The sequence below is a fragment of the Dasypus novemcinctus genome, chromosome 6 (assembly GCF_030445035.2).
Source record: "Dasypus novemcinctus isolate mDasNov1 chromosome 6, mDasNov1.1.hap2, whole genome shotgun sequence".
Classification (NCBI taxonomy): Eukaryota; Metazoa; Chordata; class Mammalia; order Cingulata; family Dasypodidae; genus Dasypus; species Dasypus novemcinctus.
The window spans coordinates 41,509,528-41,794,539 of NC_080678.1; the positions used below are offsets into that span (position 1 = coordinate 41,509,528).

Consider the following 285,012-nt stretch of genomic DNA (forward strand, 5'->3'; position numbering starts at 1 on the left):
GAAGCTCAAGAAGGCAGTTGATGTCAGGAATGTGAGGTGGCAGGTGGTAAAATCCCCGCCACAAGGAAGGGAATAGAGTACATGGACCCGAGAATCCTAGTCCCTAAAAGCACCTGGGACTTGGGATAAGGTACCAGGATGGGAGAATAAGGCAGTTATTGGAGGTAGGAATACCAGGTGGAAGCTCTGCTAGAAGAAAAAGGTAAGAGACAGGTATTAGGACCTGGGAACAAAGGCAGGGCAGGAACAAGGTCAGCAACAAGGTCAGCCTGAAGATTCAAGATGAAGCTTCTCTGCTATTGACCTTGGACTTCAGGAAGCCCCCTGACCATGAAAGGGATTGCTGACTGAGCAGCTCAATCAGCGATAGAGAGCTGTACAGAAAAGGAGCCCCTGTGGCTTTCCTCTTTCTTGTCCTCTGCCTGCATCATACTCTCCCCTATCTCCTCAGATTGTAAAGCTACCCCGCTCCCACTACAGAGTGGGAAAATCTAAAGCACACCCCATAAACAGGCAGGTGAGTTCCTGGAGCCCAAGCTATTTTGGCACAGAACAACCTGATGGTCAGACCTGCATCAACTTCCTCAGACTTCCCCCACACCCAAGTGGCTCTGCCCTTTCTAAACCAGGCTTCCCAAGACTCCCTTTCCTGGGTCTGCCCTCGATTTGAGGAGTTTGACTCTACCATGTGCTCCCAATTCAAGCATTCTCAGCTGAGTCTCTCTGGCCATTTGGAAAATTCCTTTCTGTGTCTGCTAAAGTCTTACCTTGGGCTAAACCACCACCACTCTACCCTACCCTACCCCTGGATAGCCTGTGGCTTTGCTAGAAGAGCTTTTGTCTGTTTTCATCCCTACATATCTTCCTCAAAAGTCTATTCTGGCCACTGAGTGTTTACTTTGAATGGACTGTTCAAGGCATGGGACTGCATAACACAGTGAACCGTGTGGTGGATGATGGACTATGGATAACAGTACAAATATGAAAGCATTCTCTCATGAACTACAACAGATGTATAATACTAATGCATCGTGGTAATAATAGGGGGTATGTGGAAAAATAGACCAAATGGAAGCTACAGACCATAGTTAGTGGTAATATTTTGATGATGTTCTTTCATAATCTGTAACAAATGTTCCACAACAACGCAAGATGTTGGTGGAGGGGTGATGTATGGGAATTCTGCATGTTATGCATAATTGTTTTGTAAGCTCACAACTTCTCTAATAAAATATATGTATTACATTTTTTAAAAAAATTAGATCAAACAAGCATATTCTGTATAGCTGACGCTTGTAACCCACTGTTAACACAATGCATCTGAAACTCACCAGCCATTTGATCAATTTGTGCTCCTCAGAAAAATGGGACTACAATGCAACACAATCTGGTTTGAGAAGGGGGCCATTTCCTTACGCTGCCTTACTGATTTCTTTCATCGTGTATGGTCTCTCATTTTCTTCTATTGCTGCTTTTCCACATTCTCACAAAACTTTAATTTCTTTTGGGACAAGCAAGTCCAAAACACCTTTCCACAATACCTTATCCATAATTCCAAAGTCCCCAAATCTCTGAAAATCAAGGATTTTTTTTGTGTTATTTTAAAGTTTGGTGCCAAAACTCATCTGGTAGCAAAACCTGACCTAAAGTGATGTGAGGCTACTTATGATCTTTCTTTATCTCACTTAGTATGAACTTTCATCTGTTTCACTGCAGGAATATTAATACAGCTGATTACAAGATGCTGCTCCAGACCATTAGGAATGTTTTGAAATGCATGATATATATTACCTTTCTGAAATCTGAAATGCCTCTGCTTTCAAGGACTTCACGTAAGGGTTTGAGGAGCATTCTCAACTTCTCTGTTCTTTCACAACAGATTTGTTGGAACAGAACCATCTCCAAGATCTGAGATTCCCTGGCCTCTTCTATTCATCTGCAGAGTGAGAAGAAAACCAAGAGGATGCATGAGGGTCATGAGGAAACCAAGAAAAGTAAATCTTCTGACTGGGAGAAGAAAGGGTTACAAAGTCATTTGTAAATGGAAGGATATGGGGAAAGAAGTCTTCAGTGTTCAGTTCTGAGCTGGACTGTAAGGAATATGGTGAAAATATGTGCATATGCCCTGAGCAGACAAAGTCTGCTGTCTGGTCAATTTGTGGGGACACGATATCTTTCACGGGATGGGCAAGGGCTGGGCTGGAGCTCTGGTGGACATGCACTGAGTAGGTAGATGTGGAGGACATGTACTAGAAAGCATAGGACCAGGCTTGCCCAGCCCACTGAGCTCAAGCTCAAGCTCAAGTGCTGAAACCAGACTGAATTCCCTGGAGAACTTCCTGAAGAGAACATCTCCATCTTTTCCTGCATTCTTCCCCAGCATGCATCTGCTTTGTTGTACCCTTACCTGGCTGGCTGCAGGAAAGTGTGAGATCATTATAGAGTTGTTTTGTGAAGAGAGCCTATTCACATCTGGATGGCTAATGCTGATAATTACCGCGCTGGTTACTAAATCTGTCGGGTTTAGGTGAGGTGAGGCTCTACAGCTGGGGCTGCTGCTCACAGCTTCACCAGCAAAGAGAGAGGTGAGAACAAAAAGCAAGAAAGGTGTTCTCAGATGCTTGGGAATGAGTGAAATTGGTTAATTACCAGCCACTTGCTGTCTCCCCGAGTTGGAATTTCTGGCTAAGGAACCTTCATGGATCAGATAGAACATGACAACCTGCAACTTACCTTCTCAGCAAGAGGGTGGCAGGGACCAAGGTGCAGAAAGACAAGTCTGAGGAAGGCCTCTTGGGGGCCAAGGTGATGGCCACTTGACCCAGATGTCCTCAAAACAGGGTGGCGGCATGACCCAGCAGGGCGTGGAGCACACTGGACTCTTGTGGAGAGAGCTGGCAATGGGTGTGCCCTTGGGACACAGTCTATTTGCTGCAAGGTAAAGGTGTTCTAGATTAAGCTTTAAGGGATCAGTGAACCCCCTAAAGTTGTATGTCAGCATGAATGTAAGTATGTGAATATGCACTTTTCCGAGCAGACCAGATTCTTAAAAGGTTCAAGGGTTCTGCCGCCATCCCCCCAAAGGAGGTTGATTATAAACCACTGCCCTAGATCCCTAGAGTAACAATTTGACATTGGGCAGGGTCCTAAGAGACTCGGGGTCACTGATGATCCTGAATTTATACTCGAGGGGTGTGTGTGTATAAATATGTGTGTGCTTGTAGAGTTTCCCAGAGAAAGAACCCAATAGCTTTTGCCAGACTCTCAAAGGGGGTCCATAACCCTCAAAGGATTAAGAACTCTGAGCGAGATCCAGGCTCAAAATGTTGAAGAGTATATCCACGCTGAGCCACTTCTTTCCAGAGGAAGAGCACAGGACTGAAAACAGGGCCTAACGTAGGTCCAGCTACTTCTGCTCAGTATCTGGTGGTAACAGGGTCTGGGCCAGGACTGGCTGGCCAGGGCCTTCCATGAAAGAACACAATGGGTTCATTCCAGAGTCAAGCACCAGAAGACAGGTGGTCTATCAGCAGATGGGGAACTAGCCCTACCCCCTCCTCTTCTGACGACAGTTTCCCTGGTCTTTCTCTTCCAAAGCCCTGCACCTCAGCTTTCAAGAAACCCAAAGACCTCACTCACCAAAGCAAAGAATTCATTCAGTCAATACTTACTGAGCATCTACTCTGTGCCGGGTTCTGGTCTAGGTGCAAAATAAGGGGTTTGACTTCAGAACTTTATCAACTTAGGCCAGTTGCCAGTACTGGAGACGAGTATTTGGGGCACCGCTGACCAAGGATGTTCTTCTCCAGCTGAGTCCCCGGACCCCCTGGTCCAGAGAGGCAGATGTCATCTGACCCGCCACAGCTGGCTGGCGTGGGGAGGGGGCTTGGTGGCGGTGGCCAGGAGAGAGCAGGCAGTCCCTGCGAGCCGAGCGGCGAGGGCAGATGGGTGGGGCTCAGCCCTGGCACCACTGGGGCGGGTTGGGGTAGGGGCACTGCCCGGGAGATGCCGCGCGCAGCCACCTCGGCCGCCGCCGCGCATGTTCTTGGAGCTGCGCTCGCCCGGCTCCCCGCCCTCCGGGGCCGTCGTGGAGCTCTGCTCTCCATACTGAGCAGTCCCCGGGAGGCGCTCGGACACGTCCCTGGGCCGGATAAGGATCGGCTCTGCCCTCGCTCCGCAGCGCGAAATCTCGCCATCAGCTCACTCGCGCTGCCGCTCCCGCGCGGCCCGGCCGCGCCAGATCTCTATCGGGGGGTAAAAGGGAAAGGCAGCTCCGCTGCTCCCGCCGCGACTCCCCAGCCCTGCGCGCCGGAGGGGCCGCGGGGCCCCGGGGCTCGCCGCCCTCCCCTCCCCCTCGCCCTCCTTCCCGGCGCTTCCTCCCGAGGGACCCTGCTTCCCGCCGGCTCAGGGCCCCCCAGCGCCCAGCCAGGCGCCCTCTCCCCCCGGCCAGGCCCGGCTGCCTCCTGAAGGTTACGCGACGCAGCGGCGGGGCGCGGCGGAGCGCGCGGGGCGCCCGCCCCCGCCGCCGCCTGCGCCGCCGCCCACCCCAGCGCCCGCCGCGCCGCGCCGCGCGGGGCCAGCCCGGCTGCTGGCTGCTGCCACCGCAATCCCTGCTCCTAAATCAGCGCGGGAGGCGCCCCCTCCCCCACCCGGCTCCCCGGGCTCCCCGGGCCGCGATTGGCCGCGCGGGCGCCCCCCACCCCTGGCCCCCCAGCTCCGGCTGCCGCGCCATTGGCTGCGGACCTCCGCCAGCCTTTACATAAGCCCGGGCGCGCTCGAGTGGAGTTGTATAAAGCGAGCGAGCGGCGTCGGGGCGGGAGGCTCGAGGCCAGCCCGGGACCGGGGCTGGCAGGCGGCGGCGGCGGCAGCGAGGACCGCGCTCCGACGCCCCCAGGCGGTGGGGCTGAGAGAGCCCGAGGATGACTCCGGGAGCTGACCCCAGCGTGAGTACCCGCTCCCGGCGCCCCCGCTCCCTCAGGCCGAGAAAGTTTCTCCCGCCCCAAGCGCCCCTCCCGAGCCTCCCTCAGGGGTGGCGGCGGTGGCGCCCGGGAGCGAGAGGAGACCGAGACCGCGACGGCGGCAGCGGCGGCGCAGCTCCCAACTTGCCAGGAGGAGCTGGACTGGCGTGCAGAGCGCCTCCCCCACGGGCTGGGGGCGAGCGGGCGCGGGGCTGGGGGTGGCGCGTAGGTGTTGGGGCGACAGTCCGCAACCGGCAGAGAAGGTGTTGGGGGCGCGCTGGAGGTCAGCTGTTTGGGGCGGGGGCACCGAAGCTGGGAGGGGGCGGAGCAGGCGAGGAGGAATGCCTCCGAGGTATCGGGAGTCACTCCGCCAGGCGGGCTCAGCTCCCGGCCGGGGACGCTCTTGACCACGGCCAGGCGCCTACGCTCGCAGGCTGGGGGAGAGCCCCGGCGACTGGCGCTCCTCTTCCCCGGGGAAGCCGAGCCCTCGGGCACAGCGCTGGATGGCAGAGAGCTCCGGGAGCCAGCCCCGCGCCCGGCGTAGCCGGCAGCCGCCTTTGCTGGACCGAGGTGTGGTCTCCTCGCTTTCAGTCTGCCTCGGGCAAGCCAGCTTCAGGCGTTGCAGGGGACACATGGGGGCTTCGATGGGGTAACAGGCCCAGCTTGGGGGCATGCCCAGCAATGCAGCGCTCTTCTTCGCAGTACAATAGTTGGAACTCTGGTTAGTCCCGCTTCTGCAGAAATCAACTCTAGAATCCAAAGTCATTCCAGCCTGGATGGGAGTCTCCAGGAGACGCTCTGGGGTGGGGTCGCAGGCGCCCCCCTTCCTCCCGGAATGACTAATGAATATTGCTGGGGTAGGAAGGAGGGGGAGGCAGTGCACCCAGTGTGGCTTCTGTACTTCCCAGGAGGTGTTTCAGTGTTCCAGGACAGTCATTCTTGAGCCTCTCTTGAGGAGTCTTCTGAGACGGGGACAGGGCTTCCCAGGTCAAGCTAGGCGAAAAGGAAAGGAAGGGGTTTCCAGGAGTGGGTGACAGTTCTGTGGTACTATCTTGAATGTGGGGAGAACTGGTATGGGAAAAGGAAAGCTATTTATGGGGAGATATTGGACCCTGATGAGTTGGGACTGGAGATAGGACAGCCAAGAACGAGCTAGAGCAAATTCCAAGAATCGCACTTATCCCACTCTTGGCCATGGGGAAGGGGAATTGGAGGATGGAAAGTAGGGACATGGTGGTTGTTTCAATGGGGCCTTGAGAAAGCATTTTTGTCTCTCTAACTTGATTAAGAACATCCTTCTAATAGCAAGTCCTAAAGTCAATTTGAGGCAACTAAAGAAGTTTCAGGTCCCAATGCTGGAACCATGGACCACAAGTAGAATATTCTGGTCTGAAGTTGGTACAAGTGGACTCTGAAAAGACCAAAAGTGGGGTGATGATTACCGACTCTGCATCTGCTCATTTGGGGCTGTATCCTTCACCCTTACTCTCTCCCTGAACCTAGGTGGGTGTTTTGAGCTCCTGGGGTAGCTTCTTCAGCCTGGAGATCTTTTATGGCAGCTGCCTCTCCATTCACCCCAAATCGGCTTCATCCTCTGTCTGCAGTCACATTTCTCTAGTGCATTTCCCAAGGCCTTCTCTCCACCGGGGATTTGTGCAGCAAAATACCTGCTTATTGCTCTTTCTTCCCTTTTCTCCATCTGGGCTGCACCTGGCAATTCTGAATCCTGATGTTTATTCCTTGGCGCCTCGATGTTTGATTAAGAAGTTCTTATCACTGCCCAGGGGTAATCCTGGGAATGTGTGGACCAATGGCACGTGAAATTCTAGGGGGTGAAACACAGACTGTTATAGCAAGAGGACGACCATCAAGGAAGGCAGCTCTATTAAATAGCCTCCTGTTCTGAAGCTTCGTTGCCGCATGCTCAATGGTGGAAGCTTTAAAGGTGGAGCAGGCTCCTGAATGCCCAGTAGGGGGCACCAGAGAGTGCCAAAGGCACCCGACTCTGGACCACTGACTCCCTCACTTCTTGACCCTCACTGGCCATAACAGGTCCATGCTTTAAGCAAGCTCAAGCCCCAGACTCAATCATCACCTTCATTATTGGAGCCATTCTACTACATGCTTCTAAAATTTTGGTGGTCTTGTGACAATGAGGCAGGTACGAGCTCCTCTCTGAGGGCATCACCTAGTTCAACTCCATCCTACCCTCCAACACTTACAGAAAACTGAGGCACCCACGGTCAGTGATGGAAGAGCTGGGATTAAGCCCTAGGATTCCCAGTTCTCTATTGAGTTCTCTTTCCGCTCCAGAGACCTGCTTCCTCTTTATTATGGAGATGGACATGTGTTCTCTAGACAATTGACCAGACTTCAATAAGTTAATAAATTTAGTAAATTTAGGGAAATTTCTTTTGAATATACTATTCAGTTCGAGGAGCAGATGAAGTTCCTATACTGTATATCTACAGATCATAGAAATTCCTAATTATTCTTTCCCCTTCCTCCACCCTCTTGTCTCATTATTCTGAGGGTCTTCTAGGCAAATCCACGTGACACCAGGTTTTTGTCCATGCATTTAGCAATCAAAAGTCCACATGAACTCAGGTCTGGAGCTCTGCCTTTCCTCAAGAAAGTACTCTAGGGTGGGGTCTCTATCCTGCCATCACACCTCTGCCATGGGACCCCCCCTAGACTCAGATCTTTGGTGAAACAGAGAGTTTCCAACCAGTATTTGCCCATTTCCCCCTTCCTCACTATCCCCAACTCAAGGTCAGAGTGCTAGGGTGTTCGATATTTGCACAACCCTTGTTTTGGGACTTCTTGAGTGACCTGGAGGATACTACCATTTCCTTCACCTTTTCTTTCATTCTGTGAGTCTGGCTGTTGCCATCTGAGCCAGGCCTGGGAAAGAGGTTGCTGCATGGTCTGTGGGCTGCCCCTGTTTCCTGTCCCCACCTGGCTGCTTTGTCCACTGCATGGAGCTCCTCTGGGTTCTCCCAGAGCCTCGGCAGACTTGGCCGGCCCTACCTCATGAGCAACCCGGGAGCTTCTGAACCAGAATTCTGAAAGGCAGAATCCTCTTCTGTCTTTAAGGCTTACCCCAAGAATGCCTGTTGCCAGGGAAGATGCTGGAGTCTTCTCATCTCCTTCAGACTGTCGGATAAGTTGGGTCTTCATCCTGAGGGAGGGAGGTGGTGGGATAATGCTGTCAGAGCAACAGCCCTTTTCTTTAACGTGGAGTTCCAGAGGCCATGCTGGCGATCTTTAGCTGAAGAAATGCGCCTGCCTTCTCAAGGCTTGTCTAGTTCTTGCAAAGGCCAGAGGAATATAATTACTTAAAACATAGCTTATCGCCCAGGATTTCCAGATGTTTGTTTGAACTGGGGTGGGGGTATAGAGTTTGAGAAGTGGCATTAGACCCCAGGAAACAAGAAGTCTTCTCTTTCAGGCCTCCCACAAGATGGTTGACCTTTCCCCACCCTCACTGGGAGGGCAGCCCAGCGTGGTGTGGTGGAAAGGACACGGGGTTCCTTTCTGGCTCTCCTGCTTACTGGCTCAGGGACCTTGGGCAAACTTTAACCTTGGTATGCCTCAGTTTCCTCCTCTGCTAAACAGTGAAGCTGGCAACCCTGTGATAGGAGGAGGATAGCAAAGCTCAAGGGAGGTACCCTCTAGCGTGTGTTTGCCCTAGGTAAGATGGAAAGATGGAAGGAGAGTTATCGCTGGATCTCTGGGAGCCACGCAGGGTCCTTCCTTTACCCAGCACGTGAGGCTGTGTTCACAGCAGCACCCAGGCCAACCCGCAAGGCCTCCTTGGCAGGTCTCCCTCTTTGCCTTCTTTCCCTCCCCACCCCCACTTGGGGTTTCATTTTGGGGTTCTGCCATGCTTTGGGGAAAAGACATTTTACGGGTCCCAGGATAATTCTGAATGTGATGGAAAGCCCTGAGCTATTGATTCCTAAGGAAGGATCTTTCTGCTGGGAGAAGCCTTCCTCAGAGCCCAGTGATTTAAGAGTGCTGACAAATCCTGCTCACCGAGCCTCCTGCAGGCTGCAGATACAGGCTTCCAGGCCAGCCAGGGCTCTGCTAGGGATTTCTGGGGAGCCTGGCTGGTTGCTTAGGGGACAAAAATCTGTGAACTCTCCTTAGGAGAAAGTATGAAATCAATTGGTTCATTATCAGCCAAACACACTCTGGACCACTAAGGGCATTTGAGAAATGAGAAGTAGCAAAGGACCGGGAGGTTGTATTTGAAAACGTGGAAAGGTGTGAAGGGGTCGGGGGAAATGAGGGGACAAAAAGACCTTTTCACACTGAACCACCCATGATCTTGACCTTATCGAAGTCCTTGGGCAGCGGTGAGAGCAGTGGCTCTCAACGAGGTTGTTTCGCCCTCACAGACATTTGGGGAGGTCTGGAGGCATTTTTGATGGTTACATCAGGGGTAGGAGATGCTACTGGCATCCAGTGGGTAGAGGCCAGGGGTGATGCTAAATGTCCTTACAATGCACAGGACAGCCCCCCACAACAAAGAATTATCTGACCCAAAATGTCACTAGTACGGAGGTTGAGAAACTCTGGACTAGAGCATTGCAGAATGGAATCGCAGCATGTCAAAGGGAAGAGGGATTTTAGTGTCTTCTCATCCAAATCTCCCATTCTACACCTGAGGACGCTGGGATTCAGAGAGGTCAAGTGACCTGCCAGGGTCACACTGAAACTGAATGACAGAGTTGGGTTCGGAACTCAGAACTGCTGTCCTGGCTACCCCCAGAGTTGTTGTGAAGCTTACATGTGAGCTGTGAAAACACTTAGAAAATTATGAAGAGACTATTATTAATATTGCTATTATTAAGAATCTGGGAGTTTGGAAAGTTCTATTTCTGGCTGTGCCACTGACTCATCGTATATTATTCGGCAAATTGTTCCCCCACCCTCGTGCCTTTCGTGCCTTTGGGTGAGTGTGTATGGGGGGAGGGAGTGGTCTTAGCAAATAAAAGGTATGTCATAATTGTTATCTTTAGAGAAAAGTCCAAAGATTTGCCCTTTAAAAACCCTAGACACTTAAAAAGAGGAAGATAAAAATTTTCCTTGAAAGAAATCATGTTGACTTCGTAAGAAGCAAAGCGTTTACTTCTTGGAAAAATTCCAGTACCCTGGCCCTGCAAGTTGGTTCCAGCTCAGGAAATCTGATCAACATCCGGAGGAGAAACTGATAGCTCCACAAATGACAAACGACTAGATCTGTCCCCACTCCCTCCGGGAAGGGGAGATGACAACTTCTCCTCCAGCCTTGCTGCTCAGCCCTCTTGGCACAGGGAAGTTCTGCAAGCAACTTCAGTGAGGGATGGGAAGGCATGTCATTAATTAGTAAAACCTTGTTTACTTAGACATATTCTTAAAGATCTCTTCCAAGGGACGTTTTGACATATTACTTTAATTAGCCACAGAAGAATGGCGAGTGCAGAGAGTGTAAAATGACCCTGCCTGTTGTTTCCAGTTACTCTTATCTTTGTTTGCACCAGACAAGTACAGTGACAAGGTCACAGGAATCACTGCTGTGCTCAGGGAGCGCCCCACCCACTGGAGGAGACTTCACCCCTCCCTTGTACAGGCCTCCACCTTCCAGGAGAGTAGCTGCCTTGCAGACCACTCTGACATCCCCCCCCTCCCATCTTCATCCCGGGCCTCTTTGACAGGTCTGTGCTTTAAAAGAGCCGTCATGTCATGCCAATCCTGACACAGCTCTAAGGAAGGGGGACAGTCTTGGTTGCCCAAGTTGGCCCTCCTGGATGGGCAGAGGAGCTCCCCTAGGGCTCGTGGGAGCAGCCTTCCTGCTCAGCCTTGGTTGGCGTCATCCACAGAAGGCCCGTGCCTGGTCTTGTTCTTGCCATGCTCAGGTCCCCTGAACCCTTCTCAGAGGCCTGAGTTACATCTCTCCCTCCCCGGTTTGGGATTCGACATTACATAGATCATCTCCTGTTCCTGCCATGAATTTTCTGTCGTGTCCTGAGGAGGTCCCTTAGACTCCGGAGGTGTCTGTTATCAGAGAGGCCAGACAGACAGTCCTTTCCAGTCCCGCAGTCTCTCTGTCTAAGTGATATACTAGTCCCTTTCACCCTGGTCTCTATGAAAAGACTCTTTCTTGGAGAGCATAATCATGCACCTTTCATCTGCTATCCAGAGATTTTTGCAGGCAGGGAAATAGAGTCCCCAAGAAGGGGAAGTGCTGCCTAGCGAGTGTCATGCGAGGAGCACCGTGTCCTTCGTTCCCAACATCTACTCAATGTCTAGCAGGTGCGTGGCACAAGATGGGGCTCAGAGGTGCTCAGCGAGTGAGTGAATGAGTACGTGACTGCCTCCCTCAATATTAAAATGTATCTTCATACTGGCTGTGGTCAGTGAGGCCAGCGTTCCTTCTAACTCATTCTTCTGAGAGACGCCATTTGTCACCAGGGCTTTGCAGAGCTCCAAAGGTCTCCACTGACCGAGCAGGGCTTGAGGATCCTGTTCAGGGCCCACCCCACGAGAGGAAGCCAGCGCCAAGCCTTGTGCAGGGCTGAGCTTCTCTGCCTCCGGATGAGCCTCTGCCTGCTTCTCATGCCAGGCTGCTGCAAGGAAGCTCGGTGCAAGTTTAGATGAGAATTTGGATTTCCACTGAAGACAAACGAGGGAATGAATTATTGCTTCACAAAAAGATTCCTGGGAGGATGCTTTTAAATAGCAAGGTCCACTAATGCATTTAAAATGATTTAGGAAAAAAACCCTGATCCATAGACTTGTAGGCCCAGAAAAGAACTTTGGAGCTCATCCAGTGCATCCCCACCTCCCTGCCCCATGTTCAAATCCCCCCTGTGCGATGCTCTCTGACTTTTCAGAAACGCAGCCCATCCATCCTGCACACGGCTGCCCAAATGAGCTTCCTAAAATGCAACTCTGATCACGTCTCTGCCTGACTTCAGAACCTCCCCCACGGCGTAACTCACCTCACCCCAATGTAGCAGGCTCTGTGGGTCCTGCCCGCTGCCCGTGTGTGTCTTTGCCCCCCACCCTACCCTTTTGCCCCCTCCACTCCCTCCCTCAGACCCTGCATGCCGAGGCAGCAAGTGCAGCCCCAGCAGGTCTCACAGCCACACCTTTGATCTGCAGATCTGCACGTCTGGAATGTCGTTTCCTTGGAATTCACAGTCACCTTCTTCGGAGACGTTCCTCCCTGCCCTCCCCACCCACCTCTCTGACCAATCCCTGACCGCTAAGGGGTGCAGCCGGACTTGTACCCATTACTATTCTGAACTTGTGCCTCTGTGTCAAGTCTCCTCCTTGGTAAACCATAAGCTCCTTGAGGGCAGGGACCATGCCTTATTCATTGTTTCTAACCTGGCCAGTAAGTATCTACCAAGTGTTTTTAAAAAATGAGTCTGAACATTAAGGTGTACTGGAGGGTTCTGCATGTGGGAAGCATTTTAAGGAGTGAAGGAACTCCATTAGGGTCCCTAGACAAATCAGTCACAGAAGCGAGCCTGCTTCCCAAAGTCCTGCAGTCCAGAACATTCCAGAGCAATTACTCCTGAGAGGGGCGTGCCTAGCGGGCCTGGACTCCATCTTCTGAGACATTTGTTCAACCTACAAATGTTTATTATTAGTGGTAATAGTATTATTATTATTATGGTTGCCTTTGCCTTCCATTTATGGACCTCCTCTATGCCAGGCTCCACGTGCAGCGTTTAACACACAGTACCTCATTTCATCCTCACAGCCACCCAGCAGGTGATTTCCCATTTACCTGAGCAGTTCTTACTAAGGACCTACTCTGCCTTGCACCCAGGCCAGGAGGCTCCACTGGTCCTCCCACTTTCAGAAACACCTCTCCAGTAGCTCTCTGGTCCAAAGCACTCGCCAGCTCAAGGGAAGGAGTGAGGAGAAGGCTTTGATTTCCTTGGTGCTGGGGAAGACAGGTGAGACTCGAGGACTTCTGGGAGGGGGTTCTGGAAGGGGTGGGGTTTGACTTCCAGGCTGGCAACACAGAGACCAAAAGAGGGGACAGTGTGGAGAAACAGACGGCGGAGGTTTTGGAGAGTAATATAAGCTCTGTGAGGGCAAGGACTTAATTTTGTTCTCAGCTGTTTTCCCAGTGCCCAGAACAATGCCTGATGGAGATTAGGTGCAGGAGACATTGAAGGAAGGGAGGGGCGGGCGGCCTCAGCTTCTCGCTCACCTGGGCCACAGCGCTCGCCTGCTGGCTGGCTGCCCCTCTCTGCCTTGCACACAGGCTGCGTGTTCTCTCTAGCACACCACTCCCACCCAGTCACTTGGCTCCGATGCACACCGGGCCCTCCAGGTTCATTTCCTGCCACGGCAGCAGCACTCCTTCCTCAGCTCAGCTCAGCTCAGCTGGCAGCCCTGCCCGCCCTGCAGATCCTCCATGCACTTCCAATCTGCATCTCCTCCTTGCACCCGCTGTCCCTGCAGACTGGATCACCCTCTCTACCTTGACCCTCGGGCCAGCTCGCCATTGCCTCTTTTCTTAGGCCTCCCCCAGCTTCCCCAGGCAAAGGTGGTTCCTCCTTCCACTGTGTTCCTGTATCCGTTGGTTTAAAACAAGTTTGGCATTGTGAGAGAAGCTGTTTAGCATATTTTGTGTCTAAGAAGACCAATTCCAGAGGCACTTTCTTTAGGCATACATCCTGGCTCTATCATGTATTAGCTGTGTGAGGTTAGGCAAGTTGCTTAACCTCTCTGAGCCTTAGTTTCCTTATCTGTAAAACTCCTTCACAAGGACTGTCCTGGATTAAACTAGACCATGTATGTAAAGGGCTAGGGAAGTGCCTGTGTGTAGTCAGCCATAAGTGTTTATTATCTTGACCTGTTTCCCCTGTTATACTTGCTAAGTGAAATTGCAGTTCTGTGCCTCCCTGTTTGCCTTGAGTACAGAATCCCATGAACGTTTACAAGCTGAAGAGTGACATGACCAGCTCTGAGATTTACAAGGGAGCTCTGAGAGCCGTGTGGAAGTGGGGTGAGATGAGAGGAAGGGGGTAGTTAGCAACACTGCAGTTGTTCAGGGGAAGGATACAGGGGCAAGTCGCTGGCAGGGGCAATGGAAAGAGCTGTGAGGGAGATGCGGGAAGTAGAGCTGGCGCAGGGATCCCGTGAGGGTGAAGAACGAGGGAGAAGCAAGAGCCCAGGGTCACACCCGGGTTCCAGCCTGAGTGACAGTGTTGGGGTTTGCAGCAGCCCAATGAATAGCATCCCCCTACCCAGATTCAGAGAAGAAGAGAGGGAGGAAGGGGGGAAGGCAGGAGGGAGAGAGAGCAAGGAAGGAAGGGAGAGACAGAGACGGAAAGAGAGGAGGGAGACAGACAGATGATCAGAATGAGGGAGGAGGAGAGGGAGGGGCAGGGAAAGGGGGGGGGAGAGCAGCAGGGAGGAAGAGAGGAAAGGGGGGAGGGAGACCGGGGCTCAGGCAACTGGAGATGCAAGGCGCCTTCCTCACTGCTCAGCTGTCTGGCAGCCCGGGCTGTTAGTCCCTAGTGGGGGCAGAGCCTGCCTGGCCCAGCTCACCACCTCTGCAGGGAGCAGAGCCCAACGCCAGGGCCCAGAGAGGCCTCTCCGTGCCCGGTTCTTCCAAACCGCCCAGTCAGATGGTCCCTCCTCTGCCCCTTGGGGAAGGGTGGGAAGGGGGCGTGGGGAATGTTGCTCCCACCCAGGGTTTCTCAACCTTGACACTGTGGCTACTTTGTGCTGGAAAATTCTTGGTTGTGGGCTGTTCTGGGCACTGTAGGATGTTAGCAGCATCCTGGCCTCTATCCGCTGGATGCCCAGTAGCACCCCCTTTCCTTGACTGTGACAACCAGGAGTGTCTCCAGACATTGCCAGGTGTCCCCTGGTGGTGGTGGTGGGAGGGGGAAATCACCCCCCCAGTTGAGGAGTCTCACTCTAGTCTAATGGTAGCCCACCCCCCCCCGTGGGAAAAGAGCACTCCCTCCTATTGCATGACCTGGGACAGGGCCTTTAAGTAGACAGTCCTGGAAGGACAGGTGGGTGGAAGCTGAGCCCTCCTGACCTGTGCAGGGTCTCCAGTGCTTGCTCGTCTCTGTGCCTCCTGCCTTTCCTTGTCCAGCCAACTTCCCGGCACCCTTCAAAGTTCAGCTGAAGCAAGCTCTCCGCCCCTCCCCCGCCTGGTTTAGCCATCTCCCCCTGGCCCCCCCAGCCCCCTCCCCTGTGGAACAGCTGGCGCCTGTGACCTTCAACTGCCACCAGCAGCGCGTCCCCAGCACCTAGCCCGGTCCCAGGCTTACTGCGGGTCCGCAGCAAGTGTTCCTGCGGGTGAAGGAGCCAGAGCAGCTTGGGTTAGCGCTACTCCATCCTGCTTCCGTTCCGGGTGCCCCTCTGGTTTCTGTGTAGATCTGGTGGTCCCGCCCGGCACACGCGGGCCGGGGTGCTCCTGCGGCCGCCCCTCACTCGTGTCGATGGCCTCCTACCAGGGCCTGTGCTCCCAATGTCGGAAGCATTTGGGGCCCTTGCCTTTGTGAGAGCTTGGGGTGGTGTCCTTGGCCTTTTCCATAATTGCTAAAGAACTGCTTGCCCTGAAAATTACCCTGGAAGTCTCTCCCCACAGCTGCCTGACCCCACGTCAGAGAATCCAGGTTGCTTGGTTACCAGTTTTCAGACCCAATTCAGAAAGTCCCGAGGCCACAGAAACTGTTTGGCTGCGTGTGACCCACAGCCAATGTCTAAAGCCTGTCTAACCTTAGAGCTTCTGTGTGTGTGGCACCCCTCAGAGGCTTCCCTGGAACTCATTTAACCCTTGCAGCCTTGGCAGGTGCTATTGTCCCCATGCTATAGATGCTGAAGATGAGAAATATTAAGGAACATGCCCATTCCTGAAGGAACTAGCCACCAGCTGGTATGTGCTGGAGTTGAGATTCAAATTCAGGTCGCTGACTCCAAGCTTTGGTTCTCTCTCTCTCTCCATCCTGCAGAACAGTGTTCAAAAAGTCTACTTACAGAGCATTTAAAGAAGTTGTACTGACAGCACAGTTCTTCCCCTGCCTGAGACACAAGTCCTGCCATCTCATGCCCTTGGGAAGACCCCTCTTTGGCCCCTGACCACAGCTCTCCTACAGGAGAAGCCCATGTTCCTTTGAGGCCTGCACCCCTTCCACACTTCTTGGCTCCTCTGCTGCTTCGCCCTGGACCTCCTCCCATGGCGTGCAGACCTGCTTCCTTGCCTGTTAGAAGAACCTGAGGGCAGCCCGGGTCTTACTCATCTTGGTACTTCTGGAAGCCCTCACACCCATGTTGTGCTCTCTGTGATGCTCTATGACAACTGCCTAGGAGTAGGTTAGAACATAGCAGGTGCTTGATCCTCAAGCGTTCAAGAAAACAAAAACCGTTCAGTACAACCCACTTCTTAATTCTATTTTTAGCTTTTCTAGATGTTCTCCCCAAAGATCAGAAGCTCACTGTGGTGTGACAGGAGGTTTCCCAAGTCGGCCATACAAAATGCGAGGTCACTCCCGGTATGTGCTTGCCTTCCGCTTCGTGCTGAAGCATCCTGCTCTGCTTTCTTCCCCAAACTTTGCGTTTCCTCCATCCTTTTACACTCTCTGGCTAAAGAGATTTTCTTCATAGACTTCAACAAGCTGGTGATGAATTTCAGTAGCAGAAACATTTTTCACTTCAAATCGAGTTGCAGCATGCACTCCCATCTGGGACCATGAGTCTGGGGCAGTAGTGTTCAACCCAGGCTGCCCATTAACATCATCTGGGGGGTGAAGGGGTTGCTTCTCAAAGATACAGGACCCCACCCCAGACTAATGAAATCAGAAACTGGGGAGGGGTCTGGGCTTCAGTATATTTCTAAAAACTCCCCAAATGATTCTGTTGGCCAGCCAGGGGTTAGAACACTGGTCGAGAGCCTTCCACTAAAAGTATGGTCCAGGAACCAAAAGTATTCTGCCTATTAGAAATGCAGACTCTCAGGCCCCACCCCAGAACTACTGAGTGAGAATCTCTATTTTAACAAGATCCCCAGCACATTCACCAGCACATTACAATTTGAGAAGCATTACTTATTTTTTTTGGGGGGGGGGGCATGACATTTTTTAACTAACTAGATGACTAGTTGTAAGCTGCTGATTTACATTATCATCTGGACATATTCCTTCCTTCATGCAACAGATACTCCTTGAGCACCTACTAGGTACCACCTCCTCTGATGGTTTCTGGGAACCTGTTGGCATCCATCTCTATGCTGGCTGCAAATTCCTGCCCATTCCCCATTCGCCCTAGGCTCTGGGCTTTAATGATATCTATCTCTTGTCTTCTTGATCTGACCATTCTCCAGCTCCAACCCTTCTGTCTTCTCGCCTCTGCAAAGATTAGAGACAGAATCCCTCTTTGTCATTCCCTATCAATTGTGGTGATTTGACCTTGAGCTGAAGACTACTAGTACTTTGAATGTATAGTGCTAAACTGAGTCTGGGCAGACCTGGGGATTGGATGGCCCTAGGGTTGATCTGCCGTTTAGACCTGGAAGAGGAGGAGAAGTCCTTGAGGCTACCTCCCACTTTACTGTAGAGTGTAGCCTGGTTCCTTGACTTTGGGGGCTGTGGCATAGAACTTTGCTTTTCACTGTATAGTTTATGGACCAGCAGCTTTGGTGCCATGCGGGGACTTGTTGGAAATACCCAATCTTGGGCTCTATTGAATCAGAAGCGGTGTTTTAGTAAGATCCCCAGGTAATTCTTATAATCATTAAGTTTTGAGAAGGTATAGAATACATATATAATACATCTATATATTCTAAAGGTAACTTTGCAGCATGTTAGAGTCACTTGGGGAGCTTTTAGAAATCCAGTGCCCAGGCTGCATCCTATCCCGATTAAGTCAGACTGTCTTGCAGTGACCCAGGCAGCAGTTTTTAATACACCCCAGGTGATTCCAATGTATAGCTAAATTTGAGCAGGGTTTCTCAATTTTTTATTTTTATTTTTACTTTTTAGGAGGTACCAGGGATTGAACCCAGAGCTTCATACATGGGAAGCAGGCACTCAACCACTGAGCTACATCCTCTCCCTCTCAATTTTTAATGTCCATTTCAATCACCTGAAATCTTGTTAAAATGCATATTTGGATTTATTAGGTCTGGCTGGGACCCAGAATTCTGCATTTCTAACAAAATCTCAGATGAGGCTGATGCTGCAGTCTGGGCCCACTCCGAGCGGCAGGGGTGTAGGGAAACCATTCCATCATTTCCTTCACCTGAGCCCTGAGAGTCGACGGGGAATGTTTACCAGACCTCCTAAGCCAGGGGTTCTTAACCTTTTTTGTTCCATGCACCTCTTACTAAGTTCACACTATACTGTGTATAATTTAGTAAATATATCATACCCACACCAACAGGTCCCCACAAGAATAGTGTTTTTTTTTGAAATTCAATTCAAGCTCACGGATCCGGGGTTAAGAACCCCTGTAACTATATCACAACTGTTTCTCCATCCACTATCAAGACCTCTCCAGAGGCCTGCTGCGTCCCCTCTACTTTCAACTGGTCCTAAGCAGCCTCTGTGCATGTGTTGGGTTCCTTGGAATGTCAGGAATGAAAAGGCAAGTACATCGATATTCTCCCTGCACCTCTCTCAGCCCCCCACCCCAAGGGGAGGCTCTCCACTAGCCTGCCCATGGAGTGAATTCAGGATCCACACTAATGATGGTTTTTTTCTCTCCAGCCTTGGCCTTCTGAGAGAACTACTGTAGAACTCTGCTGAATACCTGTTTTGTTCAAAATGTATTTAATATGCTCACAAAGGAAAACCACACAGGTTGGCCTGGAGTTTATAGAGAAGCTGGGGGAGAAAAAACCAAAAACTGCTTAAGTTCTGCTTCTAGAAAAAAATCCTTTAATCCATCGTAAATTTTAGAGCTGGAAAGGACCTTTGGAGATCTATTCCCAAACCCTCATTTTAGAGAAGAAAGCTGGAACCCAAGGAGGTTGTGACTTATTCAAGGTCGCCAAGAAAAATGGAGGTCAGGTCATAGATGCATTATTTCTTTTTAATCTTGCTTTAGATTATTTATCTGGAAATGGATAACGGAGTAGCTACTTTTTTCCTATGGCTCCTTTAATTAAAAATTCTACTTTTATGAGACAAAAATCAAGTGACTGGATCATGGTTCTTGCCCCGCGTGGGCTTTATCAGAACATTACTAATTAGGCCCATATTACCCTAACAGGACTTGCCTCCCTGGTGGCAGTGGCCCGAATTGCAGGCATGGCGCCTGGGAGGAACCACTAGCTTCTAGGAGGCATGCCCACTGCCAGTTTTCTCTTCCATGCCCATTGCAGATCTTGTAAGTGGATCACAGCACTCTTCCCAGCCACTGCCAATCGATTAGATTTGGCTCTCAAGTTGAAACTCATTTGCCTTTCCTACAATAGAGGTTGCCTTGAATAGCCATCCTTTTTATGTAAAGGTCTCGGTGACCTTCAAACCCTTGTTACATTTTAGCATATCCACCCTACTTATTAAATACTCTGCAGCTTCCTATTTCTCCCCCAGGAGCTCATTCTCCAGTTGTGAGTTTCTTTTATCCATGTGGCAAGGCCCTCTAGTGAGGCATTTGCCTTTGGTGGTTAAGACAGGTTCAGGGCCATGTCTGTTGGCCCTACTTTGGAGTTTGTGTTCCTGAGTGTGATGGAGTTGGACTCAGATATAACCTTTCAACACATGCCTCTTCTGTTACTTTTATCGGACCTGTGGTTGGCATTTGGGTTGATGTATACTTAGGAGACCTGAATCTCTGAACTGTCCATGTGACGGCCAGGCCCTGGGCCTCAGCAGACTTGCAGCTCCCACTCTCTGGTTTCTTGGACTTACCCTGGCCAGCTGACAGGGAGGTGAAGAAGGTCAACCACCACACCAGGGAGCCAAGAGTGCCTACAGCTGCCAGCAGGAGAATTGCATCCATCATCCATGTGGAATCTAAATCCTCTCTTGATGTAGAGGGGGACTGGACATAGCCATCCCAGGTCCACAAGATGGAAGAATAAAGTACTGATTAGAGAGGACTTACTGGTGTTCTGCTGTACTGGTGTTCTGCTGGAGAAATATTGTGATTAGTAAGGGAAGAAGTTGTAGTAGTGATGTGGAGAGGGTTGCCACGGTGGCTGCTGATGGTCAGGAGAGGGAAGAAGAGATATGGTGTGGGGGAATTTTCAGGATTTGGAGTTGTCCTAGGTGGTGCTGCAGGGACAGATGCTGGATATTGTATGTCCTGTCGTGGCCCACTGGGTGGACTGGGGGAGAGTGTGGACTACAATGTGGACCACTGTCCATGTGCTGCAGTGGTTCTCTAGAATGTATTTGCCGGGTGCAGTGGATGTGCCACAATGATGGAAGAGTTTGTTGATGTGGGAGGGGTGGGGGTTATATGGGGACCTCATATTTTTTTAATGTAACATTTAAAAGAAAATAAAGAAAAAAAATGAAACAAAAAAAGAGACTTATGAGATAAATTAAAAAAAAGAAAAATACAGCCTGGTAGAGGCTGCATCTTGTTCAGAGGTCTTGGTACTTTAGAATGACCTCCTCTGATAGTGCGACACCCTCCATATGTCCTATGAACATGCTACAAGAAACTCCTTCCAGGGAATGCTCTCTCAGTTAGTTAACCTCTGTCCTGTGATTAGAGCCCCGACTCTGCGACTCTCCCTGGGAGGTGGCCTACCTCTCCAGCATTAGGGCATTAGGGAGGCTTTTGAATCACGTTTGGCTCTGAAGGCAATGCCTGGGCTCTCCATTTTGGCCTCTGGATCCTTGAACTGGCAAGCTCATTTGCCAGCAGGAGCGTCTGTCTCTATTTGGGGAGACAGTCTTCAGATCTTCCTTGTTCTCTTCTTCATTAAGACATCAGCCTGCCTCAGCCTTGCTCTTAGCTGCCAGATGCATTGACAAGCCAGCAGGAAAAGGTCCATCAGGAAGAGGTTTACTGCCTTCTGAAGGCAGGAAGGCACCTCTTTCCTGCAGGGACCAGGCCTGTACAGCCTTTGTGGGACTCGTTCCAGGGGAGCCTTCATGACACTCCATGAGTTCTGACTCTAGGCCTGTGGCAGAATCTCTGGGTAGTACCATGTGTAATATTTTAGTGGCTCAGAGAGGACAGAGTCCTTACAGGTCCTTGGTCATTCTGTCTCCTGGGTGTGTGCCACCAGCTCCTGTGGTCCCAGGCTGCTTGGCAACACCCTGAGTTATGTTAGAGATAAAATAATGAATTATACAATGGATTATACATAAGTAATTTATAATAAAACATGCACACAATGGTTTAATTTATCCAAGTGAATGCTGTGCTGCTTGCCAGATCCTGCTGGAACACATTCCTAACTGACTGCCTCCTTGTCTGGAGGGGCTGGCTGGCTGTCCTAGGGTGGGCTGCAGGTTCTGGGAACTTGTCAAGTCACAGACTTGCTCCAGGTTACCTCTGGGGTATGCTCCTACAGGACAGTCCTTCCTGCCTCAGTTGCGATTCCAGACCCGCATACTCACGGGGTCTCACCCCACGCTGCTGGACTGTTTGATAGCAGTGATTTTCTTCATTCTCCTAGTCTTTCTCCCAAAGTATGGGAGGGACCTCCTTTTTCTTGGTGTTTAATGTGGAAAATGTCCCAGGTCCATTATCACCCATTCTGGGGATTAGCAAGACTTACGAGGACAATGAAAAGTCTCAGCATATATATTTTTCAAGAAATCCTTGACTGTGTCCTTTGCCTCCATAACTTAGTAATTGTAATCTGCATTCATATGAAGATTGAGGATTCTCCTGAGTATTGAATACATTGCTTTTCTAACAATAGTAATTATAGCTTTTATTTACTGTGCACCTACTATGTGTTCTACTTAAGACATCTTAGCCCTTCCAAGTATGTATTTTCCAAATTTCAGCGGAGATGCTGAGGTTCAGAGACATGAAATATCTCATCAGAGTGGCAGAATTCCTGTCTAGGGCTGTCTGGTTTCAATGCCTCTTTATTTTTACTCCACTATTCCTTCCTTCATTCAGCAAATACGTAACGAGTGCCTCTTATGTGCCAGATGCTCTTCTTGGCTTGGTGTAGATCCAGGAACAAAACAAAGTTCCTTGCCCTAGTGGAACTTACACTTTAGCAGACACATGAATCAGTAGATTATATGCTATGTTCTATGGTGTCAGATGCTAATGGAGGAGGAGGCAGAGCTGGGTAAGGACCATCGGAGGTCACAGGGCAGGTTGCAATTTTAAAGGTTGTAGGCGGGTCTTGTGGAAAAGCAAAAGCCTAGGACTTGCCAAGCCCTCTGGGCTCTGCTGGATGATTTGTCTGGGCTATTGGCTACGGAGCCTTCCAGTAACATTTGTAAACTTTCGGCTTCAGATGTTCCCATTCGTGCTGCTGCTGCTGTGGTTGCTGCCCCCCACCGGGGGGTCCCAGCGAGCCGAGCCCATGTTCACTGCGGTCACCAATGCGGTTCTGCCCCCTGACTATGACAGCAACCCCACCCAGCTCAACTATGGTGTGGCAGTGACTGATGTGGACCATGATGGGGACTTCGAGATCGTCGTGGCAGGGTAAGTGCCTCCTGCCCTGAGTTCCACAGAGGTGTTTATCGGCTTGTGCTGTGATGATGCTGTGTAACAACTCCAAAACCCAGTGGCTTCCCGCTCAGGTGTCTAGAGCCCTCTGTGGGCTTTAGCTGGGCACAGCGAGGGCTCTGGGGTGCCATCTGTCACAGGTTTCACTGTGAGGTGGGATGGTGGGCGGTTCAAAAGAAGGGTATCTGATTCGCAGACTTTCCATGGAGAAAATTTGAAGGCTCTGCCTCCAACCACTCTCTTTTCTTCATGTTTAAACCTTCCTAGTTATGCAGGTATTACTTCCTTAGCAGCAGGGCTCTAGGCTTTCTAGGTAGGTGGGGCTGAGGGATGTCAGTCCTGGTAGAAGAGGATGTACAAAGCTACATTTGTACCGCACTTGATGTAACACAAGGGAACATCAATTGTCCATTCAAAGAAGCAGAGAAGATGGAGATTAAGGGGAGGGGGCTAAACCTCTTCTAGACCAACGCTTGGTGCTGCTCCTTCTCTCCTGTATACTAAGAAAAGCATGAATGTGGAGTTTAAATGGCTTGAGTTCCTGCTCCAGGTGTGCACCTTTCTCACCATGTGACCTTGAATCAGTCACTTGCTCTCTGAGATTCAGCTCTATCATCAGTAAAAAGGGGTAAAGCTGTAATGCCTTATTATCCTGAAGCCTCATAGGCTACCGCTCATGACAGTGCATTGTAAATTCTGTCCCTTGCTATTAATGATTAATATTGATGGAGCACTAATATGTGCCTGTTACTGTGCTAAGCCCCCCACAGCACTATCTTATTTACTCATCCTGGCCACACTATAAAGTAGGTATTAATATATCATCATCCCCAATTAGAGACAGGGAAATTGGGATTCACAGACACTAAGTGCCTTGCCTGCTGTCAAGTGAATAGTAAGTGGATATGCCAGGATTGAACCCCAGGGCTCCCTAACTCTAGAACCTCTGCAAACTACATTGCACAAAGTTTAGTCATCACTTCAAAATTCAGTCAGTAACTAAAAGCACAGGCCCCCTCACCCTCACCCCCATCAACCTCATTCTGGGAGGCCTGAGATTTTATGTTCACCCTAAACATTATTTATAGCAGTTGCATGTAGAGTAGAAAGCATTTTGCGTTTGGGACTTGGAAAACCTGGTTTTAATTCTAGTCATACTGCCCACTAGTGGTGAACATTATACAAGTAACAAAGCCACACTATCTTCTCTGCCCACCTCAAGGGCAGTCCTGAGGATCAGTGGTGGTAAGGTACAGAAAAGAGACTTTGTGAAGTGCCTTTCTTCTTTCATGTCTTTCTCAGTGATCTGTGAAGGGTAGCATGTCCTAGATCTAGACCAACACCGTCCAGTGGAATTTCTGCAATGATGCATATGTTCTGTGTTGGTCCATCCAGTCCACTCCAGTAGCCACTAGCTACATGTGGCCATTAAACACTGAAAATGTGGCTAGTGCCTCTGAGGAACTGCATTTTAGATTTTATTTGATTTTAATTAAATGGCCACATTTAAAGTGGACAGCACAGTTCTAGGCATATAGAAGGGAAAACTGAAGAACACCATATGACAGCAAAGGAAAATTAGCAATGGCTGTAATGAGGTGACCTGAGCAGGACTGGGGCCAGGTAGCTTGCCTGGGATCCCAGCCTCCCACGGGTGGGCCCTGCGGGCTGTCAGAGGATGGAGAACAGCTGTCCTTCCTCCCCACAGGCCCACGCCCAAAAGCCACTGCGATGAGCATGCTCCCCTTTCTTCCTGGCCAGTGTATAATCCTGTATTCCCACAGATTAATATGGAAAAATAAGATGTGAGATGTGAGCAGAAAGTCTCCTCTCCCTATTTTCTTTCTCCTTCTGGGACCAGGACACCTGGCAGGAGCTAGCCAGGCCCCAGCACATGGGAAGATTCTCACTGCTTCAGCAGGAAAGGGATGTCTGATTTCAGTAACTGCTTTCCACTCTAATAACCTCAGGTTCTTATAGTCCAGCTCCTCCTTTGCCTCCAGATATTTCAGGGGACCTTTGCTCTCCTGCTCCATTGCAGACTCTTCTTCCAGGGTTGCAGATGCAAGTAAAGAAAGGGCATGAAGCTGCATGTGATAGGAAGATGCAAAGACAGCCTCTTGCACCGTACGTTATTATTTTTGTTATCATTTGCCCCTTTCTATGGCATCTATCTGTTGCAGAGATGTGCTGAAATGGCACTCATGGCTGCATTGCCCTACTTTTAACTCATCATCCTTCAGCAGCAAAAAGCAGAACTAGCAGAAGGGTCTTGCCCCCAAGGCTGTTTGGAACCCCGGTCTGTTTGGGAAGGGGCAGAACTGTTAGGTGACAGAATTTTCTGTCTTCCTGTACTTTCCATGTCAAAGGGTGGGATTGTTGCCCCAGAGAGACCCATTTGCTAAGGTCAATTATCTGAACACAGCTCTAAGCATGGATTTCAAGGGACAGTTCTCCATCCCGCCCATCCTTTGATGTGTAGGGAATTGCTACTGCTTCTCCTGAAAGTGCAGCTTCTTTCCAAGTACTGGGCATTCTTTTTGTCTTCCTTTTCAATGACGTCTTTTTCTTTTCCTCTTCCAAAGACCTCAAGAAATTTGTTTTCGTGTCCTCTGTGGTAAAGAAGCTGAATGTAGTAGGCCATTCTATTTTCAGCTTAGAGCAGATGTCTAAACCCTGTCTATCTTACTGCTTAGTCTTGTGGATCCCACAAGACTGTGGAGTCATGGAAACAAGAACCACACTCTCCTGGGTCCTGCCCCTGGATCAACCATTTGTAAAGACCCGGTCTCTTCTCTTGGAGGAGGGTTGAGCCAAGTAGCCCCTCTCTGAGAAGGCTTCAACTGCTGGGCGTTATTTTGAGAAATGATGTTGCTCTGCCCCAGCAAAGAATAAGAGTTGCACAGAGGACAGGGTAGAATAATTGGGCAGCCTCCCAGCTCTGGGCCAGGCTTTCTTTGTGGCCGTTGTGAATTCTCAGAGCATCAGAAAGACGTTCTAATTTAAGTACCAAAATACATTCCAAAGGCAAATATAACTTTTTATTATCTTCAGCTTAGGATGATTTGTCACTGTCTTCTTTCTCTGGGTCGACTATACAGACATATTTAAATCAGGACCGTGGGAGGTCATTTGGTCCACCCCATGCCTTCAAGTAAAGCCACACCTACACTATTTCAAGGCTCCATTTATTTAGAGCCTTCCAAAGGAATGTGTGCAATCTTTGTGCAATCCAGCTCAGCAGTTACTTAGGTCAGAACCTGTTCCCCTTGTTAGGGCTTAATAAACCCATTTAATTTAATTTTTGTTTTGCTATTGCCTTTGAAGATATGGCAAGTGGTCATCATCCTTTCAGATAATGACGCTAGGGTCGCTGCCCTGCCTTTCATCCCAGGTGGACTCCTTGGTAGCATTTCTGACTTTGACTCTTACTCTATTTCATTTACCTTATGCCCATCATATTTACTTCTCTGTTTGGTTGTAGACTTTGTTTAAGAGTCATGTCTCAGGAGTTTAAATTTTTAAAATTGAATTCGAAAGCCTTTCCCTGGGGCACCTGCGGTCCAGCTCTTGACAGGCCACCTCCCTGTTATCTCATAGACCTGCCCATTACCTGGTCCCCGAAGGCATTGACGCATGCATCCCCGCGCATAATGGCCGGCTCCTCAGTTTATAAGGCGCCCCGTACTTGAACTTGTCTTGGGATTTGCTGACCTTGTCGCGTGTCTGGCTCTAGCCCTGTTGCTTTGAGTATTTGCTCTTTGAATAGGATTGTTTTGTTTGGCTTTTTTTTTTTTTTTGGTATCCTCATTCTGGGTATTGACGGCATTGATTTTTGAGCATGTCGCGGGTGAGTTTGTGTTGTGTTTCAGATCCTTGAGTTAATTGTGATGGAAGGCGTGTGCATGCATCAGACTCTGGGAGGAGCAGAGAATGACCGCCCTTTGTTCTGCGGGGATGGGGGAGGGAAGGGGCCGGCTCGGCTCCTCCGGCTGCAGCTGGGCACGAGTGCCTCCACATACGGAGGGCTTATCTGTGAATCGGCAGGTGCCTGATTGCCGTCCGCACACAGTCTCCTTCCTGCCGGGCCAGGGGAGGATTTGATCACCCCTGGAGACGCCAGCGCACGCACAGACCATTGAGGATCTTCAGCACGGGTTCTCTGGGTAAATAGAAAGCCCAGCGGCTTCCCCTTTTCTCAGTGGAACTAAACACCCAATCTAGAGTCAAACGTAGTCTGGAAAGGAAATCCTGTTGGGGTCAATCTTGTACAATTCCTTTACACCAGCTTTTTTGCTTTCTGGGATAGTCCCAGAGGTCTGCGATAACCCCCCTACGCTCTTGGTTTCTAACAGGCGTTTTGCTCAAATGGAAAGATGACAGTGGTTATAAAGTTTAAATCATGATTTAGATCAGTTTTTCTACACAAAGAGCATTCATTTGATAAAACCTTAACACATTCTTCACACTTGGAAGGGTTTCATTTAAAGGGATGCTACATAATGTAAGGCAGCGTTTTATTTTTTTCTTAATTTTACAACTATATCAGGAAATGTTTAATTTACTAAAATTAATTGAATTACTTAAAAGGCATATTGTATTCAATTGCCAGATTAATCATGATCATAGAGAAGATATTTTTGCCATTATAAATAAGAACAATGATAAAGAATGAGACATTTATCTATGGTTTAACCAAAGCAGCCTTTATGCATTTTATTATAGATACATGGAGATATATGAACTATATAGAAATGGATATACATAGATGTATAGATAGAAAGATATATAGAAATGGCTAGAGAGAGCGATAGATGTAGTATACATATAAATGGATTTAGATATATGTGGCATATGAAATATATATGTACATTTATATACATACATGCTTTTAGCAAAAATAGGAGTGTTCTTCAACTTTCAGTCCTAACTGTTCCTCATAAATATTAGATTATTTCATTGTTTCTCTTTTTTCTTTAACTTAAAATGCATTTTTATTTTTAATTACACTTAAATACATTTTTTTAAAGAACTTCAATTTTTATTTTTTATGATTTATGTATTTATTCCTTCTCCTCCATTGTCTGCTCTCTGTGTCCATTCACTGTGTGTTCTTCTGTGTCTGCTTGTATTCTCATTGGGCGGCTCTGGGAACCGATCCTGGGACCTTCCGGAGTGGGAGAGAGGCGATCACTTTCTTGCGCCACCTCAGCTCCCTGTTCTGCTACATCTCTTATTGTCTCTCCTCTGTGTCTCTCCTTTGTTGCGTCATCTTGTTGCACCAGCTCTCCACACGGGCCAGCACTCCTGCATGGTCGGTACTCCCGCATGGGCTGGGCCTCTGCATGGGCCAGCTCACCACACAGGCCAGCTTGCCTTCACCAGGAGGCCCTGGACCTCCTATACGGTAGAGAGAAGCCCAATTGCTTGAGCCACATCCATTTCCCTTAAATACATTTTTGTTGCAAAAAATCACACAATATAGATGAGATTAAGTCCATCTTTACCAACCCCCACCCTGACTCAATGTCCATCCCAGTCCCCTCCCAGAATAACAATTGTTTCAGTGTTGTATTTATTCTTCCAGAAATATCTATGTTTGTACATACATATTTACAAAATACGTAGTTTTTGAGGAATAAAACAGATACATGTTGTTCCAAAACTTGCTTTTTTCACTTAATATGTTCATTGTTTGAACCTATAAATCTAGTGTATTAAAAAAGTTGTGGGGAGCAGATGTGGCTCAAGCAGTTGAGCACCTGCTTCCCACATGGGAGGTCCTGGGTACGATTCCCAGTGCCTCTTGAAAACAAAACAAAAAAAACAAGCAAACGAACAAAATTATCCAACTCAGGGGAACCAATGTGGCTCAGTGATTGAGCACCAGCTTCCCACATAGGAGGTCCTGGGTTCAATCCCCAGCCTGGGTGACTCAAAAAAAAAACTTGCAAAGTATGGATATACCATATTCATTTTATTATTCCTCAAGTGACATTTAAGCTATCTCTAACTTCTGACCATTGCAATCAATACGGCAATGCACATCTGTTCACACATGTGTAAATATTTCTCTAGGATAGGTACCAAGAAATGAAAACACTGGGTCAAGGACACACATTTAAATCTTAATATTGCCAAATTGCCTCCAATCTCAATCTTCCTCTGCTTATTCATAGCCTAGAAATAAAAGGTGAGCTTTGCTATTACTCAGTTCAACAGCTCTTCAAGCACCTACTACGTGTGCAGCCATATGTGCTGTAGTGCCTGACCTTTATCAATTTACATTTAACAGTTCCGAGAATGAAAAAAGGGCCCTATTCTACATCTGTCAAAGAAACTACTGCTGTTAAAAATGGAATTGAGGAACTTCAATACTTTCTGATTCAAACTGCTAAAAGGACTTCCTCTAAAGTCTCCTCTGCAAAAATATATTTCTTAAATGGGTCACCCTTAACCCTGAGATTCATTGTCGTCGGTGTCGTGGAAGAATGATTGCGGGGTGCCGGCTCTACTGCCGTGGCTAAGCAGGGACTGCCCCTGATTTTAAATACTAATAAGTTGTGAGATGGAGCAGAAGCTGAGGCTTTTAAACCCATTCTTAAAATCTTTTCTTTAAAAAGGTTACTCAGGCGTTTGGTGATGCGTGGCAGGTCTTCCAGAGCTGGCCAGTGAGCCCACTGCTGCCTCTGCACCTCGTCCTGCCCAGCCCTGGGCACCTACAGCCATGGACAAAACCTGCCCTCGCCCCCCACAAGTCACAGACCCTGCCGGCCAGCTCAGAGGACTGAGGCCCAAGGTGGTTACCCCAGCCTCCCACCCACGCACACGCCCACGCACCTTCCCACGGCACATGGGTTGTCGGTAAGAGAGGTAGGCAGAGTAACGGTCACCCAAAGATGTCCTTGTCTGAGTCCCCGGAACCTGGCTCTTAGCCCAGGGAGACCAGTGGGAGACTTCTAAATGCAGAACCGTAAGATGAACCACTTGCGTTTCTTTTTTTTTTTTTTTTTAAAGATTTATTTATTTTATTTAATTCCCCCCTCCCCCAGTTGTCTGTTCTCTGTGTCTATTTTGTTGCGTCTTGTTTCTTTGTCCGCTTCTGTTGTCGTCCTGTTGTCAGCGGCACGGGAAGTGTGGGCGGCGCCATTCCTGGGCAGGCTGCACTTTCTTTCACACTAGGTGGCTCTCCTTACGGGGCGCACTCCTTGCGCGTGGGGCTCCCCTACGCGGGGGACACCCCTTGGCAGGGCACTCCTTGCGCGCATCAGCACTGCGCAAGGGCCAGCTCCACACGGGTCAAGGAGGCCCGGGGCTTGAACCGTGGACCTCCCATGTGGTAGACAGACGCCCTAACCACTGGGCCAAGTCCGTTTCCCTGCGTTTCTTTAAATCACTAAGTCTGTGGTAATTTGTTATGGCAGCAAGAGGAAACTCATACAGTAGGGAAATGTTTGGGTGTCTGGTATCAGTTTTCAGAGCTGGTGGCTGTTACCTCAGACTTTTAGCAGTATTATTTTTACAATTTCATGGCAATACAAGAAATATACCAGCAGCCAAAGGTATTATTTTTAGTCAACACCACAGGAACCTGTGAAGTTTTAGGAACAATCCCCAAACACTTGCTTTGTTCCTTGGTGGCCATCAAATTAATTTGCCCTGCACCTCACTGTTGGACACCTGGTGCTGTGAGTGGTTGCAGAAGGGGAGAAGGATTTCAGAGCTTGGGGGGATAAGGTGAGGCCCTAAGTGATCAGCCCGCCCTCCCTGAGAGATGCTAGCATTGCGGGGGGCGGCAGGAGGTCCAGCGCACTGATGGCTGGAACCGTGAAGGCTTTGGAGGTGGCGTTTGAGTGGCCTCAATAGGTAGGTCAGGTATGGGCCTGTTTAACAAGGGGGCAAAGGCCTCTCCAGGTCAAAGACTATAGCTTCAGGCTTATTTGGAATTTGTTGTTTGTTTTTTAATTTTTTAAAAAAGTCTTTTAACAAAAAACTGATCTTCACAAAGTAGTGAAGAATATTTATAAAAAAAAATTCAAAAATAGTAATATAATTAAGATACTAAAACTACCTCTGCTGAAAAAGGCAAAGCTACTTTTAGTATTCGGAATGTTTCATCCATTCAGAAAGTAGATGTATTATGCTCTCTCTCCAATCACTTTTTTTTTAAAGACTTATTTTTATTTATTTCTCCCCACCCCCTGTTCTCCCTGTTCCCCCCGTTGTCTGCTCTCTGTGTCCATTCGCTGTGTGTTCTTCTGTGTCTGCTAGTATTCTCATTAGGTGGCTCCAGGAACCAATCCTGGGACCTCGCGGAGTGGGGAGAGGTGATGACTCTCTTGTGCCACCTCAGCTCCCCTGCTGTGCTGTGTCTTCTTATTTTCTCTCCTCTGTGTCTCTTGTTGCGTCATCTTGCTGCGCCAGTGCTCCACATCGGCTGGCACTCCTGCACGGGGTGGCTTTTCCCGTGTGAGGCGGCATTCCCACACAGGGCGGCTCTCCTGCTCAGGGCCACATTCCCACATGGCGGGCACTCCACGTGGGTCAGCTTGCCGCATAGGCCAGCTTGCCCTCACCAGGAGGCCCTGGGCATCGAACCCTCCTGGACTTCCTATAGGGTAGGCGGGAACCCATTTGGTTGAGCCACGTCCGCTTCCCTCCAATCACTTTGACTAAAGTCTCTCTTCTCCCCATTTTCTCAAGTGGTGGGCTGGCTGGAAGAGCCTTCTTAGGCCTGAGGACCCCACTCCAGTCTCTCGAAGGCCCAGGATCATGGCAGGCGGCCAGAGCTGAAGGCAACCCTCCCACGCTTAGAGCACACGGGCCTCCCTCCCCATGAAACACACCTGCATGGGAGACCTGCTCTAGCTTTTCTCCTTGGGAACACATGTCTTTTCTGTTTTGGGTGGATCTGACCCCAGCCTCCCTTTCTTGTGTCTTTCCTCACCCACCCCTTTCCCACAGTCCTTTCGGCCTGGTGAGCCAGGTGGTTTTATCACATTCTTGCAAGAATGCTCTGCTTCTGACTTCATTTTTTCCCATGGAAGAGGTTGCTGTTGAGGTGTAGCGTTCAAGGATGAACATTCAAGGATATGAAGGAGCCAAAACCAAACATTCCTCACTTCAGACTTTCCCCATGGTCTCCCCTAGTTTACTCTCACCTGTCTGCACATTAAAGTTATGGAGAAGGGCAGAGAGCAGAAGCAACAGGTGTCTCATATTTTACCTCATCTCATTTTAACCATCATAGCATCCATATATTTCATATTTAATTGACTCTAAGTCACATCTTTTTTTTCTTCATATTTTTACATCACTAAAATTGGGATGTGACTTCAAACTGGCAACTTTTATTCAATCAGTAAAGTTTTTTTCTCAAGTGATAAATAATAATGGTGAGTCTTATCACCGATGACACGTAGATTTTATGAAAACACTATGGGCAGTACTGTTCCCATTTTGCAGATGAGGAAACTGAGGCCCAGAGATCTGTTTTGGGTCATAGATATGGCCAAAGGTGCATCTCTTCTTCTGTGTATACCTATTAAGTCAGTCTTGGTGATTATGTTGTTCAAATCATAATCTTTATTAATTTTTTCCTGCAGAGCCTATTAACAATGGAGAAGTTTGTTTTGAAATCTCTTATTGTCATGGTAGATTTGCCCATTTCATCCTGGTTTTTTTTGTAAATTGTTTTATATATGCTGAGACTAATTTATTAGGTGCAGCTTTAGAATTCTAATTTTTTTCCTGGTGAATGGAACCACTACCATTATGAAGTAACCCCTTCCTTCCATAATTATACTTTGGAGCTGATGTTATTATAGCTATTCTACCTTTCTTTTGGCTAGTGTTTGTCAGGTATATCATTTTCCATACTTCTTTTAACTTTTCTAAGTCCGTATGTTTTACTGTGTTTCTTGTATACCACGTACATATAGCTTAAGGTTTTTTTAATTGGCCATTGCTGCCCATTTAATGATGAGTTTAATTCACTTACATGAATGGGAACAGTGATATGTTTAAATTTGTTTCTGTTATTTTAATTTTTCAATTTCTATGTTTTCAATGCTTCTTTCTAACTTGCTTTTTCAAAAACTGATTGAGGGAGGTTTTTCGTGGGAGGAGTAGAAGAACTATTTTTTAAAACATCCCATTTTTTGTGTTTACTGATTTGGGATTTATGCCTTCTATTTCCTCCTTCGTCTTGCCCTTTGTTAACCCTGCCAGTTATGTTATTATTGTTGTTATATTAAAAACAACATTTTTTATCTACATACATTTTCTCTTAATATATTTTTATTACAGAAGTTGTGAATTTACAAAACAATCATGCATGTGTATCTACATACATTTTTACAATTTTAATTTGTTCATCTTTCCTTCCTGCATCTCAGAGAGACCTTCTGGGATCATTTTTCTTCTTCCTGATATATGTCCTTTAGATGTTCCTTTGCCAAATGGCAGACATTGGGAAACTTTCAGCTTTTTTGTTTATCTGAAAATATCTTTATTGCATCTCCATCCCTGAGAGATCATTTCTCTGCATTAATAATTGCAGGTTGACAGCTGTAATTCCACTCTCTTCTGGCTGCCATCATCACCGATGAGATGCCTCTTATTAGTAATGGCGTTCCTTTGTAGATAAGCCATCTCTTGTCTCTGTTTCTGTTTCTTTTTCATCTTTGGGGTTTTCAGTTTCATTACTATATGTATAGATATGGAGCTCTCTCTCTCTTTTAATCCAGCTGTGCTTCCTGAATCTGAGGATTCATGTTTCTCATCAGTTCTGAAAAGTTCTCACCATCTTTTAAAATAATGTGTTTCCTTCATTGTCTCTATTTCCTCCTTCAGGGACTCCACTCAGACATGTCACATTTCTCATTCTGGCCTCCAAAACTTTTAACCTTTTTCATATTATTTCCTTTCCTATCTCTACATGCTGCTGCATTCTACTAATTTGTTAAGTGTATCTCCCAATCACTAATTCTTTCTTCAGTCATGTCTAAACTGCAGAGATTTTTTTTCAATCTCAAATATTGTTTTTCATTTTGAGAAATTTCATTTGGTCCTTTTTCAAATCTCTATAATCAGTCCTAATAGTGTCTTGTTGATTATTCATTTTTTGGAAGATTTTCTTTTCTTTTTTTATACTTTTTATTTTGATATAATTTCAAACCTACAGGACAATTACAAAAACAATACAAGACCCATACAGAGAACTCCAATATACCCCCCACCCAGATACCCAGATCCACCCACTTTTAACATTTTACCATATGTATTCGTCAGCCAAAGGGGTTGTAGCAGTTTGATATAGTTATGAATTCCAAAAATAGATATTGGATTATGTTTGTAATCTGGTCTATTACTGGGCACTATTGAGTTATGATTAGGGCTTTGATTGGGCCACATCATTAGGGCATTGGGTGGGGACTCACAGATAAAAGGCATGGCAAAGGACAGAGTTGGAGCTTTGATGAGAGGGTTTTTGATGTTGGAGTTTGATGCTGAAGCCTTAAACTGGAGCCCCAGGAAGTAAGCTCACAGAGGGAAAAGAAGCCAACCCCAGGAAGAGAAGACTCCTGAGGCCAGGAAGAAGCAAGCCCTGGGAAGGAAGGAACCTTGAACCACTCTCACAGTACTCTCCCATCACACTAAACAGAAACCCTAACCTTATACCCATTATAAATTAACTCCCCATACCCCCACCCCACCCCCGTAACTGCTACTCTACTTTCTATCTCTATGAACTTGTATATTCTAGCTGTTTCATGTAAGTGGAATCATACAATATCTGTTTCTTTATGTCTGATTTATTTCACTCAACATGATGGCTTCAAGTTTCATCCACGTAGTGGCATTTATCGGAACTTTATTCCTTTTTAAGGCTGAGTTATATTTCATTATATGTATATCCCACATTTTGTTTATCCATTCTCCTGCTGGTGGACACTTGGTTTGCATCCACCTTTTGGAGAACTGTTCCTCTTGCAACCACAGTATCCTGTGAGACTGTCAAAGTACCTATTTGTCCACTAGGGATTAGTCTGGACTGTCCAATCACTATCTTAATCTGAAAATTTCCATCTTGAATCTAAAAAGAAAGTTCTCCCTTTGCTATTAGATCATGAATTGTAAGGATGAACCACAGAACTCCCACCTGCCCCATGCTCCATTCCATGGAGGAACCTGACAGAAGGGAGATGACATCCAGAGAGTAGAAGAGCAGAGACTCCTGGGGCATCAAAGCTCTGGTTCCTGTCCTTGGTGTTCTCAGAGCTGTGGGACCCCTACAACTCTCCCTCAGTTCTGTGAGCATGCTTGCATAATCCAATTAATCCTCCCCTCTCTCCTTTTTTCTAGAGCTACTTTTCTTGTCTGATAGCAAAACTAATGGTTTGTAAATCAGACACGGGCAGCGCCTTTGCAGGCCAGAACCAACACCCTGTCTGGTGCTGTGCTGCAGACCAAAGCATAACCATCCCTAGTCCCAAAAGAGATGCGGTGGCTCTCTAATCATAGGGAAGATTCTTAAGAATATATGATGGCAGTTGATGATCTGTGATCATTGTTAACCTATGTTTCTATAGGACTTTCTGCTAGGTGGATCAGATTTTAAAAGAAACTCAAAGAAATATGACAATGTTGTTTAGTTAAACCATAAACATTCTGTATACACGCTTTGATAAATAACTCTTCTAAATTTCTCCTCTGGCACTGGATTGCATACTCCTAAAGGCAGGAGCTTTATCTTTTTCATCTGTGCTTTTATAGTGCCTAGCACATAGTTGTTGTTCGATGAATGAAAAATGAAATAGGCAGAGGTTTTGTGGATGGATGGAGAAGCTTAGGTAAGGGGAGTTCATGAAAATAATAAGCAGTGGCTATATTCAGAAGTTACTGATCTAAGGACCTTAGCCTTGAGAGCAACATCAATCAACTCAATAAGTAATTTCTATATGCCTACCTACTGTGTGCAAAGCTGGGTGCTCAGTGCTTTGGCAGATTCAAGAATATGATCCTTCCTTCAAGTGATCTTAGTTATAAGAAAGCTAAGGCTTAAAGGCAAATAGCAGGACAGAATGTCGTATGTGCTATAGAGGAAACACTCATACCTTGTACAGCACACTTACCAGATTCATTTCCCCAGTCAATCCTCCAGTTTCTTATAAACACTGAATTCCATCTGAGGTTGTGGTCATTTGGCTTTTTTTTCCCTATGGAATTTCTTATGATGTCACAGGGTTTGATCTCTCTTACTTGTTACAGCTAAGGTCCCTGTGTTCATTTCCCTTTCATTAAGCCACAATAATTATTTGTTGACTGAGTACTCCCAAGAGACTGACAACATCATTGAACCTCCAATCCTAGTTATTCCTGATTCTTGTTTAACGGAACAGTGAAATTCCACCAAACACACCACTAACCAGTTGTCAAATGTCAGCTTTCTTTTTTGAACAAATACGTTTCCATCACTGGCCTGTTGTCCATATCCTTTCTACCAAGCTAATGCAGGAAAGTAGAGAAAGCTAGTTGCTACCCCAATCCCTTCCCAATAAAATGGGCTCTACTTTTCCAGCCTCTTTTAAAGTTGCTTCCTTATTCAGGGAAGCTGCGGCCAGAGCAGGGTGTAGCCAGGGCTGCGTTCTGCCCATTCCCATCAGCCTTGGCTCCATCTGAATGACCTGAGAAGGCCTTGCTTGGTTAAACCAAGTCCTTTCAGTATCAGATTCCTGGACAGTGCCAAAAAGAGGCCAGACAGGCCCGAGTCTGAACCCTGCCCTATCTGAGTACAGCCCTGCTAATTTTGCTTCCACAAATTAGGAAGACTCTGAAACATATGACAAGTCTCATTATAAAAAATTTCCTTTCCAGATAATTCATTGATCTCAAAAGCAAGAGCTAGTGAAATAACAGGTATCTCAAATCTCAAAGTTTTCCAGGATATACCTAAAATCTGTCAATCCTTTGAACATATTTAACATTTCATGGGAAAATAAATCTTTAAAAACTAGGAAGTAGGGAGCGGATGTGACTCAAGCAGTTGGGCTCCCGCCTCCCACATGGGAGGTCCCAAGTTTGGTTCCTGGTGCCTCCTAGTGAAGACAAGCAGACACAGTGAGCAGACAGATGAGGGAGCCATCTGGGGGGATGGGGGTGGGAATAAAAATAAATAAAAACTGGAAAGTAAAAAGGCAAGTTCATTCTTGGTTCAGAAAGCTAATGAACTAAAGAAATTTTCAAGGAATGCTGGTAACTTTCTGATGCCTACCAGGTAATACTTCCTAGTTTGTGGTGAAGACAAATGAGATAAGGGATATAAATTGCTTAGCACGGTACCTGGAACATACTAAGTGCTTAAAAATCAGTGGTGTTTTGACAGGTATTATGTTTATTTAATACCTAAACTAACAGCAGCTTATCTACTCTCTCAGAAACCCCTGTGTGTCTCTCTATCCCTCCTTCCCATCCATGGGATGACAGGACACCATGAGCTTTTTTTGATTTTTAATTAGAAGTATCTGTCGTCTGTTGTTAATCTTTAAAACAGTTATTTAAACATTTTAATATGGTGTCATCTGAAGACATGCAGTCCTAAAATAGATTTTCTTGTATTTTACTTAGTTTCCTATAAATCAATCTCCCACCTAGGAGAAAGTTTATTTACCCATATTCTATTAGTCAGCTTTTATTCATTCACTCTACGAAAGTTTTTTATTAAACTACCATGTGCTGGCACTTTGCTAAACCCTGGAGGTTAGTGGTGAATGAGAGAAACTCCTGCCTTCTCAGACTTCAGAAAAAATCAATATGCCTGATGAATCAAAGAAATTCTAACATTGGGAAATAATCTCCAACTTCCTCCAACCAAATCTTTTATCAGAATTCATAAGTTGTAACCAGAATCATTTCTCATTCCTACTGTCCATTCTTGCTAAAAGATGTTAATAAGAAATGGAATGATTAAACAAAATGGAGATAGAAAAGAGAAAGATATGACTGGGGCAATCCATGAATTAATCAGCCCCTGAATAATCAAGAGATGATATATAAAATGTAAGTATCATAGTTCATACCTTCTTAAATAATTAAGTATATTAAAGGAGGGACAAAAAGACCACATTTCAGAAGAAATTAGTAGCCTTAAGGCAGAGGTGAGTGAGAAAGAGCTCTATAGGAGCATTTATAAGCCTTTTCTATATTGTGTCAAACCAAGCAGGTGGCAGTAAGAGGAATGCTTATATGGATTCTCCCAAATATTTTATAGTAGTGGATGCCAACCTAGGGGTCACAGAGTTATTACAAGGTATCTGAGAATCCATCTGTGCATGGACATTTTCTCAATAGATGCGAGAGCACAGCTACTATTATGTGGAAAATTTTTTTTAACCTTGGAAGGGTATCTTCATTCTCTTTTTTCATTTTTTTAGAATATATTTCTTATTTATTTTTAAAAGATACTTTGATTACATAAAATATTACATAAAAAAAATAAGGGATTCCCATATGTGGTATCTTCATTCTTGAAAAGAGTTGAAAACTATAGTCTTAAAATACGTGCTTATGTACAGTCATGAAATTGGGGTTAAAAACATCCAGAAAAAGTCAGTGAAAGGAGAATGAGAGAGGGAGATTTCAGAGAAGAGATTAAGAAGAGGAAAAAAGGAATGTACACAAGATGTAGGAAGAAAATTACAGAGAAGATAGGCAAACCTGTGTTTAAACTCCAGTGCTGTTTTTTCCTAGCTGTGTGGCCTTAGAACAAATTACTGAGAAGTGGATTTGGCTCCACAGATAGAGCGTCCGCCTACCACATGGGAGGTCCAGGGTTCAAACCCAGGGCCTCTTGACCCGTTTGATGAGCTGGACCACACACAGTGCTGATGCGCACAAGGAGTGCCGTGCCATGCAGGGTGTCCCCTGCGTAGGGAAGCCCCATGTGCAAGGAGTGCGCCCTGTAAGGAGAGCTGCCCAGCATGAAAAAAGTGCAGCCCGCCCAGGAATGGCGCTGCATACACAGAGAGCTGACGCAGCAAGATGATGCAACAACAGAAAAGATTCCCATTGCCACTGACAAGAATATAAGCGGACACAGAAGAACACACAATGAATGGACACAGAGAGTAGACAACTGGGGGGGGTGGGGAGGAGAGAGAAATAAATAAATAAATAAATAAATAAATAATAAAAATCTTTAAAAAAAAAAAAGAACAAATTACCTAAAAGTAGAGGTAATAATAACTAATGCTGCCTATATCATACCCTGTTGTAGAGGTTAAATGAGATAATGTACACAATATGCTTGCTCTTGTGATACATGGTAAGTACTCAAATATCAGGGGTCACCACTCTCATCACCATCATCACCATAACCACCACCACCATCATCACAGCCACCACTGCCCATCATCATCACCATCATCACCAGCACCATCATTACCACCACCATCATCACTACCACTACCACCACCATCACCATTATCAACACCACCACCATCATCACTGCCACCACTATCATTACCACCACCACCACCGCCATAATCACCATCACCACATCACCACCACCATCACCACTACCACAACCACCATCATCATCATCACCACCACCATCACCACTACCACAACCACCATCACCATCACCACCATCACCATCATCACCATCACCATTATCACCACCATCACCATAATCACCATCATCACCATCACCACCACCATCACTGCTACCACAACCACCATCACCATCACATAATCACCATCACTATTATCATAACCATCATCACCATTGCCATCATCACCATTACCATCATCATCATCACCACCATCATCAGTTCTTACTGTCCCATCTTGCATCTACTTCATGAGATCTTTCAGAGTTTTACATGTCAGCCTCTATCTCAGTGCTATTCTGTGGTCAGTTCTCATCTATAAAAAACTGGATTAGTTAGAACTCTTGATGGCAATAGAAACTAACCCATGCTAACTTACTCCCCAACCCCCTCCCCACCACCACTGGAAAAAGATGATCTATTGGAGATATATTAGGGTAACTTACATAACCCAAGGAAGATGTGATCAACTGAGCCTTGAGAAAGCACACACAAGGCAGCAGGGAAACATCAAGATGGACCAAAATCAGACACCAAACACAGCCAGGATCTCTCTCCCTGTCTTTCTGTCTCTCATCCCTGTATCTGTATCTTGGCCTTTTAGCTTAATTATTTCAGAGCATCTTTTTTGGTGAGTCCAGAACCAAATTGGCAGCAGCTCCTGGTCCTATAGCTTTCCAGCCTGACCACCAGAGAGAAAATTCCATTACAAGACAAGGATTCTGACTGGCCACACGTCCATCCCTGAGGTCTAGAGGACGGATGGTTAGTATAAGGGGTGCTGATGCAAAATGCCAGAAATTGGTTGGTTTTTATAAAGGGTATTTATTTGGGGTAGGAGCTTACAGATACCAGGCCATAAAGCCTGAGTTACTTCCCCCACCAAAGTCTATTTCCACGTGTTGGAGCTAGATGGCTGCTGATGTCTGGGAGGGTTCAGGTTTCCTGGGTACCTCCCTTCCTGGGGCTTGCTTCTGTTTCCTCTGTGTACTTACTTCCTGGGGCTCCAGCTTAAGGCTTCAGCATCAAACTCCAATATCAAAACTCTAACATCAAAACCCCTTAATTCTGTCCTTTGCCATGCCTTTTATCTGTGAGTCCACACCCACAAAAGGGTGGGAACTCAAGGCCCTACTGACACAAGAGTTTTACATAATTACTTCATCAAGTAAACCAATGAATCCAATATAATCTAATATGCCCAGAGGAAACTATCAGTTTACAAACATAATCCAATATTTCTTTTTGGAATTCATCAATAGTATCAAAATGCTACAGCTGGGAAAAGGGGAAAGATGGATTTTCTGAATAACAGGAGTTCTGCTTCTAGATCCAAAGAGAGAGAGTGCTGAGTACACAATTATTATAATACAGTCATTTAGTCAACAAACATTCATTCAGTACCTACTGTGTGCACAAACATGAATTAGCAACTAGAGACACAAAATGAGCATGTCACATGTGGTCCCTCTCTCAGGGAGCTAACAGCATTAGGGGAGACAGCAACAAAGAAAGAAACAGGAAATTTGGATCTCTGAAGGGATACAGGGCACACGTGTGTGCATATGTGTGCATACACACACACCACCTCTGGAGAAAACCTCCTAGAGCCCTGTGCTGGCATGCCTTCCTCTTCACTCCCAGAGGCCTCTGACAAAGACCCCTTCTCTCCCTTGGTTGCCCTGGAATCCCCCAGTTAAATCATCCTCTTCAGCACCCATTCATCTTCTCTTCTAACCCTCAATTTTACTCCTTTTGAAACCTATTGAGATCCAGTGATGCAAAGAAGACACCAGCTAGATTTCCAAGAAAATTTGCATGTTCATAATTATGAGCTAAAGGTAGGGCGGTCTGGAGAAATGTTCCAGATGAACTGCAGTCAGGGAGAAAAAACAAAGAAGAAAGAAGAGTAAAATTAATGTCTCGAGTGTGGTCATCCGTGAGAAGCTGTGGCTTAGAAAGGAGTTAACTGGGGCCTGTCACAGGGGCAAGGGACCACTGGGTCCCAACCTACTCTCATAGACGTTAGATTCATGAAGCTGTATGTACAGCCATTATGTTTGCAAGTGGGTGTGTTTCAAATATATTTTCTAACATGAATATTTAAAACAGTTCATAATTTTGGCAATCTTTTAATATGCTGAGTCTTAAAAATCGAAAGTGACTCAGACCTCACTCAAACTCTGAGCGCCTACATACAATGTCCTAAACTCTGTGCCTTGTACTTTGCTGGTTTCCTCATTGATGGTGGGGGGCTGCTGTTTCCGATGCACAGAGGATGAAAGTGAGGCTGAGGGGGCACATCCCTTGCTGAAGGCCACCCAGTTAGTAAGGGGCAGAGCTGTGAGTCCACGATGCTCTATTTGGCTCAAAAGCCCAAACTCTTTCCTCGTTCCCCCTAGTTCCCAATGCTGCTCTCTGGGTTGGGCCAGCCTGGGATGAAGCTCTTTTCACTTTGTAGCAAAATTAACTACAAGGGGGATATGATTTTTTCATAAAGCTAAAAATATTCCATTTAAAGGACTGCTTTTTAAATTCTAAGAGTATGGCCTTCCTGCCTTTGTGTGTGTGTAATTTTTTTATGATTATGTTATAGATGCTAGTTTTCTGGGTTGCTATTTTTTTTTTAAGGTCCTCAGTTGGCAAAATAAAACACTGACACTGCTGTGCGAGTGCTCCAAAGTTTGGGTTTTGAAATTTTAGTCTACCATGAAATCTCCAAGTCTGGAAAGCACTGCTCTTTATGATGTTGGCATCTCAAAAAGGAAGAGCCACCCTTTATTGGGTGCCTGCCACGTGTGGGCCCTGGGCTAGGTGGTTCTCAGACATTTACCTCCAACAGATCAAACCACTCAAGGGAGTGGTTTTGCAAATTAGGAACCTGAGGCTTGGAGACAGGAGTGTCCCTGCCCAGGCTCTGGGGCTCCAGTCCTCCACCTCCATTCTCCCTCGGGTGGTTGCAGCTGCTTAAGAGGCTTCTGAGCCTCAGGCCAATTCACTCCCAAGCAGCCCTCCTCCCACTCCTGAGGCCTTGACTAAGACAGCAGTGCTCTTAGCTGAGCCAACAGCCTCCTCTTCCCTTGCACTTCCCCTCTCCCAGAGTCCAACCCTTCTCCCATACACTGAAGTCTTCATAGCATTTAGAGCCTCCATGAATAGCATTTTAGAGGACTGAGACCTAGCTTTTGTGGTTCTTTTCTGCTGTTCCGGCTTGAAAGAACTTCCTGGAGAGCCACAACAGGGAGGTAGTGAGCCGTGTGCTTCTGTCCCTTGCTGGCCACGGGCTTGGATATCACATGGCCTCCCCAGAACTCCTGGCAGTTCACAAGGAAATCTCTTATTTTAATGCAGGGCCGGCTGGGATGGAGGATCAGCCACTATCCAGAGAGCCACAGGGCCTGCCTTGCACATCAGTAATGGTGTGTGCACATGGCCTTCCCTCTGAGTACAGTAGCTGGAAGGTGGTTTTCCCCTGGACAGGCTGGTGGCTACTTTTCATGGGAGGGTGCACATTTGTCTGCACAGGGTTTGGCACTTTGCAGAGGCAAATGCACCTTTGGACTGAACAGAGGAGGTTGTTCCACTCACGCCCATCTCATCTGCAGGGACGGCCGCACTATGTGGCTTAGCATGGCCACCAGATCTGGCTTGAGGCAGGCACACATGGAGACAGGACACGCATCTGCTCTCTTCTTTAGGAAGAGTGCTCAGAGGAAGAGAGACAGAGTCTAGCTCTGTCTGAAGAAGAGGGAGGGCCCAGACCATAGATTAACTTATTTTTAGGTGAGAGAAGATAAAGGGGAATGCCTCCATCAGTTCTGGAACTGGAGATGGCTACAGAAGCCAACATTACTTGCAAAGTGAGAAAAATATTGACAAATAGAGCAAAGCTTAGCATTATACTTAACACTATACACTAGTAATAATAGTAGGCCTTAGCTGTCATATATGTCTTTTTTTTTTTTTTTTTGCATCTATTCTCTCTTCCTAAAAACCCTTTCTTTTCTTTTGGGCAATTGCTTGTCCCCTTTTGTGGCCAGTTTTGGAGAAATGGTCATCAAGGAATAATGTCCTCACTCTGCAGAAGCCAAAAGGGTTCCTGGAGGTTCTATTGTCAGATGCCAATAGGTAGAGCCAAGAGGTAGACGTGAGTCCCAAGTGCGTCCAACAGTAATCAGCCCCTGAGATTTTCATTTTTGGGTAAGGATTGAAAAAACATTTGGAATTTAGTCATTTCAACTGTGCAGCACCTGAGCTAGGTTGTCAGAGGGCTCCAGCTCCTTCTGAAATAGCTTTTCCAAGCCTGATCCTTCAGCCTGCCAATCAATTTCCTTTCCACTTAACTTAGGCAGAGTCAGTTTCTGTTGCTTACAACCAAAACACCCCACTGAGCATTCCCTGCCCAAATTAGTGTTGTCTTCTTTATGGCCCACTGGTAGGTCATACATAGACCTGGCCCAGAGGTGTTGCCACCCTCAAACAGTACTGGAGTTCCTCACTCAAAATGACCTTGGGTACCTGTTTCCATGCCACATGAAAAAACATGACTTTATAACCATGCCTCAACTTGAACCCAAAGCAATATTACCAGCTTAATCTGCTGATTGTTCACTGGACTTGGCTACAAATACCAAAAGCCTCTTGGCTGTTTCCAAAAATAAAATGCAGCCTCATAGGATGAAGATCTGCCACCTATTCTAGGTAACATGGCACAGATTTGAAGAAAAGTCTCAAGGGACTTTGCTGGAACAATAGTAGCAGACTTGGGGTATCTGGAATCTCTGGATGACTGTTAAGGGGAGGGGATACTTGGATGGATACTTTCTGGCATATTTATTAAACAGACCATCTCACTATCTGAAAGTCATACTCCATTGTGGAGACATGTTTCTAAGCCTAAGAATTAGATTTTATTTCTAAGACCCTTTGGAAAGTCCCTTACATTGGGCCTGAGAACCCCCGGCCATAGCCCTGCAAGATTTTCCCTTTAACATGCAAAGTGGATGAAGTGTAACAGGCAGTGGCTATTGTCTGCTGTTCTTAGGCATGATCTGGGTCCTCTGCCCAAGGATGGGCTGCAAATCTAAAACAGGAGGCATGTAACATCCATCAGCAAATCCCTGCTTTAAAGCCCCTTGTTTCAGGCATCATGCATCTTGCTTTTTGAAAAAGCTTGTCCTCAAGTACCCCAAAATAAGAATGTGTGTGTGTATGTGTGAGTACATGGATGATACTCTGGGCCCCAGACTGAAACATCTGAGTGTGTGGGAACACCCCGACCTCGTCCCCACCCCCATCTTAATAGGGTCACCTGACTGTGCCCACAGTCAGGCAAGAGGAATGGATACATTCTCTGTCATCCTCCCCCATGCCATTGCCAGGTCCAGGTCATGGACCATCCTGACAACTGAAGCATCTCACTTTCAGGCAGGGGGCAGGAGAAATGTGGTGGTTCTTGATGTTTCTTTTGAAAGGGAAGAAAAGGAAGAGTGAAGCTTCTGGAATTGGCTTCTGTCTCTTAGTGTCTTGGAATTTCCATCTCAAAAGATCACAGCCCAGGGAGGGGAGAGAGAGAAGCATCTCTCCTTTTGGCAGGCTCAAAGATGGTCCTGGATTATTTATTTGTTCTGTAACTCATTTCTGTCAAACATTCTTTTTCTATCTCTTGTCATAAAAAATTGAAATGCTGGTTTCTCAGTAGATGTCTTGGCATTAACTATCTGTCTGACCTTGTATAAATTACTTAACCTCCCTGAACCTGTTTTCTCGATTGTGAGCACAGTGCCTGGTTCAGCATAGGTGGTCAATAGTGCTTGTGGGTGAGGGAGCTGATTCCTAAGGTCCTGACAACTCTGACTCTCTGGGGCTTCCTTTGTAATGGAGGGTGGCCTAACAGTGGGCTCCCTCCCCATGGTGGACATCACGAGTGTCCCTTGGAATATTTCAGATCTGTTGTGCATTTGTACCCCAAGCACTGTTTCGGCTATTCTTCTGAGTATGCTTGGTCATCACATGAGGCATACAGCAGAACTGCTGTTGTCTGACCATTGCTCCGTGCTCTTAACTTTGCTTGTCAAAAGTTGTTTGTTCATTTACTCTGTATATTTGAAAAACTTTTCACAGGCACAACTTCCCTACTTCCTTCAACCCTTAGATGTCTATCTCTTGGCATCCCATAACAGATATGCTAGGCCATTAACATTTTTTAAATGTTGGGTTGCTTTTTGAATTCCCATTTCTCAATTGGCCAGTGTCTGAATTTGCACATCGGAAGTGCTTCTGGGGTTAATATTGGCTTTTTCAGTGAAGTTGATTTACAAAATGTGTCCCCTACAGGCGCACCCCTAATCTGAATTGTCACTTGGGAACTGCTAGAGATTGATGGCAGGGGATGATGATTGTCTACGTGTTGCGCTTTCATCCAATTTTCTGATGTGTTTTGGTAATGATGTTGACAGTTGTGTGAAGATCTGTTACTGAAATTAAAGCAGCAGCAGCAGCACTTTTGAGCTTGATGATTAGATTTGATTAGATCAGAGTGGGTTTTACTTCTACCTCAGAGTCAGCAGAGATTTACTGTCCACCAACTGATTTAACTTCATGCTGGAAGATGGTTAGTGACATAACTTGCCATCAGAAAAAGAAATGTCAAGGAGCATTAGAACAAAAACCCAACTTTGTTTGACTTTTGCGTTGGCCTTGAAGTGGCTGAAAATGTGTTCATTATCAAAGATTTCTGTCCCTAGAGCATCATAGAGAAAACAAATGTTGGCAAGTTTTTGTGGACATTTGTATTGATGAGTGTCTTCCAACAGTAGATATCATTTGAGTGAGTCAGAGGCTTTCAGGAAATCAGATAAGGAAAAAAAAAATAGGATTATGGTTTCTGAATTTTTCTTGCCAATGGCAAGAGGTGAAAGTAGCCAGTATGAGTCTTTATGACTTAAAGCCACAGTGAGTTCGTAAGCAGTCCTGTGCAGCCATTTCCTACAATGTGATAGGTGTAATTTCACTCTGAGTATGACTTCTTAAAATGGTCATAACCAAACATTCATAAAAGAAGAGATGCAAATGGCAAATAGACAGGAAAAATGTACAACTTCACCAAGAACTTTCAAGATGCAGCATAAAGTCAGACTCTAGTTTTCACTTACAAAACTGGCAAAAATTTAGGCAAATTGTACTACTCAGTGTTGGCAAAGGTGTGGTGAGATGGCTATTTTCATAAACTACTAGTGGGAGTGCAAATGTCTGGGAAGAAATTTGTCAAAAGGTACTAAGAACCTTAGAAACACTCCTATCCTTTCATTTTATATTTCTACTTCTATAATTCTATGCTAGAGGAATAACCAGAAATGTGGTAAAAAATTTTATATACAAGACTATTTGTTGCACCTTTGTAAAAGAAGTAACTTTTGTATCCATTAATAACAAAATGGTTAAGTGAATTATGGAACCCTAACATGATGAAATTCTATGTGGCTGTTAATATTTCTCTTCAAAGAATATTTAAGGACAAGAGGGAGATATTCATGGTATCATAACTAAGGGGGAAAGCAGAATATAAAACTTGCTACAGCATGCCCAATTTTGTAAAACATTTAAATATGCACAGAAAAAGTACTGGAAGGAAATACATTGAAAGATTAACAGTTATTCCAGGTGGATGACTTAGAGGTGAATTTTATTTTCTTTTTTATGCTTTTCTGTATTTTCCATTTTTATAAAATTTGCACAAAGAACACTTTTTAGCAACAGGAAAAGCTTTTAATAATCATGACCACAGATCACACAAGAATTCTTTTCAGCATTTCATATCCTCAGGATGAGGATGGGTAGAGCCATTATGTGCTTCTCTTAGCCTAACCTGGAAAATTTTAGCAGAAATTCCATGCCTTGCTTTCTCAGCTGCCTGATGATTTTCTGCACCTTGTCAAGAATCAGAGGGATTTTGCAGATTCTTTTGTCTGATATTGCAGGACAGAGTTGAAAACGTGTTCCTCAATAATTGTCTTACCTGAGAAGGTGTCTGAAATGCTCTTTCCAGAGCTCAGCAACAGCTTCATTCTTATTTAGCAACTTTCCATCCAGGAACAGCGAGGGGGCCAGAGACTAGGTCGTGCATGTGGCACTTAAGGCTGTATGTGTTCTCAAGTGTTGGGGGAATACTAGACTTCCTTCCTGGGCCATTCTTCCATCTCTTCTTTGCTCTAAACTTCTTTGCGCCTCTGCCCTGGTTTACAGATGCCTCGATTTCTCTTCCTCTCAGTCACAACCCCTAGTTGGGATGTGAGGAGGTTGATCTAAGGTGACTTCCAACTCCAACCTGGTTTGCGTCTATGACACTGGAAGTTGGTCAATTTATCTAGCCCCTCATTATGCTTAAGAACCTCAGCAGAGTTGCAACACCTTCTCTCCAGTTCGTTGGACTTACCCAGGTCAGCTAATAAGGAGGTGAGGATGGTCAACCACCACAGCAAGGAACTGAGAGAGTCTACAACCGCAAGCAGGAGAATCCCATCAATCAGCCATGTGGAATCTAAGCTCCCTCTCAATTTAGAGATGGAGCAGGCATCACCATCCTAGGGTCCTCAGGATGGAGGAATAAAATATGGATTAGAGTGGACTTACTGGTATTCTACTATAGAATTATTGTGACTCTAGCAATGGAAGAAATTATATCATTGATGTGGAGACAGTGGCCCTGGGAGTTGCTGAAGGCAGGGAGAGGGAAAAAGATGTGTGATATGGGGACATTTTTGGGTCTCGGAGATTGTCCTGGATGATATTGCAGGGACAGATGCAGGGCATTATATATCCCGCCATAACCCACTGAATGGATTGGGAGAGAGTGTAAACTACAACGTAAACTATAATCCATGATGTTTAGCAGTACTCCAAAATGTATTCATCAAATGTAATGAATATACCACACTAATGAAAGAAGTCGTTGATATGAGAGGAGTGGGGGGTGTGTGGGGAGTGGGGTGTATGGGAACCTCTTATATTTTTTCTTCTTATATTTAATTTTTTTACGCTTTTTAAATTAATGTTAATAGATCACAAAGAACATTACATTAAAAAACATAAAAAACATAAGAGGTTCCCATATACCCCACTCCCCAGCCCCCCACCCCATCATTTTTGTAAATTGTATTTTTTTAAAGATATATACATCACACAAAAAAGGTTACATTTAAAATATGAGGTTCCCATATACTCCCCTACCCCCAACCCCCTCCTCCCATGCCAACAACCTCCACAGTGAAAAAAAACCCACAGTGACATTCCGTGAAGTGAATGCCGGACTTCCTTACAAGCAAGGCAGATGGAAGCCTGCCCTTCCATTGGCACATCAGGGAGCTCTCTGGGTCTAGAATATGGTGCTGGAGTTTCTGGAGGCTTAAAAGGAAATGGTAGGCGGCGGACTTAGCCCAGTGGTTAGGGCGTCCGTCTACCACATGGGAGGTCCGCAGTTCAAACCCCAGGCCTCCTTGACCCGTGTGGAGCTGGCCCATGCGCAGTGCTGATGCATGCAAGGGGTGCCGTGCCATGCAAGGGGTGCCGTGCCATGCAAGGGTGTCCCTGCGTAGGGGAGCCCCACGTGCAAAGAGTGCACCCAGTAAGGAGAGCTGCCCAGTGCAAAAGAAAGTGCAGCCTGCCCAGGAATGATGCCGCCCACACGGAGAGCTGACACAAGATGACGCAACAAAAAGAAACACAGATTCCCGTTCCACTGACAACAACAGAAGTGGACAAAGAAGAAGACGCAGCAAATAGACACAGAGAACAGACAACCGCAGTGGGGGGGGGGGGCGGGGAGGAAGGGGATAGAAATAAATAAATAAATTAACCTTTAAAAATATAAAAGGAAATGGTAGACATGGTCCCTGATTTAAAGGGAAGACAGCATCAAACCAAGGACCCAAACTGGAATAAAAGAAAGTGCATCACTAGGAACAGCTTCCCAGAACCCCCATCATAGGAGACCTGGGGTGGGGGGCTGGGTGGGACTGCAAGTAGCATTCATTGAGCACCTACGGAGTTCCTGCACTGTGCTGAGCACTTGATGTACATGGACCTTTTCATCTGTTCTTCAACAGTCCTCTGAGATAGATGCTTTTCTTTTCCCCATTTTACAGATGAGAAAACTGAGGTTTAGAAACTGTCCTGGGATCCATTTAAGTTGCAGAGCTAGAACTCATCCCAGGCTCACACAGTCCATTTGACGAGTATGTTCCAAGCTTGCTTGGAAGAATCACTCAGGGCGTTTGTTAAAGAGACAGCTCCCTGGGCTCCTGGAGCTTCTCTAACAGGGTATGAGGAAAGGGTCTGGGAATTGGTAGTTTTAACAAGTGCCTGGGTGATTATCATCAAGCAAACTTGGGAGAAACAGTGTTTCACAATACTGGGGTGGTTCTTGCCCTGGATCCAAGTTAGAATCATCTGGGGTGCCTTTTAAAAACTACTGGTGCCAGTTCTATCCGACACATTCTGATTTAACTGGACGGGGTGTGGCGCAGGCACCAGGGTCTTAAGGCACCCCAGGTGTTTCTAAAGTGCAGTCAGAGTTGAGAACCACCGCTCCGCTGCCTCGGTTGATTAAAATTAAGTCAGCCTGACTCACTCTACAAAAACATTGGTAAAAGAAGAATCACTTGGTGCCAACCGTCTCCATCTTCAAGCCCAGCAATCAGAGGGAGACATGTAAATGCTGCAGGGAGCAAAGCAGAGTGGCCAGCAGCATGTGACATGGGTCTTTCATTCATCCATCCACCCCCCAGCTCCTGATTGAGCACCAGAATCCGCTACCATTAAGGTGCTTCCTAGGCCAGAGCCTGGGCAAAGAGGGGCTGCCCTTGTTCTTTTATTACAGTGGTCCCCAAACTTCAGCCCATATCAGAATCACAGGGAGCCCTTGTTGACACACAGATGGCAGGACCCTCTCCCCCTAGTTCCTAACTCAGTAGGGCCAGGGCGAGGCCTGAGAATTTGCATTTCTAGCAAGTTCCCCGGTGGTGCTGATGCTGTGGATAGGAGACCACCCTTCGAGGACCACTGCTTTAGGATTCTGGCTGTCGCTGGACTCCCATGCCCCATGAGCATAAGGGTGAGCCCACCCATGCTTCCTGGCCAGTGTGGAATTGTGCTTTGGAGCAGGAGTTTCTCTGAGGGAGCGCCCTGCTGGGGCTGAGGCTGGACCGTGACATTTTGCAGGACCCTTTTGAGGCATCCACATGAATGAGTTGGTGGCCAGCCCTGGCCCCCATGCCCACTCCCAATCATTCCTGTCACACATGTCAATTCATCAGACCACTCAGTGAAATCTATTCAGTGCCTCCGGGATGCCTGGCCATGTTCTGGCAGGGTGAAGACTGGTAGACAGTCAGCCCGGGTTCTCACCTTCAGGGACTGCACTCTTGGGTGCAGACAAACAAAAGTAAACAAGGTACTTTCAGGAAGTGGTAAACAATACAAAGAAAGTAAATCGGGGTGAAGGCTTTCGATTGGAGGGGCCAGGGAGGCCTTTCCAAAGGGAAAACAATTGAGCTGGCACTTGAGGGGCCCGAGGACAGTGCCCCTCTATCAAAATGTCTCCACGGGGTTCTTGGGAATACTGAGGGGGCAGAGGAAGTGACCAGCTCCAAGTGTCCTATGGACAGAGGCAGGGACTGACTTGGTGCATTTGAAGAATAGAAAGGAAGCCGAGGTTATTTGTACAATAATCACTTGACTTTACCCAGCCCTGCAAAGTTCTTCACATCTTTGTCTCACAGGAGCCCCACAGCATCCGTAATGTGTAAAAGGAAAGGGAGTCTTTATTCCCACTTTTAGTAAGAAAAAAAATGAGGTGGAGAGAGGTAGAGGGACACTGCCAAGGTGAGAGGGCGAGTAGGCAGTGGAGCTGAAGTCAGTGCTTCTCAAACTTCAAGGTACACGCTGGTCACCGAAGACCTTGTTGAAATGCAGATTCTCATTCAGTAGGTCCAGGTTGGGGGCTGAGAGGCCCCCGGAGCCTGCTGCAGCTGGGGGTCTGGGTCCCACAGTCTGGGTAGCGGGGCCTTAGATCCTCTTTGATGCCAGCATGGCCAGTTGGCCAGGCTCAGTGGGGGCTGGGGTATGAGGCTATTTGGTAGTCTGGTTATCAAGTGGCCTTACCTCCTGCCTCCTGGTGGTCCCTGATGGGAGGTTGAAGTCCTTTCAGAGGCTGGGGTAACCCGCCCCCCTCCCCCCAGTCTGGAGCATCAGAAAGGCTGGAGTCCTGGTGTAAAATCCCGCCTTTGTCTTAGGCGCAGTCTCCAGGTCAGGCCATACATACTGATGATCCAGCATATTGGTTCCCTGCCACTTTGATTTACACTCATGAGGCGCTCATCAATTCCGATAGGGAACTTGTTGAGTTATTTTAGGTTTTCACACTTGATAGCAAAACCCAACTCCATAAAGCCAACATTTGTCTTCCTGGTTACATTTCCAAGGATGGCACAGCCGCTGCCTGCTCTCCGGTTGCCTTGCTAACCAAATCTTGTTCCTATCAGGGTCTTAGGGCAGATGTCCCACCCCAGGGTTCTCCTGTCTCCAGTTGGGATGGATACTCCGGAAAGGCACCATTAAGATTATCCCAGAAAAAAAAATTTGCATAGATTGTAAACAGCTGGCTTTCTTTTAATGGCAGGAACATCTTTGCACTAGTCACTGTTACCTAGAGAGGAAAAAAACCTCACAAGACTTGATTTGGGGGACCTCTCATGGCAGAGCTGCTCCTCAAAGAAGACTGCAGAGTGCAATTACAGCTACAGCCCTGCTCCCATCTGGCTCATGTGCTAGACACGCTTCTGGAGCTGCTGCTCTCCCCGACCAAGGCATTCCAGACATCACAAGGCAGCACGACTCATGGCGAGCGGCTTGTCAAAGGATGGACCGAACCTGTCACAGACGAGGCCTGCGTGGAAGCCCCTTTATCCTGGGCCCTCTTAGCTGTGCAGGGGCCCACCTGGCCCAGCTGTTCAGAACTTACCCATAAATTCCAGGCAAACCCCACACTAATTTGGCAGTAAATTGCAAATGAGTTATCAACTGCATAGAAATGCTTAGCAAATGCTCCCTCTTGAAGGTCCGGCAAAGACTCTCAGACATTCAGGGAATATCTCCTTCACACCTTTCACTGAAATGATCCCTGGGCTTAAAGGAACAAAAATGACTGAGCCGGGCTGTATTTGTCTGCATTTTATTCAATTCAACAAACACTTATTGAGCCATGCAAAGGAACTTTGCTAATCACTTGAGGAGGAATAAAGATGTATAAGGTACAGTCCCTGTTTTCAAGCAGATTGTAATCTATTATAGTTGAGCCCATAGACACATCCACAAATATCTAGTATGCAAAATAGAGTGAGACAAATTCTGTATTCAAGGCAGGATCAAAGTGTGGTTGGGAGCTGGGTGGGAGAGGACATTAATTCTAACTGGAGAAGCCTGGAAAGATTTTGTAGAAGAGGTGGCAATGGGTCGGATTTGCCCATGGAATAGACAGATTTTCAACCAGAGACGCACATTTTTAGTGAACCGAACAATCACACACACGTTAAGTTTTTACCATGTATCAGATGCTATTCTAAGTGCTTTCCCTCGTTAGCCCGTTTGATGCTCTTATTAACGCTGGGAAGTGGGCACCTTGAGTGTCAACCCTGAGACAGGTGAAGCCCAGCCAGGTCAGGTAACCTGCCCCAGGCCAAATACTAATGAATGGGGAGTTGGAATTTGAACCCCAAGCCTGGAGCCAGAGCCCAAGCTGGTAACTACTAAACTCTATTGCCTTTATGCACAAGACATTTTGTTTTCTTTTTTATTACCCTCATTTAAAAATCACTAATCAACTCTGTTGGGTTTTGTTAGAAGCAGAGTAAGCACTGAGGACCTACTGAAGATGCTTGTTTATTCCCTCACCATGGGCTCTTGAGCCACCTAATCAGCAAGGCCCTCAAGGAGAGCAAGCTGCAGCAGCCTGCCTTTCCCAGCTCCAGAAAGCCAAGAATGGGCTCTCGGGCTGCAGCTCCCCCACCCTGGAGAGTCATCACCATCCCCAGAAGCCATCTAAGCCCACCTCTGTTCCTTTGGGGCTCTAGGCTCGGTGTCCATGGTGCCTTTAGGGGCTCTAAGATGTGAGATGTGGCTGGGGGCAGGGAACCCTCCCCAGAGATGCTTCCTCTTTCTTCCAAGGCTTCACGTCTTGGTCTATCCATGGAGCCAAGAGGCAACGGGGAGCTGGCTCTTCACCCAGAAGGCCCCGTAGCAAGATCTGCCAGGTGTTTGCTGCTTCTCTCTCGCAGTGGGAGTCTCTTGGTGTGGAGGGACAAGTTGCATTGAGGCAGGGTGGGCCAGCAGGGCACCAGAGGAAGGGGCTAGTGGACAAGTGGGGGCTGAACTCCACACTGCTCCCCACACCTGGCCCAGGTTCGAGGTTGTACAGGTCTGGGGGAAGGGGTGCCTCTTTGTTCTTCACACAAAGGGTTTGCCTAGGACTAAATAAAGAGATGTGGCTGGCAGCTACTCCCACTTCCTTCAGGAAGAAACGGGGCTCAGTCCTGCCCTGGGCCAAAGTGCCCACAGGGTTAACCGCCTGTCTCCTCTAGTAATGCCAAGTGAAGCAGACTCTTTCAGATCCTCCACCCCCCACCCCCACCCCCACGCAAAGGAAGAAAGCCAGGCCTGCAAGCCCCTCACCCCTCCGTCGCCTCGCACGACCCGACATCTGTGTGCACAGGAGCTGGGAGGTCTGGAAGCCTTTGGAACCTTCCAGCCAGTAGGCAGGTCAGGAAAAGGAGCTGCCTGCCTCCCCACCATGCTCCCTCCCGAGGGGGCTGAGAGCGAGCCAAATCCGTCAGGCAAGCCCCAGGTCCCTCTCCGCCCTGAGATTGGTCCAAGAGCATTTTGTGTTAAATGCCGACATATAAATTTGTAGGCGATCCTTGTGAGCAAATTGGATTCCTTCACAGAGCCCTTAAGTGCTGCCATTTAACCAGATTTAACGGGCAGCTCTGGCCACCACCGCCACCCCCCCCCCCCCTCTACCTGGCTGACCCCACCGCAGTCCCCGGGGAATCGATCCCAGGCCAGCCCGCCAGAGGCTGCACACACCGGAGGCTGCACACGCCAGCCCGCCTCGCCCGCTCCCCTGGCAGCCTTCTTGGCTCCATCCCCGCCGAGCGCTGGTCTCTCTCCCCCTCTCTTCTCCCTCCTGGCCCCCTGCTCCCTTTCTCCTGAATGTCTGCCCCCTCCCGCCTCCCCCCTTCCCTCCAGCCCCTCCCTCCTCCTGCCTGCGCTGTGGCAGCTGCTTCCAATGCAGCGAGATGCACCAATTCATTCAGCCTCGCAGCCTCTTTAAGGTCGTTACTAAATATATCAAGCAGAAGAAAAGGGTCTTTTTCCCTCTCTCTGAGCCGGGAGCATAACTGCCAGCCTCAGGATCCGCGCTCGTCCTCCCTGATCCCGACTGGGAGGCGGTCCAGAGCCAGCCGCGATCCCCGGAGTCCCCCCCAGCTCCCGCGGGGCAAGGAGGGCGACACCCGAGGGGAGGAGCGCAGGCGAGCCGGCTGCGGGAGGTGGAATCCATTTTCTGCCTTCAAGGAGTTAAACCGCTTTGGAGGCTCCGAGGAGAAAACAATTTCCACCAAAGCTGTTTCTCCTTCTCTAGATTATTTTGTCTTTTTTTTTTTTTTATTTTTTTAGGGAAATTGGGAAGTGTTGAAAGGGGCTGACTTGACAATGTGGGAGAAGGAATCCTATTCAAATGCTCTAAGCAATGTTGTCCCTGATTTTTTTCTAAGTTGTAAGCAGATGACCTTGCTGCTTGAGCAGTAACCGGTGGTGCCTGGCAGCCGCCAGACTTCAGCGTGGTGATTAGACAAAACGTACAACAAAGTTACTCTGCCTGTTACACAGTAGGGGAGGCGCCTGGCGGTCTCGCTCCTCTTGGGTAGCGGTTTCAGGGCCGCTTCTCCCTCTATCCTATCCCCACTGCGTGCCAGCACCCCCTTCCTCGACGTGTTTCTCAGGCGTCCCCTCCTCCTAGGGTGTAGGCCGAGCAGGTTGTGATTTAAAAGAAACGCCTCCTCCCCGTGTGAGAATATCTTCCGCAGTTCACAGCATGCAGCGCCCTTCACTTAGAAGTTCTCTGGGGGTGGGGGTGGGGGGAGAGAGATAAAAATATAAGTGGTATTTTATCTTAAAATCAAAAGTAGATGAGGTCACCCAGAGAAGTATAGGGCAGTCATTTTTAACCTGTTTTAGTTTGGAGGCCATGGTATCCTTTACAAGACCTGGAAGGCTGAGGCTGTCTCCCCAGGTAAAATGCGCATGCTCTCATCACCACAGGGTTCTGTATACTGTTTCCGGAGGCTTATGAACCCCTAGGTATTAGACCATCCGACCTCCCAAGTAAAGACGACAAGTAAAGACGAGTTCAGGAAGGAAAGTTGGGACATTGACATTTTAGTGACTGTCTATACAGAAGATCCAGTGACAGCCGTCAGGAAGAGGTTAGGTGGAAGAGAACTTCCTAGAAAAGCGAGGCGCCCTAGCAGCCACGTGCCAAGTGGGATTCAGGATGGATGAGGTGGTGCCCATCAGATGTCTTGGCGCAGGGATGATAGGGGCTGAGAGATGTTTATTGGAAACCGGCAGTTTGTTAGTGATGGCCTGAGAGAAAAGTTTAAGTGGTGATTGAAGAGGAAATCAGATTTTCTAGGTGTGGCTTGGAGAAGAGATGGTGGGAATGGGAAGTGTAAACCCCTCTTCAAAAAGCTGGGACCCAAAGAAGTACCTCAAGTACTTGGGAATGCAGAGGGCCAAGCTAATGTTTTCCGGATGGGGAGTTGTCAGGAAATCTTCACAGTGCCAGAGTTTTTTCAGATGGGTCGTTGAAAACTAAATAGGGACTCACAAAGCAGAAAAGAGGGGCCCGGGGAGGGCATATCGGGCATTTCATAGAAGAAAGGCCACACCGTGTTTGGAAAACCAGGAATAATTGGTTAGCGTGGAGAACGTGAGGGGCGGGCAGGAGGCAAGGTGCCGGGCTGCGGAGTTTGCGCCTACGATATCCAAATAATGAACAGCCATGGAAGAGGTATTTTTAACAGCCTTTCTTTTCTGATTCTAAAAGTAATACAAGCTCATTATAGAAATTTCTGAAAAATATGAGAAAGTATAAAGAAAAGCTCCCACATAATTACTGTTAATAATTTGGTATATTACTTTTAATCTTCTTTCCATACTGTGTTTCATTAAGTCTAAGATGCTACTGTTTGAGAGCCCATCATTATTTCATGTGTCACCAAGAATGTGGATTACACTTGACACCATGTTTCTTACCAGAGAGTGAGATGCATCCCATTTCAGATAGGTTAAAATGGGGAAAATCCATGTCTTGGAATCAATGAAATAAGGCCATGTATTTTTTTTTTTAAACTTGAGTCTTCCTCGTATTTCTAATTTTGCACCTTGCTTCTTAACTCAGAATTATGACAAGAATGTCCCAGGTTATAAAAGTATTTGTAAAGATCATTTTTAATGGTTGTATTTCACCATATGGCTATTCCACAATTTACACCATTTATACAATCATTTCCCTACCAATAGATATTTTTTTCTTTTTTTTTTCTTTACTACTATATGCAGGATCTCAGAGAAAATTGGTGGTTATAAGCTTTTATCTGGATTTTGGACTATCTCTCTAGAATAGATCTCTAATCATGGATCAAAAGGTATGAAAAAAAATTAGATTCTTGGATCATATTACCAAATTGTCTTCCAAAATCTTTATACAAATTTACACTCCCACTACTGGGTGTATAAGCGTGCCTGTCAGCATCAGATATTATTATTTGGCTTATTTTTGTTACTTTGATGATAGGAAAATAGCATGTCATTGTTTTAATTTACATTTCTTTGAGCATTCCTAATGAAGGTGAACTTTTTTTTATATCTTCATTAGCCATGTGTGTTTCCTCTTCTGTAAATTATCTTTTCATGTCCTCTGATCATTTTCCCATTAAAGATATAGTGCTTTACTTATGATTTTATGTGCACTCCTTGTAGATTAATGATTCATTCAAACAATTACAGATATTCTTGAAGTGCCTCCCATGCCACATCAAGTACAGTCAAGGCCTTAGAGAACTGATATGAACCATCAGCTAAAAATCCCTGCCTTCGTGGAGTTTACATCCTAGTGAGGGAGAAAGATATTAAACCAGATAAATAAGTAAAATATTTGTTAGCTGGTGACAAGAGCTGAGGAGGAAAGATCAAATAGGGAAGGGAGGTAGAAGAGTTGTGGCCAGGTGTCAGGGATGGCCTCACTGAGGAGCTCGAGTCAAGCCTTGGGGGAGGTGAAGGAGTGAGCCCTGGAGAGCAGCGCAGGCAAAGGCTACTGCAAGCACGTGCAAAGGCCCTGAGGCAGGAAGAGCAGGGGGCCAAGGGAGCCGAGCAGAGTGAGGAAGGCAAGCAGAGAGGCAAATGAGGCCTGCAAGAGCCCAGAGCAGTGGACCGTGCCGGCCCTGTGGGCTGGTTGCTTGGACTCTGGCTCCTTTCCCTGAGTGAGAAGACTGTTAGGAGAGAGATTTTGAGCAGAAGAGTGATCTGCACCTTAAAAGGATCATTCTGATCTCGATCCTGAGAATAGTCTGAAGGAAGGAAAGGAGGGAAGCCGAGAGCACTGTTGGGGAGTTCCTGTAGCAAACCATTTGAAAGATGATGGTGCTGAGACCAGGGGCTAGCAGAAGTGTGGGCAATAGCCAGACGTGGCGTTGTTCTCAAGGTGGAACCGGCAGGCTTGGCTAATGCATTGGTGTGAGGAGTGAGAGGAGTCCAGGAAGACTTCAGGGTTTTGGCCCGAGCAAAGTCTGGAATTGAGAAAGGAAAGCAGAAGTAGATCCAGAGGGGCAGTGGGGAACTCAGTTTTTGACAAGTTAAATTTGAAATGTCTATTAAACATTCAACAGCAATGCCAAGTAGGCAGTTGGATATATGAGTCTGGAGTTCAGGGAAGAGGTCTGGGGTGGAGATATAAATTTGGGAGTTGTCAGTGTATGGATGATATTTAAAACTCTGAGACTGTATGAGAGCAGCAAGGCGGGGGGAGGGGGGGGCGACGGGGACCCAAGCACTGAGCGGGGTGCCTCTGAGGGCAGGGAGACGCTGACCCTTTGGCGTGCTCCCCCCACCAGGATTACCAGAGTGTGATCAGATCTGTGGTTTATTCCGTCTCTTCCGAGCTGGAAAGAATCTGAGCATTTCCCTTCAGAGATCCCCAGCAGGCAGTCATGCCTCAGATTTCCATGGTTACTTTTGACCAAAGATCAGCAAACTCTTTAATCTCTGGAGTCATCATCAACAGGGGGAAACACAATGGCAGTCCTTTGATATTGGGGGGACGGGGGGAAAGAATGAAGGCTTGGGAGAAAGAAAGGAGAAAGAGAAAGGAAGGGCAAGGCACCCAGAGAGAAGCTTTGGGCTGGAATGATAGCCTGTGCTATCTGCCAGCTACTTCTTTAAAGTAGTAATTCTTAAGGGTTGGGGGTAGGGGTGGAGAGGGGCCAGCATCAAAACACTTGGGGGTTCTACCGATCTGTTTTCTCCTGGTCCCCAGACCCCATGACCCAGGAGATTCTAGAACCCTCTCTGCCTCAACGTAAACCTCTCCCCATCCCCAGTTGAGAACCCCCCTTAGACAGGGCCTGAGATGACAGGGGCGACCTCGGCCAAGAGGGCCACCTGCCGATACATGACCTTCCCAACAGCTCAGGGACACGTCAGTGTTAAGTAGAGTGACCAAATAATTTATGGCACACACCAGGGCACTTTCAACACGGGCCGGGGCAGGGGCGTGGGGCCCTGCTAATAATTATCCAGGACAAAAATCAACAACTGGGCCTCTTCTAAGCAAACTTTGATGTTAAGACCATCAGCGTAGCTCCAAATGTGGCTGAAAATTTCTGGTATTGGCATCACCTAAAGGAGGTTATTTTAAAAATAAATCTCTCAACACACCTCTGGATATACGGGATCAAAAGCTCTGGGGATGGAGCCCACGGGCTGCGTTTTTAGTGAGCATCCCCCAGCGAAGTAAGTCTCTCTTTGTCTCTTCATCTCTTTTCTTTCCTTGAGAGGCTCTGGATCTGTGGTCTGATTGGACAACGCTCCAGCGGGAAGGCACTCCTCTTTCCTGCAGCGGGGTGGCCACCCTGTTTTTAACAGGCCCGAAAGCTGGGGCACCCATGTCTTCCTGGAAACAGCCCTTTCCACATAGTCAAGTAGCCAAGTCCTTGTCTCCTCTCGGCCTCTGGGCTGCCCCATTTTCCCTCCCTAGACCTTGGGCTGTAGGAAGAAAACATAAAGATTTGTCCCTCTGACTCTGCAGCCCAGGATATTCAAAGGAACAACCTGATTATCACCTTGGATGTCAACTAAGTGTCTGGAGAGTGTCCCTCCGACAAGCCAGCAGCCTTCCCCTTTCATAACCCGTTCTTACCCTGTCATCTCTGAATTTAAAACCTTTTGGAGTCTCATCTATATTTTAAGCCGTTTTCCCTTCTTGGGATTGCAAATGCCATAAATTTCCTACCTGTTGAATCATGCTCCCTTTACTTGTCCTAAAGACAAGGCTGAAACACCAGCTCTTTCTCCATGCCCAGATCCGAGACTTCTGAAAGCTACAAGACAATGAATCCAAAAGCCATATATACCCTTTCCTTGTATATTTCAACAATCGTCGATCTAGAAGTTACCTTGAACACTTTCAAATTGAACTTATTTTTCCAATTCTGCCCACCAACTCTCCCCTTGCCTTGTACCCACCCAGTCTGCTTGAATACACTCAGGGATGCCACTACCTCAGAGGCAACCGGCTCCGACATTGCAGAATGGTTTTACGCTGTTTAAAAATCACCCTCCCCTAGCTAGAATGATTCATGTGGAATGGAGTTGGAGACATCAGTATGAACTCATATTTAGCGTAATATGATACAGATGGTTACATGTTGAGATATTTATAGATTATGTATGTATACATAGGTTAGTAAACATACATGCTTTCTCAGCTGAGAAAGTCTAGAGAGTTGCCACTGATTGCCCCAGTAGCAATGAGCACACCTAAAACCCATATCTTGGTTTCTAATACCATTCTTTAATAAAAGGAATCAGGGCTTCTTGGAGAAATGACTGATTCTAGGATTGGATCAGAAAATAAGCCAGATAAGCCTAAGGAAGTGCTCAAACAGAAACACAATGGTGGGAGCATGTCAAAGGGACACAGGAGCCTACTGAAAGCAGTCCCAGCGGCCACAATTGGAAAATTTGAGCAACAACATAAATAAAACAGTATTGGATTATAACCCAAAGTATAAAATAATATCAGTGATTCCATACTGACATAAAGAATGAAAGAAGGAAAAATAAATAAACAAACAAATAAAAAAATGGGGGAAAATATCCGAATCTCCTGTGTAGGATTTAAATCAATATTCTACCCTAAAAGAAAGGGAGCATACGTATATAAGTGTGCCTACAAAAGTATGGAAAGGGAAACTTTACAGTGGAAAAACATGACCAACACTGCCTCAGCCTGGCGATCAAGGTCAGCATCAACTGTGGCAAGTCAGGCTGTAGCACATACTCATGATGAGATGAAACTGGCGCTTCACCTCTCCCGTCTTCCTCCCAAAGACATATTAACTCCAGTCTAGTCACGAGAGAAACCTCAGATAAATCCCAGTCAAGGGACATTCTACAAAATACCTGACCAGTGCTCCTAAAAACCCTCAAGGTCATCAAAAAAGAGGAACATCTGAGAAACTCTCGCAGCCAAGAGGAGCCTAAGGAAACACGACAACTAAATGTAAAGTGGTGTTCTGGATGGAATCCTAAAACAGAAAAAGGACATTAGGTAAACTCTAAAGAAATCTGAGGAAAGCATGGACTTTAGTTAATACTAATGTATCAATATTGGCACATTAATTAGGACAGATGTACCACACTAATAATGTAAGATACTATTAATAGGAGAAACTGGCACTGGGCATTTAGGAACTCACTGTACTGTCTTTGCAATTACTTTAAACCTTAAACTGTTCTAAAAGAAAAAGTTCATTTTGAAAAGAAAATCAGTCTTCCCTGCCCGCCTCCTGGCCTTGGCTGTGTCTTTGGCCTGAATTAACTCAGTAATGACCTAGAGCAGGTCAGTCCTGTGTCCCTCCAGGTCACTCTGCGGCGGCAGCCTTCACACTCCCCTCTCACTCACCCCATCTGTATTGCTGTTCCCAGTCAATGTCTCCATTTCCTTCATCAGATCCTCTGGGTCCTGTTGCAGCTTCTTACCCATCTCTGGGCACAGCTCAGTTTGACAAGTTCATAGACCTGCACAAAACTGAACACAGCACCCCGAATGTGGCTGCACAGCCCAGGGAGGAGCAGATGTGTCACCTCCTTCAGTCCGTATACTATATCTCTATTAGTATAGCCTACAGTGACTTCAGTGAGTTCTTGGGGGAACAGCCACCTCACACTAACTCCAATTCAACTACCCAAATATTTTTCGAACAGCTTCACTATAATCAACATAAGGAATAACTTTTTGCAAAATCTAAGCTTACCCACAAAAGGAAAGGATTGCCAGCAAATAACTCTTCCCTGCAGCCCCAACCCCACAATGTCTGCTGTTTCCAACACTGGCAATTTCAGACTGTGGGTCTATGAGCAACAATAGTTGCTCTTGAGTAACACCGGGTGTATCCAGAGGATGTAGGGCTGTAGTACCTCTGGGTGATGAGGTTTTTAAAATAAATCCATTAAAAAAGAGGGGGGGAGGGATTTGCCTCGAGATAGTGAGTGGTCCGTCATTGGGAGAATACAAGTACACTTGGCAGCTACAATGAAAGGATTTGGTGGGTAGAACTGAGAAAGGAAGTTTGATCCAATGATGTTTACAGTCCCCTGGGCAAGTTACCTAATTGCTCTTGCCTCAGTTTCCTCATCTTTAAAATGATGATAATATACTCTACCTCACAGGATGCTGAGGATTAAATGGTTTAATATGCGTAAAGATGATTAGTGGTTATGTAGGGCTGGGAAAAGATAGAGGGATAGAGAGGTGACTGCTAAGGAGTGTGGAGTTTTTCTTTTTGGAGTAATGAAATTGTTGTAAAAAATTTTTTGATGATGAATCCACAATACTGTGATTATAGTAAAGGCCATTGATTGTATACTTTGGATAGATTGTGTGCTATATGAATATTCTCAATAAAACTGCTTTAAAAAAAAAAAAAAAAAAAGATGCTTAAAACAGTTTCTGGCCTACAGTGAGAACAAAGTGTTTATTATTGTTTGCTATTATTTGAAGTTGCTATTTAATGTTTGGACTGGAGCGGCCCCTGGTAAATCACTCCAGACTCACAGGTGCCATTTGGATCCTGGCTCTGACACCCGGCACCATGGCTTCTTCTCCCAGCTTTGTGCCACCTGCCCATTTGAACAGCAGGCCCAACGATGTCTCCATCCAATTCATCTGTGTGACATTGAATAGAAGGAGACAGAGGGCCGACCCTGGTGGTGAGTGTGATGAGTTGATAAGGCCAGGTCTCTTACCAGCTGCCTGGCGTTCCACCAACTAGAATGAAATACCCGCCATCTCGGGGCACCAGATTGGTTTTACCACAAATCACAACAAGCGCCTTACACATGCTAATGAACAACTTCCTTTGGTTTTAAAGACCACTCATTTCAGGAACATCAGGGTAAATGATGGGCTCACAGTAGCTATCGAAAAAGAAGTTAGAGGTGCTGGCATCTGAACTTAATTAGACGGCTGTGCTCTTTATATGGCCTGATAAGGTCAAGAAAACACGTTCAGCGACTATAACATTATCAGCACTGCTTGGCTGGCAAGGCTTGCCAAAGTCAATACATCAAGTTTCTGTGGCTGGGAACATGTGTCTTCTCAAGCTTGTTTCTTACATGCCAACAGCTGCTGCCACATCTGGAAAGGCTGTTTCTGCTGGAGCTTCTTTTCTCCTATGAGTGTTTTATGGGACACCCCATTTCACTTTAAACCTTTTTAAGAGAAAAGCATTCATTCATTCATTCCTGATTGCCTGTCAAGTGCCAGCCCCTGGGGGAGCCATGTGTGTACAAGGAGCTCATGACCCAGGGCAGTGGTCCTCAAACCTGAATGTGCAGAACAATCATGGGGGTTGCCTATGAAAGAGGCATTTCCAGGCTCCTCCTAGCCCACTGCATTAGAATTTGGGGAGAAGGGTATGGCCTGGGGATCTGCATTTTTCACATACTCTCCAGATGATTCAGATAGTGGTGATCTGAGACCAAACTTTAGGAAGTATTCATCTAGGGGTTTTTAGGCCCCTGCCAGCCCCCACCACGATGCACTGATCATTAGTATAATTAGCAAGTCACTCATTCTGTTAGAGGCTCAGGTGAGACTTCGCCCAGGCCATGGCATTTCAGCTGGGCTTCAGGTGACTGTGAACTCTCCCGGGAGGAGGAGGAGAAAGGGTGTGCAAGAAAGAGGTAACAGCGCAAGCCCAGGCATGAGGCCTGAGAGAGATGGGAGGTGTGTAGAGTATAAACAGGTCATTGAGGTTTGACAGGAAATCCATTTAAGACATGGGCCTGGGAGATGACCTGACCTGGGTTTGAACTTCAGCTCATTGCTTGCTGCCTGAATGTCCTTAGACAAGTTAACTACCCTCTCTGAGCCTCCATTTCCTCCACTGTAAAGGGCAGCTCTACCTCTCAGGGCTGATGGGTTAAAAACAGGAATACATGTCTTATCTATGCTCAATGCGTGGAACGATGTAGGTTCTCTGTTAATGATAGCTATTAATAGAACTAGCACTAACAAGAAAGAACAACCATATAGTCTACCTTACTGAGGAGTGTGAACTTTATTTTTTATAGGCCATGAGGAGCCATCAAAGTTTCAAAAGCAGGAGTAATCTTTAATTCAGACAATCAATATTTATTGTGCCCCTACTGCATGCTGGACTGTGCCAGGTACTGAACATCAGTTAGAGGCAGGAGACCATCAGAAACTGTTACAGTAGTCCAAGCCAGTAGGCCTCAAACAGAATCACCTGGAGGCCTTGCCAAAACACAGATTGTTGGGCCCCATGCTCAGGGTTTGAGTCAGTGTGTCTGGGATGGGTATTGAGAAATTTGCATTTTATTTATTTATTTATTTTAATTTATTTATTTTTCTCCCTCCCCCCCTCCCCACCGTTGTCTGTTCTCTGTGTCTATTTTGCTGCGTCTTCTTTGTCCACTTCTGTTGTTGTCAGCAGCACGGGAATCTGTTTCTTTTTGTTGCATCATCTTGTTGTGTCAGCTCTCCATGTGTGCGGTGCCATTCCTGGGCAGGCTGCACTTTCTTTCGAGCTGGGCGGCTCTCCTTACAGGGTGCACTCCTTGCACATGGGGCTCCCCTACACGGGGGACATCCCTGCGTGGCAGGGCACTCCTTGCGCACATCAGCACTGCACATGGGCCAGCTTCACACAGGTCAAGGAGGCCCGGGGTTTGAACCGTGGACCTCCCATGTGGTAGACGGACGCCCTAACTACTGGGCCAAGCCCGCTTCCCAGAGAAATTTGCATTTTTAAGAAGCTCCCAGGTGATGCTCATGCTGCTGGTCAGGAGACCACCCTTCGGGAACCACTGGAACAGGCAGAAGAAGACCCAGCAACTGGGGCATTGGTCCCAAGCAAGGTTGTAGGGTAGAATCAATGGGAAATGGTGACAATAAAGGAGCCAGAGACACTGGGGCCGCCTCTAACTCTGGCCTCAGGGTTTGCTTGTTTCGGATTTTCTCAGTGCTGTTGGGTCCTGTTCACTGCCCCCTTCCCCCATCTTTGTGGACAAGGGGAGCTGTGGTCCCGCCTGTACCTTTAGCTCTGACATCCCAGCTGGAGTTTTCCAGTGTGGTCTGTTCCTTTTATCTCTGTCTGTGTTCCGAGGAGATGGTTTTGTTGGTTTTTTTCTTTTCTTTTTATTCCTCCCGGGATGTTGATGCTGCGGAGATGTGCGGGTACCGTTCTGCAAGAGTGCCCGAGGTGTGTATTGAATTTTGGTCCTGGATCATTTAATGCGCGGTGACAGAGGGAGCGGATGTTGTTTGGATTCATGTGGAACTCTCCACCTTTTCTATTTTCTGTACCGAAAGACCGCAGAGCTTTGCTCAGCAGCCGGCCCCTGAAGTCCCCGCCTGTGAGGACCTCGTGGCATCAAGAGGCACCGGTCCCCATGGCGTTGCCAAAGCTCCTTGTGAAACCCAGTGGAAAATTGGAATGCTTGTGCAGGTCTTCAGAGCATCGTTTCATTTAAAGCTTTCCACAACTCGGGTCATTACTGAATTAAACATCGAAGCAAGCAACAGTCAATAGCCTAATAATATTATGTTCGGAGACGTGTTCTTTAATAACGCTTGTGAAGCTCTTTGAGGACGGCATGGGTCTGTGTGTGCACTAAATGGCGGTCTGCGTTAATTCCTTTCCAGGTGCTAGTTTTGAAAAATGGTTCTGGCTATTTCTTACGGATGCAGAGAGTCCTGTTTTCTGTGGATCAGAAACTTCTCCTAGAGAGCTGGCTGTGAGCCCACCCCACTCAGCCTTGTTTGGAAAGGCTGCTTTGATCCCCTCTCCTCCCTGCCCCTTGCTGGACAGTGACTTAGAAACTGGACTGAGAGACCAGACTCAGCCCTGGTGGCATGAGGCGCATGTGCAGAGGAAACTGAGTGAACTGGGTGAAGAAGGAAAACAGCAGGCGTGGTCGCTGCACATCCAGGAGTTGGATTTGCTTGGTTCCTGAGCACAGCGGTATTCCAAGGCATTCCCAGGAAAGCTAAAGTCATGGAAACTGTCTTCTGGGATCTTGTGTTCTAGAAAAGACAGCACCAAAGAGGGTAGGCATAAAGAAGCCACAGCACTAAGTATAAATGGAAATTAACCAGTTACGTTAAAATTAGACACTCTTCTATTGTAGGGGAAGGCGTGAGATCAGAGCACGTGAGCGCTGGGGCGTTGATGCTTACGTGGAGTCCAAATGTTCTTCTGAGTCATTGCCACCCTGCAGGGAAAGGGACTAGAAGAGAGTGCATTTTCACTTTGGGGTTTGACTCGTTAGGTCCTAGAGAAGTTAATTTCTCTAACACTTGATGTCTGCTTGGACTACTTCCTGACCACATATTGAGTCCCTCCACTCCTTTCCCTCTGCCCCAAGATCCAGACTGATAATTTATGTTTTCTAATAACATTGACATTATTTTGGTTGATTTTTTTTTTTTAAAGGTGTAAAATTTTTAACATATGCAGTAGAAGGCAGAGTAGCGTAATTAAGCTCCTGTAATTTGGGGGTGTTTTAAGTATTGTTTAATTTTTTTCAGGTTATTGGTATCCTAGAGCGCATGCCGTTATGCTTCTTGTTCAGAGTAACAAAAGAAGAGAAAATAAGTTGTTGTTGTTATGGTTGGGTTTTTTGGCGTGGAGTGAAATATAATGTTGAAAGTAACAAGAAGAGAGTAGAATTTACGATTCCCATTCACTTCCATTTTCTTCACGAGAGTCCTTCAAACTGAAAGGGGAGAACCGATAAGGTACTAAGGGAACTGCAGCCCAGGGCAGGTGAGGAGCGCAACTGGCCATCTTAAATAAGTCACAAGCAGAGGTGCATCCTAGAGCTGGCAGAACCTGCAGCTGTGCTTTGATGATGTGTGGTGATTTGGGGAAAATGGGCCAGAGAATCGGGAAGAAAACAGGCAAATTGCTTCCAACAGGAAAAACAAAGAGTGGATCTGAAAACTAAAGATCAGAGTTCAAGCCAATGGCTTATGAATTTTTAGGGCACAGTGTGGTGATCACCAGGAACCAGCACTGGATGGTTACGAAGAATGCCTTCTGTCAAGGAGGCATTTGGCTGGTACGTTGGCAGAATGATGTAGACAGAGTCTATTTTTATTTTAGTGGAGCAGTGAACCAATCCCCCCATATTGTAGTGAATGTGTAGCCCCATGAACCAGGTGGGCACTCACTTAGCTAGGAACACACCTGCAGGCTGATTCAACTCCTAAAAGGAAGGTTTTAAGTAGAGCATCTGGAGCTCTGTCCTTCTGGCTCCTACCTTGATATTGATGAACTCGTTTTATCAATGACTTAGCTAAAGACACGGAAGCCATGCTAATCAGAATTGTAAATGACAAACGAAGACTGGAGGTGAAAGAATAATGATTCGAAGTTTGAAAAGGAAAAGGTTTATGAGTTGGGGATTGAATCATGTCCCCCATAAAAGCCATGCTCGGGTCCAACCCCTGGTCCTGTGGGTGTGAACCCATTTGTAATTGGAACTTTGAAGATGTCATTAGTTAAGGTGCCTGAACTGAATGAGGGTGGGCTTTATCCGATATGGCTGCCGGCCTTATAAGCAAAAAAATTTAACACAGAAAGAGAAGCCTCGGGAAGCAGCCAGAAGCTAGAAGTCAACATAACCTAGAAGAGAAAGGAAAAGACACTACCATGTACGTTGCTATGTGACAGAATAGCCCAGGACCAAGCATCACCAGCAGCCAGCCCCAGAATGCCAGTCTTCAGGCAGAAAGCATCGCCTTGCTGATGCCTCAACTTTGGGCTTCTAGCCTCAAAATTGTGAGCCAATTCATTTCTGTCTTTCAAGCCAACCCATTTTACGGTATTTCCTTTAGCAGCCAGGAAATTAATAAACTATGTAAGCAGTTAATTTATTTTTGATGTACTCTCTGTGTGTGTGCGTCATGTGTTCTTCATTTTCTAAGTAAGTACCCAGTTTGACTTGGAGAAGACTAGTGGTTATATATATATATATTTAAGTATATAAAAAACTGAGGAGTGGATGTGGCTCAAGCAGTTGAGCACTCACCTCCTACATGGGAGGTGCCAGGTTCAGTTCCTGGTGCATCCTAAAGAAGACACATAAACAATAAGCAGACATCAAGCAAAAACAACAAGCGGACAATAAGCAAAAAAAAAACCAACAACAAGCGGACAATGAGCAAATAGATGAGGGAGCCATATTGAGGGGGGACTTATGGGGGGAATGGATGTAGCTCAAGTAGTTGAGTTCTTGCTTTCCTGCATACAAGGTCCTAGGTTTGGTCCCCAGCCACAGCACCTAAAAAAAACAAAACACAACTTATGGGGCCAACAATAATAGCTGCAATTTATTGAGCATCTACTGTGTGACAAAGAGTGAAGCATGCTGTGCAGAAAAGAATTAATATAGCAGACCAGTGACTGCTATCCTTAGAAAGGTTGGTCTTTGGCTGGCTATGGGAACTTGAATTTGGGATGGTTCCCACTATTCCCAGAATTGATAAGATGGTCCATTGTGCCTAAGCTGTTTACACCAACAGTGTTGTTTATGCTGAACACTTGCTTTCCTTCTGGGAATCTGGGATTTTGGGGTGTGGTAGGAAGGGTCACTAAATGAGTTTCCTGGTGGATGGCATTTCACATGTGTCATCACAACTTGTTGTCCCCTGTGATTCCACTGGAAGAGGACGTGTAAGCTTCTGCCTGGTTGCCTCTGGACTTCGCCCCATGGGCCTTTTCCATTTGCTGATTTTGCTTTGTGTCCTTTCACTGTAATAAGTCTTAGCCATGAGTATGACTGCATGCTGAGTCCTGTGAGTCCTCCTGAGAGTGGACTTGGGGACGTGGGGGGGTGTCTTGGGGCCCCCAATCCCCAGGCATTTGATGATCATTATATCATATAACACTTGTAACACTTCTACACTGATTGCTGGTAACTTGCAGGTCCAGGACTTGAACCCAGGCCTACCTCCAAAGACTGACTGACTTGTTACGAGGCCACATGATGGCCTGAGGCTCTTTGACGCTCCCTGCCAGTAGAGGCCCCAAGATCTGGATGCAGAGTCCTGCTGTTCTGGGATTTCTGGAGTCCCCAGTCTTGTCTCAGTATCTCCTGGACTGAGAATAAACCACTGAACAAAACAAACCACCCTGAAGCAGCAGGGGCGGTGTGCGGGGCAGTATTTCTTAGGGCTTGTGGTATGTATTCCTGTTAGTTTCATCTCTGTGGATTCTCTGCTGCTCCCTGAGAGACCAGTTGGTTGTATTTTCTGTCAAAAGAAGGTGTGACCAGGGGTCAGGGCCTAACATCAGCTGAGGTCTTGCTCTGCAGGTAGCCACGAGCCAGTCATCCATGACTTTTTCTGGCAGATACAAAAAAGGACGTGCTCTAGCTCTTCTAGTGTGGTTTAGGATATGGATTGGGGCGGCAAGAGACCACCGCTTTCTTAAGAGTGACCCATTTCTAACTTTCTCCATTGCTATCTCCATTAAATGCACCAACATCTTGTTGAGAGAGAAGAAAGTGCCTCCTGGCTTTTGCCAATTGGCGTATGGTGCAACCGTCCTCTTCCCCAGCCCAAGAAGGCATGCGTTGCCCAGGCCCTCGTTTTTTTTGTTTTTTTTTTTTTTTCTTTTATTTATTTATTTTTTAATTACATTATGAAAAATATGAGGTCCCATTCAACCCCACCGCCCCCGCCCCCCACTCCCCCCACAGCAACACTCTCTCCCATCATCATGACACATCCATTGCACCTGGTAAGTTCATCTCTGAGCATCACTGCACCCCATAGTCAATGGTCCACATCATAGCCCAGACTCTCTCACATTCCATCCAGTGGGCCCTGGGGGGATCTATAATGTCCCGTAATTGTCCGTGAAGCACTATCCAGGACAATTCCACGTCCCGAAAACGCCTCCACATCTCATCTCTTCCTCCCGTTCCCCACACCCAGCAGCCACCATGGCTACCGTTCCCACACCCATTCCACATTTTCTCTGTGGACATTGGATTGGTTGTGTCCATTGCACATCTATGTCAAGTGAGGGCTTAGATTCCATATGTGTACTGGATGCACTCCTCCCGCTTCCAGTTGTAGACACTCTAGGCTCCGTGTTGTGGTGGTTGACCTTCTTCAACTCCATGTTAGCTGAGTGGAGTAAGTCCAATAAATCAAAGTGTAGGAGCTGAAGTCTGTTGAGGCTCTGGGCCTGGGTGTCATATTATCAGTCCAGAGATTCAAATCCCCTACATATATCTTAAACCCAGCACCAACTACAATTCCAATAAAGTAGCATGCAAGTCTTGTGAAAAGAGATCCCCTCTGAGTCCAATTCCATCACGCAGAAACACCAGCTCCAAAGAAGGGCTATCTGTCATGGCAGTGAACCCCTTCTGCCATGACCATAGAACCCGTGGGTCTCTTTATCCCTCAAAAGAACCAATACCTGGGGTTGTATCCACCTTATCTGTCTCTTAGACTCTGTTCAGTTGTACATAGGGGTATTCCTTCTGACAACCTCCAGACTCTTTTTTAGAGACTCACAGCCTTATAATCTCATTTCTCCTTTCCATTTCCCCCTTACATTAGGTCAAACAGCTTCCCGAAGTCATGTTATTATATGTAGACAGGTATATTCTGCTGTTCCGCATTGAATCTTTAATTCAAGGTCCTTTTATAGTTGCTTCTTCAGCTGGTATGTGGTAGTGATCCCTCGGTGCCAGGGAGGCTCATCCCCGGGTGTCATGTCCTACGCTGGGGGGAATGCATCGCATCTACACGCTGAGTTTGGCTGTGAGAGTCAGGCCCTCGTTTTTAAACTCTTTCCTTCACATCGGTTGCCCTAGGGCTGAGGGGGCCAGAGGTTTGTCATGGAATTGCCCTTTGTATGAGTATCCTGCTTCCAGCAGCCTCCACTTTGCAACAAAGCTCTTGCAAGGACTTAGAGCAGGTGAAGGAGGATGGGGATATAATACAGGATATAATATGATATAATACAGGATGGGAGGGTGCAGGGCAAAGATAGCATAGGACCTGCCCCTGACCCTCCATCTCTAGCTCCGTCCCCTCCCAAGTCCAGCCCTCTTCTCCTAACAGGCACAGGAAGTGGTGCCATGGTCTATACCAAGAGGTTGTGATACATGTCGATGGGTGTCATTGCCACTTCCTGTTTCCACTCCTCACCCACCATCTCCCCACTCTCTATGTCAGTGACTTCTCACACACTTTAAATCCAACCTCCTGGGTGCAGAGTTTCCATTGCATTCTAATAAAAGACAGTGACAATGCAAGGGAGTTGTCCCCACTGTATCAAAAAAAGTGCCCACCTTCAGAAGGCTTAGTGCAGGAGACAGCTGGGTGAAAGTTAGGAAGAAAGCTGTGGAAGGACACGAGCTCTAGGTCCTCACAGACCTGGGCTTGGATTGGGCTCTGCTGCTTTCCAGCTGTGCAACATCAGGCAAACTGCTTAACCTGGCTGAGCCTTAGTTTCCTCACCAGTGGAGTGGAGGTGTTTAGCTGAGCTCCAGAAGGGAGGAATTACAAAGCTGAGCAAGCCCACCTGCCCAGGGCTGTGATCAGACCCCTCCTCTCAATATCACACACTCCCTTCCTCCACTGCCCCCTCCCACAGCTCCATTCTGTTACCTCTGTCTCCTCATTCTAAGAAGTCTACCTTCACTCCTGCAGGGAGCCCACCGAGGCCAGGTGCACTTTTGTCCTAACGACCTTTTGGAGCCCTGCTTTCTCCTCCCCAGAGAGCGGTGCCTCCTCTAAGTGCTTCTCTGGGTGCAGGCTCCAGGGAGCCCCCGCTGCCCGACACCTCCATCCGAGAGCATTCGTCACCCCAGCGCACTGCTTCTGGGCCTGGGGGCATCGGCCGAGGCCCCTGGTAGTCCTGTGTTCCCTCTAAGAGCCTATAGTCATAGATTTCTGTGATTTAGAGGAGAATCAGCCCCAAAGTAATTTTTTGTTTGTTTAGTTTGTTGGGTTCTTGGTGGTAGTGGCGGTATTTTTTTCTTTTGCATGATTACTGCGGCTACTGAGTATAACATTTATTTTTAATGATGAGGATAAGATCTTGTCAAAAATAAAGATGCACAAGAGCTGACAGAGGGAATTCTTTGTCAAGAACAGGGATCCTAGAGTGGGATGACGGGCCGGGAAGGGGTCAGGGTCTCCAGATCCTCACCCAGGGTCCAATCTGAGCCACGCACTGCCTCTTCATAGCGGATGACCTTGGGCAGACCCCTGGAACTCCTAAGCCACACATTTCCCTCATCTGTGAAAGGGGCTGATAGGTTTATTGGGGGTGAGGGGGTGGGGAAGAGGACGGACATATAAAGTTCTTAGCCCAGTGCCTGACATGTGGGAAGCAGTCAACTAAGGGTGCGCTGTCATCACGGTGCACTCTGAAATTCAGTCAGAGCCTGTGCCTAAAGCAGCTACTTTGGAATCTATTGAAGAGCCTGATGTCAGTCAACCTGCCTGCTGGAACTCACATGTTTTATTCAATCTGGAAGCAAATGTAATTGTAGGCCCTTAACAGAAGCAGGCCATGGCCCTGACAATAAGCATAAGCTTCACTTTGTGGCTTAGGTGGCACCTTACGGGGAGTGGTGCTTGGCCAACTGAGGCAGCAGTTGCCCCTACAAGGTCATCTAGAACCCCACAGATATTGGTCAGAAACAACGGTGTCAAGAAAGCCCCACCCTCCCTCCGTGGCCCAGTCCTTAACAAGTTCAATCACGACAGGCTCCCTGGGGGTGCCTGTCTGAGGCCCAGCCAGCGCCTTGATTCATCACCAGGCAGTGCACAGACCCTCGGGGCACTGCAGATGACAGCACACTCACAGCCGACCCAGGGAGCACGACGTCAAACGCCCAAGCCTGGATTACCTGGGCCAGCCCAGGACCCAGCGGATGTCACCGTTTCCTCCAGAAGCGCTAGTGAGGGAAAACCAGACCCACTTGTTCTGGAAAACACCTTTACTTCCAAGAAGGTCCCAGACATAATATCGAGGGGACTGATCGGTAGAGAAGTTCCCAGACCAATGAAGAGAAGACTGAAAGTATTAGCTACTCTTTCTTATGTTTGAAGCGCCATCTGTGCATTATCGGTCAACTCTCAAGACAGCCTTTAGAAGTAGATTTTTATTATTACTATTTCCACTGCACAGCTGAGAAACGTGCTGCTCGGTGAGGTCAGGGGTCTTGCCGGAGGACCCAGGACAAGTAAATGATGGAGAGGTGATGTGAGCCCAGATTGCCTGGCTCCAGGGATGGGGCTCCCGCCCCAACAGCACAACGCAGTGGTGTGCAGAGCATGGTTATCAAACTTTATTTCCTCCGTGTAACCCTTTGGAACAGCGACAACAGTGCAGCACCCTGTAAAGCAAGTCAGCGTGGGCCTGCTGTGGTTGAAGGGGATTGGGGACCCAGATCCCCACTTCTCATCCTCCCCCTTCTCCCCTCGGGGTCTCTGAGGAACTTCTATGGAACTCTGGGATCCGCAGGACACCTCCTGAGAATCTCTGATAAAGCTGAAGGGGTGTGGACTTCAGAGCTCCTGCTGCTTTTCTGGTAAAGAGTGGTTGAGAAGATTGAATAAGCCGATGCACGTTGAGCACTTAGTACAGTCTTCACCTGCCATTGTTATTACCCTAATGGAGACCTTTGCTGGGAAACACGTATTAATCCAGAGCGGGGCTGTAATGGGTTAAATGGTGGCCTCTCAGAACGCTATGGCCACATCCCAGTCCCCCGAGCCTGTGAATTACCTCCTTCGCGAAAGATGTGCTAAGGACCCTGAGCGGAAGGGCGCAGCCTGGGCTATCCAGGTGGGCCCCAGGGGCCATCCCATGGCTCCTTTCGAGAGAGGCAGCGGCACTTTGGAGAGGAGGCCAAGTGGCCAGGGAGGCGGAGGCTGGAGCCCTGCAACCACAAGCCGGGAACACCCGCAGCCCCTGAGGCTGGAAGAGGCCAAGAAGCATCCTCCCCCAGAGCCTCCTGCCCACCCCCTGATCCCAGACTTCTGGCCTCGGGTTAAATGCTGGTTCCTGGGCCCCCTGTTTGGAGACTGACTCAGAGGGTCTGGGTGGGGCTCAGGAATTTGAATTCACTTCCCTTGCTCGAAGCCACCCAAGACTGGGGTGATTTGTTACAGCAGCCCTGGGATACTAACGCCGGCAGTCGTGGCCCCAGCCCGGCACCAGCACACGCTACATGGGGGACCGACGCCCTCAGAGGTGCCGAGGCATGCAGGATGAGCTGGAATCCTTGGGACCATGCATCAAAGGCACCCCCCTCACATCTGGACGCGGCCAAGCAGGCGCTGCCCAGAGTCCCCTCAAAGGGCAGGGCCCCCTGGCCGCCGTGGCCGCCTGCTCGGCTTTCCACTTGCCCCCTCCTCCCAGGCTCCTGCCATCACCGCGCCGTATCAGTTATTCGTAACACCAGATTGTCATTTCTGACAACAGGCCTGCCTTTATCTGTTGATTTTAATGATGGTGTGGACAGGAGCCTTACAAATGCTGTCACCATCGCACTTCATCACCTTCCACATCCAGGCCGGCAGGGCGATTCGCATTCGAGCAATCATGCCTCCTCGAAGCTGCTGGCCCTGGGTCTCCTCTTCCCTCATCTTACTTCAATAATTAGCATTTTCCAGGAAATTGGAGCGGAGCCAAGCTAGGTCTGCGCTGCCACGACGTGGCCACGGGACTGTGAGGCCCCAGGTCCACGTGGCATCGCCGAGTTCCTCCCGGAGTGACTCCGCAGCAGCCGAGCCGCAGAGGCTCCTCCACCATCTGGCATTGATTTTTCAGCTACACCTCCTGAGAATTTGCCAGAGCCACGAAGGAAGAGATGCAGCAGCACTTTATTTTTTTTGGCCACCACACCTACGGAGGGGGTATCACAGTTCTGTACTCACTGGTATAATTCTAAGAGTGCTTTCTGAACAGGAATCCCTGGTCTAGTTAAATAACATGTTAGTTCAGAAGTAGGAGGAAAAACAAAGCGTTGTGTTCAGGTCGAAAGAAACTAGCATTTGGAGTCAGGTTCCAGGTTCACGGCCGAGCCCTGCCTCTCCCAGCTGTGGGACTTGAGCACAGGATCAACCTCTGGACTCGGTTTCTCATTTAAATTGAGGGGGAGGGGATAACGGCCCCTGCTGGATTGCTGGGAGGATTAAGCAATAAATGTGGGTAAATGTGTGAACCATAAAGCACTGTGCAAATTCATCTGCACATGCGAACTACCAGGGCAGAAGGATTGAAATAAATGTCTTGTTCCTCTTTGGTTCTGGGTTTTGAATCCCAAGATCTAGGCCGGCTTAGCCCCACGTAGACACTGTCCCTCTAGAGGCTGGCCAGCGAGCCTCCCGGCCGTTGATCGAGGCTCCAAATCCACGGAGACCGCCAGCTGCGCTCCTGTCACACGTGGCCCCGCCTTGGCTTGTCGTACATTGACGTTCAAAAGATGCTGGCTGGTTTTCTCTTATCTCTAAAAGAGTGTTCCATGTTCGTGCCTCTCCCTGTCTGAAAGAACCAAATGCGTTCATCAAAAGGAAATGGAGGCACCCCAAGGGATTGAGCGCTCGCAGACGCCAAGGCAGGCTCTGACCCCTTTCTGACCTGCATGTTGGGAACCGGACTCGGGTCGGGCAGCAGAGGGACGTGCCCGACTGGCCTTTGGAAGGGGCAGCGGGTGTGAAGAAGGGGGGGTGGTGTTATAGGAAAAGGCTAATGAAATAAATCCTCTGTTCCCTGTCTGCTCCGAGCAGGAGCCAGAGTGGCTGCGCCTTGGCCTGGGCTTTGCCCAGTGGCTGGGAAAGGACGGGCAGTTCCTTGGAGTGGGAAACTACTCAGCTGCGGAGAGGACCCCCGGCAGGATGAGGGCGAAGCCTTTGCTCCTCCCCACCCTCAGGGAACAGGTGCGGAACAAGTGTGGAAAGGAGAATCAAATGCTTCATGAATCAGTCAATAACATAATCCTTCTAGGTTTATACCACAGCTCTACATGCGCAGCTGTAGCAGTGTTGTTACAAACCCCTCAACAGCAGGGACAAGGCTCATGGAAAGTCTTTTTTTTTTAAAGATTTACTATTTCTTTATTTCTCTCCCCTCCCCCCCGCCCATTGTCTGCTCTCTGTGTCCATTCGTTGTGTGTTCTTCTGTCTGCTTGCATTCTTGTCAGTAGTACCAGGAATCTGTATCTATTTCTGTTGCGGCATCTTGCTGCATCAACTCTCCATGTGTGCTGCGCCACTCCTAGGCAGGCCGTGCTTTTTTCGTGCTGGGCAGCTCTCCTTGCAGGGCACACTCCTTGTGCGTGGGGCTCCCCTACACAGGGGACACCCCTGCGTGGCACGGCATTCCTTGCACGCATCAGCACTGCACATGGGTCAGCTCACCACTTAGGACAGGAGGCCCTGGGTTGGAACCCTGGACCTCCCATGTGGTAGGTGGATGCTCTATTGGTTGAGCCAAATCCGCTTTCCTGGAAAGCCTTTCTTAATGGTCTCGGAACATGGCATTGCAATTGGATCTTGAAAAGATTGGATGAGGGATGGGTCTCTCCAATTGGTGAAGTTTGATTAAAATGCTGATTCCTGGGTCCCCTGAGTAGAAATTCCAATTCAGTAGGTCTGGGTGGGGCTCAGGAATTTGCATTATTAGCAAGATCTCCAGGTGTTTCCAATGCAAGTTATCTACTCTGTGAGAAACACTGACCCAGACCAATAGCTTCTCAGACTTTAATGTGCACCTGAACTACCTGGCCTACTGGTTAAACCGCAGATGCTGAGTCACGGATCTGGGGTGGGGCCGAGAGTTTGCATTTTTGCTCTTCTTTTCCTGCAATCAAGGTGTACCAGCTTTAATGGGGCTTTGATCTAGTAGGATAGTTCAAACCAAAAAAAAAAGTCTGCACTACCTAATACCTTACATTATAATCTGTACCTTTCATTTGTAATTAAAATAACATTTATTTTAACTGTCCATCAGTTAGGTGACTTTTATATAGCAAGCATTTTAAAGAAATAAACATGGTAAAGAAAGAAATGTGGTACTTTCTTGCTAATAGTTAACACACAACATTTTCTATCCCTACACTTTAATGCACATTTGCTCTGATAGCCAGATTCCAACTAGTGCTAAAGCGTGGCTCAGGGAATTCACGCCAGCCTGGCAACAAAGACCCTCTGGATGCCTTTAGTATTGGCAGCACTCTGTATTTTTTAAAGCACGAATCTCTTCTAGGGCTGTTTTCTTCTAATCAAAATGAAGAATTTAATTCATTGGTTAACACCCAATTGCAACTAAGGATTTGCTGCTTCCTCCAACCATTATTTCTCAATGACGCAGCCCCTGGCACATCTGTGCGTACAGAGACAGGTGCTCTCCCCATTAGCCACATCACGAGAGGGAAAGCTAGACGGAACTTGATTCTCTTTCCCCGTCAGGGTGGGATAGACAGGTGAGCAGGGGGCGAGCCCAGCAAGCAGAATAGCATAACCGCAGGCTATGGAACCAGCGTGTGGAGATGCAGGGGGCAAAGAGGGCCAGGGCCAGCACCCCGTGGCTGTGTCCTGACAGGCTCGGGGGCTCGAGCAGCAGCTTCCACTAGAAATTCATGAAAAGGGACTCCAGCGGGGCAGACCCACGGGCCAGAAGGACAGGCCCTTTCCAATGTGAAGGCGGCCACCTCCTTCCCCATCAGCTGTGACCTAAAGCCCTCCTGGTCCTGATCTTCACATGACTGCCCTGCCCTGTGCCAGACAAGACCTCTGGACCTTTGGCTTTCTCCCCTTCACCAGGACCTGTGACTTGTGTCCAGTGTTGTGTCTCCTTGCTTGTTCCACCCAGATATCAGGCCAGGCTGGCTGAATGCAGCCCCCAGCACATCTGTGTCCAATCCGGTACCAGCCCTGGATGTCCCCTCTGCTGGAGAAAATCACCACTGCCTGCTTCCTTTACCAGGGCATTCCTGCGGCTCAATGGGCCTATCACTCAGCTCCTGTCGAATCTGGTAGAGGCCCTAGGGCTCCCTGGGGGGCCAGGCGGCTGGCTTTACCGCAGACAACAGCCATATACTGTGTGTGCGTGTGTGTGTATGTGTGTAAAACCTACAGCTCTGTCATGGTTTACATATATTATCTCATTTGACCTTGAGGTAGAGCAAATATTATTAGCCCCACTTTCTAGATGAGGCAACTGAATCCTAGTGAAGATAAGTAGGTTCCTTGATCAAACATTGCGGTAGGGGCTAGAGGAATAAAATATAGTCCTGAACTCTGTGGAGCTCACAGTCTCCTGTGCTCAAGGCTACCCAGGTAATAATAACAATAATTCATTCTTTCAGAAATATTTATTGAGTTCCCATTATGCGTCAGGCCCTGAGTGTAGCAGGGAAGCGGACAGACAGACTAGTGTTTATTAAGCATTTGCTCTGTGCCAGGAGCAGGACTGACTCTCTTACAGGGATCTTTTTCCTTTTTTTATAATTTTTTTAAAAAGATACTTAGATTACATAAATGTTGCATAAAATATATAGGGGATCCCCATATGCCCCGCTCCCCACATCTCCCCATCTGCCACATTTTCCCACATTGGCAACATCTTTCATTAGTGTGGTACATTCACTGCAATTGGCAAACACATTTTGGAGCATTACCACTAAGCATGGATTATAGTTTACATTGTAGTTTACACTCTCTCCCACTCAACTTTGTAAGTTATGGCAGGATATATAATGGCCTGTATCTGTCATTGTAATGTCATTCAGGACAGTTCCCAGGACCCAAAAATGCCCCTGTATTACACCTGTTTTTCCCTCTCCCTACCCCCAGAACCTCTAGTGGGTACTGCCTCCACATCAGGGATCTTTCTTCCATTGCTGGAGACACAGGAAGTCTATAATAGAATACTAATAAGTCTACTTTAGTCCATAGTTCGTTCCCCAATCCTGAGGGCTCTGTGATGTGATGAGGGGGGTCTTGGATCCCGTACAGCTGATGGATGGGTCTCTCTTGCTTGCAGTTGTAGACACTCTCCATTCCTTGGTATGTTATTATCCATCATCTCCTCCTTGTCATTTGTCCTGGGTGAGTCCATTGAACTGGAGAATAGGTGCTGCAACTCCGTTGAGGCTCAGGTCTCAGCTGGCACATGGACAACTCCAGGGATTATCTTGATCCTTGCCACAGCCCTATGGCCCAGGAACTGATACCAGCTCCTCACCTTACACACGAGTGGCTAGGACGGGTCGGGTGGATTGTGACACCTGCACTGCCAGAGTTCAGAGCAGGGAGCAGACTCCAGGGCCAGCCCCTCTCCACTGCCTCTTGCACTCTGGGTTCACACTCCAAGTCCAGAGTGCCTTCCGCTGTCCCGTGTGGCCCCCACAGAACCCACCTCTCTCAGAAGAGCAGACCCACCTCCTCCTTGACCCAGCCATCCCCAGGACTGAGGACAGATGGTCTCCCTTCCCGGATCCCAAGACCCAGTTCCTGCAGGACCACCCTCACCTGCCCCCACCTTGAGCCGGTTCCTGGGGCCACCCCACCTGTGCCCTCCAGTCCTGGTTTATCCTGGCCCTGGCTCCACCCCCCCTGCTCAAATTCCTCCACTCCTGGGGCAGAGCTGTTTCCTCTGACCACAGTCCCCCTGCCTGCCCTCTGCACCTCACCATCCCTCCAGTTGTCCCAAGTTCAACCTCCCAGGTCCCTGATCCTGCCTGCCCCATTCACCATGGTAACCAGCCCTGTGGAATCCTCTAAGTTGTAGTTCCAACTTCTTCCTCCTCTCTCAAGCCGTGACTTCACACCCTCTTCTCAACCAAGAACCCTCACCTCTTACCTATGAAAAAACCATGGTCTCCTGACCTCAGCTTTCTAGTAGCTCTCTCCATCTCATCCTGTTCCTTTCCTCTTCCCTTAATTCATACCTACCCCATCTGCTGGTCCTGTAGACCCCGTGCCCCTCTACCTCCCACCCAGCTTGCCTGCTGCCGCCATCTTCTCCTCTGGACCATGAACAAGCACACACCTCAGAGCCTGCAAAACCCTCACTTAACCCTCTGTCCCCTGGCCAATGTCCCAGGCCCTTCTGAACCCTTTCTGCCCTCAATGAATCTTCCAGGCTGCTGTTCCCATTCACTCCTACATGTCCTCACTCTACCTCCCCTCCACTCCAAGGAAGCAGCTTCCTGGAAGGTCATCAGTGACCTCCAAATGGCCAAGTCCAGCTGCTTTGCTCCAGTCCTTGGCCTTCTTGACCTCTGGAAAGCAGTTAGCACTATTGGCCACTCTTCACTTTTTAACCCTTGCTTTCCTGGTTTCTGTGCTTTCTTGAGTACAGATTTTTTTAGGAGATATAGGCTTGCTTGCAAGGAACAGAAACCTGTTCAAGTTAGCTCAGAGAAAGTTTTTTGGAATAATTCAGGGGAATCTCATAAAACCCAGTTTCCATTATTCGGCACTACTGTTTCAACCTCCTTCTCTGGCCATCCTTCATGCATGCAGCCCCCAGACTGCACTCCCCAGACTGTATATGGGTATAAGGATATATTCTGCTATAATCCTTATCTAGCTCCCCAATGCCTACCAAATGAATGTGAATATAGTTTCCATGCCACATATATAATAGTGGAAGTTTTTCCACTATTTCTACTATTTTCTACCACAAACCTCTGCTTTATTCAGGTTGTCTATCCCCTATTCCCTAAACCTGTTTTTCTGTTCCCTGATTGTATTAGCCAAAGGGGTGCTGATGCAAAATACCAGAAATTGGTTGTTGTTGCTGTTTTTTTATTTTTTAATGTTACATTAAAAAATATGTATGAAGGCCCCATATACCCCCACCCCCTCACCCCACTCCTCCCACATCAACAACCTCTTTCATCATTGTGGGACATTAATTACATTTGGTGAATACATTTTGGAGCACTGCCGCACCACCTGGATAGTGGTTTACATTGTAGTTTTCACTCTCCCCCAGCCCACCCAGTGGGCCATGACACAACATACAATGTCCAGCATCTGTCCCTGCAGTACCACCCAGGACAGCTCCAAGTCCTGAAAATGCCCCCACATCATATCTCTTCTTCCCTCTCCCGACCCTCAGCAGCTACCATGGCCACTTTCTCCACATCAATGCTATAATTTCTTCCATTACTAATCACAATAGTTCCATAGTAGGATATCAGTATGTTGGTTTTTATAAAGGGTATTTATTTGAGGTAGGAGCCTACAGATACTGGGTTATAAAGCATAGGTTAATTCCCTCACCAAAGTCTATTTTTACTTGTTGGAGCAAGACAGCTGCCAATGGCTGTGAGGGTTCAGGCTTCCTGGATCCCTCCCTTCCGGGGTCTTGCTTCTCTCTGGGTTCAAGGTTCCTTTCTTCCTGGCACTGGCTTCTCTTTCCTCTGTGTGCTTACTTCCTGGGGCTCCAGCTTAAGTCTTCAGCACCAAACTCCAACATCAGAAACCCCTCAACTCTGTTCTTTGCCATGCCTTTTATCTGTGAGTCCCCACCCACGAAGGGTGCCCTAATCATAACTCAATCATGCCCAGGTACAGATCAGATTACAAACATAATCCAAAATCTATTTTTGGAATTCATACCATATCAAACTGCTACATTAATACCTCTTAACTCCCACTGTATCTTTTGTAAATGGCCAATCCATACATCTCCTATTAAAATCTTATCCATCCTTCAAGATGTAGATCAAATGCACCTTCTTTATGAAGAATTCACCCCAGCAGAGGTGACTTCAGCCCAGAACAACCAATAAGGAGTGGCCCCAAGGCCCGGGCTTTCAGAGGAGGGAGAGGACACTTCTACTGGGGCATCATTTCCTGAGTAGAGGAATGACATCATATGCCGTGTATCCACCGCAGTACCTAGCAGTGAGCCCTGCCTAGAATGAGAACCCAGAAGAGTGGAATGAACTCATTGGATGAAAGACTGACTTATTTTTTCACTCTTAAAGAAGAGTGAAGGGAAGTGGATGTGGCTTAAGTAACTGGGCTCCTGTCTACTATAAAGGAGGTCCAGGGTTGGACACACAGGGCCTCCTGGTGAAGGCAAGCTGGCCCACGGGGCGAGCTGGCCCACACGGAGTGCTACCCACATAGGAGTGCCAGCCAACTGGAAAGCTGATGCAGCAAGATGATGCAACAAAAAGAGACACAGAGGAGAGACATTTAAGAGACTTAGCAGACCAGGGTGCTGAAGTGGTACAAGAGAACGAGTGCCTCCTTCCCAGAGCCGCCTAATGGGAATACAGGCAGACACAGAAGAACACCCGGGGAATGGATACAGAGAGCAGACAATGGAGGGAGGGGTGAGAAATAAATAAATAAATCTTAAAAAAAAAAAAGATTGAAGTATCCATTTGGCTACTTGCCTCACCATCTCACCCCTAAACTGGCTCACCTCCTGACTGAAAGAGAGAGGCAAAGACCAACAGCTAGTTGCTTTTTTTAAAAAATAATGTATAATTTTTTTTCCTTCTTTCCCCTCCTCCTCTCCACCCTGCTGTTTCTGCTGTCTGTGTCCATTTGCTGTTATCTTCTGTATCTATTTTTCTTTTTGTCTTCTCTTCTTGTCTTCCTCTCCTAGGATTCATCCTGGGGACCTCTGATGTGGAGAGAGGTTCCCTGTTAATTGCGCCACTTCAGTTCCTGGTCTCCACTGCGTTTCCCCTTGGCTCTCTCTGTCTCTCTTTTGTTGTGTCATCATCTTGCTGCATGACTCACTTGAGTGGGCACTCGGCTCACCACGCAGGCACTCGTCTCACCACGTGGGCATTCACGCAGGCATTCGGCTCACTATTGGGGCATCCATATGGACACTAGGCTTGCCACCCAGGCACTGGCTCACCACGCAGGCACGCTTTCTCTTCTTTTTCACCAGGAGGCCCCAGGAATCGAACCTAGTTCTCCCACATGGTAGGCAGACCCCCCATCACTTGAGCCACATCCACTTCTCTAGCTGCTTCTTGAAGGAAAGAAAGTTTAAGCAGAGATCTAAGTGTTTGTGACCAAGCAATTAGGTGATTTGCCTGAATCCAAAGCAAGCTGACCACAGAGTCAGATCAGAGCTCACCACTGGTCCCCCCGTCCCACACTGGCCTCGTTGCTGCCAACGCTCCTTGCTCTCCTGCCTCCCTGCAGCCTAGCTCTGCTACCTGGAGCACAGGCCTTAGGATCAGGCAGGAGGCCAAGACCCAAACCCACCTCCAGAACATGGTAAGCCAAACAGCCATTCTCTTTCTGTGTTTACCTCTCTCTGGGGTCTCTGGAGGGGAGTGGGGGACCTTGAGGTGTGTCTGGAGAACAAAGGGACTCGGTAGTGCCAGGGAAACACCGCTTTCCATCAGCAGGCCCTGGCAAGTTTGTCGCCAGGATGTGCAGACCCAAATGAATCACTGTCTGTCCAGAGACACATCCTTCATCCTTCCTGGCACTTCTCTTCCTGTAAATACGTGGCTCCTGACATGCTGCTCCCACTCGCTCTGGTACTAGTTGAAGGCTGACAATCATGGGATCCCAGGTCCTGGTTCTGGGGGTGAACATGTGACCCAACCTGGGCCAATCAGAGCCCTTCCCTGGGATCTCATTCACTGGAACTGAGGAACGAAAACATCTTACGCTCTGGATTTTGAAGCTGAGAAGATGGGAGGCTGAGAATGCTGCCATGTTCAGGCCTGTGGAGAAGGACGGAATGAAAGAATGAGGCCACCAGACAGACCCAAGAGGAAGAAGGAAAGGGACATGAAGTCCTGACGACTGCCTGGTTCAGCATCCTAGGGCCTTGCCCCTCCACGCAGTCTGGATATCTGGGCCAATAAATTCCAGGGTGAGTGTTTGTCACTTGCAACCAAAGAATCCTGAGTAACACATCCTCCATCTGTCACGTGCCCATTTCTGGAATTCCTGCCTCCCCACCTTCCTTTCCCAGGATAAATGAACATTGAAGAATGACATCATGGTCATCGTCATCATCTACAGCAAACCTGACTGAGCTCTGCTCTTCCCTGGCATTGGGCTAGGTATGGGGGGGAATAGTGCCGAGTATGATAGTCTCTGCCTTCTGGGTGCTTCTACGTGCATCAAAATATCAGAAATTCCAAGGGCACAGAGCACATGCCAAGCAGAGATCTTTTTTAGAACAAGGTGTAAATCAATCCATCTGTGTGGAGTTTCTACAGAACACACTCATCACAGCAGATTATTCTGACCTTTTGGTACCAAACATCCCTTTCTTGAAGTCATCCACCCCAAGGACAAAAGGTTCTTTTCCTTCATCTTAGAGTTACATGTTCCAACAGCACACTCTATTTGTGGGATTTTCTCCACCCTGGTCACTTTCTAATTCAAGATCAAATCTGTTGTTTGTTTTTTTTTTTACCCTGGGATGCCCTTATTCCATTTCCTCCCCCTTGGAATCATCAGCTCCAGAATTCTCATCAGGCCCAGAAGCCTTCCATCATCAGAATCTCCATTCCTTTAAACTAATTCCTGGCCTCCAGATATGCCCTATTCCAGGACACAATCTGCACATCTCCTGTCTGCCTGCCTTCCCATATGCTTTCTGGTCCTATTTAACTTCAGTTGCTTTCAAAGAATTAAATATGTAAAAAGGAAAAAACAACATTACATATCCAAAGAAATGCTCTCTACTCAATGCTGTGCATTCAAAATGGGAAACATGACTAGAGAGGAAAGAAGAAGGAGATATAGAAAAACGGGGCTTTCTGGAATCCCTGTATTCCATTTTACCCTTCTGGCCTCAGATTCCACACCAGATCCTGGAATATTTTGAGGTCCAAGTACCACCCCACTAGATCCAAGTCTCCCTTGGGGAGACCTGCTACTGTGAATTTAAATGGCTACCTTAGAGAATTCCACTGATGTATGAATAATCCTTTCTACTACTTTCCAGGGGTTAATTCCTCTTCTCTTTAGAGCTGAGATGGCCATCATTTTCTACTTCCTTTTCCAAAAACTTAGTGGTTTAAAAAATATTATTTCTCACAATTGTGAGGCTCAGGAATTGGGGCAGGGTTCAGGTGGATGGTTCCAAGTGATATCAGCTAGCATCCCTCACTTGGCTGCATTCAACTGTTGGCTGGGCCAAACTGAGCCATCCAAGAAGGCTCACTCACATGGCTGGTGCCTCAGTGCTCCTTCACAAGGCCTCTGTATGGGGCTAACTTGGGCTTCCTCAGAGCATGGTGGTCTCAAGGCAGTCAGGCTCCACCTCTTGATGGGCAGAACTACTGGTGCTGATGGAAGTAAGGAAATAACGGCAGCCATCTTGGGAGACCATCTGCCCCTCCTCCCCCCTTTACCACTTAAGTCATTTACAGCGCACCTGCTCTTGTTCATTTCTTAGCCTTAGATAAACCCTCAATATAGAATACTGTTCTCATCTTAAGCAACTCTTCTCCATCTGTTTTCCCCCAGCAGGTTATCTTACCTCACCATCTCCATTCTAAGACATAAAATCTTCCTTACATTCAGCCTGTATTTTCCCTGAAATATTTGTTTCAGAAAAACCATATATTCTCAAGTACTGAACCCAAATTAACTTTTACTAGTAAACTTTGTTCTAGTGCTTTGTTCTGTTATGATAATGATCACTGGAGACTTGTAATACACCCATAACATTACACAACCCTTTAGACCAGGGGTTAGCAATTTTTTCTATAAAGAGCCGGACAGTAAATCTGGGGGGAGATTGCAAACTATACAGTATCTGTTGCAGCTACTGAACTCTGCCATTATACTGTGAAAGCAGCTGTCAACAGCAGTAAATGAATGAGCATGGCAATAAACCTTACAAAAACAGGCGGCAGGCCAGATTTGGCCCACAGACCATAGTTTGCTGGCCCCGCTTTAGACGAAGGACTAAGTTTGTCTCTCAGTTCATGTCATTTAATAATTAGCTGTTTGCCATTCAGAAAATCACTTCCTCCTTCTAAAACTCAGTTTCTTGGTCTATAAAATGAGGTTATTGAAAATGACCAAGAAGTGATCGACCCCCTTACGCCTGCTGTGGTTTTTGGTTGTTTGTTTTAGGTTCCAGGGCCAGGGATTGAACCCAGGACCTCATAAGTGGGAAGCCAGCCTCAGCCACTGAGCCACATCAGCTCCCCTGAGTTGGTTTTTTCGTTTGTTTGCTTGCTGTTTGTTTTTGTTTTGGGGAGGCACCAGGAACCTAACCCAGGACATCCTGTTTGGGAAGCAGGTGCTCAACTGCGGGAGCCACACCCGCTCCCATGCCTGTCATTTTGAAAATGCAGTACGTCTTTAAAAGTCCTTGGAGGAAATGCCCTGAATGATCACAACATGGCCTGGGTCTCTAGGATAATATCTCGGCATCGGTGTTAATATTCCCATGACTTTGGGTCTTCCCATTTGCCTCTGTAGGTCTGCAAGTTCCCTTTTCCTAATGTCTCTGTTTTTATACGGGTCATTCCCTATCTGTATTTACATGTGTGTTTTTCTCTCTGTGCTTCACTGTCCCTCATTTCCAAGTTTGCATAGTTTTGTGTATCTCTATTTTCCACTCTTTGTGGAATACATACATCTGTCTCTTCGTCCTGTCCTGCCTCTCTCCCTGGTGTAAAATGCTGTTGAATAGGTGTATATTCTTCATAAGTTTCCTTTTTTTTAAATGAAAAGGCTGTAATGTTCTTAATTTTTGGTTCTTAATTTTCTAAACAGCACATTTTTATATATCTTTGAAAGTAAACAAATTTTTTTGCTATTTATGTAAAATGAGATATATGTAAAATACTTAGCACAGTATCTGGTATTTGGTAGGTACTCAATAATCATTACGTCTTTTTATCTTTCTTCCCCTTATGTGACTGTCTAATTTTTTCTTTTCATGTGGGCCAACAATTCTCAGCAGAAAACAAGATCCTCTGTATCTATCCCTAACACCTTGTTATCCTCTCTCACGCTTACCCAGGACACCACCTCTTGGTCTCTTCTTTGTCGTTACTGTGTTTGTATATATCTTTGGGGAATCTGTGAAAGTGGAGGGCCAAAGAGCAAACGAGACCAGTGGCTCCGTCGGCCTTTTGCTCAGCTACCCAGTGGCCATCTCGTACCTTCTACACACTCCTTCTCTTTCCATCGCTCTACAAATATGTATTGAGTGCTCACTCTGCACTACATAATGGGTAGACTCCTTGCCCTCGTGGAGCTGATGGTTTAGTGGAAGAAATGGACAATAAATGAGTACATGAGCAGCAGTAGAAAGCTGGATGCAGTGATTGGGATACCTATGAGGAGGAAGGTCTCTCTCCAGAGTACCTTTTGAGGTACGGCTGGAAAGGTGAGCAGGAGCCAGCCCTGGACCAGAGCAGGAGGGGAGTGGCAGGAGAAAGTTCTAAGCACAAGGAGCTGTGCAAGAGGGCCCTGGGCTGGGCATGAGCCTGCTGGACTGGCAGGAGCTAAAAGGAGACCAGTGTGGTTGGAGGAGTTCAGCCAGGTGGGAGGCAACCAAGCCAGGCTTTAGGCCAGACCTGATAAGGCACAATGGGAAGTCATTAAAGCAGAAGAGTGGCATGACTTGATGTTTATGTTAAAAAGATGACTCTGGCAACAGTGTGGGGAATTAGGTTGGAGGGGCAAGTGAGGATCCAGAGAATGGAGGCTTTCCAGAGATGGTAGCCGTCGGGTAGGAAAGAAGTGCAAGGATTTGAAAGATATTTTCTGAGGTAAATTGACGGGATTGGCTGATAGATGAGGTGTGCAGACAAGAGAGAGGGAGAACAAAGGCTGGTGCCAGGCTTCTGGCTTTAGTACTTGGGTGTCCACTGGGGGGCTTAGGTGAGAATTAGTAGTTCCATTTTGGACATACTCTGTCCGAGAGGACTGTGGGATGTGCAAGGGAGAGGCCAGGTAGGCAGGTGGATAGATGAGTCTGCGTGCAGGCTGTAGATGGACTTGGAGACACAGGTTTGGGAGTTGTCAGTCATGGGAATGGAAATCATCCCCAGCGGAAGGGGAGAGAGAGAAGAGAAGAGGGCGCAGGACCAAGCCTGGCCCTCCAACATTAAGAGGTCTGGGGGTTGGGGGGAGGATCCTGCAAAGAAGAAGAGGAGGTGGGGCCAGAGAAGAAGCAGAAAATCAGCTCAGGGTGGCATCCTAGCAGCCAAGGGGAAAGATCTTACGAGGGTAGTGGGGGGCGGAGGGGCGGGGGAGCAGGCAACTAGGCCACGTACAGCTGAGTGGCCGAGGGGGAGGAGGACAGCAAGGCGTCCCTCCGTGTGGCCATGTGAGCGCTGCCTCTGATGGTAACAGGAAGGCTTGGGAGGCGTTGGGGGCAGAAGGTGGGTTGGGGTGGGACAAATGGGTGGTAAGAAAGAGGAGGCAGCTCGTGAAGGCGACTCTTTCTGAAAAGTTTTGTTATAAAGGAGAATAAAGAAATATGCCTGCAAACGATTAAAAAAATCAAGGGTGTGATTTTTTTGGGGATGAGAAAAAATATGTTTGGAAACTATCAGAAATGATGGGTAGAGATTGTGCCTTCGGGTCTTTTAAATAATGAAGAGAACTTGTAATTGTGTAACTCTTCACAGTTTACCAAGTGTTGTCACATACACTCTCTCACATAATCCTCACAACCATCCTGTGAGGTACATAGCAGCCTGAGTTACAGATGGGGAAGCTGAAGCTTACAGGAATTACAAGACAAGCTCAAGGTCAGAGCTGGGAAGCGGCAGGGCCAGGATCCCAGCCTAGGCTGCCCTCAGCCTAACCCCGAGGCCCCTCCCCCTCTGTACCAGTGGGCCCTAGCCTGGCTGACCCTGCACATGTGTCACCGTGGTTGAAAGTGGACGCTCGCACAGCAACCATCACTTGTGCCCATGCAAGTGTCTCTCAGGCAGACTTCAGAACGATTGCCCACTGGCCCATCCTTTGATATTATAAAGTCACAGCTGCTTTTTAGGGACATGCGACCCCGTCCCACTTCCTGACTCCATTTCACTGAGCCTCAAAGCCTCCTGGATTTCTAGAAGTGCCCAGCAGTCTCTGGCAGGTCAGAGAGAGGGGAGGGTAATCCTGGGGACCTTACCTCCAGCTCCCCAAGCCCGTCAGTGTGTCCGGGATTGAAGGGAGTGGCTGCAACCAAGTCATCGAACCTCTGTGAACCGCTGTAAAATGGTTCTGGAGCTGGCATGAGGACCAGATGAGATCAGGGGTGGAAAGTGCTCAGAGTAGCCCTCAGCATGTGGGAAGCGCTCTGCTAATCGTGCCCATGACGCTTTCATTCACTCAGTCACTCACTCACCCATTCTGGCATTGAGCGGACACTTGCTGACACCTACTCTGTGCCAAGCACTGCTCTAGGCACGGCATATAGGAAGATACATCTACACGCTTCTTGGGCTCTGGAAGCATGTGTTTTAGCGAGAGAAGTTAGATTGTGACAAACAACTCTGCCCACGGCAGGAATAAGAGGTGCAAAATGCTGTGGATAGCCAGAAAAGAGAAGTTCACATCCAACTGGGGCAGTCGGGGCCAGCTCATGGGAGGGTGGGAGGGTGGTGAACTGGCTGAGATTGGAGGTGGAAGGCCATGCCCCTGGGAGGGGGCTGCAGCCAGCCAAGTCACAAACTGAGAAGTAAAGCGTTTTCAGGGGACGGTGAGGACCCAGGCGGGAGCGGCAGCTCTGTGCGGCCTCCGGACGAGGGCTCACTCCCCTAGGGCAGGTGGTGAGAGTCTCCAGAGCGCAGCCCGGGGGACAGGGCAGGTGGTGGCCCTCCATTCCCCTGGCCTTGCCCCATGGATTGTCAAGAACCCTCATGTAGGAGCTGTGGGCCTGCCTTCGCGTCTGAGGTCCCCACCAGGTGGGAAGGGGACCAGAGTGTCAGGATTCATCCCAGGTCACCAGTTTGGGAAGACCTCTATGGCACCTGTTCACCTGTGACAGACAGAAGAATTGGATGCAGCCTAAGAACCCCACCCCGCTGTCCCCTTAGGGAGGCCCTGGGACTGGCACCCCCTAGTTCTCAAAGAGATGATCCAGGGCTATCTGCTTCCCCAGGGCCACCACCCGTGGGAGCAGTGTGTCCTTCCCTCTGCAGGTTCAGGGTGACCAAAAGGATTGGCCTCCAGTACAGGGGATGGCTGTGCCCTCTCACCTCCCACAGGAACCGCCCCCAGGGGTGGGACAGGCATTCTGGAAGACCCGGGGGGTGGGTGGGGGCGTCAGGCTGGGCTTGATGCGGTGGCTTCTCTGCCATAGCCTGGGGTGGGAGACACCTGCGCTGCCCACCTCAGAGGGTCAGGATTAGACTCATGGACCCAGGGAGACAGGTCAAGAAGGGCTCTTGCAGAGCATTAGAACCTGGGCTCTGGGATCCCTTGTTCAAACATCTGGTGCATAAAATAAAATACATCAACAAACATAAATAAATAAATAAAACAAATAAAAAATGCATCGACATAGGAATGCTCCTGTTGAAACTGAGAGGGGAGGGCCCCGAGGCCCGGCCCCACGGCTATACCTTGTCCACACCTTTTGCAACCATCTGACTTAGTAAAACTCTCATCTTTACAGAGAAGAAATCAGAGCTTAGGGGAATTGACCATCTGAAGGTCACAAGACTACTCTCTGGCAGAGACAGGACCAAGAAGCAAATGAGATGCAGGAAGAGAAAGTTCTTTGTAAATTAGAAAGTACCGTAGAAATGTAGGGTTATCATTATCTGCACAATTTACATGAAGCTCTTGGCCATTTCTCTTGGTCAGTGCTTTGGGGGAGGCTGCCAGAAACTTATGCATAAGACTAAGAGTGTTGTCATCATCGGCAGAGGGGAAAGAACGTGGGATTTGGACTTTGGAAATAAGGTTAGAGGCCCAGAGCAGTCCACTTACGAACTCAATGCCTTTGGACAGCTCACGTGCCTCTCAGACCCTCTGTTTCTTTTTTGAGAAAAATGCCTTACCTACCTTCTTTATGGGATCATGCGGGGCTCAAATGAGATGATGTATGTGAAAATGCTTTTCACAGGGCGAAGCACGCTGCGACAATGCTTGTTCTATTAGGAGCAGTAGTGGTGGTAGTAAACAGAAGCCCTTAAGGATTTCAGAACCAGTGTTTAGCACTCAGAAGGCACTTCCTGTCCCCAGGGGCTGGGGCAGATTGCTGACAGTGCTGAAACCCAAGCGTTCTGTCTCCCCTGCCTGGACGTGTCTCCATAGGTCACGCGGCACACTCAACACGCAGCCCTCAGACATTCTTTGTCAAGGTGTCTAAAGCGCGACCTTCCATCACCAGGCGGCTGACTCAGCCCCCAGAGCTCCCGTCTCCCCTCTCACACACTCTGGGTGCCAGGAGGCACCCAGCCAGCTGCTCAGTATCCCCCAAACTCCACTGGCTCTGCATCTTGGTAACAAAGAGAGGGCCAAGTTGGATCTGTTTCAGGGAAGCAAGACGTGATTTCTCTCAAAGACCTTGGAGAGTTCCTTCCGCCCGCCCCAAGTGTGCTCAGCCAGGGACCCTGCCAGGCCTCAGCTGAACTTCACTCAGGATGTTCACGCTCAGGTTGAAACAAAGGCAAGAGGCGGGCGCTGGCGGGAGGGGCGTTTGGCCAGGTCCCTTGGAGAATCTGGCAAGCTGGTGTTCCCAGGAGGCGGGAGGAGGCCTCCAGGTATCTGAGGCTGCGCTGCCTGGGGTGACCTTGAGAAGCTGCTTTCCTGAGGGGCCTCACTTTCTCCAGACGGAAGAGGCGAGGGAAGAAATCGGCCCTGGGACGTCGAAGGCTTTATGACTCAGATGTGAGCTCTGAGGTTTCATTCGTTCAGTCATTCAACAAATACTTATTGAGCACATGTGTGCCAGGCACTGCTCTAGGCACCAAAGGTCAAAACAGACCCAAAGGTCTACCCCCGATGAGCTGACATTCTAGAGGGATCAGACAGTGAACAGGGCAACGGTAAGATGGAGAACTGTCGGCTGGCGGGAAAAGCTTAGCAAGACAGGCGGGTAGGGACGGAGCAGTGCGGTCGGGTGGAGAAGGCCCTGTTGAGCAAGAGCCCAAAGGCATGAAGGCGTGAGTGGACGGATATCTGGAGGGAAAGCAGTCTACAAAACCAGCGGCAAGGGCAAGGTCCCTGCGGCAAGATGCCTGGGGCTCCAGCGATGCCAGGAGGTGGGGGCGGAGGGGAGTGAGGGGAGAGCAGTGGGTGCTGAGGACTGAGGAGTACTTCATCCCTTGGCTTCTGGCTCTTTAGAGGGACGGAGCCACAGAAATCCAGCAGGTCCTCCTAACGATTTTAGATGTCCACAGTCTCCCTTCTGAGATGTTAACTCCCTACCTGCCACTTAAATGCCAGACATTCTGCCAGAAGAGAGTCACTCCAAACATCAACAGCAAAGGGCCTGGGTTCACGTCCCAGGACCTGACACTTACTATCTGTGTGACTTTGGGGAAGGCGCTTAACCTCTCTGAGCCTCAGTTTCCCCAGTGAATCTCCTCAGTTGCCTCATCCATAAAATGGGTTGATAATATGCCTCTCATACCTACTTCACTCGATGTAAATTAATGAGACGAGGAAGGTGCAAGAGCCCTTTACATTGAAACAGGCAGGATACATGTGAGGGGGGCTTTCGTTTTCTTCAGCAAAGCCCGTGGTAAGGCATAGTCACAGGCTGCCCACTCCCCTCCACCACCCTGCTCCTTATGTTGTGTCCCAGATGACTCTCGCTTTGCCTGGGCTGCTCATCCAACACCCAGGGACCCGCAAGGCAAGGCTGGTGAGGGTCCCGCAGGAATGGTCTGAGTCTGAACCGCCCCCCGGGATGTCCGGGAGGACCCCGGGCCCGGGCCCGTCGCTGCGACGGGGTGGCACTGGGCACACCCAGCGGCTCCTCCCCAACGTCCCCACCCCCTTCCTCCTCCAGGTACAACGGCCCCAACCTGGTTCTGAAGTACGACCGGGCCCAGAAGCGGCTGGTGAACATCGCAGTGGATGAGCGCAGCTCGCCCTACTACGCGCTGCGGGACCGGCAGGGCAACGCCATAGGGGTCACGGCCTGCGACATCGACGGGGACGGCCGTGAGGAGATCTACTTCCTCAACACCAATAATGCCTTCTCGGGTAAGGAGCTGGCGCCTCGGGCCCCTCTCCCCGGGGCGCTGGGGCCTTGGGGGTCCCGGCCTCTCCTCAGGCTCTGCCTCTGCCTCCCCCGCAGAGGCCCCTGTTGCCCCCAGGCCCCTCCCTGCCCCAGCAGAGAGACATTTGGAGTAACCGTTTCTTCTGGTGCATGAAGCTTGTTCTCTCCCGGCCTCTGACCCCAGTATGGAGGGGGTGAACAGAGGAAGCCAGTTCTCCCCTGTAGAGTTCATGTCCTCGTCACTGCCAACCCGATGAGCCCCAAGTCCTCCTACCCCCTACCCCCATCCCTGCTGCTCCTGCCGCGGCTCAAGCACTTGTCACTTCCCACCCAGGTTTCTGCCGCAGCCAACACAGCCCTGGAACCCTCCTCCATGCTGCTTCTAGGGGATCTTTCCAAGATGCTTTGAGATCCTTCAGTGCCCCCCACTGCTTTTAGGATATAAGTCAAACCCCATGGCTGCATTCCTTTATTCATCCCACAAATTCTTGCTGAGCACCTACTCTATGCCAGACTGTGTGCAGAGGATACAGCTTTGAGGAAGACAGACCGTGAGTCCATGGAGCCTTTTCTAGAAGTACACGTCTCAAACTGAATTGTGCATGTGTCACCTGGGACCTTTTGTAAATGCAGCTTTGCAAATCCGGGTAGGGCCCAAAAACCTCCAGTTCTACCCAGTTCCCAGGCTCTGATGATGGTGCTGGCCCAGGGACCACACTCTGAGTAGGGAGGCCCTACACACTCAGGAGTGGGTGAGGGACATCGTGTCCACAAGGCAAAATAGTAGTAAGGATAATAGCAGCTTAAGCAGCACCTGCTGTGTGCCAGGCCCTGATCTAAGCACTTTACCTTAATTATCTCATTTGAGCCTCACAACCACTCTATTAGGTAGGTACTGGTATATCCCACTTTACAAATGAGGAACCTGAGTCACCAAGAGGTTACATGACTTGCCCCAGGCCACACAGTTTCTGAGTCCCAGGATTCAAACCCAAGTGCCTGACCCTAGATCCATTCTTTAATCTAACACTCTACAGCCTTATTCAACCTTGTGTCTCCAGGGCCTGGTAGAAAGGCTGGCTCATAGTGGGAGGTCAGTATTCTTGGGGCTGCAGAGTACGGTGTGTCCTTGCCCCTGACTCCTGCACTTCCTGCAGGGCCTGACCTCTGCCCACTAGGTTGAAGTCTGCTCCTGGGGAGCTGTATCACCTGTGGGGAGCTCCCTGGCCACGGCATCCAGCAGGAAGAAGCAGGGCAGTGTCCTTGGGGGGCCAGGTTGGGCATGAGCTGGCCTCCCCAGATGGTAGCAGTCCCTTGGGTTAGCTCTGGACGAGATCCTGCTATTCAGACCTGGACACTCACCATCCTAGGTGATCGCCAGGCTATGGGGACCACCTTCCCCGCCTGCCCCCACTCACACTGGCTCCTGCTGGGCCCACAATGTTGCCCCTCCTGTTGTCGAGCCCTGCCGGTTGCACGAAGGGGAGGGAAGAGGTTGGGGCCCGTGCCAGGGGAAGGGGTGGGCGGTGCTGGCTGGCTGAGTGCCAGCCTCGTGCAGCCAGGAAACAATGAGCCACAGCCCCAAGTGGTGTTTTATGGGTTTTCATCTCCTCTTGCCACCAAGTGAGGCCTGAGAGATAGTAATTATCCCTACACAAATATCAGGGCATGATTACCCAGCTGGATTTACTGCCCTCTCTCCAGTCAAGCCAAGATTGGATTAGGACACAATTAATTGATGAGCTGATCAACTCTTTAATGTGGGGCAAGGTCAGGGAGGGAGCAGCATCCAGGGAGGGCTGTGGAAGGAATGAGTCCCAAGGAAGATGCTGCAGGGCAGGGAAGCAGAAATGGAAAACTGGAGGAGGAGTGCTCAGCGTGGGCTTGGCGGGCAGGAGGCCAGGGGACGGGGACGGCCTTTCTCATCTGCTCCCCAACAGAGAGCACCTGGGATGGGACGTCAGAGGTCTCTGAAGCAACAGCCACACACGAGCGCTTTGTCTATTCCCTTGTGCATCCTCCAGCTATGGTTCTCAGGCCAGGCTGCCCATCAGAATCACCTGGGGAGCTTTTAACACTCCCAGTTCCCCAACTCCCCCCCCCCCCATCCAGCCAATCAGCATCTCTGAGCGTGAAACCCAGGCATCAGCTTTTAAAGCTCCCCAGGTGATGCCCATGTGCCAAGGTTGAAGACCACCCGCCCCAGGTCATGTTCCATGCGCAGCCCAGCAATAGCCCCATTCATTCCTTAGTGTATTCATTCATTGAGCAAATATTCAGTGCACCCCTACTATGCGCTGGTCACTAATCTAGGCACTAAGAATACTTCTGTGAATAAAACAGACAAAAATCCTGTCCTCATGAAGGCTACACTCTTTCCCCAACATGGCCTTATATTTCTCTAGGTATCTGGCTCCCCTCTCCCTGTCCCCTGGACTCTAAGCATCTTAAGGACAAAGACCTGGTATTGGTCATTCAGTATCTCCCTCTGGGTCCAGCCAGGCCCTGAAACAACCCAAGATGCCCACTTGCTAAATAAGTCCCAGGAAGACAGGGTGGGCAAGAATCGCCAGCCAGAGAGGAGGTTCGCCAATAAAGGGAAGGCAAGGGGGCAGGCAAAATGGGGCCCCCGGAGGGTCCTGGGCTCCCTGGGACTGAGGGCATGGGCCTCCATCTGGGAGAGGTTGGTCAGAACCACAGCGCCCTGCAGCCCCAGCCCCAGGCCAGCACCTCGCGGAGGCCTGTGGGTTTGAGAGATGTCTGTGGGTTTCAGTTCATTTTTCAGTTGAGTGATTCAACTGATTCACTGACAGTGGGTGGGATGCGAAGCCAGGACATTTGTGCCATGTCAGCACTTCCCCTGGGTCCTGCCAGTGCAGCCCTCGACCACTGCCATCCTGCCCACTGTGGGGAGCCCAAGATCCTCTCCAGGAGCCCCCAGCCAGGCCAGACCTGCCATGGCTCTTGCGCTGGAAGGCTCCTTCCGCCTGTGCTGGAGCCCTGGAGGGACCTATGAAAGGGTGGCCCCTCTCCTGCCCCCAAGCCAGCCTTTGGGACGTTAGCATGGCTGTCCCTGGAAGAGGGCTGGCACCTGCATCCTGGCAGTGTCCTGTGGGACAAACCTGGGATCTGCCCCTTACTTACTGGGTAAGATTCTTGGTCTCTCTCAGTCTCAACCCCATCTGTAGAACAAGAAAAATCCTAACTCCTCAAGGTCCACACCTCCAGTGCTTCCATCCACGATACCCAATGCCTTTCCCGTCACCTACAGCATCTGTCCCGCTGTGACCCAGGCCGCCTCCCGCCCCGTTTCCTCCGCTCCTGCTCTTGCTCGCACAGTCCCACCCAAGGCCTTCGTCCCTGCTGCTCCCTCTTGTCGCCCGTGCTCTCGGGGCCCCCTCCTCCCCTTTGTCGGGCCCCCTCACAGGAGGCCTTACCTGACACCTTCTCTAAACCAGCCCCCCTCACCCCTGTGCCTTACCTCACTCAGTGGGGCAGCGTGTGGTCTGTGCGTCTGTCTGTTGTCCAGCTCTTCAACTAGAGTCGCGGCTCCATGAGGCAGGGACGTGGTCTTGCTCACTGCGGTATCTCCAGGACCCCAGCATTGCCCGTAACCTAGGGAGTGTCCAATAACTATTTTCGAATGAGCCACTGAGATAACGATGGAAAGCACTTATTGCAGCACCTAGGATGTAAGAAGCTCTCTAGTCCATACCTGTTCTAATTCTGCCTGAAGAAACCAGAGCCTTCAGTGTCCTGGGCAGAGGGGCCACAGGCCTCCCTCCCGGCCCATGGGAAAGTGGACTCCAGGCGCAGGAAAAGGAGAAGCAGTGCACCACCCAGGCGAGGGTACCGTGCGGGCATGATTCAAGGTTAGGAACTGGAAAGCTGGTGAGGGAGCGGGGAAAGAGGACCACGTACCGCCATCCCAGGAAGGCCGGGCCAGGAAAGCCACTGAGGGCTAACTGACCTGGAAAGTACGAGAGCGTGTGTTCCAGGCAGTGCTGCCCAGTGAGGCCAGGTGGGAGAGGGTGAGGGCAGAGGCGGGCAAAAGGCAGGTCCCCGCGCCTCCCTCCACATCCGGGAAGCCAGGACAGCCTGCCGTTCCCAGCCAGTCTCTTCTTTGCCCCCAGGGGATCCTACAGTAGCCCACCCCACCTGCTTCATTGCCCGGCCTGAGCTTGCCTCGCCTGGGGACCAGGAACATGGGTGCTGGGTGGGTCAGGGTGAACTGTGGGTCCCACCAGCCTTATTTTCACTTTATTCAATCCAACAAAATGGTCAAAGATCTGCTGTGTGCAGGACACTGTTCAAAAATATACAGTCCATCCTTTTGTACCCAAACAGTAGAACACTCTACTCACGATTTGGCTCCTTGCTTTTTTTTTTCATTTAACAGTAAATTTTGGATATGATTTAGTGACAGTACACAGAAAAGCTTTCTCATTCTTTTTTTTTGACTGTATAGTACTCCATTGCTTAGACTTGCCATTCACTTAATCAGTCCTCTATTAACAAATGTTTGAATTGCTTGCAATCTTTTGCTATTACAAACAATGCCACAAAATGAGGACCCTTGTACAATTGCTATTTTCCACAATTGCACTTTGTAACTGTAAGATACAAAGAAGTTCATAGAATTGCTGCTTCAAAGGAATATACATTTATAGTTTTGATAGGCATTGCTCATTACTAATTACTATTATTAATACATTCCCATTAACCATATACTTATTTCCCAAAACTCTCACCGACACAGTGTATCAACTATTTTTAAAAATAATTGCCAAACTGATAGATAAAAAATTGGTATCTATGTATAGTTCTAGTTTTCATTTTTCTTGTAATGAATGAGGCTGAGCATATTTTCATGCAGTTGAGTCTCTTGTCTGCTCATAGCCTTTGCCCATTTTTTCTATTGATCATTGGTCTTTTTCCTATTGATTTGTAACAACTCTTTATAAATTAGGGGAATTAGCTCTTTGTCTGTAATACAACTGGCTAATGGCTTCCCTTGTTTCTCATTTTTCTTTTGCCTCTACCCATGGTGGTTTTTGCAGGGGGGGAATTTTTTATTTTTATGATCTTGAATTTATCAGTCTTTCTTTTATGGCTTCTGAGCTCTGTGTCACTCTTAGGAGACCTCCAGCAGGGGCTTTTGTAACCTCTCGAAGAGGAGGCATCAGTCACTGCACCAGGGAGAAGAAAGGGGATTCAGGGAAGGCTGCCCTCCAAGCCGCCTCTGCCAGCGCAGCAGATGAGCCATCTGCTCTTGCGAGAAGCACCCCTTGTCCAACAGCTTTCACTCAGGACAGTGCCAACTGCATCCGGTAGACCTTGCTGCTCAGTGTGATCCGCGGAACAGCACCCTTGCCATCAGCTGGAAGCTGGCAAAAATGCAGATTCTCGGGCCCCACCCAAGACCTCCAGCACCAGAACCTGTGTTTTAACAGGCTCTCCAGGGGCTGCCTGTGCCTGGTAAAGCCTGAGATGCACTGCCCCGTTTCGACCCCTCTTCTTCCAGGATGCCCTAGGTCCTGAAATGGATCCTAGGGTCTCCTGATCCCCCAACCACCTTTCCCTTGGCTGCGGAGTCCCGCTGTTCAACTGCCCCAACATGGGCCCACCTGGGGTCAACTGCTCGGGCTCCCTGGCCCTGCCCTGTGTGCCTCATTCTTGCGTGGCCTGATGAGCAGCTGCATGGGGCCAGGAGGTCAAGCAGCACCATAAAGAGTAGGGGGCCCCAGATGCCATTTCCTGGGGAGCCCTCGACTGCCCCCACCCCCAGCTCTTTAATGCCATGTGAGGGGCTTTGCAGTCAGAGCTCAGCTTAAAGCTCAGGTCTTAACAGCAGCCTAACAACAGCTGTGCAACCTTAGGCAAGTTTTAACCCTCTGTAACGAAGACTCTATCTTCCTGCCAACACAGCGGAGAGGACTGAATAAGCTAATGTGTGGGAAGCACCTGGCAGGGCCTGCCTGACCCCTGCTCTTCACCCTTTCGCTGAAGGCAGGCAGGCTGGGGTCAGACATTCTATTGGGAGGCACGGGGAACCTGGGTTCATTCTTTTTTAAGATGTCCTTTTCCTGAACTAGTTCTTTCTTCCCCTGGGATCAGCACGGCTTTGCTGGTCTCCTACTAAGTCTTAGGAGGCATTTTGTATTTAATGCCACCGTCATCTTCTGGGATGTTGCGCTTTGAGGACCTTCTGGTGCTGCCCTGTAATTCCCGGGCTGATGGTACTGATAATGTATTGTTGTTATTAACCTTATCACGTGCCAGGTATTGTTCTAAGCAATGTTCATCCAATTTAATCATCACAGCAACCTGATGGCTAGGTGGCTATTGTCATTATCCCATTTTACAGATAAGGAAAGGAAAGGTTCATCCGCCACCACCCCATTCCCCCCAACACACCCAGAAGAAGGGATGTCGCTGGCTGCCTCCCAACCCTGCTCCCCTCCTCGCAGTCACCTCCGTGCCTTATGAGTGAGGCTGAAGGCTGAGCCCACCACCTGTCCCACACACCTGCCTACCTTTCTCTTTGCCACTGATGCCAGATCATGAGTTTGGCCATCTCTTGGGGGGGTTTCAGCCCCTCGGCAGAAGGCAGTCAGACCAATGAGCCTTAGAAGAGCCCCTCATGCCCAAACTTGCCCTCCCAGTGGCTCCAAGGCACCCCCTGGGGACAGAGTTGGGTGTTGATGGGGCAGTGAATTTGCTTGGTTGACACCCTCCTCTCCCTTGACTCAGAACCTTCTGGTTTTCTATTTCTCTGGTGACTCCTCTTTTCCCTGCACACCAAGTCGTGGCTGCTGCCTCTGGCTGGGTCTTTGGCCCAGTCCTCCTCCTCTTGCCCTGCTCCAGCCATCTCAGCTCTGCAGGCCACCATTCCGCCTGGGTGTGGCCTCGCGAAGTGCCTTCCTGGCCACCCAGTGACTGCCTCAGATGGGAACCTCTGGAGCCAGCTCCTGCTCTCCGGCCCACACACCTGCCCCGGTCACCGTCCCGCTGGCAGGCCGCCTCACCAGCCATCGCGCCTGCCCCCAGCACTTCCTCCTGACTCCCATCAGCCCAAGCCTAGGCTAAGCCTGAGCCACCCCACTCCGCCTTCCCTCCGCTAAGCCCCTGCTGCCGGGTTAATCTTCTGGAAACACTGGCTTCCCAGATCGGAAGCCACCAGTGGCCCCTTCACCCCAGTCCTGGAATTCCTGGGTCTCCCCACTTGGACCCTGCCTCCCTTCCCTGCTGATCCTCCTCTTCCTGCACAGACGCTCCTCTCTAGGCAAAGTCGGTGCTCCCCTGCCTCTGTCTCCACCATCCCGCCCACTGAGAACCGACGCCCCATCTCTGCCAGACCAAGCCTCAGAGCGCAGGGCTCCAAGGCCCAGGCTTTGGAGGCAGAAAGTCCAAGTTTGAATCTGTCCCCGCCACTTCCTTGCTCTGTGGCTATGGGCAATTGACTTAACCTTTCTGCTCCTTCATTTCTCCATCAGCAAAATAGGGCTACACCACCTCTCAGGATGGCATCGGGATTTAGGTGAAATAATAGTTGTTAAAACAAAAAACTGCTTATGAAGAGTCTGGCCACAGTGAGTGCTCCAAAAGGATACTCTGACCCTTCAAGTCCCGGTTCAGGTGCCTCCTCCTCCATGAAGACCTCCCTGACCACTATGACCTCTGACTCTTCCTTCACCAATTTCATGGCCTTTCCTGGCTGTACTGTCCCTTTCTGCCCCACTGGGCTCTCCTAGCTGCAAGTCCCTTTATCTCATCAGAACAATGGGCATGAAAATAGCACCCACCTCTTGGGGTTGTGGGGAGGGCTATTGAGCGAATATATGTAAAGTGTCCAATGCGTAGACAGTTCATAGCAGTGTTAGCTATTACTGATTTTACTATTGCCCCATGACATCTCCTTTGTTCCTCATGTTGTCAAAAGGACTGTCAGCTCCCCAAGTCAGGGGCTGCAACCCCTACTTCCTTGTGGACTCCCACGGCACCTGACACCCAGCAGGGCTTGGCAGGCATCTGAGCCTCACCCGCTGAACCTTCTCTACCGGCACCTGGCAGCAACTGGCAGTTCCATTGGACTCTGAGACCTTCAAGCACCTTTAATGCCAAGATTCCAGAAGCAGGGTGGGCATGGGACGCCTCAGAAGTGCCTGCCATGGGGGCAGTGACCTCCAGGGCCTCCTCTCCTGCCCCCAACCACCTTCCTGTTTCCCCCAAGCCTTCCCTGCCCTCGATGTCTCCCCCGGGACCTCAGCAGCACCCTGTCTCCTGCTCCTGAGCAAGCTGTCCCTGACTTGGTGAGGGACCCCAGGGCAGAGTGCAGCTACAAGGAACTGGAAGGCGGGATTACATGCTGACACGGGCCAGGGGCCAGTGCTGGGTGTTTATTGCCTGTGCCATCGACCCGCACAGCTCGCTGTTTATCTGTCTTCCTGACACACCTAATTACCCAGGTTGCAGCTGCCAGAGCACTTGCTCTTCCTAAATCACGGGCTCCCATCCTTCCCGTCGCCCAGGCCTCTGGGCCTCTGCCTACAGAAGGGCTGCCATTGATTTTGCCGTTCCCATTTATGATCTACAAGGCTCTGCACCGCTGTTGCACATTTTACCTTAATTAGTTTATTCTTCTGGGCGTCCATGGTCAGCTCAGAAGCCAGGAGGCTGGAAGTGGGGAGAGGCCAATAGAACACAGCACCCTAAGCCCTCTGGCCACCAAGCCCAGAGCCTGAAAGGCCATCACCGCCCTGGGACAGCGTTTTGCTAGGAACAATGCCAGTTCCTCCGGATGCTAACAGGTGACCTGCAAAAAGGGGTTCCATGGCCATGTACGTTTGGGAAAAGCTGGGTTAAATAAGACTAAGCAGGTACTTTATTGCAGGATTTTCAAAACTTTTAATAGACTGATGTCCACTGAGGATCTTCAAATGAAGTCTTCCCCAACCCAACATGACCCTGAATCCATTCCCCAGGTAGCTTAGAAACCAGAGTTTCACGAAACACTTTGGGAAGTGCTGCACTGGGTGAGCAGGAGGCATTGGAGGCGATGAGGCAAGCAGAGGCAGGTCCAGGGTCCCTGGGCACATGTGCTTCTCTTGGCCGGCTCTGTAGGAGGCTTGAGCACTTTCTCCCGCTAAAGAGAGGTGCCTGTCAGAGCTCCGCAGAAATCAGGGAGAGCAGCCATTTTCTTGCCCTGGGTCAAACTTTTGTGGGGTCTAGCTAAGGACTAGTTTAGCTGGAGTCTAAAGTGGATGTGATTTGAGAAAGAAGGAAAAGGGTCACTGTTGGCCAAGGCCAGAGACCCAGAAGCACTGGGGATTGGAAGTAGGGTGCCCTCAGAACCCCTCCAGGCATCAGGAAATGACAATGTGGCTGCCACTGCCCGCCAATCACAGCAGTAATCCAGAACAGTAGCAACGATGCCAGTCTAGGCACAGAGGGCCTTCCCTGCAGTCCTGAAATCCAAAAGACTCTGAAACCTCGTGTTGTTTTTTTAAAATTGTGGGAAACTCGATTGATAGCAAAACCTGTCCTGGGTTGATGTGAGCTATTTATAGACTTTATACCACTTAGTGTGAATATTCATGTTTCACTGCAGAAATATTAATGTGTTTAATTACGGGGTGCTGCCCCAGGCCCTGCTGGGGGTGTTATGTAATAAACGGTGTTGGCACTCTGTTACCCTTCTAAAATATGAAGGGAAATGTACCTTTCTAAACACACCTGGCCCCGTGGCCTTCAGGTCAGGGCCCCCGCCCGTGGCAGCGCCGCTGCCGGGCACCTCCCCCTGTGCCTGACCTCGACTGGGGATTCTCCCAGGGCTTCACGGGCACCCTCCCGTGTAACTCCCGCAGCGGCGTCACCGGAGGCGCAGCCTTAGCCACCACTTGTAAATGAGGAAACCAAGGCTCCCAGAGGCTCAGGGGCTTGCCGAGGCCTCGGAGCTAATGGGAGTCGGGGTCTGGGGGCCCTGGCAAGCTCAGACCCCCACCCCCAAGCCACACTGCTCCGGGTCCTTGGAAACCTCCACCCGCACAAGGGGCTGCAGGTCTCCTGGCTCTGCTCCGCGCCCCCCACCCGGACCCCCGGTCCCCGACAGGGCCTTTCCCTCCTCAGCAGCGCCTCTGTTCCCCCGGGATGTCAGGCAGGGGCAGGAGGTCTCTGCTTCAGCCTCAAGCAACTCGCTGTCTAGCGAGCATCCCCGAGGCCACCTCCAGAGCCCACAGGTGACGCCTCAGCCCCCGGGGGTCCTCACAGTAAGAGGCCAAACCCTCCATCTCTCCTGGGATATCCTGAGGCCTGGTTCACACACTGCCCTCACCTACACACACTCCTCCAGACACACACTCATGCAGTCACTCTCACCCACATTTACTCACCCACAATCCCTGCCATGTGCCAAACCTCTGCAGTGCTCAGCTGACATCTCTAAAGGACCTTAGAGAACATCTTATCTATGAAATGGAAATAATCATTTCCATCTAATAAGAGCTACTGTCGCTGCGAGCGTGCCGTGTGCCAGGCGCTGTGCCAAACCTTTAATGTGCATCGTCTCATTTATTCCTCGCAGTACATGCAAATGTAGTTGTCACCCCCACTGACAAATAAGAAAACTGAGGCTTAGCCATGCTGCATAATTTGCCCAAAGTCAAACAACCAGAACCCAGAAATGGAATTACATGGAATTAGAACACAGGCTCGTTTTGCTCTAGGCGCTGACTTCTTGCCCACCTTGGCCATGCTCTCTCCCTTCAAGCTAAGCCCACTGCCTCCCTCTGGGCTAGCCGGAGACTCAAGTTCAGGGGTCCTGTCCCCAAGGCCACTCTTCCTCAAGTTGGTTCCTGGTTCCTGCTGCTGTTCCTCTCCCTCTTTCCGGTGCTCGGCCCTGAGGGTAGAGCCCGGCCCCTCCTAAAGATGAAAGCTCGGGGTCTGGAGTTTAGTAAACCGAGCCGGGGAGGCAGAGGGGAGAGCTCTGCCTCAGTGGTGCCCCGGGAGGGCGTGAGCCGCCAGCTGTCAGTGGTTCTTCCCCATTTCCCCAGCCAAGGCTTCAGAGGGCACGGCCTCCTGAGACTGCAAATGACGTGCAGGTTCCTGGGCTGAGGGTCATTAGCCTCTATCCAGTTCTCAAAGAGTCACTAATCCAGAGGAGGTGGGGACCACGGCCTCTAAGCTCCCCGGTCTTGGAGCAGGGGCCTCCCAGAGCTGCCCAAACCCGTGGTCGTGCTCTAGGCAGGACAACTTCTATTCCAATTGAGTGCAGGCCCTGCTGCCCTCTCATTCTCCTGGGATAGAGGTGAAACCCTCGGGGCTCAGCTTCCAGCCCCTTCCTCATCCTGGACTTAGAGACCTGCCCACCAATCAGAATCATTTTTCCTAAGACCAAAACCAGGGCCTGCCGTCCAGTGGAGAATTTAGGGGCCAGCTCCCTGGAGGAAGAAGCCTTCTGGGTTGAGCTTGGATGCTGACATGTTGCCAGTCACAGGATTCTCTTCCTGATGTTGCAGCACCGCGGTGCAGAACATGAAACGTGGCTGTTGAGAGTCATCCCGGACACAGTGGCGGGAGCATTTGTCCCCTCGCCCCTGAGGCCTGGGCTGCCCGTGCTCACAAGTCTCAGGGTCTCGCCTCTCAGTTGAAGACATTTACATGCCCCCAAACGCGAGGGCTCTCGCCTGGTCCCGAGGTCTTCCTTGCAGCAGGTGACTCAGCCACCTGTGGCCTGCAACCACAAGCCCACCCACCTCGTGGCAGGGGCCACGGGACATGCCCAGAGACCAGATCCTGCGTCCTGGCACCGTGTCCGCCAACCCGCCCTTTCCTCCTCTCTCCAGGGGTGGCCACGTACACAGACAAGTTGTTCAAGTTCCGCAATAACCAGTGGGAAGACATCCTGAGCGACGAGGTCAACGTGGCCCGGGGCGTGGCCAGCCTCTTTGCCGGGCGCTCTGTAGCCTGTGTAGACAGGACGGTGAGTGCGGCGGCAGACCTGGGGAGAAGTGGGAAACACACCATAGCATGAGATCCTGGGGAGGAGCACCAGGCAGATGCCCACTGACATCGAGGGCGGAGCCCGAAGCAGCTTTGTCTGGGTACAGCTCCCACAGTGTCATGCACACAGCAGGAGCTATCAGCTCACAACTAAGACTTTCAGGATGAATCCCATATACCAAGCTCCTTCACATCCCTTCTCCCGTGCGGCTTCCCCAGCAACCCGTGAGGAAGCAGGCCAGGGGCTGGCATCATTGCATCCATGGACCAGATGGGGGAACTGAGGCCAGTTCAGTCGCTCAGAGCAGCGACTTGCCTGAGGACCCAAAATGGATCGGTGGTGCAGCTAGGACATGAAGCAGAATCTTCTAGCTCTAAATCCTGCCCTTATTCATTCATTCACTTATTTTAACATTTATTAAGCACCTTTCATGTGCCAAGCATTGAGCCATGGCGCACATCGTAATTATTTATGGAGCAAATGAAGGCACGACGGCGGGGTTTGTGCACGGGTGGGTGGAGGGTTGCCTGAGTGTACAAGCGCCTTAGGTCATCACTAGCTTCAGCAATGCCTCCGGGCCCTGCCGGTCTACCTGATGCAAAAGGGCCAGGCCCCAGAAAGGCGGGAGGAAGGCCGAGGCGGGGAAGGCCAGAACAGCCGAGCCATCTGCCCTCTGGGGCGGCCTCCCAGGCTTCTGTCTCAGCAAGCCCGGCCAGAGCCAGGGAGGCTTGCTGTGGAGGTGATTTATCCCTCCTGTCACCTGCTCTCCTGCCGCCCACCTCCTTGGCTTTATAAACAGTCATCACTAAATCAGGGCCCAGCTGCTGCCCAGCTTCGCAGGGACCATCCCCGGGCCCCATCCAGGGGCAGGGGCAAGGGGGCCGGCTGCAGAACTGAGAAGGCGCCAAGGGGATTGGGGATTCAGTGCGAGTCTTCACGGCAGGGGCCTGCAGGCCTTCAGAGAAGGCAGGTGCCAGGTATAAATATTTATTTCTTAACAAGCTGGTGCTGGGAAGAGAAGCCAAGCTGGGCTGTGAAGCCACATTTAGCCCTGACCTGAATCTGCGCCACCTGGACGCCTGCCTGGTGGGAGGGGACGGGGAGGTGTCTCTGTGAACAGTCCCAAGGAGCAGGGAGGCGCTGGGGGGCGGCCAGACCTGGTCATGGCTGAGGGCCTCTCTCCTGGCTTCCTGTCTCACCCATTCAGGACCAAAGCTTCCCACACCCAGCTGAGGTGGGAAACTTCTCAGAGGGCTGGTGGGAGGTACGGGAAGGATAATCAAAAAGAGCCCTTGTCTTTGTCCTAACAAGGTCATCTGCACACCCACGCTCTTAACCACAGGACAAAGGCTCGATGTGAAATGCAAAACAAAACGAAAGACCCCCTGGCACTGCAGCCCAGTGGGCACACCTACAAGCTTGCTCTCTCCCTGGCCAGTACCAGACCTCCATCTGCCAAGCCTCAGGGAACTAGAGAGAAGGCCTACAGTCTACCTGCTGCCAGGAGCAGGGTTGCTTTCAGAGTCCAGCCACTGCCTTGCCCATCTCTAGGACCTGAGATTTGGGGAGGGAAAGGTATATGCTGAGGCAGGAGTGGGTGGCAGTCAAGGCCAGCCTGAAGGTTGAGAGATGGAAACACAGCATGGAAAAGACAAGCACAATAACAATAACCACAACTCACACTTAATAGCAACCTGCCAAGCACGGTGCTAAGTGGCTTACATGCATTATTTTATTGAATCCTCATGGTAAGTCCATGAGGTTCATGCTCTCATTATCCCCATTTTACAGAGCAGTTGAGCAACTTGACCTTGGTCACACAGTAAGTGGCAGTTAATGCCAGGAATTGAGCCCTGCAGCGCCTGAAAATGAAGGAGATGCCTTTTACCCGTCTACTACCCTGCCCTGGGTGAAATGGTGTCAGCCACAGCTAGGGAACCTCAGGTTCTACTACAGTGTCCACCCTGCTCATCTTTCCTCAGCGCCTCCATGGGCCCTTTAGTCCCCCTCGTCAGTGGTTCTCAAAGTGTGCATTAGAACCATCAGAAAAGCAAATTCACAGCTGCACCCCAGACCTACCGAGTCGGAAACTCAGGGAGTGGGGCCCAGCAATCTGCTTCCACAAGCCCCACAGGTGATGCTGAAGCATGTAAAGGCTGAGAGCCAGCAAAGCACCATGTAAGTGCCTCAACCCTGCCTTGTACTCCCACTCCCTCTCCCCTCCCAGCCTCATGCATTCTGGGCCCCAAACCGGGAGCACCCGCCTGCCCTTTATCTTCAGCTGCCTCATCACTCACCCACCTTTCTGGATCCAGCTCAAAGCTGATCTCTTACAAGAAGCGTTCATTGATCGATAGTGATTATGCCTCATGTTTATATAGCATTTTTATCTTTTCAAAGACCTTTCACATATATTGTCTCTTTCCATCTTCTCAACAACCCTGCCAGGAAGCAGGGGGAATATGACCCCCAGTTAACATGAGGAGGAGATGCAGCCCAGAGGGGCTGAGGAAGCTGCCCAAGCGTGCAGAGCCAGTTAGGAGCAGAGCCAGCCTGACCCAGGTTGACACCTCTAAGGCAGAGCTTCTCAAAGTGGGTCCCCAAACTGATAGCATCAGCATCTCCTGGGAACTTATTAGAAATGCACATTCCCAGCCCATTCCCACCCCTTGCTCCAGGACCTAATGAAATGGAGCCCAGCATCTGTTTCAACAAAGCAGGAGAACCACTGCCCTGGGCCCAAAGCTACAGAAACATCTTCCTTCTCTTGGAGTCATCGTACCCTCCCAGATGTACTGTGGTCCAATTCACGTGGGACTCTGCAGTCTTCTGCAATTGACACACTTATGTTGGTCAGTTTTAGCAAGCCCACTAAACTGAAGTAAGAAACTAGGTATGACTGAATTTTATAAATATCCAAATTTCTAGCGGAGTGCATTTTAGTCCATTTAGGCTTAATTGTCCATTTGTCGAGATGAGATTGCTAACAGCTGGCCAGGTCAGGTGCAGTTACTGTGATGGCGCTCTTTTTCCTTTAGCCCCATTCATTCTCTCTTTGGCCAGTCATTCCACACACATGTACTGAGGTCCCATGGCCAGAAAGAGCCTTTCAAAGTTCACCACTAATCAAGAAACTATGTGGTAAAGCAGTGCATATCAAACTTTAATTTTGCACAGGAATCACATGAATGTCTTGGTAAAATGCAGATTCTGATTCCATAACTCTGGCATCGGGCCTGAGATGCATTTTTAACATGCTCCCAGGTGACATCACTTTGAGTAACAAGATTTGTAAAGTGCAGGTTCTCAGGTAGTAGGATAGAGGCTCAGATAACCAAGAAAGGAGTATTAGGACAGTCCTTCCGAGAATAGCTTTCTGCCAGCTTCGTCCCTTGACACTCCCTGCCTTGTACTTTATATTCCAGTAGCATTGAACAAACTGCTTGTGGTTTCCCTACATATGCCATTCTCACTGTCATCGCTCCCCTCCTCTCCACCCAGCCAAGACTCCTCTTGGGAAACCTTTTCTGAACTTCCCATGGTTAGGTTCCCTTGCTCTGGATCGAGAGCCTTATCAGTCACGGGTCTCTGGAGAAACAGAGTCAGCAGGAGATAGATAGATAGATAGATAGATAGATAGATAGATAGATAGATAGATAGATAGATAGATAGATAGATAGATGATACAGATGGAGATATAAAAATTTTTTTTTAATTGTCAGGGCTGGCAAGTCCAATATCCATAAGGCAGGCTGGCAGGTTGGAAACTCAGACAAGAGTTGATGTTGTGACCTTGAGGCAGAAATTCTTCTCCAGGAAACCCCAGCTTTTTGCTCTTAAGGCCTTCAACTGATAGGGTAAGGCCCACCCACATTAGGGAGAGTAATCTTTACTTAAAGTCAACTGATTGTAGCTGTTAATCACATCTACTTTCACAGCACCTTCTAGACACCATACCCTGGGCAAGTTGACACACAAAAGTAACCACCTCCGGACCCCTTTTCTGTGCACCCAGCAAGTCCTATACCTGTTCTCTACCATATTATTGTGGGATTGTTGATGTGCCTGCGTCCCCCGGAAGACTTGAACTCCTTCTTTGTTGGCCTCACCCACAAGTCAGACAGATTCAAATGGCTCTAAATCAGCTTCCCTGAAGAGAATGGTCCCAAAGAAAGCATAAAGTCAGTGGCCAGTTAGATAGGATGAGGGTTCCACTCGTGGGGCCACTGGGTAAGAATAGAAGCTGGGAAGCAGATGTGGCTCAACTGATAGAACGTCTGCCTACCATATAGGAGGTCCAGAGTTCGAACCCAGGGCCTCCTGGCCCATGTGGTGAGCTGGCCCACACACAGTGCTGCCGTGCACAAGGAGTGCCATGCCACACAGGGGTGTCCCCGTGTGGGGTACCCCCACACGCAAGGAATGCACCCTGCAAGGAGAGCCACCCCACTCGAAAAATGCAGCCTGCTCAGGAATGGCACCGCACACATGGAGAGATGATGCAGCAAGATGATGCAACAAAAAAGTGACACAGATTCCTGGAGCTGCTGAGAATGCAAGCAGACACAGAAGAACACACAGCGAATAGACACAAGAGAGCAGACAACTGGGGGGTGGGGAGGGGAGAGAAATAAATTAAAATTAAAATTAAAATTAAAAAAAGAATAGGAGCAAGCAAAGAGGGCCAGAAAGAGGGACTGACCACACACTCCGGCTGACCACACACTCCTGCAGCCTTGAGCTCACCTGCTTCTCGTGGTTCATGCTTATGATTTGCCTCTCAAACCAGACCATCAGCGACCTGAGGACAGGGGCTTTTCTAAGAGCAGTGCCTTGCACATAGTCAGAGCTCAAGAAATATTTTCTCTCTGGTTAATTGCAGGGAAGTGAGGAAAGGTTGAGGAGGGTGCTAGAGAACATTTAGAAATTGTGTTGCTCTCTTGAGAAAAAGGAGGCATCCATTGAAGGAATCACACCATAATGACAGGCAGAGAAGAATCTTTCATCAAGAGTATTTTGGACAAGAAAAGAGAACGACTACAGCAAAGAGAACCTGGTGCTCAGGGCTTCTCCTGGAGGCAAAGGGCAAAAACATTTGAAACAGTGTTGGAAAAGCAGGCGTAATATAATATTTATTTCTAGTGATAAGGGGGAAAGAGGCAATGGAAGAAGGAAGAAGGAGCCCTGCAATTCTGTGCATCTTCTGTTACCAAAGCAGAGTAATGAAGAAGTGCAGGGTGAGAAGGGGTGGCTCAGAATTTGCTTGTCATCTTGGCTGGAGCGAGTTTGAATGGGAGAGAGAGAGACTGAGAATAATGGGAATTGGTAGATCAATCAATCAGCAAATATTTATTGAGCAGCTACCCTGGCTGGCAGCTGGAGAGAGCTCAGCTGGAGGGAGGCACATTAGAAAATTGTCTATAAAAAGGTGGTTGTGGGAGAGAGGGAAGGATGTGTCTGGAACAGGACAGAGGGACCAGCAGAGCTACTTTGTCCTACAACTCGGGCGGGGGGCAGGTCATGCACACTCTAGTCTTTGTGAGAAGCACATCTGGGGTTGTGCAGTGCACAGTCTGCAAGTCCACACACGACTGGCCTGGGGAGAAGACCCCAGCCCTGGGGAGAGCTGGCGGTGGTCCTGAGAAAGGAGGGAGAACGGCTGCCTTCTTGGGAAAAGACCAGCATGAGCCAGGGACGGATCTGCTCACCACCCTCCCTCCCTTCTCAGGGCTCCGGGCGCTACTCTATCTACATCGCCAACTATGCCTACGGGAACGTGGGCCCCGATGCCCTCATCGAAATGGACCCTGAGGCCAGCGACCTCTCTCGGGGCATCCTGGCACTCAGAGATGTGGCTGCTGAGGCTGGAGTCAGCAAATATACAGGTATGCAGAGTGACACAGGGGGCTGTGAGCTGGAGGGACTGGAGTCCAGGGCTCTGCAAGGTCAAGTCTAATTTATCAAGAGGCCACAAGGAGAGGGTGGGCTTATGTCACCACCCAACAGAAGGGTCTCCAATGCTGCTGCTCCAAGGTTGGTGAGATACCTGGCAGGTGCGGGCTTTGTCCATTAGGGGACACTAGACATAGGGGCTTGCCAGAAAGTGGGGTAAGAACACCACAATAGCCTCTTCTCCCTGGAACCTCTTGCCCCCTTCCCTGCTGTCACCCAAATGATGGGTGAATAGGTCTGTAGGAGAAAACTGACAAATCACAAAAGCTGAGATTTAAAGCACCCTTTATTGCCAAACAGCAGATGAAATTATTTACTTACACACAAGCGGCCAGGAATTGAGTGCTAAATCCCCAAGCTTCAGCTGGGTCCCGTCTCGGATAACTGAGCTCAAAGAATTGTGTTCTTGTCCCAAACCTCTCCAGTACTTTTTTTTTAAGGCACGCTCCTCCCTGCCTCTTTCTGGATGGGGGACCTATTGTCAGTCTCTGACAGGGAGATCTTTCTAGGGAAGGCTGTTCTTCTAATTCCAGCACGGCTGCTGACTGAACTCTGATAATCTGCCAATAGCCTGCTGATGGTAGAGCAATCCAGTTCCTGTTTTGGGTGCCAAAACTCAGGAAGCCAGAGCTGTGCGCAATGACATCTCAAGCAAACTTCAGCCTAACTCCCGTCCGACCTGAGCTTTGGACACATAACTTGTTGGTTGACCTTCCCAATATAACCTTTGCAACTCTGCTCCCAAATTCCAGAGTGGCAGCTTGAATCCAAATCCTGAGTTTGGAGGGGTACTTGAGGGGACATCTGGGCCATGCCCCTGCCTCCACATACCTGAGTGGTGGCATAATCTCAAAGTCCTACCCAGAAAGCGTTGTCACTGCCTTCCCTGAGTTTATAGTGCTTTCTCTAGCTAACTTTCTACCTCAGTGAAAGGGGGAGATTAATGTTGATCTGTCTGACAAAGTTTGTGGGAACAAATGACTAGACAATAAAATAGTTTGCACAGCTCAAGCCCCATCAAAGTGCTCGGGAGCGCAGCGCGTGAATGTGCAGCAAAAAAGGCTGAGTGTCGGTAATAAAACATGTTTCCCTGGGAAAAGGAATAAACATGCAGGAGCTTCAGCCTAGAATTGTACCGTCAATTTTTCTGAATAGTTCCCAGTTCTGTGCACTGGGCTGGCTTGGCAATTAAGTGCCTTGATCTGCAGGAAAGAGGGGGTGGGCTGAGGGGATGAGGCACTTGAAACTGATGAGATGGAAGGGAAGCGAGAGCTGGGAGAGAGGGTTACACACAGAATGAAAGAATTCGGAAGGTTGCAGCAGGGTTTGGGCATGAAGGGGACATTGTTCCTGCTGGCTGGGCTGGCAGGGGGCTGGTGGGGACGGGTGGGGGGCTGGCGGAGAACCAGGAGGGGGGCAGAGGAGACCAGGAGACAGCTGAGGAGCAGGGACGGGGGTGGGGGCCCATTGTGCTGGGCTGAGCTGGAAAGACAGGTCAGCTCGGAAAGGGATGGCAGCTCCCATGGAGGCACGGAGAGAGGCCGGGGCAGCTGGTGTGCCCAGAGGACACGTTAGAGCAGCTTCACAGGCTTCCAAAAGCTCTTTGGCTGACAAGAACCTATTTGGCCCACCAAGTTACTATTCTGTCTGCCCGCCTCCCCCAGCCCACCCTTTCCCTACCCGCCAAGCCCCCAACACTACCCTGCAGCCTCCCTTGTCACTCAGCTAATGACACACAGACATCTGGCTAGAAAACTAGTCCAGAGTAACGTCCTTGAGCCCCAGGAACGAACCCCAAACGTAGGGGCCACCATGCCGAGCCCGGTCTGGGCTCGTGGCCAGTGCTCAGCTCCAGGCGGTGCCATGGGGCAGGGAGGGAAGCACGCCAGGGCCAGATGTGTGTTCAGGGAGCCGGGTTTCCCCCGAGCCAAGCCACACAGCACCCATCTGCTGGGCAGCAGTGCAACTAGGAGAACAGGGGAGATTATATAGGCCAAGCTGTGTAAAAAGAACAAACTGAGGTCCAGCAAGAGGAGAAGGGACTTGCCCAAGGTCACGCAGGAGGCTGCAGAGAGACGGCACTTAGAGCCGCTCTCCCAATGCCTGCACCAGCTGACCTTTGATGACCTCCAGCTTGAGACGCTTGCTCCAGCCCAGCCCGCAAGACCACTGGGAGGGGCTGGTGAAGGAGGAAGGCCTGGCACCAGGAATGAAGCCCCAGGGATTTGCACTCAGGACTGTAATTGCAGCTCCAGGTTCTTGTGGCCGGAGCAGCTGCGGGGCCTAGGGTGATCTGGGCAGCTGGGGGAGGCCCGGCCACGCCAGCAGGCAGCGCCATTTCCGCTTGGCCGTCTGGCTCGGCAGGAGGAGGGGAGGCCGCTTCTCCCGACACCGGCGAGCCTGGCAGCCACCACTCTGCTGGGTCACAGTGCCATCTAGCGGCCAGCGTGCCCGCTCCCCGGGGGCCGGAGGGTCCTGGAGGACGGCAGAGCGAGATGCTAGTGTGAAGTTGAGCCCTGGGAAAACCAATCTCCCATGTCCTGGATCGATGAGAATGCCAAGCTCCAGCTTCCCCAGCTCCCTGCGGCCTCACGGAGTCGGGACGGTGCGAGGAGCAGCCCTGCCTGGGAGTCCTGAGAACTGGGTGCTCACCCCTGGCAGGGGACCTGGAGTGGGGAGAAGGGATCCCAGAGCTCTGCACTGGCTCTGCCGACCGCTGACCTTGGGCACATCCCTCAGCCTCCCTGAGTGCCTTGAATAGCGGCTGAGCGTGCAGGGTCTGGGGCCAGTTGCCAGGGCAGCTCCCGCCTCACCAGGTCCTCCAGGCTCTGCAGCAGTGGCCAGGTGCCTTGGTGGCTCTCAGCCTGAGTGTTCGCACCTTCCAGACCGGGTGGTGTGGGAATGGAAGGAGATAAGCACGGGACGCGCCTGGCACAGGGCCTGGCCCCCAGGAAGTGCCCCCGACTGTAGCAAATGGCCCCTTCCTCCACTGAGGTTGGACCCTCCCAGGCACAGGAGGACGCCCATGCCAGCGGGCGGGCCGCGCCCTGGAGGCGCTCTCTGCTTGTCCCTTGGCCACTCCTCTTCATCCCTGTCCCCATTTGAAGCCAGCTCCTCCCTCCTTCCCGCCTGACCCTGCCTCCCCAGGCTCTACCCCCTGCTTCAGGAACTCTGCATTTTGGCCTCGCCCTTTTAGGGAGCATCTGTCCCGGCTGCCAAGGTGGTGATTAAAAAAGCCTTAAAAGAAATTTAGAAAGAAAATGGAGGTGGATTTATGATGGCGGGTGGGGAGTTTTGCTGTTGGCCGGGAGCGATGTGGAACAAAACGAAGGGCAGATCTGATTTATAGGAAGTCATTATTGGAGGAGTCGGAGATGCCCGAAGCCCAGCTGCGGCCTTCTGGCGGATCCCCACCAGCGGGCTCCGGAGAGGTGGGGGGGCGACGGGCGGGGAGCGCAGGCTCCCGGGTGCGAGGCGGCGCTGGCCTTTCTGCGGGAGCACAGCCCAGCCTGGCAGCCAGGGAGCAGGCAGGGCTGGAGCGACCGGCTCCTCGGCCGGGGGCCCAGGACCCCCAGGGAGTGCAGGCACGGGCCTGCCAGGGCAGGGACCCTTCTCTGGGGTGTCAGATGTATTCGATGGTTGTCAGGAAGAGACATCATTTTTCTTTTCAAACACACACAGATGTGTTATAGAATAGAAATGTAATTTTTGCGTGCCTCTTTTTTCCCCCAGCTAAAACAACAGATTTTTAAGGCATTTCAAGCCTGTGTCTGCCCTGTCTGGGCTGCGGCCCCAGCCTGGCCAGGAGTACCAATCCACCAGCCTCTGCCACCAGAGAGCTTTAGCCCGTGGAAACAGTACGGGCTCTGTGGGAGGGTTCACACTGTGACCGCCTGCTGACTATGACCACGCCTCCCTGAGCCTCAGTTTCCCCACCTAGACTGTGTGATGATAAAACATGTCTCAAGAACTGTTACGAGATGAAATGAGATGAAACATGCCTGGTACCCGGTACACGGTCCTGAGCAGTTGTTTGCCAGAGCAGCTGTTCCAGCCACCCCTTTACCCACCCTCTGTCCTAAGCAGCCTGTCCCAGCCCCTCTCTGCTGGGGTGGGGCAGTAAGGAGCCTCTTCCCTCCTGCACCCACCAGGCAGCCAAGGGTTGGAAATCTCCCACCCAATGAAGAAATGATGGAGCCTGTGCCCCGGCCCACCCCTCTCCCCTCAATGACCGGGGACAGGGTGGGTTGGGGGAAGCAGGCGGAATGTCCTCGTCTAGCACCCTCCACCCTGAACAGTCAGGACCCTGCCCGGAAGGTCCACAGAGCACCCGGGGATAGCAGTGCCAGCACCAGCACAGCATTACTCTGTTTTAGAATTTTCTCGAAATTAGAATGAGAGGCCCCGTTGCCAGCCTGCCCTTTATCCTCAGCACTCCTTTCTCCAACACTCATATGTGACCCAGGCCTCCACCCCTGCATGTCCTGGCGTCTTTGCCCTACTCTTTGACAAGATCTTGGATGTTTGGGGCAGGCTGCAGGCCTTGGCATCCACCAGAATCATATTTCACACGAGGTCTCAGCACATTAGTCCCATGGGTCCAAGTGCCCTGGCTGACGGGCCATCTCAGAGCCGCCCCAGGTGCAGAGTCTAAACGGGCCTGGGAATCAGCTCCCAAACACACTTATCTTGTGCATTGAAAAGTGGAACGGGAAGGAGCCTTGGAGATCTTCTCGTTGCCCCACCCATTTTACAGGGAAGGAGACTGAGGCCCAGAGAGAACATTTCCTTGAGAGGGGCAGAAACAGAGCAAGAACCTAGAGAGATAAATTATTTTTAAAATTATTTAAAAAAGAACCTAGAGAGGCTTTTCTTTAGCACCCAGCATCCCTGCCCTTCCTCAGGCCCACAGTTTGGGGGTGTTCTGCATCGCTCCCCTTTCCCACCACCTCTCTTCCCCTTCCTCGCCCCTCCACCCAGCCCCACCCCACCCCAGGGCTGGCCTAGACAGGGCCTGAGAGATGGATCACTTCTGCCTGGGCTGGCCTTGAGTCTGCGTCCCGGAAGTGCTGGTGTTCAGAGCTCTGGGGGGTCCCTTCTCCTGGGCAAACGAGACTGCCCCCCAGGCTTGGGCTCCGTAAGCAGAGAGACTGTAGGTTCAGGCAGATCATCCAGCCGTGCTGGAAGCAGACCCTCGGGCACTGTGCTGGGAGAAGGAACTGCTCTGAGCCATGAGGTCGCTGTTTACAGGAACTTTTCACTTTTGCCAAAATGTCACGATTGAGAGGCATTGCTGTGTCTTCAGCTTTCCTAGTATTTTCCTACAAGCTGTGGTGTCCTTTTTGTTCACTAAACAGGTGAATGCTGGTTTTTTCCAACCTACAATAAATTTCGCTCAACTGAAAAGAGCAGCCTCTGGCTGTCCACCCCCCAAAAAAAATGTGGGGACAATGAAGGCAATGGGAGGGCCATTTCCCCTGTAATTCCTCGGCCCAGCCTCCGAGGAAGCAGAAGCCATGGGGAGAGGTGGGCAGGGAGGAGCATTCGCACCCCACAGCAGAACAAGGAGGCCTTTGAAGCTTGAAAGTGCTGGAGAAGTAAAGGGATTTTATTCACCAGCAGGTGGTAAATAGTCCCAGCTAATGAGAATGTGGAACCTGACATTTTCCAAGGTACCTTCCAAAAACAAGCTCCCTTAATATTTACATCAGTCCTGTGAAGGAGGTATTATTATTCCCAAGCTCATGTTATTGGTGAGAAAACAGAGTCCAGAAAAGTTTAGTGCCATGCCCAAGGTCACACAGCTCCGACTGGCACTTTGATTCCCAGTGGCCTCTTCCACCACTGGAGCTGCCTCTCCAGCCTCAACTGGGGAATTGCTCATCTCCGAGAGGATGTGCTGCTGCAGCTATGAGAGACTTGACTGCTGTAACGTGGAGCTAACTCCCTATGGGCATGCTGTTCTCCAAGGCTAAAGGTGTTCTGAACTGCCCCCTGCAAGGCCACTATGGGTGTGCCGAGCCCTTAGGAGATGGAAGAGCAGGTGGATGTGATAGAGGAAGCAGAGGGGGAAGGAGAAGAGCCGAGCAGGAGGGGAGAGGTGCTGGTAGGAGAGTCTTACTGCACAAGAGGCCTTTGCCATTGATGGGGCAGGGAGTGGGACTGTCAGACATTTACGATGGGTGGATTTCATTGGTCGAAGAGGACTTACATGTCCTGCCTGGGAGTAGAGTTCATCTTGTGGCATCAGCGAAAGTGCACACAGCGCTGGCTGCCCCCACCTCAGATCCGTTTGACCCCCACATCCTATGCCTGCTGGGGCCAGTGGCCAAGAGCCCAGCTCCCCAATGGTGACTCACCTGCTCCCCAACTGTGCAGCAAACTTGCCAAGAAGGAGTTGTGGGTAACGTCTCTGTTATGGTCCGGTTGCCATGGCAATAAATTGTCACTAATTAGTAGTGTGGTTACCATGGCAATTTTCTAGTAATTACAGGTTACAAATGGTGCAAGGCTTCAACCCAACCCAATTAGTTAATTAGAAAGATTTAGAAATTTGTCCAAAAGGGAAATAACCTGCTTTGTAGAAAATGAGGGGAATGTGTCACAGCTTGGGGGCCAGAGGCAGAGAGGAAATTAGAAGATGCTGAAACCCGGGAAGAAGGATGGAGTTGCATGATAGCAAGTCCCAGAGCCTCACCTAGAATTTCCAGGAGCCCAGACGAGACGGAAGGTTTCCCACCAAGGCCTGCTCCCAGGCTAGAGTCTGGCAGGACCAGGGCAGGGACTGCCGCCAGCAGTCAGGCTTAGCGGCTCCCAGGTTGTGGCCCAGCACCCCTCCCTGCTGGCTCTAGGACAGGCAGCTGGAAGCCGAGGCTCTCATAATGAAAAGTGGACACTGGGTTGTGCCTTGGATGACACTCCCTGGAGCAAAGTGGATTTAGTGGCTCTGCTTTCATGTGACTGGGACTCTCCTTAAGAGCTAATTAGATTATCGGGGAGGAGTCTGGAAGGCACAGGGCCCAGAATCTGTTAATGAGGAACCCAACCTCGAGAACAATGAGAGTGGGTGGCAAGCTACCCCGTTTCCCATGGCCCTCGATGCCAGCGCTGGTGGGCAGACTCCATTTGCCCAGGTAAGAAAGACCCCGGGGCTTCCTCCAGGGATATCCCACAGGACTGGAGGAGCCTGGGGACCAAGACAACCTCTGTCTCAAATTAGCACAGTCCTCTCTGGGAAGCCGCTGTCCCAACCAGAGACAGGTAGGGAGAGGTCCTTGCCCCACCATCAGGCTGCCTGAGCAATCCTTTATTTACAAATAAAAATCAGTTCTTCTGGTATGCTCTGTTAACTCTTCTTAGAGTGAACAGCCCTTGAAAGCAGTTCTTTTCAAACATCGATGTGCACACCCACTGCCCAGGGGCCTCGTTAAAATGCAGATTCTGACTCGGCAGGGGCCTGAGATCCTGCCCTTCCAACAAGCTCCCAGGTGGCCAGCTCTGGACCTGACTCTGAGTAGCGCGAGGTTGTAGCAGTCACAAAGCCCCTCCACATATCTCATCTCATTTAGTGCTCTCAAAAACCACAGGTCAGAATATCCCCATTTTACAGATGAGGAAACTGAGGTTCACGAGGGCCATGTAAATTGCCCAGGGGTCACAGAGTTTGTAGGGAGTCAAAGCTGGGGCTAGATTCCACAATCTGGTCCGGTTCAGGCCGTTTTCTGCTCCATATTCCCAGCGTTCGGGGGTGTGGCGGAGGGAAGGCAGAGGGTTCAGGGCGGCGTGGTTTTCCTGGGGGTGGGATGTGGAGTCCAGCAGCGGAGAGGCTTTATTTGAAGTGCACTGGGGGGGGGGGTGGTTTGCTCAAGGCATCTTAAGGTTGGATTTATTAACCTGGGGAGCTCAAATTGGACCTAGGAGACTTCAAACCCTAATGTGGAGCTGGCTTGGTTTCTTTCTTTTTTAAAATATACACTTCATCGGATTTTTGCTTTTAAACTACAGAAGCCATTCTTGTTCCAACAAGCCACACAATACAAATACATTCAGAGAAAAGGCCAACCACTGTCTCTCCTCCCCTCCCCAAATCCTGCCCCTTCAGGGCAGCCAGTATTAACAGCTCGGGGGGTGTGACTTTCCCCACTTTTCTCCAAACTCATATGAGCTGGCACAAACACGTATATTCAGAAATAGCGTGTTTTCCTAGGAATTTTTTTCCCCCAAGAAAAATAGGTTCACATACCATTATTTGGTGAATTGCTCATTCACTTAACAATATGTTGCAGGCACGCCTCCACGTCAATACATATGGAACCACGCACAGTCTTTCGCAGCTGCAGAATGGTCCATCGTGCGCATCCGTCTGCTATTGACGGACGTGCAGGATGCGCCCAACTGTTTCCCACGGCGAACCTAGAGCCGCAGCTTTTATTCCTACAGGGCTTTAAGGCAGGGCCGCACCCACCGGTCTTGACGGGCATACGTGTGGCTCGGCGGGGCCTGGGAAGAGTCAAGAGCTGTGACATGACCAAAGCAGGTCAGGATTACTGTCATCGAGCCATTTCTCTTAGAGGGGAAGAGAAGACCGCCGGCTGCTGTGTGGTCCCCTCGGTGTGCATTAGCACGTGGGCTCGTTCCTTTGACACAAAGTGATTTGGTCTTGCCTTATCACCAGTTCCATCACCTTCCACACAGGTTTTTGGAGACCGTGGGCCCAGATGTAGGCGCAGGGGAGCATGAGGAAGGTCAGATTTCTCTTGGAGGTTTCTGGTGCGGCTTCTCTCAGGCCTCAGAGGCAGCCCCCGTGCCCCAGGCAGGCCGGGGTCTGGCTTCCACTGCTCACAGTAGGTCTACGCCCTCTCCTAGGAGGCCGGGGGGTCAGCGTGGGCCCCATCCTCAGCAGCAGCGCCTCGGACATCTTCTGTGACAATGAGAACGGGCCCAACTTCCTCTTCCACAACCGGGGCGATGGCACCTTTGTGGATGCTGCAGCCAGTGCCGGTGAGTGAGTGCAGCCACCGCCTCGGGCCCCCTCCCCACGGGCCCTCAGGGGACGCTGGGCTGGCCTGCCCCCTCCGGCAAGAGGGCAGGCCGTACCACACAGAGAACTGTTGCTGACCTCTGATTCCACGTCCCCTGTGGCTCTCACCAGGCTGGGGAGAGGGGGTCTGGAATCCCCGACCATTATCCATTTTCCAGCATTTGGAATTGGTTCTTCTGAGTCCTGCTTGTGTCTCTCAGCATCAGTTCCCACTCCAAGCTGTCTTTCGGAGCCCCTCCCACATTTATATTAAACGTTCAGTTCAATCCAATAAACTTTATTGAGCCTCCCTGCAAAGTGCCAGGCTAGTGCTTGGAGCTGGGGATGTCCCCACCACACACACACACACACACACACACACAAGGCGCTGACCTGCTGGAGGGAAACCAAGAGCAGAAACAAATGGCTATAATAAGAAACAGGATAAAATCCATGGAAAACAATGCCCAGGCTCCCAGCTCTGCGCCCCTTTCTCCCTTGGTGCTCATCACTCATCTGCCTCAGGGCCTTTGCACCTGCTTTTCTCCACTGCCTGGAGTGCCCTCTCCCCCTTCTCTATCTGCAGAACTTCTATTTATCCCTTAACACTCAGCCCAAATGCTGTCTGTGAAGCCTCTCCTAGCTCTCCCCTGTGCCTCCTGAGCGAGCTTGTGCTTTCCTCCGTGTCCCCACTGCCCCTTGCTTGTGCCGCTCACATGGCTGCGAGGATTGATCTGTGAGCTCCACAAGGCCTGCGGCCCTGTTCTAGTCATTCTTCACCCAACGCTTGGCACAGTGGTCACCCAGTAAGTGTCGCTGACTAACTGAGTGGACACTTAGTACATGTTTGTGGATGTAATCAACCTATTAATAACGTCTTCCCTCCAACCCCTGCTCCCTACTCTTTCCCTCCCCATCCTGCCAATGAATGGAGCATTTGCTCTCACCTCCTTCTTCCAGAAGAAGAGGGAGTGGGGAGCTGGACACACAGATCAGAGCTCCTAAAAGCTCTAGTGCCGACAGCTAGCATCAAACCCCTGAGCCTGCGCCCATCCATTTTCTTTGACTTAAGAGCACCTACTCTCTCAGCTCGCTGCTCGGAATCCCCCATTTTGGAGAACTGGTGGCCCAAGAAACCCTGGCTAGGATCCGACCAGCCCCTGAGCCTTGCCTTACCCTCTTTTCCTTCCCTGGAAAACCTAATGCTGGAAGCAGCTCCCCTGGCCTGTGTCCCCTGCCTCACCCCTCCCGGTGCTATACTCTGGCAGCAAATTTTTCTCAGTGCTGAAAAAATCATAAAGCAAGGGGTAGGTGTGTGTGCTGGGGAGGGGGTACCTAGAGGGTTTGATAAGGTGTTAAAGAGATGGAAGCAGAGGTGAGTGAACAAGTTGGAGCGGGAGAAGGTATCAGGCGGGAGGAGAGAGGAAAGGTGCTAGGCCCGTAATTGAAAGTCAGAATGATTGCAGGGGTTTAACAAGACATGTCAAGAGGGCATTCATCACCCCAACAGATGCTGCTGTGAAATGCAGCCTGGCACCGATTATTCCCGTGAAAGGGAACCAGCTCCTTGTCAAGGTGCCTCATAGGTAGGAGAGAAATGGGCCAACACAGAAGGCCACTGACATTGGGGCTGGGGAGCTTTGCGGAGAATTAATGGGGTATTACTCCTGGAGGCTCGGGGCTGCCCTCGGTTTCAATTCCTATTTCTCAAGCCTGGGTCTCACGGCATCTTCTCTCTGTGCCCCCCCCCCAAGATCCTTCCCTCCACCAAGAGGATGCTCAGCCCCCAGAGTTCTTGGGCCCCCTCCTCCCCCTGCCTTCTCCTGCCCCACCCCCAGGATCACCCTATTTTCAGCTGACAGGAGCTCCCTGGGCCTTGGGGGTCTGTGATCCCCACCCTCTGACATACTGTTCTGTCACCTGCCATCTCTAGGGCCTGATGGCCAAAGGCAGTTTGTCCCAGCATCAGCGTGGGGATTTACGCTGGCCTCCACCAGCTCTTGGCTCTGCCCTTGGCCAGAGGAAGCATGTCAGGAGGTCAGGCCGGCGATCTGAGCAAGGCCACTGCTGGGCCGCCAAGATGAACTCGGGCCACTGGCAGGTGCTGGGACGGCAGGCGCATGTGCCACGGGATACACAGCTTCTCTCCCCTGATCCCGCAAGGCCCACTGCCGGCTTCTCTGTCATGGCTGTGGCATTTCCTCCGCTGCCACCAGTATCCCCTTCCGTCACCTTATTTACATCTATCTATTCATTCAGCATGTCTTTACTAAAAATCGCTAGGCCACAACAGGCACCAAGGTAGAAGCTGAGTGTCCACAGGAGAGCAGAAAAGACACCGTACTTACCTCTGGGAGTGTAAGGTCTAGTGGGAAAATCGGACCCTAAGTAAACCCCCCAGGGCGATGAATGCCAGGAGGGAAAAGAGGAAGCTGTTGGGTAGAACAACAAGGTGGTGGAGAGGGCTGGGGTGGTCAAAGAAGGATTCTCCAAAGAGTTTTTAGCTGACAGCAGAGGAATTACAAGGCGCCCAGTCACCAAGAGCTGGAGAGCATTCCAGGTGCAGCAAGGGTCCAGAAGCTGGAAAGAGCGTGGTCCACGGAGGAAGGAAGGATCCCTGGGTGCTGAAAGCATAGTGAGTAGCAGGGACGGTGGTACCAGATGAAGACGGAGAGGCAGGCAGGGCCTTGGAGTCATGCTCAGGAACTTGAACTTGTCCCAGGAGTACTGGGCAGCCATTGAGAGTTTCAAGTGGCCGTGTTGGGGTGACTGGAAAGATTTTCTTCCTCCAGCATTTCTATGAGTCTCCTCCCCTGCCCCATGCCACTCCGAAACGGAGTAAAAGCAGTGCATGCCGGGCCACCAAAAGGCCGCCCACCCTCCACCCTAGGGAGACTTCTGAGACGCCCATCCACTCCCAGCAGGGCAGGGCCACTCCAAGGGTCACCCTCCACTGTTGCTCTCTGGGAGCTGGAGCCAGGTGGGTGTCTGCAGCGTGGGCAGGGGCCACGCCCTGAGGGCTCCCGCCTCCCTGCCCAGGTGTGGACGACCCCCACCAGCACGGGCGCGGCGTCGCCCTGGCCGACTTCAACCGCGACGGCAAAGTGGACATCGTCTACGGCAACTGGAACGGCCCCCACCGCCTCTATCTGCAGATGAGCGCCCACGGGAAGGTCCGCTTTCGGGTAAGGAGAGGCTCGCCCCCCGCCCCAGCCACCACGTGCCGCTGTCTCCTGGCCCTGGCACGTCGGAGGCACTGCAGCCCGCCCCACGCGTCCCACCAAGGGGAGCACAGTGAAGGGGCGGCTGTAAGATTCTAGGGCCTCAGGTCAGCAGGGGAGGGAGCAGTCTCCCAAGGTGGGCTGGAGCAGGGTGAAGGAGGACCCCTGAGGCTGGACTTCGTTCTCTGTGGAGCGCATTTTCCCGGTGGCTCCCAGAAAACCTGCTCTGTAGCCCTGGCCTGAGCTTCTCAAAGTGAGGGTCGGGCGAGGGCACAGCGGTGGGAGAGAAGGGAGATTGAGGCCACAGCAGCTGTCCTTCAGGAAGAATGGCAGATGGGTGGGCGAGGGACCTTGACCTCAAACCCCTCCTTGTGCCCCCTTTCCTGTGCTGTCCAATAGACTGCGAGGCCAAGAATTCTTTAAAGGGGCTGTTTGGTGGCAGCTGAGGTGCCACCAGCAGGACGAGCTTGAACTTGGGGCTTTCTCAGTGGAGGGCAATACAGGGCATGGGACTATTGAAGCGGATATCAGAGACCCAAGATTGTTCTGAAGGCTCAGAGGTTTTGCCAAAACCCCCTGAGGGAGTGAGGACGGTCCAGCATTTGCCTGGGGCTCGACAGTCCCAGGGAAGCCTCCGGGGGAACTTCTGTCTGCAGGATCCTGGAGAGGCCACGGTTCTGAGCAGCCTCCTTGCAGGCAGCCACCTTGGGGTGCTCCGGCCCGGCTACTCCCTCCCTGCTGAGCCTTGAAACCCAGGCTCTCTGGATGGGAAGGAGCTTGCCTGAGGTCAGGGCTGCAGATCTGGAGTCTTAGATGATTTCATCTTTTTTCAGCTCTTTGTTTATTTTAAAGATGTATTTATTTATTTCTCCCCCTCCCCCTGTTGTCTGCTCTCTGTGTCCATTCGCTGTGTGTTCTTCTGTGTCTACTTGTATTCTCACCGGGTGGCATTGGGGATCTCTTTCTTTTTGTTGCGTCATCTTGCTGCATCAGCTCTCCGTGTGTGCGGCGCCACTCCTGGGTGGGCTGCAGTTTCGCAAGGGGTGGCTCTCCTTGCGCAGGGGCCACTCCTTGCGTGGGGGGCACCCTTACGAGTGGTCATCCCCGCGTGGGCCAGCACTCCTTGCTCACAGCAGCAGTGCACATGGGCCAGTTCACCACATGAGCCAGGAGGCCCTGGGTATCGAACCCTTGGAACTCCTGTATGGTAGGCAGACGTTCTATCTGTTGAGCAGATCCCTTTTTTCAGCTCTTTATGCTAACCCAGTGCTTCTCAACCAGGGGCGATTTTGCCCCTCTACCCCAATCCCAAGCCAGGGGACATTTGGCAATGTATAAAGACTCTGTTGGCTGTCACAACTGGGGGTGGGGGCTCATCTAGTGGGGACAGGCCAGGGATGCTGCTGACCCTCCTGCATGGCACAGGACAGATCCACAGCCAAGGATTAGCTGGCTCAAAATGCCAGTAGTGGCCTCTCCCCAGAGCTCACAGAAATAATAATAATAATAATAATAGCCCCATTTATCAGGTGCCAGGAACTGTGCATTACACACATTATCTCAGAAGCCCAGGTGTCCAGGGGGCTATGCAGGTCTCCCTTTTCCTAGGATCAATAGAATAAGAATAAGCTAGAGATCCCAAGTTCCCTTCATTCCCCTGCTCAGACCACTCTGGCCCACTGGCCAGGCTCTTAATCAGCCCCATTACTGTGCTGAGGGTGGCAAACTCTCTCCCTGGCCTCCCCAGAACACTCAGCTCACCAGCTGTCCCAGGCCCATGGAGAGAGCCTGTCCTGGAGGCCACGGGGTAGAGGCAGGGCCAGGGCCGTGCCGGAGGGTAGAGGGGCACCCAGAGACACTAGCTGTGCCTTCTCAGCCATCTCCTGGTGTGACCTGAGATTTGGACAGGTTGCCAGAGTCTTAAAGGAACAAAGATCCTCTATAATGGAAGTGAAAGATCACCCCACACAACTCTCTTTATATTTCAAAGGCAAGTGCCACACCTGAGACCCTTTGCCAGGTCTGCCCCAGGTCATGCCAGCACTTTGGGGTCCCAGCTGGGCTATTCTGAGGTCTTCTTGGGTGCCTTGGGAAGGTATAGCTGATATTGCAACCAACAAAGTAAATGTCTCAAAAAACAACAACAACCGAACAACAACAAAAATAAACATAGCTAAAGGCAGCCTGCCACCTTCCTTGCAGCTGACAGCAAAGGCAGGGGGTGGGAGGGTTCCTGGGAGTGGCCAGGATGAGCGTCAGTGATCTATTTAGCACCCACTCTGTGCCAAGCATTTTGCACACAGTCCTCTCAGCCTGGGGCCATTACCAGCCCCATGGCCCTGAAGGGTGCCATTCCCCGGGGTTGAATAACTTGCCTGAGCTTACACAGCTAGGCAGTGGGAGGGGCTGGATTCAAATACACAGCACCTTCTGGTGGCCCACCTGGCTTCCGGCTCCGGAAGGATGCATAGTAGGAAGGGCCCAGGACCTGGAAGCATAAGACCTGGAGTGTTCTCTGGGCTCCGTGGCCTCACTTGTGAAATGGGAACACTAACGTCCTCATAGGGCAGGATGGGAAGAGCCCAGTGTGTCACTGATGTGCATGGTGACAGTTCTTTTTCCCTCTTGTTCTCCTATAAGCAGCCTGAGATTCATGTGATCCTAAAACGCAGCTGCCCCAGGTCCCTTCCTGGAGGGAAAGAGGAGGTGCTGGGTCCAGACTGCCTTGGACTTCGATTGCACATCCCTCCCAGTGGAGGGGAGTCGACCTATGGCCCCATGTCCCACCTCCTACCCATCCATCCACTGACCTGCAGCCCTCTCTCCTCCCAGGACATCGCCTCGCCCAAGTTCTCCATGCCCTCCCCTGTCCGCACGGTCATCGCCGCCGACTTTGACAATGACCAGGAGCTGGAGATCTTCTTCAACAACATCGCCTACCGCAGCTCCTCGGCCAACCGCCTCTTCCGGTAGATGCTTCCGGCTGGCTAGTGGCCATTGGCCATTGGTGGCTGGGGGTCAGGAGGAAAGTTGGGTGTCAGAAGGGCCGGGCTCCATGGGCCAGGGAGTCAGCTGAGGTGGAGAAAGTTCTCCTAATGAAGGAACAGAAGGAAGGGGAAAGGGCAGGGAATGAGCAAGAGGGTGCTTAGCAATGGAGAGAGGATCCCAGGCAAGGCTCGGCCTCCTTTTGCTGCAGGAAAACGGGCAGAGGAACATGGTCTGAGCGTGCCTGGACCCAAGAGCCACAGGAGATAAATCCACCCTGCTGCAGAACGGGGTTACAGTCAAATCTGCCTGGCAAAATCTTGGTTAAACAAAGTTAAACAGGTTGTTGACTGTAAGACTTAGAACCTTCAGCATGCCATGTATATTTTTACTTTCCAAAAAGTGGCCAGAGTATTTCAAGCGGATTTGACCACAGGACACTGTTTCAAAAAAGATTTTCTTTTGGGACTGATACTCTGCAAGCATCCTTTGGGAAATGCTGGAAGAAACCATTTAGTGGCAGACAAGGGAACAAAAAGTTATAGAAACAGAAGGGACTGAGCATCACATCTAAGGAGACAACACATCTCTAAGGGTGGTCCCGAGACCACTGACATCAGACTCACCCAGAGCATTTATTTAAAATGCACGATCCCAGGGCCCACCCCAGATCTCCAGAATCAGGATGTCAGGGGATAAGGCTCAGGAATCTGTATTTTCAACAAGTGCACTAGATGCCAAATAATTGTTGTCACACTGGAGTTTGGGAACACACTTCTGGCCGCATGTGGCCTGAGGCATCCCTGTTCCTGGCCTAAAACCTGCTGGTGGGCTCAGGACCAGGCAGAGAGCAGAGGCTGGGCCAGGGGATTTAGATTCAGGATATTGGCCAGATCACCTGCTCAGGTCCCCAAGATCCCTGTCCCCTCCCCCAGGAGGATCCCAACTATTAATCAAAGGTGAGAGCTGTGACTAAGTGTGTTTTAAAATATAATTATTAACAAATCGTCAATCCTGGCTGGAAGTAATCACCCCCCGAAGGCACCAGATTCACTAATTAGGTGCCTTGCAAAAAGCTTATTCACAACTTCCAGATTAATTGCGGAAGATCAATTACTCGTTAACAGAGACACTGCTTTCCTTCTCTGGCTAATAAAGTGTCACTCGCAGGGGCCCCTGAACACCAAGGAGTCGGCTAGTGCTCTAGAACCAGGCACCTCCCTGGTCTCCTCCTCCCCCCGGCCCTGCCTGCCTGCCCTTGGAGCACGGCCTGTTTCAAACCTCCCAGCCCTCTCCTCAGCTGCTCTGAGCGTGGGTGGGCAGGGAGGACGGGGGCTGGCCCAGGGCTGTCAGAGGACAGGCTTGCCACCTGGTCACTTGTGGGTCAGTGTGTTTGCTTACACCCAGCAGCAGCAGAAGCCACTTCCCAGGTCCGTGACTCTGCCCCAGATACCCCTGGCAGGTGGCTGGGTTGAGCACACAGCACAGATCAAGAGGAGCCACAGCTGGGGTGACCATTCGGCTGCAGCTGGGACAGCCTAACACACACCACTACCACCCCACACCGCAGGGGCACCTCACCTGTGGCTGAACAGAACATCTGGGGCTCCCCTGCCAGCCCCTGGGGGCTCCAAGCCGCCGTGTGCTTGTGGCCATCACTCGCCTGGCGTCTGAATAGGAGGAGACCATGGTACCTGGTTCTCAGGCCACAGAGCAGGAGCGCTGGGCTCCTTGGTGCTCAGGGGCCCTGGGCAGTGACACTTTATTAACCAGAGAAGGAAACCAGTGTCTCTGTTAACGAGCAGTTGTTCCTCCACAAGTCGTGCAATGACACCCAGGGTAACCAGAGAATTTGTTGCCAAACTGGGGCAGCTGGGCGAGTGAAAGGGGGCCCTGTTAAAAATGGCGGGACTGGGGAGCAGATGTAGCTCAAGCGGTTGAGCTCCTGTTTCCGATGTACAAGATCCTGGGTTTGATCCCCAGTACCTCAAACAAATAAACAAACAAAAGGCAGGACACACAGGACACATGAGCAGGGACTGTCCCTGGCCAACTGGGATGTGCACAGCACCCCAGTCAACCATCCCAACCCTCTCTGATCTGTTCTGATCTCTCCAGCTCCTCACCACTGGGCTCTCACTCTCTCAAGGGCAAATGCAAATCTGGTCACACCCTCTTCTGCCTAAAACCCCTTGGCAGCTCCCGTTGCTTTCGGGTTAAGTCCACCCTCCCATGCATGACCCACCAGGCCCTGCTTCTGTCCCCAGCCTCGTCACTCTCCATGCCCCCCTTTCCATCTAAGCATCAGGCACACGGGGCTTGGCTCCCTTGTGAGCTGTGTGGGCCTGGACTCTCGCCCTGCCCACCCTTGACCCCCACCCCTCCCTCTCCACCTGAGTAGCAGGGATGGTCCATAGTTCTGCTCCCAGCTTAGCTGCCCTTCCTCTGGGAAGGCTCTCCTGGTTGCCCAGGTCCAGGTGAGCTCCCCTCACCCCTCTCGCCCCGGGTCCCCCGCAGTGCCTTGCACTTACAAATTGCTGCATAAGGATGTGTTCAATGAAGTGGAACAGCTGGGTTTTAGCCTTAGGAACCCATAACTTCACTGTCGCCTGAACCACGCGATGTCTCTGCCCAGCTGTGACAGTCTAAGGGTGTGCATGGCCCCAGCTCACTGCCCCAACTGTGCACATGAATACGCTCAGCACATGTCCCCCGTGGGCGGGTGATGTGCTCCTGGGGTGTCTGCTCCACCCTGCAGACCCCCACAGCTCCACAGCGCTCTCTGCTAATGGCCTCGGGGCCCCCAGGGCCTCCCGCAAAGCGCTGGCCACAGCACAGCCCTCTGCCATCCTCTGTGATTTGGACGTTCAACAGCTTCCTGCAGATGTGGTAGGGGGTGTCATGCAGATCCCTCCTGGCCCCTCCGTCTTCCTCAGCGCTCCTCACACCGAGGGCACCCAAGACTGTGAGAGGAAAGAGGAGGAGAAAGCCAACAGCTCCAGCTCACCCCATCAGCATTACGCTCAGTGGGGAGGAAGAGCAGGATTTTCATAGCAGTTTTCTCCAGTACATGTTACTATGGTTCAGAATTCAAAACAGGCAGGACCCTGCAACCCAAAGGGCTCCTTTCCTCCCTTTTGTCCCTGGAATCCATCCATGCATCCCACAGGCATGAGCTTGGAGCTTTCTGAGAGCCAGGCTCTGTGTTAGATGCCACGAGAGATGCAAAGATGAATAATACATGGCCCCAGCCTGCAACAAGCTCTCTAACTAGCGAGATGAGATACATCCATACAGAGCTTTAACACAAGGTAGAAAGTGATAAGGGCCACGAAAGAGATAAACACAGAGCAAGGAGGGGTTGCTTCTAGGGCTTGGGTCAGGTGTATTTGAGCAGGGTATTTGAACCCCAGCTAGGGTTCAGAACTAGGAAACCCAGGGCCACCTGACAGCAGGCGAAGGTCAGCTGAAGGTAGCTGAGTCCCTGCTCCTTCTCTCTCCATCCACCGCCCTTCCCCAGGCTGTCTATAACTTACCCATTAGAGAGGAAAAATCAATACTCACCGATGTAAATTAAAACCCACAAAGGGAGCTGGCAGGGTGTAGCAGGGCTGTGAGCAGAGTGGCCCCGTGGGCACCCAGGTGGCATCCCACGCAGTGGACCTGGGAATGCACAGGGGGTGGGGAATGGAACGAGTGGGCTCTATGTCTGGGGGTCCGGGGAGCCGCATCGGAGTGGTACTCACCCATGACGGGCCTCGTCTCCTCCTGCAGCGTCATCCGCAGGGAACACGGAGACCCCCTCATCGAGGAGCTCAATCCTGGCGATGCTTTGGAGCCCGAGGGCCGGGGCACAGGTGAGGGCTGCCCGAGGGCCACGCCGGCACGCCCCGTCTCCAGGCCGTCCATACCTGAAGGCCAAGGCGGGAGGGGTGGAGCTGCCAATCCCGTGCCAGGACCCTCGTGCTCTACTCAGAGACCTTGACACCCAAGGGCAGGGTGAGAGCAGAGACAGGAGCTCCTGGAGGCTGCAGGCGGCAAGCAGCGGAGGGGACGGTCCATTCTCCTGCAGGGCTGCGGGGGCCGTGGGAATCTAGGGGCAGTGGCTTCTCCAGTGGTGCCTGGATGGCAGGGGCCCTGCAGTGTGACCCTCCCGTCCTGGCACTCAGCTTGGCGTCTTGTGACTCCTGGCCTGCTATTGCCGTGCTTTGTGGTCTTGAAAAGTGTCTTCGCCTTCTGGGCCTTGTCCTCCACGTCCATAGAATGGGGATATTAGAGCTGCCCTCCTCTCTACTCTGGGTGGCAATGAAGACCAAAGGAGGCTCTGTGTAAGCAAACATTTAATAAATTGACGAGAGCTGTGCCAATACAGAGGGAGTTTGTTATTCAAACCAGAAACCATAAAAGGAAGACCCGAAAGAAGTCCTCTGGTCTGAGTCATTGCCCCCCCACACACACACAAGTCCAGGAGAAAGAGAGGGAATCCCCTCCTGTGAATTCCTACCAGGAGCTGGCCACATGCCAAGCCCTTTGCGTCGTCTCAGTGCATAGTCACAGTAATCCTAAGAGGTAGGTACTGTCACGGGCAAGGAAACTGAGGCACAGAGAGTTTTGAGTGACTTGCCTGAATGCACGCAGTTAGGCGGCAGAGGAAACAGGCGGCCGTGCGTGGCTCTCTCCCTTTGCCTGCCACTTCACCCAGGGTTGGGGGCGCTGCACCTGGTTTGGAGCCCCTCTGCCCTGGGGGTCTCCTGGCCGAAGGCCAGAAGTGAAATCTGCCTCGTTGCAGGGGGTGTGGTGACGGACTTCGATGGAGACGGGATGCTGGACCTCATCTTGTCCCACGGGGAGTCCATGGCTCAGCCGCTGTCCGTCTTCCGGGGGAATCAGGTGTGCACGGACCTCAGGACCCATAGAGCCCAGCCAGGTGTGCTCTCATGGGCCTGGGGTCGATGAGGGCAGAGGGGTCCAGGCTGCCTGCTTGGCCAGGGAACGGGCAATGGAAATCCCAAGGCTTCGTGGAAGCCAATAAACGGCCAGCAGCACAGGGAAGCTCCAGGAAGAGCTGCCTCCCGGGAGGAGCCCTGGGCCCCTCTGCCTTCCTTTCCCTTCTCCTCCCAATACTCTCTTTTTCCAAAGGCTCTTGACTCCCCCCTCCTCTCTTTCCAGCACCTTCTCTCTCCCTTCAGCCCTCTGCCATGTTCCCTGTTCTTGCCCGGCTTCCTCTTCCTCTCTCCTCCCTTTGTCCTTCTCTTCTCTCCCTCTTTGTTCCTTCTCCCGCCCCTGGCCCTCCCCCAGCTGGCCCTCCCGCCCACCTGAAGCCCCGCTTCCGCCTGTCTCCCGCCCTCCAGGGCTTCAGCAACAACTGGCTGCGGGTGGTGCCGCGCACCCGGTTTGGGGCCTTCGCCCGGGGGGCGAAGGTGGTGCTCTACACCAAGAAGAGCGGGGCCCACCTGAGGATCATCGACGGCGGCTCAGGCTACCTGTGCGAGATGGAGCCCGTGGCGCACTTCGGATTGGGTGAGTGGGGGCCCGGTAGGCGCAGTGAGCTGTCACCGGACAGCGGGTCCTGAAACCGTGTTCCCTGACGTGCTGAGGGATTAAGGGACTCTTGGTGTGGGCATCTTCGGGTACCGCCTCTGGCGCTCAGGGAAGACACCAGCTATTGGCAGCAAGCCCTGTTGTGAGATGAGCTCAAGATGGAGGGAACAGGAAATAACCAAGAACCTGGCTGTTTTCCTACCCCACCCCTGCAGGGGTCCCCACCTGCGGGTCTCAGTGGCATTAGTTCACTTTGGAATCGGAGTATTTTACCCTCCATTTGTCCAAGTCTGCAGGCTTGTTCTTCAAATATTGGCCTGCACCTCACTTGTGCAAACCAGCTCTTTCCCTGGTATCTTAGAAGGTAGCTCAGTGAGGAAAGTGGCTCTCCAAACTCCTGGTATTTTCTCTTAAATGGAAGACTTAGGGGAGCCATGCATTCACAATGGGAAAATGTCACCCCCATAGGATGAAAATTGGTTCTTGAAAAGGGGAGAATGAAAAAATCTTATTCCTTTATGTATTTGCTTAAAAGCACAGATATATATACACTACATAGACAGATATATAGTATACCTGTAGTATTAATGAGATATCACTATACACCTACTAGAAGAGCCAAAATAAAAATTGAAGACAATACCAAATGTTAGCAAGGATGCAGAGAAACTGGAACTCTCATTCATTGCTGGCAGAGCAGCCACTCTGGAAAATAGTTTGCCAGTTTCTTTAAAATAAATAAACTAAACATACTACTATCATTCGAGCCAGCAGTTGCCCTCCTGGGCATTTATCCTTGACAAATGAAAACGGATGTCCATACAAAAACCTGCACACAATGGTTTACAGCAGCTTTATTTGTAATAGCCAAAAACTGGAAACAACCAAAACACCCTGCAATAGGTTAATGGTTACACAGACTGTGGTACATTCATACATAGAATACTACTCAGCAATAAAAAGGGATGAGCTATCAATACACACAACAACCTGGATGGCACTCAAGGACATTATGGGGAGTGGAAAAATGCAATCTCGAAAGGTCACATACTGCATGACTCCATTTCTATAATGTTTCAAAATGACAAAATTATAGAGATGGAGAACCGGTTAGTAGTTGCCAGGGAAGGTGGACAGGAGGGGTGGGTGACTGTGAGGGGCAGCCCCAGGGAGTTCTGTGTAGTAATGGAGTGGCTCTGTGTTCTGACCGAAGACGGCTGTCCCGCAAATCCGCATGTGCGAGAAAATGAAATAGACCTGTGCAGACACGCTGCCCCAGGGTCACATTCCTGGTTTGGATATTTTGCTAGAGACGTCACGGGGGGACCCGGGTGGAAAGGTAAACAGGACCTCTTTGCATTATAGGTTCCTGTGAACCTATAATTATTCCAAAATAAATAGTTTTAAAAGAAATTCATCATGGGGGAGATTGGAGGGGAAAGTCTAAAAATGCTTCTTGGGGCAGAGGGTGGGGGGTTGCAATAGTGGAAAAAAGGTTGAGAGAGACAGAGGGAAGCCGAGAGCGCCTTGGCTACAACACCGTGGGGAAGAAAGCATCGGCGTGGAAGCGCTGAGGTTCAAAAGCAGATACCCGCCCCCAGGTGCCAGCACCTTATGAGGTGACACAATATTAATATTAAAAGAATGAGCAATATGGTCTCAAGTTAATCTAGATATGCTAATACTATGTACACATCACATGTGCACAGAAAAGACCTAAAAGAAAAGGGCCCGAAGTGGGGACCGTGACTCTCTGAGTGGCCGGAACAAGACAATAAGCCTCGCGCCGTCAAAGGCAGAGCGGAGCAGTGTATCCTTGGGATCTCATTGAATCCTCATGTCTACCTTGTGGAATGAGCATTGTTATGCCATTTCACAAATGGGAAAACCGAGATCAGAGCAGTTAAGAAAGCTTCCCTACACCATGTGTTAGATAACTACTAGCAGGGCTGAGATTCAAGCCCAGGCCTGCCTGAGTATGTAATTTTTATTTTCTTCCATCTGTTATGTTTGGGGGGTGGTGTGTGTGCTTTCCAGTTTTTATGGGGAACACATAATATTTATGTAGTCTGAAAAAGAAGTAATAAATATTTAGGGGACCCACAGACTGGTTATACAAGCACATCTTCTGGCTATTTTGCCCCCGATGTTGGCCTGTGGTGGGAGTACCCATCACTCCTAAGGCAGCAATTTGTCCTGCTGGTCCTATGGGTCCAAGATGACTTTTCAAAACTCATAAAATAGCAGTAGCCAGCATGTAACTGAGCACTGAATACGTGCCAGACACCAGACTAAGTGCTTTGCACGAGGCCGCACATTCAATTCTCATCACAACGTGATGACTTAGCTATCGAACCCCCATTTTACAGGTCTGGAAACTGAGACTTAAGGTTCAATAACTTGCACCAAATGGATTTGCCCTCTCCTTGGACCACAGCCAAATTCCTGGCCATGTGACTCACCTCCCATAGCTGCTGTGTCTGGAGCCAGCCAAGGCCATTTGGCTCTGCCCTTTCTTACTGGACATCCACATCCCTCAGTTACCATGTGACCCACGGAGACCAAGAAGGGAGGCCATCCAAGGGCCAGAGTGAACACCCCAGTGCCAAAAGGTGTCTGGTTGGACAGCAACCCCCACCCCATTGTGCAACTGAGGAAACTGAGGCTCACGTGGCAAAAGTGTGGTGAATCCAGGACTGGGGCTCAGGCTCGCCTTCCCCCATCCCTAGGGCTGCCTCTGCTATTTTAAGTTGTGTATTATGGACCTCACTGGGTTCCTTCTCTGGATTTCTCAACTGGGCAGCCTCGGCCAGGTCACTTGTTGGGATCAAAGGTCTCAAGAGCCCGTGTGCCTCTTCGAGGCCTTCTGCCGTGCCCCCTCAGTGTTACATGCACCGCACAGCCCTGGCTGTTCTGCAAGGTCCTGGGATTGGTTCTTGCTCTGAACACTGGCTCACTGCTTCCGGTTTTGCAGGCTCCTCCCTGTTGGTGGGATCCACTCCCAGCCAGGCAGAGGTTGCTCTTGGAGATGCGCCCCCACCCTACCACTGCCCCAGGAGGCTCAGCGGGCAGCAGGACCCACAAACCTGGGATGCCACGAGGGGGCGAGGGGTGGGCAGGTGCCATCCCTGCAGTGAGGCCCTTCTCTGCCCCGGGGGTCCCCTTCACAGAGCAGGCATGGCACAAGCCTTCCTGATGGAGGAGCAGAAAGAGAAGGAGCCAGTGGGGAGGGCCAGAGGGCAGGAAGGATTGAGGAAAGAGAGAGCAGGAGACAGACAGATGGACAGAGACAGAGGCTAGGGGAGACAGACGCGGGAAGAGAGGTGGATGAGGTGAAGAAATGCTCCCTGTCCTCCAGGATCACAGTCCCATGAAGGAGATGGATGGACACTGTAATTCTCGCACAAGGCAGACAGAGATGTGCCTTCATGCTGGCGAGTGGCCGCGAGGGGCCAGGGCAGGAGGAATGAGTTCTGCTCTGGTGCAGCTTTCCCTCTTTTTTTTTTTTTAATAAGGTGTTTTTTTTAAAGACTTTTATTTATTTCTCTCCCCTTGCCCCCCACCCCGGTTGTCTGTTCTCTGTGCACCGTGCATGGGCCAGCTCCACACAGGTCAAGGAGGCCCAGGGTTTGAACCATGGACCTCCCATGTGGTAGACGGACGCCCTAACCACTAGGCCAAGTCCATTTCCCTGGTGCAGCTTTCCTGAAGAAGTAGGACTAGAACGCGTTGTTCTCGAAGGATGGTGGGGATTTAGAAGTCATGGTTGGGGAGCTGGAGAGAACATTTCAACAGCCAGACTGTCTGTGTTCAGTATGTCTAAGGAATGGGAATGGTCTAAGGGGAGAGGAGCCTGGAAAGGGAAGAAGCCAGGCTGGAGAGGGGGGGCAGAAGAGGGGGAGCTACAGGTGGGCAGTGGGGGAAGCCCAAGGTGCAGGGCTGAAGCCACGGGCATGGAGGCACAGCAGTGCTGGTGATTGTCTTGAGAAGACATTTTTTTCTGATTGTAAGAATAATGCATTTTGATTTTATTAAGATTAGAAAATATAACAAATCATAAAAAAGCAAGTAAAATCACCCACAGTCTCCCACTATATTCAGAATATTAAGTAACAAGGTAAACATTTCCCCCTTCTCCCTCTCCCAATACCATTTGATTTCATTTGGTAAATATTTACTGAGCACCTACTACGGCCAAACACAAAATAGACAATGATTCTTGCCATTGGTGATTGTACATTCCAGTGGGAGGAGAAACATAGAATTCGTCATAAACACCATAAGCAGGAAATTATACAAGAAGGTGTTAAGTATAATGGAAAAAACAGGGTAGAGGGATTAGGAATGTGGAGGGGAAGGGGCAGATACCAATTTCAAATACGACAGTCCAGCTTGGCCTGTCCACAAGTTCGTGCTTTTTATACATGTAATATGCATAGGAACACATTTATAGACTTAACGCTAGGTGGGAATTTTTTCAACAAAAATTATTATAACCTTGCTATTGTTCTGAAACTTGCTTTCATCTCTAACAAACATTCCCTGGTCATCATACCTCCTCTTTTTGTGGTGCACAGTATTTCACTGTGTGGCAGCATTCTATGATTTCTTTCACAAGTTCCCTATTGATGGACAGTTAGAGTGTTTCTAATTCTAAAGCAGCCTGGTGTGTGGTGTTGGGGTGGGGAGGGGGGTGTCGGGATCACAAATCCTAGAAAGGCATGCCCTGAGGTTCAGGCTTCCTGAGCAGTCGAGGTGGGGGCGCTGCCCTGGGAGGGCGGAGGTCTCTGAGGGGGCAGGGGCTGCAGGAAGTCCTCCTTCCAGCAGGCACAACGCTCCTTGCCTTGAGCCACCCTCCTTCGCTGTGGCTCCCTCCCTCTTGGAGTTGCTCTCAGCCTCCTCCTGACTTTGCAGAGAGCTGTGGGGCACCTGTGTGTGCACATGGCACGTACGTGAGTGTGCACACGCGCGTGCCTCCCAGCAGACAACCTCCGCAGCCCTGCCTGTCCCCACGGGCAGCGCGGCCAGCTCATCCGTGCACCTGGCTGGAGAGAGCCTCTCTAAGCCTACAGGCCTCAGTCTCCGCCAGCCTCTTGCAGCCACAGAGACTTCAGCCTTCTAGACCCTCCGGGCATGCCCCACCTCCAGCCATCCTGACCTTCCGGGGGCACAGCATCTGGCTGCAGGCAGAAGACGAGAAAAACTCCCTGGGGTTTCCCAGAGGCCCCTCGCTGCTGTGCAGGGCTCCTCCTTCCTGTAGACCGCCCCTCTGGGAGAGTCAGCCCCCACCCCAACCCACCCTTGATGGGTGGGGGAGGCCCAGCAGACTCTGCACGCACCCTGCCCAACCTGGTGCGGGCTGTCCACCAGGATCAGAAACTAGTGTTTCTCCTTGTAGCCCTTGTTGAGGGGCTCCTGGCACCCGGGTGGCAATGAGCCCACCTCCCAGACCCCTCACCCCCAACCCTGCAGATCCCATTTCCTGGCACACCAAGCTGAGGGGCTTACTACCGAACCCACAAATGAAAAGAGGCCCCAGGAATCGAAGAGCCCCTGCCGGCCCCCACCAGGGGCCCCGCCTCAGCCAGCCCGCCCCAGGCCTTGCCTGTGCTGGTGCCCTCCCGCCCCCCCCCCCCCACCGCCTTCCTTTCCACTAATTGCAAGTGACTCACAGCTGCCTCCAAGCCGGCTGGTGCTCATTTAGGGAGGGAAAATTCAGTGGCCCATGTAAAAATTGCTTTATTAAAGTGCAAAAATATTCCGCCAACTGTATTCCCACCATCTGTTTTGCTTGTAATTCTTCCGAAAAGCACAATTCTCTGTGCCTCCTTGGCCCTTGTCCTTTAAGAAGCTTCCTGAGGTGCCTTGCTGCTCTTGACCTCAGCCTCCTCGGGTTAATATCGGGGAAGGGAACGGGGCTCCTCTCCCCGCCCTCCCCACACACGGTGGAAGGTGGGGGGCCTGGGTTGTGTGGGTGAGTGGAGATCTAAGATGTCCCACGGGCAGCCTGGGGGCAGGGGGAGCACTTCACCTCTCCAGCCTCAGTGTCTACACCTGGAAAATGGGGGTAAAACGTCCACCTCATAGGGTTGTTGCAAGAATTAGAGTCGACCTCACATGCGAAGGCTCCGAGGTGCCTCGCCAGGCTCCTCTGCCCCGCCGTTCTTCTACCCTGCTTCTACCGCTTGGACTGCTCCTGGACCTTTGCACACACCGTACACCTCGCACACCTCTGCCAGCACCCTCTGTCAGGAGTGCTCCTTCTTTCCCTTCTCGGCCCCGCAAACTCTTATTCCTCCTGCGACACTCAAATGCAATGTCTTTTTAAAAAACCCTTCCTCCCTCACCGCATCGTACCAATGATATTGCTGCTGTTTTCCGGTTTATTACAATCTAAGCACTTGTGCACTTGTGCTCACCGCCCCCGTGGGACGCAGCTCCGCGGGGAAGGGGTCGGGACTGTCTTTCGCTGCTGAGCCGCAGACCCCAGCAGGCAGCACAGAGGCCTCGCAGGTGCGGACTTTGGGGGCAGATGGCCCTGGCTGGGTAACTGGGCAGTTCACCTCCCCGCTCTCAGCTTTCACGTCTCTACCGTGGAAGTGATAATGGTGCCTTCCTCGCAGAAATGTGAGGGTTAAATGCACTAGCACCTGAAGGCACTTGCTACGGTTTGGGGCACATATGAGGGTTCACTCTTATTAATCTCAACAAGTGAAAGCCCTTTGGGAGCTAAAAGACTCCTCCCATGTCATCGAAGAGATGAGGGTGGCAGGGATGCCGACGGCGCCTCATCAGTGGGTGCGGGGCTCACGGCACAGTGCAGAGGGGATGCCCTGCGCGGACTGTTCGACCGCTGGGCCGGCATCCTGCTGTCACAGATGAGCAAACTGAGGCCCAGGGAAGGTGCCTGGATCAGCAAGGTGTGCAGTCGGTGGCTTAGTCACCTAGAAACCCTGGCCCCTGCCTGCATTTGGAGGAAGGGAGGAAGCGGTTTTGGAATTTCAATCTACATGCCTCAAGTGCACGATGTAAATTGTGATCGTCTATGAATATTCGGTGACTCTTGAGCTATTTGTGGCACTTTAGTCAGGCTGGAAAATGTATTCATGAAACTGTTCTGTTGGCTTAGGTGAGAAACATTTGTTTTCCTTTGTCTCTTTTTTTAGTGGAAATTGTTTACATTTGCATGCACGATTTAATTTGGGCACTGTACACTTTTAGAATGTCAAATCTCTTGAACCTCACCGTACTACTCAAAAAGAAAAAAAAATTGCAATGTTGACATCTTATTTCTACCCTCTTTCCCCAAAAGGAATTATTGTCGCTTGAGAGGGTAGGGCAACAAGGACTTATGAGCACTGTTTCTTGGCTTAATAAAGCAAAACCCAGGCCAGGAAGGCTGGTCCTGCGAGGAAGAAGCTGTCCTGAGTCTGTCCGGGAGCCCGCGTGACCCACAGCACCAGGGCTGCCCGTCCGACCCTTGCACAGCGTAGCAGCTGGTCCCTGCCCTCACTGACTCACAGCAGAGCAACAGCAAGGCTGGGACGTTCTGATCAGACTTCTCTGGAAGCCAAGGGAGCAAAGCCCCAAAGCAGACATGATCACGGAGAAGTCTACATGGCATCTCCTCCAGGTCTGCCTGAGGTTTCCAAGCCTTTTCCAAACTATGGGAATCCCTTTTTAGACTTCAGAACATTTCATGGACTGCCCACCTCCCAAAGCAGTATCGATCATTGTTACATCCATTGGGTGATAATAATGACCAAAAGCTAATATAAATTCAACAGCACATTAGAGTTGAATTTGTGTCCTAACAGCATCTATATACATTAGGGGAAATTAATACAGACATGCAGGTGAGAGTTAATTTATTCAGCCCACAAATGATGCTTGGGGGCATATGGGGATTTGTGGCCCTTCTGCAGGACCTGTGTCCCCCCGAGCACTGGGCCCCGGTCAGGCCACCCCAGGTGGGTGCCTCCTCCCACCTGCCCCGAGACGGAGGTTCCAAGCTGAGCACTGGCCTCCTTCCCAGATGACTGACTGGGAGAATGGCCTCACCAGCAAGCGAGGCCAGCACCCTCCCCCTATCCACCCCAATCCATCACCATTAGCCCAGCCTTGCCACAGTAATGGGCCTGTTTCCCTATGTGGGAGCTGGGGCCGGCTTTGGCAAGGCCTGGCGAGCCTTTACAACCTGCTTTCTGTCAGTGGCGTAACATGTTGCTCTATGGGCAAATGGATTCGCTGAGAACATTCTCTGAGCTGCCCCAGTATCCACTGTAAACACCTGAGCTTTGTAGAAGGGTCTTGCTCTTATACCTGCTACCTTCCAATTCATGATCATCCCATCTTTTTCAAGTTTTTATTTAGAGCTCAGCTCCAATACCTGCTCCTGAGAGAGGCTGTGCCCACCACCCTCACTAGAAAAGACCTTCACCCCATTGCCTTATTTTTGTTTTCTTCATAGGCCTTGACAATATCTGACACTACTTATTTGTTCATTTGCCTGCTTCCCTACCCCCATTCCACTAGCGTGGAAACCCCATGAAAACAGGGAATTTCCAGTGACAAAAGAGAGCCTGGCCCGCAGAGGCTCAATAAATATAAACCTAAGTGGCATGCCTAGGATTACACAGCAAGGCAGCCACAGAGCGAGAATGTGTCCCCAATCTCCTGTCCCACTCCCTGCCCCCACCGTGTTCTTTCCAACATACCAGGTAAATGACAGCCTCAAGATTTGAACCCAGGAATCCAAAATCAACCTGCTGGCCACCAGGCCTACCAGATCTTCCTGGCTCTCCAAAATACCATCTCATACTGATTGGCCTGTCCATTACAATGTAAGTTCTAAAGCTGCGCCGTCCACTATGGTAGCCACTAGCCACCTGTGACTATCTAAATGTAAATTAATTAAAATTTTATGAAATTTAAAGTTCAGTTCCTCGTGGTCCTAGCACATTTCAAGTGGTCAACAGCCACAGTGTCTAGTGGCTACCATGTGGGACTGGTCAGATACAGAACACTTTTATTACTGCAGAAAGTTCTATTGGACAGCACTGCTCGAAAGGCAGGGAATTTGTCTACCTTGTTCATCATATCCCTAGCACTTAGAACAGAGCTAAGTTATTAAGTGAATAATGATGATACTCTGAGAGCCACCTGCTCTCCTCTGCTGCTCACCCTTTCTCCTTCCCTCCCACAGGGAAGGATGAGGCCAGCAGCGTGGAGGTGACGTGGCCCGATGGCAAGATGGCGAGCCGGAGCGTGGCCAGTGGGGAGATGAACTCAGTGCTGGAGATTCTCTACCCCCGGGAGGACAGACTTCAGGACCCAGCCCCACTGGAGGTGGGCAAAGGCATCTGGGCCTCATATCCAGAAAAGCAGTCACCACCCACAGGCCCAGGACTCGGCAGACTTAGCTTCTAGAATGATGGAAACCTTAGCAGAGGGCAAACTTCATAATGATCTCTCAATAGAGTTGGCAAAACACTATGACACCCACATCTTTTCCGCACCTCTCAGAAATCCCAGGTATTGGCAGGGCAAGTATTTCCATGCTTTTATAAAGGGGGATACTGAGGCCCACCAAGGTCACACAGCCAGAGTTCAAAATTGACGCCAAGTCTCCACTGCCCTCCTGGTTCCTTCCAAGTCTCCACTCAGGCCTCCTGGAGCCACTAAGGATGGGGCTCAGGCCCATGTCAGGGCCTCTGGGATCAGCAGCTTGGGACCAATACCTGGAGTGTCCTTCTAACTCTGACGGGGATCCCTTTGTTGCAAATAACGGGAACCCATTCAAACTCACACAAAGAAGGGACTAAAGAGAAGACTGATGACTAGCTCACAAAACCCAAGGGAAGGCTCGGGATGAGTAGCCATTGGGGCAGCTCAACAGCTTCGGCCCCAGGAACCCAGGGACCTCTGCTCTAATGCTTTGTCATTAATGCAGTGGTTTGGGACCTAGGGTTACCCCGCCCCAATAATCCCCGTCCATCCCCCTCATTCACCAGTATGAATGGTTGATATTTTCTGTCTCGTGTGAAGGGTTATTCTTCTCGTCCCCCTGCCCCACTTCCAGGCTGCTGTCTCGGTACCCCACATAGACTTATAGAGCCCGCACAGCCCAGGGCAGCCAGGAGCCCAGCTCTTCCCCTTGGCATCAGTCAGTTCAAACTCTGGCCAAAGGCCTTGGATTCTCTGCCCCTGCTGGGATGTCCACCCTTGTCCAATCAGCCTTGGCTAGAAAGGTGGGTCACAAGTGTGGCTTGCAAGGAGCCCACCCTGGTACTGGGAAGGTTCTCTGAGAAAGGTGTATGGGCAGTGAGGAGACAACTCAAAAGGCATCTCCCCACTCTCATTACATCTTGCCCTGACCCAGCTTCAGTCACAGGGCAACGCTATAGGAGGGACAGGCCCCGTTCGTCACTCCGGCTCTGTCACCTGGGTCCCACGTACCGGGGAATGAGGGGGATTCTGAACTGGACCTGCTCTCGGCCTTCCCTCCAGGCTCCTGGTCTCAGTGGAAGGGGCTGTGAAAGGGAGAGCTCCCCTGGGCCCAGAGCGCAGAGCACCTCTCCTTCCAGGGTCATGGTGACAAGCGAAGAACACCTCTCATTCTGGGGTCAGGGTGACAGCTGCGCTATGGCTGTGACTAGGAGGGAACCCAAGGTGGAACCTTCTCCACTCACAAGTATCTCTGATTCTGCCCACCCTGCAGTGTGGCCAAGGATTCTCCCAGCAGGACAACGGCCATTGCACGGGTGAGTTGCCTGCAGGCACTGGGGAGATGGGGCCCAAGGCCAGCAACCTCCCTGAGGAATGTCAGCCTGAGCCCCCCAAGGCCCAGGCTGCAGGCAAGGTGGCGGGAAGGCAGGGAGGGGAGCATGTTGTGTGTCCCTGGGGCTCCAGGTGCCAAGACAACCCGTGACTCACCAAGGTGGGTGTGATGTTAGAGACCAGCAGGCTGAATCACCGCAGCTCGGGGAATTAGCCGTGCTTCCTCGCCGTGAATACAGAGTGGGGAGGAGACGCAGCAGCACCTGGACGGTGCGCTCAGGGGGCCTGGTGACGGGGGGCTGTGCTGGTGGGTGAGCGCGTGTCTTCCACGGAGTGCTGGTGGCTTCAGCTGGGCAGGCCACTGGAGCAGCAGGCACAGGAGATTGGCAGACAAGGTTGGCCATTTCCAGGGGCATTTGGGCGAAACAGGGTGTGGGGTGTAGTCACAGTACAGAGAGGGGATTGCAGGCGTATGCGGGGAACAGAGCGGGCCTTGGGGGCCTAGCTGCAGCACCACCAGGAGGGCAGCTGTATAAGGTCCAGTGACCGCCTGTAAGTCCTTCAAAGGCCTGGGAGGGGAAAGGAGCAGCTTGTAGAGGCTCAGTCACCAGGAGACCTTCCACTCACTGTTTCCATCCCATTGACTGACAGTGAAGGGGCAGGCCAAGGAGGTCTTCCTGCTTCTAGACCCTTGAGCAGCGCTCTTCCCAAGTCCACGCCTGCGGACACTCATTACCCACTAAGCTATGCCAGGCCCTGGGTTCACTGCTGGCAATCCAGGAGTGAACAAGACAGACCTCGGCCAGCAAAGAGCCCATGGGAGAGGCGCACGAGTGAAGAGACAATGACCACACAGTGTGACCAGGCCCGGGGTGGAGGGGAGGGATGGGGCCTGTGGGAGCCCAAAGGCGGGGTCCTAAGCCAAACTAGGGCAGGTCAGAAAAGGCACCCCAGAGAAAACAAGGCCTTAGCTGAGACCTGAGGGACAAGGAGGAGCTTGACAAGCAACGAGGAGAGAACATGTTCTGGTGGAGGACACAGCATGGGCAAAGGGCCAGAGGCAAGGAAGGAGAGGCGTGTTGGTGCCAGCAGTGGCTTAGGGAGGGAATCCGCCCCCTGCACTCTCCACTTCCCCACACTAGCCACTCCAAACAGGCAGCGCAGAGACCTAGAAACTCCAGGGGCTGCTCTAAGCACTGGAAAGACCCTCTGAGCCCAGAGGTCCAACCCCCCCTTCTTCCTTGCCATCCCACAAACACTTGTTGTGTGCCTCTAACACACCAAGCATGGTGCTGCAGGCTGTATTAGTCAGCCAAAGGGGTGCTGATGCAGAATACCAGAAATTGGTTGGTTTTTATAAAGGGTATTTATTTGGGGTAGGAGCTTACAGATACCAGGCCATAAAGCATAAGTTACTTCCCTCACCAAAGTCTATTTCCACATATTGGAACAAGATGACTGCCGACATCTGCAAGGGTTCAGGCTTCCTGGGTTCCTCTCTTGCCAGGGCTTGCTTCTTTCCAGGCTGTGTTCCTCTCTTCCTGGGGCTCCAGCTTAAGGCTTCAGCATCAAACTCCAACATCAAAACTCCAACATCAAAAACCCCAACATCAAAAACCCCCAAACACTGTCGTTTGCCATGCCTTTTATCTGTGAGTCCCCACCCACCAAGGGGTGGGGACTCAATGCCCTACTGATGTGGCCCAATCAAAGCCCTAATCATAACTCAATCATGCCCAGGTACAGATCAGATTACAAACATGATCCAATATCTATTTTTGGAACTCATAACCATATCAAACTGCTACCCAGGCCAAGCACCTGCCCTCTAGGGGTGTTCACTTTAGTTCCTTCTTGTCTACACCAGGTAGCTGTACAAGATGCTTTAAGAACATCTTAGGCAAGGTGCTCTCTGGAGACTGCTCTAGACCTGAAGGATGAGAAGGATCCTGCTCCACAGAGAGTCAAGGAAAGGATAGGAGCAAAGACCACGGTGCAGGAGAAAGGCTGGGCGTGTTCAAGGAACAGGCAAGGGGCCAGTGTGCCTGGGGGTGATGTAGAAGGAGCAGGGACCAAATCAAGGAGCCATCTTGAAGCTGCAGTAAGGAGTCTGGATTTCATTCTCAGGACCCTTAGAAGATGTTAAGCAGGAGAGTGATGTGATGTGATTCACATTTTTTCATCCCTCTGGCTGCTGAAGTGCAGAATGAAGTGGAGGGAAGAATGGAAGCCAGGAGGCCAGGTGGGAGGTAGAAATCCAGGCAAGAGCCCATGGTGGCTTAGACTAGGGGGGTGGCAGAGGACTGAAAACAGGATGGACAGATGAGAGGTATACTGTGGGGGTGGAATTGATGGGATCTCTCGTTAAATTGCCTACAGTTCAAGGAAAGAGGAGTCAGGGATCACTCAGATTTCTGGCTGAGCAGCTAAGTGGATCATGGTGCTGTTCATTGAGTTAAGGAAGACAGGGGCAAGGCAGCAGAGGTTTGAAGTCTGGGGAGAAATCTGAAGTTCCAATTGGGACATTTTAAGTTTGAGGTTTATATAGACATCCAAGTGAAACTGTCAAGTAGGTCACTGGGTTCATGAGTCTGAGCCCAGGGGAGAAGATGGGGCTAGAGATATGAAGTTTGGAGCCATTCATGTTTGGAGAGTCATCCACAGAAAGCTGGTAGATAGAGGAGAAGACCCAGGTCCTGAGTGCCCCAACCTATGGAGCTCAGTACAGGAGGTGCAGCCAAAGGGCCTGAAGTGAGGAAACTGAGGTCTCGAGAGGAGAAGGGACATCCCCAAGGTCACAGACCTCCCAGCCTGGCAGAACCACCAGTGAGTGACTCCCTCACCTTTCAGACACCAACGAATGCATCCAGTTCCCATTCGTGTGTCCTCGGGATAAACCCGTGTGTGTCAACACCTACGGAAGCTACAGGTGCCGGACCAACAAGAGGTGCAGTCGGGGCTACGAGCCCAACGAGGATGGCACAGCCTGTGTGGGTGAGTGGGGCTCGGGCAGCAGTCCAGGAGCAAAGGGAGTTGCTTCCATTCATTGGGGAGCTCTGGGGAGGCCCCAGATCAGGTCCCCAGCCCCTGCCTTCTCTAGGCTGGATGGAGTCTCCTTAGACCCATGTTGGGTCTCCAGGGACGACCAAGGCCCTAAAGGGCCCTGTGCTGTGTCCTGGCCTGAGGCTCTCCTCTCCTTTCTCCCCTTCTCACACTTCCTGAGACAAATGCCCCTACCTGAAGGTCCATCCATATTTTCCTACCTGGGTTAGAAACTAGCTCCTGCTCCTGATCTTTATTTGAATTTCTGAACTGGTATTTGTCTTCTTCCTCCCAAACTCCTTCCTGCACCCCCACCCCACTCCCCTTTCTCTTTCTCCCATTTTCTATCTCCCTCCCCATCCTTTTCACAGCTCAAGTTGCCTTTTTAGGTGGGTATCCCTCTGCTGCCTTTAGAATCCCTGAACCTCTCTCTCAGGCCTCATATCTTTCTCTAGGCCTTGGACTTTGCCTTCAGTTATATGCACTTTAAATCCCATCAATAAAGGAAAAAAAAAAAACTAAACTAAACTAATAACCTTTGTGGACACTAAGTCTCTCTCCCGCTGCCCGTCTCTCTCTTGACGCCCAGTAGACTGGGCTACGTGCTGCCTCCAGATGGACAGCAGGTGGCCATCTTCGGAAAGGGGAGTTTGGGAGATATGATAGGTGCGTGGACTTAGTTGTTTGTGAAGCTTTTCTGTGCATGTTTTCTGAGAAAACAGAAAAGGAAAGTCTCCCCTATACCCTATCCAGCCTCCCTTACCCCTTCCAAAGAATCAATACAGTCCTTTTCTTTTCTGTATCCTGGTAAGATTCTTATTTCACCCTTGACAAAGATGGCTCCCAGGTGGTTGCTGCTCAGTTGATTTAACAGTGTATCATGTGCCTGCTGTTTTGGCCTGAGCTGTTTCTGCTTTGCGTGCCCTGACTTCCTGTGGTGGAAAAAGACTTGTTGGAGTTGGTGGTGATGACGGGAAGGGAAAAGGGCAGCCCTTTGGGACTCTTGATAAAAATGTTAAAGTTTGAACATGCTAAGCCTTTCAGCCTCTTTCCTGGAGAAACTATGTGGATAAACTCTCTGTTGGGTATTAGTGTCTAGTAGAAAAACAAAACAAAACAAAAACACTTCTGGGGCAAGTAGATGCTGGTTAGAATGTTCTGTTAGTATTGGTCCTTCCAGCATATGCAGCATATGGCTCTTGGGAAGCAAATCATGCTAAGAGAAAAATATCTGCCACTGGGCGTTGGCAGGGGCTCAGGTCAGGTATGTGCAGCAATGTTCATATTTGAGGGGCTGGGGTTCAGACCAGGAAAGGGATGGGGGATGAACAAGGGGCAGATATGGAGGGAGTAATCTAAGACTTTTTCTGGGGAATTGCTTCTCCATTCTGGGCCTTAGTTTCCCTAATCTAAATGACAAGAGAGTTGGGCTGGTGTATCCCTAAAGACATTTTCTAAGAACCCACAGGGTGTGCCTGGAGAAGGCACCGCTGGCCTCAGGTTATGCTGATTTCTAGAAAGAACTCTCCTCTGCAGCGTGCTTAGAAACCTGGAAGCTCCCATAGCTAGCACGCCCTTTGGGAATGATGTAATGCCATAGAATACTTTCTCGACCAGCTCAGAAGTAAAGGTTCTTTATAAATCACAGATCTATTCTTCATAGGGAAAAAATGTTGCCCCGAGATATAATAAAATCATACTTAAGAATGCAGCAAACCTTTTAAAAACATTTTTAACAAAAAAACCTACCATTTTCTGATGTAATAATAATACTCCAAATAAATCACAAAATATGAATTCCTCATAGCTAGTGCTGTTTTTACACTCGGAACAGGAGCATAAATGAAAAGTTCTAAAATAAAAACAGCTACAATTGCACCAAAAAGCATATGCCAACTTAAAAATCACTCCACTTCAGGGAAGTCCACTCCTATGTATTGACACAAAATTAAAGATGTGAAAGGGCCCCAGAGATGAGGCTCAGAGACATGAAGTGATTGGCCCAAGGTCCCAGAGCCAGCTGGTCCTGGAAACAGGCCTGAACCCCTTTCCCACCACGTTGTCTTGTCTCTTCTCAGTTGGAAAACAGACAGCTCTGTCACTGTTCAGGCATTATCCCCTTGTCATTCTGGAAGCTGCTGCCATTTTAGAAATGAACCAGTGCGTCTAAGATAGTGAGATAAGTAAAACCCCAAAATCACAGAGACTGTAGTTCCAAATGCAGTAGTAAGTGACAAGGTAACAGTGGCCACTGACTAGCCCCACACACACTACAAAAAATAAATGGCCAGGAAAACTGGTGAGACACCCCACCAAGGGCATCAGGGAATTCGTTATGACAGTAAACTTCAGAAGATGCCTTACAAATAATTACTGTGAATCTCTACATTGAGTTTCTTACAACCGGTTCTATTTGTGTCACTTTAGTTGGAGGGGCCAGATGGGTTTCAAAGATGAGTTCAATGTCCCCCCATTGGTTAAGAGTACAACAACGGTATCGCGACTCCAGGGTAAGGAGGCTTTCCATTTCATTCATTCATTCCACAAATATTGAGTACCTAGTATGTGCCAGGTCCTGAGCAAGGCTGTGAGCACACAACGGTAAGTGATGCTAACGTGCTCCAGCCCCCACAACTGCTTTCCCTTCAGCCAGACGCAGAAGCCAAGGATATGGGAGGGGAATAGGATGCCAGAGGCTTTCTGAAAAGTCAAGCTAAATTCTTGGGTTGCTATACCAGAAAGTAAGTTCTCTGCATTTGTTTATTCAGCAAGTATTTATTAGTGCCTACTATGTGCCAAGCACTAGGTCTCTCCCATGAGGAAGGTGACAAGATCCTTCCGATCAGGTCAAGTTTCCTGCCCCCAAGATGCTTGTGTTTGTAAAAATATGAAACTAAAAGAGAGGACAGGCGGTCACTGAACCAATTCCTAACATTACCTGCCCCCAAATTACCTCACCAATGGGCCGGGGAGTCCAGGCATTCTGAGTCAAATTCCTCAGGTTCAGGGTTTTATTAGGCTCTAGGACACCAGCCCACGGATGGATGGGAGCGAAGCCACACCCAAGCTACACCATCCTCCTCCTCCTCCACACTCCCCTGCCTCTGATGTCCACAGGAGCCCCCAACCCTGGCCCTCCCTTTCTGAACACAGACAAGTCAGTCTTTTCTTTGTCTCCCACCCACACTTTGGCCCCTGACATCTTCATTTACTTCTGCTAGATTTGATTTTATAACAGAAATAGCCAGTGCCTTCAGGGGCAGGCAAATAATACAGAGGAATGAAACCAGCTAAGAGGGATTATCCAAACCTGGAGGAGCCCACACCCCTTCTCCAGCTGAGCAGGAAGGTGGGCCATTGCTGCCAGAGCATCCTATTTTTCAAGAGGCATATTAATAATAATAATAATACCATTTTTATTTCTGCCCAAGGATTCTCCCTCTTCCCGGGAATGTACCCCTTAAGATGACAATAATAGCTTACGTTAGTGAGCTTGGCACGTCTAGGTCGGATCTAAGCTCTTTATAAGAATTAACTCATTTAATCCCCACGACAATCCCAAAGGAAAGGGCTGTAATTATCCCAATTTTGCAGATAAGCTAAGTGGTTTGTCCAGGGTCACATAGCTGGTTCAAGACAAAGGCAAGATTCTGGGCACTCTGGCTCCCCAGCCTGGACTCTTTAACCCAACTCCCTCCTTCTTTATACTGGGCAGCTAACTGTTTTATGCAGAGTCAAGACTGGGGGTGGGCGGGGAGAAACGGGAATCCCTGGAGGGCGGGGGGTGTGAGACTTCCTCCCCGCGTCACGCTCAAGCCTGCAAGAGGAGACAGCAGTACGCGGAGCTTCAGCTCACTGGGCGGACTCGTCTGGCCGTTGATGCAGAATTGCAAGAAAAGTGAGACACCCACGTGGCCTCTCGCAGCATCGCCCGGTTGCCAGTCCGGCTCTGGGAAGGTGCCATTCCGAGGGCCAGGAGTTGGATTATGTGTCACTCTGGCTGCTCTGGCCCCCTCCCAGGGTCTGGGCATCACTCCCAGGCCAGCGCCACTGGACTGCAGCCCAAGTAGGCATGCCACTGCAGCCTCCAGGCGGGGCGTCCTTCATCTCTCCAGAAACCCGTTGAGACAGGAGGCTGAACACTTCATTTTCTCAGGCAGCAAACTAATGTTTTTCAGTAGATTCCAGACTGACAACCCCATCCAGATCCCCAGCCCAGGAGGCAAGTTGAGTCCCTCCCCTCTTTTCCCTCCCAGGGTCATCCATGGTCCCTCTCCTTCTGTGTGGGCCAGGTCCCCAGCCACCTCCTTCCAGGGGATGATGTTGCATCTCCTTAGCAACAGCTCGTCCTGGAAGGTGGAAGAAAGAGGGCAAGGAGGGTGGGCCGGTTAACTCCACAGATAATGCTAACCCGTGCTTCAGTGCCTTGTCCTCTTAAGGAACTGCTTTTGAACAGTGAGTTGGTCAAAGGATATAGGCCATCAGAGGCAAAATGAGAAGCAAGAGGAGAAAAAAATCATCCTTGCGGACAGGAGCTCACACTGGCCCTATGAGATAAAATGTTATTAGTCTTTTTTTTTTCCCAGGAGGTCCTGGGAATTGAACCTAGGATCTCGTACGTGGGCAGCAGGCACTCAACCACCTGAGTTAAAAAAATTAGTCTGTTTTATTACCAAAGAAACTGAGGTTCAGAAAGAATAAATTACTCAAGGTTGCACAGCTAGCCTTACAGCAAAAGCAAAAGCTGTAATGCAGACCCACAAGTGTGTGGCTCCAAAGCCGGTGTTCTTATACTTTAGGCTATGCCATCTCCAGCTTATCAGCACTTGGACAAATTATTTAACTGGTTGTCCACTCGGTGTACCTTGACTGGACACCTCTGAGTGCCGGTTCCAGTGGGTGGGATATATGTCAGTGAACACACAGGCAAAGCTTCCTGCCCTAGTGACACAATCAACATAATGAGTCGAGGATATGGTATGTTAGGAGGTGACAAGTGCCTTGGGTAAAAAGAGCAGTATAAAGGATTGGATGCTGGGATGGGGGCAGAATGCCATTTTAAACTTGGGAGGGGGCGAGGGACAAGGTAGGCCTCACTGAGAAAAGCCATTTGAGCAAAGACTTAAAGTAAGTGAGACGTCCTTGAGCCTCAGTTTTCTCACCTGTAAAATGGGAATACGACTTACCTCTCAGTGATATTGTGAATATTAAACAAGATCATGTAGAACAGATGACACAGTGCCTGGCACATAGTCAGTCCCCAGTGCATTAGAAATATTGTTATCATCCCTATTATCATCACTATTGAGTAGCAAAGCTCAGGGTGGAGCATGGATCTCTTTGGTGCCAAAACTCAGGTGCCTCCTGCACACTCTGCTGCCGTGGGGGATGCCTGGGAGCCTCAGGTGGCCACGGGATGCCCATGGGGAGCTGACAGCCCAGCAGGGCAGATGCAGCATGGGCAAGGCTGCAGGTGGTCGGAAGGGGAGGCTGCAACCCTTGCCGGGGCCTGGGCTGTGCTGACGGGTTCAGCTCAGTTCTCACAGGGTGCCGTTCCCAAAGAGAATAGTCAGAAAATAGAACAACCAAGCAGGAAGGGCAGGGGATGGGCTTCACAGAGCAGAGACCTCTGAACACTGGGGAGCCGGCCGCAGGTTCCACCCTCAGGAATCACAGGCTCCCAGAGCACTACACCCCGGGACGCCGGAGAAGTCAGCTATTCCTGCCCCACCCTTGGCAGAGGCGGAAGCTGCAGTTCAGAAAGGAGCAGGAGCTTTGCCAGGACCACAGCCCAGCGAGGAGTCTGCGGCCTGCCCAGGGCTCCTCCCGGCCCACTCTCCTTCTGCTCCTCGAAAGACAACCGTGCCAAGAACTCGACCCCAGCTGGCTCCCAGCCTCCTTCTCCAGGAAACTCAGTGTTTCAGAAGCACACTTCTATCCATCAATTTTGGATATCTGGGGGGTGGGGACCACACTTGTTCTTTCCATTTTGCTGACATGGAAACTGAGGCAGTGTAAGTGCCACCAAGTAGAAGGAACCACGGCTTGGACCTTGGAACACAGAGCTAGGATACAAAGATGAGGACAGCGTCGGCAGAGAGGAGGGAGGCTGTGGGCAAGAAGTGCAAGGTGAGGCTGGAAGGAGAAGTCAGTACCCTTCCCAGGAAACCGCCACCCAGGCCCTCGTGCCCCCGCCCGCCTGCCAGGAGGATTCCTGGGAAGGTCGCTCATGCTCCTTCTTCATGGCCCAGAACCGTCTCTACAGCCTTCTAGGAAAAGATCCAAGGGCCGGCTCTCCGCCCTCTTCCTGGACCCGGGCGCAGGGCTCCTGGGGAAGGAGAGGACCACACTCAGCTCCCCAGGGCTGGCTCCAGCTCTGGGTGGGGACTGTGGCAGAGAAAACGGCTTAGGCCAAAGTGGGGACAGTAAACCCCATATACAGTTTCCCCATATCTCTGCAGTTTCAGGCCCCCAGACTCAAGATTTTCAGGCCTCGAGTGCAGAGGCAGAGAGGAAATGGGAGCAGGGACTGGAGTCTGTTCCCTGTGCCCCAGCCACCAGGACCCCCTGTGGGGGCCCCCAGTACGGAAAGCTGGTGCACAAACCCCACGGCCCTCCTTCCTGTCTTCCTTTTACCCACCTTCATCATTCTCTCTTCATTCTGAGACTCTGGGATCAGACACTCCCGAGCTTGAATCCGATATGCTCCATCCCACCGCTCTGTGAATGGCCTACGCAAGTTACTCGTCTCTCTGAGCCCCAGTTTCTCCATCTATAAAATGGAGGCACGAATAACAGCCTCATGGAATTGTTAAGAGGATTAATTGAGAGAAAGCACGTAGATCACGCAGAGCAATGCCAGGTTAATAAAATGCAGGTGTTATTAAAAATCTGTTCCAGGCCCTTTAACCTCTAGTTCTGCTTCTAGCAGTACCTGATTTGACAATAATCCATGTCATTAACTGAGGTGACATTAGACCTGTAAGAATCCTTCCCAGTAAGACACATCCATCCCTCAGACTCACCAGTGTGAGCTCATTTGGGGACTGGGTTAATGCAGTATCTTTCCTCTGAAGCGCTCTGGAAGGACAGGGCCAGTCAGTACCCATCTATTCTCCTGCCCTCCAGGGCCTGCCCGCATCCATCTTAGGCCAGGCAGCCCCTTGTTCATCTCGGACCATCGGTCATCTCCATGCCCCTCTCCTCCCTGTATCCATCCACGTATCCAACCATCCATCCATCTGTGGCACGTCGCCCTGCAGGGCCTGAGGCCCAGACCGCTCAGAAAAGCACTCACCCCCAAGGATGTCCACGCTTCAGTAGGATGGCGTTCAGTGGGATCAGGGTGCAGCCTTCCCCTCTCCTCCCCTAGGGGAGGCGGAGAGCATGAGCAGAACCACGAGAACACAATCGGCCAGGGCAACACTACGGAGGGCTGCTGCCCAGTGCAGGGAGGGCCTGGGCTCGCTGCCTCCAGCCTTGCATTCAGTTATTCTCCAACCACTTGCCGTCTGAGTGCTTCGGTGACCGCTTCCTTGCCTGTCTGCATCTGCCTAAGCTGCTTCCCCAGTGGCCCATTACAGGATTTCACGGCTGTATCCTTTCATCCCTTCCTGCCAGCCTGTGATGGGCTATGTTTCCCATTCACCTGCCAAGGGTGAGGTGCCAGGACAGGCATTTGGGGCAGGGGAAGGGAAGAGGTGGAAATGAGTAAGACAAGATCACCCCCCCATCAAAGCGTCCACCGATGAATTGGGGACAGCATGGATGAAGGCCAGGCTCTGCAAGCCGTGTCTAACATTTCCCTCTTCCCTCACTCAGTATGCTCGCAGGTGGTTGCTGGTCCCCAATCACTTTTCCATTACAGAAATCGATAACTTGAATTACTCCAAAATAACTAGCACCTTCATGCCCCTGCAAAGCTAATTTTTCTGTGTCTGTGTTTGCCCACGTGCTTCTCTCTGGGTCTGGAATCTGTCTTTATGATTCAATCCAAGGAGAATGGAATCTTTTGTCTGACTGTGACATATCGTGGCAGAATGAAAGCAGGATTTAAAGTCGGAGACTCCAATCAGTTCAAGTCTTTGCCCTGATGCTTACTAGCTGGCAGCCCTTGTCAAGCTACCCAATCCCCTGGAGGTTCAGTTTCCTCATCTATAAAATAATTCAAATATAACCACCCACTAGAGTATTAAAGAACTCAATGGAATAATAATAATATACAGGAATGTTTCTGGCATGTATTAGGGCATCAGCAAACCTTTGCATAACTATGTTTATTCTGTGCAAGAATCAGAACCTGGCTATAAATGTATATCATGAGGCCACTGTATAATGAGATTCTAGTGTAACTTCAGCTATCACAATAATATCTTACATGGGAGAAAGAGATGACCATGGACAGAAGAGCATTCCCATAATGCTCTCATTTTACAACCGACAGAGCTGAGACTCAGAGTAGTCGAGGGATTTCCGGGGTGTCACCCAGCTGGTGAGGCCTCTGACCCCCTTCACACTTTCACTGCCTGCATCATCCCCGATTCCAAAGCGAAAGGGCTGGTGGGGCTGCAGGGCGGAGCTGCTGGCTCCGTGCCTGCGGATGCGGGAATGACAGGCCCTTGAGTGGCCTCTTAGGGGCAGCTCTGCGAGCTCAGCAGTCTGCCCTCAGTGCTGCCAGAGGGCAGCCCTTCTGGAAGTCACCTGAGAAGGCCCACGTGGAACTCCCCCCCACCCCCGAAGGCTGGACTCTGGAAGGAAAGAAAGAAACTGACGTTGCCAAGCGCCTTTTCATGCCGGGCACAATCGTGGACAGTTTCTCACTGACGCCTTGAAACCAGTTCTTAACCTCTTTGGGTGTCACGTACCCCTTTGACAGCTGAAGGCTGTCAACTCTCTTCCCCAGATAAAGGCATATAATTTTGCAGACAGGTGCAGGGAGTTCAAGGTTAAGAGCTTCTGACATAAACCTGGGCTGTTTTAAGACTTTCTGGGGCCTCAGGGACACGATCTTGTGGGGGCCCCGCCCCTCATCGCTTCAAAGTATCCCAGAACATCCGCCATCCACACAGCCTGGCACATATTCATGACTACACAGGAGGCAAGTGAATTGCTGCTGACTGTTGGGCTTGTTATATTTTGTAGATATTTAATAAAACATTGGTTTCAATTTTGTGCTTTCTTTTCCTATTTTGGAGCCAATAAACTTTTTCGTAAATTTTACTGGTCTATCGTACCTACAGAAAAATACACACAACCTAAGTGTGCAGCTCAACGAAGTCTCACAAGTGAGCACACCTGTGTAACCGGCACCCCAATCAAGAAACAGAACAGCTCGAGCGCCCAGAAGCCCCCAGCCGCCCCCACCCCAGGGTGCCTGCTATCCTGACTTCTGACCCCATAGGTCAGTTTTACCTGTCTTTACACGCGTTACACCTGGAATCGCACAGTGTGTGCTCATGTTGTCTGGCTGCTCTCATGGACTCAGAAACACTTTCAGAGGCCTGTGAAGCACTCCTAGGCCAGGTGTTCTCTAAACAAGGGGTTCTTGACTTGGTCTTCACACTAGAATCACAGGGAAACTTCTAAAACTCCTGGTGCCCAGGCCTCACCCCCCGACCTATGAAATCAAAATCTCTGGGATAGGACCAGGCGCCAGTGATTCTCAAGGTCCCCAGGTAATACCAGTTGCAGCCAAGGCTGAGAATCACTGGTCTACACAGTTCTGTGAAGGAGATACTATTACCCTATCTTACAGCTGAGGAAACGGAGGCTCCAGGAATCGCCAGCATGTGCTAATATCACGGACGCGGAGCTCACATTCGGGTCTAACCTGGAGTCTTGTTCCCAAAGCCTTCAACCTCGAGGAAGCAAAAGTAAAACCAAAACCAGAGCGGGGCTGCCTCCTGCCAGCGGCCCTCATCGCTGTGAATCCTTCTGTGTTGTGGAGCAACAAGGCCGGGTTACCAGGGCGGATGAGACCCCAGAGAGTCTAGTGCCCAGAATACAGTGCCCAGGGGCCCACTGTCTGGAGAAAAAAAATCACATCACCAGACTCTTCCTTTGCCCCATGCCTCTGGAAGCCGCAGAAAACTCCTTGCCAGTTGGGAACAGTTGCCAGTTTGGGGGTGGCAGGCACAGTTTCACAACAGCCGACTCGCCGTGCCCCAGCATCCTTCGAGCCGCAGGCGCAGTGCGCTATTCCACCACCCGGCGGCGCCTCCAGCTTCCCTAAGCCCTGTGGCTTTCACACGCCCTGCCTTTGGCCAAGGGAACTGCAGGTGGCCGTGGGGGAGCAGAGCATGCAGCTGAGAGCTCCGGGGCATGCCTGGGCGCCAAGCGCCTTCAGAAGGGACCTGGTGGATGGATACCCTGGCCAAGGCAGCAGCAGGGCTCCTCAGCCCCCCAGGTTCTGTGCAGGCCTGTCCCTGGCTGGCAAGGGGGTGCAGGGACGTGACTGGAACTGGACCTGGGAGAGGGGCCACTTCCCCCATAACTGAGCCAGCAGAGAAGTACCAGAACCATGGCCCAGCCGCAGTGAATCGGGTCTCCCCCACTGCCCTTCACAGCTGGCCCCAGCACAGCCCACCCATGGTCCAGTGACACCCTGGGCTGGAGGTACCACCCCTGCCTCGGAGCCCAGGCACGGCACCAACTTCTGTCCTGGGAACCTGCCAGATCCTAATCCTAGGATGGCTGAGGACCTCAAGCAGCCGAGGGGTCTCTGAAGCTGAATCTATCATCACCTCCACGGTGTGGAGTCAGATTGCCTGGGTTCAAAGCCAAGCTCTGCCACTTCCCAGCTGTGTGGCCTTGGGCAAGTTACTTAACTTCCCTGAGACTCAGTCTGTAAAATGGGAATAACAGCCTACACCAAGGAGGGTTGTCAGGAGGATTAGATGATGTTCCATGTAGCCTGGTGCCCAGCACATAGAAAGTGCTAAACGTTAGCTAGTAACGATGGTATTACTGTTATTTGAAAGCGAGTGGGCCGAGAGCCTCTCTGGGACCTGCACTGAGGTGGTTTTACCAGTTTGGAAATCCTCAACCCTCATCAGGCTCTCTCTCCAGGACAGCTGTGCAGGGGTTCAAGTCTGGCCTCAGGGTAGAAGGAACTTCCTGTACTAACAGGACAGACAGAATGAACCCACCTGTGTTAGAGGACACCGTGCTCCCCCACACAGCTTGGGTTTGAGCAGAGTCTAGGCTGCCTGTGGCTGCGTCAGAGGAACAGTAAGTACCCGTGTGAGAGCCACCCAGAGCCCCACCCAGCACGACCAAGAGGGGATCCCCCAATCCCCACCCAATGGCCAGAGTGTTGTTCCCCCAGTTGAGGAACATAGCCTTGGTCCACTGCTCTGCAGCCTCAGGCAACTTCCCCTCAGGGTGCCCTACCAACCTCAGTTCCCAGCTTAGCACTGTCACCAGCAGCCAGCTGTGTGACCCTGGGGAGGTCCCTCACCCTCTCTGGCCTCTCAGTGCCACCTCTCTAAGACGAAAGGATTCAGATGATCTTTAAGTCCCCTTCCAGTTCTAGGATATGGTTTTAGTAAAGTGTCTGGCACTCAGTAGGTGCTCAATTAATGTTATTTAATTCTGTGAAATCCAAGATACACTCTGCTAGGCTCCAACGCCCGCCTCCTTCTAGTCCTCGGCGTTGACCGGCCTGCGTGATCCAGCCCCGGCCGGGGCCCAATCCGGAGGAAGAGCTCAAGGAATGAGCGATGACCGCTTCTGCGCGGGCTCTCAAGCCAACCTGCTCCCACACTCCACTGCATGCACCTCCTCACATCTTCCAGAGGAAAGGATCAGGGGGCCCGGGGAGCCACCCTGCCCCTGCGGGAAAGGAAGCACGGAGCCTCACACTGGCAAGTCCTTTTATTGGAAAACAATAATAAAACAAAAGGCCGCCCCATGGCCTGTGCCCAGCTGTCCCCCAGAAGATGCACCGGTGCGACGTGATGACCGCCACACAGCAGGGCAGCACAGGCACAGGCCGGGCCTCGGGGGGGCTGTGGTGGAACCCGCTGGGCCGCAGCCTCTGGGGCACCCCTGGGCCAGGACTCCCTGGGCGTCAGGGGCTGGGCCCACCCTCCCCAGCCCTCCGGGCAGGCAACTCCTCCACACACTGCTCCTGCGACCCAAAGAGAAGCAGGCGCCTCTTTGGCTCCAGGAAGCAAACCGCAGCGGCTGGTCTCGGGTCCGCTCCTAGCGCCTCCCGCCGGCACAGAGGCAGGCAGCCTCTTTCTGCCCATCTTCAGGGACCATGAGGCTGCTGGCACCTGCTGCTCCCCTGGCCTCAGGAGCCAGAGCGGCCTTGGCTGGGCGGTCCTCCTTTCCTTTCCAGGAGGGATTTGCCCTACACACACGCGCGCACACACACACACATTGCCGGCTCCTCTGAACGTCCCAGGAAGCCTCACTCACACGGCCCCACAGAGCCTGGAGCCTGCGGGTGCTGGCTACACAGCACCTGCCACCCACTGCCTCTTCACGGGGGCTGGGGGAGGGGCACGGAAAGCCCTTGGAAGGCTGGCTCTGCTCTCCTAGGACCCCAGCTTCTCTCTGCTAGAAGGTACACAGTAGAGTCAGAAGCCGGGGTGGGGGTGGCGGTCCCGGATGCCAGGAGGCCAGAAAGAGCCAAGCTGGCAGCCTGTCCAGGCGGGTGAGGGGACTTAGGACATTACATACAGGGGGCCAGGCTGGACCCACCAGGAAGAAGCCACAGACCCGTCGTGACGCCAAGACAAGACAGGATGCAGAGGGGGCAGTCGCTGGCCTACCAGCCAAGAGGCACACACTTGCACTCACACACGTGTACTCGCATGTGTGCACTCACACACACGGGCACGTGTGCACACACACTCGTCTTCACGCAGGCACCTGTCTCAGGACGATGGCTCCGGTTCAGGGGGTTCCAGCCCCTCAAGGTACCTCTTTCCCTGAGGGCCCTTTGAGGGCTGACCTCTCTAGGCCCCCAGACAGCCTCCAGCAGCCCCGCTCCTGGCACCCCATGGCTGGAGCCCAGTGGCCTGAGAGTCTCAGGACTCGGGCGCTTGCTGGCAGGGCCACGGTGGCCTCCCGGCTCTGGGTGGAGAGCAGGGAAGCCACAGGGCTAGAGGAGGTCAGGAGGGCTTGGGTCCCTCCACAGGCCCAGGGGCTGACCACTGCGTCTCCCCAGACCTCGAGTTCAGTGGAGGCGGATCACGGACAGGCAGAGGTCCTGGGGGGCATTGGAAAGAGCAGACACGAGGGGACAGCCGTGGGGAGCAGGGCCCCGAGGGGAGAGCGCCCCTTCAGCTGAGGCCATTTGGCTGGAGTCTTGGTGGAGGTAGGATTTGGGATGAGGAAACATGCAGGATAGAATTCTGTAGGCGACAGGGCTGGGCCCCCTCTGGGGGGATGGGAGAGGAGCTTCGGGTGAAAGGGACTTTCCAAATGGCTGTGTGTGACCCGGACCTGCCCCATCGGGAAAGAGCCAGGTCAGGCAGTGGACCGACCCTGCCAGTGGCAAGGGGCAGGGGCCCTGGGCCGACGGCCGGCAGGAAACGCTGGGCCGGGCACCCCTCCCTCCCACCCCGGGCAGCAGGGTGGGCCCAGAGAACGACTCAGAAGCGGGTGCTCTGGTAGCGCAGCCGCCGCAGGTCTGAGAGGCCCTCGCTCCGGCCGTACACGTCCCCGCAGGGGCTCTCGGCCAGTCACCGGGCCCCCGCCCCGCCACCCCCACCGCTGCTGCTGCCACTGCCGCTGCTGCTGCCGCTGCTGGAGCTGCCGCTGCTGCACCGGTCCTCGTAGATGGAGATCTCGATCTGGGGCAGCAGTTAAGGAGCGCTGCCAAGCAGGGGCCGGGCGTGAACCTGCCCACTGAGGCCCCACCGGGAGGCCGGTGCTGCCGGCCAGATGGTGAGGGGCGGGGAGGGCGGCCTGGGGAGCTCGACCACCCAAGCCCATCGGGCTTTCACCCACTCAGCCGTCAGGACCAGGGCCGTGCAGGGCGGCCACCGTGGGTGCTGGGCACACAGCCGTGGTCACGCTCCCGCCCTCGCCGGGCTTCCATTCCAGTGGGTCTGATCACCATCTCCAAGGGGAGGCATGTGCCTTACTGCAGCCTAAGTGTGAGGACTTGGATGTCCCGAGTTCAAATCCTGACTTGTCTACTTACAGTCTGGCGACCCATCACGATCACATTTGGGTTGATAACAGAATCTGGGGGCTCTTGCGAGGATTCAGTGGAACGCTGCACGTAAAGCGCTATGAGCAATGCCCAGCAGAGGAAAGGCAAAATGGAAAGAAACTCCTCTCGTGGGGCTTTGCAGGCATGCGGTGCTGGGGCTTCTCTTTAGTCTTTAGTATAATGTGTGAGTCTACATTCTGCTCCCATCGCTGCTGACGGGGAGGCATGTGGGTACTGACCACACGACCCCAGGGGGGCGAGCTGACCTCCAGCCTCCAGGGGCTGAGCCCACGGAGTCTCCTCATCCCAGACCTCGTCTCCCTCACCCACAAAGGGGGGGGGGTGCGGGTAATGGGGCCACATGGGGTTCAGTGAGGGCCACATATGACAGGATGTGAAGGCAGATGGCGATTTGCACAGCCCTTGAGGGGCAGTTGGAGAAAGGCCTGGGGGTCCAGCTGGCCTGGGCTCAAATCCTGACTTGGACAGTCACCAGCCATGTGACCGTGAACCAGTGTCCTTCTCTACAAAGAGGGTGGTAGGAGTCACCTACCTTAGAGTTGGCTTGAGAATTATGTGAATTCGTGTTTCCGGAGCACTTTGGTATATGCCATCAGTGTGGCACTGTGGTGGACTGAATTGTGTCCCCCTGAGAGACACGTTCAAGCCCTAGCCCCTGGCACCCGTGACTGTGACCTTATTTGGCAACAGGGTCTTTGCAGAGGTCATTAGTTAAGATGAGGTCACACTGGATTAGGGTGGGCCCTAAACCCAGTGCCTGGTGTCCCTGTAAGAGAGACAGACACTCCAAGGGACGCCAGCCAGGAGAGGTGGGGGTGGAGGTGCTGCCACCAGCCCAGGAATGCCGGAGGCCCCCAGAGCTGGAAACCAGGAGGGATCGTCCCCTCGAGCTGCTGGAGGGAGCACCCGGGGTTGGGATCGTAGCTTCCAGCGTGCTGAGAGGATACGTTCCTATGGTTTCAAGCCTCCCTGTTTGTGGCACTTTGTTACAGCTGCCCTAGGAAGAGAATACGGGCCTATATTCAACACTGATTAGATGCAGCCCAACTAATTCAAGCCCTGAAATTCACAAATAGCACCAACACTTGTGGTGAGGGACTTGGGGAGAATGACAACGGGCCAGCTGGGGAGTTCCAGGGCAGTGCTGGCCTGGGGCCCCTGGGGTGGTCCCCGTTTCCTGGCGGCCTCACGCACGGCCGGACAGGCTGCCTCGGAGACCCCACACAGAAGAGCCAGGAAGGATACGACCCTCATCCCGCGCTCCACGGGGTCGGTGAGCAGGAGGCCGCGCGGGGCGAAGACCTTCTCATTCTGCTCCTGGATGTACCGGGAGATCTTCTTGAGAACCTGTAAGAAGGGTCAGTTGAGGGCGAGCATCCGGGATTGAAGCCCCGGGTGAGGGGTCGTGGGCAGGTCGGGGCGCCACCTTCTCGTAGTGGGTCTCCATGCAGAGGAAGATGAAGTAGGCCGTGGCGCAGGCCAGGCAGCCCTCGAGGTAGGAGCTGCCCCCGATCTTCTCGGCCTCCGCATAGAAGCTGTTGAGGGTCTTCACAGTCTCCTCAAAGAGCTGCCGCTCGATCTGGAGGGACACAGGGACAAGGAGCAGGCTGAGGTTACCTCCCTGGTGTGGGGACAATCATGGGGGGCAGCGATGGGGCCACAGGGACGCGGGCAGGATGCCTGGGGCGGGCACAGTGGCATACAGGCAAGACCAGAAAGAGGTGGTAGGTGAAGGTGGAGCAGAAAGCACCCTGGACTGGGAGTCAGGAGACCTGGGTCCAGTCCAGACTTGGCCATCACTGGCTGTGCGCCCTTGGACTAATAATGGCTTAACCGGACATTATATATCCAACCATAACCCACTGAATGTACTGGGGGAGAGTGTAAACTACAATGTAAACTATTATCCATGTGGTGCAGCAGTGCTCCAAAATGTGTTCACCGAATGCAGTGAATGTGCCACAATGATGAAAGAGGTTGTTGTTGTGGGAGGGTTGGGGGGATGGGGGGTGGGCTATATGGGAACATCTTATATTTTTTAATGTAACACTTTTTGTGATCTATGTATGTTTTTTTTTAAAAAAGACAAGTAAAACTTTTAAAAAATAATGGCTTGACCACTCTGGGCTTCAGTTTTCTCCTCTATAAAAAGGAAATCAGAAGAGCTGCGTGGCTTCTCTCAGAAACAGGAAGCTCATTATGCTCTCCTGGATGGGTCCATTCTCTACAGACCGTTCTCTAAGAATTCTGGGGACTTTGTCACCCCCCTTCTCGGTGGCTGTGAGAGAGCTTGGGCCAGGTCAATGGACCCCACTGCGTGACATGGGTGGGGAGAGACCTCAAGAGCGCCTCTCCAGGAGCGGGCACTGCCTGCTAGCTAAGAGGTCGCCCAGAACACCACAGCCCCTGTGTCTGGGCAATAGAGACACTGCCCTGCCTGTCTCTGTAACACGAGGTCCTGCAGACCAAGCACTTTCTATGTGCCAAGAATTTTGTATGCATTATTCCATTCAACCCTCCTAACAATCCTATCAGAAAAGCACTATCATTCCCATGTTGCAGGTGAGAAGCTGACCTAAGACCTCAGGAGGTGAGGACCAGGCCACCATCATCTCTGGTTCCCCATCTCCTCCCCCCCATTCTCCTGCCCCCTGTTCAAATTTAAGTTTGACCATGTCACATCTCTGGTCAAGAGCATCCAAAGTCTTCCCATTTCTCTCCAACTAAAAGCCAAGGATTCCTTACACTGCCTGCTAGGCCCGACCTGGCCTGGCCCCGCTTCCCTCTGAGCATAGCTCCTGCTGCCCTCCCTGCTCAGCCCTCCTGCAGCCACGCTGACCTCCCTGCTGCTCCACAAACTTGCTGAGCCAGCCGCGGGTCGTTTACGCCTGCTTCCTCGGCTGGAACATTCCTCCCCTGACTTCCCCAGCTTCCTCAGCTCTTGCCCTCCAACTTCCCCACTCCCTGGCCCCTCATTTCTCTCCATCGTGTATCATCTGAGTTGCTATATACTGTCCAATAGAAAATAAACTCCATGTGGGTTTGTTCACTCCTATGTCCCCAGGACCTAATACATAGTCGGCGCTCAGAAATCCTTGCTGAACATTGAGTGAACTTATCCAAGGTTACACAACCCTGACCCCAGAGTCTCCGCTCTTCAGGCAAGCCTGCACCAGTCTGGAAGGTCATGTTCCAAACTCAGCAGCTGTCAAAACATCTGCAATCCCAACCACATTCTTCAGAGCCCCCCACCCCACAGGACTAGAACTGCCCATCGTGCAAGTTAGTGACCTCCCAGCCCTTCTGGGGTAAAAGCTCTCCCCAAGAACAGTAAGAAGCTCTGGGGTTCCCAGCCACTGCTCGTTCACAGACCTGGAGGGAGCACACGGAAAATTCTGCCCACCTGGTCCCTGATCCAAGCCCTGCTGCTGTACTCCAGGGACAGGCATGCTAAGATGAGACCCCCAAAGCTGGTTAGGGGTCACATCAGCAAAGGGCAGCCCTGCCTCACCCTCCGCAAACTCCACCCTGCATTCAGATCTGCCTGGGCTGCTGGTTGGAAGAATCAGTCTGCCCTCTGCTCTCTCGAAATTCCAGCCCAGTTCTAAGGCAGCCTGGGATGAGAACTATTATATATACACCTCCAGAACCAGGAGCCAAACTCAGCAGAAGAAGCTGAGGACCCCCAGGAGCGGGGGCTAGAGGGAGGGGCTCTGACACAAGCTTTCGTCGATCACTTTTGATGCCAACTGGCAGGCTCTGGGATGAAGCATTGGGTTCTCTCCTTGCCCAAGGTGGGAAGAAGGAGGGAAAAGCAGCCGCCAGCCCTTTCTTCCAAATCTCTAAGCTTTCCCTGCCAAGACTGTGATCACGAAGGCATCCGGTTTTATCCCTACCCAAGGATACAATTGCATCTGTAAGAAAATATGAGCCCTGTGAACAAGCACCGTCAGGGCACCAAAACATACCTGGCTCAGACACTAGCCTATTTTAATTCCCCTTTCTGGCCCTCAGTTTCCTCTGTTAAAATGAGAAGGATGGGCTAGTTCAGTGCTTCCCAAAGCTTAATGTACATAAGGATAACTAAGGATCTTGTTAAAACGCAGGTTCTGACTCAGTAGATCCAGGATGGGACCTGGGAGTCTGCATTTCTCACAAGCTTCAAGGTGATGCAGATACAGCCAGTCCACAGACACAGATCTGGTAATAAGGACTTAGTGGTTCTCAACTTTGGGTGCATACTAATCACCTGGGCAGCTTGAAAAACCTGCAGATGCCCAAGGCCCAACCCCAAAAGATTGTAATTCAAATGGTCCTTGAGAGAGGGGAGGATGAGTCTAAGCAACGAAGTCCACCACTGCCCTACCTTACCCGAGCTGCAGAGCACTTGTTTCAAAAACTCCCCTGACGGGGAGTGGGCATAGCTCAGTGGTTGAGTACCTGCTTCCCATATATGAGGTCCAGGTTCAACCCCCAACACCACTTAAAAACAAAAACAACTTCCCCTGGTGATTCTAATGTATAGCCAAGAGAGAACTAAGAAGTACTCTACTAGAAGGCCAGCGGTTCTGAAAGTGTGATCTCTGAATCATCTGATTCTGAATCACCTGAGGATCCCTCATTAAAAATTAAGATCCTCAACTCTGGCTGCACATCAGCATCACCTGGGGAGATTGAAACAATACCGAGATTCCCAGAGATTCTGATTTGATTGATCTGGGGCGTGGCCTGAGAGCCAGGGTTTTAAGAGCTCCCCAGGGAATTCTCATATGCAGCCAAGGTAGAGAATGGCTACTGGAAATTGGAGATTCCCAGATCCCAGCCACCAACTGAGTGAGCATCCCAGCACTAGGGCTCAGGAATTCATATTTTTAAACAAGCTTTCTGGTGATATTCGTGTAACTGCAATTTGAGCACTGCTAGAAAATCCCTGTGGTTTCTTCATCCCTAACTTTCTATGAGGAGACTGCAAAACAATGTTAAGGACATTTTTTATTCTTCCATGTGAAGTGGCTCAACACATTATGTGTCATCTATTACTTTTATCCTGGAAAATGCATTCAAATAAGCCCCTGTGTTCCATCATGCATGGCCTGCGGTCCAACTTTAGAAAAAGACTTCCTCACCCGGCTGTCCAGCTCTGGGGGGAATTTGGTCTGGAATTGGCAGATGGTCCCATCACTGTAGTCTCTCTGGATAAAGACCTTGGTGGCCAGAGAGGCACTTCGCCGGAGCTCCTGCAGATTGTGGACCTGAGGAGACAGACAGGAAGCTGCGCTGAGGTCTCAGTTTATCTAGGACTGATGGGTTTCCCAGGGTGCAGGGTTTTCAGTGATAAAACCAGGAAAGCCCAAGCTTACTAGGATGTATTAGCCACCCTACACCTCCTCCAGGAAGGCTGCGAGGAAGCAGGACTGTGGAGTTTATCCAAGAAGATGCCTGAGCTCTCCCAGAAAGATCGAGAAAGAGCCTGAAGTAGAGCCAAGCTGAGCCAAAGTGAAAGGTTCTGGAACCATCAACAAAGCCAGAAACAAAGTCTAACGAGAGGAACAAGACCTCCTCGTGGTCAACTCAGGCACCCCCACTCCCCCCACACACACGTCCCTCTCGCTCTCTCACGCACACACACTGTCTATCTATCTATCATCTACCTACCTACCTACCTATCTACGTATCCTCTCTTGGACCTTTCATGTTTTCACTCATTCAGGTAGTATAGAGGATTTGCAACTGGTCAGGCCGCCTGCTCTGGGAATCCAGCACTGAACAGACTGAATCCTCAGACCCTGCTGATTGGAGCTTCAAGTAGGGTTGGGAAGGGAGGCAAGGGGGGTAAGAGTACCTGATGTGCCCATGAACTCAGGGATATTTGGGTTCAGGCCACTTTATAGCCTGAACCAGAGAGCACCTGAAAGTTTTCAGGTCTGGTATTTCTCACCACAGGAAAGAAGGGGCCCAGGCACATCTCAAACTTGCCCAGAGAAAAGTATGGATAAAGTGGACTGAGGGCAGAAATTGAAGAAATACCCTTCCCAGGTAAGAAGGAGTGGGATCATTTCTGTCCTTGTCCCCACCTGCATACTTGACATCAACAAGAAACTTTATCATTTGAGGAGAGTGGGCTCAATTTCACGGAACACGGCTCTTTCCTCCAATTCTGCAGCAACCATCACCCACGTTTGAGACAAGCATCCCACTGGGTGAAATATGCCAAGCATTGGAGCCACTGCGGAGACCAAGCCCCAAAGGCATCACGAGCAAACAGCCAGTTCATCCTGTGTAATTAAGGTGAAGCCATTCAGTCTCTCAGCTGTCACTTACAGAGTCCCTAGTATTGCCAGGCTCTGGGATGCTGAACAAAGACAGTCTGTGAGCTCCAGGGAGGAAGACAAGTAAATGTACAGTTAATTAGACTGTGACCAATGCTATAAGGAAGTAACATCTTACCCAAAAATGCTGACTCAGGAAATGCTTTCTGAAGTCTGTATTGCATCATAAAGGAAAGCCTGGGGTTACCATTGTAGGAGATGGGCAGGGAGCGGGGAGAGGGAGAAAAAGGCAACCCAGACAAAGGAAGAGGTGTGTGCAAAGCCACTGTCTACTCCAAAGACCCGAAGCAGATTGCAGATTTCAGTTTGACTGGGGTTGGTTTTCAGATTAGATAAAAGCAGTGGGAGATAGCCTAGAGGAGGCAAGGGTTAGATTGCCAGGAGCTGGAAGGGGTTTCTGCTGGGGGCAAGATTGAAGATAGAAGATACCTGAACGAGCTTAAAAGCTGGAGGGAAAAATACATAAAAAGAGAAAGGCTATTGGTAGAGAAAGAGCAGATAATTGGTGGATCAAGGACCTGAGAAGATGGGAATCGGGGGACCACTGTTTGAGAATTCCCTGATCTGGGTGATTCCAAAGTCTTGTGATTGTATTAAATAATCCATAAACTCTCCTACTCTTAATATTCCTCAAATCCTCTGTGGGGTTTTTTTTGTTTGTTTGTTTTTAGGAGGTACCAGTGATCAAACCTAGGACCTCAAACATGGGAAGCAGGCACTCAACCACTGAGCTACACCCACTCCCCCTCTGAGGGTTTTAATAAAGGAAGTCCCCCTTGACATCTGCTAAGTTCCTATGATAATTTTGAGAAAAAAAGAAGCCTTCTTTTAATTTATCTGTTCTGTCTGGTTAAGGTTTAATCATTTTGTTTTGAAAAGAAAAGGCAGAGGCTGTGTGTCCCTCCACCCTTCTAAAACACATTTACAAGAGGCAGTCAGTCTTTTTTTTTTTTTTTTAAGATTTTTTTTTCTCTCTTCAGGATGGACTCCCCTGGCCCTAGAAGGATCATCCTGGCAGCTTTGTCGGGGGTGGATGGGAATTGGACAAGACTGGGGCAGGGGTCCAGTTAGAGTGATGATTATCTTTGTTGTCATCCGGGGGAAACAAAAGTGGGTCTAAACCTGGGGTTCTTAACCTCTTTTGTTCCATGGACCCCTTTGCCAGGCAGGTGAAAACCACAGACCCCTCACTAAGTCCACACTATACTGTGAATTATTTAATGAATATGTCACGCTCACACCAACACATCCCCATAAGAATAATGTTTTTTGAATTTCAATTCAAGCTCAAGGACCCCTTGTTAAGACCCCTGGTCAAAACCAAGATAAGTGGTGGTGAGCATAGAAAGAAAAGGGACAGTGCCACAGCCGGTCTGATATGGAATCCACTTCCTCTCTTCCACTGCCTCCTTTGTCGGTGCCTGAACTCACACTTGCACACATGCACACACCCATACCTGTGTGCTACCAGGAAGATATGTTTCCCCAAACACTGGCTAGCTGCTCACCAAGCCATATCTTCTTTCTCCTGGCACACAACTAGATTAATTCCCAGCCTCTTTTGCAGGCAGGTGTGGCCATGTGACTGAGTTTTAGCCAATGGACTGTGAGTGGAAGTGATACTGTCACAGGCAGGCTTGGCCACCATACAAATTTGTCACTCCTCCTTGCTTTTTCCCCTCCATGGAAAGTGAGGGAGCCATGTGTTGAAGACTGTGGACCCACAAGACGGAAAGAGCCTCAGGCCCTGAATCGCTGTTTGGAGAAGCACCCCCTGCTGATCAGGAACACCTGCCTGGGACTCACTGAGCAGGAAATAAACTTCTGTTGTATTGAGCCATTCAGATTTGAGGTTGCTGCCTTAGCTAATAGAGTCCCATTTCCTCTTGGCTTTGCTCTATTGGTTCTCAAGTAGCCAGAGTGAGAAGAGTCCCCACCCTTCCTAACCCAACAATGGCCTGAGCCTTGGGACACTGTCCTGGCTCTTGGTGACTAGGAATCTGATCCTCTCCCTGGAAAATATATGTGGAGTCTTGAGCAGTTGCTAGAGGATGGTATCAGGTACATTTTACAGCCAGAGCCTTGTACACATCACAGACTTATCCGTGGTTGATGATGAGCAGGATTTAAGGCAAGGCTCTCCTGGCCCTCTCCATCCACACTGGCTCAGTTGTGAAGTGCCAAGAAGCCCTTGTGCAAGGCGATGTGGGTGCTAGTCCTGGCTACACAACCCTGGGAACACTTCTTCCCTTCTCTGGGCTTCCGTTTCCTCAACTGAAAATTGAGAAGTTGGAACTGGATAATATCTGAAACCCCTTCCAGCTCTGACATTCTAGAAGCCTTATCAGGGATTATGGTTACAAATGTTTACAGGGTATGCTAAGCATGTATGTGGGCCAGGTAGAGACCGGCAAATTAGGAAACTCATGCCCTATGTTGAGAAGGCTCATTGCCACGTGAGATTATGGGCCCTTGTTGCCAACACTTCTGATTTTTCAAGCAAAGCCATAAATCCAGATTTTCTTAATGTGAAATATCCTGATTTTTAAATGTTTCCAATATTTTTTTTAAATTTAAAAGCACTAAGCAGACCAAATAAGGCACACTTTTGGAGCAGATTCAGTCTCAGAGCTGTTGGTTTAGGCCCTCCAAATAAGGAAGTCCTATGGCAGGAGCCCTTGTGCCAGAACTAGAGTCAGGTTTCAGGTCCTCTGCCATCGAGCTAGCTCGCAGGAAGCCAATGGGGGGCTTAGCAGAGATCCAGGATGCTCTGAAGTCCCACGAGAAGATCCCAGAATGTGTGCCCACCCTGCCCTAAGGCTGCAGCTTCTGGGTCTTCCCTGGGCAGCCTCCACCCTAAGCATCTTCCCCGGGAGTCCTTAACTGGCCCAGACATCTAAGCTTTTCATCCACCTCTCACCTTTCTTGGCCCTGCCCCTCTCTCCCATCACCCTTCCCTGGGCCTGTTGGCAGCTGAGTAAGGACAGGGCCAAGAGGTATTTCATGAGGAAGAGAAAATCAGCAATGACATTTGCTGGCACCAACTTTCAAACTGCAGTGTGGTTGGGAGAAGGCTGCCTGGGGAATGGGTGCACCACGGGTCCCACATGCAGGGCCTGTGCACACCGCGGAGTCAGCCTTGCAAGGGTGGGGAGGAGCAAGCAGCAGAGCACAGAGGCACATGCCCAGGCCAGCGTACCAGGACGAGCAGGAGGTCCCATCCGGACCCACAACTCCATCCTCATTAAAAACCATCTAATTCCATAGGGTGCCTTTGAGGTTCAACTCAGGAATCAGCTGACAAGTCAGGACTCCCCGGCTAGGGTGCGGAGGAGCAGTGAAGATCATGAGTCACAGGTGACCAGAGCAGGCTTCAAGACAGAAAACTGGCCCAGGGCTTCCTTCTTCTCAGATTGACCGGGGCCCAAGCCCAATCCATTGTCTGCTGCTTTTTATTTCCATGCCCAGGAGACTAAGCCTCCGAAAGCTCGTTTTGATGCTGTTTGGGTGCATTTAAAACTCTCTTAGGGGACAAACTCCACATTCAGAGAGCCCCTCCCAGCCAGGCACTTCCCAGTCTTCCCCTGGCCATCTGGATTGTTTCCCAGGATGACCCTGAGCCCAGTGGCACACATTCACAGAGGTCTGCCACGCAGGGAAAGGGCTCATCACAGCCTCCCAAATGCTCAGGAGACCTCACCCCTCTTCGGAGCTCCTCACATGCGCCCCTCCTCTAATGCAAACTCCTACGAGGAAAAGATCCGCTTTCCATGCCTCCTTCCCTCCCAGGGATATCCCATCCCCCACCCCCATTTCTCCTCCTCCTCTCAGTACACCTGCAGAGGACTTTCCATTCAGAATCCTAGGGAAATGGCCACGGGAGCCCGGAGTGAGGCTTTGCCTCCCCCAACAGGTTTTTCCTGGTAATTTTACCCCAATCCTAATAGTCAAAACAGCCTGGGTAGAATGACTCACCCACAGCCCAGATAATGTGCACGTTCTGTGCCTTGGCAGGCTAAGGCTTCCTCCCCCAGCACTGCCATCAGGGTCCACCCAAGGCCAAATTGTAAAGTGGACGCCCGGCCCCTTCTGGGTATTCGTCTGTCCCTCCACCCTCGGCCTGAGATCCCACCCTCCAGCCCTTCCTGACCTCCTTTGCGTCCTTCCCCAGATCAAAGCCTCAAGTGAAGACCCCTACCTCTACCAGGTAACACAGTTGGCTAACTGGATACACAAAACCTGCATAAGGTAGAACGACACTGGCCAGGGAGGCAGAAGACAAGTTCAGGTCCTGGCCCTGACGCCTTTTAGTCATATTTTCTTGAATAGGTCCCTGGATTCCAGTTGCATCATCTGTAAAATGGGATAATGATGCCTTCCTTGGCTCCTTCACAGGGACCAGGCAAGCTTCCGAGCTTGAGTTGTCTCATCTGCTAATTAGAGCTAATAACACCATCCTGGCCCACTTCACAGGGTGGCTGTAAGGCTCAAAGGAGATCACGCATGCGATAGTGCTTTAGTGCACAGGAAAGTGCTACGTTCACAGAGGTGTTGCGAGCAGGGCCTCTCCCAGGGGAGAGTCATGCATGCCTAACAGCAGCCTCCTGGAAACAACGCCTCAGCCTGGAGGTGTGAGTCTGATGCTTGGCGTCCGTGGACCACGCAGACCCAGGGGGAAACATGCTGGGACAGACAGGCCTCTTGGAATCTGTCAGATCACCCCACAGAGGCTTTCTCTGTCCACTCTGCTGGCCCTTCTCTGCCCATGTGGCTGGAACACACCAGCAGCCTCTGCTCCAGTCTGGCTGAGGTGACAAGCGCCTCGGTCACTTCTGCCTTTGTTCTTCCAGGCTTCTCAGTATCCTTGGCACTTTCTGGGCACTCCACATTTCTCCACCCTAGAAGCCAAGCTCCATGGGTCTGCTCAGGTCCTGCTCCCTCACAGGGTCCTGGGGGCAAGCTCTCCTCCTAGCTAACCCTGTGCCTGCAGGACGCTGAGTGATGCCAAGCAACCCCACCTTGTTCTGTGGTGGCAATGACAGCAGAATAATAACAATAATACTTAGTATTGATGCCACACTGATTGTCAGGATGCGCAGAGGCACTGCCTAAAATCATTCAAAAGCCTCTGCTCTCCCCCTGTCTGGGCTCCAGCTGGCTGGAAAGTGGGTGGTCCACAAAGGAAGTCAACATCAGGACTAGGGAGACCCCCGTGTCCTGGGTGTCCTTCCAGAAATGGAAAAGAAACTTTCAGTTCTGCTGCTGACATGCTGTGTATACATCGAGTAACTCTCCCCCTTTGTTCTTGTTAGTTTTACCAACAAGGGGACCTAAAGAGTTGCCACCTCCCTCACAAAATTAGGTGGTGGTATTGACCAAACTACCTCTAAGGGGAGAGGGGATCATTCCTGGTCTCCTAAGCATTGCACCAAGATTCTGCCCTCTGCTAACAGGTTCTTTGGTTCGGGCTTCAAGTCCCTTGAAGGTGGCACACCTACAGGCACATCTCGAAGAAGGCAGCCCCTCCCATCACACAGGGAAACTGTGCAGCCCCTGGGACAGGAGATTTAAACAGGGTGAAAAGGCAAGAAGTGTGGGTCCCTGCAGTTAGTTCAGTAAAATCAACCATTTCGGTTCTCAGCCTGAGGATGTCTCTGTCCCCTCCCTGCCCAGAAGGGAATGGGGGTACAGAGGCAGGTCTGTTGTCCCTTAGCCAAGCTTTTGGGTTCCAAAGCTAGATGACTGCACTGCATAGCAACAGCAACCGGCCCGCCTCCCTCTCCTTACACACGGGTGCACACATGTCCCTAATCCTCTAAGGAAGCCGGTTCAGGACTTGGGGAAGGGGAAACCCCAGCCCGGAGCCCTGGAGAAGCCTGGAACTGGTGCCAACAAGTGGGGTGGGCAGCTTCGGGCCTGGGGGGGGGCATGGGGAAGATTGACAAGCCAGGGGTCAGGGATGAGCCCTCACGGGCAGCCCCCCTCTCCCACCCTGCCACTTCACACACACACACCCACGCCCTCCCTCGGGAGCCCCCCAGCCCTCATCCCCGCCGTCCTCTCCCGCCCAGCCCGCCCCAGAGGGGACGCGTCCCCGCGGCAGTCGCGCGCTGCCTGCGGGCCGGGGCTCGCCCCCTACCTCGGTGGCCATGTTCCGGGGCCGCCGACCGCTCGGAGCCCCCGGGCGAGGCTGTCCGCGGTGCTGACTCGGGGAGCGGGTGGGCAGGCGGCGGGCCGGGGGTCGGGGCGCTGTCCTCGGTGCTGATGCGGCCGCGGGGCCCGGGAGGCGAGGCCGCGCCCGAGGCTCTCACGGCCCGCTCGCCGGCTGCCGCGGCTCCTGCAGGCGGCCGCCCGGCTCGTCTCCCGCAGCGGCGGCGGCGGCGGGGTGGGGGCGGCGCGGGGAGGGGCCAGGCGCCGCGGCGGGCGGGGAGGGGGAAGCCGCGGCCCCCAGACTCGGGCGCCCGCGGCAGGAGCCCCGCCCGCGGCAGAGGCTGCGCGCCCGCCCAGGCCCCGCCTCGCCCGCCGGCCTGCCCCTCCCCGAGCGCCCGCGGCGCTGCGCTCGCTCCCGCGGCCTCCCGGGGCCCGGCGGGCAGGAGCGAGGGGCAGGCGGCTCAGGGGCCAGGCGCTCGAGCCTGCGGGGGCTGGCCGTCCCCGACCCGTGCCCAGGCCCCCGGGTGCGGCGTCCTTGCTTTCCAAACTCCCCCCGCCGCCCCTTACCCTTTCCCCGCTCTGCCTGGGTCTACCTCTTCTGTATTTTTTTTCTCTTCTTTCTCTCCCGTTTCTTCTTTCATAAACGTTCTTTCCTCTCCCCGTCTCTCCTGTTCTCTGCCTTGAACCCCAGGAGCTAGAGGAGGATGCAGAGAATCATTTCTTCTCTTCAGATAGATACTCTGGGGTCTCTTCTTTCAGGGAACTCCAGAATTGAAGCGGGTCTCTCCTTGCCACTCCGGCCGGCCCCGGCCCCCGCCGCTTCCTCTTCCCTGTGTCCTCTGAAATCCCAGCGTTTATACACGTAGCCCACCACCCACCCCCCAAACCCCAAGCAGATGGCACCAGCTGGGCATGGCTGCTCTCCGAGGATGCCAGGTCTAGCCCTGCTTGTCAGGGACCTGGGGACATTGTTTCCCTCACGTTTTCACCACCGTACTTTCCACCCAGGTCACCTGTCTATTTGCTTAATAAACAGAGAGGAAATGTCAGCCCAGGTGCCTTGCTCACACATCCAGGACACCCCTTGGTCTCTTCAGAGGGGAGCTGGATGTGTCCCTCTGCAGCTCAGCTACCTGAGTGTCGGTGGCAGGAGCTCCCACCAAGCCAGGGCCGGGCAGCCAGGAGCCCTGGGTTCTGACTCGGCTTTCTCCAGCTGTATGGCCTTGGGTCAGTGTCTGACCTTCTGGGCTTTGAGTTAAAATAATCAGTGTTAGACACCACCAGACTATTTCTAGAGTCCTGTCTTCTATTGCTGCAACCTTTTATTTTGAAAGATTTCAAACATCCAGAAAAGTTGACAGAATAGTACAATAAACATCCTTATACTGTTCACCTCACCTCAACAACTGTTAACGTTTCCTAACAGTTGCTTTGTCTATGGCTAGATAGAAAGATAGAGAAATATAGATATATTTGCCTACATTATTGGAAAGAAAGTAACAGGATTTGTGAGGCTTTACCCTTAAATACTTTACTTTGCTCTCCTAAAAATAAGGGCATTCTTCTACCTATCCACATCACCACACCTGAAAAAAATTCATATCATGTAATATTCAAGGGTTATTTATTGCCCCTAAAACACATTAATACCAGCTATCCCTCAGAATCTCCTTCCAGAACTTTTAATTTTTTTAACTTTATTTTGTACATTTAACAATCAAAAATATAAACATTTTAATTTTTAATAGCTAATTATTGAGCACTTAATATATGCCAGATAACATGCTACATACTTTGCATATATTACCTTATGTATCCTGTTATTGTCCTTTTATTATTCCTACTGTACAAATGAGGAAGCTGAGTGAATTGCCTAAGGTCCCGTGGCTTATCAGAAGTGGAGGCATGAATCAAACCCAGGCAACCAGGTCCCAGAGCCGGTGTGCTTGATCTTCCTAACTGTACTTCCTTCCTCCATCAATTTACAGACCAAAACCTGGTAGAACAGTGATCTCCTCTCCGACTGCCTTATTCACAGATGAGCAGACTGAGACCCGAAGAGATAAGTGCCCTGCCAAAAAAAAAAAAGTCAAAAACTGATGTTTCATGCCACCTTCCAGTTCAGCAAAAGATTTAGCAACAAACTGAAAATATCTGTGAATCCTGTAATGATCACTACTAATAAATGAACACATCATCTGATCATCTCACAGTTCTTCCAACCATATTTTGATGATCTCAGATAACTGTCTGGAAACCATACTCTTTTCCTAATGACTAGAGACCTTGGATGAGTCCATTCAACAAATTGATTCATTCAACATATAATTGTTGAGCACATACTATGTGCCAGGCATTCTTAGGAGCTTGGGATGCAACGATGACCAAAAACGCACAGACTCAGAGACTTCCAGGAAGATGGCAGACTAAAAAGACACAGGACTCCTCTCTCCCAGAAAAATAGCTAGAGGATAGGCAGAAATGGCCTGGAAAAAAATCTTCCAGGGTTTATGACACTAGGAGAAGCCTGGATACCACCAAGAAGAGAGAGGGACAAAGGAAAAGAATCCCAATGGCAAAACTGAGTTAAAAGTGGCAGCTGCTATTGGCAACCTACTCCACTCTATAGATTCTTTTGAATTCTCAGACCTCGGGGTGGAGGCCACAGACAAAGGGGAGAGAGAGGAACACAGCTAAGGCTGACTCAGCTTTTGACCCACAGATTTGATCTGCTGTGTCCCAGGAGCCCTTCCAGGTTGAGTGGGGCCAGTCATTGTTTGCCCTGGGAGCAGGCTAAGGACTAAAGAGATCCCACCCTCTCAATCTCCCTTTCCACTGACCAAGATTAGTGATTGAGGACACAAAGGGAAGTGGAATTATTTCCTCTGGGAAATGTGAGGGGTCTCTGAGCAAAAGTTACAGAACTGTCTCTGAGAAAGTTTGAAATATGAGGCTCTTAGCCTCCAGAAAGAAACCTCTGTCACATTGATCCAGGCAGTGTTGCAGCAAAAACTTTCGGACCAGGCATTGAACTGAGAGGGCTGTCAGAGAGTGCCATCTGCTGGCAGATCAAGGAAGTGCATGTGAGAAAATAAAAAGAAAATAAGTGAGAAGTTTTTTCCAGCCCTTACAACCTCCCTCCCCAAGGCCTTAGGAAGCAGGTCTACCACCGAATACTGGGTCCAGAGCCCAGGTTTGAGCAACTAACAAGGACAATCCTAAAGACCCAGAATAGGTTGAACCAAGAATTAAAGAACAGCAATAGCACAGCTTCCTGCCACTAAACCTATGAAAGAGAGAGAAATTGGGCATATGTGTTAACTCGCCATCCTAATCAGATACATAGACATCAGCAAAAAATTACAAGCCATACTAAGAAAACTGAAGACATGGCCCCTAAAAAGAAATAAAGTCCCAGAAGTGAAGCAATATTTGAGAAACTAATCAGTGAGATGCACACAAATTTCCAAAATCAAATTAATGAGCTGAAAGACAATATGGCTAAAGAGATAAACGACATCAAGAAGACATTGAGCAAGCACAAAGAAGAATTTGAAAACCTGAATAGAAAAGTAACAGAGTTCATGGGAATGAAAGACACAATAGGTGAGGTAAAATGTACATTAGAGGGAAGCGGACTTGACCCAAAGGATAGGGCGTCCGCCTACCACATGGGAGGTCTGCGGTTCAAACCCCGGGCCTCCTTGACCCATGTGGAGCTGGCCCATGTGCAGTGCTGATGCGCGCCAAGGAGTGCCGTGCCACGCAGGGGTGTCCCCCATGAAGGGGAGCGCCACACACAAGGAGTGCACCCCGTAAGGAGAGCTGCCCAGTGCGAAAGAAAGTGCAGCCTGCCCAAGAATGATGCTGCACACATGAAGAGCTGACACAACAACAAGATGACGCAACAAAAAGAAACAGATTCCTGGTGCCGCTGATAAGGATAGAAGCGGTCACAGAAGAACACACAGCAAATGAACACAGAGAGCAGACAACTGGGGGGGAGATAGGAGAGAAATAAATAAAAATTTTGAAAATTAAAAAATGTACATTAGAAGGGAGTTGATGTGGTTCAGTGGTTGAGTACTGGCTTCCCACATATGAGGTCCTAGGTTCAATACCTGGTTCCAGTACCTCAAAAAAAAAAAAAAAGAAAGAAAGAAAGAAAGAAAAGAAGAAAAAAACACATTAGAGGGAGCAGATGTGGCTCAGGCAGTTGGGTGCCTGCCTCCCACATGGGAGGTCCCAAATTCAGTTCCTAGTGCCTCCTAAAGAAGACAAACAAACAACAAGCAGAAAGTGAACAAAAACAATGAGCAGACAGCGAGTAAAAAAAAAAAACAAGCAGTGAGCAGGTGTGGCTCAAGCAATTGGACACCTGCTGCTTGAGCCATGGAAGGTCCCAGGTTTGGTTCCTGGTGCCTCCTAAAGAATAAACAGACAACAAGCAAAACCAAGGAGCAGACAAGGATCGAAAAAAAAAAAAAAAACGAGCAAACAGATAAGGGAGCCATCTCAGGGGGAAAAAAAACACATTAGAGGCATGTAACGGCAAACTTCATACTTGAAATGAAAGAAGGAGTAAGTGATACCAAAGACAGAATAGCTGAAATTTAAGAGAGAAAAGAACAGAGAGAGAAACAAATGGGAAAAAAATGAGCAGGGGCTAAGGGAGTTGAATAATAACATGAAATAAAACAACATAGGTATCATGGGAGTTCCAGAAGGAGAAGAGAAGGGAAAGGAGGCGGAAAGAGTATTTGAGGAAATAATAGCTGAAAATATCCCAACTTTCACAAAAGCAATGAACTTACATGTCCAAAAAGTGCAGTGTACCTCAATCAGAATAAATCCAAATAGACCTGCTCCAAGACACATACTACTCAGAATGTCAAAAATCAAAGATAAAGAGAAAATTCTGAGAGCAGCAAGAGAGAAGCAAGCTATCACATACAAGAGACACCCAGTAAGACTTAGTGTGGATTTCTCATCAGAAACCATGGAGGCAAGAAGACAGTGGTATGATACAATTAGGATACCAAAAGAGAAAAACTGCCAGTCAAGAATTCTTTTTCCAGCAAAATTGTCCTTCCAATATGAAGGTGAGTTTACAATATCCACAAACAAACAGAAACAAAGAGAGTTTGCAAAAAAGAATCCACCTCTGCAGAAAATATTTAAGGAAGCCTTAGAGCTTGAAAGAAAAAGATAGGAGAGAGAAGAATGGAGGAGAGTGTAGAAGAAATAGCAGAAAGGATAAACAAAAGAGTAATAAGACAGATAAAAATAAGATATGGCATATGAAAACCAAAGAATAAAACAGTGGAAGTAAATAAGGCATTTACAGTAATATCATTGATTGTAAATGGATTAAACTCCCCAATCAAAAGATACAGGCTAACAGAATGGATAAAAAGACATGAGCCATCCATATGCTGCTTACAAGAAACTCACCTTGGGAAGCAGATGTCGCTCAACTGATAGAACATCCATCTACCATACGGAGGGCCCAAGGTTTGATCCCCAGGGCCTCTGGACCTGTGTGGTAAGTTGGCCCACTAGCAGTGCTGCCGCACGCAAGGAGTGCCATGCCATGCAGGAGTGCCCCCGCATAGGGGAGCCCCACACGTAAGGAGCGCACCCCACAAGGAGAGCCACCCAGCGTGAAAAAAGTGCAGCCCACCCAGGAGTAGCGCCGCACGCATGAAGAGCTGACAAAGCAAGATGATACAACAAAAAAACAACGCAGTTTCCCTGTGCTGCCTAACAATGTAAGCAGACGCAGAAGAACACGCAGTGAATGGACACAGATAGCAGACAACAGGGGGAAAGGGAGAGAAATAAAATAAACCTTAATAAAAAAAAAAAAGAAACTCACCTTAGGCTCAGGGATACAAACCAACTGAAAGTGAAAAGTTGGAAAAAGATAGTCCATGCAATAGTAACCAAAAAAGAACAGGGGTAGCTATATTAAAATCAGACAAAACAGACTTCAAATGCAAAAAGTTAAAAGAGATACAGAAGGCCATTATATATTAATAAAAGGGAGAATCCACCAGGAAGATAAGAGTCATAATTATATATGCATCTTATCAGGGTGCCCCAAAATACACGAGACAAACTCTGAAAAAATGAAGGGAGAAATAGACATCTCTACAATAATCATTGGAGACTTCAACACACCACTTACATCATTAGATAGAACAACTAGACAGAAGATCAACAAGGAAACAGAGAACTTGAATAACATGATAAATAAGTTAGACCAACAACATACAGAATGTTGCACCCAAACCCAGCAGATTATACATTCTTCTTTTTTTTTTTTTTTTTAAAGATTTATTTATTTATTTAATTTCCCCCCCTCCCCTGGTTGTCTGTTCTTGGTGTCTATTTGCTGCGTCTTGTTTCTTTGTCCGCTTCTGTTGTCGTCAGCGGCAGCGGAAGTGTGGGCGGCGCCATTCCTGGGCAGGCTGCACTTTCTTTTCACGCTGGGCGGCTCTCCTTATGGGTGCACTCCTTGCGCGTGGGGGCCCCCCCACGCGGGGGACACCCTTGCGTGGCACGGCACTCCTTGTGCGCATCAGCACTGCGCATGGCCAGCTCCACACCGGTCAAGGAGGCCCGGGGTTTGAACCGCGGACCTCCCATATGGTAGACGGACGCCCTAACCACTGGGCCAAAGTCTGTTTCCCTACATTCTTCTTAAGTGCTCATGGATCTTTCTCCAGGATAGACCACATGTTAGGGCACAACGCTGCTCTCAAAAAATAAATATAAAAAGATTGAAAGTATACAAATATAAAGCACCTTCTCAGATCATAATTGAATGAAACTGGAAATCAGTAATAGACAGGAGAGAGGTAAATTTGCAAATGTGTAGAGGCTGAACAACACACTCCTAAATAATCAGGAAGTCAAAGAAGAAATTGTAAGTGAAATTATTGAATATATTTAGATGAATGAATATGAGAACACAACTTACCAAAACTTATGGGAAACAGTTAAAGGCCTATATTAAAAAAAGAAGAGAGAGCTAAAATCAAAGATCTAACTGAACAACTGGAGAAACTAGAAAAAGAACAGCAAACCACTCCCAAAACAAGCAGAAGAAAAGAAATAATAAAGATTAGAGCAGAAATAAATGAAATTGAGAACAAAAAACAATAGAGAAAGAAAGCTTTAAAAAAAAGAAAGAAAACTTTTTATTTAAAATTGAACAAACATATGTTAACAGTACATGATGTATCAGACAAAAAAGATATGCTAAGTGAAAGAAATCAGACACAAAGTACTACATATTGTATGATTCCATTTATATAAAATGTAAATATAAATCAATTTATAAAGATGAAGTTAGGTTAGTGGTTATGTAGGGCAGGGGAAGGACTGCTAAGGGATGTGGAGTTTTTCTTTTTGGAGTAACGAAATTGTTCTAAAATTTTTTTTGTGGTAATGAATGCACAACATTGTGATTATACCAAAAGCCATTGATTACACACTTTGGATAGAGCATGTGGTATATGACTATATCTCAGTAAAATTGCTTAATAAATAAATAAATAATTTTGCAAGAATAGCCAGAAATAGCAGCTATGTACAGCAAGGGAAACAGAGAGATTGAGAGGTGAAGAATTTTCTTGTTTGTCTGTTTTTTGTTTATTATTATTATTATTGTAATAATGAAAATGCTCTAATAATGATTGAAGTAATGAATGCACAATTATGTGATTATACCAAACATCATTGATTGCACACTTTGGATGAATGTATGCTTTATTAATATGTATCAACAAAATTGTTTAAAAAAAACAAACTGCTTAATAAATTTTTAAAAAGCCAAAAAACAGAACAAAACCACAGACTTTGTTCTTACAGAACTTAAATATTAATGGGCATAATAATCAATAACAGATAAGCAAATAAACATCAAATATGTCAAGTTGTGATGATTCTTTTTTCCCCCCATAGATCAAGGAGACCCAGGGTTTGAACCTTGGACCTCCCATGTGGTAGGCAGATGACCTATCCATTGGGCCAAGTCCACTTCCCAAGTTGTGATGATTATTAAGAAGAAAAGTGAAGCATGGTAAGAAGATAGTGACAGTGGGGAGATTGTTTTAAAAGAACAGTCAGGGGAACTGGATTTGGCTCAACTGATAGAGCATCTGCCTACCACATGGAGGTCCAGGGTTCAAACCCAGGGCCTCCTGACCCGTGTGGAACTGGCCCATGCGCAGTGCTGATGTGCGCAAGGGATGCCATGCCACGCAGGGGTGTTCCCTATGTGGGGAAGCCCCACATGCAAGGAGTGCGCCCCGTAAGAAGAGCTGCCCAGCATGAAAAAAGTGCAGCCTGCCCAGGAGTAGTGCTGCACACACGGAGAGCTGATGCAGTAAGATGATGCAACAAAAAGAGTCACAGATTCCTGATGCCACTGACAAGAATAGAAGGGGACACAGAAAAACACACAGAGAATGGACACAGACAGCAGACAACTGGGGAGGAGGGGCATAAATAAATAAATAAAAAGTAAATAACTCTTTTTTAAAAAAAGAGCAGTCAGGGGCGGCTTCTTTGATAAGGTGAAATTTGGGCAGAGGTCTGAAGGAAGTGAGACAACTAGACATGCAGCTATCTGGGCCAGGCAGAGAGGACAGAGCCCAAAGTCTCTGAGGCCAAAGTGGGCTCGATACATTCAAACAGCAGGGAGAGGGAAGCGGACGTGGCTCAACCGGTAGAGAGTCCGCCTACCATATGGAAGGGTCCAGGGTTCGAGACCCAGGGCCTCCTGACCCGTGTGGTGAGCTGGCCCCTGTGTAGATCTGCAGCGCGCAAGGAGTGCGCCAAGGGGCCCCCGCATGGAGGTGCCCTACGCACAAGGAGTGAGCCCTGCAAGGAGAGCTGCCCCGCGTGGAAAAAGCACTGTCTGCCCAAGAGTGGCGCCGCACACATGGCGCTGCACACAGAGCAAGATGACGCACCAAAAAAAAGAGACGCAGTTTCCCAGTGCCACCGAGGGTGCAAGAGGGCACAGAACACACAGTGAATGGACACAGAGAGCAGACAATCGGGCGGAAGGGGAGAGAAATAAATAAAATAAATTAAAAAACAAATAGCAAGGAGACCAGTGTCACTAGATTGGAGTGAGCGAGGAGAGGAGACATGAGAGTTGAGATCAGAGGTAGGTCTTATAGGCAAGGACCGTTTGCAGTCTATTCAGAAAATGAGAAGGTAAACCTCAGAAGGCTAGAGTAGCCATGTGACACCCTGTAATTGCAGATTTTTAAAGGTCAGTCTGGCTGCTGGGGTGGGGACTGGGGTGAGCAGAGAGACAAGGATAAAAGCAGGAAAACCACCTAGGAGGCCCCCAGAGTAATCCAGGCGAGAGACATGCGGTGGCTTAGGCTAGGGTGGTCGACTAGGTGGTGAGAAGCGGCCAGAGTCTAGATATGATGGAAGGCAAAGTTGGCAGGATCTGCCAATGGACTGGAAGAGTGGTATGAAAGAAGAAGGTCCAGGACGATGCCAGGTTTTGAAGCCTGAGTCCCTTGAAGTATGGGGCTGCTATTTGTTGCAGGGGCAACCGAGGGTTGAGCGGGCTTGGAGGGCTGGGGAATTCAGAGTTCGGGTTGTGGTTAGTGGGTTTTGCTTTGAAGTTTCGTGTACATTTTATATATCTAAAGGGTAAAGGCAAACTGGGTTTCAGGTGCGGCTTGGGGGTTGGGAATATAACTTGGGGAGTCATCAGACGTGAATGGCATTTGAGCCCAACTAGGCAGCGGGTATAGAAAAGCTGTCCAAGCCGTGCCCAGGCACCGCGTCACTTACAGGTTGGGGATACAGGAGACTGAGAAGAATGGCCTTTGAAGGAGTAAGAGAACCAAGAGAGGGTGGTGTCTTGGAGTCAAGTACAGAAAGTGTTTCGAGGAAGAGAGCATCGCCAGCCGAGTCAATGCTACTCACAGGCACAGCAAGTCTGAGAAATGGTCATTGGACTTGGCGGCAAGAAGGTCACTGGTGACTTTGATAAGAGCTGTTTTCGAGCAGGGGGAGGGGGATGAGACCCTGATTAAAGTGGTTGGAGAGTTAGAATGGGAGGAGTGAAAGAAGAGCTGCTGAGTGTAGACAACTCATTTGAGGCATTTTTCTGTAAAGGGGAGCAAAGAATAATAGAGTGGTGGCTTGAGAGGGCAGTGGGAGCAAAGGAGTTTCTTTTTCAGATAGGAGCTATTAAAGCTTGTTCTTACGCTGATAGGAATAAGCTAACAGATAGGGAAATGTTGACGGCTCAGGAAAGTGAGGCTTAATTTCAGGAGGAAAGTCCTTAATGGGTGAGCTGGGAATGTGATCCCTGGGAAACGTGAGGGTGTCATTCTTGGAGAGGAGCAGAGACAATTTTCTAGCACCTTAAGAGCAAAGCAAGCAGAGTAAATGGCCGGCGCCATAAGTAGGTTAGGAGATTTTGTAGTAGAAGCAAAGACTTGAGCTCCACGCTCTGCCCCACTTCCAGCCAGCCAGAGGCCATGCGCGGATCATGACTTTTCTCAACAAGCACATGCAGCCAGGATACATAGAGAGCTTGCTATGCGCCAAGCCTGGTGCTGGCACTTTCCTTTGTAGCCCAAGAGAGCTCTCCTTCCCAGTGCTGTCACAGGACTCGGACTCTACAGAGAGCTTTGAGATCACCCACAAAAGGCTGAAGGATCCCTTTTAATATCCTGCTCTTCTGACAGGATATACTTTAATACCCTCATCCTTTTATCACTACATTGCCTCCAAGGTTGTTATAAAAATCTTGACAGTCCTCAAGTGCTCGCGGCATCAACCTGGAGGCCATGGAGAGAGACCCACAGTCAGGAGTAAGGTTTCTCACTGTGCTGACTCCAGACCATTTGGGAGTGTTATAGAATGGGATGCTCTCGTACTCCAGTCACTTGGACTTCAACTCTTGAGGCAGAGACGACTCCGAGATTAAATCCGACTAATCATTATGATCCAGCTGCCTTGGGACAAGCCAGACCTACGCAAGAGTCTAGCTCCTTTGATGTTTTTGTCATAAATTAATGAGTTCACCCACAAAATGACATCAAAGAAGATCCACTGACTAATTCACTATTATCAGCCTCCAATCTGCGGCTGCATTGGAAAGCCTCCAAAAACTAGGACCATAGCCAGAAAAAGAAACCAACTGAAAGATTTGGAAATCATGATGTCTGGAAAGAGATGGGAGAGCAAAGACAGCAGAGCAGACAAGGAAAGAGCTAGCAAACCTCAGGGAAATGAAGAAAAAGCAAGGTGACAAGGCGATTTTGGGTCTGGGAGGAAAACAACTGCATAAATACAGGAGAGGGCAATTGTGGTCTGGAAAGCCTTAAATGCGTCATCTCCCAGCCCGGTGGAGACTACTAGGCAGTGTGCGGTAGGAAACCGTGTCCTTGGAGCCAGACGATGTGGGCGTGAAGCCCTGCCTCTGCTACTTACCGTGGATCATACACAAATCTCACTCTCTCTGAGCCTCACTCCTCTGATCTGTAAAAGGGAGGCAGCAATTCTCCCATGAAAAAGGATCCACCCAAGTAGAGGAGGTTTCTCTAGATGTTACCTGACCTTCAAAACATGTTACATGATGACCAGGCTCTGTGGTCATTGCAAAGGTGGAGTTGGCTTCCAGGAAATGTTTACCAGCCTCCTGACATTTGGGCTGAGACTTCAAGGCTAAGTGTCGGTCCCCAGACAGAGGATGGAGCAGCGAAGGCGACGGTGCCTGGAAATCAGAACCTCCAACTCCAGAAGGCAGCTGCCAGGCAGACACAGACTGTCTTCAAAGGTCCCTGAAACATGAATGGAGGGGACCTGCCCTGAAAATAGCTCCCGAGCCGGGAGACCATGACACATGTCTGGAAGTGGAGGCCCCAGAAGGTGACTAAGCTGATGGGGGGGGGGGGGCCTCCTTTCCTTAGTCTCCATTCATGCTTTCTCCCTCCCCGCCTGCCTCCCTCCCTCTCTTCCAAAGAAAGTGGCGTGAGAGGCAAGGCAAGGGGGATCTCACAGCTGCCCCTGGAGAAACTGCAGGTATTGGGATGGCATCAGGGGACTCTCAGCCAACCGTTTGCCTGTCATGACAACGGCCCCCGGGCCAGAGGCCAGGCAGCATGCCAAGGGACCCGGCCTGATAGTGACTGCAGCGCGCCCATTCCAAGCAAACTGGCAACCAACTCACCGACATTTCAAAGCATAGGCAGCTGGGCGAAGACAGCGAGGCTTCTGACTGAATTATGGAAATGGTTTGATGAAGTAAACAGGCACCAGCATAGAGGGTAACAGGTGCTTATAAAGCCTCATTAATTATGAGAGCCAAAAGGGATCACGGAGTGCAAACTAATTTTAGCTGCAGAACCCTTTGTTCAAACAAAACCTTCCATGAAAGTCAGAGATATAAAACAGATAAAAGAGAGTGGATGTGGAGGAAGGAGGCGGCAGGACTTGCCTGCTCTACCGTCCCCCTCACTCTTTGTAGACGCCCCCACGGCTTCCCGTGGACCCCCTAGGGCTCAGAAGAATATGTTTCTTTTCAGTCATCAAAGTAACACATGATTATGGTTTTCAAATACCCAAACATACAGAAAGGCTTATAATAAAAGGCAAGACTCCCTCCGCCTGCTCTACCCTAGGCCTCTCCCCCATCTCTTTTCCCCCTCAGAAGAATCGACTCTTTCTGAGTCTTCTCACTCTTTCCGCTGTTCCCCTTTTAAATTCCTCTGATCTTATCTTTACATCGCTAAATGATATACCTGTATTTCTCGTGCTTGATTTCTTACCTTTAGAAACCTGGTCCTGTTTCTGCAGTGACAGAAGAGAAGTTGGTTCACGCTGCCACCCTCACCTCTCAATACTAAAACTATTTTAATTTAATTTTTATTTTTATCAAAGTAATACATGTAACTAGTTTAAAATTCCAACCCGAGACAAAAGTTTATGATGAAAAACAAGCTCTGTCCTATTGCTTCCTTCTCTTCCATTCTCCCCAGCCTCTGTCCCGCTGCTCAGGTAGGTGGACTGGTGGGAGAGAGGACCTGACTTCTCTATTTAGTTTCCCTTCTTGTTCTTTTTCTATAGCACTCATCACCTTTCCTAGAAAACTGTATAATTTACTTATTATAGCTATTGATTTGCCTGCAAAACTGTAAGCTTGAACAGGGATCTTTGTTATGTTCACTGATGTATCCCAAGTGCCTAGAATAACGTCTGGCTCAATAACTATTTGCTGAATTAATTAATGAGAGCAAAATTCTCTGGAAAGGTAAGAGAGAAGCCAGGTTTCTTTGGGATGGGGTTAGAATCAATCATTTTACATCTGATTTGTTCTATAGGAAGGTGTATAAATGAAATTTTGGGGTTGTAGTTAGTACAAGATTTTCTGGGCAGCAAAGGAAGTGGTATCATAAAGACTCAGTTCAAACGCCACTTCTTGGCTTTGCATGTTTGGGCAAGTTGGCCCAATGGCCTTGGAAGGAAAGTATCTGTTTGCTCAGGTTGGTAGAGTCTGGGTAGGGAGTGAATACTGAGCAAATGACTTTGCCAACCCCACTCTCCCAGACAGCTCCTTCCATGCAAAGGGGAGGCTGAGGAGCTTCCTCCAGGGGTGAACCGGCCTCAGCCGAGGGCTGGGCTCCAGCACCTGCAGGGTGGTGAGAACACGGCCTGTGTGCACCCCTGCGCTACGAGCCCCACCTCCCAGGTGCAGCTCCAAGTCCGTCAATCCCAGGAAGACCTTGAATCATCTCTCCCCCACCCCCACCCCCAAGCAGAGGGCTCCATAGACACTCTCCAATGACTTGTCCCTTACTGTGCTTTGTCTGGCAAACTCCTATAGAGCTTCTGGGGTTCCTGACCATTGTCACAGGGCAGATTTCAGGGATGGGAATGTTTCCACAGTCTTCAGAGTTCTTCTAGTTGTTGCATTATTCCCTGCCTCCATGTCATCTATTCTCTCCTTCTGGGTCTGCCAATATTTCTCTATAATTGTCTAAAAAGCATCACCCCCTTCTTATCCAGGCTCAATACCCAGAGCTGCTATTTTTCCTGGGCAGAGCCCATCCAGTCCTTGCATATCTCGCTCATTCCCCGTCTCCTCACCATAGTCTTTCCCACACTCTACAAGCCAGCTGAAGCCGTATCAGATTTTTTCCTTCTTTTAGTTCCTCAAATGTGCTATGTGCTCTTTCTCACTTCTGAACCTTCACATGTGCTCTGCCTGAAACATTTTCCCCTCCTCTTCACCTACCTCTTCATGGAGCTAAATCTCTTTAGTCTCACCTTAAAATTTGCTTCTTTGGAGAGGTCTCCTCTTTAGCCTTGGTTACGGGCCCCTGTCATAAGCACCCTATAGTATTAATCACACTTTCTAAAATGTATTTGTCTGTCTTCCCTATCAGACCATAAACCCCTTGACGGCAGGAACTTTGTCTCCTCAGATGCATTCCCAGTGCTTAGTGCTTGGAAAACAGTTGCTGCTCAGTCAATATTTGTACACAAGGTAGGTTGACTGGTGGGAAAAGGAACATCTCCATTCCGAGCTCTTTGCAGGGAGAAAGGCATAGTTCCCATCTTAAAGGACACTGCAGTCTTATTTTGAAAACCAGGCTTAGCTACCATAACACAATGAGCAACTGGCAAGTACTCCAGGGACCCGCAGAGGCAGGGAGCTATGGAAAAGCCGAGGAGAGCAATCCTGGTGAGTTGGTGTCTGGAGCCTTTCCCTTGGCCCAAGGGGCTGGAGGTGGGTTCTGAAAGATAAAGTGTTCTGTGCTTACAGGAGGAGGCCCAGGAGGGTAGGGTAGATGGGCAACTGGAGTATGAGGAAGGGGGAAGTATTCTGGAAATAGCAGACCAAGACGGTTAATTGGAACTCTTCCGTAGAGAAACAAGGCTAGCAATGAAGAGCCTGCAAAGCCAGGACTTGGCTGCACAGGCGACGAGATCCTGTGAGAGGGCAGAAGCAGTGAGGGGGCATAGGAAAGCAATGTATTAGAATTCTTTATCTGGAAGCAGCCTGAGAGATGGAAGAGAAGGGAAGGGGCAGAAACAGGGAGAGCAGTAAGAGAATTATTGTGATAATCCAGATTGGGGCACAGAGGTCATTGCCTAGGAATGAGGGCAAAGGGGCAATTTCAACAAACCTTTCAGATATAATGACCAAGGGCTGCTACTTATGGCTGAACATATGAGATGAAGAAGGAAGAGATAGACAAACAGGAAACAGGGATTTCCATCCATCTCATGGTTGAGAGATGCCATGGTCAGGAATCACAAAGGCAGATTAAGTTAACTCCTAATGTCAGGTGTAAGGGGATAGGAGAAGTGATTTTTTTTAAGGACTAAGCAGATACTGCAAGCCTAGAGATCAAGACGTGGGAAGGCGCTCTATAACAGTGCCGGCTGATGCCATGAGAATGGGTCACTTGACCTTGGGAGAGGGGTAGAGTGGTGGGAAAGGGACTGACTTAGCCTTGGGCAAGATGGTGTAATTCAAGCCAAAGATACCTGGGTTCAAATTCAGGCTGTGTACTTTACTAACTGGGTGAGCAATTTATTTGACCTCAGTGAGTTTAGATTATACATTGGCAAAGTGGGGACAATAATACATAAATCATGGTTTTTTGTAAAGAGTAAATAAAATGACCTCTGTAAAGAGTCAAGGGCAGTTCCTGGTCCCTAGCAGGTATCCAGCAAATGCTGACTTATGGTGAGAAGGAGTCAGTGCCAGGAGAAGAGGAGGTCAGCATATGGAGATGCATTATCCTAGAGCATCACAGAAGTCCAGGGAGAAGTCCTCCAGAGGGTGAATGAAGAGTGTCAAGGGTTTTAGAAAATTCTAGAGGAACTGGATTGGGCAGAAATTACATTACTAGGTCTTTAGGGAGTGCAGTTTGCATGAGGAGAACCGAAGGGTCCAGTGAGCAGAATAAAAGAAAAAACAGCAAGAGAGACAAATCAACACAAAGGCATCCCTATCAGGATGTTTCTTGGGCCACAAATAACATGTTACTCAACTAATATGGTTAGGGCATTAAAGGCATCTAACATAACAAGAATTCTGGAGTATGGCAGCTCAAGGATTAGTCCAGTGGCTCAACAATATCCCCCCAAGAACCCAGGCTTTTCCCATCCTTCCTCTACAACATCCTAAGCACACATCTCATCCTCAGACTTAAGCCTCATGGTTGCAAAGTCACTGCCATAGCTCCAAACATCATGTTCTCATATATATTTACACCCATCCAAGCAGGAAGGGGGAAAGCAGGGAGATAAATCTTTCCCAGAAGCCTCCTGGTGATGTCCCCTTATATCTCATTGGCCACAATTGGGTCATATGGCTTCTTCTAGCTACACGGGAAACCAGGAAATTTTCTGGCATTACCATCTCTGTAGGGTGAGGGAGGCAAAGAAGAAAAGGTTGAATAGCCAGAGGATGGGTATGCAACCAACACTGCCACCTCACTATTCATTAATGAATTCTGAAAATAAAAAGATGGGCAATGAGACAATGGGATCACCACTTAGGAGGAGATAAGAGGAAAAGTTCATAAAGAGGAGGGCCCTGAAGAGTACAAGGATCCTAAAGGAGAGAGAAAAGGGTGTTTGTATGCTCCTTTGCCATAGGCAAGAAAGGTAGACTGTGATGCTGAAGAGGAGAGAGGATTAGTACCCTTAGCCTTAGGGAATACACCAGCAAATAAAAGGGAACACAGTGAGCTCCAACCCTCCAGCTTAGCAAACATTTTAAAAGACTCACAAAGCAGCAGGAAGATGTGAACGACACAGACACAGCCACAGTGCTGATGGAGTAGCAGTAGGAACAAGCATTTTGGAAAACAGTTTAGCATCATCCCAAATCTGGCAACTCCACTGCTAGATTTACACCATTTTATATGTGCACCCAGCAATGAACAGGAAATTTCATAACAGCAGAGTTAATGAAAGAAAAGAAGAGAAAAAAAAAACCCTGAAAACAACCCAAATACTCTTGGACCAGAAAATGAAGACTTAAATCACGATCTGCTCCACAATGGAATCCTACGCAGCAGCAACAATATGCAAGAACCTCGGAAAAATCACATTAAACAAACAAACAAAAAGCAAATGGCAGAACACACACAGTAGAGTTGCATTTATATAAAGTTTCAAAACATATAAAAACTAAACCTATGTTCCTGAGGTGTATAAACAGAGGTGGCAAAACTGTAAAGAAAAGCAAAAATAAATAAACAAATAACACCAAATTCAAGAGGGGGGTTAAGTCCTAGCCAGGGAGCAGGGGCCGCGGGGGGGGCCTCCAAGGGGAAGGTGACCTCGTTCTTAAACCGGGGAGAGCACAATGGTTTGCAGGGTTCGAATTCTTTATACTCTCTACATATTCCGGAAGTTGCATTTGTACCCACTGAATAATTAATTATGGCAATTTGAAAATAAAAAGAGGAGAGAATCCAAGTGAGGTAAAGGCACGCCCGCAGCCTGCAGAGGGGGCGAGACCCCTCCCATCTAGCTCATGGCCACTTGGAGCCCGCAGAGCTCAGAATAAAGGGTGAAGTCTGGCCAGTTCAGTGTGGGTGGCAGCTCAAATGGGGAGAACCTTCCTTTGGGGGCAGAGAGTGTATTATTGAGGGCAGAGGTGAGATGGGAAGTGAGCCAAGGCGTTAGGATGCTTTTCCTGGTGGCGGACTTGGCCCAGTGGTTAGGGCGTCCACCTACCACATGGGAGGTCCACGGTTCAAACCCCGGGCCTCCTTGACCCGTGTGGAGCTGGCCCATGCGCAGTGCTGATGTGCGCGAGGAGTGCCGCGCCATGCAGGGGTGTACCCCGGTAGGGGAGCCCCAAGTGCAAGGAGTGCGCCCCATAAGGAGAGCTGCCCAGTGCAAAAGAAAGTGCAGCCTGCCCAGGAATGGCGCTGCACACACGGAGAGCCGACACAACAAGATGACACAACAAAAAGAAACACAGATTCCCGTGCTGCTGACAACAACAGAAGCGGACAAAGAAGAAGACACAGCAAATAGACACAGAGAACAGACAACTAGGGTTGGGGCAGGGAGGGGAGAGAAAGAAATAAATAAGTCTTAAAAAAAAAAAAGCATGCTTTTCCTTGAGGAACTAGTGATAAGAAGGATTGCTCCCTTCCTGGAGGCCTTGCCATGCATGTGCCAGGTATAGACGTTTTTACATAGAGCTCATTTAAGCCTCCTGGCACGCTTAGAAGGAGGAGATCCTGTCCCCATTTCCCAGAAGAGAAGACTGAGGCTTTAATAGGTTAAGTCACTCACTCACCGTCACACAATGAGTCTGTGGAAAAATCCAGCACTTGAAATGCGTGAGCTCCTAGCCCCGGCCTAAAGGCCAGCGTGACCTGGGCTCCTTTCCCCTCGCTTGTTCTGTCCCCCTTCTGGGAACCCACTCCCCCAGGCCTTGCCCTGGCTGGCCCTTCCCACCTCCAGGTCTCAGCTCCAGCGCCGCCATACGCAATGAGAGGCCCTTCTGGGCCTCCCCAGCCAAAGCTGGGCCCCTGTGGGATCATCCTCCCCGGACCCAGTCCCTGCCCAGGAGCTGCTGCTTTCCCGTTCCTTGTCTTTCTCACACACTGGCCTGTGCTCCTTGAGGGCAGGGCCTCTTCCTCTGTGGTTTACCATGGTCTCCTGGGGGCCTAGCTCCAGTGCCCACAGAATAACAGATTAAGACAATCACTGTCTTAATAAGAGGAGGAAGAAGGGGCTGAGAAGGGAGGCAAGATGACAGCGGCAAACCCCCTTCCCTGCCGCCTTCCAGACCCAGACCCGGCGGCCCTGGCACCCGGGAAGGGAAGGGTAAGACCGCCCCAGGGCTCCCACTGTGGGCAGCCTGGGCGTGGCTCCCCCTCCCTCTCTGGCTGCCCCTAATGGGACCTTTCCTGGTTGCAACCCTGGGTTCTTGGCACCCACCCTTCCAGAAAGATATCCTGAAATTAGAGGATGTTCAGGGATGAAATATCTGAAACAATGCAGGAACAGGTGAAATGGAATAATTATAAGAGATGAAAAGATCCACACTCCGGGCTTTGCCAAGTTAAGCAGAAGAGGATAATTGCGTGCAAGGCTCTAAAGGCTGTGAAGCCCCATGAGGGAGGGGAAGTGCTGGGGATGGCAAGCGAGGGTATAATTATGTGAAATGGAATAAGATGAATCCCTGGGAATTTTAGGCTTAGTGGCAGGAACCATTTCCTCCCGTAAAAGCTCTGAGGTTGGGCAACAGTTACCTAACGGAAGGTGCACGGCACCACTTAAACCATGCTCGGCAAGTACCGTGAGCCTGGTTCTAGAAGCCTGGGGTCAGGTGCTAGAAGGCGAGAGTTAATCCGACGGCAGCATGGTGCAAGGGCCACGTGCAGGGGCTCTGCAGTAGGAGAGCTGGGTTCCAGTCCCGCTAACAGCTTTTCAGCTGAGTGACCATGGGCACGTGGCTCGACATCCCAGGGCCTCAGTCTCCACATCTTTGAAACGGTTTCATCACCTGTATGGAGAGGTAATCGTGGTGATTAAATGGGGTACTGTGTGTAAGCTCTTCTCCCAGGGCTGTTAGTTAAAAGCCCTAAAAGTGTGGCGAGGCTCGTTGGATTGTGCCCAAATCTCTGATCCACACTGGCGGCGGGGGATACATTCAGATCCCTGGCACCCTGAGACTTGGTTGACTCTGAGGTGCAACCACACAGGAACCACTTGGGAAGTGTGGCGGCGACAAAGGTGGTGGCAGGCTCCCGTGCGGTTATCATAGTCTGGGGCGGGATGAGCTTTCTGAGAGCTGGGAACTCACAGTAGGAAAGCCTGGCGAGGCGGGTCCTGCCACATCTGCCCGTCCTTCATTTTCAAGGCAGGGAAAACCAACCCAGCTCCAAAGTTTTGCTGGCACATCGGGCTCCAGGCCCTCTGGCCTTGGGACCTCTTGCCTTTCTCCTTTCCTGCCTCCACTGCAGAGATGAGGACTTGTTTGCGAGTGTCTGTGCTAGAACAGGTTTGCAAAAGACCCAGTGCCTTGTGAAAAGATACACATTAAGCTTTCAGAGATGGATGAGATCATCTCCAGCCGGTTGGGGAAGAGGTACGCACTTGGCTGGGTGGGATTACAAATGTAGGAGGAAGCCAAGAGCACCAGGTTAGGCACACAGCCAGGGAGACTCTCGTCAGGCCCAAGGCTGGTGATCAGGACACAGGTGATGCTGGTTTCCTGTCTGTGGTCCCCAAAATTTACTTGGCTTCCAAACTTCTTGGAATGAAAATACAAGAGAGGCTGTGGCTTTTCCCAGCCAACCACATAAGAAGCCAGTATCACAAGAGAAGCATAACCAAAGTGCTCAACAGGGTAAAAAGGAATAGGTCACGGTCCTTTTTTATGGTGGGGAGGGGGCAGGGGCATGGGAGAAAGCTTCATGGGAGACCTCGAAGGATATTTTGACCAACAGAGTTGGAGTTGGTCATTCCAGACTCCAGAAACCACATGGGCAGAAGCGTGGGGCAGAGGCCACCAGCGAGTTCTCGTCCCAGAGGACCAGAGGGCTTTTCCACTGCTTTGGAGCAGCCTGGGTGGGTGGGCAGTGCCAGAGGCTCAGCTCGAGCAGGGAGCGGGCCAGACCCTCACCTCACGGCTACAGTTGACTCCCAGTTGCTCAGCCTAACTCTGTGCCAGGCCCGAAGCTAAGAGCCTTGTATACGTCAACTCCCTTATCCTCACAGCCACCCCAGGAGGGAAGTGGTAACTTCTGCAGCACCCATTTTACCAACTGGCAAGCAGCTTGCCCAAGAGGACAGAGCTAAGTAGTAAAGTCTGATTTTAAGCCTGTTTGTCTCATACCACCCCTTGTCTTCTTTTCAATGATTTTCCACTCCCCTAGTGGTCATTCAGAAAATAAGGCCAGCCTCTGCCAGCCTGAAATTGCCTTAGCCACACCTCTGAATTAAAGCTCCGTATCTCCTGAAGGTCCCAAAGGAAACACAATAGAAGGGGAATGCATCAGATTGTCAGATATTCCAACCAGCCACGAGCAAACAAGGACATGGGACAGGCAAGGTTTGGTGGGGCCTGGGACTAACTGGGAGGGGAAGGCACTGAGAACACGCAAGGAGGGCTCCAGCCTAAAGAGTTGTCTTTAAAGAGTGTTGGCAGGAGAGGAGCCCAGCCCCGGGGGGTAACCAAGTGACTGTGCACCTTGCTCCCCTGCTGGGACTCAGCCCCCTGGTCTAGAAGGAGCAGCTCCCTGGGGCGGAGAGGCTCAAGGCCAGGAAGGCTTTGAAGGGAGGGTCTCAGAGTGGGCAGGAAGGCCGCAAGGTCCCTGCTCCCAGGATCTAGCTCAGGCCACACAGGCTCCAGGACTCCCGGGGGTAATTCCTCAGGAATGACACAGTAAACCAGCTGCCAGCCATCCGCCCCCGGGCTCACCGAGGGAGCCCCAGAGCCAGCCAGGGGGCTGTTGTACACCGATGGGGAAGCCTGCAGGGAGGGATGGGCCTGTGGGCTGGCAGCCTGCAGCTCCCGGCTCCGGCTGAAGAGACGCGAGGGGCTGGAGGCGATGCCTTTCCCAAGAAGCAAGGCCAGCTCAGACGCCCTTGGCCATGGCCCAGCCACACACAGCGGGGGAGGTTGGCCCGACCCGTCCTCCGCGTTCCAGGGTGAGGCCTGAACAGGGGCCCAATAAAACATAAAAATGACAGCACATGTTACTAGGCATCACTTCTGAGCAAAGAGCTGGGGATACAGCAGGGCACACACAAAATCCTGCCCTCATGGAGATTATATTTTAATGGAATGACAAGCAATAAACAACACAAATGTACAGTATGTGAGAAGGTGGTAAGTGCTGAGAGGGGGTATAAAGGAGGGAAGGGAGATGGGGAGTTCTAGGCTTGGTGAGGGCTGGTTGGCTACCGAAGGCCCCACACCAGAGGCAACATTTGAATAAAGACCTGAAGACAGTGAAGCCACCCAGCAGGCGAGGTGGAGCAGGGGTGAAGCCACCCAGCAGGCGAGGCAGAGTGGGGTGAAGCCACCCAGCCGCCAGGCGGAGCAGGAGTGAAGCCACCCAGCAGGCGAGGCGGAGCAGGGGTGAAGCCACCCAGCAGGCGAGGCGGAGCAGGGGTGAAGCCACCCAGCAGGCGAGGTGGAGCAGGGGTGAAGCCACCCAGCAGGCGAGGCGGAGTGGGGTGAAGCCACCCAGCCGCCAGGCGGAGCAGGAGTGAAGCCACCCAGCAGGCGAGGCGGAGCAGGGGTGAAGCCACCCAGCAGGCGAGGCGGAGCAGGGGTGAAACCACCCAGCAGGCGAGGCGGAGCAGGGGTGAAGCCACCCAGCAGTGAGGCGGAGCAGAGGTGAAGCCACCCAGCAGTGAGGCGGAGCAGGGGTGAAGCCACCCAGCAGGCGAGGCGGAGCAGGGGTGAAGCCACCCAGCAGGCGAGGCGGAGCAGGGGTGAAACCACCCAGCAGGCGAGGTGGAGCAGGGGTGAAGCCACCCAGCAGTGAGGCGGAGCAGGGGTGAAGCCACCCAGCGGAGGCGGAGCAGGGCTGCAGACGCGCCTGGGGCCAGGCCCCTCCCTCTGCCCCACCCTTTCGGGGCCTAAGTCTGAACTGGACCAGCCAGCAGGACCCCAGCGGCTTGTGGGAGGCTCTCTGGCTCTGTCTCCTTCAGGAGACACCCAAAGCCTTTCCGCAGCAGTTTCTCCCGTGGCCTCCGAGAAAGCCACTTGCCCGGGGCCTGTGGTAGCTGCCAAGTCCATTGATTAACCTTCATATTCACGGTCTCCTGAGATCGCTGTTTGTCCTTCGTCTATTGATTGTTACTACGTCAGTGGTTGCAAAGTGCTTCAGACCTAAGCCGCATGACGCAGGGGTGAGGGGAAGGGACGTGGGAATACATTTAGTCCCAGCCTTTTGAGGTCAGCACCTGAGAATCATAAACTCTCAGCATAGAGCATGAAAATAGAGCTCCACTACCCTACCGCCCACCCCTGGAGAGTCCCATTCAGTAAGTCTCCTCCAGGGACTCTAATCCACTGCCACATTTGGGAATTACTGATCTAAGACAGCCCTTCACTCAACAGGAATCTCTTCCTTTACTTCCGTGCAGGGACAGGAATGTCACTACCTCACAAGTTATCAACGCTCCAACAGGAGAGCACAGGCTACGGCAAGCTGAGGTCAGCTTCCAGGTCCTGGGTCTGCTTCTGGGGCCACACGAATCAAACGTCCTTTCAGACCCCTGGTTTCCAGTTTGCTGCCCTGGGCTGGGGAGCCAGGAGTTCACCGGCCCTGACTGGTGGGAGTCTCCTTGCCCAGCAGGTGGGGCTCCCTATGTGGGTAACTTCTCATCTGTGGTTGTGGGAATGTCTAGCCACACTCACTCACACTTAGTGTGCCAGGTCCTGGGCCGAGTGCCAGGGGGGGCACAATGTCCTCCCCAGCCTGAAACCAGAGCAGGCCCGAGTCGGGAGTGAGCAGGGGCCTGCTCTGGTGGCATCCGGCATCACTTGCCAAATTTGGGTCTTTCCAACTAGAGAACACAGAAGTAACAATTGCTCCTCCCTGCTGAGGTAACTGTGCCTGAAGTCAGAATACCTGAGTTGCCTTTGAGCTGTGTCACATCCTTCTGGGTGAGCTGGGATAAGTCTCTAGGCCCACCGGGTGATTTGAGGTGCTTGGGGAAAAGTCACCCAGCACCACAACTCACAGTGCCCCTCCCTGTCAGTGCTGGGGAGATTCCCACTTTTGCCCCCACCTACTGCCACTCTCCCTCTCTGGTCCTTAGGACAATTGGCACAGGACCCCGACATGGGCCTGACCAGCACAGGCCTATAATCGATGGAAATAACTAGCAAGACACACCTTATTAAAAAATACCTTGGCATAGGGGTGGCCGAGCATGGTGCCAAGTACAGAGCTGCTTGATAAGCATCAGTGGTATCAAATTTAGGAATGCCAACCCATGCCCACCAAGTAAAATCGAAATCCTTAAGAGCCAGACCAGAGCTCAGAACTCCCCTGCTTCTCCACCCTCACTTTACCAGTGAGGGTCCTGAGACCCAGGGAGGAGCGGTGGCTCATCCTGGGTCACACAGTGAGTTTAGCCGTACTGGCTCAGGGTGCCCAGCCCACAGAAGTCTAGGGCAGTGGCACCATCATAGCTAAAGCAGGACTCTGCGTGCCCCAGTACCGCCTCCGTGCCAGTCTCCAAGGTGGACTGCGCTCCTGCCTAGCATCCTGGCCCTGGCTCCCAACCCGCCCTGGATGTCTTGGAAGCCCTCGGGACCTCAGTAGCTGCCACCTGCTCGCAGAGGGTGGGAGGCAGGGGGGTGGACAGTCCACTTCCCCCAGCCAGGATTATTTATAAAGAGGCTTGGGATGAGTCAGGCGCAGAGCTGCCCAGCACTGGCAGGGACTGTTCCCGCAGAAATGCTATAAATGATGAGGGCTCCCGAGCCCCACCTCCATCTGGCATCCTGCCCCAAGCCTTAGCCTGCTCTTCAGGGAAAGCTGGGACTGCCCTGAGCAGGAGCAGGAGCCTCAGCAGGTCTGTCTTGTGGGGACAGATGGGGTCCCCAGGTGAGGGCAGGAGGGCCTTGGGCAGGCACCTCCTGGCCACAGACCGCAAGTCCCCGCCCTGCCAGTCTGACTCCCCCTGCACCTGCCCAATCCAGACCGACAGATGGACGGGCAGGGGAAGCCAGCCCCCACCCTGCGCCCCCAGCCGCTGACGGCTCCCACCTCCACCCCTGTGCGGGGCTCTCTGCCTCTGCCAACAGACCCAGCTATTTATATCTCTGAAAAGGGAGCCTGAGCCTCTAAGCCTCTCCCTCTTCCTGCTGCTGGCAGCACTCTAATTACTTCCTCAGCTGGGTGCCGCCTGCCAGGGGCACCCTGGCCGGGGCGCGGTAAGTAAACGCACCCGTGATCGTCACCAGCTCCCCAGGGCCGGGTCGGGCGTGACCTCCCAGGCTGGCCCTCGGGACTTGGCCACCACCAGGAGGCGAGCCTCTCGGTGAGCCTGAGCCGGCACGTGGGTCAGCCTCAGCCACGCGTCTGCAGGGGCACACTTTGCTCAGCAAACCTGCTCGGCGCCTGCTCAGGGCGTTTGGAGTGGGCGAGGAGTGGGGAGGGACCGAGAGCAACAAGACGCTGTCCGCCCTCGGGGGAGAGGAACAAGTAAACAACTCATTATGCAGCAAGAGGGATGAAGTAAGTGCTAAATTAAGGTACAAGCTGTGCTGGGCCTGTGGGCTGTCAATCCTTGCCTGTGGCTTTTTTTTGTTTCTAATTACAAAAGCAATTCATATTCATTTTACAGAAATGTATAAATGCAAACGACAAAAAGGAAACACAATACATTCATGATTCAGCCACCCAAGGACAGCCCTGCCCCTACCTGAGGCCCAGACTTCCAGATATTTTTTAAGCAGGACAAAGGCAAGCCTCAGATCTGTGGGTCCCTTCTCTAGCAACCCTCAGCCTGGCTCTGGGACAGTCCTGGGAACCATCAAAATTCACAATAGAAAGATTTCAAAGTAAGATAACATAGACAGTATGATCTGTATAAGTAAAAATAAAAATAAACACTCTATTTACAAAAAAAACAACTATATAAATACCTAGAAAATGACTGGAAGGGTTAACACTGGTCAGCCACAAGGAAGAAAATAGGATGGAGGTAGGGAGCAAATAAAAGGGTTTTTTTTCCTTCTAGAAATTTCTTTATTGTTTGAATTGTTACAATAAGCATGTATTCACATATAATTTTTTAAAGTTATATTAAAACTTTTTTAGTTGCTCAATAAATTGCAGATTTTCTATTGATGTGGTATTATCTTTGCGTGGAGAATAATACAATCTTTTTTTAATATTTTTCAATTAAATGTACTGGATACATATAATATTTTTTTAAATCATACAATATGTTACACAATATATCTGGCTCATAGTAACACAATCATATAATATTTATCCTTTTGTGAGAATAATCCAATCTTAAAACTACAAGGAATATAACCAATGTGGCGAAATGCTGAGAATTGGTAAATCTGTCTGGTTAGGGGTAATATTGGAGTTCCATGTATTGTTTCTGAATTATTTTTGCAACTTTTCTGTAATTTTGAAGTTATTTCAAAATAAAAAGTTTAAAAACTAAAGGGGCTGCCAAAATCAGTGTCAGCCTCACACCCTCCCTGCACAGAACCTCTGAGCACCCCAAGCGGTCGATACTATCAGCCCTATTCTTTGGATGAGAAAACCAAATCTTTACTCCAGGACCTGAGAGCAGTGAGGAGAGGAGCAGTGAGGGGCCTGCATCCTGCTCCCCCCACTGCCCAGGTCTGGCTTCCCCGACTGGCCCCCACTCCTCCCGCTGGCCCCTGATGAAGGCAGGTGAGCGGGGTGGGGAGGACGCCCAGGCTGGGGCGGAGGGAAGGGGCACGTCCTTCCTCTAGCCCTCTCGTGCCCTTCTGTTTTTTGTGTTTTTTTAGATTTTATTTATTTATCTCCCCCTCCAACCCATTCCCCCTGCACTCGCTCTCTGTGTCCATTCACTGTGTTCTTCTGTGTCTGCTTGTCTTTTCATTAGGCGGCTCCAGGAACTGATCCTGGGACCTCCCAGAGTGGGAGAGAGGCGATTATCCTCTTGTGCCACCTCGGCTCCCTGTTCGGCTATGTCTTCTTATTTTCTCTTCTCTGTGTCTCTTCTTGCGTCATCTTGCTGTGCCAGCGCTCCATGTTGGCCAGCACTCCTGTGCAGGGTGGCTTTCCTGCATAGGGCGGCTTTCCCACATGGGGCCACATTCTCGCACAGGGCAGCATCCCACGCGGGCCAGCTTGCCCTCACCAGGAGGCCCTGGGCATCGAACCCTGGACCTCCTATATGGTAGACGGGAGCCCAATTGGTTGAGCCACATCTGTTTCCTTCATACCCTTCTTTGGAGTGTCCAGTCATCCTCCAGCTGGCTGAAGCCCACCCCAGCCCCACCCTCCCCTCCTGCTCTAGCCTAAGACCGCAGGGTTCAATCCTGGCTCAATCATTAAACAGCTCCATGAGGCTGGATTCCACTACCTGTCTCAAGTGGAGTGGATGTTATCAGTTCCAACCAAGTAAGACTAATAAACAAGAAAATGCTCAGAAGGGACTCAGAAGAGTAATTGCTCGGCATCTGCTGGGATCACCAGAGTATCGGGGTTCACAGAATCGAGACTGCATCTCTCTGTCTCTCCTCCCGCAGCCAAGGGAAGCCTCTAGCTACTGTGGATTCTGTTGAACTTGCCAAGTCTAGGAAGGACCAGAGAGCCACTCTTGAACTATTTCTCGGCCCCACCTACTCCAGCTTGCCCTACCCTGTCCTCCCAGCTCTTGTTTGCTATTTCCCTTTCTTTTTTGACTTCCTTGAACTAAAACATCCAAACTCTGCTACCTGGCTCTTTAAAAGGGTTCAAATTGTCCTACTTCTAAAAATAAAAGCCCACTTACACCTGCATCATGGTTTACAGTCTACTAAGCACTTTCCCAGGTATTGCCTCACTGTGTCCTTACCAAAAGTGAGGGAAGTCACATCATTTCATAGACAAATGAACATATGTCTCCCTGTTATATTCTATGTTCTTTGTTCTGAAATCAACTTTGTCTGATATTAATAGCCATCCAGCTTTCTTTTCACTGGTGTTAATGGTATATCTTTTCCATTCTCTTACTTTCCACCTAATTATGTCTTTCTATGTAATGTGTTTCTTGTAGGCAGCATATAATTGAGTCTCACTTGTTTATCTAATATGACAGTCTCTAAATCAGGGTTTCTTAACCTTTTTTGATCCACAACCCCTTTGCCAGTCAGGAGAAATGAATACTGCTGTAATTTATTTATTGCATATACTCATAAGGGAAGGAAATGCTAGATTTCAATTAGAGATCAGAAAAAATTAAAATAGAGAGTTGGTTTTTTTCAATTCAAGCTCATGGACCCCTGAAATCTTTCCATGGACCCCTTGGACCCCTGGTTGTTTAGCCCATTTACTGTATGTGATTGATATCATCTTGCTGTTTGCAAAGATTTATTTTTATTATTTCTCTTCCCTTCTCTTCGCCCCCTCCCCAGTTGTCTGCTCTCTGTGTCCGTTTGCTGTGTGTGTTTTTTTTTTAAAGATTTATTTATTTATTTCTCTCCCCTCCCCTCCCCCCCCCCCCACCCCGGTTGTCTGTTCTCTGTGTCTGTTCGCTGCATGTTCTTCTTTGTCCACTTCTGTTGTTGTGAGCGGCACGGGAATCTGTGTCTCTTTTTGTCACATCATCTTGCTGTGTCAGCTCTCTGTGTGTGCGGCACCATTCCTGGGCAGGCTGCACTTTCTTTCGCGCTGGGTGGCTCTCCTTACGGGCGCACTCCTTGCGCGTGGGGCTCCCCTACGTGGGGGACACCCCTGCATGGCAGGGCACTCCTTGCGCACATCAGCACTGCACATGGGCCAGCTGCACACAGGTCAAGGAGGCCCCGTGTTTGAACCACAGACCTCCCATGTGGTAGGTGGACGCCCTATCCATTGGGCCAAGTCCACTTCCCTATGATTGCATTTTATTTTCTTTCTAGGCTTATTAGCTGTAACTCTTTGTTATTTTAGTGGCTGCTTTAGAATTATAGCATTATTCTTGAACTTACTAGTCTACCTTCAAGTGACACTGTTCCACTTCACATGGAGTGGAAGAGCCTTACAACAGTGAACTTCCCTCTCTCCCTCCCAGCCCCAGTCCCCCCTCACTGTGCCGTGACCTAGAAACTCTCTCAAGGCAGCGGGCAGGGTGAACTGTAGAGCTCTCTTGGGCCGCTGAAGTTGTGTCCTGAAAACCATTGCTCTGTATAGTAAGTCTGGTTGATTTATTCTCTAATTGTCTCTGTAGTTTCAGGTGGGAGGGTAAATCCGGTCCCTAGTAGTCCACCGTCACCTGATGCAGAAGGAAGTCAGGCAGCCAGGGCTCGGGGGCTAAGCCCCTTGTCCAAGGCCACGTAGCTAGTAAGGGGCCACGGCAGGACTCCGACCGGGTCTCCCACACCAGAATAGTGCCCTCTTCCCTGCTTCCCTGCTCCTTCCTGAGCCACCCTGAGAAAGCAGAAAGAGCTGTGAGTAGAAGAAAGTGGACTCCTGCTACCACAGCAAAAAGCTGCTCAGCACTGTCACCCGCTTTGGAAGCTGGCTTGGCATTTGTTTTGCATGAGGCTACCCGTTCGACAGCAACTTTCAGCAGCTTCCCGGCCTCACCTTGAATGCTCTCTCTGCGTCTTCAGAAGCCTCTGTGGATGTTCCTGCAGTGTTTGCTGTCTGCCAGGATGCAAGGATCTGCCAAGGACTCTGGGATGGGTTTTCCACCAAGTTGCTTAGTAACTCACAATATGAAGTGACAGAGCAGGGTCTCCCCTGTTTACCTGCCCCTGAGTATTTTATTTTTGTTTTTTTATTTCCCCTCTCCCCTTGCAGCTTGCTTGCTGTTTGCTCTCTATGTCCATTCGCTACGGGCTCTTCTGTGTTCTCATTTGTCTCCCTTCTTTTGTTGTGTCACCTTGCTGAGTCGGCTCTCTGCAGCACCTGCAGTCGGGGCAGCGCTCCACAGCGCACTGGCAAGCCCGCCTTCAAAATGAGCCCCGGGATGCAAACCCAGGGCCTCCCATACAGTAGACAGGAGCTCATCTGACTGAGCCACAGACACTTCCCCTGAGTGTTTTCTCATTGAATCTAATGACTTAATTGTTGAACTGCAGTGACTGTGTGTGTATGTGTGTGTGCACAAGCCCTGGGAGCTGATTTGGGGGCAGGGATGGGTCCCCTGCTTTGATCACACTTTTCTGTTTTAGATCCAGAGATCTTTTTTGGTCTAAAGAGATCGTGGTACCTTACCTTAAAACAATTCAGGCTCAGGCTGGGCTCCAGATCAGAATTTGATCAGGGAAGGGAAACTAGGCTGGCTACTACCTCCTGCCTGCCCTCTTTCCTGCAGAGAGGATTTGGGGACTCGATGCCTTCCCAAGCCCTCTCCCTCACCAACAGACCACAGAAATATTTTGTTTGGGAAATCAATGTGAAAGCAACAGTAGTGACTTTCACTCTTACTGGCTGCTGGTCACATGTCAGTTTCATTTAAGGCCTTAGCCGAGAACCTCGCTCTGCTCTTATGCAGCTGGGACATGGGCAATGTCCTTATCACGGCCAAAACTCAGGCTCCTCGTCTGTAAACCAAGCCTAACATGAACTTCCGGTGTTGCTGATTGCTAATAAACACATTTTTTAAAATGCATTTGGCATGGACCGGGTTTGGCTATCAGACTTCGTTCCATTATCCTCACATCCTATCACTGCACTGGAGCTTCTCCTGCACTGCCCACAGGAGTGAATGTCCTGCGTTGGCGCCAGTCTTTGCTCACAACCCAAACCGAGGAAACAGCTCCCCAACCCTGCACCATTGTCGATCACAGGTTCTCAAACTTTGGTGCACATTAGAATCACCAGGGGAGCTTTTAGATATCCCAATGCCTAAGCAGCACCCAGATCGATTAAATCAGAATCTCTGGAGGAGGGAGCTGGACATAGTCATTTTTAAAGCCCCCCAAGGCCTCCCATGTGTAGTTACGGTTAAAACCAGTGGTCTTGGGAGGCAGACTTGGCCCAGTGGTTAGGGCATCCGCCTACCACCGGGAGGTCTGCGGTTCAAACCCCGGGCCTCCTTGACCCGTGTGGAGGTGGCCCATGCTCAGTGCTGATGCGCGCAAGGAGTGCCGTGCCACGCAGAGGTGTCCCCCACATAGGGGAGCCCCACGCGCAAGTAGTGCTCCCCGTAAGGAGAGCTGCCCAGCACGAAAGAAAGTGCAGCCTGCCCAGGAATGGCGCTGCACACACGGAGAGCTGACACAGCAAGATGACGCAACAAGGGGAAATACAGATTCCTGGTGCTGCCGACAACAACAGAAGCAGACAAAGAAAAACACGCAGCAAATAAATACAGAGAACAGACAACTGAGGCGGGGAGGGGAAGGGGAAATAAATAAATAAATAAATCTTTTTTAAAAAGAACAGATTCCTGGTGCCACTGATAAGGATAGAAGTGGTCACAGAAGAACACACAGCGAATGGACACAGAGAGAGACAACTGTGGGGGGGGGAGAGAAATAAAAAATAAATCTTTTAAAAAACAAACAAACAAAAAACCAGTGGTCTTGCCCAAGAGGTCCCTGCAGGCTCTCCATGGCCCTCCCCTCCCGTGCCTGCCATCCCAGCACCGTCTCTCCAGCTACCTGAAGGGCAGTAACCAAGGGTGCAGGGCCAGGAAGAGGGCTCCCCCTGAGAATGAGGGCCTCCTCACATTTGGCCCCGAGGCCCCTCACTCTCAAGGAGGCCCTCCCTCCCAGGGTCCGCCTGCCCCCACCCTGCACCTGCGCGAATGGGTGCCTCCTTACCCACTCGCTCACAGGAGGCCCTGCGCTGACCACCTCCAGAGCTGAAGTTTCCAAGGGACAAACCGTCCCTGCCGTCCCTACCCCCTTCAACTCAGAGAAGCATCTTTGCTTTGAACAGATAGCCAGAGCCTCCTTCCTCCCCACACAGAGCGGTGATTCCAGCTCCCTGGCCAGAGCCTAGCAAAGTGTCGGGCCCCGTGGCTGACAAGCCCACAAACCCATCAAAGGGAGGGGAGCCCGGGCGGCCCTGAGCTGCCAGCCAGCCACTGTCTGCTCCCTGGAGCTGGCCCCCTGCCTGGGAAACAATTCCAAGATCTGGGAAATGACGAGGCTTGGCAAAAGCAAGCATTACCTTTCCTCCAGGTGCAGGGGTGCAGGTAGGAAGGCTGGGAGACATGTGTCTCATGCTCAGGCTGGTGGGGGCCTCAGCTGTGCCCAGATGGCGGGGTGCTCAGAGCAGGTGTCCATCAGGGGGACTGGAGGTGGCGTCGGGCCCCTGGACTGGCCTTGGAAAATGTAATTTGTGTCTGACCCCACTGCCTTCCAAGCCCCGGGCTCCTCTTCTCTGTGGTTCTCAAACTTGAGTGAGCATGACAAGCACCTGGGCAACTTTGCTCCAGATTCTGCTGCAGCAGGTCCATGTTTTGAACAGCGCCCTCCAGGAATTCTCACCCAGGCGGTCCACGCGTTGAGAACCACATCCATGGGCCTTGGTGGAATCGTGGCAGAATCTTGTTCTCTCACTCACTCTGCAGCATACACCGTAAGTGATCCCTCAGGCAAGGAGCTAAGGAACTCATTCACTCTAAAGAGTAAGGACAGAGGAGACTGAGCCTCATCGCTCTCCTCTGTGAAGCTCTCATCAATCTCTCCCACCCAACTTAGCTTGAATGGCTACAGGGGTGAGCCAGATAAGGAATGAGTGAAGAGGACCAGGCTTGAGGCCATAGGGAGTGGTGGGGACTGCGGCAAACTGGAGAAAATATGCCCATGGGAAGGTAGGTCGGGGGCACCCAGCACTCAGCTACAGCCTGCTGCCACCAGGCAGAAACACTGGCAGGGTTACAAGATCTTTCGATATATCCAGAGAAGCCAGAAATCAGAATTTTATGGGCAATTTCCAGATTTTTAAACTACAGGAGCCAAAGCAAACACATCTGAGGGCCAAATCTGGACTGCAGGCCATGGTTTGCAGTCTGGTCTGCAGAGCAAGCCCCTCAGTGTCAGCACACTGTCAGGCACGTCAAGAGGTTCCCAGGAAATGTTTGCTAAATGAGCACATGAATGAAACTTTGGTGTCATGCCAGGTGAAGGGGACATTTCTGGGGGGATGGGCCTTCCTGACCTACCACACCTAAGGTCAGCCTTGTCATCGGGGTGGGAGGCATCTCCAGCCACCCCACCTGAGAGCCCAAGTCCCCTCCTCTCACTCTCAGAGGAGGCCCGGCCAAGGCCTATCAGCCGTGCCTGCTGACGGCCGCTTTGGCATCCCCGCATGTTCCGTGAGCAGGGGGTGGGTGGTGCAGCCCTGCCTTGGTCTCCAGCTTTACCCCATCCCCTCTCCTGCTAGACCCCAGAACCCCAGAACCTGGGCTAGCCCTCCAGGCCCTCTCTCCAGAACACCCCAGCTTATCCCACTTCAGGACCCTTCCTTGCCAGGAAGTTCTCTCCAAAGAGACCGAGGACAAATCTGCTGAAAGGCGTCCTGCTTTCCAGAGAAAGAGGGAGACACTTAATGGAAGGAACTTCCCTTCCTCCTCCTTCCTGCCTGGAGTGTGGTTGTGTGAAGGCCTGATGCCTGGAACCATCAAAAGGTAACAAGCCTAAGAAAAGCAATCTCGCGAGAAGGGCCAAGCAGCACAGTCAAAAGAATCTGGGTCCTCATTGACACTACTGAGCAGTGTATCAACTCTGGATCAGCCTACCTCCAGACTTTGGAGATAGTTCAGTGTATTATGATTTAAGCCACTGTCCATGGATCTACTCTTTCCAGCATCCTATCTGACCCAAAGGGCAGGGGGAGCCAGACACAAGGTGGCAGGATTCAAATCGCATGGAAGGGACCAGGTAAAAGGCAGGGGCAGGCTAGTAAAGCCATGGAAGGCAGGAGACAGAGCTCAGTAGCATCACTTGCTCACTGTCTTCTGGGCTATCTGGTCTACCAGCAGAAGCCTGGCCCACTTCTTTGATGGTATTCCAAGTGCCCTTTACAGCCTCAGAGTGAATCTGGGCATTTGACATATTGTAACCTTTGACAGAGAAGAGACGCTAACCTGCTAGGCTGTGTGATCTCTTTTCACTTCAGCCCAATACTAAAAAAAAAACTGGCTATCTTCATTTCAACTGCTGTAATTGATAGGGCAGCTATAGAAGTTCTTTGTATTCTTTCCTGATAGTAAGTTATTAAAACTTTTTGTTATAATGACCTGTGAAAGTCAGGAAGTAAGCTGCAAAAGCCACATGAATTAAAGATCAGACACGAGGCTTCAGATACATTTCCCACTTGCACCAGGCTTAAGCAGTGATCACACTCTCTGTTGTCAGGGGTGCTGTGGAGGAGAAGATGGAGAAGCACCAGCTCCCAGCAGCCTGCAAGCCGATTTATCAGCAGGTAGCTTATCCTCAGAGCATCTAACCAGGGCAGGTCAGGAGCGGTGTAGTGTACTCCCTTGTAAGACAAGGGAGTCCAAGGTATTAATAGCAAGAAAAAGCCGTGATTCTGGGGGCCAGTTCAGGATCGATGCAAAGGGAAACCTGACCTCAGGAGCAGAGCGGAGCCCTGAAGTCCAGGACCATGTAGAACAAGACCACAGCACAAGCAGAAGGCGACAGAAGCATCCCTGGAGAAAGGTCAGTTTACCAGGAAGTTTCTTCACAGCCACCTGCAGCAGGTGAGCCTGGACCACAGAGGGAGGACAGCTGGTTAAGGATGAGGTGACAGAACTGTGAACTCAGCTGGGGTTGGCAGTGGCCCGTGCTTCGGGAAACAGTCATCACAATGGCTTTCACCTGAGAGCTTGCTGGGTGCGAGGCACCATGCCAAATGTCTTTTCAAATCCTACAAAACCCATGGCTTAGGGCCTCTTATTATCCCTACTTCACAGAAGAGGAAACTGAGACCAAGCCAGGTGACTCTAATGTGCAATCAGGAATGAGAACGACTGGTTTGAACTAATTAATATGTGGACTTTGGAACTGGGGAAAGGATCATGGGCCCATGGCTACCCAATATCTGAACAAATACTGGATTCAGTCCAGGAGGGAGGGGTTTGGCTACGAGTGGGCAACCATAGGATCAGATACTGGGGTCCTCCCCTTGTGGGCATGTGATGGGTGCTCAATTAACACTGGTGGTTTTGAACGGCACCACCCACTCCCAACAGTGCTTTGAGAATCCTCCCTACCGCCAAGTGGCAGCAACTTCAGTTACCTTAGAGTATTTCAAGTTAAATATTTGTACAACATATTCTGTCTGATTTAATATGGGTCTATTTGTCCAAAGTACATATATAAGTCATATTAGGTGAGAGCAGTGTCAAGCTCTAAATAATAGCAGTGATTGTATTAATCAATATTTACCTGGCCCCTTACCACGTGCTTGCCAGCCCCTGTGTTAAGCAGCAGAGCTTATGGTATAGGCGTGATTATTTTGAAGGCAGGATTTGGCATAATGGTTAAGAATGCAGGTTTTGGGGTCATATCCCAGCTCTACCACTTGCTGCTGTGTGACTCAGGTAGGTCTTTAACCTCTCTAAGCTTCAGTTTCCCCATCTGTAAATTGGGGATAGCAACAGAGCTCTGCCTTTGGTGTGCTAGCGATCCTGGGTTCCAATCCCAGTTCTGGCTCCGTCTTATCCTATAACCTTAGGAAAGTCTCTTCACCTCTTTGGACCTATTTTCCCTCATCTGTAAAATGGGGACGATAAAATCAATCTTAACAGAATGTGGTAAGGATTAAATGAGAATACATATAAAGTACATAGCACAGTGTCATCCATTCCAGAAAGCCTCCCAGATGGCAGAGTGTCTAGAAATCAGAATAGATGAAGACTGGCCTAAAGATCCACAGATCTTGCTACGGCAGCTGCCCCGAGGTCTGAGGGGCTGTCCTGGCTCAGGGTGACTCCAGCAGGCAGAACCAGATTTAACTGTGAGTAAGGAGTCACACGCTCCAACCAGAAACAACAGCCTCAAGAACAGGGGCTCTGGAGACCCAGACACTGCCAGGCAGAAGCCAGTGGGGCCAGATGCTGCTAAATGCAGGAATTCCAACCAGCTCCAGCTCCCCAAATGTTAAGGAGCTTCTCTCTCAAACAGTAACTCCCAAACTTTTACATGCATAAGAACCACAGGGGAACCGTCTCCAAAAAGCTGACTCCAGGCCCAACTCCTTGAGATTCAAATTCAGTATATCCGAGGTGGCAGTCTGCATTTTCAACAGGATGATGCAAGTTTACATGGTCCAAGAACCAAGCTTGGAGGAGCTCCGTCCTAAACGCCCACCTGCTGTTGCCGCAGAGGCCCTGCTGTCAGGCCCGAGCCCACGGTCAGCAACGCTGTAACAGGCAACCACTTAGAGCTGAGATGACGGCACAGGGGAGTCGTCCCTGCTCTTGACTGTGCCCAGAGAGAGAAGAAAGCAGGTGCTAATGAATTCTGGTCCTAAATCAGAAGGTGTGGCACGCAGGCACCTAGGAAGGAGAGAAGTTATTCAATGTGATCACTGGAAAAGCTGGGGGATGAGGCAGCACATCAGCGAGTGCCGAGCAGGCACCTGCAGGGCCGGCCCACGCAGGGGACTTGGCAGAGACCATGGATCCAGAAGGGAAGAGTGGCAGGACCTAACTCTAGGGGGCGCCACTTGCTTTGACATCTTTGTGAACGGCATAACCTGGGGTTGCTCAATGAGGCGTCCCTGATAATGAGGCTACAAAATGCACAATCGAAACCCTTTTACAAAACATTCAAAGCCCCTCCTGGTCAGGGCCCAGACCACCTCACAGGCTCCTTTTTCTCTAAGCGGCCCTTCCTGGAGCTGACTTGTTTGCAAAAAAAACAACCTGGGAATCCTGTGAGCAAACTGTATCCTGTGCTCTACCACGTGGTGCTTCACAGCCTGGACCACCAGGCTCTCTCTCAATTCCAGGCCTTTGCACCTGCCTGGCCATGACCCCTCCCCTACCCATGCTGTGCCTTGGTGAATCCCACTCAGGATTCGAGACTCCACCAATGCATCCTCTCATGGGAAGCCTTGCCCAGCTCCCCGGACACATGTGCACTCAGTGGCCTCCCTCTTCTGGGCTCCCATGGCACAATGCTGTACTGAAGACCAGAACTCAGCCCCTATTGCTGCTCTATTGCAGCACCCCAAGGGCAGGGATCTCTGTCTGTTTCACTCACTGGTGTATAGGGAACACTGCATAAACATTTCTTGAATGGATGGGCGACCTTTGCAAGACAGAAGATGCTGGCCCCTTCAGTCAGGTGAACCAGTGACTCGCCCGGTGACCAATATACTCAGCTAGAGGAAGTGACTCCTGGGGACCTCTCTTGATGATGCCAAAGTGAGGCAAGTAGACCTCCACTGCCCTGGACCTTGCTGCGTGACAAAGACCACCACCCCCATTTCCTCTGGTATTTAGAAGTAATTAGGAGGAGCAGCTGGGTAAGCGTGTAAAAGGTCCCAAAAGTCTCCTGGGGGGAGCGGATTTGGCCCAACAGATAGAGTGTCTGCTTACCACATGGGAGGTCCGCGGTTCAAACCCCGGGCCTCCTTGACCCGTGTGGAGCTGGCCCATGCGCGGTGCTGATGTGCGCAAGGAGTGCCCTGCCACGCAGGGGTGTCCCCCACGTGGAGCCCATGCACAAGGAGTGCGCCCCGTAAGGAGAGCCGACCAGCGTGAAAGAAGGTGCAGTCTGCCCAGGAATGGCGCAGCACACACGGAGAGCTGACACAGCAAGATGATGCAACAAAACGCAACACAGATTCCCGGCGCCGCTGAGAATGCAAGCGGACACAGAACACACAGAGAATGGACACAGAGAGCAGACTATGGCGGGTGGGGGGGGTGGGGGTGGGGATAAATGAAAAATAAAATCTTTAAAAAACAACAACGAAAATCTTCTGGGAGGATGTCCTGCGCACTCCCCTCCCCTCGCTGAAGATGGATGTGCTAAGAAGTTCTCTAGTGATGTGGTTTGATGCTGATGGAGATCACCTTGCTGGAAATCACATCAACAGGCTCCAAAGCAGGGGAAAGGGGAAGTGTGTGGCGACAGGGGTCTAGTTCCAATGCCGGGCCTTGAAGTCTCAGGAAAGGGTCACCTCTTGGGACCCCTACAGACTACCTCTTAGGACTCTGCCCCTCAGGCACGGAGGCAGCATGAACCAAAAGAACCGGATCTTCAGGAGCCTGAGAGCACGGCAGGGCGCAGCCTGCAGGGCTGCACCCAAGCAGCGCACCCAAGCAGCGGTGAGGGAGGGCGGACGCCAAGGGCTGGTTCCAGCAGCCAAACACCCTGGAAGCTGGGCCGCACAAGTGGACGGGTCACCCTCTCCAGACGTCTTCCTGCCTGGTATTTCAAAACACAACAAAAACCTCAGATTCTTGGTTAATTTAGGGGTGGAGAGGAAGCCTCACCGGGGACATACCGGCCTGCTTGCTAAATATGACAAAGGGATTTTTTGCATGATTAATTGGAAAAAATAAGAGCTGTGATTGCATTTTGGCAAGCTAATCATTTAGCATCCATTTGAACCATTGTTTTTAATTATTTATGCAACATATATTTAGCGAAGGTGAGGAGAAACTGATTCTCTCTTATACAACTTGAATACCTTTCTTTAGCTTCAAAATAATGGATTTATTACCTACATTTGTTATAGGCAATTTTCTATCCCAGACAGCTTCCTGGGAAGCAGAGACACCATTTACAATTTAGATGCTAAAATAAATCACTGGTTCCCAGTAAACAGCACGGTGCAGGCATTAGTCATTTTCACAGTCTCCACCGACTGGGACGGTTAACTGCGGTGACCTGCAGAGGGCAGGGGGTGTGGCTCGCTGCCTGCAGACCCAGCAGGTGCTCATCAAAAAAGAGAAGAGAACACTACAGAAGTAGGTCAACAGTGGTGCAGGGGATCTTCATTTTGTTTATTTCCACTTGAGGACACTGTCTTCTTCAGTCTGAGCAGAAGCAATGCATTTAGGCCAGGGGTCAACAAACTTTTCTGCAAAGGACCAGATAGTAAATATTTTAGGCTTTGTGGGCCAAGAGGTAGCTGTTCTCAGTGAAAGTCTTTTTTTTTTCTTTTAACATTTAAAATTTAAAATGTAAAAAGTATTCTTTGGGGAAGTGGTTGTGGCTCAGGTGACTGGGCTCCCACATACCACATGGGAGGTCCCTAGTTCCAATCCCAGGGCCTCCTGAAGAAGACAGTGAGCTGGCACGACAGCAGTGAGCTGATGCAACAGGATGACGCAACAAGAGATGGGGAGGAAAAACACACTGAGAAACACAATGAAGCAGGGAGTGGAGGTGGCTCGGGTGTTTCGGCACCTCCCACATTAGAGGTCCAGGGTTCAGCTCCCAGTGCCTCCTAGAGAAACAAGGAAGACGAACAGACACTGCAAGTGCAGACAACAAGGGGGTAGGGAGAAGTAAAGAAATAAAATAAATCTTTAAAAAAAAAAGTATTCTTTGTTGGCAGGCTGTACAAAACCAGGTGGTGAGCCATAGTTTGCCAACCCCTGGTTTTAGTAGTTATGGAAGGAATAGAGAAACCTGAGTTTCCAGGCCCCATATGGATGACACTAAAATGATGCCTCAGTGCCTTCATTAGAGCAATTCAGGGCTGATAATCCCTTAAAACAATTCTGAGTGAAATAATGATAATACTGGATGTTTGCAGAGCACTGTACAATGCCTTTCCCCAATCTTCCCCATCTTAATAAATGTCTCCATCTCCACCACACTGTTCATTCTTAATTTTCCTCCTGTGTTTTTTCTATCAGCAAGTCCTGATGGTTATACTCCAAAACATATCTCAAAACCAACCACCATCATCTCCACCACCTCTACCCTAGCCCAGGACCAGGATTTCTGGCTTTTTAACTGCTCTCCTGGCATCTCCTCTTGCCCCTGCACCACCTTTTCCACAGAGCCACAGAATCCGGGTCGCTGCTCTCCTACTTCAAGCTCTCTAGTCGTGTGTACCCATCCATTTCAAAGTGTGGGCCCCATGCCAGCAGCAGCAGCGTCTCCGGAGGGCTTGTTAGAAATGCAGAGTCTCGGGCCCCCACCCACCATGTCCTATGCCGGTTAAAGTTGGAGACACTGGCCGACTAATCCACATCCAACCTCAAGCCCCGTCTCTTTCCTGTCTCCAGTTCTGGGGCCAGAAAAGCTAATTCCTGTACAGGACTCCCGCTTCCTCACTTTTCCAGCCTCCCTTGTAGCTTAGAGCAGTTCTGATAAATGAGATGTAAACAGAATCTGCCAGGCAGGGGCTGTGATGCCTCACGCTACAGCAGCCGCTTACAGCCTACTGGGAAAGAAAGATCAGGGAGTGGCAGCCACAGCAGCCCAGCAGCCACAAGCCTTTGAAGCAGTATCAACAGCCACCTGGTTCCAGCCTTCTTAAGCAAGGAAAACCAGCTTCTCTTGGTTTAAGCCTGTTGGTCTAGTTTTCTGCCATTCATGTATTTCTGATACTACTGTGTTCCTATGGCCCACAGAAGAGAAATGAAATCCAAACGCCCTGCCATTATCTGCAAGGCTCATAAGGCTCACACCCCATCTGCAGTAGATTGGGTCCCATCACCCTGTCTTGTGTCATTCAGAGCACCCGGCACTATAAGAAATCACCGCACTTGCTTATTCATTCACTTGTTTATTGTAAGTCTCCCCACCCGCACCCTAGAGTTTAAATCCCTCCAGAGCAGGGACTTGCCTGTATCTCTAGTCCCTAGAATGGCACCTGGCACAAGACAAGGGCTCAATAAATCATTGTTGATTGAATAATGAATGAGCCTACAAGTAGTTGTCACATCCTTTATTTAATTGATTCTAACTGATACCCTGTGAGATAATCAGGATAAAAGTATTTAAAGCCATTTTGCCCATGAGGAAAAGGAAGTCCGGAGAAGTAACGTGGTTTGCAGCTAACAAATGGCATCAATGTCCATGATGCAGAGTTGGGGGTGGAGGGCAGTGGACACAGCTGGCTCCAGTCCCTTTACCTGCAGCATGACCTTGAACGAGTCACTCAAGCTTTTCAGGCTCTGCTTCCTCTTCTGAAGATGGGACAAAACTGTATTTTCCTCGTAAGATTTCTGGGAGGATGAAAGAAGATAGCTCATACATAACTTGGCACAATGCCTGGCACATAACTAAAAAGTAGTTATTCTCATTATTAATTCATATTTATTATTCGTTGGCATCTATAATGATTGTGCCATAATTATTACATTGGTTTAAATATTAAAGACCTGGCTCTCAGGTCTTCTACTTCAGGCCCAGCCCATCTGCCAGAGGGCCCCCCCCCCCCCCCGTGCCCTCAGGCACCAGTCCTCATGCATCCTCCCCTACCCCAGCGGGCAGTGAGCCGAGGCAGGCAGGAGGGGGCGCTGTGGGGGGCACGAGAGGTACACATCCCTGCCCCAGCCTGGCCGCCCAGCCTTCCAGACCACTGCATCCGCACTGCGTGCCACCCTGCCGGCAATGATGGGGCAGGTTCCCTGAGCCGCTAACTCAGAGGAGCCCCTGCGCGGGCCTCTCAAAACCCCCCTCCCTAAGGCCCGGCCCTATGGCATGGCTGCTGCCCGAGAACATTTCTCCTCGGCCCCCAGCACACATCCGAGACACAGCCCAAGATGACGGTCCACTGGTGCCTGCAAACCTGCCAACAGCTCGGTGTGCAGGGCGAGGGGCGGGGCGGGGGGCTAGGGGGCTCTCCCTGAGCGCCTGGACCTACGGTGGGCCCCGCCGTGGTGTCCGCCCCGAGACCCACGGGAGCTCATTTTGGTTCTGCTTGTCAGGTGAGCTGGGCTGGTCAGCTCCCCGCGCCGTTCACCCAGCTGCCTCCAAGGACACCGACAGCCCACCCTGCTGTTTGCCCAGCCTTGCTCACCATTTCTACACGGGGGCTGGGTGGCCAGAAAGCCCCCCTCCGCCGTCTCCATGCCCTTTACCGCCCACACACCCCAGCGCCACTGCTCCCCCCCCAGCGAGCCCCTCTCTTCACCTACCGCGGGGTGGTGGAGGGCACCCGCTTTGAGGCCCCCGCCCGCAGCCAGCCGTGGCCCCCTGCTTCAACCCACTAAGCTGCACCGTGTGCTCCAGGGGACAGGCAGGCGGGACCCACCCAGGGCAGCAGCCACCACCCCCTACTGAGGGTCTGCTCCGTGCCTCACAGCTGTCCTGGGAGACGCGTACCATCATCATCTCCGTTTTGCAGATGAGGGAACCACCGAAACAGAAAAGTCAAACGTGCCCAAAGGCACACAATTAAATCAGTGCTGGAACCAGGTTTGAATCCAGGCAGCCCGGCCCTCAAGCCTACTGCCCCAGCCCCTTTTTTACCTGACTGACTGTCTCACAGTTTGGTCATCAGAACCCCCTGGGGTGGATACACCATGACCCATCTAATTATCTAATTGCCTCCCCCGGGACAGGGTCCAGGGATGGGAAGGACCCAGATCTTGAACCCGTGTCCCTCCGGGCTGAGAGCCTGCAGGAGAGGGGGCTGCCTCCTGGGCCCAGGGTGCTTTGATCAGCCCTGCCAGAGGGAGCATCTGCTGCCCCAAAGGTCAGCGGGCCCCATTTATAAGGTCCCGCCAACGGACGTGGGGGCACTAATGAGGGCATCATGACAGATGAGAGCCCAGCATGCCAGTTTCTCCTCCCGCCAGGGGCACAGCGAAGGGCCCTGGGGAGGGGCAGCAGGCCCCTGGAGGGCCAGGTGTTCTTCGTTCCTGCCTCGTCACTCCCCTTCCTTGGAAAGCTCCATCCTGGCCGCTTCCTTCCTCCTGCCCCTTCTTTAACCACCTGGAGGCCAATGACCTTGACTCTAGCTACATAACAATACCCCCGCCCAAGCCGGGAAGACTGAAGAAGGGGACATTGCAATCCTATCCTCCCTTCTCCCCTACCACGATTGACAGATGAAGTTAGAGAGACACAAAAATCAGAATCACCGGCTCTCTCGCAAGGCCACTGATAGATGGACATTAGAATCCCCTTGTGCAGGACTTATCAACAGAGAGTATTGCCCTGTAGGGGGCATCTTGGCACGTGTGGGGCTGTTTTGGTGGTCATGATGCCTAGGGGGGCTACTGGCATGTAGTAGGCAGGGTCCAGGGGTACTGAATGTTCTGCAATGCCAAGAACAGTCCTGCACAGTGAAGAATTGTGCCACCCAAAGAGTCAGTAGTACCCCCAAACCACCAATTCCTATAGATGCAGAAACTGAGTCAAGGTCACTGTTGGCAGAAATTGCCATTACCTACCAATTTCCCTTTTCTTCATCTTCCTTAGAAAAAGAGCTCTCCAGCAGCCCAGGGCCACCAGCAAAGGCTGCCTCTCCTCACTTCCCTGGCAGCTACACATGGTCGGTTCACAGGCACCAGTCCATCAGATTAAACAGATGTGTCGTGTGGGACTGCCAAGGGGGTCTCCTTGACCAGCAGGAGCCTGCCCTTTTCCTCTCCTTCCTCCTCCTGCCGCCCGAAAGGCAGGTGGAGCTTGGACGGTGAGGCGATGTGCTAAGGTGGACGCGAAGCAAGGCGGAAGGCGTCTGAGACCCCAAAACTGTGGAGTCGCCACATCAACTCTTCTGATGTCTGTTCCATGGGAGAGAAATCAACTCCGTTTTTTTGTTGTTGTTGTTTATTCTATTTTTTATTTATTTATTTATTTTTAAACTCCCTTTTTAACCCGATTTTTCTTGCGGAGACTTTGCTAAATCTGCAACTAAGTTGATATAGTTATGTGACTAGTTCAGTTTAATAGCAAACATTTTGGAAGCGGACTTGGCCCAGTGGTTAGGGCGTCCGTCTACCACATGGGAGGTCCGTGGTTCAAACGCAGGGCCTCCTTGACCGGTGTGGAGCTGGCCCATGCACAGTGCTGATGCGCGCAAGGAGTGCCGTGCCACGCAGGGTGTCCCCCGCGTAGGGGAGCCCCACGCGCAGTGAGTGTGCCCCGTAAGGAGAGCCACCCAGCACGAAAGAAAGTGCAGCCTGCCCGGGAATGGTGCCACACACACTGAGAGCTGACACAGCAAGATGACACAACAAAAAGAAACACAGATTCCCGTGCCACTGACAACAACAGAAGCGGACAAAGAAGAATACACAGCAAATAGACACAGAACAGACCACTGGGGTGGAAGGGGGGAAGGGGAGGGAAATAAAATAAAATAAATAAATCTTTAAAAATATACAGTAAACATTTTTTGTGCATATAATGGTGTCAAGCAATGCATGGAGCATTTTCGTGGGCATTATCTCAGGAGCTAAACTTAGGATATTTGATTATTAATCCCATGTTGCAGATTATATAATTTTTTCTAAGTCCTAAAAAAAGGGAAGAAACTTCCTCATCCATGGCCAAGGATTGAGTAAGTGGCAAAGCTGGAACTGAAACCAAATTTCCTGACTCCTGGGCTAGTGCTACTTTTGCTTGTGGCAAGAGAAAAATTGGGGCCTGAGCAAGTAACTATCTGAGATGGTGCTGCTCACCCTGCATGGTCAGGAGAGATGCGTTCTTGGCCAATCTAGGGGCTTCCTTATCATGGAAATAAGCCCAGGAAGGCAGCAAAGTCTCCCCTGGCTGCCCCTTCCTGCAGAGGAAGCCACAATCACGCACTCTTCATCCAAACTCCTGCTCGGGTGGGCGGGGTACTTCAGGCCAGGTCTCCACTGATGACAGCTAGAAGAGAAAGGTCAAAAATTCAGAAAAATATCCTCTTGAAAACCCCAAAGATGGCAAGTTACTGAGGAATTGCTGGACTAAGATCTGGAGGAAGACAGGAATCCAGATACACAAACCCAGGCCAAGACCACAAAGCTGCTTTTGTCCAGAAGGCATGTGCTTATCCAGGGGAAACAGAGGCTGCGGCATGTGCCGTGGGCTGGAGGGAAAGAAGTGAAGACCCAGAGCTTGCCCAAGGTGGGAATTCAAAACCCTTCTCCTGCGCAGAACAGGAACTACACGCCCTGGGCTGGAAGGGAGGCAGCAGGGAAGGAAGCCGAGGTAAAGCAGTCCTCCCACAGGTTAGCACCCTGATTTCTTACCAGCTGGTAGTCCACGGAATGTCACAGCCTTGAAATTGAATCGTGGGAGGTCGCAGACTGGTAGCACTCCCAAGCATTTGGCTGAAGCAAATGAAAACACTCTGTGGATTTTGAATCTTAAACTTGAAGATAATATTCCAAATTCATGACAAGAACCAGAAACAACAGACAACAGAAATACACCCAAAAGTACACAAAATCTTGGTATTATCAGACACAAACTAAAAATAACTATGCCTTTTGTAGTCACAGAAATAAAAGGCCAGCATCTCACTCTGCAGCACGCCTGCAGTGTACATGCCTCAGACCATGTACATTTCTCCTTTTCTTGTTTCTTAATAGGAAGGGAGGGAGGGAGGGAGGGAGGAAGGATGGAAGGAAGGAAAGAAGGAAGGAAGGGCCAAGCTTGAAAAATTTTGCCAGGAACCAGAAAGTATAAAAAGTGCCCTAGCTGATTTGAAAATGAACCAAATAGAAACTCTAGCACTTAACAAAAAAGTAAAATCAGGACTTTTTTTTTTAGGAGGTACCGGGTACCGGGGATTGAACCCAGGCACTCATACATGGGAAGCAGGCGCTCAACCACTAAGCTACAGCTGCTCCTCAGTGGGGGTTCGTTTTTTGGTTTCTTTTTAGAAGGTACTGGGGCTCAAACCTGGGACCTCCTACATGAGAAGCAGGCACTCAACCACTTGATCAACATCCTCTCCCCGAAATTGGGAACTTAATAGGAGATTCAATGTTACTGAAAAGAGAATGCGTGAACTGCAAGTTAAGTCAGAAGAAACTAGCTGGAATGCACTATAGAGATTTCAGGTGGAAAATATAGGAGAGAAAGTGAGAGATGTAAAAAACAGTGAGAAGGCCTTAGCCTGCCCGCAGGGAAGGAGGAAGAGCACGCGCAGCAGCAGGGCCGTTCCTCGGGTTCTGTGGTGGCAATGGGCTGTTTGCCTTAGACAAGGCCTGTAACGTGGCCCTGTGAGAACGTGGTGCCGCATCCAGCACTGTGGCAATGTGGAAAAGACCTGGGTTCTGGGCAGAAATGGACCAAGGTCGGGCAGCAGGAGTGGGGCATCCCAGGAACAGACAATCAGGAGGTGCACTAGCTGCAGAGAATTGAAAAACATTAGTAAAACGGACCAAAAGTCAGTCTCCTTTTTATTAGCAGAAGGTGGCAAGTTTAAACTATGTCAGAGATTTTTTTTTCACTCTTGTGTATGTATCTAAGTTCTGAACAAGTGCTAGGGTTACTGCTGGGTTTTAGTAATATACATATTAACTCAAATCAGCACATTGTCATTACTCATCTTTAATAAACACTGCATTCTCTATGACAGTCGATTCAGAAAGCTCCCAGTTATCTGGTCAACCTTTGGAACACACAGACAGCCTAACGTCCTAACATTTCAGAATCATTCGTGCTCTCTCAGGGGCAGTGTACATGTCCAAGCTCTATGGTTTAGACATTCCTACATTGAAACAGTAAATTGCAAATAGAAAAACGATAGCCACCAAGTGGAAAAACGGAAAACAGAACTTGCATATCTTCACTTCTGTCATTCTTTGTGACCACCTGGAGGTTTGTTTTGTTTAAAATTATTAACTGCAACGCAGTGTGAACTGAGAAGTGGAATACTTTTGTTTGGTAAGTGCAATTTTTATTTTATTTTACAGAATCTGAACAATAACTAAAATGGAGTTTTCTTCTTTGCTTGTTATTTATTTCAAAACTAAACAAACTTTGAAAATAACTACTACTGATTACCGCATGATAATTACTCAAAATAAGTTTGTCAAAGAGACAGCCTCCAAGATTCCCACTCCCTGGAGTGTGGGCAGAGCCAGTGGGTAGAATGGGACATCAGTCCCATGCTTGGATGACTACTCAGTTGGCTTTGAGTTTATCGAATGGGAGATTGGGGGGACCAGCCTAATCAGGCGAGCCCTTTAAAACCTAGGTGGCACATCAGCCATCTCTTCTGCTGGCCTTGAAATGCACCCTTCATGATTTTACAACTGCAAGAAAATCAACTCTGGCAACAACCACATGAGTCTGGAAAAGGACTTCCAGCCTCAGATGAGACTCCAGTCCCAGCAGACGCGGTGCCTGCCGTCTTGTGAGAGGCTCCACGTAACCCGTGCCTGGCCTCCTGACCCACAGGAACTGTAAGGTAGCACATTTGTTTTGATTTAAGCCACTAAGTTTGTGGCAATTTTTTACAACAGCAATAGAAAACTAACGCACACTGTAAGATCTCACGCCTCTAAGAGGCAGCGCCGGCAGGTGCCCTAACTCTACGTAGGAACCCCTACCGCTGCTCTGCAGGTGCCAAAACAGAGAAGCTACGCATCTTTGCAGAGCTCACACACTCCGTAAGAGACCCAGCCTGGCCAGAAGCAGAATGTGTGACACAGGGCCTGCAGTGGATCTGCTCACCGACCATCCTGCAGGTGTCTCTACCATTGCAGGTCCTTATGGTGACTTAAGGGAATTTCTGATGACTCTGGGAGCCCCCTGCTGAGAAGGGTGGGCTGGAGGGGGCAGCTGCTGTCACTGACCTGCAGGCTCTCCTCCGCCTCAGTCCCACACTGGCCATCCAGTGAGTGGACGTGGGTTCCCCATTACTGCCTCTCTCGGCCCCTCCTGGCTGGCAACTATTCCATTTCTCAGTGTGTTTACTCTTTTTCCTGCCTCCGCACTAGAATGCCAGTCCTCTGGGCAAGAGTCTGACATGTTCTCCCAGCGTCCTCAGGCCACTCAGTGGAATCTACTGAACGATTGTTCAGTGAAAAACACAATGGCTTCTGGCCCTCCTCTGGATCGCACAGGAGACGGGCTGAGACGTGAGATCTCCTCAGAAGCCCCATCCATTCTCGTCTTTGCCAAGGCCCTCGCTCCTCCACTGGTCCCTTCAGGGGAGGGTCCGGGGATGCAGCCCACGCCCCAGCCAGCCCTGCCCCAAATCAGCCCACTCCAGCCCGCCGCCGGCTGAGGGGCTTGCAAGACAAAGCACCCCTACCTCCGCGCCCCCCAGGGCCACCTCGCCCGCTGCCTCCCGGGTCCCCAGGCACGGCACCTGCTCCCCCTACTGGCGAAAGCGGCCAAATGTACTGAGATTCCTCCGCGCTGGAGACGGGGGAGAGGGGAGGGAGGGGCTCCGGGGAGCTCCCGTCCAGGACCCGCCGAGCCCAGCGGCCGGGTGGGGAGGGTTGCGGCGGAGGCGGTAGCCCACCCGGAGTTCTGACGCAGCCAGGGATGCGCTTGCCTGGGATGCTTTATCTTCGCTGAGCAAGGCCTGGGCTGCGGTCCGCAGACTGGGAAGGGTGGACAGGAGAGCTCAGGACTCAGAGGGAGGGCAGCCCTGCAGCACCCCAGCCCTGAGAGCTACCTGCGCCCATGGCGGCATCACAACAGCTAGAACTGCACTCCTATTCTTCCCATCCCCTATGCAGGTGTGCCTCCCACGTTATTTCTAATCCTACAACCACACTACCAAGGAGGCCTGCTATCCCAGCTGGTCACGTGTAGCTTCCATGCCAAGACTGGTGTGCAAGTGCCTGAAGCTGAGGGTTACCTGGCGTGGGGAATGGCCAGCCCCAGGATCAGGCAGCCCTGTGGGTACCACCTAGCTGGGCAATCTTGGGCAAATCATTGGACCTCTCTGAGCCACTGTAGTCTCATCAGTAAAAGAGACGTGATTCCTGATTTAGAAAGTGGTTGCGTTGATTAGAGATAAGGTGTGTGAGGTTTCCAGCACAGAACACCTGAACACAATAGCTGTTATCATATGTGGTGGTTGTATTAGTCAGGGTTCTCTAGGGAAACAGAATCAACAGGTGACATCTGTCAATAGTAGGAGATTTTATCAGAGTCTCTCACATGACGGTGGGGAGGCACAAGTCCAGGTTCTGCAGGCAGGCTGCAACCAGGGGCTCCAATGAAAGTCCAGTGAAGGTTCTTGATGAGTGCTGGGAGATGTTGGCTGTCCAAAGACAAGCTGAGAAATTCTTGCTCAATGCTGGAATCACTTCCCCTTTTAAGGCATTCAACTAATTGAATAAAGCGTCACTCATTGCTGATGGCATCTGGCTGATTGATGTAATTATAACCAGCTATCTATGATTTACCACTGCAGTAAAGTCAATGGTGATTAAAGTCTCCATAAATGCCCTTGTATTACAGTGAGCCCAGTGCTTGCTTGACCAAACAACTGGGCACAATTACCTGCCTGAGTTGACACATTAGCCTAACCATCACAGCGGTTTTTCAAATATGTCCACAAACTCTTTGATACTCCTCCCTTCAAGAGGTGGGCCTTAATCCCCTCCTCCCCTTGAGTGTGAGCTGGACTTGAGGACTTGCTTCTAATGAATAGAATCAAGTGAAAGTGAGGCTGTGCCACTTCAGAGACCGGGCAAGGACAGGATCTCTCCGATCCCCTGCTGGGGGGAAGCCAGCCAGCCACCCACAGAGTAGGGCTGAGGCCTCCAGCCGGCAGCCACAGGAGGGAACCTGGAAGCAGAACCCCGGCCCTAGGCAAGCTTCCAGATAACTGCAGCCCTGGCCGACTTCTTGAGGGCAATCTCATCAGAGACCCTGAGCCTGAGCCACCCAGTGCCTGAGTCCCTGGCCCACAGAAACTGTACAAGATGATAAGCATCTCTTATTTTAAACCAAAATTCACTAACCAATCTGTTACTCAAAAACAGTCCAAATTCATTTCATAATCAGTATCCTTGGGCCAGCAATTGCTTTGGGCTTGAGCTGTCCCATACCCTCCACAACTGTGGTCACAGAGAATGTGCACCGAAGAAGGTCCAGGCTGGGTGGGCCTGGCCAGGAAAGAAATAATAATAATACCTGATATTTCCTAAGCACTTGCCATCTGCCAGTCATTGAGTTAGGCACTTAAGGGTAAATATTATTATCATTCCTACTGCACAGATAGGGAAACTGAGGCACAATGAGATTGAGTAGACCACCCAAGATTCCACAGGGGAGTTGCAGAGCAGGGATTTGAATCAAGCTCCACTGCTGCTGCTCTCGGGCTTTTAACGGCCATGCTACGTGGCCTCCTGAGGTACACAGTGGCTCAAAGGCCCCCACCCCCTTCCTGTCCAGGCTCATGCCCAGCCCCCTCTACCGCTACCACCCCCTTACTCTCCCATGAGGGTGACTGCCTCTGGTATGGGACAAAGCCCATCCAGCCCACCATCCCTTAGCTGAGCCAGTGCCCCTACCCACCACGCCCTCTGTCCCTCTCCCTGCTGTCAGGCACAGCCACCCCTCACCTTGAAAGGACCCATCCCCACTCCTCCACTTTCCCAGATGTGGGAGCAGAGGCCCAGAGAGGCGCAGGGACGGGTCTAAGGACCATGGGCAGCTGAGGGGGCACAAGGCGGAAGCCAGGTCCCCTGACCTCTCTCCACCAGCTGGCACACTGCACTCCCCACCCAGGGGTCTGCAGGCCCCACCCACCCCAGCCCCGCACCTGGGGAACCTGAGGCCAGACTTCCCAGCAACCTCCATCACCCCCACCCTGAGGGAGCCCGGAGGGGGCTTATCTCCACCTGGGAAGTGTTGTCTCACCCCACCCCCACCCCTCCCTGCTGGGCAGCCTTGATTAATGCACCGGTGCTATCTTATCTCCCAGCTGCAGCAGTTAGGGATTAATGGGTGGTGGCAGGGCCCAGTGAGAACCATTCTCACCCCGGATCAACCTGGGAGCTCCGCAGGAGGGCAGGGAGCCGGAGGAGAAAGGACCAAAGGGGTCTGTTCTCCAGCTGCCATCTTGCTTCCTGCTGTCCCAGCTGAGCCCTTGTGAAATCTGTAAAGCACCAGGACAGTGCCTGGCTCAGTCATTGAGAGCTGCTGCCGGCCTACTGCTGTGCTCAGAGTTCCCGTATACACCCCTTAAAGACACACAGTTTTCCCTATTCGTAACATTGCATTAGTGTGCTAACTGTTACAATGGATGAAAGAGTATTTTTATAATTACGTTATTACCGGGCAATAGGAGTAGCCCAAGCCTGTCCTGAGAGAAGTGGGACCCTGGGCTCCTCTTCCTCCGCCCGAGCCCCGGGAGGGAGCTTCGCTGTCCCCAAGCTGAGCCTGGTTCGGGGCTTTGTCCCGTGGACAGCCACACACATGGATGTCACCTCCGTGGTCAGAGGGGACCCACACTCCCTGTGGGATCCGAGCACCCACACTTCAGGATGCCATGGAGCAGTCACTAAAGGGCTTTCTGGATGTTTTCTCACTAACCAACTTAGGTGGGGGCAATGTAGAAATTACTACCCCTTCTACAGATGACGAAATTGAGGTTGAGTGAGAGGGATTTGCTAAGTCCTCACAACCAGATAGATTCCTAACTCCACTCTCAGGTCACTCAAGAAAAGAACATCAACCCCATTTCCCAAACATCAAACTTTGACCGTTTCACGGATGAAAACCCTGGGGCTGGAGTGGGAGGTGACTTCCTAGTTACCCTTTGGGCTGTCCAGTGGTCAGAACTTCGGCTAGCAAGATGGGGCAGCTCTTAGGTTGCATATGTGTCACTAGTATAAAATTTAAAAACCCAACAACATAGGACTGTTCAATGCAGGGAATCCTCATGTAAACTATTGCCCGGATGTGATGGTTAAGGGCACCCCCTTTCACTCTCCAAAGTGTCCCGACGTGGACAACAAGGTCTGTGGTCCCGAGGCTCGAAAGGTTCTCTCCTACCCTCAGGGACAGCGAGACTCCTTCAGCCTTGAGCAAGAGGCCAGCCTGGCTGCAGGCAGGCAGGGAACTTGGTCAGGGCCTCATAGGGGTCCAGACTCAGAAGCCCATGGCTAGACCTGGTCCACTGTGGACGGGCCTACCCACCTCTTCCCTGGCTTTGTCCACAGACATGCCTACGTGGTCACTCTATGGGAGAAAGAAAGACAGACAAATGAGAGACTTGGGAGGAGAAGGGAGAGAGGCAAGCAGAGAGGGAGGGAAGGATGGGCGGATGGGCTCTGATGAATAGATAGAATAAGGGAAGAATGGATGAATGAAATGACAGAGGAAAGAGAAGATGGATGAGTAAGAGTGAATGGGAAGCAGACTTGGCCCAGGGGTTAGGGCGTCCGTCTACCACATGGGAGGTCTGCGGTTCAAACCCCGGGCCTCCTTGACATGTGTGGAGCTGGCCCATGCGCAGTGCTGATGCGCGCAAGGAGTGCCCTGCCACGCAGGGGTGTCCCCGTGTAGGAAAGCCCCACGCGCAAGGAATGCGCCCCGTAAGGAGAGCTGCCCAGCGCGAAAGAAAGTGCAGCCTGCCCAGGAAAGCCCCGCACACACGGAGAGCTGACACACAAGATGATGCAACAAAAAGAAACACAGATTCCCATGCCGCTGACGACAACAGAAGCAGACAAAGAAGACGACGCAGCAAATAGACACAGAGAACAGACAACTGGAGGGAGGGGAAGGGAAGAGAAATAAATAAATAAATAAATCGATAGATAGATAATAAATAAACCTTTAACAAAAAAAAAAAAAGTGAATGGAAGAAAGGAAGGACAGAAAGATGTAGACAGGGAGGAATGAAAAGAAGTGAACATCAGAGTCTTGGTGGTCCCCGCCACCGGCCCCAGCCCCGCCCCCTGTCCCTGGCACTTCACACAGGGAGCCCAGCAGAGGGACCTTCAGACTGGCTCTTTAAGGCCCCAAGAAGTCACTCTTCCCTCCCCCACTCCAAAGACATTCCGAGGACCACTCCTTCCCGTCGCTCTCCTCTGCCCCTTCCTACTGCCCCTTCCCAAAGGGCAAAGGGCAGCACAGCCAAGGAAAGCTATCTGCTATCAGCCCCACTAATCCCAGCCCTGTTTACTCTGGGTCTGCAATTAACAGAGTCTCCTTCCCAGATCAATTAATAGTGGGGGGCCTCGGGAGGGCGCAGGGAGCCATCGGGCCAGGTTACTCATTTATAAACAATAGGGAATTGATGGAGTCTACTCCCTCACCCTGCACCGAGGACCTTGTCCCATCTGCCAACTCCTCCGACTCCCAAAGAGGCACCCCAAGGTCCCAGACAGTTCTTGACCCAGAAAGGCTGCATGGGATAAAGATAGAAAGCACTCAAGGTATGAGGTTCTGTGTGTGTGCAGTTGGGTTCTGGGTTCATCCAAAGCCCTGTGCTCTCCCGCAGAGCTCCTCTCCATCTCCCGGGATCACACTGAAAAGACTGTGTGACCCAATAGTTAAGATCATGGACTCAAGGAAGGGACCAGACCCGGGTTCATAGATCAACTCTTCCCACTTGCCACCTGTGTAACCTGGGTTAAGTTACTGAATCACTCTGAGCCTCAGTCTTCCCCTCTGCAAACAGGGCTGGGGGTAGGACATCATAGGGCTGCTGCAAGGGCCGAAGGAGTCAACATACATCATGCACATGGCCCAGTGCCCAAAGTGTAGTAGGGCCTCAAAACTTGTGGATGTGTCATTCACTGGCCAAAGTTTGGGGCTCCTTTGAGAAGCCTGGGAACCCGTGCAGCCTTTTCATTCTCCAAGCTCCTCCTACTCTCAGGGGCCCCGCAACCTCACTTGCCAAGGAGGACTCCAGAGCTTCCTGACTGACCAGGACAGTAGCTACTCACCACATGTGGCTATTTACATTTTAGTTAATTAAATATAATTTAAAATTCAGCCTCTGCTGCACTAGCCATGTTTCAAGGCTCAATAGCTACATGCGGCTATGGCTACGGAATTGCAGAGCTCAGATATAGAACATTTCCATCACTGCAGAGAATTCGATTAGACAGTGCTGCTAGACAAATTTGACTTTCAGCTAATCAAATAATAGTAGTGACAAACCCTCTTCACACACTGTTTTAGTTTGCTTAAGGCTGCCAAGGCAATATACCGGAAATGGGTTGGCTTTTACAATAGGGATTTACTAACTCACAAGCGTACAGTTTTCCAGGTTGTGAAGGCGCCCACATCCAGGCGTCAGGGCGGGCTGCAGCGTCTGCTCATCTCTCCCCCTCCTCGGGGCTCACCGCTGTTGCCTTCCTCCTTCTGGGGCTCTTCTCAGCTTCTGTGTTCCGTTGATCTCAGCTTCTGCTCGCAGGGCCTTCTCTCTCAGCTTCTGGGCATTTCTCTGTGTCTCTGCCTGTTTCTCCCATTTATAAAGGACTTTCAGTAAGAGGATTAAGACCCATCCTGACTCATGTAATCTAATCAAAGACCGTTAACTGATGTAATTTAAATAAAAGTTCCCACCTACAAAAGGCTTACAAGCCCAGTATGGATTAGCTCCAGGGACTTGAACTTCAGGGATCCGCCCAGCTCCAAACTGTCACACACAATTATCTCACCTGATCCTCACATCACAGCATTGCTATTGTCCTTTAAGAGATAGGGGACAGGGGACCTAGAGGAGGGAAGTGCAGCCTCTGGTTTGCTCAGGAAGTGGCAGGCCAGTGACTTGCACAGGGGTTTTTAGGCATCTGCCATCCTCAGAGATGGGCTTGGACCAGGAAGTAGTACCCAAACCCCTCTCTGGCCACCTGGTCTCCTGCCCCCTCCCTATTACTGTACCCCCCTCCCTTTTTTTTTTAAAGATTTCTTATTTATTTCTCTCCCTTTCCCCCTGCCCGTTGTCTGCTCTCTTGTGTCCATTCGCTGTTTTCTTCTATATCTGCTTGTATTCTTGGCAGCCCAGGAATCTGTCCCTTTTTGTTGCTTCGTCTTGCTGCATCAGCTCTCCATGTGTGCAGCACTATTCCTGGGCAGGCTGCACTTTCTTTCGCGCTGGGCGGCTCTCCTTACAGGGTGCACTCCTTGCACGTGGGGCTTCCCTACACGGAGACACCCCTACGTGGCACAGCACTCCTTGTGCTCATCAGCACTGCTCTGGGCCAGCTCATCACACAGGTCAGGAGGCCCTGGGTTTGAACCCCGGACCTCCCATGTGGTAGGCGGATGCTCTGGCAGTTGAGCCACATCCGCGTCCCTTCTCTACCCCTTGACTCTTGGTTTCCTACCAAGCCTGTTTTCTTCTAAAAAGGCCCTTTCCTTCAAAGCAGGAAAGGGTGTGAAAGCATATGGTCTGAAACTTGAAGGGTGCTCAGTTCCTGTTTGCAAAAACAGTGGGGAAGGGAACTTAATGCCAAGTGATTTGGAAATTTAACAAAAATTCCAGGAAGCCAGAGGCTGAGTAATGTGAGTTGAAGAGAAAGAACGCACCTTTCCCTGACCCCAAGTCACTTGTCACATAGCTAGATCAGCAGGGCTCTCTGTCTTTAGCAGACGCTGCGTTGTCTTCAGAGCCCTCCAAGGTGGGGTGGGGAGGGACGAATCTTAAGTCCTTTTAGTTTTCTGACCTTAGCACAACCTAGACTCATGGAGCAGTGGAAAGAGCATGGAATCTAGAGAGAGTCAGAGATTTGTTCAATTCCCAACTCTGTCATTTACTGCTGAGTGACCTTGAATAAGTTACTTAACTTCGGGAAGCGGACTTGGTCCAGTGGTTAGGGCGTCCGTCTACCACATGGGAGGTCCGCGGTTCAAACCCCGGGCCTCCTTGACCCGTGTGGAGCTGGCCCACGCGCAGTGCTGATGCGCCAAGGAGTGCCGCGCCACGCAGGGGTGCCCTCCGCATAGGGGAGCCCCACGAGCAAGGACTGCACCCTGTAAGGAGAGCCGCCCAGCACGAAAGAAAGTGCAGCCTGCCCAGGAATGGTGCTGCCCACACCGAGAGCTGACACAGCAAGATGATGCAACAAAAAGAAACACAGATTCCCATGCGTCTGACAACAGAAGCAGACAAAGAAGATGATGCAGCAAAAGAGAGACAGCAAACAGACAACCGGGGTGGGGGGGAGGGGAGAGAAATAAATTTAAAACAATTTTTTTTTAATTACTTAACTTCTCTGAGCTCAGTGTCCTCATCTGTAGAAAGGGGACTGATGAGGCATGCCTCCCTCAGTTATTTTAAGGATGAAACAAGATAAACAGATGCGACTCCCAAATACCCTACAGGGATGGGTTTTCCCCTCCAGGACCCCAGCAGTTCTCAGCTATCGTTCCCTTCCCGAGGGGACCCTGGGGGTCTCTCCTCAAGCTCGAACCCCTGGAAGTCGTAAGATTCAGTCCTCATTCATCAGGATGATGATGACAGCACCGTGGCAGACTCACTGAAGGGTCATACTGAAATCCCAGGCTCAGCAAGGGCTGGCCACCCTCCCCATACTCAGTATGAGCGTGGGGAAGTCTGTGTGGCCTTGGGAAAGTGACCTCATCCCCCCCGGGTTCTCATCTGTAAACTGGGGGTGATAATAACACTTACCTCATGTTAGGGTTGAAGGTTCCAATGAGGGGATACAGCCCCTAGCGCAGTGCCTGGACATACCACCCCAGTGCTGATCAGAGCCAGGCCCTGGGCAGGGGGCTGGGAAGATAAGGTGGATATGACCCCAACTAACCGTGTCTCCAGGCAGGGGGGACGGGGGCAGGACAGAGGAAGAGAGTGGAGTTTCCAGGGGGACAGAGTTCTCATTTCAGCCCGCAGAAGGCCCAGGAGCAGGGCCTTGGAGAGAGGCTGCGATCAGTCTTGGGCAGAACACAAGAGTGGGCACAGCCCCTCCAAGGCCAGTATTTCTCACCCAGACCCCGGAGCCCCGCATCAGCATCTCCTGGGAGTGCCACGTGTAGAATGGGAACCTCCGCGAGTGGCCCAGCCATCTAAACGTGCACTTTATCCTTGGCACTAGAAAGCTTGGGAATCTCCCTCTTCTGCTGGCTGTGGGGTGTGCCCTGGGAAAGCCCCAGTCCACCTGCCTTCTTAAGGCAGGCCCAGGAGGCCAAGGAAAAGTCACAGCTATTGGAAGTTCATCCCAACCCACTCATCTGCCCATCATACCTCTTGGAATTAAAGGGGGAGGGGGACACATGTGAAGGGGTGAGGATACCATTTGGTACGGCATAGACACCAGCCAATCACAACAGATGTCCCATGGCTCAGAATAGACACCTCCAATCAGAACACCCAGAACAGCCAGCAGGATAGAGACCCTGACGTAAGGGGATGGGCCCCCGGGAAATGGCCCAGATGGCTCTAGGGTGAGGAAGTGCTCAGTGGCAGGGCTTTGGGTCCTTCGCCCCAGCCTTGACCACACTTGCTCCCTGATCATCTGTTTTACTTTCTGGGTTCCCAGATCCCACATCACTTTAAACATGACCATGGTGGAAAGCATCGATTTACTGGTGTTTCTCAACAGGGACTCTATCAGCATTCGGGGCAGGACAAATGCCTCAAATGGTCCTGTGGGGCTGTACCGGCCACGGCACACTGCCCACTAAACGCCTCTGCCCACTAAACGCCTGTAGCAGCCCCACCATCCTGATGACCAAAACCATGCCCCACTGCAGGTGGGGTGGGCCGCTACGTCCAGATGACATCAGACATCTTTTCAGGGGATGAAGTGGAGACCCCAGGCGCCAAGCAACCAATCCAAGGCCCTAGAGCACAGGGTGGGGAAGCGGGGGCTGCAAAACAAGGGGGCTGAGCCCAGGTCTCAGAGATAAACTGAAACCACTCCCAGAAGCAGGCAGGAGGGGAGTCGGGACCCCTTTTCAGAGAGCACCCGGACCCGGACCCACCAAATGGAAGAACTGGAACCAGCCAGCCCCATCTGTGGCCAGAACCCTCAGCAGTAGCATGGCATAGAAGGGCCATTCTCGGGCCAGGCAAAGAGGCTGGGATCACCTCCGTGGCCCCAAGGGCAAGTGTCCAGCAGTTTCCAGGCGGGCGCCCCGGCTCCCTCCCAGCGGAGGACAATTGCTCCTTTGGCTGGGGTTGGGAGCGGAGACTCAGGCAGCTCCGCGCTCACCCCCACCGGCTGTGGCCATGCCCAGCTCCTCTCACCCCACCCCCTCTCCTTAATGAGGCCATTGTTGGCCCAGGGTTCCCCCAGCAGCTGGCCCCTGCCCCTGGCACCCCTGCCCTGGCTTTCCCCTCCACAGCCCTGCCCTTGGGGTCCTCCTGGGGGGTTCCTGACTTCCTCCCCTGCGTCTGGAGCACAAAGCCCACTGGGCCCCTCTGACCCCCTCTCGCCTTGCTGAGCAAAGCCACTTTCCCTCCCAGCTTCTGCTTTTTATATTAATCAGAGATGCACGGACTCCCAATCCGACTCATGTTCAGCATGAGAGGAGGAGTACTGTCCTGAGACCATGTAATTCCAGCCAAAAGCAAAGAAATCTGTTGTTTTATTTAGGGGCAAATGAACCATTTTGTGTTGGTTTGGGGAAACATGGAGAATAGTTTATGAAGCTTTAGTACCGCCTTCACAGACCCTGGGTGGGCAGGAACCACGAGAATAGAGGAGCGCGTTCAGCTGCAAAGGTCAATAAAACTGGAATCCCGAGGGCTCCACTTAGCCCGGGGTTAAGAGAGGGGAGGTCAGCTCTGCCTGCCTCCTGTGATTGCACAAAACCCTGAGAGCACTTAACAGTAGAGCAGTTTTCTTAAAAGCAGTTTTATTGAGATATATTCACATACCATGCATTCCTTCCAAAGTGTACAATCAGTGGCCTTCAGTATACATTAGAGCAGTTTTAAGCACCCTTGGGGACTTCACATTTAATCTTCCCATTCTGCAAAGAACTTCCTGTCTCTGTTTTGCAGATAGGGAAACTGAGGCATGGGGAGTTGTGTCTTAGCCAATTCCCACAGGCTTCTGTGAGTCTATGTCCAATGTTCTTTCCACTTTCCCACAAAGAGAGGTTCAGGAGCCCCTCCCCACCTCCACCCCCACCCCAGGAAGCTCAGCCTGACTGTGATTATAAACTCTCCGTGGGAGTATTTGTTCACCAGCTGCCTTCCCCTCCAGACTGGAGCCCCCTGAGGGCAGCAGCCTGGAATCCAACCTGCTGCATCCTCAGGTACTCAGGTCTCATCCCAGCTCTGCTCCAGCCCTAAGGTCGCACCCTGAAAGGCAGATTTTATCAGTCTTTGGCAGGATGGTACTTCCACACCCACCCAACCACCACACCCAACCCAAAGCCACTTCTCCCGTGTACCCAGGGATCCACAAACCACAGAAGGAAGGCTCAGCTCTGCTTCCTGGCTGCATGACTCTGGGCAAGTTACTGAACCTCTCTGAGCCTCAATTTTCTCATATAAGATGGGGATAATAATGCCTCCCTCACAATGCTATTGGGATAATTAAGTGAGATCATGGGCAAGCACAGATCATAATGCCAGGATAGGGAGGGAGGGAGAGAGGGAAGAGAGTAAGGAAAGCCAACCTGAGCTTAAGGGCTTGCCTCTCGCCTCCACCCCTCAGCCAGGATGGCAAACTGACACACCACCCAACCTCCTCAGCAATGTCCCCCCCAGATCCCCCCACAGCCCCCCGGAAACCTTCCTGAACTTCCCTGGGCCTCCTAAGAATTCCAACAGAGCCTGAAAAAGGTTAAAGGAAGCTGGGCTCCAGCCTGAGCACCTCTGGACCCAAAGACTCCTCCTCCTTCTACCACCAATGGGACTCATCTATGCGACTGACAAGCATGCTCAGAGCAAGAGAAACCAAGATGAATGAGCCTTGTGGGGCTCTTGGTCCAGTGGGAGCCAAGAATTGGGCAAATAAACACCTAGTTATATAAGGACCACTGTGATGATGGCTCCAAAGGGATGTGCCCATCAGAGACCTGGCGTGCCCCGAGCCTCGCAAAGGATGGTGTCCTAAGAGCAGGAAAGCCACCGAGTGTCTTCTCGTGAAAGGGAGGCCATCAGGCTTGTGGTTTGAAATGATCACCTTGGCCACTGCAAAGTGGAAAATGATGAGACGGGGGAAAGCCAGAGAGGATGCATGGAGAGCAGTGAGTAGGCTGCAAAAAGGAGAGTGTAGATTAGATAATCCCAAGAGATTAAGGGTCTAGAAGCTACAGAAGTTTGTGATAGTCTCTAAAGACCCTTCTCTGGCCAGTGCTCAATAATATTAACTAACAATTATATGAATGGCATTTACTATATGCCCTGTTATAAGCAATTTTTAAATGAACTCATTTAACTCTCAATAATCTTGTAAGGAATTTTTGTTATTATTATATCAGTTTTACAGATGGGAAGCTGATGCAGAGCAAGGTTAAATACCTTGCCAAGGTCAAGTGGCATTGCTGAAATTAGAACCTGGTCTGGCTCGAGTCCATATTCTCGGCCAAGACATTCGACCACCTCTGCGATGTGCTTCCAGCCAGGGTGGGCTGCTGGCCACAGCCTAGCGGCTCCTGGGTATGCCGTCGCCCCAGGGAGAAGAGGAGCGTGCCGCCCGTCCTTCTCGCCGGCAGCTCTGTCTAACGCACACCAGCGGGGCCCACACCCCAGCCCACTGCCATCTAGGCTTCAGAAAAGCACTTTTAGAGGTGGACCCAGCCCCAGGCCCCAGACAAGCCCGGCCTCTGCTTTCACGCCCTTAGCCACAGGGGATGCAGAAAGACCCAGAGAGCCTGTCGGGGTCCAGCTGCACAGGAGGACTGAGCCCCGCCACCCTGGCCACCGGATTCGGTGCCCAGTGAGCCCAGCTTGAGCCCCCCTGTGGGCAGGCCCCCATGGCCGCAGGGTGCCAGGGATCCTGAGCCAACCTTCCTGGCTGCCAAGGCAGGCTCTGCCTGCTCTAAGGTGTGGCTCTGGGACCGATGTCGACTTTGCAATTGACAGAGCCAAAGGACTGGAAAGTGACAGAGCTGGGGGCCACAGTAGGAGGGAGCACTGGATTGGGAGTCAGGAAGGCTGAGTTTTAGTTTCTTCTTAGAGAAAATGGTATGTGGATGGGGGGAGGGGCTTGGGATGGGGGAGGGGACGAGAGTTCTCTGCCGGCACTAATGATTCTATTAATTACGCAGCCAACTCACCCCGGTCTTTTTGCTAAACCCTCGACGACAGCTGCTACAAAACAGGAGTCCCAGCCAGAGGACACTGAGACTGTAAAAGCTGATGAATTCCAGGAGACTGTGACATAATGACAAGATTCCATCCCACCACTTCAGGCATCCCAGCCCTCCCAGGAGACGGGGGCCTGGGCTGGCAGGATGTCCTCATCGTCTGGGGACGGGAGAGGTGACAGGGGCCCCAGGACACTTGCTCCATTCCTCAGCCCCAGCTCAGGACAAGGACAGCGTCAGCGTCACCTCCGTCACCATCCCAAGCCCCTGCCCTGTCATTCTCACATTTGATGTTCAAGATCGCCGCATGGACAATGTAGGGCAGAGGGTGTCCTCTCCATCTCACAGGGGGCGCAACTGAGTCTCAGGTGCGGGAGGGACTTGCCAGGAAGTTGAAAACGCACAACGCAGACCTTCTGAATCCAAGCCTGGTGCGCTTCCCACTGCCCCACTCTGCCTCACCTGAGGGGCTTGGAGGAGGCACGGAGAGGGCAGCCGCCCTGGCCCCACGGCCCCGATGCCACGCCGACCACAGAGCTGTGCCAGGGCTTCCCTCGTCCACCAGCTCTGCAAGTCTTCACTTCCCCCCAGTAAAAGGGTGGTATTAACCCCATTGTACAGAGGAGGAGACTGAGGTTCAAAGTCCCAAAGACACACGCCCAGGAACAGTCAGCTCCGAGGGGTGAGAATTCACCACAGGTCAGTCTGACTCCAAAGCCAGACTTGGCTTGCTCTGCAATTGCCTTCACGCCTCTGGGCTCTCCACGTAGACAGGGTCCAAGTCTCACTCATGCCTCTGCCTGGCCCATAGTAGTTTCTAGTTAAGTGTTGTTCATGGAATTATTATTCCCAAGGCCTAAAGCATTAAAAGAAACAAGTAGGATATTTCCGATACAGATAGAAGTTACAATCCAACCAGAAGTTATAACAATCATGAAACTTTATGTGCTTAACAACAGCTTCAAAGTACATAAAGGAAAAACCAAGTTTTTAAAATAAAAAATTGGTGAACTCACAATCACAGTACATCTCTACCAGAGGTGGAAAGATTAAGTACATCTTTCTCTAACTTTTTGGTCTTAGGACCCCTCTACACTCTTAAAAATTATTAAGGACCCCAAAAGCTTTTATATATGTGGGCTATACCTATCAGCATTTACTATATTCAAAATTAAAACAGAATTTTAAAATGTATTTATTAATTCATATAATACAGCAATAATAAATCCATCCTGTGTTACCTTAAGTAACAAGTTTTATGAAAAAATAATTATATTTCCAAAAAAATATAGGGATGAGAGTCATTGCTTTACAGTTTTGCAGATCTCTTTAAAGTCTGCCTTAATAAAAGACAGCTGGGTTCTCCCACCTACTTCTACATTCAGTCAGTGGAAATATATCGTTTTAGCTGAAGTATTTGAAGAAAATCCAGGCTCATACAGATATGTAGTTGGAAAAGAGAGGAGTATTTTAATCAACTTTTTCAAACAATTGTGAATATTCTTCTTTGATACAACACGAAACTTAACCAATTATAATTTCTTAAAGGTTAGTTGCCATGTGAAACCTGAAGTCATACAGATAAATTCTTCTTACACTGTGTGGTAGATTGAGTTGTCTACCCCAGTTTGGACATGTTCTTGGTCTTGATCCACATTCTAGTGGGTGTGGGACCCATTACAAATGAGATTTTTTTTTAAGATTTATTTATTTTCCACCCCCCTCATTATTTGCACTCACTGTTCTTGGTGTCCATTTGCTGTGTGCTCTCTGTGTCTGCTCGTCTTCTCTTTAGGAGGCACCAGGAACCTAACCTGGTGTAGGAGAGAGGAGCTCAATCTCTTGAGCCACCTCAGTTCCGTGGTTTGTTTTGTCTCTCATTGTTTTTACTCTTAGTGTCTCTTTGTTGCGTCATCTTGTTGCATCAGCTTGCCATACCTAGCATCACGCCAGCTTGCTGTCTTGCTCGTCTTCTCCAGGAGGCACTGGGAGCCAAACCCAAGACCACCTATGTGGTAGGTGGGAGCTCAATGGCTTTAGCCACATCTGCTTCCCTACAAATAGGATATTTTTTTTAAGATTTTTAAAAAATTTTCTCTCCCCTTCCCCACCCACCCCCCAATCGTCTGCTCTCTACATCCAAACACTTTGTGTTCTTCTGTGTCCGATTGTATTCTTGTCAGCAGCACCCAGAATCTGTGTCTTGTTTTATTGCATCATCTTGCTGCGTCACCTCCCCCTGTGTGTGGCGCCACTTTGGGCAGGCTGCACTTTTTTTGCACTGGGTGGCTGTCCTTATGGGGCACACTCCTTGCACATGGGGCTCCCGTTTGGCAGGGCACTCCTTGCACACATCAGCACTGCGCATGGGCCAGCTCACCACATGGGTCAGAAGGCTCTGGATTTGAACCTTGGACCTCCCATGTGGTAGGCGGATGCTCTATCAGTTGAGCCAAATCCACTTCTCCAAATAGCATCTTTTTTTTTTTTGTCCTTATTTATTTTTTTAAGCCAAATAGCATCTTAAAGATGCTACTTCAGTTAAGGTGTGGCCCAGTTGACTCAGGTTGGGCTTTAATCCAAATTACTTTATTATGAGCAGATTGAAATTCAGAAACCGTGGGAGGAAGCCACAGGAAGAAGCCAAAAGTCAAGGGAACCCAGAAGAGAAAAAAAGAAGACATCATCATGCGCATTACCAAGTGACAGAAAAGCCAAGGGCCACGGGTCCCCGGCAGCTAGCCCCAGCACTATAGTTTTCAGGGAGAAAGCATCGCCTTGATAACACCTCCTTTAAAGACTTCTCCTAGCCTCAGATCCATGAGCCAATTAATTTCCATTGTTTAAACCAACCCATTGTATGGTATTTGTTTTGGCAGCCAGGAAACTAAGACACACTGTCATGGTTAAATCCCTTGATCTATCTGCAAGGCATCTCGGGGGAACCCAACCACACTTTGAGAACCACTGAAGTAGACAATTTAAGAAGTAGGGAAATACAGAATTTGATAGTACAAGTTTCACCTCAGAGGTATCTATACACAACTCAGTTCACAACAGACCACAAATACACATTCTTTTGAACAAATGGCCCCCTCCATCAGTTGGACAGACTGAAGACGCTCCAAGATGGACAGATGCCCAGGGTGCCAGGTGTTCCACCCAGCTGCCGGGGCCCTGGTCAGCCTACCAGCGAGCGGCACCACATCAGAAGCAGCCTTCTCCTGCTCAGTCCGCGGAGCCGGGGTCACCATCTGGCTGCAGAGGGAGCACTCCCTTCTAACTGCTCTGGAGCCGGCTCCCGCCAGGGCTCTGTTCCTGCGAGAGCTGTTCTCGTTCTCATCGTGGCTCCCAGGTCAGGGAGCGCCAGGCACCCAGGTCAGAGTTGTCAGATAAGGATTGCCCACCCCCTCTTCCAGGAGGCTTCCAGCCTGGCCCCACTGCCCTTTGGAGCTGCCAGATGCGGGCTCACCCAGCTCTCGGGCCATGTGCTGATCTTACATAACCGGCAGCGGGAACAATGCCCCACTCTGTCCGGGCGGCGCGCTGGGAAGCCAAGAACAGCACAGCCGACACTGCCCAGGGAGCCAGCACCTTGCACAACCACCTGGGTGGCTCTGACACCCCCTCCAGTGCCCAAGGCCACACCTCCCCTGGAGGCCAGAAGCCTGCCAGGCCAGGGGACAGGGGGCTGGAGGACAGGGAGCCAGAGCTAGGTGACAGAGGGGGCTTCACAACACACACCCCGTCTTTGTCCTAAAGCCAGACGTCCCTCCGGGATCTAACTTTTCTAGATGTCTGTTAAGTGCTGGCATTGCACAGGGGGGCTTTCCATGCATGATTTTATTTGTCCTTCCCAACAACTGCTGAGGAAGTTCCATTTTGCAAAGGAGGAAATTGAGGGTCGGTGTAAATCCGTGCCCTAGGTCACAATCCTCGTGAGCAGTCAGGATTTGAACCTGGCTCCTGTTCTGCAGGGTCCAGGTTCTTGCACCACTACTACCCTGGGCCCTGCAGGAACTGACCCTTCACCTCTCTGATAATCTCTTTTTTTGGAATTTTGAGATTTTTCCATTTAAAAGTAAATCTTAATGCTATTAAATTCACAAATATGCTCATTTAAATACCCAATCCTAGTTGTTATCTAAAACTCACACTGCATACATACAAATATCTATTCTCTCCACATGTCAGTGTCCATATGGTTTGGAAGTGGGGAGAAAAGATTCCACTTAAACTGCAAGTCAGCAGGTGTTTCTCAAGAGTTAACTTTAGCAGAATTCATACAAAACAGTAATTAACTGATCTTCTTGTTAACTTATAAGGAAACACCTTCAAGAGTGCATTTTGTTAAGTTTATGTACGAAAATGTAGAAAAACTGAACTACACAAATATTGAAAAGTTTAAGATTCCTTAATTTATTCCTGGTACCACTACCACAATTTTCAGGGCAATATACCTGATGTACTGAAAAGAAAAAGACAAAGACAAAGCTACAATAGATAAAAGTCCTTAGGAATGTGCCTCTAATTGATTGCCTCTAACACAATCCATTAATCAATGGCTGCACTTTTTGCAAACTGTGGCTATGACAGTCCTGAACAAGCAGGGTTTCCTGTGTAGGCTGTGGTAACTTTTCTGACTATGGATCATCGCTCCTTCTGTGGCAGAGTATTACAGTGCCTCTAATGCATTTGGGACGACTGTCTCAAAGGAACCTGCAGCTTTCCTGACAACTCCGGGCTCTCCCTCCTGCTAAGAACTTTAATCATTTTCTGTTGAGTTTTTAGAACCTTCTGCTACCATAGCCACCACTTCTACCACAGATCCATAACCACCACCATAGGAACTGTCCAAGCGTCTTCCACCAAAACTGCCCCACTTTCATGGGTCCATCATTTGATTGCTGTTGTCCACTCCAGTTTCCAAAATCATTATAGCTCCCACCACCATAGTTACCACCGCCAAAATCCCCTCCTTCATTGTAGCCATCATATCCTCCACCATCACCACATCCACCACCTTAGTCTCCACATCCTGGTCCTCCACCATAGCCCCCTCTAGTCCTACAACCAGGACACCACCATAGTTGCCACATCACCTCCCAATCCTTTATAACCACCATCACCTCCTCCATAACCACCTCTCTGCCAACCACCATAGCCTCCTCCTCCCCCAAAGTTTCTACCGCACCCAAAGTTCCCTCCACAGCCCATAAAGTTGCCAGGTACACCTCCACGGCCTCTTTGTGATGCAGCAGACGGCATCCCTTGTTGAGAAAGGGCCTGATTTTTCACCTCACAATCATGTCCATTAATAGTGTGGTATTTCTGAACAACAATTTTTATCAACTATCATGATCATCGAAAGGCACAAATGCAAATCCTCTCTTTTCTCCACTCTGCCTGCCTTCCATAACTTCTGTGGTTTCGTTCTTGCCATACTTTTGGAAGTAGTCTCTCGGATTATGCTCTTCTGTATCTTCTTTAATACCACAACAAAAATGTTCTTCGCCGTAGGATGGGCACCAGGCTTTACAGAATCCTCTCTAGAAGCAGCTCTCTGGTTCCACTACATGCCCATCCACCTTGTGTGGTGGAGCACACATTGCTTCGTCCACCTCATCAACACAAGAGTAAGGCACAAAGCCAAAGCTTCTGGGGCATTTTGTCTGGGGAGATCTCGCATCACCACACAGTCTGTGAGTGTGCCCTATTTCTCAAAATGTTCTCTTAAACTGTCATCTATAGTTTCAAAGCTCAAACCACCAATAGTTTTCTCAACTGTTCTGGTTCCTTTGGCTCATGGCCCTCATCCCCTGGCGGTGATGGCAATAGCTGGAGTCAGGCTGGGGGACGATTGGGCAATGGTTTTACCTCATTTTGAGACCAGTCTTGCCTCCTCCAACTCAGGTTCGATATGGGACTGAGAGCTCTAATAGCCCTTGAAGCTGGGGTTGGGAGGGGCGATGGGGGGAGGAAAGGCCCTCCACTTACCCGACATGGGCCCTGCCAGGTCTTCCTGGGCTTTAAAGGACATCCTGCCCCTCCCACCCCCCAGGGCTGTGTCTGCCCACTTTTCTTCTGCCTCATCAGCCATGACTTGTGTCTTGTTCTCACAACAAGAGCAAATGAGGGAAGCGGACTTGGCCCAGTGGTTAGGGTGCCCGTCTACCACATGGGAGGTCCGCGGTTCAAACCCCGGGCCTCCTTGACCCGTGTGCAGCTGGCCCTTGCGCAGTGCTGATGCGCGCAAGGAGTGCCCTGCCACGCAGGGGTGTCCCCCGTGTAGGGGAGCCCCACACGCAAGGAGTGCACCCCATAAGGAGAGCCGCCCAGGGTGAAAGAAAGTGCAGCCTGCCCAGGAATGGCGCCGCACACACGGAGAGCTGACACAACAAGATGACGCAACAAAAAGAGACACAGATTCCCATGCCGCTGACAACAACAGAAGTGGACAAAGAAGAAGACGCAGCAAATAGACACTAAGAATACACAACCGGGGTGGGAGGGGAGGGGAGAGAAATAAATAAATCTTAAATAAAAAAATAGCAAATGAAGCGGGGGCCTGGGTCTTTGCTCTTCTGTATCCTCAGCCACTCCCCACCCTGTGCCTGCACATAGTGTTTGCTGAATAGTAAGTGCCCTCTGCGCTCCCACTCAGGACAGGCTCATGGGAGGACAGGAGTCCTGCAAGGCTGTTCAGGAGGACAGGGGTGGGCTGGGCTGCGGGCTCACAAATAAGGGAAAGGGCAGGGAAGCGGCAGCTGCCGGCACTCCTGCCTCCCAGCAGAGCCAGCCCCTAGAGCTCCCCCAGCCCTCCTTCAAGACACCTCCCCAAGGCGCCCTCGCCACCAAAGGCTGGAAGGTCAAGTCTCCAGCTAGGTTCCCACAAGGAGGCCCCTCCCAGGCCTCTCACTCAAGGCTCCTCCTGAAAGAAAGCCAGTGGAAGGCAGGGCCCAGAGAGCAGGGAAAGACACCACGTAAGGGGTTCCTGCAAGTCCTCTTCTCTCAGTGCTTCATGGGATACCCTCTGCCTAGATGATCAGTTGGGGGAGTGGGTGGAGCTCAGTGGCTGAGAGCTTGCTTCCCATATATGAGGTCCCAGGTTCAATCTCCATGTACCTCCTTTTAAAAAAAAAATAGATACTGAATTCCTTCCTCCTCCTGGGAGGTATTTACTTCTCCTAGATTTTCTATCCTGAATTAGGATTTATCTTAAATAGGATTTTAAATTTATCTTAAATAAAGAGAGAGTAGTTAAACCCTGGACTCTAGAGCCCAACACCTCGATTTGAATCCTGGCTCCTTTACTTATGGGCTGTGTGACAAATAACCAGTTCCTTCACCTCTCTGAGCCATTAGGCCTGTAGCCTAAGAATCCAGACCTTCTGGGTGTATCTAAGCCTTTACTCTGGAATGAGACTGACTGGGTTCAAATTCTAGCACCAATCCTTACTTACCCTTTCTTGCCTCAGTATCCTTATCTGTAAAGTGGGGAAAATAATAGTACCCACGTGTAGCATTATTGTGAGGATTAAATGAGACAATTTATGCAATGACCTTAGAATAGGCCATGGCACACAGTAAGCACCCACTGACTCTTAGCTCTCGTTAGAAGTAGTCGTCAACGAGTTTACAAAGTGCCGTGCCCTGGCACCTAGTAAGAGCTCACTAAATAGAAGCTGCGATTATCTTCGCTCCCACAAGGCTGCGACGTCCCCGGAGGTGAGTTCCGGGTCTTACCCATCTCTGATTGCCCAGGAGCCAGCAAGGGGCCTCGCACCTAGGTGGTGCTCAACTAATCAAGGACAAAGAACTGGACTGGGAGGTTGTGGGCGGCCGCAGGAGCGTCTCGCCGGGGAGAAGGGAGACCTGAGGTGTCAGAGAAGAGAAAACAGAACAGAAGGAGAAAGGCCGAGGCCGAAAGATAAGCCAGAGAAGTGAGTGAGAAAAGGACCAGGAGAGGCTGTGGCGCAGAAAGATAAGGAGGAAGTTTGGAGAAGGCGAGAGACGAGCAAAGTGCCGACGGAGGCGAAGGAGTCCCAGGAAGAGGCGCAAGGCGAGCCCAGGGCTGTGGCAGGGGGAGCGGGTGAGCGAGACAGGGGCGCACCAGCCCGCTCCCGAGGCGCGGGAATTGGCGGGAGGGGCAGAAGGGGCTCCACCCTACCTCCCCGCCTGGGGGCTGGGGGCCGGGCGGCCGGAGATTGGCTGGCACCGCGTGGGGGTCGGGGCAGGAGTCCCGAGGTGGGAGGCGCCAGGATCATTCCGTGCGCGGAGGCCAAGCGAAGGCTGCCACCCACTTGGGCGACCTCGGCGGCGGCGGCGGCGGCTGCCGGGGAGCGTGCGGGCCCGGGGTGCCGCGCGCTGAGCCTGGGGACCTGAGCCGCGCGCGCCGGGCGGGAGCGCAGCCATGCGGCTGGCGGCGGGGGGCGCGCGGGCGGCCGCGCTGGCGCTGCTGCTGGGGGCGCTGCAGGGGCCGCCGGCTGGCGGCCAGGAGTACGACTACTACGGCTGGCAGGCCGAGCCGCTGCACGGGCGCTCGTACTCCAAGCCGCCGCAGTGCGTGGACATCCCCGCCGACCTGCCGCTCTGCCACACGGTGGGCTACAAGCGCATGCGGCTGCCGAACCTGCTGGAGCACGAGAGCCTGGCGGAGGTGAAGCAGCAGGCGAGCAGCTGGCTGCCGCTGCTGGCCAAGCGCTGCCACTCGGACACGCAGGTCTTCCTCTGCTCGCTCTTCGCGCCCGTCTGCCTCGACCGGCCCATCTACCCGTGCCGCTCGCTGTGCGAGGCGGTGCGCGCCGGCTGCGCGCCGCTCATGGAGGCCTACGGCTTCCCCTGGCCCGAGATGCTGCACTGCCACAAGTTCCCCCTGGACAACGACCTCTGCATCACTGTGCAGTTCGGGCACCTGCCCGCCACCGCGCCTCCAGGTAGCGCCGCCGCCGTCGCCTCCGCGCGCTTCGGCGTCCCTGGGTACCGACCGGCGAGCTGGTCCCTGGCTTCACCAGCCCCGCGAGTTCCGGACAGATGCCCCCAGCCCCTCGGCGCACTCTGCGGGCCCCCAGAGCTGGCCACCCCTCACACACACGCGTGCGCCTTGGCCCAGCCCTGCGCGCCCCGGGGAACTGTCCCGCGCAGCCTTCCCACCTCCCCACAGCGGTGCCTCCCTGCCGTTATGCACATTCCCACGGTTCGCCCCCACACCGACTTCGTTTGCTAAGACCCCGGCGCCCCCCCTCCCAAGCTGCTGGAATTCCTAGGCCTCCCCCAAAGCTGCCCCCTCCACCCCCCCCCCATCCTGGGGGGTCCCCCACAAATGCTTTATAGCTTTCCCCAGCCCAAGAATGCCGGGGGGCTAAGCGAGCTGCCCAGCTTCCTGGGCTGGGAATCCTACCTTCTCCCACCGGCAGCCCTCTACCCCAGCTTCCCGGGCTAGGAACCCTGTAGGTCAGCCTCGAGGGGGAAGAGGACCGATGAGCCAGGCTCTGCGCCTAACCAGGAGCCTCTAAGAGCGCCGCTTCACTTCTGAGTCTCGGGTCCGCATCTTTAAAGCAGCAAGCCGTCCCACCAGATTCCCCAGACCTCTAAGATTTTAAGTCAGCGCACGCCCACCCAACCCCTAATTTCTCCTCGTCTCAGCCTCCCCTTCCTTGTGCAGCTCCACGCAGCCATCCCGGGCTTGCTCACCCGATCCCCTGGGGTCCCCCAGGACCCCTCCGGCCAGGTAAATCCCGGCCCAGGAACCAGAGCCCAGCAGAGGAGGGTAAACCGTCGCACCCCGCGGGAAAGCCTGGACAGGCTGATGCTGACGCTAAGCCGCCCTGAGCCAGGCTGCACTGCTCTCTGTTTTCCTATCCTACCCCGATCTGCCTTCTCAGTTGTTGACGGGTGACTTGCACCATCTCTCCACTCTACCAACCCACGCCATCTCATGAGGGTCGCTGTTGGGGATGGGATCCACAGCCTGGGAAGGGCTGAGACCAAGGGAACCCCGCATCCTCAAGGTTGGCAGGGGGAGAGAGCGGGGATCTCTGGCTCTTTTTCTGGCTTCCTTGGAGCCCAAACACTAAAGCTTGGCCAGCGGGGCAGTTCCACTGGGCTCTGCCCTGGGCACCACCACCACCCCCAGGCTCTTTGTGCTCTCCTTTTCCCCACTGATATGTGCCCAGCTGAGGGAAGAGACATAGCAGACTGGAGCACAGGTCAGGCAAGGGACGGGGGTAGCCTGAGGGCCAGAGGTGGCCTGCAGAAGTGTCTGTGTGGCCAACAGATAAAATGCAGAAGACTCCATGTAAAAAGCCAGAAGCTCTGTCCACACTAAGCTGCTCGCTTTCCAGGGGTACTCAGTCCCACCCACGAGCTTCACTCATTTACCTCCTGCCTGGGTCCTGTCAGCATATTCTTCCAGGAAAGACCCCTCAGACACTCCCACCCCAGCCCCACCCAGACTGGGAGTCACAAAGCCTGAGTCCTGGGCTTGGTTCTCTCCAGCTTTGCAGGCTTGGGTAACTGTTCTGGGCCTGTTTCCTTCTCTCTCCTGCGGGAATAATAATACCTACTTGCTAGGCTGAGGAGCAAATGAGAAAAAATGTAGAAGAACCCAGCGCACACGATGGGTGCAGGTTCGAAGGGCGTGGGGCAATCGTGGCACTCACCTGAGCAACTCTGGCCCTGCCAACCTGGTCTCTCTTGCTGCTCGCGCCCACCCAGTGGGCAGGTGCTGTTATTACCCCCATCCCCGTTTCCTGCCAAGGAAACAGAGGCTTGGCAGAGAGAGGGGACTGGGAGGTGGGGGATCCTGCACCTGCAGAGGCGCTTTGGACCCCAATCCCCTCACCAGCTCTCCCCCGCCCCACCCCTGCCTTCTCTCGCCAGTGACCAAGATCTGCGCCCAGTGTGAGATGGAGCAGAGCGCCGACGGCCTCATGGAACAGATGTGCTCCAGCGACTTTGGTGAGCTTGGGGCCCGCGTGGCCACTGCCCCAAAACAGCTCCCAGCTCCCCCTTGGGCACACACATGCCCACACAGCATAGCGAGTCCCGACAGTGTCTGCATCGTGAGCCACTTGCAGAACTTCATGGTGACCATGAACCGCCTCCCCAGAAAAGCGCACCCATTAGTGTACATCATCTCAGGGCTCCAGGAGCCCCTCCAGGCCTGGCCCATGGACCTGACCTCTGACCAGGTCTCCCACAGCCCTCCCTGGGTGCTGTCCACAAAAGGGCTCCCGTGACCAGTTTGCCTCTTTGGGGGATGCAGGCTGAGCCCTGAGGTGGATGGGGTGGTAGGGGAGAAGCAGGCCCCAGAATTGATGCAGAGCTCCCTCATCCTGGGTGCCTCTGCCTAGCACCTAGGACTCTGGCCAGGGAAGCTGTGGTCACCTGTCCCCACAGCTTCATCCTGGAGCCTCCCCATGCCTGGGGCAACTGAGACAACAATCTAGTCCAGCACATGACCTTTGCCAGGTCAGTTCTCAGTTTTGTGTCTTAGCCTCCTGTCTGTGAAAAAGAGATCATTACAATGTCTCTACTTTGCAAAGAGAATACTGCTATGGCATGTCGTGTGTATGAGAGAGTGAGAGCAAAAGAAGAGACATTATGACAACTTTCGGGGGCCACGTCATTCTCTGGCTTATACCTGGCTGCTCACAGAGATGAGGGTCCCGAAGCCTGAAGAGAGACAAGCCCAGCTCAACTAGCCTCCCCCAACCCAGAACTCCCTGTGCCCTCACCCACCCCCCTCCACCCCCTCCACTCATCCACTCCTACACCTGCCACAAACACTCTCCTCCACACACTCAAACACACACAATCATACACACACATAAATTACACGGGTGTGCAGGAGCTGGTTCACGCCAGCGAGAGCTAATTGTCCATATCTCTTCCCAACTCCACGTTCAGTCATTGCCCCTGGAAATGAGCAAACACTACAGAGCAGGGCGCCCCCTCCCCAGAGCCAGTTCTTAAGCACTCACTAGCCCACCACTGCTCAAACCACACTCGCACACTCACACACACTGTACATTCCCCTCTACACACATTCTGCACACACAGAGCGCACGTACTCACACCCACCCCACATACACTCCACACCACTCACACACAGTCTCATTGCTCGCCACCTGTTGCTCAGCCAGAAATGGGAGTCAGAAGGGCATGGAGGCCAGCCCCGCCCCCGCCGATGGCCCCATCCGGGTGGTCAGCCTTATCCCTGACACTTCACCCCCAGGGAGCCCAGCACCCCACTGAGAGCGCTCCACCCTGCAATTGTGCTGTGGACAGGCATGGCCCGACCTCAGTCATTCCAGGCTCCACCATTCCTCCTGGACCCCGAGGATGGAATGAGACGATGTCCAGGAAAGTCCTGTACATGGCAGGAGCTTCATACACACCTAAATGTGCATGTAAAAGCTCCACTTCTCCCAAGACCCACAGAGGCCAGGCGCCCTGAGCCTGAAGGGCCAGAAGGGCCACACTAGCTCTAAGGCCACCCGTGTCCTGAGCCCCTCTGTCCCTCCCACAGTGGTCAAAATGCGCATCAAGGAGATCAAGATAGAGAATGGGGACCGGAAGCTGATTGGAGCCCAGAAAAAAAAGAAGCTGCTCAAGCCAGGACCCCTGACGCGCAAGGACACCAAGAGGCTGGTGCTGCACATGAAGAACGGGGCAGGCTGCCCCTGCCCGCAGCTGGACAGCCTGGCGGGCAGCTTCCTGGTCATGGGCCGCAAAGTGGACGGACAGCTGCTGCTCATGGCCGTCTACCGCTGGGACAAGAAGAACAAGGAGATGAAGTTCGCAGTCAAGTTCATGTTCTCCTACCCCTGCTCCCTCTACTACCCCTTCTTCTACGGGGCCGCAGAACCCCACTAAAGGGAGCTCCTCCCTGCGCCCCCCAGCCAATGTGCCTTGCTCTCTGCCCCCACCCTGGGGACCGCACCCTCCTCCTCACCACTCCCCACTTACCCAGCCCCTCCCAGAGGGTCATTTCAGGCCCAGCTGTTACTGGCACAGGTTCCAAGGGGTGGGCACGGAGCTGGGGGGCTGCCCTCCTTGACCAGGGGTTCTCTAGGGTTCCTGGAGCCTCGGGCTTCCTCTCTTAAGGGCAGGGCTTTCTCATCTGGGGGAAACGCCAGGTCTCGGGAGGGTAGGCAGAGGAAGAGAGAGCCAGGGAAGGGTGCGGGGACGCTGAGCAGCCAGAGAGGGCGACGGGGTCAGCTCCCCACGGCTCGCAGGAGGCGGGGTGCTAGGCTGAGCTACCTGGGGACGGCTGTCCTCCCCCACTGGCCCTCCCCGTGCCCTCATGGTGGTCCTCCAGGGGAAAGGAGGTGGGGTCAAGTGTCCTCTGGCCACACCTCCCTCCTCCCCGCCTCTGCCCACCCCTGCCCCTGCCCACCCCTGCCCCGAGGCCTGGGGCGCCCGCTGGGCTCAAGAGCAAGCCCCGCCCTGCTTCTGACAGAACCCCCTCGAGGGCTCACTCCCTAGGACTCATTCCTCAGCCCTGGCACTGCCCCTTTACCCTTACGAGGTGTAAATTATTGCTACTGTTCTGAGGCCTGTAGGTAGAGGTGACTGATACAGGTAGGGTTTGGTGGTTAATTTTTTTTTTTTTTTAATTAAATCAAAGAGACAACAGTTGGGTTTGACCAGGTGATTTCTTTGTCAGCTGGTTCCCGAGAGGTTGGGACAGGGGACTTAGAATAGGCTTTCCAAGAGAGGCCCTTACCTTAACCCCCGGCCCCTCCACGTGGACACTCCTGGAACGCCTAAGAGCAGCGCCCTGTGCTTTTGGAGGGTCCCCAGAGAGCACAGAGCGAGGGTCACCCCCGCATCCCCACCGCCAGCCAGGGGTGAGGATGACTGTCCTTTTGTCCCAGGAGCCACAGGAGGAACACAGATGCCATCTCCTGGTCGGAGACTCCAGGGTCCTGAGCGTCCCCCCGCCACGGGCAATGCCTGGCCAGGGAGCCCAAGAGCCTGGGCCACAGAATGTGTCCCTGCTCCTCCTCCTCGGCTTTCAGCCACCTCTGGGTGCTGGTCCTGACCAGCAGCTTAGAAATGCAGAGTCCCAGGCCCCACCCCAGACCTGGGGTGTCAAAATCTGCACCTTAACACAGGAACCTGAGACAGAAGCTCTCCTTGAGGGTGGGGAAATCAGTCTTTCTAGATGCTCGCTGGCTTGGCTCCTTGGGCTGAGAAGCACTTTCTGGGCAGGCCAGCAGCTGCGGCCGAGCTTGGGGGATGTTGACCGCTGCCTGGAGATGGAGCAGGAAGGGGCGAAGGCTTGAAAGGGAGGCAAGAAGTTGCTGCCACTCAAGTGTCCTCACTTGGGAGGGATGGTGCCAGAAAAGAGATGGGCAGGGCAGCCGTACGCAGAGCAGGGGGTCAGGACCGGGGGGTAGTCCAGTCAGAAGGCTGCTGCTCCTCCCAAAAAAGGAGCGCCATGCTCTTCAGGGGAGGAAAACTGGGCTTCGGCGGCTCGAAAGAGGCAGGCGGCATCCCCAGAAAGGCCAGAGGGCCCCGAATTCTGTTGTGCGCCAGTGTGACCCACACTCTCCTGGGGGGTCTTGCCAGCAGGTGGTCCCGGGCAGGCAGGTGGCCTCCCACAGAGCAAGCAAGGCCGAGGCCCGCTTGCCTCTCCTCCCCGCTGAGGAGGCCACTGCCACCCACCCTCACCCAAACCCTGCCCAGCTCGCCTGGCTCCCTGAATCTGCCCCTTGTCTCCCAGCCTCCTGCCCCGACCAAATATTTACGGACACTTCCACGGTCAACCAGGATCAGGGGTTATTTTTCCACTGAGCACACAAGGCGTGGGGCGGCATCTGGCTGGAGTACAATACTGACCTCTGTCAGGTGCTGGCAGGCGGCGCGAGGGCGCGGGACAGGGGGTGCTCCCTCAGGCGGCCCCGAAGGACTCCTCACCCAGCCCCCGCGACGAGACAGGGTTCTGCTCTGTCCCCCAACACCTGAGGCCAGACCCGCAAGGGCCTCTTCCCTGGGACCAGAGGAAAATCCTCCCTAAGTGCAGGGAAGCCCTGCAAGGCCTGTGCTCCCTCCTGGAGGCCCAAGCCCGGGAGCCGGTGTTGCCCAGAGAGCACTCGGCCCAGCGCATTGGTGGGGAGGGCATCTGCTGCACGGAGCAGAACCCGGCAGGTCCGACGGGGGGCCTGGCGGGGGCAGGCCAGGACCGCGCGGCTGCCCTCCTGGGCCTTCCGTATCCCAGACCCTCCCGTCCTGCTCTGCCAAGAAGGGGTTGGGGGAAGCGGACTTGGCCCAGTGGTTAGAGTGTCTGCCTACCACATGGGAGGTCCGCGGTTCAAACCCCGGGCCTCCTTGACCCGTGTGGAGCTGGCCCATGCGCAGTGCTGATGCACACAAGGAGTGCCCTGCCACACAGGGGTGTCCCCGCGTAGGGGAGCCCCACGCGCAAGGAGTGCGCCCCGTAAGGAGAGCCGTCCAGCGCAAAAGAAAGTGCAGCCTGCCTAAGAATGGCGCCACCCACACGGAGAGCTGACACAGCAAGATGATACAACAAAGGGAAACACAGATTCCCAGTGCCGCTGATAAGGATAGAAGCGGCCACAGAAGAGCACACAGCGAATGGACACAGAGAGCAGACAACAGGGGGTTGGGGGAGGAAGGGAAGAGAAATAATTTTTTTAAAAATCTTTTTTAAAAAGAGGGGTTGGGGGATCATTCTTGTTCCAGGGTGACTCCTCCTCCTCCCGACCTCCCAACCACATTCCAGGCAGCAAAGTGGGGAAGGACGAAGAGCAAAAGTAGGAAAAGAGTCATCCCAATAAGTCCCACCTGGTAGATTTCCACCTCCAACTCGCTGGCCAGAGGGATGTGGCAGGGCCACCCCTAATTGCAAGAGAGCAGGGAAACAAATCTTTTCTCTAAGCTAGAGACAAAATCAACTTGCCAGCGACCAGTAGGATGGATTTGGGGTCAGCAACCAGCACTCGGGTTCGGGTGACAGGAGGCACAGAACCCAGCAGTGGGTTCCAACGCTGTGCCCCAGCAATCAAGGGGCATTGGGAACATTTCTGACCCTACCTGCCCAGCTGGAAAACAGAGTCATAACGTCTACTTCTCAGGGCTGCTGCGCAGTAAGTAGGAGAACGTCTGAAAAATACCTGAAAACAATGCCAGCCTATAGAAGATGCTCATTAAACGGTCATTAGTATTTTTATTAACGAAAGGCCATGAGCAGGCATGGTGCTTGCACATAGCTGGCATTCAGGAAATTCCTACTGGATTCATTAAGCAACTAAGAAACACTATAGGCAGAAGGCAGGGAAAGGACAGAAGCATCTGCTCTGAAAGTCAGAATTATTCCTTTCAGAAGGGGTAGAGAAGCTACATTTAGGATTTTGGTTTCAGAAAATATATCCCTAGGTGGTGAGTAAGCTGATATTGGGGAGAAGACATAATACTAGGCAGCAGGCACTACTCTAAGCACTTCTGCATTCTAATTTTGGGGTAGGTACTGTTTTCATCCCCATTTAATGATGAGGTGGCTGAAGTTCAGAGAGGTTAAGTAACTCATTAGAGGTCACACAGCCTGTACATGAAGCTGCTAGGATTTGACCCCATACTCTTAACAATTATACTACCGTCTGCAGGAGCAAAACAAAGGACAGGACAAGTGCGGCAGGCAGCCATGCTTCTGCCACCCTGCCTGGCAGGAAGATTCTGGGAGCCCTGCTCTGACCACACGCTAAGGGCCCCGACAGAGGCAGAGAAGCCAGCCTCCGACCACAGCTTTTCTCCCGACTCCCACAGACAGCCCAGCCCTGTCCCTCCTCCCCAGCCTCTGTGGTCCCCACAAAGGGAGCTCACATCCCACAACTGTTTAGTCGGCTGTAATCTGGCTACAGTTCACTCGTTGGGAAATCCAACGCAGGGGGTGGTTGCTGCTGGAATGTGTGTGGCTGGGACCCAGTGTCCCAGCCCAGAGAGCAGCCTTCTGCGGGGGCCAGGAAGAAGCCGGGGCCAGGGGAACCCGGAATCCCCAGCCCCCAGCTGTACCAGAGAATGGAATGTGCTGCTCCGGGACGTTGAGAAGGACCCAGCCGAAGGAGGTGGGGCTGCTGGGAGCTGGGGGCGGGGCCTCCTCCACAAGGCTGCCTCTGTTCCCCTGGAGGCTAAGCCCACTTGCCTGTTGGGAGGGCAGGGTGCAGGGAAGGTAGGAAGGAGGGGAGGGGGTTGCACTTAGGGCAGGCCCCTCCTGTTAGCTGTGGCTCAGAAGGTCCTGGAGCCAGCACGGGACAGGGAGAAAAGGACTGAGTGACACCCAGGACTGCTGTGTTCATCCAAAGTTTCTCTTAGGAGGCATCTACAAGCATCTGTGGCACAATTCACAGCCCCAGCTGTACCACTTACCAGCTACATGACTGCGGGCAGGTTACTTAACGTCACCACATCTCCATTTACGCATCTGCAAAATGGAGTTAATAACAGAACCTGGAAAGTGGATCTAGCTCAACTGATACGGCGTCCGCCTACCACATGGGAGGCCCAGGATTCAAACCCAGGGCCTCCTGACCCATGTGGTGAGCTGGCCCATGCGCAGTGCTGATGTGTGCAAGGAATGCCGTGCCACGCAGGGGCGTCCCCCATGTAGGGGAGCTCCATGTGCAAGGAGTGCACCCCATAAGGAGAGCCACCCTGCGTGAAAAATGTGCAGCCTGCCCAGGAGTGGCACCGCACACACGGAGAGCTGATGCAGCAAGATGCTGCAACAAAAAGAGACAGATTCCTGGTGCCACTGAAAAAATGCAAGCGGACACAGAAGAACACACAGCAAATGGACACAGAGAGCAGACAACGGGGGAGAAGGGCAGAGAAATAAATAAAATAAATCTTTAAAAAAATAATAACAACAATAGAGCCAAACTCTGGGGGTTTTCACGAGGTTTAAATGAGATCACGCACTCAGCATGTTGCCTGCAACGAGTGCTTAATAAATGTAGGCATTATCATTACCTGGAGGGCCACCAGCTGCAGGGTGGATGCTGAGGCCAGGCCCCCTCAAAGCGGGCACCCCAAAGGTTCCACAGAGACCAGAAGGTGAAAGTGGAGCCTTGTTTGGCTTCAGTCCTGAAGATCAGGAAGTCAAGGGCCCCAAATCCTGAAGACTCCTGAGACCACTGCCAGTTCAGAGTCTGCCAGGCTCGCCAAAGGCGGCGTGCCACCACTACCAAACCACAAAAGGCTCAACGGAACCCCGACCCCGGGCCTCCTTATGGTAGCTGAGGGTCCCAGGTCCCCAACAGAACGTGACTTCCCCAACCCCTCTCTCTGGGAGCCTGAGAGTAAACTGGGAGGCTTCTTTTATTTATTTATTTATTTTTAATATGTTTTCTCTCCGCCCCCCCACCCCCAGCTGTCTGTTCTCTGTGTCCACCTGCCGCACGCTCTTGTTTTTGTCTGCTTCTGTTACCGGCAGTGGCACCGGAATCTGTGCTTCTTTTTGTTGCGCCACCCTGCTGCGTCAACTCTCCGTGTGTGCGGTGCCACCCCTGGGCAGGCCGCACCTTCCCTCGCGCTGGGCGGCTCTCCCCACGGGGCGCACTCCCTGCGTGGCACGGCACCCCGGCGCACATCAGCACTGCGCATGGGCCAGCCCCACACAGGTCAAGGAGGCCCGGGGTGAACCACCGACCTCCCATGTGGTAGGCGGGCGCCCCATCCACGGGGCCTAGTCCGCTTCCGGGGAGGCTTCTTTTAACCAGACATCCAATTCTCGAAGTTTGTCTTCCAGGCCCTCCCACGTCCCCAGCCAACTGTCAAGGGCACCCCAGTCCTGGTGAATCCCCCTGTAGCTTTATTTTCCAAGTGTAGCTGCACTTTAAAGTCACCCATTCCTCGCCTGCTCTCACTGGGGACAAAGAGGTGGGCCCCTGGCCTCCCTTCAGTGAGGCTGCTGACTCCTGATGATGGAAACCCACGTTTCTGAAACCTCTGTAGCCCGTACCCCACAAGCCCAGGCCTCCCTGAGCTACTCACGTTCTAGAGTCGGTATTTCGCCAACACCAGGCATTGTTCCCACTGTCTAAAAAGTAAAATATTGACTCTGGTTTTGCAAACTACAGTCTTGCCTCTCCCTGAGATTTTTACTGAGTAATAATCTCTCGAAGATTCACCTCTGGTTTTTAAAAAAATAATAAATAGCTCTTCTAAACCATCCAGGGCACCGTTTGTTCTCTTCCTGAAGACTGTAAGATTGTCTGGATGATAGTAACTAGTTAGCGTTAACCCGGCGTGGACCACCCCTTCAAATCCTGTCAGCTCTAGCTAGAGGTCACCAACAAGCCCATTTTACAGATGAGGAAAGCAGCTCAGGAAGGGCGGAGGCAAGGCCCCTGGCTCTGGGGCAGCTAGCGCCAGCCTCGCTCCAGCCAATGGTGAAGCGGCGCCGGGGGCGGGGCCTGCCCACAGCCACGCCCCCCACAGCTGCGGTGCGCCGCCACTGCCTTCTACCCCCACCTCAGTGGTTGCCGCTGCTCATGCTCAAAGGGAAGTCCCATCTTGTTCCCTCCACTGAGGCTGTGAGGAAAAGCACCCTCAAATGGATGTGGTGTCTCCTGCACATGGATGTGGTGTCTCCTGCAGGCGCTGGGCTGGATGGCGGTGGTGTTCTTCCAACTGTCCCAGCATCAGACGACCCCCACAGAAAACTGCAGCCAGGCCCCTGCTCTGGGCGAGGGGCTAGCACTTCCTTTCCTTTTGCTCAGAGGCCCCATTTTCCACTCATCTCAATGGTTCCTTTCTTTTTTAATTATTTATTTTTATTTCCTCTCCCCTTCCCCACCCCCATTGTCTGCTTTCTGTGTCCATTTGCTGCATGCCCTTCTGTGTCTGCTTATATTCTTGTCAGTGGCACCAGGAATCTGTCTCTTTTTGTTGCGTCATCTTGTTGTGTCAGCTCTCCGTGTATGCGGTGCCACTCCTGGGCAGACTGCACTTTCTTTCGCGCTGGGCGGCTCTCCTTACGGGAGAGCTGGGCGTGGGGCTCCCCTATACAGGGGACACCCCTGCATTGCAGGGCACTCCTTGCACGCATCAGCACTGTGCGTGGCCAGCTCATCACAAGGGTCGGGAGGCCCTGGGTTTGAACCCTGGACCTCGCATGTGGTAGGCAGACACTCTATCCGTCCAGCCAAATCCGCTTCCCGGTTCCTTTCCTTTCGGAACCACTGGGCTGCTGAGTCTGCATTGGAATTTCTAAAGAAGACATGCTCTTCTGTAAAAACTGCCTCTCAGGGACTCCTTGGGAGCTACTATGCCTTTCCCACACAAGGGGAAGCTCCCAGGCTGTGCAGAACCCTCCCTGGACCAACCCAGGCTGAGTAAGCAGTGAGGGCGCCTCCACACCAGGAGGTCTCAGGAGCACATGCACAGGGCCAAGATGTGGCTACCACAGGACCTCAACTCCTGGGGCAGCATCTCTACTCCACTCTACCACCCGAGACCAGCTGTCTGCAAAGCACAGCTTACACCCATTCCTGGTCTGCAGAGTGTATGCAAAGCCTTTCCTAGCGGCTACATTTCCTGGGCCTCAAATCTCCTTACCTGTACAACGGGGAGATGGACAATGCCTACTGCATAGAGTCATTGTGAGGGTTAGAGAAAGTGAGTGTAAAGCACCTTCCGCAGTGCCTGGCACCCAGTGTGCACCCCACTCAACCCAGCTCTCAGAGAACTGCATATACTCCCCATCTCACAGCCAATCCTTTTCCTGCTGGCACTCAGCCTCCCCAAGGGCTGACCCTTTTTTGCTTTCGCAAAGGGATTAACTAAAATCCCTCCATTTTTGAAAGCCTTTGTTGCTTGGTGTTCGCTAATGTCTGGTCCCAACTCCAACCCCCAGTCAGCCCTGAGTCCTCATGATTTAGTCACAAGATGGAGCCTCAAGTCAATCCGACGACCATCAGCTGAGCCCCTCCTGCGTGCAAGGCACAGCGTTCCTCCTGGCACCCCCAGCTAAGCTGACGCCCAGCCTAGGCTTTACCCCCCCATGTCCCTGCCACTGGGGGTGTCCACAGGCCCCTCCCCCAACCCCGCCCTAGGGCACAGCCCAGTCCTGCCGCTGACTCAGGCAAGGCTGAGAGCTGGGTCTCAGCTTCAGGGAGAGAGGTTAGCGCAAGGACTAGCACAGAAACGTAAGCTGCTTAAGGCCTGTTTATTGACAATTCTCCATATATACAGAGGACTTAGTTCCTTTCCAGTGTAAATAAAGCAGAAGGTGCTTCACTCCCAGTTCTTAACGGCATAGGAGCCCTAGGGAGGGGAAAGCCCCAGGCCTGTCTGACGCTGGCCCCGGCTGCTGAGCCCAGGCAAGGCTGGTGGGCCTGGAGAGAAGCCGGCCTGGGGGTCCCTTATTGCCCTGGCCTACCTCCTTGGATCCCTACTTAGGCCTGAGAAACATCTCCTCCTATGGGTTATGGGTCCCAGGCAGCCCACAGCTCTGCAGAAGAGCCCCAAAGTAGAAGCAGCCCCCCCATCCTCCTTATCCCATTCCTTGTGCCACATGTTCCCAGGAACCATGAAATAAATAAATAAATACTTCAAAAAGGCAGGGCAGCTCCAGGGTAGGGAAGGGGCCTGAGCCACCTCACAGCTTAGGAGGAAAGACACCGAACCCCTAAAGAGTCCAGAAGTAAATGTGGAAATGTTGGGAAGAAGGTAAGTGACCTTATTCCATAACTGAGTGTCCTGCTGGGCGCAGTTCTGGAATCCAGGCCCCAGCCCAGCACGATCCTACATGCCCCAGGCCCCCAAGGGTCAAGGGCATCAGGGCGTCCGCTCTGCGTACCTGCACTCATACCCCATGGGACAAGGGGCAGGGGGGTGGGAATGCCGCACTGGGCCAGGGGAGGGGGCCCTATGCTCTGAGCAGGGGGAAGAGAAGGCGTGATGTGAAGGCCCCGCAGCAGCCCCAGGGGGCTGGGAACAGCAGGGCATTATGTGGGCTGGGAATCAGCAAGTCAGGGTCTCTGCAAAGTGGGACTGGGGTCCTGCAAGCTGCCAGGGCTTCACTTAATACTGAAAGAACCTGCCAGCCCCTCCTTTATGTAGTCTCCTCTGGGAAACTTGGGAGCTTCAACCCTGTCTTTAGAAGCATTTCTGGTGTCCTGAGGCCTGACCACACCCTCTAATGGGGAAATCATCAGATCCTGATTTCTGGAGGGCGATTCAAACAGCAGCGGTGTGGTGTGGCTCTACCACACCCTTCGGTGGGCTCTCTGAGGCCAAACGCCTGGCCCAGTACTCAGCAGGGAAAGAACTCAGGGTTCCCCGAATTCCCAGCCAACCAGAGGCTAGTCCTGGTGATCAGTGAGCCGGCTCACTGCTGCCCCCTAGCTTACATTCCCTGGCCAGCCCTGCTTCTCCTGGAGTCTACTCAGCCCAGGACAGCAGGCCAAACATGCGGGCCCTCCCGGGGCTCCTGCCCACTCTGGGGTTGGAGGGTGGTCACGACTGGCCATATGGAGGAGTGGAAACAGCTCCAGTACCCAGCTGGAGACAGCGAGGGGAGGAAGGAGGAGCCTACCTAGGGTGCAGGCCCCCTTTGCCCAGCAACGCCACGGGAGCTAGGGGTGGAGAGCATAGGGGATCTACTGTGGCCCCACGGCCTGGCGCCCAGTTGGACCCCGGCTGCTCTTCTCACTTGCTCAAGGTCTGGTTACACGAGGCGCACACAAACACAGTCTCTCTCTGGGCTTCGGGGGCTGAAAAGGAGGAGGAGCTGGGTGAGAGGCTTCCTCGTGCACTCTGGCTCGTGGCCCCAGCCACCCAACGGAACCCTGCCCCGTAAGAGCACCAAACAGACCACCCACCACCCAGCGCACCCCCTCCCTGGCCCGGGCCACTAGCCCACCCTCAGAGACTTCTCTTTCCACGGGAACCAGGGACCCAGGGGCTGACTGCCAAGAGCAGGCTTCTCCCAGGTGCTCTGTGCATTAGACATTATTTGGCACCAACAGAACACCTTTTAAAACATTTTTTAAATACAATACCAGAAGAGAATTTTCCAAAATGTTTTAACAGGGGTTATTTCTGGGTGGTATGATTACAGGATTATTTTTCTCTTCTTTTTCTACATAGTAATTTCCAAATTTTCCAAGTAAGCAGGCATTACTTTTATAATCAGAAGGAAAAGAAATACTCGATTTAACGTCATAACACATTACTAAGCAGCACCTACCCCGACCCCACCTTCCCTCCGACCGTGCGTGTGGATTTAGCCCACGTGTGTGCTGCGTGTCAGCAGGTCCCCCAACTGCTCCCTCTGGGTGGGGGGGTTAAGAATATTTTTCCTTTTTTTGCTTATAGGTATTTTTTGCTTTGTTAACAAGTATATGTCATTTTTATAGAAAAAAAGAAAAACGATTTTATTTTGTTAAAGGTGCTATCAAGATAAGGAGAAAAAGAATAAACTTCAGGACAGAGGATTCCTCAAGGGAAGGCAGGAGGTGGCACCCGGGGGCCTCGGCGGTGTTACTAATACTGTTTTAACTTCAATGAGGCATTGAGAGGTATTCATTTTCTTGTCTCATAATTCACAGGTACACTTTATGTATTCTTCTGCATGTATCAAAAATTTCTGTTTGTTTTAAAAAAAAAAAAACAAGTTGGGGGGAATAAAGGAGATCTTACTAAGTAATGGCCTCAGGCCTCAGACGAGGCTCCCGGGCGCCCCGACACCTCACTGACCTCTCGCTGACGCCGCGCTCCTTTCCCACAGTGCAGCAGCGCCTTAGAGGGGGGAGGGAAGCAGCCATGCCCTCCCCCACCCCGACCCCTGGCCACCTGTGCCACTCACCTGTGGCCCCCATGGAGGACCTGGGCACCTTGAAGGAGCAGCACCGAGAGCAAAAGCTGTTTCCACAGTTACTGCAGCTCCGCTGTAGGCAAGAACCAAGGCCAGTATCAGATGTGTCCCTCCACATCCCCTGTCCCCGGGCATCTGTAGCCCCCAGTTCCTCCCTCCTTCCCCTCGGCTGACCCTCCTGAGGAACCCGGCACCGCGGACAGCAGAGAGAGACACACTCATCTGAGCAACCATGGAAACCAGCGTGGTCCAGGAAGAAGGCTGACTGCATCCCCAGCTCCCACGTGCCACCTGCCGACCTCCCCGCAACACCCCCTCCACACGCACACCGTCCTCGGCAAGCGCGCCTTCAGCGAGACTTACCCTCTTCTTGAGCACTGAAAAGGTGGCAGAGCAGCCCGTACAGCTCCCTGAGAAACAGAGGCAGCTGCTCAGCCTGGACCTGGCCAGGCCTCTCAACTCCTGCCTGCTCCTGGCCCTTCTAAAGGAAAACCCTCAGGACACCGGCCTGGCCCAGACCCTGGGCTGGGAGCAGGGAGCGAAGGAGCAGAGTCCAGAATCAGAGCCGGAAGGAGACACTGACAGCCACTGATTCTGCAGCTTTCCTAGCTTAGAGGGCCCACCTGCGAGCTCGGCAGAAATCCTCACGCATCCGGCAGCAGGCTCTGGCTGCCCAGCTCCCTAACCACAGAATCTAGTCCCTGGGAATCAAGCTAAGCTGGCAGGGACCGACCCTGCCTGGAAGGCACATGCTTGCCACAGAGGTGGTGGCTCCGACCACCACAAATGAATCCTACATGACATAACCCCCTCCTGAAGCATCCCCTTACAAATACTCTGCCCACAGAGTAAAGAAAGAAATGCCTCCTAAAAATTAGGATTCTTATTATTTGTCATCTGAAGATCCCAGAAGGGAAGCTCAGAACCAGGGACCTTCCAAAAAGACTCACTGGGGCAGCACAAGCAGGCAGCGCAAGCCGCGGGGCCGGGCAGGGTGAGCTGGAGCCCAGAGAGAGGGATCCTGCCTGAATAGCCAGGGATGACAGGATGACAAAGCTCCAGACAGGTAGCAGAGTCAATGACAGCTTATAAAATGGTTAGAGGGGAAGTGGACTTGGTCCAGTGGATAGGGCGTCCGCCTACCACATGGAAGGTCCGCGGGTCAAACCCTGGACCTCCTTGACCCATGTGCAGCTGGCCCACGAGCAGTGCTGATGCCCGCAAGGAGTGCCCTGCCATGCAGGGGTGTCCCCACACAGGGGAGCCCCACGCACAAGGAGTGCACCCCGTAAGGAGAGCCGCCCAGCGCAAAAGAAAGTGCAGCCTGCCCAGGAATGGCACCGCACACACAGAGAGCTGACACAACAGAATGACGCAACAAAAAGAAACACAGATTCCCGTGCCGCTGACAACAACAGAAGCGGACAAAGAAGTACATGCAGCAAAATGGACACAGAGAACAGACAACTGGGGCGGGGAGAGAAACAAATTTTTAAAAAATGAATCTTTTTAAAAAAATTTTTAAAAAAGAAAATGGTTAGAAAATGGAGGAGGCAAGAGAGGTATAACAAGAGAGACAGGATGAGGAAGGAGGGCCTGCTCATTCTTTCAGAGACTTCATCAAGGCAACCAGGCCTAAGAGAAGCTGTGCCCCCACCCCCAGGATCGCAGGAGGGAAATCGACCATGGAAAAGGTGGACTGCAACTGAGAACATGCTCTGATGAAGGTCACTGTTTGGCACCCATGTGCATGCAGGTGAAGAGGATTAAAAGCATGGGTGCAAACTGAGATCTGAGGTAAAGAAAGGCCAGAGTGGGCCTTCGACAGGGCCCTCTGGACACACCTTATACTCTTTGCTCTTGTGACAAACCCATACCCATAATTCCTAGCCTTTGCCCCTGTGGCCAGGCTGCCTCCCCATACCTGGTGCCATCTCACCTCCACCTCCACCCCTGCTTCTCTTCCCTGGCCGTACCAAAGTTGTTCGTAGGGTAACGCTTGCGGAGCCGCTCCGTGAGCCGCGACACCTTGCTGCGCAGCACCTCATTCTTACTCAGGAACCCGTTGTCCTGCAGGGCCAGCTCATCCTCTGCTGGGCACGGGGCGCCCTCGTCATCCTCCTGTGGGAACAGCTTCTTCCAGCCCTGCCCGCCTCTTGGCAGGGCCCCGGGACCTGCCTGCAGGGGCATCCCAGCCCACAGGCCCACAAGGCGTGGCAACAGCCAGCTCAGCCACCTCCCTACCACCACCGAGCCCCTGCCCACCTCACCAACACTCCTACTTACCAGCACCACCAAGTGGGTCTCCTGCCTCCCAAGGTGCAGGGGAGAAGGAGAGAAAACAGAAAGATAGAAGAAGAAAGAAGCTGCTGGAAGGGGTGGAACCTCCAAGCAAAAGGAAACACAGAAGCACTACTCTGAGTTCTACCAGAGCATTTCCCAAAGGGTGACATTAGTGGGTGCCCCATATAAGGATTCCATCATCAAATAGGCTTATGGAAAGCTGTATACTACTGTTTTTTATTTATTTTTGTTTGTTTGTTTGTAAGAGGTACCAGGGATTGAACCCAGGACCTGGTACACGAGAGGCAGGCGATCAACCACTGAGCTACACCTGTTTCCCAATGAGAGCTGGTTTTTTCATTTGTTCGTTTGTTTTAGAAAGTACTGGGAATTGAACCCGGGACCTTGTACATGGGAAGCTGGTGTTCAACCACTTGAGCTATATCCGCTCCCCAGTATAATACTGTTTTTAAAACTGAGATCAATTTAGTGGGTCATTTTAAAAAATAGAACAGAAGAGAACAGACTAGGAAAGAAATTATATTTTATTATGTATTTTCAAGGACTCTCTTTCAGCTAAATTGTACATATTTTACAGATATATGTGTGAACTGGGTCATGGGGTAAAACTAGGTTTCTTACTGCAGATCATAAACAAAAATGCTTGAAAGCTCCTACTCTGTACATTCGTTCCACCTCCAAGATTTATAACCTATGATCCTAAGTTAAAGTCTTGGAGAAATCCTTACTATTCAAATGCCTGCGTGGACCAGACTGTACGTTGAAGAGTGATGCAGGTGAGAGCCAAGCACAGGCCTGGTGGAAACAATCCAAGACCCCCATTTTTCAGTTCTCACATTCCCAGTTTGTAAATGTGACAATAAATGGCAAGTGCTACTGGCCACAGTGAGTGGAGCAACAAGGACTGTGTGGACCTGCGAGCACGAACCTTGTCTAAAGGGGACAGTCACTCCTCCACCACACTGACTGCTGAGCACAGGGCTACCAGAGCTGCTGATTTTTCAGAGAAACTGAAAATCTAGAAAAAATTTTAATGAAATTTCCCCATTGTTAAATATTGACTCAAAAAATTATTTTAAAACTTTGCATGCCAAATAAAACACCGCTACAAACTACTAGTTTGAACCGCTGTCCAAAAATTAAAGACTGTTTAACTTTCCCAGACCCAGCACTTGGCCATGAGACCACTTCCTCCACCTCCTCTCCCTGCCCCACAATGGGGCAGCTCATGGAACTCACTTGGCAGAACTGCAGTCAGGGCCTCAGGGCACTGCCCTCCTCCAGGGCCTTCTCCACATCAACGGCACCAAGTCCACCACCCCTAGCTAAGAGGGTAAATCTCTTCCCAGTGGCTTCCAGAGCCATCCTTGCCCTGGGCATCCATGACAGGTGAGTGGACAAGCAACAGAAGGCAGACTGACACAAGGAAGTAGGGGAGTTCAGTGACACCCTTTCAACCAGAGAGATCTAGCTCAGGGCAAGTTTCAGCTTCTCATATGGATATAAGAGAATTTCTAAAAAAAAAAAAGACTTGGGATGTGGGAAGCCACTGGGTTCCAGGACCACCCAACTTCTGGCCTGGTGAGTGGAGGGCACTGGGGAAGGGCCACCCACCTCGATTGCATCTTTAAACTCCTCATCTGGCTCAGCCTCCTCGGCCTCCTCCACGCTGCCTGGCGTGAGGTCCTGGGAAGAGACTCTATTACAGGAAAAGGTAGAGGGACATCCCCCCTGAGCCAGCATCCAGTTTTCCCAAGACACCAATTCTGCCCCAGAGGAAATGCCAGAAAGCAAGACAGGATGTCACAGGAAAGAGGGCAACCTCTAACCTAGCAGGGATGGGGAGGGGGGACAAGACCATGACGGGACCTGGGGGTGCTGGAGAGTCCAGCGGCTGACAGCAGGCTCTAGAAGCAGAGGGTGTGAGGCCTGGCCCTGCCACTTACTTTGCCATGAGGCCCAGGGCAAGTTACTTGGGCAACCACACTATGCCTCAGCCTTCTCTTCTGCAAAATAAAAAAATCTCATTCTCAGAAATAACCTACATCTCATGGGGTTAATGTCAAGAAAGTATGTGGAATAGCACCTGAAAGACTGAGCACTCAACCAATGGTAGCTGTCATTATTACAATGAATATTAAACACTTCAGAGGAGATCAGGCCTGGGAGGCAGCAGCCACCCGACTCCTACCCAAGCCAGCCCAGGAGCTACATGGCAGGGACAAGCTGGTGGCCAGGGAGGCCCAGCAACCCGCCCACAACAGGCTCGGCGCTGACGGCTGGGCCACTCACCTCCGTGGGAGTGGGGGCAGATGAGCTGTCTGGCACAGCACCCTTCCCCCCAGCGGCCGGCGGTGGACTCTCAAAGGCGCTCTCTTCCTGTCTGGGGTTCATCCGCTGCTTCAGAGACGCCCTGTACTCAGACACCACTACCGAGGGCAAAGGGAACGGGATGGAAGGCAGAAACAGGGCACGGAGTGAGTGGGGCTTTGGGGGTTCCCACTTCCACAGCCTCTTCCTCCAGCAGCCCACCCGCGGCTGCAGGAGTCGCCCTCATCACTCTGAAGCAGTCACCTAACCTCTCTAAGTCTCATAAACAACATGGAGCTTCCACCACCTACCTCAGGAGATTGTTACAGATGAAATGAGGTAAACATGGAAAGCATTTAGCACAGGGCCTGGTATGTAGTAAGTGCTCGATAAATTATGGCTTGTATAACTAATTACCCTACCACAGGGAAGAAAACAAATATAGCAATCACCCAAACATATGTGCAGGCGCAGGCCTCTGTGACTCAGGGCCTCTCCAGACTGCCTCGCTGCTTTAGAAGCCAGACAGCAGATGGGTATTCTTGCATCACAGAGATGTGGCAGCAGCTCCAGGTGGTTCAGCCCAGGGGGCAGGCGGCAGCATTGGAAAAGCATCCCTCCCTCATCTCCCAGAAGCCTCTAAACCATGTAAGCAGTGATATACTGCCTCGGGAGGGAGGCAGGACCCTACGCACCCAACAGCACCAGGACGCAGAGCCCACCCTAGTGTGGTGCTGCCCCCTGGTGGGAGGTGTGGAAGGCACACAGATGACTAGTGGTAGAGATGGGCGACTCAGGGTGGGGAGCCTAACCTAGCCCCCAGAACCAGCCTGGACCCCGCCTCTGTCAGGCTCTGCAGGGCTTACCTCGGAAGAAGTCCACATTCCCCAGAAAGAGTGTGCTATTTATAAGGGCAAGGACCCAGCACAGCGGCAGCAGATACAGCATGCAAACCGTACCCAGAAGAGCCCCGTAGAACCTGGATTGACAGAGAGCAAACACAGGATCAGCAATTCGTAAGATCAGAAGGAAACAGGTTTGGAGCACAGACATGGTTAAGAAATCAATAAGACCTGCCAGTCAAATAAATAGAATATAGAGGGATGAGGAACGCTTTACAACCAGCAAGTAACAACTGGTGCTAGTAAGTCTGCAGCAGCCGTTCAAGCCATCACTCCTCAGCTGTAGACTCTGAAGTCTAGAACAGACAGACTTGGATCTGAATTGAGCTCTGCTGTTTCCTACTGTGTAACCCTAGACAAATCGCTTGATTCGCTGAGCTTTACTTCCTTCACAGGTAAAATGGGGATTAAAATAGTGCCTACCTCAGTGGGTTACTATGCAGAGTGAGATATACACGAAAGGAATTAAGCACAGTGCCTGGCACAAAGTGAAGGCTAAATATTAGTTATATATTATAATACAAATAATTATAAACATATATAAGTATTATAAACACGAATATTATTATTCACTTATAAAGAGCCTCAAAAATACTCATTCTTTTTGCTCTAGTAGTTTCATCCTTGAATTTCTTCTAAGAAAAAAATTTCAAAACGTGAAGCTAAACCTAGAGAAATGTTTACTTCCAGAATGATAATGAAAAGTAGGAACTGACTAAATACATAAGAGAATGGTTCCATAAATTATAATACATACTATACTATAAAATATGCTATATACTATATTAATCCAGTATTACAAATAACTTCAAAGACTACAAAGCAACAAAGAAAACCACTTTGTGAAAAAAAAAAAAATCTATACAACTATGTGATTATACCAAATACCACTGATGTACACTTTGGGTGGATATATACTTTGTTAATAAGTATCAATAAAATTGATTTGTTAAAAAAAAAAAAAAGAATCACACACATACTAAGAAGCTTTATGTCTTAAAGTATATGTAGATGACAAAGTCTAGTAGGCAAACCAAACGTGAGCTCAGCTACTATATCGGGGTGTTAGATTGTGTGGTGAGTTATTTTTCATCATTAAAATGTTCTATGATTAAAAGCTTTTGCCACACATACAAGGTGTCTGACCAAAAGCAGTGTCTTGGAGCCCACAAGCAAATGTGCACATCCGCCCACCAGAGCCTAGGGGGCTCTCTTCCCCCCAGGAAGGACGGGCAGAAGAGGGGGGCTTTCAGGGCAGCTGCCTTTGCCTGCGGCTCCGCTCGAGTCACAAGCTGCTACAGGTCACAGTGGAGGGAGGGGGAGGGGCACTCACTGTAAGGACAAGACGGGGTTCTCCCAGTGCAGCACGCGGTAGGCAGCTTCACAGGTGCAGCACAGGCGGCTCAGGAAGGCTTCCAGCTGGATCAAGCTGCAGACACCGGGGGCGTCTGTGAGGGGACAGGCCCCGTTGTGCCCATCCACAGCTTGTGACAGAGCTCTGGGGATGTGGAGCCTAGGGCTTCACTCAAACAGCTGGCTAGGGATGGCCAACTCTCTTTAAACATGCCAGATGGGTCCAGAGAGCACAGGAGAAAAGGGCCAGGCCAAGCTACCTGATACATTTCTGTTTCCTTGTGGGCACTCCTGCCAGGAGGGGAGAACAGTACAGAGGTTCCTGCTTTGGCCTCTTCCTAGCTGGTGATGTTGGGCAGGTGACTTAACCTTGCTGGGGCTGCCGTTTCCTCATCTATAAAACGGGGATAAGAATTCCCACCTCATAGGTACACTGGCAGCTGTGAGGTTTAAATAGCAGGATAAAAGCCAGTGGTTCTTAACCTGGGATGTAAAGAATCATTTGCGGGCAGCGGATGTGGCCCAGGCAATTGGGTGCCCACCTCCCACGTGGGAGGTCCCAGGTTCAGTTCCCAGTGCCTCCTAAAGAAGACAAGCAGATGCTGCAATAAGCAGACGTTGCAACTGCCACAACCAGCAGATGCTGTAATGAGCAGATACTGCAACTGCCACAACCAGCAGACAACACAACCAGACTAGGCAACCAGCACGGAGCAGAAGTGGCTCAAGTGGCTGGGCACTCATCTCCCCAGGTTCAGTGCCTGGTGCCCCCTAAAGAGGTCGAACAGACAGATGAGGGAGCCATCTTGGGGGGGGGGATTTTTTTTTATTGGATTAATAATCATTTGGTAAGTTTTTGTTTGAAAAAAACATGGCTTCACCACAGAAGCAATGAGCACGTCCTGCACTCAGATCTTGGTTTCTGAAGGGCTCTTTGGAGAAATACCGAATCCTGGGGTTGGGACAGGGAAAACCTAAGATGAATAAGAATATCCTGTTGTGTCAGAAAGTAAGGAAGCACTCAGAAATGACAGGGACATATCAAAAGTCACAGGAACTGTGCAAAGAGCTCCCAGTGGTCAAATCTGGGACAATTTGAGATCAAAATAAATAATGACAATAGGACAACTACGTCAGAAATAAAAATAAATAATAAATAATAATGACAGTAATGAATATAACCCTTTGACTAAAATTAAAATCTACGAGTTCACACTGATAATAAATAAACAAGGAAAAGCTCATTCTTGCAGTAAAATGCCAGCTAATAATGCACAGGGAATGACAGAAATTCACCTTTGCAATCATCATAGTAATAAACTGACTCAGGGAAGATTTATCAATGGATTTAACAATAGTGGGCCTCATGAGGAACAAGGTATTCACAAACTCTCAAAGCATCTCCCCTCAGACTATTTAGTGTAACGGGCAAAATGGGAATTTTACATTGGAAACCTCAACCAAGAGATCAAAGTTAACATGTCCCCTAATAAGACAGGCTGATACTACTGCCTCCTGATATGACACACTGAAAAGAACACAGCATCAGTGGTCATCTTCCTGCCAAAAATGCATAACCTGAATCTAGTCATGAGCAACCGGACAAACCCAAACTGAGCGAGCTTCTACGAAACAGTAAGTTTGTATTCTTCAAAACTGTCCAGGTCGTGAGCAACCAAGACTGAGGAACTGCTCCAGGCTAAAGAACACTAAAAAGACATAGAAACTACACACAACAGGGACTCCAACAGTTACTTGTATGTCGATGTTCATGGCAGCATCATTCACAACAACCAAAAGGTGAGTAAGTGGATGAACGAGACGTGGTGTGTGCATACGCACAGTGGACTACCACTCAGCCCCAAAGCAACGGAGTTCCGATGCACGCTACAGCAAGGATGAACGCTGAAGACATCAGGCTGAGCAAAATAAGCCAGACACAAAAGGACAAATACCTAATTCCACTTACACGAAATATCTAGAATAAGTAAATTCACAGGCAGAAAGTGGATTATGGGTTACTAGGAGGGGTTAGGAGAGAGATAATGGAGAGTTATTGCTTAATGGGTAGTTTCTGTTTGGGAATATGAAAAAAGTTTTGATAATGGTGGGGATGACAGTTGTACAACACTGTGAATATAATTAATGCCACTGAATTATATAATTAAAGTGGGAATTTTGTGACTGATATATGTATTTATACATATATATATATATGCATTATCACAATAAAATAATTTTTTAAGGAAAAAAAATGCAATTTGTGAGCCTGGTTTGGACCCTGGATCGGGGGAATTGATACAAAGGTCTGTTACTAAAACTGGCAAACTGATTATGAACTGTATATTAGATGACAGTACCAGTGCTAACATTATCACTGTTAAATTTCTGCATTGTGGGGAAGCAGATGTGGCTCAACAGATAGAGCATCCACCTACCATATGGGAGGTCCAGGGTTCAAACCCAGGGCCTCCTGACCCGTGTGAAGAGCTGGCCCAGCGCAGTACTGATGTGCACAAGGAGTGCCGTGCCATGCAGGGGTGTCCCCGCGTAGGGGAGCCCCACACACAAGGAGTGTGCCCTGTAAGGAGAGTCGCCCAGCATGAACAAAATGCAGCCTGCCCAGGTACGGCGTTGCACACACGGAGAGATGATGCAGCAAGATGATGCAACAAAAAGAGACAGATTCCCAGTGCCGCTGACAAGAATATGAGCAGACACAGAAGAAAACACAGCGAATGGACACAGAGAGCAGACAACTGGGGCGGGCGGGAGGCGGGGAAGGGGAGAAAAATAAATAAAAAAATAAAAAAATTTTCCGCATTGTCATCATTATACTGTGAATATATAAAAGAATGTCCTTGTTCTTAGGAAATACATGCTGAAGTGTTTAGGGTAAATGGTCCTGTTTGTAACTTACTTTCAAATGGCTGAGGAAAAAAAACAATGTTTATATGTAGAGAGGTAGACAAAGTCAAGGGGGCAAAATGGTAAAAGGTACACAGGAGTTCTTTGTGTTAAAATTATTTCAAGCTGCGTAAGCCTTTTTCCTCATCCATAAATGGAGGATAATAACTGTGACTGCCTCCAGGACCTGTTGAAACAAGTAAATGAAGTAGCATCTGTGGCTCGCCTGCTGCGAGGCCTGGCGCGCAGCAAGCACTAAGCGCGGGGGCTGCTATCACTGTTACCATCTGCCCACCTCCCTGGCCTCTTTTCATACTCACAAGCTCTTCACCTCAGCCACAGCCTCGGGGCGAGACAGGCGAACTTTCTGTAGGTCCTCCTGCCTCACACTGTGGTACTTCCTCCGCATCAGCTCAGACTCAGGCAGCCGTGCCCGGCAAACCTCCTGGAGGTAGCCCAGCAGGGCGGGCACTGAAATCATCAGGGCACTCACTGAGTACCACGCACCTACGAGATCAAGAGCGCTGCAGGTGAAACAGGTCAACGGGGACCAGGAGCCTCTGCCCCCCCACAAGGCAAACTGCCCTGCCTCCTCCAAGAGGCCTTTCCTGATCACCCTGCATGAAATCATACCCCGCCCCTTAACCCAGCTTTATTTTCCCTCAGAACACTTGTCACCTTGTGATAGATTATATGTTTTTTCGCTGTCTCCTCCTCTAAGTAGGCTCCTGAAATCTGGGGCTTTGTCCACCTGGTCACTGCTGTAGTCTCAGTCCCTTTCATGACGCTAACACAACCTGTCTGGTTGCTAGGAGCTGGCGATGACTGACACTCTGGTCTCTGGGCCACTAAAGCATACTGGAAGCCTTTCCTTAGGCTTAGTTTAGGATACCACATACCACCGTGGATTGAGAAATGACGAGGCTGAAATAAAATTCAAAGGAACTCTTTTCAAGTAACACAGTACTCCAAAAGCAAGCTAGCAGAGCACTGGTCACAGAGTAGATGCTAGTTAGATATGTACCACATGAACTAATTTACTCTGGAAATGTATTCAGAAAAATCTAACAGCCTGGGAAAGGCACCCGAGTTTTGATCTGGCAAAGAGGAGTCCCACTAAGAAACAGAAGACAACATACTCGTGTGTAGTGGGTTTATTTTCAAAGCACTACATTGGTATCTCCAAAGGAAGCAGAGAAGACACTCAAGAAATCTGGGTGCAGTAGAAGGAATAAATGAATAAAGGATCCAGATCCTCAGAACACTCTGTCCCAAACCCTTCATTCATTTCCCCTGAGGCACTGAGCTTTTTCTGCAGCCATCTGTCAGTTCCAAGCAGGGAAAGGGCTGGGTCACAGCATATGTTGTACTAAAAGGTCCACAGTAGCCACCACTACCTAGGAGCCCTAAAGGCACACCACAGATCTTCTCACTGCTGGTGACTGCCCAGCAGCCACTGCTGAACCCGGGAAAAATCAACACATAGGGCAAAAACCCTTGTTAACTCATGTTCTTGATACACTCATACTATGCTCTTCTCCCAAATGGCCCCTGAATCAGCTTGGAAATGGACAATGGAAAAAAGCCAATGCAGCTGCAATTACACTGTCAGTCAAGCTGCAGCAGTCAATCAAGGAAAATAATAATAATAATAATAATAATAATAAAGCTATAGCATATTGGCTGCTTAGTCTGTGTCAGGCACTGTGCTAAGTGCTTTACACAGATTATCTCGCTTATTCCTTACTACCACCCTTAGAGGAAAGCACCATTATTATCTCCCCTTTAGAAAGGAGGAAAATTAGGCCTTGACAGACAGGTTAAATGACTTGCCCGAGGTCAGGTCAGCAGCCCCGCCAGGATTCTGGCCCAGAAGCCTGTGTTCTGACACCAAGCAGACAACAGAGGGACGCCAGGGCAAAAGAGCGGCCTCCTCATGCGGGGCTGCGTGGCAGTATTGGTCTCCCACATTCATTCACAGACACCCCGTGGCCCTTGCAAGTGGTTCTTACCCGCATTCAAAGTGAGGAACAAGACGTTGAGGCCCAGGCAGGTCAGCAAGGAACACAAAGGCATCTGCCACCTACAACACAGAGAGTCCTCATCACTGAAGATAGCCACTCCTTAAGCGGCCGAGAAGGAGGTATGGGATGGCAGCAGGTGGGTCATCCAAGCCAGGATGGACAGGAGGAGACCAGAAGCACAGTGTCAAGGAGAAATGAAGCAGGCCTCTCACTTGAGCAGCTGAGGGGAAAGGGGTTAAGAAGCCATATATCAGCCCCTGGGGTGAGAAAAGGTATCATCTCAGAACTAGAAGACCTGTAGAACTTTCTCCCAGGAGAAAGAACTTGGGAAATGTCTGCTAAGAGACCAGTTAATAATGTTTAACCTGTTTTTGTTAGGTTCTAGTCCCTTTAAGAGGTCAAGCAAAGAAACATTCTCCTTTAAACTTTTTCCTTATTCCTTTCCACAATTTCTTAAGTAGTATATGTACATATCCTCATTTAAGATTCATCTAATATAGAAATCAAGAAAAAACAAAATGTCAGGGACTTTTCTTACTCCATTCATGACTTTCTCTTATTTCTGATACTTGAGTTTATATTGAACATACATCAGTTCATAAGGAGAGAAAACAAACAAGGCTTTATTTTAATATATTTTTTAAAATGAAGATGAAGCCAGGGTACAGAAACCACTCAGCCAACAGGCCCTAGGTGAACTGGAGCAGAGGGAAGCAAACACAAACTCAGTCCCCACCACCTCTACCACCATATGGCAAAGGAGAAGCTCCAAAGAGGGAAGCCAACAACCAAGAGACTCAGATTGCTGAGGACAGGCAAACACTGCGGGCTTGGTCCCTGATGAGGGACACTTAGTAGGAAAAGAGGAGCACAGAGGGACTAATGAAACCACTGACACCTCTCTTCTGAGGAGCCAGGTCAGTCAGTATAGATAAGAAGAGCAATCTGAGGAGGGAGACAAATAGAAAAAGAAACAAGTAGGCTGCTGGCAAGCAATGCATTCAGTAAGTAAGAATATTTTCTTTTGATCTAATTGGGGTTATTTCATAGGTATTACGTAAAGTTAACTAATTTATATGGTGTCATGTTTTTTAACACTAATTATGAGCAAAGGAATGAAATGACCTGTCTTTGCATTTCTTTTGAAATTCAGTGCTGCCTACCCTAATCAGGCCTCAGAATCAGCAGGTGGCCCGGGTAAAAGCAAAATAAAAGTGCTAAAGTGAATCCCACTTCAGGGGTAAAAGCACCACACTGCCACCGACTTGTCAGCTTAGTTTTCCAAAACTCCTCCATTCTATCTGCTGTCTTTATGCATACTCTTCTGACTACTCCAGGAAGACCCAGCTCCTGGAGGAGCTGATCCCTGAAGAAAGGGGTCTTTTAAAAATGCACCACCAGGGAGCGGATGTGGCTAAAGCAGTTGAGCAAGCCTGGTTCCCACTTGGGAGGTCCCAGGTTTGGTTCCCAGGACTCCTAAAAACAAAACAAACAAACAAAAAACAACAAGCAAAACAAAGGAAGAAAACAATTCTGGGGAGCCAGTGAGGCTCAGTGGTTGAGCACCGGCTTCCTACATATCAGTTCCTGGGCTTGATACCCAACAAGAATTCACTGCTACCTCCAGGCTTCAGATGTAATAGCCAAAGCCAAGATCAGGCCCTTCTTGAGAGTCAAATCCTCTTTACTAAGAAAAGAACTATCAAAACCACAAACTATTCTGACAGCCACTTTCACAGTCCAGCACTCCATCTCCCAGTGGCACAAAGACCACAGGCTCCTGGGAGCTTTTTAGGTCCAATGCTGCTCTTCCATCCAACTTTAATCAATCCTACCACATCCTCAGATTTCTAATTTTCATAAAATGAAAAAACTCTAACACATTAGTCTACCAAGAAGCACTATACACAGTGGCAGCAAAACAGAAGAAGGGCAGGATATATTTAACTTTTGTGCTTTGCCACAAAAGGGCAAAACACACGCACACAGAAAACACCAGAAAGCACTCTGGAAGAGTGACTAGCCACCTCTAGGGATACTACTGTAATTAAAGGGATCTGGGGTGAACAAGAAAGAAAAAAAAAGTAGGACTCTGATCAGAGAGTTAAAAATAAAAAGCCCGCTATTTCCGGAATGAAGCAAGGATGAATACACCTGGCAACCTGAGAGGTTACTCTCACCTCACCCATCCTGCCTCCTACCAGTCTCTCCAAGGCACCTTTGAGGGATGAAAGTCTTTATAAGAGTCTGATGAAAACTAGAAGCTTCTCCCTAGAAATATACATATGCACACACAGAATTTTAGGTGCAGTTTCAGGGGATTCAATGACCCCTAAAGCTCACCTATAGGCTCCAAGTTAAAGACAAATGGCTTTTGTGTGACTCCTGAGGTGATGCAATATTAGGATCACACCCTTATCTTTGCCAAATAACTTGAGTCTAATGCAAACTTTAAATCTAATTTCCAGTTTTCACCAGGAAGCAACCAGATAAAACTATGTAGGAAATTCTTCAGGACAGTCAATCTCTTCAGAAAGTCTGTGTCATGAAAGAAGGAACTATTTTAGATTGAAGACTTAAGGGACACAATTGAAACCATGGTCCTGGACCAGAACCTGATTTGGCCAAAACAACTTCTTGTTGAATGATATTCTTGGGACACTGAGGAAACCTGAATATGAACTTGGTATAGGATATGAAGGAGTTGTTAATTTTGTCATATATGAAGTTATTTTGATTATGAAAGAAAATGTCCTTCTTAGAGATACAAACTGAAGTATATACGGGGTGGAATGCCATTAATAGCTGTTAATTTTAAATACTTTAACATAAAAAACAAAATGAATTAAAAAGAGGAAAAAAGAAAATTACTGAGGGTAACAATCAAAGTAAAACAGGAACATGAAAGCTGAAATTCATAATCGCAAAGGATGAGTGCAAATGGTACCGGCTTATTCATAGGTACTGCATTTCTTTAACTTCTGTTCAAAATTATATCCTAATTTTAATATTAACTATGCTAATATTGGGAAAGGGGAAAGAAAGAAAAAAAAACCACAACCCTACTGTAGGATGTAGAAGGCCTAATGAAATTAGCTCAAAGCTAACTGGCAGTCCTGGGGTATGAGTTTATTCAGCCACAAATAGAAAACCGTTGTGAAAGGCAAGATCCTTCCCCTAGTCTAGGCTTATATAAGATGGGCCCAGAATAAACCCAGATTTCTGGGGTGCCCTGTTGTGAAGCCAATCCAGACCCAGCAGACCTCCCAGAATGTTTCTCACTAGGGCAGAAAGGACAGTTCAGCCACTGCCTGGAGAGCCAGCCCACCTACATGCAGAGCAGAAAAGCAAAATGCTCAGCAACTTCATCAAATCTATACCTGAGCAAGTATCGTACACCGTCACCTGCGTCCTTCAGGGGTTCCAGGTAAATCTCCAACCTCTTGTAGAACAGAACCAAGTTGAAAAGATCAAACGCTGGGGACTTGGTAGGGGCAGGTGGAGACTCTGGGGAAGCCTCGGGCATCACGCTGGGGCTCGCCTCCAGACAACAACCCTCACGCTCCGATGTCTGCATCCTGAAACCATAATAATTCCTGACATTTGCATTGCACTTCCAGCCCCCAACACACTTCGCTTGCATTATTTCCTGAGGTGCCCATGATAAACCTGTGAGGTTGGCAGGGTTACAGGTGGAACGTCCATTTCAGAGAGGCAGAAACTGAAGTTCTGAAGCAAGATGAAGTGAGTTACTACAACAAAAGCCTGTTTCTGACTCCCCATGCCCAGCTAGTTTCCTCACAGACCATCAAGAGTATAAATTAAGGCCAAGCACACATGGTTGCTAGAGGGAGGCAGCCTGAGGTCTCAAGAGAAATGATCTTCTGGAATAGTTCCCCCCACTCCTTACCTGGTTAATTCCTACTCATCTTTCAGGTCTCGACTTAAACATCACTTCCTCGTTCTGGAAAGCCTTTCCCAGAACCCAGTCTGGACTGGGAGACCTTTCACAATGCTCCCAAAAGACTATGTATTCACCCTGGCCGAGCACTTGCTGCACCAAATTAAAACTCCCTGCTTTCTTGTCTGTCTCTCTCACTCAACTTTGTCCAGGAGGTCAAAAACTACATCTTTCACTCACCACTGATTCTGCACACAATGGGCATTCAATAAATGCTGGCTGAATGCCTGCATTAACTAACCTCCAGGACCCGGGGGCTTTCTCCTGCCTCATCTTCTAACCCTTCCGTTCCTGGAGAGCCCTAACGACTTCCTGGACCATCCCTGCCCATCACCCTCACTCTTCTTGAGCCCCATGGAGCTGTCATTACTTTCCATAATGTCCCATTCCCATCTCCCCTCTCTCATGAGAAAGAACCACAGGAACCCTCACCTTCTGTCCTAATTTCAAAGCCCTAACCCGAATGCTAAGTAGAAAAGCAGGGGATGAAACTCAAAGCACAGCTATATAAACCAGTCCCAGGAAATAGGCTACGATCTGACAGCGGAGTGGAGACGCCACCGGTAGCTCGAAATCGTCGCCACGTGGAGGGCGGGAAGAAGGACCCTGGGAAGGCCTGCGCGAGGTAGGAGCCCAGGAGAAGGTGAAGCAGGTCAGCGCCGGCAGGTGCTTTGACCACCACTTCCGCGGATCTGGGAGCCTGAAGGGGCCCCTGCAGCCCAGACCACGGAAGGCCACGCCCAAGCTCGTTGGGCCGGCGGGCGGCTGCCCCCGCAGAGTTCAGGACCCAGCTCGGCACAGACGGCGGAGGCATGGTGGTGGAGAGCGGGGTGGAGCCTCACCTACCCGATCGCTGGGCTGGGGAGAGGGGCAGGGACCGCCGTGGGTGCGGGTCGGGCTACTAACCCCGAGAGCTTCTCCTCGGGCCCGCCCCACCACCACTGGGCGCCTCCTCCCCCGGCCGCTCTGAAATCCGAGGTCTTAGTTCCCCTCCGCCTCCTCCGCCGTCGCTTCCGGAAGCCGAACCGCTCCGCGGCGACGTTCTCATGACCTCATCGCGCCCGCCCTGCCTCCGGTCCCGCTGCGGGCTTAGCTCCGCCCTCGTCAGCAGTGCGCCTGCGCGCCTCTCCCCGCCGGCATCAGAGGGCTTAACCCTGTGGACCCGCTGTGATTCGCAAAATCTTGGGGAGCCTTGAGAGCACGCGCTTGGTTCCCTTCACCTCTCAGCTCTCTCCTCGCTCGGAGCGACTCTGGCGAGGAGCAGTTGGAAAGAAGCTGAGCTGAACAGCTTACATTTCCAACTTCTTTGCCCTTCCTTAACTTGGCACTTGACTCTAACCATCACCCTTCTGCTCTGTGAGCCCTGGAAAGACAGAAACCATACCCTGCCTGCCCGGTGCCTAGCGGAGAGTGCAGGTCCGTTCACTGGTTCCTGAGCAGCTGCTGTGTACAAGGTCTTTGCGGGCCTTTACCCACTCAATCCACTTCACACCGGGTTGCCCGGTTAATCTCCCTTAAAGCATGTTATCCGATGGCGATGCCCTGGACTAAGTTCTGTGTAGGCATCATCTTATCAGTTTTCCTCCAACAACCCAGTTAGGGTTATCGCCATTTAACAGATGAGGAATCTGAGACTTGTTAAGAAACTTCTTCAATGTCAGCCAGCTAGTAAGCACCCGGAAGCTGGGATTTGAGATTTAGGTGTCATCTGACTGCAGCGCCTCCACCGATACCACCACCGGCCTCATCCCGGACTACTTCCCTCCAGGAGCCTTTCAACTCCAGCCAAACTGAATCCCTTCATTTCTACCGTCAAATGCCCCTTTCTCTCCTGCTTCTGCGTTGCCTGTGAGGTGAGCTCTGCCAGGAATGACCTTCCCCCACTCTTGTTTCTCTCCACATCCAACCACTCCTCTAAGCAGGGTTCAAATGTTTGTACACCTTCCCTGATTGCCCTAGCTAGAAGTAAACACCTCTCTGTCCAAACAGCCACAGAGCTGTATCATGCATCTCTCTCTGTATCTCCTGTCAGAAAAACAGGCACACACCCCTCTGGCCAGGAGTCAGCTATGCTCAAAATTCCAACTCTTCTCACTTCCTTGGGGCTTTGCTACATGTTCTGAAATCCTCTCTCTGCTGACTATTACCCCTTATTGTGGAGACAAAATCCCTTTCTAGCCCTTTCCTTCCTTTCTTGGAGCCATGCTGCACTCTCTACCTTTGCGACCTCCCTCCACTCACTCCTCACCACGCTGCAGTCCCACTTCCTCCACACTACTGGGCCACCTGGCCAGCCATGGGTGATGACCTGGGCTCCTCTCCGGTGACCTCTGTGGCACTGGACCCCTTTCATCTTGCTTCCTTCTTGGCACTGCTGTCTACCTCAGCTTCCATTGCCCTCTCCTGCTCTCCTCCCTCCCTTTGAAATCTCCTTGGACTTTTTGTCCTGCCCCTCAAATGCTGGTGTTTCGTCTGCCACCCTCCTCCCTTTTAACTCCAGGTACTCTCCCTGGGGCCTTGACCACTCTGATGGCTTCTATCTGCTTATGTTTGTCCCCAATGTGAATGTCTCCAGCCCCTGGAGCAGAGCTTGGCTGTAGTAGGCATCCTGTAAAAAAAATGTTGCATGAATAAGTGAATGAGGAATGAGTTGGACTCCAGATATCCAACTTTCTTCTGGTCCTTTCCACCTTCATATCCCTCAGACACCTCAAAGTCCTTGTGGAAACCCAGAACTCACCTGCTGCTGCCCGTGCAGATCTTCCTCCCAGGGTCCTCTTCTCAGTTTTTTTTTTGGTTTGTTTTGTTTTGTTTTTTGTTTTTCTCATCTCAGTTAATGTCCCTCTATGACCTGGTCAAGCCAGAAACCTTAGAGTCAACCTTGACTCTTCCCTATCCTCCAGCCCATCGCCAAGTCCTTTCATCCTTACTGCTACCTCCCAAGTCCAAGCCACCATCATCTCCCACCTGGACAGCTGCTCCGTCCCCCTAACTGGTCTCTACTTTCTATCTCCAATTCACTCCTCATACTGATGTCAAGTGATTTTTGTGAACCCATGTCTCACGCTTTCCCTGTCCTGTCACACCTATCCTGGACGGGTAGAGATGTAGCATAAAACTGGGGTGTAATGAGCTGCCTTGGTTGTAGTCCCCACCTGCTGTTATAGGCCCTCAGGCTTCCCTCACAGTTTCATTGGGCTGTTTCCGGGGGTTGTCTCGTGGGGAATAGAGGGTCGGCTTCAGCCTCTACTTGCTGTATTCCTCTTCTAGGCCCCAATGAGGCTGTTGATACTGCATCCTACTCTGCTGAGACTCTGCCATGCCAACCACTCCTGCTGCTGGGGCTCCTGATTCTGGGGAGCACTGTCAGCAAACACATCCTCAGGGCCCTGAGGCCAAGCAGCCTATAGTGCCAAAGGAGGAAGCATGCCACCCCCACCCCACGCACTCTTTATGGTACTCCTCGTCACTAGGACAAAATAAGTGCTGCCCTATGCCCCACGTACACCCCACGGACTTGCTGAGATTTTAGAGAAAGTTATTTTAGGGACAAAATGCACAGGATTTAGGAGTTAGACAGGCCTAGGTTTGAATCCTAACTATGACCCTGACAAAGTACAGTAAAAATTCCCTTAACCACTCACCATGCAATTAATTCTTAATGCTGTACATTCTTTCTGAAAATATGTTGACTACTTCCCACAGCACACTGCGCCGACAGTACTCATAGCTGCTAAGCTACTGTTTAGCAAACTTGGGCTTCTGCTACCACCCCTGGCATTTCATGCTTACTAAGAGTCCGTTGTGATGTATCTGACCCATATATTTACTGTTGTAATTTTGAATCAGCTGTGCTAATTATCATAATTTTGAATTATTTGATCATTTCAATTATCTATTCTTGCATAACAACCCACCCCAAAACTTAGTGGTTTAAAATAACATTGAGGGAAATGGTTAGGGCGTCTGTCTACCACATGGGAGGTCCGCGGTTCAAGCCCCGGGCCTCCTTGACCCGTGTGGAGCTGGCCCATGCGCAGTGCTGATGCGCGCAGGGAGTGCCCTGCCACGCAGGGGTGTCCCCCGCGTAGCGGAGCCCCATGCGCAAGGAGTGCACCCATAAGGAGAGCCGCCCAGCGCGAAGGAGGGAGCAGCCTGCCGAGGAGTGGCACCGCCCACACTTCCCGTGCTGCTGACGACAACAGAAGCGGACAAAGAAACAAGACGCAGCAAAAAGACACAGAAAACAGACAACCAGGGGAGGGGAGGGGAATTAAATAAATAAAAATAAATCTTAAAAAAAAAAAAATAAAATAAAATAAAATAACATTGAGGGGAAGCAGACTTGGCTCAACGCACAGAGCATCCGCCTACTACATGGGAGGTCCACGGTTCAAACCCAGGGTCTCCTTGACCATGTGGAGCTGGTTCAGGCGCAGTGCTGATGCGCAAGGAGTGCTGTGCCAAGCAGGGGTGTCTCCCGCGTAGGGGAGCCCCATGCACAAGGAGAGTCACCCAGCATGAAAAAAGTGCAGCCTGCCCAGGAGTGGCACCGCACACATGGAGAGCTGATGCAGCAAGATGACGCAACAAAAAGAGACACAGATTCCCAGTGCCACTGACAAGAATAGAAGTGGACACAGAAGAACACACATTGAATGGACACAGAGAACAGACAAGTGGGGTGGGGGCAGAGGCGGGGGCAGGGGGAGGGACGGGGAGAGAAATAAATTTAAAAAAATAAATCTTAAAAAAAAAGTAACATTGAGTTATTGTTTTTCACAATTCTTCTGCTTGACTGGGCTCAGCTAGGCATTTCTTCTCCACATGGCTATGGTTAGAGGCACTTATTTGGCAGCATTCAGCAGGAAACTAGACTGACTGGAAGGTCTAGTGCCTCAGTGCTTCCCCATGTGGTCTCTGCACATGACTAGACTTAGTCTTCTTCATGGCATGGTGGTCAAACAGTAGTTGGTCTTCTTATGTTGAAGGTAACATCAACAGAGAAAACAGAATGTGCTGGACCTCTGAAAGGCTAGGCCAAAACTGGCCCAGCATCACTTCCATTGCATTCTTTTGATCAAACAAAGTCATAAAGCCAACCCAGAGTCAAGAGACTCCATCCTTTACTGAGTGAAGCAGTTCACGCATGCAGGGAGGGAAAGACTTGATGATGGCCGTGTTTATACACCATTTGCCACAGTAAGCTAACTGTATTCAGTAAAGCATTGAAATATGGGTCCAAAAATAAAGAGAATTGTTGTCTCAATGAAAATGTGCTTGAATGCTTTAAAAGACTCAGTAAAGTTGAGTTGGTAATTTTTAAAATGCCATTTAATTAAGTATGCACAAGACCAATGAAAATGCCTGGAAGGAAAAATCTTAAATATTGAAAGGATTCCGCCCTCAGATTGCTTTGCTTCTGAAACAGGAAATTTAAGACAAGGCATTTTTGGTGTGATTTATGTGAAAAGACCCTCAAGAAATTTCAACCAGCAGATCCATAATCAAATAAGGGCTTTGGCCCTACAACAAAAGATCAAGGGACAGATTTATGTTTTAGGTAACATCAAACACTTATGTTAAAAAAAAAAAAGAATCTAATCAGAAAATGGACAAAAGAGATGAACAGACATTTCATTGATGAGCATACATAAAGGAAAATACAGTTTTTCTTCAGGTGTAGTTGAAGAGCCCTAACTATGGACAATCGATTAGCTTTAGATCACCTACTGGTAGAAGAAGGAGGCGTCTGTGCTGTTGCCAGCACATCCTGTTGTACTTGGATCAACCCCACTGGACAAACTGAGACCAACATCCAGGAAATCTTCAAGACCTGTTTTCATCTGCATCACCACCACCTTCAATGCACAGCACCTCAAAAACCACGTGATTCTTTCCCCTTTCCCCTGTAGCTTGAGAGTATCAGTCTGTAGAACCCCAAACCAGTCATACTTGGTCTTCAGGGAGTCAAAGGACTCCCTTGACCAAAAGGAGGAAATGTGAGATTGGAATGGTAAATGAATTTACTAACCATCTTGATTTGCTTGAGCTTCCATTTTTTCCCAGGGAGTTATAAAGAAGAAATGGAAGTTAACTGAAGCAAACTGACATACCAATAATCCTTTGCCCCAGCCTAAGAGGAAGAACTATAAAGAGTTCAAGCTAACACCAACACCTGCTGGCCTTCACCAGATGGCTACAATCTTATATCCACATCCTCCTTGCTGATTAGCCAACTGGGCCTCGAGGACACCCTGTCCAAACAGCACCAATAGCCCCCATAGTCCACACAGCTCACAGAACATGCGTACTAACCATAAATCATATCCCCTTTATCCCGTCCCATTCCCCCACCCCTCTCCTTTTTTTTAAGCAGTCATATAAACTGCTGCCCCAGCATACACCTTTGAGCAGAAATCTCTTTTGGTGCTGCTCCTGCATTAATGCAATGTTAGCTCAATAAACTTGCTCTGCACCCCTTTTTTTAAATAAAAAAAAAGGAAAATACAAGAAAAGATGTTCAATCTCACTAGTCATTAAGGAAATGCAAATTAAAACTGCAATGAGATATTACCTATTAGAATGGCTAAAATACAAAATAGTCACAACACCAAATGCTGGAGAGAATGCAGACATTTGATCACTCATATTAGGCCAAGGGACTATAAAATGATACAGCCACTCTGGAAAAGAGGATGGCAGTTCTCAAAAAACTAAGCCTGAACTTACCATACGACCCAGCAATTGCCCTCTTGGGCATCTATCATGGAAAAACGAAAACTTATGTCCATCCAAAAAATCTATACATGAATATTTAGAACAGCTTTATTCATAATAACCTAAATGCAGAAACAACCTCAATGTCTTTCAATGGATGAATAGTTAAATGAACAGTGATATGTCCATACCATGGAATGCTACGCATCAGTAAAAAGGAAGACTACTGATATACACAACAGCTTGTATGGATCTTGAAGGAATTGTGCTGAGTCAAAAACCTGATCTCCACAGTTTACATGCTGTATGATTCCATTTATATAACATTCCCAAAATGACAAAATTACAGAGATAGAGGACAGAAAAGTGGTTGCTGTGGATTAGGGAGGGGAGAGGGAAAAGAGGTGGCTTTGGCCATAAAAGGGTAACACCAGGGATCCTTGTGACGAAATTGTTCTATATCTTGACTGGGTAGAGGTCACACAAATCTACATATGGAATAAAATTGCATAGAACTAAATGCACACAGACACATATGAATGCCTGTAAAACTGGTGATATCTGAATCAGGTCCCTGGTTGTGATATTGTACTACATACAGGTGGTTACCATTGGGGGGAACTGATGAAGGGTATCTGTGATCTCTCTGTATTATTTCTTATAGCTACATATAAATCTACAACTATCTCAAAATACAAAGAGGAAATGCCTAAGAAACATGGCTACTATTTTTATAGCTCCCTGCTTTAGTCTACTTTTTTCAACTAACTCCATTGTACCAGTTCCAACATGAGTAAGGTAGGAGGGCTTTCCTCAGAAGACTTGCTTGGTTGGTTTTTCCAACTATAAAAGGGGGATAATAATATTAGTAGCCTCACAGGGCTACAGTGAGAATTAAATAAGCAAAAATTTATAAAATTCCTGTTATATGCATCCAAAAAGTGTTAACAATCATTATTTTTATTTTTATTCAAAGTCCTACTCCCTCTGCTCCCCCAGCCCAGACATCAAATGAGAATCTACAAAGGGCCAGAATGTGGACAGACCAGAAGCACCTACACACGCAGCTAAGGCAGATGCAGCAACCCCACTTCCTCCTGGAGGAATGAGCCAGGCTGGGTCGCTGAGCCAGGCTTGTCTGCTGAACTCTGCCTGTCCTGCCTTGAGATAAGTCTCTTCCCAGAAATTTTTTTGGTTCCTTAGGCAAATAGTCTGTGGTGGCTCCACTCCTCTCCAGTCCCTAAACCCCCACCCCGCCTAGGCCAGAATTCCAAGGAAAGAAACAGTTCATAAAATCATGACTACAAAGTGGGCAGGGATGAACAAGGCATGCATTCTGCTCTCCTGGGCTCCAGGTCCAGTAGGGGACACTGACTTGCCTGAGACATAATACAAAACAGTGAGCCCTATGATGAAAGTAGGAGAAAAAGAAGGGATATATTTAATCTAAGAGATGAGATGGGGAAAGTTTTCTAGAGAATGTAATATTTGAGTTAATAAGGCCCCACCCTTCAAGAAAACTACCTGAAATTCCACCACTAGTAATTTATTCCAAAGGAAATTTCTGTTTCTTTGCACTTCCTCCTCCCTGGGTCTGCCTGAACCACTGGCCTGGGGGGGGCTGTGGATAGTAGTAGAGTTGGTTCTCTCTGCTGACGGCTATAGAATTGAGGTCTTTTGTTCAAGAGCCCCCAGCCATTATTTGGGAGGCACATTAGAGGACAGGAGAAAGTTCTAAGGCCAGAAAGGTACAATGGTTATGGCCAATATCAGTGAACAAAGGCTTCCCGTGGTCATTGGACACTGACCAGCTGGACTCTGCTTTTTGGGGTCTAATTCTGATTTTTAATAATCAAGTTTTCTTTAATTCCCTCTTTCCCCCTCCAGCATTCTGAATCTTCTGTCTTTGACTCACATTCTGAGGCCACAGATGTTTCCCCCTCAGGAGCAGAAAGGCTGAAGATACCTAAGGAGAAAATAAAATTATAAAAGAGGCTAATTAATACCTTATGTTGAAATTTTTCAGAGGTTAGTCTTTGAATCTATAAGGAAGTGTGTTTATAGCCCATATAACTGATTCATAAACCCCACTGTGGCCCTTGGAGTTATACTAAGGGGGGAAATACTGAGTAGAACAAGCTGGTAAATGGGAGCAGGAGGAAAGAAGGGAGAGTCTAAGCAGGCTGCCTTCCACCAGATGGCAGCCTCGCCCACTCTTCAGGAGCTTCTCAAGACTTGAATGTCTGGCTGTGACCAGCTTTGCTGAATTTCTCACCCTTCCCACAATATGCTAGATCTTCTCATGCGTCTAAATGTATTAGCTAACCTATTGCTGTGTAACAAAGTGATTCAAAACGCAGAGACTTAAAACAATAAATATTGGCCATCTCACACGGTTTTTGTTTTGTTTTGCTGGTCAGGATGTGGAGAGTGAGCTGGCCGGGCAGTTCTAAGTCAGAGGTCCTGGGTCCGGTTCCTAGTGCCTCCTAAAGAAGATGAGCAGACAAGGAAGAGAGACAATGGGCAGACACGATGAGCACACAATGAGCAAACACAGTGAGGAGTAGGCAATGAGCAGACAGACAAAGGAGCCATCTGGGGGGAAAGTGATAGATAAAATGTGGTGTATCAATATAATGGAATATTATTCAGCTATAAAAAAGGAATGATGCTCCAATACATGCTTCAACATAGATGAACCTTGAAAACATTATGTTAAATGTAAGAAGCCAGACACAAAAGGCCACGTATTTTTTTATTCCATTTATATGAGATGTCAAAACTAGGCAAATCCTTAGAGACAAAGTAGGTTAGTGGTTGCCAGGAACAGGCAGGAATAGTGAATTGGATATGATTGCTAACAGGTCTGGAATTTTTTTTAGGAAGGATGGAAATGTTCTGGTATTAGATAGTTGCAATGGATGCACAACTTTATGGATTATACTGAAAACCATCAAATTGTACACTTTAAACTCAGAAATTTTATATTAAGTGAGTTACATCTCAATAAAAAATAAAGGAATGAATGAAGGAATGAATCAATGAGATATCTTACTGGTTTATATTTTTAGATTCTCTTTAGTATTTGAATTTTCTCTAATATTTAGACTTAATATTAGACCACTCTATATTCCTGGATTAATAGCTCGCTGCTGTTGCCCTGAAAAGTGTTCAATAAATGCATGTTTATGTCCTTGTACTTAAGTAATAAGTTTTCCAGCTGTGAGATGGTGAGTTTTCAGGCAAACACAGCAGGGAAATGAATGGCTGCTATTACATTCTTACTCAGCAGCTCTTGGCAGCCATGAAAACAGCCATTCATCAAACACTTGTGAGAAAAAAAAAAGAGTTCACACAGTAAGGCAATGAAAACCTCCGCAATAAAAACCTCCTGGATTCCTGTGAAAGAGACAGTTAACTGTCTACCAAAAGTCTTGTTCCTTCCTTCCATGAGAGAGAGCTGTTGCTGGACAGGAATTGCCCAGCCAGGGACTTTATTTCCCAGCTTCCCCTTGCATTTGAGGATACTTGTTAGTCCCCAAAAGCAGTTGAATGGAAGTAATATACGTCACTTCGGGTACCTGCCAGCTCAATCCAGAGGGGTGGCAGAGCCACAAAGTGGAAGGAGCCTGAGTCCCTGAGTTACAAAGGAAAGTCTCCCATTGACCATGAATGCCCACATTGGACAGTTACGTGAGAATGATAGAGCTGTTCATGTGAGAAAAAAATAGATTTTTGTTGTGTTAAACTACTGAAATGTTGGGTATATTTGTTACAGAAGCTAGACATCAATATATATTCATTCCACAAAATTACTAAGTATTTATTATGTGCCTTTCATGGGAACATAGAGATGTTCAGGGAATCTTTCCTCAAAAATTCTCATTTTAATGGTAGAGACAGCATGAATAAATATTATATTACCAATGGAAGCATAGTAGGTAACCCAAAAAGAGGAAAAGAAAATCCAGAATAGTCTAATTATAATTTTAAAAATTGAAAGAGTAGTTAAAAAAATTCTAAAATATATCTCACTCATTATTTTGTAGACCAACTTTATCAAATCCATCAATATTTCATAAGGAGTAGAGGAGGCTCTGTGTAAATGGAGGAATTTCTAAGGACATGAGTAAGCACATGACCAGGCCAAGAGGTATGCTCAAAAAGACCAGAGAGGAAACTATACTTTAGCCTCAGGCTGCTCTTCAGGTTCTTTCATAGAAGGGATAAGCTCTGAAGGAGAGCAAGCTGACACACAGTCCATCTATAAAGACTAATAAAAGACATTTTTTGTTTCTTTGTTTTTGTTAGATCCTGACACCCAAGGAAATCTTTGTCACATCACTAGCTGCATATAAACTTAAGGAACAACACCTCAGGGGCTAAACTCCAGACTTAACACATTAAAATATTAAAATGCACAGTGTACAACAAAAGATTACAAGGAAAAAAAATAAAAGAAATGACCCACCCAAAGAGGCAAAGTAAATATCAGAAGCCATCAATGAAGAAAAATAGACTTTGGACATACTAAACAAAGTTGTTGTGTTTTTTAAAAAGATTTACTTATTTATTTTCCCCCCTTTCCATCCCCCCACCCTGCTGTTTTTGTTGTCTGTGTCTAATTGCTGTATGGTCTTCTGTATCTATTTCTCTTTTTATCTTCTCTTCTCAGCTTTCTCCTCTAGGATTCATCAGGATTCAATCCTGGGGACCTCTGATATGGAGAGAGGTTCCCTGTCAATTGCACCACCTCAGTCTCTGGTCTCTGCTGCGCTTCACCTTGACTCTCCCTTTGTATCTCTTTTGTTGCATCATCATCTTGCTGTGTGACTACTCGCTCAGGCACTGGCTCGCTGTGCGGGCACTCAGCTCACCACGTGGGCCCTGGCTCACCATGCAGGCACAGGTTTGCTGCGCAGGCACGCTTTCTCTTCTTCTTTTTCACCAGGAGGCCCCAGGGATGGAACCTGGGTCCTCCCATATGGTAGGTGGAAGTCCTATCACTTGAGCCACATCTACTCTCCTAAACAAAGATTTTTTTAAAATGTCTTTAGATATGCTCAAAGAGTAAATAAAACATGGACAAAAAACTAAAGGATCTCAGGAAAAGGATACATGAACAAAATGAGAATTTTTATATATAGATATAAATTATTTAAAAAAAAACAGAAATACTGGAGTTGAAGACTACAATAACTGAAATAAATAATTCCCTAGAGAGACTTGACAGCAAATTGGAGCTGACAGAAGAAAGAATTAGTGAACTTGAAGATGAAACTATTGAAATTATCCAGTCTGAGGAGAAGAAAGGAAAAAAAAAAGTGAATAAAGCCTAAGAGGCATGTGAGACACCATCAAGCATACCAATATACGTTTATGGAAGTCTAAAAGGAGAGGAAAGACAGAAATGGGCAGAAAAAAATACTTGAAGAAATAATGGCTGAAAACTCCCCAAATTTAATGCAAGACATGAATATACACATCTAAGAAGTACAACAGATTCCAAACAAGA

The 285,012-nt window shown here is 50.5% G+C and overlaps 4 protein-coding genes, 3 long non-coding RNA genes and 1 pseudogene across 20 annotated transcripts; 4 read left to right on the forward strand and 4 right to left on the reverse strand.

Moving 5' to 3' along the window:
* Window positions 1-4,787: 4,787 nt before the first annotated feature.
* CRTAC1 (cartilage acidic protein 1) lies at window positions 4,788-146,339 on the forward strand. The gene is made up of 15 exons (XM_058298644.1): window positions 4,788-4,943; window positions 22,375-22,568; window positions 93,052-93,248; window positions 105,108-105,244; window positions 110,994-111,150; window positions 120,083-120,217; window positions 123,276-123,421; window positions 126,290-126,426; window positions 130,217-130,299; window positions 131,232-131,332; window positions 131,794-131,962; window positions 141,189-141,331; window positions 142,704-142,746; window positions 145,613-145,756; window positions 146,176-146,339. Exons 1-15 carry the CDS (start codon window positions 4,920-4,922, stop codon window positions 146,292-146,294), a joined length of 1,929 nt encoding a protein of 642 aa, XP_058154627.1. The 5' UTR covers window positions 4,788-4,919; the 3' UTR covers window positions 146,295-146,339.
* An 11,321-nt stretch (window positions 146,340-157,660) lies between these two features.
* Window positions 157,661-172,689, reverse strand: GOLGA7B (golgin A7 family member B). Of its 2 annotated transcripts, none has more exons than XM_004457022.4 (5): window positions 172,464-172,689; window positions 165,122-165,247; window positions 161,422-161,574; window positions 161,241-161,342; window positions 157,661-159,609 (listed from the first exon to the last, which is right to left on the reverse strand). In XM_004457022.4, exons 1-5 carry the CDS (start codon window positions 172,473-172,475, stop codon window positions 159,499-159,501), a joined length of 504 nt encoding a protein of 167 aa, XP_004457079.1. In that variant the 5' UTR covers window positions 172,476-172,689; the 3' UTR covers window positions 157,661-159,498. The 2 variants fall into 2 exon arrangements, with proteins under 2 accessions (XP_004457079.1, XP_058154629.1); XM_058298646.2 differs by lacking the exon at window positions 172,464-172,689 and adding an exon at window positions 166,070-166,305.
* LOC131278709 (uncharacterized) lies at window positions 164,029-168,160 on the forward strand. The gene is made up of 2 exons (XR_009186118.1): window positions 164,029-164,198; window positions 168,016-168,160. It is a non-coding gene; the product is annotated as an uncharacterized lncRNA (long non-coding RNA).
* Window positions 172,690-212,994: 40,305 nt separating the features above from the next.
* Window positions 212,995-236,645, reverse strand: LOC131278710 (uncharacterized). Its single transcript, XR_009186119.2, has 6 exons — window positions 236,359-236,645; window positions 234,909-235,222; window positions 217,253-217,333; window positions 216,698-216,887; window positions 215,465-215,797; window positions 212,995-213,289 (listed from the first exon to the last, which is right to left on the reverse strand). It is a non-coding gene; the product is annotated as an uncharacterized lncRNA (long non-coding RNA).
* On the forward strand, window positions 231,508-234,362 carry LOC131278711 (uncharacterized). Its single transcript, XR_009186120.2, has 2 exons — window positions 231,508-233,046; window positions 233,130-234,362. It is a non-coding gene; the product is annotated as an uncharacterized lncRNA (long non-coding RNA).
* Window positions 236,646-237,591: 946 nt separating the features above from the next.
* LOC101436135 (heterogeneous nuclear ribonucleoprotein A3-like) lies at window positions 237,592-239,208 on the reverse strand (annotated as a pseudogene).
* A 2,325-nt stretch (window positions 239,209-241,533) lies between these two features.
* SFRP5 (secreted frizzled related protein 5) lies at window positions 241,534-246,809 on the forward strand. The gene is made up of 3 exons (XM_004457017.4): window positions 241,534-242,104; window positions 244,050-244,127; window positions 245,701-246,809. The coding sequence occupies exons 1-3, from the start codon at window positions 241,582-241,584 to the stop codon at window positions 246,045-246,047; spliced, it is 948 nt and encodes a 315-aa protein (XP_004457074.1). The 5' UTR covers window positions 241,534-241,581; the 3' UTR covers window positions 246,048-246,809.
* A 7,536-nt stretch (window positions 246,810-254,345) lies between these two features.
* On the reverse strand, window positions 254,346-273,857 carry ZFYVE27 (zinc finger FYVE-type containing 27). 13 transcript variants are annotated; one of them, XM_023588366.2, is made up of 14 exons: window positions 273,684-273,857; window positions 272,197-272,394; window positions 268,805-268,875; window positions 267,113-267,299; window positions 263,866-263,961; window positions 262,497-262,609; window positions 261,613-261,749; window positions 261,267-261,326; window positions 260,935-261,006; window positions 259,303-259,323; window positions 258,993-259,137; window positions 257,380-257,426; window positions 257,008-257,089; window positions 254,346-255,913 (listed from the first exon to the last, which is right to left on the reverse strand). In XM_023588366.2, the coding sequence occupies exons 2-14, from the start codon at window positions 272,391-272,393 to the stop codon at window positions 255,849-255,851; spliced, it is 1,293 nt and encodes a 430-aa protein (XP_023444134.2). In that variant the 5' UTR covers window position 272,394; window positions 273,684-273,857; the 3' UTR covers window positions 254,346-255,848. The 13 variants fall into 13 exon arrangements, with proteins under 13 accessions (XP_023444134.2, XP_023444132.2, XP_023444133.2 ...); XM_023588364.3 differs by having other exon boundaries at window positions 273,624-273,826; XM_023588365.3 differs by having other exon boundaries at window positions 273,620-273,717.
* Window positions 273,858-285,012: the final 11,155 nt, after the last annotated feature.

Excerpts from the sequence above, each read along its gene's own strand:
- CRTAC1 (XM_058298644.1), top strand. The coding sequence starts at position 4,920 with ATGACTCCGGGAGCTGACCCCAGC. Across the intron at positions 120,218-123,275 it reads GGATGCTGCAGCCAGTGCCG|GTGTGGACGACCCCCACCAG; the intron begins GTGAGTGAGTGC and ends CTCCCTGCCCAG. Across the intron at positions 126,427-130,216 it reads TCGGCCAACCGCCTCTTCCG|CGTCATCCGCAGGGAACACG; the intron begins GTAGATGCTTCC and ends CTCCTCCTGCAG.
- GOLGA7B (XM_058298646.2), bottom strand. Across the intron at positions 161,343-161,421 it reads TGGAGACCCACTACGAGAAG|GTTCTCAAGAAGATCTCCCG; the intron begins GTGGCGCCCCGA and ends CCCTTCTTACAG. Across the intron at positions 159,610-161,240 it reads TGGAGCGCGGGATGAGGGTC|ATCGAGATCTCCATCTACGA; the intron begins GTATCCTTCCTG and ends CTGCTGCCCCAG.
- SFRP5 (XM_004457017.4), top strand. The coding sequence starts at position 241,582 with ATGCGGCTGGCGGCGGGGGGCGCGCGGGCGGCCGCGCTGGCGCTGCTG. Across the intron at positions 242,105-244,049 it reads GCCCGCCACCGCGCCTCCAG|TGACCAAGATCTGCGCCCAG; the intron begins GTAGCGCCGCCG and ends TTCTCTCGCCAG. Across the intron at positions 244,128-245,700 it reads GATGTGCTCCAGCGACTTTG|TGGTCAAAATGCGCATCAAG; the intron begins GTGAGCTTGGGG and ends TCCCTCCCACAG.
- ZFYVE27 (XM_023588366.2), bottom strand. The coding sequence starts at position 272,393 with ATGCAGACATCGGAGCGTGAGGGTTGTTGTCTGGAGGCGAGCCCCAGC. Across the intron at positions 267,300-268,804 it reads GTTCCTCACTTTGAATGCGG|GTGCGTGGTACTCAGTGAGT; the intron begins GTAAGAACCACT and ends TTGATCTCGTAG. Across the intron at positions 259,138-259,302 it reads AGACCCACTTGGTGGTGCTG|GAGGATGACGAGGGCGCCCC; the intron begins GTAAGTAGGAGT and ends CTGTTCCCACAG.